The following is a 288,358-nucleotide window of genomic DNA, read 5'->3' on the forward strand; positions in this document are numbered from 1 at the left end:
TTTCTGCCCATAATGAGCAAAATAATTGAACCAAATTAGCACTATCTGTAATTCAGTGCTAGCTCAGAGGTCTTGTTTTTTTTTTTTTTTTAATGAAATTAAAAAGCATTCTCTCTTCAGGATAAATGTTAATAAATAACAGTCTGTAGGATCTACATTCTTCACTGTGTGTTGGTTCAACATATATTTTCCCTGGGGCTGCACCCAGCCGCCGGGCTGTAAACACGGCCAGTCGACTTCTTCAGTAGAAGTATGTCTTATGCAGGGAGTTGCTCTGACCCACATGGGGGCTCTTTTACCTGGGTCACGAAACTCGGGACCATTTAGTGCCTCTTAGATGCTGTTTGAGGATCACAGAGTATTCGCATTGTGTACAACCTGGGCTTGTGTTTGTCATAACGCTGTAATGGTTAATTTGTTTGTCTCTTTGAGAGGTCCCAGAGGGAAGGCCTGGGCTACCTAGGCCTCATTGTACTCTGCAGCCTCAGCACCCAGCACTGGAGGCACTTGACCAGAAGCCATACTATTTATTAGCATTTTTACGAATGCAAAATAGAAGTTTTGCTCTGTCTTCATTTTACAAAGAAATAGGATGAGGCCCAGAGTAGATTTGATCAAATTCACAAGGCAAATATACTTGAATTCCATTCTCAGTTCTCAGGTTCATCTTCCATTTACTATACTAGCTTTATCTATAAAGCTGACTATCTTAACATTCACTCAATAATAATAACTTCAGAGCAGCATTTCTCAAACTTTCACGTATAGATGGATCACCAAGGGAACTTATTAAAATGCAGATTCTGATTTGGTAGGTCCAGGGTAGAGCCAAGACTCTGCCTCTCTCACAAGCTCCAGGTGATGCTGAGATGTCTGGTCTGTGGATCACACTTTGAATAGTGAGGCCAGAGAATAGACTAAGTAATCCAGCTGGCCCTGGGGTCCAACTACCAGGGTTCAAATGCTGACTCTCCTACTTTCTCTGTGTTGCTCTATGCTAAGCACAACACTGCGACTATCTGCCTGCCTCCGCACTGTGAAGGCACAGGGACCATCTGAACAAAGCACACTACAGGGCAAGCAGGCAACCAAAAAAGAAAACCAGAAAATACATGTTCTTTCTAAAGCAGTGGCTGCCATTTATCTTGATTTCACTGTTTTATCTTGGGAACGAAAGTCCTTTGCTGCCTGATCTGAATTTTCAGAGAAATCTTTGGATCATGAATTTCACTTTTGGGCAAAGAAAGAGATGAAGATAAATAGATGATACATACATATATACACTGATACATAGATATTTTGGTGACATCTCAAAATTTCTCAAAGTTGATAGCTACTTAAAACATTTTTGAACAACTTCCAGGCCACCCATAGGCTCCATCCTGCCCCTGCTGCTGCTGCTGCTAAGTCGCTTCAGTTGTGTCTGACTCTACGCAACCCCATAGACGGCAGCCCACCAAGCTCCCCCATCCCTTGGATTCTCCAGGCAAGAACACTCGAGTGGGTTGCCATTTCCTTCTCCAATGCAGGAAAGTGAAAAGTCAAAGTGAAGTCACTCAGTAGTGTCCGACTCTTAGCGACCCCATGGACTGCAGCTTACAGGCTCCTCTGTCCATGGGATTTTCCAGGCAAAAGTACTGGAGTGGCGTGCCATTGCCTTCTCCACACCCTTCCCCTAGTTTGACACTATTAACAAACATGCTCTCATTTAATCTTCAAAACAACCCTGTGAGATAAATAAGTATTGTTATAATTGCCTGTACCATAAAGGATACTGGCTTAGAACCACTCGGTAAATCACACCCTGCAATGTACACAGAGACAGAGGCCAGGACTTCAGACAAGAATGACTGATTCCAAAGCCCACTCACTACACAGCTGTGGTGACTCTCACCAAATCCTGCCCAAAACTTCCCAGTCTCTCAGATGTCCCCTGGTCCATGGCTGATGAGTCATGATCCAGGAAAAGGGCAAAGAGGCCAATAAATTTTAAAAGAAGTTCCTCTCTAGGCCAATTCTACTGGCCCAAAAGATCAAACCTGTGATGTGGACTGTGGTGTCGCATTCACACCATGAGCTCTTTGCTCACACCATTTGGCGGTAATGGGATGAAGTAACTGAAGACGGCACCTTGAATCCTGGCACTGCAAGCCACGTAATCTCTTTATTTACTTGGTTGAACAGGGTCTTAGTTGTGGCACGTGGGATCTTTGATCTTCACTGTGTCATGTGAACTCTTAGTTGGTGCATGTGGGATCTAGTTCCCTGACCAGGGATCTAACCTGTTGTTTTTGTTCAGTGGCTCAGTCATGTCCAACCCTTTGAGACCCCATGGACTCTAGCATGCCAGGCTTCCCTGTCCTTCACCATCTCCCAGAGTATGCTCAAACTCATATTCATTCAGTCAGTGATGCCATCTAACCATTTCATCCTCTGTCATCCCCTTCTCCTCCTGCCTTCAATCTTTGCCAGCATCAGGGTCTTTTCCAATGAGACCACTCATCACATCAGGTGGCCAAAGTAATGGAGCCTCAGCTTCAGCATCAGTCTTTCCATTGAATATTCAGGGTTGATTTCCTAAATGGACTGGTTGGATCTCCTTGCAGTCCAAGGGACTCTAAAGAGTCTTCTCCAACACCACAGTTCAAACCCATCAATTCTTTGGAGCTCAGCATTGTTTATAGTCCAACTCTCACATCCATACATGACTTCTGGAAAAACCATAGCTTTGACTAGATGGACCTTTGTGGGCAAAGTAATGTCTCTGCTTTTTAATATGCTGTCTAGGTTGGTCATAACTTTTCTTCCAAGGAGCAAACATCTTTTAATTTCATGGCTGCAGTCACTGTCCACAGTGATTTTGGAGCCCGAGGAAATAAACTTTGTCACTGTTTCCATTGTTTCCCCATCTATTTGACATGAAGTGATGGGACCAGATGCCATGATCTTCGTTTTCTGAATGTTGGGTTTTAAACCGGCTTTTTCGCTCTCCTCTTTCATCTTCATCAAAACGGTCTTTAATTCCTCTTCACTTTTGCCATAAGGGTGATGTTATCTGCATATATGAGGTTATTGATATTTCTCCCAACAATCTTGATTCCAGCTTGTGCTTCATCTAGCCCTGCATCTCACATGATGTATTCTGCATATAAGTTAAATAAGCAGGGTGATGGAGAAGGAAATGGCAACCCACTCCAATATTCTGGGCTGGAGAATTACCTGGACAGAGGAGCCTGGTGGGCTACAGTCCATAGAGTTGAAAAGAGTCAGACATGACTAAAGCAATTCAGCACGCATGCAAGCAGGGTGACAATATACAGCCTGACGTACTCCTTTCCCAATTTGGAACCAGTCCACTGTTTCATGTCTAGTTCTAACTGTTTCTTCTTGACCTGCAAAGAATTTCTCAGGAGGCAGGTAAGGTGGTCTGGTATTTCCAACTCTTAAAGAATTTTCCACAGTTTCTTGTGATCTACAGAGTCAAAGGCTTTAGCATAGTCAATGAAGCAAAAGTAGATGTTTTCCTGAAATTCTCTAGCTTTTTCTACGATCCAGTGGTTATTGGCAATTTGATCATTCCTGGGCCTCCTGCATTAGGAATGTGGTGTCTTAGCTACTGGATCACTGGGGAAATTCCACCCACTTAATGTCTATATGTCAATTTGCCATAACGCCCACCTCACTGTGCCAGTGCGAGAGGTAAAGAAAGCCATGTTCTGTATTCATTTAGCCTCTAAACCAGGCCTCTAAGTGATGGTCAGTGAATCACCACCATATGTGCGTCCAGTCCCTACAAGCCCTAGGGCATCTGCCCTAGGATCTGAACATGGAATCCGAATGTTCAGGAGCTCTGAATCACAATGTGCCTTTCTTGGTAGCTAACGGAGAGGAAATCTCAGGCCACTGGAGCAGTGGGTACTTTCCACCACCTTCTCTCCCTCCACCACCAGCACCACCATTCTACCACCAAAGGTGATGTACCTAGACTTTGGAGACAAGAGCCACCTGGTTTGGGACCTGGTCTGCCCCAGCTGTGATACCTGTTATTATCATAGGACCTATTGGAAGCTCAATATCTCCAAGTGAGAATGAGATAAATAAGCCTCATATCCTAAATTTTCTTGTTTTTTTCAAAATGAGATAATGCATGTAAAGTGCCTGATTTATGATAAACACTCTGCAAATTTTAATTTCCTTCACTCCCCCCTTTTATTCCTATATCACCTCTGGTCAACCTCACCTCAGGTCACTGGGTGAAGAGTGAGCAGATGATGCCAAACCTACAAACACTCCTTCTCCAAGCCTTGAAAAAAAGAAGGCCAAATTATACTGCATTTAGCCCTGGACTGGGAATTGAACACTCGGACATTTATAAACAATCGACGGAAGTACAAACTATCATTAACCCCATTTTAAAGATGGGGAAATTGAGGTTTCCAGAGGTTAAATCACTTGCCCAAAATCACTTTGCTCTCAAGAAGGACTCAGAGTCTCACTCCTCAATAGATTCACATCACAGCAAGTGATCCTACTACCTAGGGTCTCATATTCTTCATCCATCCAATAAAGATATTAGAAATATCCAGCCATGTAAGAAATTCATATTTTGTCCTTGAGGGTTTTCCCCATCAAATTCTTCACTGAGACTTGACCAGGCTGCAGCATGACTGAAAAGAGCCTAAGGCAGTGGCTTGTTCTCAAGCCCTCTCTTCTCAGGGCATCCTGTTAAGGATAGGTCACGTATGGTCATCTGCCCCAGTCTCCTTTCAAGCTGGCCTGTGTGGACAGTTGGGTAGGTTCTCTCTTGTATCTAAACTATTTTCAAGTGACTCAGATTTCCAGGATGGAAAGGATCCTTTTGTAAAGATCAAGTTCAGCTTTGATCATTAAACTGTTTCCTACTTCCCTGTCAATTTTCACCAAAGCGGGGAAACTGAGCCAGTACCTACCCATCAGCTCAGGGGGTGGGTGCTGTGGATCAAGGCAGGGGAGACAGCTGCCTCCTCTAAGCTACATGAGGACACCCCACTAGGACCAAAACCCAGGGCGAAAAGAGGTGCCTTAAATAGAAATCAAACACCACTCCCCTCTCTCCCCACTCTATTCCCTTGCAGATAAACACATAAGGTTTATGATTGGATAAAGGTTTGGTTTCATTCCAAGCACAGAAATGGTTTTAGAAGACTTCAACTTCCTGTCTCCTAACTTTCCTGACCACAAATATTTTTATTGTAAGCCATGAAAGTAAAGGATTATTTAATAAATTAACACTTCAAATATCTTTGGTTCAACCTTTAGTCAGCTCTAAGCTCAATTATTTGCCTCCTATTCCTTTAGCTCAAGCAGTTTGTCTTATTTTTTAATTCCTTCACCTAAAAAGTCTTAGTCCCTATCTTTGCTGTATTTTATGGCTTTATAATACCTTATTGAATTGCTATATTGTAATATTTCTGCCATTCTCCCCTCCTCCAAATAATCCTTTATGAGGAAGCATAGACGCAGTCTGGAATGCAGTGAGGTAAGCACAGCAGTCTTTATAGCATTTTACAAATTTCTCTTGGTCTCAGAAATCACAAAATAATCACGTTTAAAAAAAAAAAAGCAAACCCTAGCCCTTTGCCTGCAGGACAATACATGGTTTTTTATTAAAAGAGGAATTTAAATTCCTTCTGTGCACAGACTGTTTTAACTATAAAGACTTAGAAAATTAATTTTTGCCTATAATCTCTTATAGATAATACTATAAAAATAGTTCCTTTTTAAGAAGCATATTTCATGCAAATATCAAAAAGCCTTTTATCTGTGTTCAAGATTTCTTGTTCTATTTCTGTCCCTTGTTTCCTTCTCTCAGCAGAAGATCAGACTTTGAGAGCCCTGGATCCCAGAACCTGCTGCCAGGAGGCAGGCCACACGTTGGGCTGCTTGCCCTTGCTGTTGTACAGGCAGAGAAACTGAGGATCTCAGATGAACTTCCTACTCTGTGCTGGGCTCTGTGCCGAGTGCTGAGGCAGAGATGTGGTGGATTCAAAGAGCAGGAAAGACAGGGGTTCCAGCCAGAAAGATCGTGAAAGCATCATCCTGGAGTACCAGACTGCACCAGCAGTGCAAAATGTAAAGGAAGAAGGTAACATCTTTCAAACCAGGGGTCCCCAACCTCTGGGATCTAATGCCTGATGATCTGAGGTAGACCTGATGTGATAATAATAGAAACAAAGTACGCAATAAACATAATGCACTTGAATCATCCCCAAACTGTTTCCCCACCACCACATCCCAGTCCATGGAAAAATTGTCTTTCATGAACTGAAACTGACCCCTGTTGCCAAAAAGATTAGGGACCACTGTTTTAAACAGTTAATTGCCCAAACTTCCCTTCCTCACCAACTACCTTTGGGATTTTTGCACATCCTAGTACCACCCATATTTTTTCAACACTTTTCTTTAAATGACTCACTTTTTAATTTTAGATCCCCTGGAGGAAGGCATGGCAACCCCTTCCAGTATTGTCGCCTGGAGAATCCCAACGGACAGTGGAGCCCGGCGGGCTATAGTCCATGGAGTCTCAAGGAGTTGGACACAACTGAGCAGCTAAGCACAGCAAAGGAAGCAATAATACTGGTTGAAGTCACCGTTTAATGAGGTGCTATATATATTTTCAAATATTTATAAATTAAGTACATAACTATTAAAATGTTGTAAATGTTTTACCTGGGTACCCCTAAAAATTCACTCAGACATGCACACATACCACCAGTCATTGTTTGTTGTCCAGTCGCTGGACTCTTTGCCACCTCATGAACTGCAGCACGCCAGGCTCCTCTGATCTCCACTCTCAGAGTTTGCTCAGATTCATATCCAGTGAATTGGTGATGCCATCCAACCATCTCATCCTCTGCCGCTCCCTTCTCCTTTTGCCTTCAATCTTTCCCAGCATCAGGGTCTTTTCCAATGAGTTGGCTCTTTGCATAAGGTGACCAAAGTACTGGAGCTTCAGCATCAATCCCTCTAATGAATATTCAGGGCTGATTTCCTTTAGGATTGGTTGGTTTGATCTCTTTGCAATACAAAGGACTCTCAAGAGTCTTCTTCAGCACCATAGTTCAAAAGCATCAATTCTTCAGTGCTCTGTCTTCTTTATGGTCCAACTCTCACATCCATACATGACTACTGCAAAAACCATAGTTTTGACTATATGAACCTTTGTAGACAAAGTGATGTCTCTGTTTTTTAACACACTGTCTAGGTTTATCATAGCTTTTTTTCCAAGAAGTAAGCTTCTTTTAATTTCATGGCTACAATCACCGTCCACCAGTCATTGCCACAGCACATGTTGGGAAACCCTGCTATTATGGATTAAATGTGTTCCCGTCCCCCAAATTCACATGTTGAAATCCGAATCCCCCATCTGATGGAGTAGGAGGTGAAGCCTTTGGGAGATAATTGGTCCTTGAGGGTGGAGCCCTTGTGAGTGAGATTAGTGGCCTTATAAAGAGAAACATGAGAGCTTGCTCTGGCTCTCTGCTCTTTACCAGGTGAGGATCAGCAGGTTGTTTATGAAGCATGTAGCAGACTCTCACCAGACACTGGATCCACAAACCCCTTGATCTTGAACTTCTCAGCCTCCAGAACTGTAAGAAGTAGATTTTTTTTCTGTTTAAACTTACCAGTCTATAGCATTTTTGTTGTAACAGCCTGTACTGATAAAGACATCTGCCTTAAGGTAAAGAAACCAGGAAGGAGAAGGGATGAGAAATAGATAGCTAGGACTTCGCATTTGTAGAAAAAGAATTTCCAGTGTTAGTCTGGAGGTGATGAGAACTTCCTATCAGTGTACACGCATGTGCACACACACACACACACACACACCCCCTAAATGATGCCTCCTTCCCTGTCTGATGGCCTTTTGTCCCCAGAACAGACCCCAGGAAACCTAATGCCCAGATCCTATAAACCTATACGTTTGACGGATTGCTGGGCTTGGGTAAATCTCCCTAACTGCATCTTGATCCACTGGATCATCCATCCAAGCACAGATCCTATCATTGTAGTCTACAATATATGCTTCCACTAGGAGGGAAATCCGTGCTCATTGGCACATGCAGCTGCCATCAACATAGCAAAGGTATTGACCATGAGGCATATGATGCCTATCCATGCCCCAGATATTGCACATTTTGATTTGCTAATTTTTAATTTGCTCATTTCTGAAGGCAGGTATGGGATCATGAACAGAGGCACAGTATGGAGTCAGCCCAGACACTGACCAAATGTGTGATCTTGAGTAAGTTACACAAATCCTATGACTCTCAACTTCCATATCTGTAAAATGGAGATAATGATACATACTTCTAACAATTTCTTTCTGGGGGGAAACAAAATGTCTAGTGGACATAATAACACAATGCCTAGCACATAATTTGAAATTACATGGTAAATACATTTTTAATATGAATATTCCAGCCATTGTAAATGATAAACATCATAGTAATGAAGACTATACAAGCATATAAAAAATTCTCAAGAATTTTAAAATAGTTCCAAATATCCTAATATTCAAATTGTAATGTATTCCAGTATGTGTGTGTATAGACTAACTCTAATTTCACATAAGGAAAGTTATGCATCTTTATGTACAAAGACAGATTAAAACCATGGGAAAATGAAAACTTTTCATATACTAGACCTGAGAGGCAGTTTGAAATTCAGATCACTAACTCTGAAACTAGGCTTTAATCTCAGCTAGGCCACTGCCTAAATATATTACCTTAACTAAATTACACAGTGTCTCTGAGCTTCAGTTTCCTTTTCAGAAAAACAGGGATATTAATTGTAGTATCAGCTTCATAGGTTGGTTTAACTGTACCTATAAATTCTGTTATTTAGTAAATTTACAGTAAATAGCACTAATATTAGGTGATAGGATTATGGTGATACTTATCCCTTTTAAGAAAGGACCTCTGGGGACTTCACCTGTGGTCCAGTGGCTAAGACTCCACGCTCCCAACACACAGTCAATCCCTGGCCCAAGAATTAGATCCCACAGCCACCGCTACAAGTTCACATGTCGCAACTGAAGATCCTGCCTGCCGCAACTGAGACCCAGCACAGTCAAATAAGTAAATAAATAAATATTTTTAAAATAAAGAGAAGAAAGGATCTCTGTTCGATAATAGAAACTTCCAATAACCAAATTACAACTACATTCACTGCGTTTCTGTTGTACAACCCCAAAATTGTACTGTGAGAAAGAGAGAGAAAAACAAAGACACTGCCCACCACTGGGCTCTCCGGTCAAGGCTAACCCACACCTGGGCCACTTGTAACCAGCCAGAGGGAAAAAACTGTTCCTCCCAGCTGGCCCAGTCAAAGAAGATCTAATGACCCAAGCGCTTCTTTCTCACACAGAACAAATGCATCTGGAATATCCCTGAGCTGTGTGTCTGCCACTGACGCGTCCAGTTTTACTCCACAGCTACACTGAAAATTTTTAAATCCTCTTCGATTTGGGCTGCCTCTATTTGTATTTAGACTAAGATAGAGAGTGCATGCCAGGGGACAACATGACCATTAAAAAATATTCTACTTGACTACATATATTTTTATCCATTTGGGAAAGCTATCAAAGCAGGCATTTTCACTTAAAAGCTTACAAATGAAGCTGATATTTTCTGGTTGGGGGAAAGCTAGGCAAATCACTGTAGCAAAAGAAAAATCCTTGTGTGTATCAATTTCACATTGCTATTGTCATGTACAGGATGTATATTCAAATGTGTTTGCATGTTTCTAAACTGATCATACATCAAAATTAGAGCCATATTGTTCCTTTTACAGCAAAACTGTTTATATAGGAAATATTGTACCAAACATTCCCTCCCTCCACCCTGGGTCGTGACTGATTGCAGAGTGAGATAAAAGCACTTATGTCCACAAACAGGAGAAAAGCCTAGATGCATGAAAGAAATCAAAAGAAGGTGTGATTTTAACACAAACACTGTTATCAACCAAAAAAAAAAAAGATTACTAGAGTTTATGCAAATTCAGAGAAAGCAAAAAGCATATACTTTACACACTGACAGTTTGAAAATTAGGGGTTGGGTTGGATAAGAGTAGAATTCAGTTTGGTACAGTTCAAAACAGCCCCTGGATGCTGTTTTATTTTCATGTGACCATCTGAATTAGAGTCATTTATAAGAGACAGATATGGCCCACTAAGGGGAATCCATTTCCTAATTCACTATAGGAAGCAACAATTTAAAGCTGGCCACTGGTTTTTTAGTGTATTTTCTGGAAAGCCTGAGTTGGTTTCAAATTAGTGCAGTTGAATTTTCTCCTCCTCCACACAGCCATTTTTTTCCCTTTTCTTCTTGCTTCAAAAACTGGTTCCAAGTACAAAGTAAAGTGGGAAGTTGGCAATTATCCTATAAATCCAGGTTATGTTGTTAGGTCAACAAAATTATAGATGTGATGGAGCTTAAAGGAATTTTAGAGATTATCCTATTCCACAGCTTTCAAACTTTAAATATTTTGCTAATGAAATCATACATACAACTCTAGTATATAAATTAGGTTTTAACAGTATTTCACTAGTATAAATTTATTTTAAAAACAAGCAAGTAATAGTCCCAATTTTAACATTTATCTTTTGTAAAGTCAAGTTAGAATGATATGACTGATCTGATAAAGCCAAAATATGGAAATTTTGGATTATGAATGACTATTAACAGTCCTAAACCTGCCTTAGCATTTAGTTTGTTGCTGTTGAGAACATCATTTCTCACAGAAATAAGTAGTATAAGGTAGTAAAAGTTTTCTATTTTTTAAAAAATGGAATCAGGAAACTTAATTTTACAGTTTCAAATGTCAGAAGACAATCTGTCCCAAGGTCTTCATAAAAAGAAGGCCCAGATATATATACATATATATGGATATACATATATATGGATATACATATATATATAAGGATTGATAGACTTTAACCTATAGATATCAGGGGAATATAATTTTTATTATTGCAATTCTTAAAATTGAATAGAAGTATACTTTAAAACTCAAATGGCTGCAAAACCCCTGAATATGATTTGAAAACAACTGAGCTGGTCCAACCTCCTTATTTTAAAAATAGGGGAACCAAGACCCAGCATTGAAATGATTTGCCCCAGGACATATTGTGAAGAAAGTGGCAAAGCTTCCTGAGTTGCCCCTTTTTTCCTTGCACCTCCTGTCTCTCCTCCTCTGTCAATTATCCCTTGAGCACTTAAAAAAAAATGTTTTATTATCTCTCATCTTAAAAACAAATGAACCAAACAACAAAGAAACAAAAAGGCTCAGTCACCCAATACCCCAACATCTTCATCATGTTAATACCTTTCCACTCCCACATTTTAAGTTTCTGGAAAAGTGTCAACAAATGCCATCTCCTTTTTAGTCAACACCAGCCTGACCACCCCTTCTGCTCTTCCACCATTTCCCAGAGTTTGTCTTTTGTCTGCTAAATTTTGTTGGTCTTTCAGCTACCGTAGATTGCAAGCTTTATTACAACAGAAATTATTGTGTTTTGGTCATTAACGCATCCTGATTCCCTAGCACAATGCCTCACTCATAGGAAGTGCTTAATACAAATGTGCTGAATAAATTAATGTCATATTAGAGTCCCTACCATTTATGCATAAAACAGATTATCAAAAATTTCTAAGGGCAGAGTTCTATTTTCAAATGAAACTTTATAAAGAACTAAAAGAGAAAAGAGACTGTTGGTCAAAAGCAACTGCAATTATGTCTCAATAAAATATTTTAAATTTTTTAATTTTAAAATTTAAAAGAAAGCAATTGCCCAGTAAGCACTGCTCCAAAATAATCATCCAGTAATCATACAATTTGTGTTGTTGTAAGGGACCAAGTTTTAGTTTGATTTTGTCCCTAAGTTTTGCCTTCTTAGCAACATTATTCTGTTTCCCAAATTCTCGTGGTTGTTGTTGTTCAGTTGCCAAGTCACATATGACCCCACGGACTGAAGCCTGCCAGGCTTCCCGTCCTTCGCTATCTCGCAGAGTTTGCATGTCCATTGAGTCAGTGTGATGCTCTCTAACCATCTCATCCTCTGCCACCCTCTTCTCCTTTTGCCTTCAATCCATACTTCTAAGTAATTTCAGATAGATTTTTTTTACCTTGTATATTATATTATTTGGTGACTTCCCAGGTGATGTTAGTGGTAGAGAACCTGCCTGCCAATGCAGGAGACATAAGAGACCCAGGTTTGATCCCTGGGTGGGGAAGATCCCCTGGAGGAGGGCATAGCAACCCACTCCAGTATTCTTGCCTAGAGAATCCTCATGGGCAGAGAAGCCTGGCAGACTACAGTCACAGGGTCACAAAGAGTTGGACTCAACTGAAGTGACTTAGCACGCACATATACATTATATTATCTTTTTATAACATAGGTTGCCACTTTTCTGTCCTCCAATAATAATTAATTGCTCATTACCCAGCCCCAAATAGCACATGGTTTGACTATGTGCCAGTAAGAAATGTGTATAAAAATCTCATGGCTTATGATGATAAAGGTTTATTTCTCACTCATATTACGTATCAGCAGCAGGACAGCTGCAGCTCTGCTCCACAGGTCTTCTTTATTCTAACATCCAGGCTTAGGGATCAGCCCCTATTTGGGACATTTCATTCTCATTGCAGAAGGGAAAGAAGCAATGGTTCTTCAAGCTTCTGCTCAGACATCATGCATATTACACTGCTGCTCACATTCCATTGGCCAAAGCAATTCACATGGCAAAGCCAGGAGCCAATAAAGTTGGAATATATTCCTGCCACAGAGAAGGAGATCCTAGAGAGGAAGAAATTCTATAGAGATGGGAGCAGTAAAAAGCGTAGTAAATACTTTGGAAAAGAAAAAGTAATGATGTTGACCTCTTCAGTTTTACAGTCAAAATATTGGAAATGAGGAAAAGACTGGAGCCCCATGTTCCTAGTCTGGGGAGGAGAAGCCATTCCTCCAGTCCAGAAGTATAGACACAGGAGCAAGTGATGAAGACAAAGATTACGGATTCCACTTTGAACATGTTGAGTTATGGATGGCTGTGAAATCTCTGTTAGAAATGTCTGGCACCTGGTTTCACTAACTTGGACTTGAGAGACAACAACTGAGCCAAGACATAGGTCCAGAGTCGCTTCCATGTGACTGTGTATGGCGTCACATGGAGTGGGTGAGCTCCCCCAGGGAATATAAGGAAGAGAGGAAGACTTAGAAAACTACATTCTTAGAATTCCAAATTTAGTTACCCGTGGTGGAATGAAAGCCTACCGGAGACTGAAAAGAAGAAACAGACACACGAAAGGGCCGTGTCATGGAAAGCAAGGGAAGAGATTTCAGAAACGTGTCCTCAATAGAAATATACTAATAACCAAGGCTAATATGTGATATTCACTAGGTATTAACCGTTGTTCTAGTCCTTCACACATATCCTCTCAATTTACACTCACAACAGCCCTTGTCAAGGCTGAAGAGCCCCTGGGAAGTGAAGATATAGAGTAATGTGGTAATCCAGAGGAGAAAACAATTACTTCTGGCTGAGCTGACCAAGAAAGTCTTCAACATTTTGGTAATAAAGATAAACACAAGTTCACCTCCACCTGCTCACCTTTCCTTGTCAAAGCTATAGTTTAGAATCATAATCATCTGAGAACTCCACCTAAAGGGCAGACATGTGTGAATTTTTTCAGTCTTTTGAAGTGGTCACTTCCCCATAATGACCATCCTGCCTTTGGATCCTATAGCGGAGATTGCTGGCTGGTCAACAGTGTTTCCACTTCTCATCATAAACACAACTATGTTTCTCAGCCTCCTTTGCTTCAGATAAACCATGTGGCTGAGTTCTAGCAACGATATGTGGAAAGTAATGATATTCTAGACCTGGCCCATTCTCCTCTATATTTAGTTTGCCTCACATGATCTGTGCCGAGAAGCCACATATTGAGGATGGCAAAAACTCCATTCATCTGGACCCATGAGTGGCAACACAGAGCATCCCCCCATCATCGCTAATGAGCAACATCTCTACAGGACCATCCCATGAATGAGAACGTTTCACGATGTTAAACTTCGAGTATTTTAGAATTTGTTACGGCAGCTGTTACAACCCTAACCAACACAGATCATCTCTTCTCTCTGAATAGAGCCACCTCACATTTCTATTTCCTGAATACCTTTACATCTTCCTGGGTACTTTTTGTACACCTCTGATCTTTTGAATACCATAAATTGTACAATCTCCAGAAAACAATTAAGAAGAAGATAAAATCCAAGTGTCTTTGGAGGAAGAGATCATCTTTCCCCATAGACATTTACTCTAAATTCCTTTGGGCCCCTTTTCCTTTATAGACCCAGAAGAGCGTGGAGCAGACACGGCCTAGGCCACCTTATAGCATTTGCTTCTGCGATGCACTGACAAAGGTGTCAATGAGAGCATGCGCTGATGTAACAGAATGGTTACCAGATTCAGAGACAGATAACCTTATTTCATCTGCATGACCTCTGGCACATTACCTAATCTCTCAGATTCCTCATTTGAAAAACAATGATAAAGATACCTACTCTTCAGCCAATGTCATTTCTTTCTTTATTTGTTCAAATGACATCACTGAAACACTGAACAGGTTGTGATGCCACATGAAATGAACACCTGTATCTGGAATGTAAGCCATAAAGCACTCACCAACGGCTGATGATGCTGTCTCTGTGTCTCTCTAACTAGCTGCATTTCTGTTAAAGTCTGTCTGCGTTTGAAACCAGTGAGAGTTATAAATATGTAGTATCATTATGACCAAAGGATTCAGTCAATCTAGGAGACTGCTAAAAGGGACTTTATAAAATGGCTCCCTCATGTCCCACTGGCTCCTTTGTGATTTCTTGGGCTAGAAACACTGGTTTCTTTCCGCTCCCCATCCTTATGTGCCAGTATCACCAACACTATGGCTCTTCTGCAGACTCTGCTATGCCCCCCAGGACACCAAATAGGCAAGAAACAGGACTGCAGCTGGGGTGAGCAGGGGGCAGAGCCCATAAGTCTGCTGCACTGAGTCAAATCACCTTCAGGGTCAGTGTTTCGCCCGCCAAAGCAGCTCCAAGTGTCCTGCAGGGGCAGATCTCATCTCTGTAATTGGCACTAGATTCCAAGGCTGTGTAGAAAGCTGGAAGCAAAGAGCTTTCCCTCTGATGACCACCTGCCAGGGCCTCCCTGGTCACTGACAGAGAAGGCTGCATCCTACCTCAGATATGGCATCAGTGATCATCAGGACAGGACAGGAGGCCGAGGATGGTAGGCTGTTCTCTGGTTCAATTTTCTTTCTGCTTACAGAAAACATTTCAGTTTCTGAAAGAATCCTGCAACTAAATAGCTACATAAAGGTTTGTAAACCACTGAAGTAAGTGTCAGGAGGCAAATGATTTACTCCCCAATCCTCAATTTCCTCAACTGTAAAATATGGGAAATAATATGTGTTTCTTTCTGCCACATGGGATTGTGGTGAGCATAAATGAAATCATTTCCACAGATGCAGGAGGTATTACCATTATTTTCTTTATCACTACCTTCCTAAAGACCAGTACCAAGACCTGAGCCTCAAAATCAGTCATCAGCAGAGTATATTCTAGGTCAATCTTACTGGATATAAGACTAGATTATTTCAGATTTAAAATATACAGGAACTATCTGAAATTAAAACTTTGGATGGTAGTAAAGTCTAAAAAATCTTGGATACTGCAAATTCAGAAATATATCACCCCTTGGAGGGAACTAAATTTAAATATACCTTTGCCAATTATGAAATGAGAACTTAACCTGTAAACAAGGCTTCAAGGGATGTATAGACCCTCCTCTCAAGTAAGTCATCAAAGCATTTTGCTCAGAATTTTAAAAATTATTTCAAAGCAACCTCTTCCTATAAATAAGTAATACTGCAATTCTGAAATATTCTTACCTCTTTGTTATGGCAAGTCCCATTAGGGCCTACTCATGAAGATTTTGTTAACTGAGTTTCCTTAACTAAAAATGTACTGGTGAAAATATTCTCTATCTTACCATTTATACCAGAATGAAAAGTACCTTTTGTTGAGTCCTCACTGATGCTGGGCCACTGTTTTAAGAGTTTTCACATATATCATCTCATTTAGCCTTTATGCCTACATGACAGCTCCATGATGTATTATAGAGGAGACTATTATTATTTTCTTTACCAACAGGAAAGCCAAGCCTGGAGAGTCTAATTAACTCATCCAGTGTCCTAAAGTTAGAAAGTGCTACAGCAGGGATACAAACCAAAGATTAGTTGATTTGAAAGTCCTCTCTCCTAAACATTTTTCTATTTTGTCTATTAACTAAGATTAACTTTAATCCAGCTAGGACAATTTAGTAGAGACTATGCTGCAGTGAAATTCACTAGAAGGGTCAGTGTTCACACCATCAGCTGGCACATTCCTAGAAGACAGTGGCCACCCTTGACCAAATCTTTAAGTCCATTCAGCCTGGCTGGGTGTCATCATCTGTGGATGCCAGGGGAGGTTTGATGCTCATGATGACGTCCAAGTTCCTGTTATCATTAGGGAACTGTTTTATTTAAGAAATGACCTATGCAAGGTCACTTCTGGGCACATGGGAAGTGAGCATGGAAGTTTAACTCAGGGGCTATTAGGCTCATCAACCATCTTCCCCTTGATTATCTTCTGACATTGCTCCATGCAGCAGCCCTGGTGCTTAAAGGGAGGATAAAGGGCAAAAAGCATTAGTCTTTCTGATACCTCCCAAGAAAGCAAAGAGAACCAGCTGGAAAGGGCAGTGCAGTTGTTTTGTAGTAATGCAGGCTTTTGAGGAAGCTGGCCCCCATGTCAAGAATGTGCAACGCTATCTGCTGCCAATTTTATCCCCAAAGAGAGACCCTCTGGAACGTAAACGTCAACCAAGAACTGGATTTTTCTTACACTGTCAACAAGTACTTTGTTATTAAAGAAAAAAATCTGGCATGGGGACAGCAGATGGGCACATCTGACTGGGGGCAAGGAGGAGGGAGCAGTGCTCCAGGTAGTGGAGAAATTGTTCAAGGACAATTTATGTGTGAAAATATCACCCCTATAAGTCTGCCAGAGCCAACAGAGCTGAAGACGAATCACATACAGAAACTCGTCGTCTCTCCCCAGCAAAGCTGACCACAGGCTTAATTTAGGTCCACGCCCTGCTTGTGCTGGGTTTCAGATTTTTCTGTTTTTTTTTTTTTTTTTTAAGTGAGGCATGGACAACAAAGAAGTAAATTGATATCAGTTCCCCTGCCTTGTCCCGTTAATAGTATCTTTCGCCTCCTGGTATTTTTAGAGCTCTGGTTCAAAATATGTAAGTCTATGCCATAATCCAGACCAGTGAGCGTATCATTACCATGGTGATACAATATTGGCCTAGGAGCAGGGGAGCCAACTTTTTATTCTCAGTGCCACCATCAACTTTCCTGTTCTTGTCAGCATGACTAAAAAGGATGGAAGAGATGATCCATTATTTAGCCAGTAGAGAATTGCCTAAGCAGCTCATTCAACCCATCAAGACATAAGTCACATTAGGGCAGGAAATTTTTTTCCTGTTCATCTTGTACCCCTAGTGCCTGAACCATGACTAGTCCACAGTAAGAGGTCAATCATTATTCATGGCACTAATACATGAATAATCAATTCATTTATCTATCTCAAAGACTAATGCAAAATATGCATGGCTTTTCCTTCCATGGAGTCGCAAATGATAATCTCACAACTTTTTCTCTGAAACCTGGGGTAAACATATTTCCATATTACTTTAACTGCTGGTCCATAATTTTGGAATAGGAACTCATCTCTGGGAACATCCTGCACCAACAAATACTTCCACTTAATTTTCAACCCCCCCTACCAACTCTTTATGGCAGTGGCTCACTTTCCTAACTTCATGTGTTCACCAGCTTGGATAATATAGGTTACAGGCAATTACACAAAGAGCTGTGCTCAGAAATATTGCTCTCTAGATTATCCAATTCCAGTTTTATTTCATCATACTTTTTGAAAAAGAATGATCTGTCAGCTTTTCATAGGAGATTGTAGAAAAGAGTCTAATGATATGACCTTGGTTAGGTCACTTCTCTTTTCTGGGCCTCCATTTCCTCATCTTGGAGAGAAGACCATTGGACCAGACCAGAAGCATCAATATGGCAATACTCAGAGTGAATGGAAACCACAGACAATTGTGTGACCTGCATAGAGGTTTTTGGTTTTCTGTGTGTGTGTGTGCGGTGGAGGGTAGGGTCGAAGGTAGGAGGGGAGGTAGGGGAGGTTAGTTACTGAGTTGCCAAAAGATAAAGAAATTTTCACATGAACATGAAGAAATCCAAATTTCTGTCTTGTTTTTAGAAGTCGGATCTGGAAACACTGGGTCCAAAGTCACACAGCAACAGTTGGGGAGGCCTGGGCCCCTTCCAGATAGTTTGATCTCGCTGGTTCTCCCCATGCCCCCAGACCCACTTCACTCCTTAGTGCTGAACCCTGAACTAGGTGAACTCTGAAATGCCTTCTGTATTAAGCTTCCTATTATTCTAGAATTATATAAAATACTGTCAGTTGGTATTAGATCTCTATCAGGCATTTAATGAGGATTGACATTAGATAAAATGTTGTGTTGTCACTAACAATGATTTATTTTTTAAAACCAGCAGGACACTTGGTGCTCTAAGTCTCGGCTTCCTCATCAGTAATGAGGGGAAAGGGCTACTAATCAAGCGGCCATGAGACCCAGAGGTTCCATGCAAGCCACCAGCCTTATTTGAATGTAAAGCTAAAGGATTAGAATGCTACCTGGGTGAGCTTAGCCTGGTGCTCTGTGATGACCTAGAGAAGTGGGAGGACAAGGGAGCTCAAGGGGGAGGGGATATATGTCTGTTTATGGATAATTCACATTGTTGGATGGCAGAAACCAATACATTATTGTAAAGCAATTATCCTCCAATTAAAAATAAATTTTTTAAAATATCAACACATGTTTGGTTACAAAGACATTAAAAAAAGAAGAAAAAAAAAAGAATAAAGAAAGAATGTTACCTGTGTGTGGCTGCTTCTCAATTACCTAGATATTAACTCTGAATGTCTGTAAACTCTAACACTTTTCTCATTGACATTCTTCTAGTCAATGAAGTAGATAGTGTAAGTAAGACAGTACATTTTTCCCGTGGGACTCAATAAAGCTATTTTTATTTTGAATGGAAAATAAATACAGCCCATAAATTTTGTTTATTTTTTTCTGAGTAATCCTTTCCATTTCTCAAATTCTGTGATTCTGTATTTTGTTATGTCTTTCCCCATCCAGAACAAAATACTCTAAAATGAGCTATTCTACAAATATCATATTTGTAGAAAATAATAAAATTGAAATTGCCTAAAAACACTGTAAATGCTTTTCAATATGGTTACATTCTGACATCACAGGAACTCTGTGAAATAGTTATTACAATCATGCTTTACTGTGAGAGACCAGTAAGAGCTGGAACTCAGTGTGGTCTAATTAGAAATACCAAGCTTTTCCCACCATACCTCTTGGCCTCCTCAAAAAGTGTTTCCCGAACTATGGACAGTTACATGATTTTAGGTGGAAGTCAGCACTAAAGAGTTGAATATTCCTTCATTATTGACTGTTAGTAAATAAGTTCATCAAGGAACTTATTTTGGGTTTAGAACTCTCTCAGGTTTATCAATAATTATTTTCCATTATTAAGTTTTATATTTTAAAACTTTTTAACAACATTTTTGTTCCCATTGTGCTTATTTCTGGAGAAGGGAATGACAACCCACACCAGTATTCTTGCCTGGGAAATCCCACGGTCAGAGGAGCCTGGTGGGTTATAGTCCATGGGGTCACAAAGAGTCAGACTCGTCTGAGCAAACGTTGATGTTGACTTTGTACTTATTTTTATGATCACCCCGATAGCTCAGTTGGTAAAGAATTCGCCTGCAATGCAGGAGACCCCAGTTTGATTCCTGGGTCAGGAAGATCCACTGGAGAAGGGATAGGCTACCCACTTCTGTATTCTTGGGCTTCCCTTGTGGCTCAGCTGGTAAAGAATGTGCCTGCAATGCGGAAGACCTGGGTTCAACCCCTGGGTTGGGAAGATTCCCTGGAGAGGGAAAGGCTACCCACTCCAGTATTCTGGCCTGGAGAATTCCATGGACTGTATAGTCCATTGGATGGCAAAGAGTCAGACATGACTCAGTGACTTTCACTTTTCACTTTTCTGTTCACTGCAAGTTTACACTAATTTTTCTTCTACTCATATAAAGTTCTAAAAGTGAGTCAATATAAATAAATAAGTTACAATCAGGTGAGAAACAGTGCAGGTGGAAAGTTGAGACAAAAATCAAAAACAAAGCATGCAAATGTCTAAAGTTGAAGGAACACTAGTCTGCAGGAGGAAGTCCATGGTCACGACCCTTGAGAGGGGCTGGCTCTGTCTCTTGTGTGCGCTCAGTTGCTCAGTTGTTTCCCACTCTTTGTGACCCCATGGACTGTAAGCCTGCCAGGCTCCCCTGTCCATGGAATTTTCCAGGCAATAATACTGGAGTGGGTTGCCATGCCCTTCTCCAGGGGATCTTTCTGACCCAGGGATTGAACCAGTGTCTCTGGGGTCTCCTGCATTGGCAGGCAGATTCTTTACCACTGAGCCATTTACATGGCAATTAAAATCCTTCTCCAGGGAGTGGCAATCTTGTTGGCTGAATACGTAGAGGGGCCAGAAATCCTCTCTTTTCCTCTCAGTGTTTTTCCCCACTTCCTCTTTAGTATACCTCCATCCTACTCCCCAACTTCAGCCCCCACAGCATCTATTATTTTTCTATTAGAAAGCCCATGCATCTTAAATTCCTGCTTAATGGGTCACCAAGATATCTGGCTTCTTCCTTGAGCCCCAAAATCACTCAACTCAAAGATAAATTTTCTCCTTTGCTCAGTAAAGCAAATGGAAAGTATCTTCATACAAATAATAAGGAAATAAAAATTCCTTTTCTAAAAAAGAACATCAACTACAGTACAAAGTAGAAAAGGCGTTTAGAAACACAACATCAGCTTCGTTTTATTTAAATGCTCCATTGTTTGTAATAAATTCTAAATAGCCTGAAAATCTAATTTTTTCCACTACCAATTTAATCCTTGGGTACTTGGCAAACACTGATTTTTTTTTTTTCCTTTTCTGTCTCTGTTAGCCAATGCAGAAGCTGGGCATTTGGATATGTGAGTCCTGAATTATGAACCCTTAACAAGAAAAATATCAGCTCTGTGTTGGGAATAGCACCAAGAGGTATCAAGACCTAGACGGTTGCAAATTACTGACAGCAGACTATCTCTCCACGCTGCCATGGCACAGAGACTCAGAACATGCAGAGAACAGAGACAGAAAGTCTGTATGGGGAGTTGGTCTGTAATGAAATCTTTCTTAATTTAGAAGATACAATTGCATCTAACTTTTGTACTAACCACATATTACTCATTGCATAATTACTGCAGGATTAGAAATACATGCCAAATATGCCCTGACTTCCTCCATCCAGACTATGGCAGGCATTACTAATCAATCATGTAACTCTCCTGTTAGAATGGGGCTGGAGAAGGAAGGCCAAAAACAGCAAGAATTTCTCCTGTCCCTCATGCTTCTTTCTTATGGAGGGAGCATCTTTCCTGTAACACTTTGGCTTCACGCTATTTCCTCACTTTTTCTTCCCCAGGGAAGGAAAGAGACATAACCTAATAGGTGAGCTTTGAAAGAAATAGTGGCCAGGCATTGCCAAGCACACTCACTGAGACAGAATATATTCCTGACTTTTCTAGACCAGTTAATGAATGTATCAGTGAAAGCCTTGGCCTTAGGGGAGATTTGCAGTGACCCAGTGCAGCCTAAGATGGGTATTGTTTCATTGATGCCAGAGGTAAGGATGGGGAAACCCACTTGCAGAGCAGATATAACTTGCATTCTCCAATTTCAACTGAAAAAACTTTTTAAATTTTATATTGAAATATAGTTGATTTACAATGCTGTGTTAGTTTCAGCTATGCAGCAATGTGATTTAGTTACACATATACATATATCTGGGATTCCCTAATGGCTCAAAGGTAAAGAATCCACCAGCAATGCAGGAGACGTAGTAGGTTCCATCCCTAGCTCAGGAAGATCCCCTGGAGAAGGAAATGACAATGCACTCCAGTATTCTTGCCTGGAGAATCCCATGGACAGAGGAGCCTGGTAGGCTACAGTCCATGGGGTCGCAAAAGAGTCAGACATGACTCAGTGACTAAACAATAATAACAAGCTGACCTCTAGACAAGACTACACAGGAGAGGCAATTGTCATCACCAAGCTCTAGAGACTTTGCAATCCAGAGAACCAATTTTGTCATTGCTCCAGACGTAATCTGTTTCAAGCAACTCACAAGTTGCTCTTATGCTCCTGTTGGAAGTGTCCATTGGTGTTATCTTTTCTGGGCCAGTTTAACAGCATATAGCCATATTGTAAAAGCATTTACTTTGTTATGGTATTCCACTTCTGCATTATCTATCTCACAGAAAATGCACAAATATATGTTCAGTTCATTGCAACACCTAAAGGAAAACTGTAAACTGCATAAATGTTCAGAAATAGAGAAATGGTTACAGAGTCATGGGACATTATGGAGCAGTCATCTTGTTCTTTTGTGTGGGGTATGTCTACGACAGTGCAGTGAGTGGCATGGGGATAGGTGAGTAGGAAGGTCCTCTTAGTCGATATTTCTTCTATTTGCAATTAAAGTGAATTTAAATGTACTGTGCAATTAATCATTCAGAAGAAAAATTGAACCCTGATGCAATAGTTTTAAATTCACAGTCTTTTTTCTCCTGGCCACAGGATGTTGCTGCCTGTTATCCAGACTTCTCACCATGAACAGAGTGCCTGGAAGCTGAGTGAGAAATCAGAAGGCTGGTGCATAAGTGTGGAACTGGGGCCAAGGTAGCAGTCATCTGGAGGAAAGAGTTCTCCCCAACCCAGGCAGGCCTGAGTAACCCTTTCCCTCATAACAGAATCCAGCTTTCCAAGGACCGATGTTCCTATAACTGCCAAAATCAATGTCTCCTCCTTTGTAATGCTGGATAAACATCAGAGTCTTCTTTGGATTCTTATCTCAGAAACTTCAGGCAGATCACGAACACATTCTTCCTTCCATCAGATCCTAAGACAGGGAATTGAGTCTCCATTCTGGCCAGGCAATTGCCCTTGAGAAGAAAGAACACTCTATCGTTCTCTCAAAGAGTCACGTCAGCATTCTAAAAGCTGCGGGTTAAAAAAAAAAAAACCTATCTGATTTTGTCTCTCTCAAATTTATTTAACCCTTTTTTCTTCCTGAAGAAAACCTCTATTTTGTGGATCAGTTTAGTCAATAAGTAGGAAACCTCGCCAGAGTAATACCATATTAATATTCTCCTTTGATTGGATACGAGCATCTCCTGTAACGTCTTTGGCCACTCAGGATTTTCCTTAGTGGATGTCATTTCCAGATAGTTGGTCTCCTTGATCATCCGTGAATTCTAGGTATTGACCACCCACCCTCATAACTGCAATCTCCTCTATGACATAGGATTAGGTTTGTAGTTTACAATAATGCCTTGGATAAAGGCTTTCTCATATCTGTGATTTTATTTTGTTCTCACAATAGTTCTATCAGGTATGAGTGACTCTGTGTCAACTGTCCCATTGATAAATGAAGGAACTGAGAGTATGTCTCAGTGCTGGTGGAAACAAGCCTTCAACTGGTACCTCCTATATTTCAATCTTGAGCTTGAAATCAACTAAACCCTTCCACAAAATAGGTTCCCAATACACTGGACTTCTTAAAACACTTGAAACCTTGTACACTAAAGTGTGGTAGATGCTGTCTAACTTTAAAACACTAGATTTCTCTCTATTAAAATAAATAGACTGGGGGACTTCCCTGGCAGTCCAGCGGTTAAGACTTCACCTTCCATTGCAGGGAGTTCAATCCCTGGTGGAGGAGTTAAGATCCCACATGTCTTGCAGCCAAAAAAATGAAATAGAAGCAATAATGTAAGAAGTTAAATAAAGACTTTAAAAAATGGTCCACATCAAAAAAAATCTAAAAATATAATATAATAAATAGGCTGGCACCACTCTAGTCTGGCTGTTGGTTTACCATTGCTGTTATTTAGTGGAGTTCCTGTCCCTCAAGGGAAGAGCAATACAATTATAAAACTTATTCAAAAATTCACAGACAGTACACACTGTCTATGGAGTTCCAGGAATATTGAGCTAATTCTCAGTTGCTAGCACCAGGGCATTCTTTATAGAAGAGGGACCTTTGAGTTGGGTTTCAATGAAGGATGAGGAACGGAAAGACAAGTAGAGGCATTCCAGGAACATAAATGTCATGGACGAAAGCATGACAATCATGAAAGTGTTTTGTCCTTTCAAGATCCTGGTTCCCACTATTTAGGGAGAATATTAGGGTCACCGAAAGCAATAGTAAGCAGCTTCCCTGTGTCTAAAGGAACCCTGAGCTTCAACAGAGACCCAAGTATTAGAGCACCAGGCACATTTTCTTTGCAAGGTTTGCAAAGAAATTGCATGGCTTGTTCTTGGGACTGAGTCACTTATCACTGATTCTTTGATTTGCACAACAGATGTCTTTTCATTCGGATACTAAGTGCTATGCAAACACAATTTGAAGAAAAGCCTCAGACACCTCTCTCCAACAGTGCTACCACCTGTAGAGCCCTATTGTTGAAGTTCTAGAGATGCTAGAGCATTGAGGACATCTGTGTCTCTATTTCCTAACTACAAAAGGGTGGGGAAGATCAAAGGAGACTCTTGAGGAAGTAGATGAGCAGATCAATGTTTATCGAGAGAGGTGTTGGGAAGTGAGGGACTGGGTGGCAAGCCAAGCAAAATCCCCAAGTTATCAAAATGAATTCAACTGTTTTATTCCCAAGCTGCTTCTCAGATCAGATACCCTTTGCATGGCACCACCCCCAACCCCACCCCAAAAAAAAGTCTACCGGTAAAGCACTTCCTATCTGGCAGAAAAGTTAACTGCCCCATCAGAAGTTACATAGTATAGTTATCTACCCATTCTGGGTTCTCTCAGGGCTCAATCTCCTATAATAGATGGTTTGGCTTTAACTAGGTTAATTTATGTTCTTTGTTGGGTCAACTAGCTAATGTTCCTTTCCTGGAAGATGGTGCCTTAACACCCAAGGCCGAACTTTATTCGTTTATTTCTGAATCCTACAAATTATTCACATCCCCTTAGAAGCTTCCTCCTCAGTGAATCCGGGCAAGTTATAATCTCTCCATGCTTCAGCTGCTAAAAAGGACTACTGGAGTGCTTATATCATAAGAGTTGCAAGGATTAAAAGAAATAATTCAAAGCATTTATTAGAAGGCCTAGCACATAATGAGTGCTCAATAAATGTTAGCTATTAATTTCACTTTGAACCTTCTCTGGTTGCAGTCCCTGTTTTGCACATCTGCAAAAAGTTTTCCAGTGGCTAAGGCAAGGAGGTTCTAGTACTTTTTTCTTTCTATAAATATCCCATAAGTAATACATTGTAGAAAATTTTGAAACGGCCAAAAAGTACAAAGAAACATAATTGCCTTAATTCTACTATCCATATAAACTTGCATGTTTTAAGGTAAAAGAATTTCCTTTTAAAAAGAAGAATATTTTTAATGTCTTTCCAGGTCAATAAACATGTTTCTATTACACTCTGAATATGTGCATATTTGTCTTTATTAGTGTTGCGCCATAATTTATTTAGCTGATCCTCTGTTTCAATTACTTATATTGCTTCCAAACTTTTTTATTTTGAACAATACTGTAGTGTAAATTTTATATTCCTTTTGTGAACCTGCCCCAAATTTTCCTTAGCATAAATTCATAGAAGTGAAATTTCTGGGTTTGAGGGAATGCAGTATCTTAAGGATTTATTATATACTGCCAAATTTTCTTTCAGAAGAATTGTACAAACTGGCAGTCTCCCCAGAGGGGCAAATTTCATGTTCTCATTTCCAATCCAATACTGGCTACTACATAAAGTATTTGCCAATTCGATGGATATTACCTAATTTCATTTTTTTAATTTAAAAATTTTTATCAAAAGTAATGATGAAAACTTAATACATTCACCAAACAGTTGAAGTCATTTCTTCTGTGATGTCCCTGACAGTGTCAACAAAGAGATGGTAAAATGTGTGGTTAAAAGTAGGCTCTCGACTGATTACCTGAGTTTGAATCCATATTGAATCTCTTTCTAGCTATGTGACCTTAGGCAAGTTACTTGTCTCTCTTTGTGTGCTTCAGTGTCTTCATCTAAAACATGGCTAATACTAGCACTTACCATATAAAGTTAAGTACATGCAGGCATTTAGGACAATGCTGCTGCTGCTGCTAAGTCACTAAGTCACTAAGTCAGTCGTGTCTGACTCTGTGCGACCCCATAGACAGCAGCCCACCAGGCTCCCCAGTCCCTGGGATTCTCCAGGTAAGAACACTGGGGTGGGTTGCTATTTCCTTCTCCAATGCATGAAACTAAAAAGTGAACATGAAGTCACTCAGTCGTGTCCGACTCTTAGCGACCCCATGGACTGCAGCCCACCAGGCTCCTCTGGCCATGGGATTTTCCAGGCAAGAGTACTGGAGTGGGGTGCCATCGCCTTCTCCATTTAGGACAATGAGCTACTGTTAATGTTTGCCCACTTTTCACTTAGTGTTTTGGACTTCTTTAGGTGGAGATGGTGAAGAAGACAAAGTGGAGGATATACAGACGTGACAAGGTAAACAGAATGCATAAAGATCCATGAAGCGTCATGCTAGCTCCTACATTTGAACCTTTCCAATACTCTCATGTGTTTTAAAGAGTGAAGAACAAGAATGGTTTCATACATTGTTTCCTACTTCATGAAAACACATTTGATCCACATGAACTAAAGCCTTGATAAGTCGTCAACATGCAGATTTCTTGGTTTATACATATCTCTGTACCCCAGATCAAGCAACTCCCAGGCTGTGCTGTCTTTCACCTATGACCCATGTTGAACAGACCTGGTGAACATAGTATGGCTATATTTGTCCCAGAATTCTGGGGCTCCCAGCCTCTGGATCTCAAGGTGCAAATTATGTAAGAATATATAAGAATACCTCTCCCCTCCCTGTCATATGCACAAAGAGGAATCTTCAGAACCCAATTTTGTGCTCTATTGTTGCCCTCAGATTTGAGTGACACTATCTAAAAATGCACACAGTCCAAGAGATTTGATAGAGGGTCAAAAGGAACCTCAGAGCTCATCTAGTTGAGCCTTCCCATTCACAGGGAAGGTTCTGGATCACTGTAGTCACAATAGATCCAAGAATGGAAAAGCAAAGAGCTCAGGGAGCTTCCTAATTTTTGGAGTTTAGGAGTCTTCCATGTAATTTGTTTTAAAATGTTTGAAGCCAACCCTAGCATTGATAGGATTAGCTAAAGATGGAGCCACAATTAACTCGAGTCCATGCTGCTCACACACCCTGTCCTAGAATGACCCACCTGGCTCCTTTGTCCATGAGATTCTCTAGCAAGAGTACTGGAGTGGGTTGCCATTCCCTTCTCCAGGGGATCTTCCTGACCCAGGGACTGAACCCAGGTCTCCTGCATTGCAGGCAGATTCTTTACAATCTGAGCTACCAGGGAGGCTCAAGGCACTAAGGTGGAATTTCATAGTATGCACTTGAGAACCCATGTGTTTAGGGACAATCATATCTCTCCCCAACCCTACCCCCACCAATGTCCCAAACTTTTCTTCTCAGAACTCTGCCTTACATAAGGCACCCAACATCACTTCCCATCTGTGGGTCTCAGCTTCCTCATATATAACACAAAGGTACTCTCCTAAAAGATGCTTTCCAGAACAAACATGTCATGACTCCATTTAAGGGCCTTTATATTGATTCAAAGAATGTACTTTCGTGAAACAAAATACTTTACCACAACAGAAATCACCACCTCTATAAATCCTATTATTGAAAAACAGCCCAAGGGGTCCACACAAATGTTCAACCAGGCACAGGATACATCTCAGGGCTTCTCACTTCCACACCTTGACAAACCAGGTACATTCAAACTGGGTACCACTTCCAAAAATAAATACATAGATACTAACTTAGGCAAGGGGGATGTAAAACCTCAGCTTATGTGAGTTTATAAATGTAACTTTTCAATACTTCCAAGTAAAATTTTCAAAACTGTTTTCCATACCATCTTTCTGTGATGTCTTCCAAGGGGCTACATTCTCTACCTTCTCCTGATGGTACCACAGTCCATAGTGGCTGGACTCGCACACATTAGGATTCTTTGTTTGGGGGAAAGAGGGGAAAACTCATATGACCTGTTTGCCCACCCTCAGAGATTCTGATCTCAGTAACCTGGAGGTGGGACCTGAGCACCGTATCTTAAAAATTCCCCAGATGAACCCATCGTGTAGCCAAAGTTGATGGCCACCGGTTTAGATGAACTGGCTTCAAAGTAGGGCCATAATTCATCAGATTCTGAAAAAGAAATTTTGAATGTCTTTATATATATTTTTGTCTCATTATTTTAAAATTCTTCATAATTTATATTTTGAGTATATTTGTGCATATTTGTATATTACAGATTAGTGCAGTAGTAAATATATAATTTATTGACAAATGCACACATATTGGTGTGCATTCTAAAACAAAGGTTTTCTAATAGAAGTGCGTCCTCCAAAAGTCTGACTCTAAATAACTCACTGGGTAAGTAGCCATTTCTACTAAGTAGGCATTTCTTTAATTATAGTCTTTGTGGGCTGTTGTTTTATATTGTTATTTGCCTTTCACTTGTGCATTTTGTCTTATCTCCCACAGTAGTTTATAAATGCCTTTAAGGCAAAGATTCTGATTCCCGATTTTTCTCTCCTCTATATTTCTTGGCATGGTATATAACTTCGACTTTAGGCAAACCTTAGTTTCCTCACTTAAAAAACACTGAAAATATTAATAATAGTACTTTCATAGCATTATTATTAGGATTACATTTGAGATAATTCATACATAGTTCCTAACATATATTATGGACTCAATAAATGGGAGCTATTTTATTACTTGTTTGTTGAACTGAATTCTTATATTCCATATATATGGAATGCCAGGTACCATGCTAGAAAATGAGGGAAAAATGTATAAGACATGGCTCCCCTTTGGGCAACTCACAGTCTAACGACAGCAAACAAACAAACAAACAAAAAAACCCCAGACATTTAAACATTCAATCATAAGGATACAAAAATAGATGCTCATATCATAATATGTACAAATTGTTATGAGAATATAGCTAAGGGAGCAATTAATCTTTCCCAGTGCCCTGAAGCATGAATAGGAGTTTTCCTGTGGATGAGGAAGAGGTATAAGCTTGGAAGAAGAGCATAAGCAAATGCATAGGGCACTTGTTCTCAAAGTACAGTCTGGGGATCCATGAAAATCCCTGAGACCATTTCAGGTGGTTAAAATAACAATCATAATAATACTCAGACATTGTTTGCTTTTTTTGACTTGCATACTCTCACAAAAGTATAGTGGCATTTTCCAGAAGCTACATGATTTGTAATATCCAACAGACTGAATGTAGAAGCAGCTATGAGAATCCAGCTGTCTTCTGTTAAAGAGATTAGTAAAAATGTAAAACAATGCCTCTCTTTCCACTAAGTTATAGTTATTTTTTAAATACACATATGTCAACACGTAATGTGTTTATTATTGTTATTTTAAATGAGTTACTATTTAAAATATCTAAATTATAATTTTAATGTGGTAAATACACACACGCATATATTTATATAAAACCACCATAAACAAAAGCTCTCTGAGGTCCTCCACAATTTTTAAAGTGAAAGGGTCCTGAGATCACTAGCATAAAGGCATGAAATTGCATGTTGTGGCCAAGGAATAAATGAATACATGCAGTTAGCTGCCTCCAGTTCCTTTTGGAGTAGAGTATAAATTATAAATATGCACATCACACATTCATACACAATGAATATGATTACCATATCCTCTCAGCCCATGAGTAACAGATAAACTATGCTAAAATGCTGAAAGAGTTAACCCAAATCTCTTGGTGATTTTTGGAAAGGAGGAGGGAGCAGATTTAGTTAATCCAGTGAAAGTCATCGCATATAAATTTGCAAACTAAAATACTCCCTGGGCTGAGGTCATGTATTTAATTTTAGCAAGTAGGGTGAATATGTTTGGGTAGGTATTTATACTAACCAGTGGACTGAGCTGGAGATAGGTTTGACAGTGGAAACAGTGATACAATCTTTATTATTTTCAATGCAAAAAAAATGAACTATTAATGTGATGTTCTGGTTGAGAATTTAAACTCTCAAAAAATCTGGAAATTCAAAGTCATGGTACCCATAGCAACCATAACTCTGCCCCCTTGCATGCCCAGTGTGGAGTATTTTGTATTGCAGTACATGCTGTGAAATCTATGCCTAAATGTGCTATATAGCAGAGTTACAGTTGCTGTGGGAACTGTAACTTTGAATTGCCTGCCTTTTGTGTCATTAAACTTTCAGCTGAAGTATTGCATTAAAGGAATTTTTTTTTTCCTCCACTGCGTTTCCTCATTTAAAAAAAAATTGATTGGGTGTTTTTTTTAAAAGGATGCAAATAATGTTAGACTCAAAAGGAAGGATAATGCATTCTTGTTTCCCTTTCCCAGATATATGCACTAATACAACATTAGTGAATTACCACATTTACATATTTCAACCTGCAATAACAAGTCATAAAATAATCCTCAACTTATATGGCACCTTTCATCCTGAAGAGTCCCATCACACACATAGACACACAGTAACTGAACCACACTGAACAAGAAAACAATAAATATTTAACCACGCCTAACAAAATTATACAGTGCTTTAGGATAACTTCTTTTTTTAGGATAAGCGGTCCAGAAGAAAGGCATTGTGATCCAGTGGTTGGAACACAAACCAAGGAGTGGGAAATCTCATGTTCCTTCTCTACTTTTGTGAAGACATTGACTCTCCCTGACCTTGAGTCAGCCATATGAATCCCTCACAACTCTGGGTATGCCATTTTCTCTGTTTACTAAGGAAGCATTTCTAGGACCAAGGACACAAAAAGAATTCAAAAGGTCATTTGGTTATGTCTACTACTGCCAGTCAAGGCACGTACCTACCTATTCTAGAACAAGAAATTTCTGCTACAAAAGACAAGAGAGTAAATATTTTAGGATTTGAGGGCCATACGATCTCTGTTGTAACTACTCAACCCTGCCATTTTAGCATGATAGATGCCATAGACAATACATAAATGAGTAAGCATGGCTGAGTTCCAACAAAACTTATTTACGGACACTGAGATTTGAACTTCATATAATTTTTATTTGCCACAAAATATTATTCTAGTGGTTTTTCCCAACTGTTTGAGAGTATAAAACACATTCTTAGCTCATGGGTTGTACAAAATCAGGTAGTAGGCTACAGTTTGCCAACCCCCACTTTAGAAGTTTGAGTTGTGAGTCAGGCTGAAGACCAGCTTTAGACAGACATGGACTTCTAATATGCAACTAGCTTCCCAAACCAAAAGAGATATGTCTCTGTTAGTTTTTATATATCTAGATGTAGATACAGATATATACATATGGTATATATCCAATAAAATTAGACATATGTATATATGTGTATGTGTGTGTGCTGCTAAGCTAAGTCACTTCAGTCGTGTCTGACTCTGTGCAACCCCATAGATGGCAGCCCACCAGGCTCCCCCGTCCCTGGGAGTCTCCAGGAAAGAACACTGGAGTGGGTTGCCATTTCCCTCTCCAATGCACGAAAGTGAAAAGTCAAAGTGAAGTTGCTCAGTCGTGTCCGACCCTCAGCGACCCCATGGACTGCAGCCTACCAGGCTTCTCCATCCATGGGATTTTCCAGGCAAGAGTACTGGAGTGGGGTGCCATTGCCTTCTCCGGTGTGTGTGTGTGTTGGTATGTAAATTCATTGTATATTTTGCTGATACACAGGAAGTGTAGCACAAATGTACAAATAATAATAAAATATACCACGCTCTTCACTGTAAATTCCACAGAGCCAATCTCTTCCCAGAGGATGCTTTTGTTAACTCTTTGCTGAACTCTTGTATCCATAGCTAACCTACAATTGGATTAACAAATGAGTGTAGTTCCAATTTGAATGTCTGAAACTTTCACTTAAATTGAGGAGTAAAATAAAAGTGAAGATAAAAGACATAGCCAAGAATTTCAGTCTTTCATCAACGACATGAGCAACTTCTTTGATGAATTATATAGCTTTCAAAAATTTCCTTCCTTTTTTGTGCTATTCACAATATTATTGGTTACAGATCTGATACATGTTTAAGTTTAATCCATGTATTAGTCAGGGCTTCAAAGAAACAGAACCAATAGGAGATATATATATATATATATATATATATATATATATATATATATATATATATATATCACAATTTGCGGAGGCTGAAAAACCCCAAGATCTGTAGTCAGCAAGATGGAGACCCAGGAGAACTGACCTCTAGTTCCAGCATGAGTCCAAAGGCCCAAGAACCAGGACAGCCAATGGTCTAAGTTTCAGTCCAAAAATCCGCAGGCTTAAGACTCAGTAAGAACCAGTGTTTCAGTCCAAGTCCAAAGGCTAGAAAAGACCCATGTGACAGCTCGATTAGTCAGGCAGGAGTTTCCTCTTACTCAGACTTTTGTCCTAGTCAGGGCTTCAACTGATTGGATGAGGCTCACCCACGAGAGGTTGGGTGCAGTCTGCTTTACTCAGTCTATTGATTCAAATGTGAATGTCATCCAAAAACATCCTCACAGACACATCTAAGATAATGTTTGACCAACTATCGACTTGACCGAGTATCCCATGACCGAGTCAAGTTGACAGATAAAATTAATCATCACAATCGGCAATATTTACATTTTGTCCATCCCCTTCTTAAGCCTAAACAATCAACAATAACACACTAAATCAAGCCCTGATTTGTAATGTTCTCTGAGTTCCATGGGCTAAATATCTCATCACAGCCAATTTCAAGCTACCAACATAATGCCAACAGTCATGGACTGAGAAGACATGTGGTAGCACACCATTATGTAGTATTGTAATCATCAAAATAAAAAAGATATAAATAACCTGAAGAGGATAGACAATATTAAAATGTAGTAAGAGAGAAAGTGATGAATTTTCAGTATGTATTGTTTTTGTTTTTAATATAATGTATTGTGAATTTATATATTTTTTATTGAATTATAGTTTATATAAAATATATATAATTTAATATTTACCAAATAGTTGTGTTTCATAGGAAGTTTGCAAAATTCCATAAAATGTAACAATTAGCTCTGGCAAGTCCATAAGAGGTGTTTCCAGCATACACTGAGAACAGCACTGTGTAAACTGATTGAGGCTCATGTGGTCCCTAACCTTCTTTGTGAAAAGTCTGCCCAATTCCATTTTGGCCACAGCTTATTGAAGATGAGAAGAAAAACAATCTCATTATTCTTCTTGTTATTCCTTTTTCTCTGAAGTTCTCAGATCTCTTTATACTCTTAGTGAATAACTACACTTACATATTTCAACCTGAAATAACAAGTCATAAAATTATCAGTCTGTGGCCACGGCAAAATGTAGGTGGAGGCAGCCCAGGGACTTGCTAATACTTCCATTTGTTTGCTTGATGGCTGAGCACAGGGGGCTGCCACTACACAGGTGACCAGTCTGGATAATTCTGCCACAATTATCTGAGAAATTCTGACAAAGGTGGAATTAGGATTTGAGTCCTGTGGATAATTATAGCCATGGACGGGGTGACACAGAAAATCAGTGAAGAATGGCCCCTTGACTTTCAGTCTAGTGATTTACCTACCATGTCCACTCTGCTTCTAAGTAATGAGTTACTTAATGCTTGTCAAGTATTTTTAAGTTGTAAATCACTAACTACAAGGCATCATTAACGTCTATTTGAAACTGCACAGAGAAATTTTTAGTTGGTGGTATATGAGTCCCCCAGTGGAGGCAATACTCCATATCTGTACATTTTCTTGTCTTCTTTTTTAAAAATCAGGTATGACAAGATGTTTTAATAACCTCATATGGCTGGGACCTCTGTTTTTGGTATGATCTAAGATGGCTGTTCCCAACAATCGCTTGAATACCATGCTAGAGGTCAATTTGATCAAATTCTTTATTAGTATGTGGATCATAAATGAGTCTGAATAACAAGAAGCCTGTAAGTCACCATCACCCTCTTCCTTAGGATGCTGTCCACCTGAGATGGAACGGTGCGGCATTTCAGGTAGAGGAACAAGGTCACAATGTAGTCAAAAGTCATACATCCCCCACTGCAAGACATGCAATTTTAAAAAGAAGAAAAAAGAAATAACTTCAGTTACTTCTAAACTAAATAGCCCAGAAATGTCAAGGGCACTTGAAGGCAATGAATTGTTAACATTAAGGGGTGTTTGGGTTTATGTGTGACTAGGGTGAGGGAATGGGACTTGGATTTAATTTATAAATTAGAAAAAAATAAATTGACTCAACATTGCTATTGTAACTGGAAATGGCTTGGGCAAATTTAATCCAACCTCCCTGAAAATTCTTGATTAGTCTCCCAATGGGGAAGAAAATCAAGATAAGATAGGAAGTCTCCTCCATCTGTACTAAGGGCAGAGGAACTGGGGCCTCCCTTGCCCACAAAGCGCATCACATGACTGCGGAGAGGGGTATGGGGGAGGGGGAGGGGACCCTTTTCTCTGAGTTCCCCACTTCTCTCTTGGCTGTGGCCTCCAGTCCTGGAGAAATCTATTCCAAGCTACCGGCCTTTACTGTCTAGACCTGAGTTAGAGACCCACCCCCCACCACAGCCCAGGAGGCAGGAGACAAGGTGGAGGCCCAAATTTAAGATGTAGGTCAACCTTTGACCGCTAGAGGTCTCCTGGAAAGCAATGACCCATATAACCCGGTTTATCCTTCTTCAAACCAGTAGACTTGTTGAACGAAGACTCGGACGAGCCCGCACTGCTGGAGGCCGCCTTATTAATAACGGCACCCACCCCCACCGCTCACGATGGCGCCAGGCGTGGAAGGGGGAGGGGACTAAGTCGTGGCTGACACGCAGTCTGTCCTAGCTTTTCAACCCACGAATCAGTCTGCAAACTCGGGGGCCACCCGCCTCGAACCCCACTTCTTGACCAAGCAAGACAGGAGAGAGCCTCTAACTGGAGGCCCCCATGTGGGCAGCGCGGTGTCCCACGGACTTCTAACCAGCTGTGGACTAGCCAAGGGACCAATGTGCAGAATCTCTTAGCATCAGGTCCATCACAGGCCAGGATTCCCCCTCCCCCACCTTCGCCCCACTCGTTCCTCCCGCCCCCTTTCACCTTCTCCTTTTGCCTTGCGATCGCCAAAGTGGCCCGAGTTTAACCGGTGGAAAGAGATTAGGGGACCATTCACCGTCCCTGTTCTGACCCATGCGGTATTTTCTGGGAAAATATAGCGGCTTCTAGGTAGAAAAGGAAAGGCAAAAAAAAAAAAAAAAAGGTGGTGGGGGGAGCCGAGGGGGAGCAAGGAAGGAAACAGCCAGGTTGAATTCCCAGTCTTTATCAAGCAATTCGCTCACCAATGAAAGAAAGCTGCAGTGGCAGATTCGAGCCACATGCGGTAGTGTGTAGCAATTAGTAGATAAAATGCTGACTAAAGTGCTAAAACATGAAGTATTATTATAGCCAAGGTCAAAAATGTTTCAGTTGTTTTTTACAATTTGGGGGAGGGGGAGTCCCAGAGTTGCGCAGAGAGTGTTGAATTTTTGAAATGGTCGCCTTCTTTTTTCAAATTGTACTTTTTTTTTTCTTTTATTGATCCTGTTTATTATAGTCCAAGCTGCCTAATTATGTCACTGCTGGTTCTTGCAACTAACTTAATCCTCCTGATCCTTTATGAAATGATTCGCAGACACTGAAAAATGTGTCTACTGCTTCCCCACTCCCTTGAGTGGTGGGCATGATTTTTAATTTTTTAACCTTTTAAATAAACCAAATAATTTAAAACAGAGTTGGGGTTTGGACTACCAAAGCAGCAGGGATATAGATATGTAGGTACAGGTTCCTGTGTTTTGGCATAAGAAAGAACCCAGAAATAGTGGGTATAAATAGTGTGGTATAAACATATACTGCTTTTTTCCTACTCTTCTTTTATACACAGTGAGTCCCAGCTGTGTACAAGCTTTTTTATAGATAAATAAAGCAGTTGCTTTCATGATTATAACTGTCCTGAATGGATTGTCTTCTTACAACATTCAATCTGTTTATGAGTATTTACTTTACATTAGCCCAAGGACCCTGCACTGCAGGAGTTTGCCTCTATTCCCCTGGGTGCCGGTGTCTCAAGTCTTACATCTGCTCTGTGATTGATGGAGCCTTGAATCCACGTTATTACTCTCTCACAAGAAGAAATCAAACAGGCTATTAACTACATTACTTCAAAGAGCTGTTTCAATACAATCTCCTTATCTTAATTGAAACTTTCTTTGTATGGATATTTGCTACACAGATAATCTACAGGTGCCTATCAAGCATAATATTAAAGGAAGAAAATAAAGGATTTTTTGTTTTGTTTTTGTAAACACACCATTGTGATCTGTAATTTTATAAGTCATTCACAGGATTGGAGCTGAAGTTTGATTTATTAGATTTTATTATGTTCATGGGGGTGGTGGTGCTGCTGCTATATTAAGAGGGGGAAGAAGTCCCTGTGATTCAGTTTTGAAATTTAGCTTCCATCTGATTACAAGATTGTAGATATTCAAAAATATTCAGACCTAGATCGCTGCAATTGTTAACATCTCAAAAACCTTGTCGAGAGTCAGGCAGCATGCAGCCTAGTTCAGCACCTACCTTGAAGAGACATAGAAACAGGGTTTCTAATTAAGTGAAGTTCCTTACAGCCCCTTAAAGACTTAATAGCACCAAAACCAGCAGAAGTTGCTTAGATGCTATGAGGAGCTATGTATTTTTAAAGAGAGAGATTTAATATACAATCGAGGGATACCCTCAGGCATTCTGTTGAGGTTTCCTGCATAAATGCTGCTGCGTTGGTCATACAGGAAACTGACTCACAGTCGATCTCAAATATGATCTTGTCAAAATACTGCAACTCAAGTTTTTTAACATAGGATTTCTTGAGCTGGATGTGTATATTTACACTAACAGGACAGAGACTAACTGAAGCCTTAAGTGTCTTTCATATATTTTTTTAAAAAATTATGTAAAATGCCCTTCAGTCAAATCCATTCATATGTAAAAAAAGAACAAAATGGGTTATTCTAATCAAATGTCTGCAGTAAGCATCATAAACTTAAAAAGAGAGAGAAAGCGCCAGAGAGCTGTAATTTCTGTTTGTAACCCATGTTTATAAAATAGAAAGATCAGATGAAATTTCAAGGAAGATAATTAAAGAGTGATGTGCAAGTCATAATTTGGCTAATGCAAAAGATGGGAGGCTGTGAATTTTTACACTGTCCTTCATGGTGCAGAGTTGTGATATTACTTTAAATTATTAAAATAGTTTCGACATCTTTCAGAATACCAGCTCTTTGGCATGGGCTTTTATTACTTATTGTAATTGGAGGATCTGCCATTTTCTTGCGTTTATCTCTGTGTGTATAGAAACGAGATAGATCTTGCCTTTTATTACTTCCCCATGTTCTGAATCAAAAATGTGGTTTAGATAATGTTAAGTGCCCTAATTCTTACTGCAGAGGACGCAGACGTTATGAAAAAGCATAAAAATACACACAGAGGGTCTTTCCACCTCAAGTCACTGAATATTAGGCATTTGTGCTCTGCCGGGTGTATTAATTTCAGCCATGTGAATATAATTTTCATTAAAGTAATCCTGTTTCAACTAGATGCTGTGACTAGAGGTGAAACGTTGCGAAAGCGTTAAAAATAGCTTACTAGTAATTTCAACATCCTGTAATTTTATCACAGATCAAGTTTCAACTGTCATACTATACAGACCTTATTCCCCATATAGTACATGTTTACTTTTTTAGCATGCCAGACCCACTTTGGAAAGATTGGTGCCAATATAATAAAATCGCGAGGGGGGGTGATACTGAAAGGAGTGGGAGGAGAGCGGGGAAGCGGGTGGGGGAGCGTGGGGGAAGCGAGTACACCATTTTACATCAACACTGCGAAAATGCAATCTAGCCTGGCGGAGGACCGGCAGCTGGGTCGGAGCGAGCGAGGGCTTTGCAGTCTCTGCCTGTTCCTTGTTCTGTCGCTCTTAAGTTTCTCTGTGTTTGCATAATAGCCGTGCATGCAAACCTCGCAATGCTCCAGGGCTCCAGAACAATAAATATACACATTTAAAGCCTTTATTGTCTTACGGTTCATGCCCCCGGTTTCAACAGCTTAATTTCTGGTTGTATTTAACTAGTTTGCAAATGGATTTTTTCAGTTTCAAACTATTATTGAGGAAGCTCCCCTCCCTTTTTGGCGGGGGAGGGGTTGGGGGTGGGGTAGGAGTCAGTATATTATTCCTGTAGCGCTGGGTTATATAAACACATTATCATTTGAGAGCGCCCTTGGCGTCCATCAGCATTGTAAACACGTACTAATGTATATACTTCAAAATTAAAGAATGCACACGCAGAACCAGGAGCCTGAATTCATATTCCGAGCAGACTCGCTGCTCGCATTTATTGATTTATCATGCATCGTTTATTGTTCCAGTCCCTAAATGCAGTCGCTGTCCGTTCAATATTGTTTGCAAAATCCTGAGATGTGTGTGCGCTGCTCACTTGTCTTTCTGTTCTGTTTTTTTTTTCTGAGTATTTTTTTTGCGAAGCGAACAAATGCATTAATATTTATATGTTTATATAATCGATAACCCACTTTTCCCTTCCACGTAAATAGGCATCAAAAGATAATTTAACAGATTAGTTCTCGAAAACATGGCAGTGAGGAAGCGTAATTTAACTATCAAACAAATCTACATGTCTAATAACAGCAAATCTGCTAAGGAGCATTAGAAAGAGGAGCAGCGCCCCGGAATCTCTGCAGGAAATGTTCTTTATATTAGACATATACAAGCAGGTCCTGTCAGATGCACAGCGGAGCTCGCTAGCTCTCGTCTCCTCCAAAAATTTCATCAAACGACACTGCTAGACAAGAGAGATTGGGAAGAGGGAGATCGCATCTTCACACAGTTTTAGGGTAGAATTTATTTTTACAAAGCTCCCTATACGTTTTTTGCCTTGATCCATCCGCTTCCCGCCGAGATCGGACGGAGCCTTTCTGTCGATTATGAATTTGATCAACCTACATTTGGAAGGAAACCTACATAGTTCTGACAGGAGCTGAAAATTGAGACGTCAGAGAAATATTAGGACATAATTTCAATCATTTTAGTGCCGAAGGGAAGGCAAGAACTTAGTTTTATATTGAGACAGTACGCCGGATGAAGGCAGAGAATGCGTCTCCCTTCCAGGACCTGATGCAATCCATTCAAGCCAACAAGTTTGGAGAGAATGTTGAGTTCAATCAATTCAGAACGTCGAGATGGAGCCCAACTCACTCCAGGTATTTCGCTCTCCTCCGCTCTTCCGATCCCGACACCCCCCGGCACCCCCCAGCCCCCCGGCTCACCCACACCTCTGCACCCACCCACGCCCCCCACAAACTTTTCACCAAACTTTTACCCTCTACATCCCCCAAATCATTTTTATTGTTTAAAAAAAAATCCCTGATCATACATACATAATGTAATTTTACCGCCTCAGATGGAGAGGTAGGGGGTGGGGGTGGAGGGGCCGGAGGTTTTTTTTTTTTTTGAAGGGAGGCAGAAAATTTGTGGGCTCTATTATTTTTCCACCCAGCTTTATATCTGTTGGCTCTTCTGTATTAAGAGTGGATGTCTGTGTGTAAATGTGTCTGGGAATAGACGTTTGTGCTCTGATGGTTACATTATTTATTTGGTGCTTTTTTTTCCCCTGCAGTGGGTCGGCTCACCGTGTGGCTTGCACGGACCTTACATTTTCTACAAGGCTTTTCAATTCCACCTTGAAGGCAAACCAAGAATTTTGTCCCTTGGCGACTTTTTCTTTGTAAGATGTACGCCAAAGGATCCGATTTGCATAGCGGAGCTCCAGCTGTTGTGGGAAGAGAGGACCAGCCGGCAACTTTTATCCAGCTCTAAACTTTATTTCCTCCCAGAAGACACTCCCCAGGGCAGAAATAGCGACCATGGCGAGGTGGTAAACTTATATCTCCCTCTTTTCTTTCTTCATTATTTTTTCCCGTAGTAATGCTTATTACAGGGCAAGCTTGAAAATACTGTATTCACTTCTGCAGGCGAGCAAGATCGACTTCTTTTTTAAAGGGGTAGCGCCACTAGCTGGGGCTCGAGTATTTTGCCATTGTCAGAGTTTGGCTGTCAGCTTTACAAAGAGGATCCAACTGCTGATTTTAGTCAAGATCAAATAACTTGTTTGAGAAGGGTTTTGTTCAAGGATGTGTGTGTGTGTGTGTGTGTGTGTGTGTGTGTGTGCGTGAGTGCGCGCGCGCGCGTGTGATCTTTCTGTTGCCGCTTGAACATCACATGCTTTTTATATTTTTTGCTTTTTGAAAATTTACCTTCGAGTCTGGCTTGGTCGGGGATGGGTGGATTTCTTTCGGTGGGTTTCGATATTGTTCACTTTTTTTTTTTAAGTAAGTATTTGATATGTTTAAGAGGGCGGAAATTACGAAATGGAGGCAGAGTGAGATCAAAAGCTATTGAGTTGGCAAAGACGTGTTGAATAAAGTGATAAATGACAGGTACTGGAATAATACATTCAAATAACTTGCAGATCTGCCCGGGCGGATTTCAAAGCGGTCGTGTAACCGGCACAAACACGTTAAGCATTAACAACTATCTCTCGTCCCCACCCCCTCTCCCCGGACAGACCATTTGATGTTTTACTTTTCAATTACTCCACGCAAAGTGGACGTCTTCCAGCGCGATCTTTGGGGATGTGGGGGACGCGGACCGGGGAGGGAAAGGCAGAGGGGTGTGTGCTCGCCCACTGGCCCTGCGGGTCCGGCGTCCTCGGTGCCCAGACGGCGCTCCCGGGGAGGGTGGAGAGGGAACGAGCCTCCCCGGCACGTTTCTGGGCGGCCGCGGGGGCGCTCGTCGCCTTCCTGGGAGGACGCCCGAGGTGAGCCCGCTGTCACCGGGCGCCGGGGCGGCCGCCTCTATTCGGCTCTGTCATTTCATGTGTGACCGCAGTTCTGCGGGCTCCCCTCGTCAGCTGACCGACCTCAGCGCCGTGGTACCTACCCGGGGAACTATTTTGGGGAGGCTGTGCCCACTGCGCCGCGGGGAGGGAGGGTGCGCGGCCGCCTGGCAAAGCTTTGTGTTGTCCAAGCGAGAGCACGGTAATCAAACTCAGACTTTTGAGGGCAGCTAGCTCTGTCTGTTCCAGGCTCTCGAGCTTTCGAGGTAGGTGTAAGGATCTTTTTGTTAAATGAATGGTTCCCCGTTTAACTCATCCCGGAGCGGAGCTCGAAGCTGCCTGCCAGTCAGTCCTTCCAGAATTCTTTGGTCTGATGGAGTTGATTGTACTTTTGGCATCTCCAGTTTACTCCTTCTTCGGGGAATCGAATTACCCATCGGTGGTCTCTGCCGGTTTAATTACTGGAGTTCGTCAAAACGTTCGCTCTCCGATCTGCCTCTTCGGAAATAAGCCCCTCCCTCCTCCCCGAACAACACCCCCCCCCTCGCCACTCCGCCCCTCCGCCCCTCCGCCCCTCCGCCCTCCCCCCTCCCCGCCAGCTCTGGGTTTTAAACGTTCACAATTCCCGAAGTCTGCCGGCAATTTTACAAAGGTGTTGTTTGGAAATACTGTGAAAAATCCTGCAACCTACCAACAGGTTGAGCTCTTTCCTCCTGCCAAGGTCTAGCTCGGGCCCCCTCCCCCGACCCAACTTTCCTGCGCAGCTGTCTTCCTCCTCCTCCCCCTCCTGATTTCTTATTATTTGCTTTTCAAATTTATTACTTCAACATGGCCTGTGATCTGGAAAAGGGAAGGATTAAATATCCAGAAAAGAGCTGGTGCCTAATAGACTTCTGACTAAACCCAGAAGGAAATTATTCAGTGTTTTATGGGATATTTTGTAGCCACGCTCTTTTTTTTAAATTGAAAGTGGAATATTTTTTAAAGACCCTGAATTGACCCCACTTGGAGCAGTTTTAATTTCTGTTGTGTAATTAAATAGTGAATTCTGACTTAAGAGTAAAAGAAATATTAGGCAAAGATTGCATCTGGTAAAACAGTTGATAGTGGATAGATATATTTTTAAATACACGATTTTTTACAAAAATATTCTTTATGGGGAAATGTAAGCGAACCATTTTAATGATCTTTGCATTTCGTCATTGCTATATGAGCCATACCTGAGAAAATTAATCTTGCTATTTAAAAGTAAACTCTCGGGGTTTGGGGGAGGGAGATGGCTCTATTTATAATCCTCAGCTGCATATACATCGCCTAATATTATGCATGATTTGTTTTTTAATGCTAACACGGCTGGTAATTAGCTGTATTATACTTGTATATTTCATTAGGACTTTGGCTGATGTCATTGTGAATTATTCAGCCATATTAAAACAATTTTCAATTGAGATAATGGCACGCCTCAAAATTATGCAAATACAGGCTACATTGTGCAAAATAATTATGACAAACGTAAAGCAGGTAGAAAGTTTCCCAATGCAGATCGGTTTTCCACCCCGGTGATGTCATTTCCCCCCTGGCCTAAGTTAGTCATTCATTAGCAGAATAGCAACAGCAGTCTTCTCTGGAGGAGAGCCTACAGAAACCAGCATTTACCTCTGGCACCTAGAGGGGGCAACAGGGCCCTCTCATTAAGACCTTTGCTTTGTTTTCACTTAACTCTATTAAGTTGTTTATATACAGTGAAATGATTTTATTATTGATTTTAAATAGTTTTGAATGATGCATTTGCCATTTGCAGTGCATAACTGGAAGAGGAGGGTTTCATGGTGATGAGCACTGTTACTTGGAGAAAATGTTTAGCACATTTAATCAGCCAGGGCAGTTTATTTAAAGTAGCTAAATGGAGGTTAATAATTTCTTGATTGAGCTGATATCAGCATCCATTTCCAAAGGACAGCCAGGACTCAGGATGGTTTTTTTGTTTAAGAGAACCATTCTGTCTTTTTATGATTTCTTGAAATATGAAGACGTCAGTTCTAAAAACAGGAAAATTATCACTGTGTGAGGTTAGAAATAGCGTCCCTGTGTGGTGTGCTATGATCTTTAGAACACTTTTTTTTTTTTTTTTTGGCGTGGGAGGGAAATTTTCTTATTGATCTTTGCAGTAATTGTAGGAGGCTAGATAAGGCAGGACTTTGTATGTCCATTTTACAGCTGGAGACAGGCTTGCAGACATTATGTGGTTTGTCAGAGGTCACTTGCTAGAATCTAGACCTTAAATTTTAGGTTTGGTGTATTTTTCCCGCTGAAACCTACTCTTGAAACTAGAGCTTGAATACATCATGTTACATTCTAGAAGTGTGTACTCATGTGGGCAGTTCCTTGTACATTTTAGAACTATGACTAGTTAGTCAGCTTTGCTAAAGGTCACCAGATATTTAGGTAGCAGAATCATTCTTATTCTATAAAGTTCAGATAAACCTCGTCAGTGGCATATAATAGTAAGTTACATGTAATACCATTACTAATAATCATTAACAATTTATTACTAGTTTAGATAAGTATCATGTCTGGACTGCTTATATCACTGCTTCCTGCACGTACTTAGGGTCCTGGCAGCTGGTGTGAAGGAGAAGCATTCCGGAGAGTCACATGTTGATTCTACAGTTTACTATTTGTTTGACCTTGAACAGTCCTAAATGCTCTGAGCCTCAGTTTCTTCAGTTGCAAATGGGAGGGAACAATAATAGTAAGGCTGACTGGAGATTGTTATATATACCGAGACATTATTATGGGCAAAATACTTTATAAATTAAATGAATAGAAAGGAGTTATGATTATAGGGGTCTTTATATATTCTTAATTTATAAATAAGAAACATAATAACTTAGGTCTATGTGGAGTCTTCTGGGCCTCATCATGATACTGTTTTGAATTATGAAAGTGAAGAGCAGGGCCATATGCAAGGAGTTAAGTGTCTGGTAATTACCTACAATTGCCATATTCAGCCAGTAGCTTTTCAGGGGAGGAAAATGGCAAAGTAGGCGGGTAATTGGCTCTGTTACTGGGTAACTTCTGATTATATTCCTTTTCAGATTGCCAAGTGCTTAATCTATTGGCAGTATACCCTCTTAAAATAGGTGGATGTACGAGCTTGAATTTCATGGGGTGGATTCTACAAGGCTTGCTGGTCCCCTGCAATATGAGTGTAGGTGAGTAAGCCAGTGTTGTAGAGTCAGGATCAAGCATATCTGGTCATGATAGATTCTAGCATGCAGCCAGGGTTTCTAATGGTGGTTTGGCTATCACCAGCCTTACTATCTAGTTAAAAAAATTTTTTAATGTATATTCCCAAGCTCTTATTGAAATTAATTTATATAGAATCTCTGGAATTGGGATCCAGAATTCTGCATTTTATAAATTGTCTTGCTCTCTCTGTGTGGATCTTGGGCAAGTTTTAAACTCTGTGCCTCAGTTTTCTCATCTGTAAAATGGGAATAGAGTACCTACTTTGTAGGATTATTTTAAGGATTAAATGAGCTCATACATATATAAAGTGCTTACAACTAAGGTGGGAGATAGTAGAGTTGCTAAAATAATTTACTCATTATTACTATCATTAATATTAATATTATTGTTCTCATTAAAGTTTGAGACCACTGCCTTGGACCTTCCTAAAGAAAGCTTTTCTCTATGAGAGGGTGACGTATAGGATAGTTTACTAGAACATATAGGTGATTCAAGTCACCCCAGATCAGGCTGGCTTTCATCCGTATGGTGGATTTAGCTGTGTTGCCATTATAAAAGGCTCCTTAAGGATTTACATTTTATTATTGAAATATGCTGTTAACTGGATCAGCAGGATTTTTTAGAAGATTGCCTGATCGTATCACAGACACATTCTGAAATTCAGGTGCCGGACTGTCCTTGCTTCACCCGTGGGTGGCCTCTCAGCCTCTGGTTTGTATCCATGAGCTGATTTTTTAGAAGTTTCTGAGATCACCTCAGTGTCATCACTAGCCTTGGTCAATTTCTTTAACTTTTTCTAAGCCTCAGTTTCTTCTTCTGTCAAATGGATTTAAAGGCTTTCTACCTTGCCAGGAGAATTAGTAAAACTAAAAGTCCTGAAACAAATGATGGATGCTGTTATAATAGTTATTATTTATTGTTAGTAATGATCTTAAGCTAAGAGAAGGAATGTCTTTATACTTTGCATAGCAGGCCCTTTAGAACCAGGGTGAAAACCAGTGAATTATATGGAGAGAGTTTACTAGACTGTGACAGGCATCAGCAAACTAAGGCCTGAGGGCCAAACCTGGCCCACTGTCTGCTTTTGTAAATAAAGTTTTACTGGAACATAGTCAGACTGTTTACATATTGTTTATAGCTGCTCTCAGGCTATAATGTCAGAGCTGAACAGTTACGACAGTGACCATATGGCCCACACAGTGGAAAATATTTGCTCTTTGGCCCTTTACAGAAAATGCTTGCTGACCCCTGGCCTATAGAGTTGATCTGAAATAAGGAATGTGACTGTGTACCTTTTTGTCTTTCTTACGTGGCTTTGGAGCAAGATCCAGTAATAGAAGGAATACTTTAATATGTCAAAAACATTCATATATACAAAATTTTGTTTCAGCTTTGAGCCTAGGATGTGAAAATTTGAGAATCAGTAAAATGTACACTAAGTTTTAGTTTGTGTGGTTAAGATCCTAATTCCAGCCAGTGTTGGATTCATCTATCCTGAGTTAATAAAAGCTGCTTGTTGACTGCTAACCATGTGCTCAGTGCTTTGCTAAGTACAGAGATAGATGTAAACAATGCATGATGTAGCTCTTTTTCTTAAGAAGCTTATCAATCTTGATAGAGAGATGAGATCAACACGTTTTTAAAAAATGTAAAAGCAATATGTTATATAACACACTAGTGAATTGTGCTCACAATAAATGCAATATGTTTTCAGAAGAAAGCTCACTGTCTACATGTTTTTAGAAAACGAATGCATTGATCTCCTCAAACATTGACTGAAGACCTACTAAGTGCTAGACAGCCAGGTAGAGAGATAATGGAGAATAGCCCAACCCTCAAAAATCCCTTAGTCTGCTTCCATAGACAGATACTGGTCACAGAAAAGCTGTCGGATTCTATGTCCCTTAGTTAAGTGGAGATGAAATGAAGTCACTATTTGTAGTATTTTATTATCTTTCTGGAAATTAGGAAGTACTGCCTTCACCTTTGAGGTTCATTCAACCCATGCATACTTATAGAGCACCTACTTTGTGCCAGAGCCTGTTCTAGGCCCCTGGATACAGCAGTGAACAAGACAAGCACCTCTGCCATCAGGGGGCTTACAGTCCAGTGGTTAGTTTTAACCTCCCATGTAGTTTGCATACTGTGTTCCATGTGCCATCTGGGTTATCTGGATTATCTGTATTCTTTTTCTGTGCTCATCACCCCATCATCTCTGCTCCCACTGCGGTGCTGTTATTAGGGGCGGAAGGTGGTGCCTTACTCACCTCTGGGTCTCTGCGCAGTACTCAGTGCCCTTGTCAAGTATCTATTGAAGGACTGAATGACATAATTAAAACACCGTCTTCCCCACAACCTGCTCTCTTTAAGCTTGGCCCAGTTTCTTTCTTTCTCACAGGTCATTCACCTGTGGCCCAGCTCCAGCAGCCCACCTCACACTTCTTTCTCTTCTAAAATCTATTATCATTTTGCAAAATAAGGTGTGAAGAAGTGCAAAAGGTTTCTTTTTAGGAGAACTCACCAAAGAAATGAATGACTATATGGGACTGAATGGTCAGGCGAGAGCCAGCATCTCCCACCTCTTTGAGCACTTTTCCAGTCTTCAGCTCTCAGTCCATAGAAAGTCAGGACTTTGGGGAAGTTCCCTGGTGGTCCAGTGGTTTGGATTCCTTGTTTTCACTGCCAAGGGCCTAGTTCAATCCATGGTTAGGGAACTAGGGTCCCAAAAGCCATGTGGGGTGGCCAAAAGCAATTTTATTAAAAAATAAGTAAAGATTGTTTTTTGTTTTTTTTTAAGTCAGGCTTTGGGTGGCAAACTGTGAAAAGATAAAACTTGAGGGAAGAAAAGTCACTTCTTACTTGAGTGTTGGTTGGCAGTTCCTGCAAACTAGCATATTTCTCAGACCGATGGTCTTGATGAGGCCATATGTCCAATGACAAATCAAAATTGTAAGCAATTAAAACCTCTCTTGACATTGAGTGTCAGGCGCATACTAAGGAAATGTTATTTTTATGAAGTACATGAGTCCATACATGTAAATAAATACTTTGTTATTAATTATTAATAAAGCATACCATTGTTCATAGTGGCATCTAGTTTTTTTATAGGACTCAGGATCATTTATCAAAGCCTAGTTTTAACCAATATCCAGGATATAATCGCTGGAATCAAATGCATTTGCTTGTCATTTTTTTATAGCCAGGGTGGTTGGATATTTGCCATCTTCCACTTAGAATAATATTGTAGCTAGTGATTACCCATTGGCTTGGCTTTTAAATAAATTTAAAATAAATTGATTGATTGTTGGCTTAAGGATTCATTGGCCTCAGAAATGTGGTCATAGATTCCTGCATTTCTTGAAAAATCTGCTCCTGTGCCCTTGTGTGCAGATGGCTTGGCTTTTTCTAGCAGTACCGTGATCTTTACTGGCTTCCTGGAGGTTAGAACTTGGGCCAGGCTTGGGCCTTCAAAGAGTGCGGCTAATGTCCTGGACTGTGAGCGTCCATTTGGATGACACTTTTCAAACATGCAATTATTGAAAGGGTGCCTTAGAACATGCTAATGGCATCAGTCTCTAGTACATACTTGGGTAAATTAATTCTGCTTTTAAAATCAGATGCACTGTTAGCTGCATTAAAGATGGATATTTGACATTTATCACACAGACCAGGATGTGTGGCTTAATTGCATGAGTTTCCTGTAGAATCTTGGTGGCTGTATAAAATTGACTCACAGTGGTGAGTGTCCTTGCACACATGACCATCATGTTCAGGGTCTCATCTCCGTCCATGTGCAGAGAGGAAAAAGTGGGAGTAGAAACCACATGTTGCTGGTCAGTCTAGTGGCCCCATAAATGTCCCTCCACCCCCCCACCGCCTTTCCTTTCTCATGACTCCAGCACACCCTGACTATGATATACCCCCCTCCTCCCCAGAGTTGAGTTCCAAGCCTGATCAGTGGCACTAAACATTAAACTCTTGTCTTTGAGAATAATAGGCTTTGCTTTCTACACCCTCAAGCATGTTGAGCTACTGTGCAGGCTGGAAAATAAAAATGTTCTAATTGTGTCTTTTAAATAAGCATAGGAGTGAATTAATTAGACCATATTTTGTCTTTAGTTGCTTAGTTACACAATAGTATTCCTGAGCACGAGTAAGATAAATTGGCTCTTTTTGTGCTGCCTGTCCCTTAATCATAATTACTGTATTGCTTAGGAGAGTAAAGCATACATAGATTTTGAATTTTTTATTAATAGTCAAAAATATGCATATGATATATAAAGTATATGCTGTTCAACCTGTTTTATATGCTTTTATGTGGGAAGAAGTTTTATTGTGGTGGTAACATTTGCATTAGTTGCTCAAAGATGTAGTTCTGGGAAATACATAATTGAAATGTTTTTGAATTGCTTTTTCTGGCCTTTTCAATCTTATTCAAAATAATAGTGCCTCCAGTCCTAGAGCAGTCATTCTCATTTGATTTAACATCTTTCTTTGCACTGCACACACGGCGCCCAGTTTTAACCCTGCAGAGCCTAGATGAGGTTTGTGATTCACGGACCTCATACGTCGTGTCTTACGTTTTGGGGCTCACGCTGTCTGGGGGCAGAGGGCAGCAGAACGCCTGCACCCAGCAGCCATTACTCCAGTGCCCTTAGCCCTGGCACACTTCCACTTCCCTAGCAGAAGGCTCCAGGGTTTGAGATCATAAGAGTTTGCTGTAGCTTGGGCTGGACAGCACTATGTGCTTGCCTTCTGAAGTCTTGCAAAATGGCAAGTGGCTTCTGAGACTTGGGCTTCTAGCCCCCTACCCCCCAACCCCTGCACCATAGAGAGCGGCAAGAGTTGGACAGCTTGATGTAGTTATTGAACAATGGGAGAGTCTGGCTTAAGACCCAGCATGCGTGCTGGATAAATGTATGTGAAAATCGACCCCATTGTTCTGTTGGATTTGAAAAGCAAGTAAATTATTTACAGATATTTGCTAATTAAAGCACATATTGTTTTACTAGCACAAAAGAATACAGTATAACTAGAGACAAAGAACTAAGTGCAGATAATTTAATCTTGCTATTTTTGTGTGTTCCTCATAAGGAGTATGTTAAAAAATATGTATTTGTTGTTTAGTCAGTAAGTCGTGTCCAAATCTTTGGTGACCCAATGGTCTGTAGCCCACCAGCGTCATCTGTCCTTAGAATTTTCCAGGCAAGAATATTGGAATGGGTTCACCATTTTCTTCTCCGGTGTATCTTCTCCACCTAGGGATCGAACTCACGTCTCCTGTTTGGCAGGCAGATTCTTTACCAGTGAGCCATGTGGGAAGCTCAAAAATGTGTGTGCATATATATATATATGTTAAAGTGTGTGTGTGTATATATACAGATAGGTGTATATGGTGTTGTGTGTTTGTGTGTGTTTTATTCCCGCAAGGGAAGCCACGCACACTACAGAGATAACTGACCAAGTTACTTGTTGCTAGGCTGCTCCACATTCCTCATGGAACATCAGAAATGGAAATCATTTTGGTTTTCCCTTTAGTCCAAGCTTTACTTGCCATCACCTACTTTGAGCTCAGCTCTGAGTACCATTGGGGAAAAAAGGCAAAGTAGCAAGATGTACCAAATAATTAAAACGTTCTCACTTACTACTTGTCCTCAGACTTTCCTTGGGGCTTACCAGATGGCGCTAGTGGTAATGAACCCACCGCCAACACGGGAGACTTAAGAGATGCGGGTTTGATCCCTTTGTCAGGAAGATCTTCTGGAGGAGGGCATGGTAACCTGTAGGAGCCTGTAGGCTGGTGGGCTACAGTCCGTAGGGTCACAAAGAGTCAGACATGACTGAAGCGACTTAGCACCGCATGGCAGACTTTCCTTAATGAAGGCCTGGGTTTAGCTGTTTTTCTTCTGTGACAGCCCAACTTTGGCAGCATTCCGATTGGAAACGTACTCTGGAGTGAGGGCCCCTGACCTGTGGTGAGGGAGTCTGATGCGGAGTTGGTTGTGATAATGCCCTGTGACCTTTTCCCGGCTGTGACATTGGCCTGTCCATGGGTGCAGCTGGTCCCTGCGCCTCTGCCATCTGTACAGACACGTGTGGTGGTAGGCAGGACTGGCCGGACAGCTCTTGGCTTTGTTATTAAGATGACCATGAAGACTTGCCATGGCTGTGTAAGAGAAAGGCTCCTGTCTAATGAGCCTTGGATGTTTTAATAGCCTCACAGGCTGTTCGAGCCAAGCCCCCTTTATGTAATGGATGAAGAGACTGTGGCTCAGAACAGTCTTGGGGATGTGCTCAGAGCTAGTGAGTGACGAGTAGAACCAGAACCCAGGCCCTCAGGTACAGTGGTCTACTGCTTCGGGAAAGGAGTGCTCTCTTGAGGTGATGGTCTGAGGGAAACAGGCAAGTGTTTCCCACGGGTATGCTCAGGTGGGCCATCCCAGCAGGATGGTCCTGCACCAGCAGGCTTATACTAGTAGGCCTTAGCAGTGGCTCTGTGGGACATCACTTTTATGAAATCACTGAAGAAGGGTGTGGCCTTTATTCTAATGATGAGATACTTAACCAAAGAGTGAGTGATTACATGGAAACCAGGGTTGATATTCAGGTCCCCTCTGGACCTCACCTTTATTGCCCTCATTTCAATTGTTTTCCTGGAGCCAGGTGGGCCCTCTGATAGGGATATTTATATTGTCTCAAGAAAAGCTTTGCCAAGATGGCATTCTTGGTGATAAACGGAATTGGCATTTCTGCCACCATCTGATATTCATGGATGATTTCTTTAATTCAGAAATGATTATTGCAAGCCTACTATGTGCGGGTTCCCTGTACTGGGATATAACAGTGAACACAGTGACTGATGCCCAGATAAAGGTTTCTGTTTTCATGTTACTCACTCTCCCATAGGAAGAAGGAAGAGGCAGCCTGATTGATTTATCCAGAACAGAGAAACCCCATCTCCATGCTTGTCACCTTGGAACCACATTCACACCTCCTTCCAGATGCGCAAGCCAAAGAAAGTGTCCTAACTTGCTCTTTTCTAAAACCATTTGCAAAAGTTTTACCCACAGTGTTTTCAGTGAAGTTACAACGTTTTTGACTATTGAGTATAACGTGTCAGGCATTATATATATATTAACAGATAAATACTCATTTAATTATCAAAGAAATTCTCCAAGGTTGGTAGTATTGTGATATTTCCATACTTGATGGATGAGGCAGATGAGTCTGAAAGAGGTCTTAAGTAACTTAGCCAAAGTCACATATAGGTAAGACTCAGGCAGAATTGAAAACACCTGGTTCTGAATTCCACCAGGTGATTTTTGTGTTTCCCCTATTTAGAATAGATTGAAAATTAAAATCGGGATTTTCAATATATACTGACTTATAGTTTGTTTGAGTGTTTATGAAAAGTTTCTTTTGGTCTTTTATTAATTTATTCAGCATATGGTTCTTAAAAGCTTCTATCCTGCCATCTCAGAACTAAGCAATCAGATTGGCTGTTAACTGAGACACGCGTTAATTTGATGGTAATACCACGCACCTGTGCACTAAGGCGTTTCACCTGCTCCCACAAGCGCATGCGAGGCGCCAGGCACCTCTGCAGTTTCACAGGCAAGGAGACCCAGCCTCAGGCCCTCCAGAGTGGCGTCTGTGTGCAGGTCGTGCTGGTTCCTGGAGAGACAGGTAGGAAATCAGGCAGCTCCTGCTGACCTGGGGCTTCTTGTTGGGTGGGGAGTACAGGCAAGGCTAATCAAACAATCCAAAATAAACAGGTGATTTTGTGGCCCGGTTAGCCTGGTAAAGGCAAAATACAGGGACCTATGACACGGGTGCCTGGTCGTACTTGGAAGATCTGTGGAGGCCTTTTGAACTCAGGGCTAGAGAGAGTCTGGTGACGATTGGTATGAGGTTTCTTGGTAGGATGTAGAGGTGGGAGCATTCTCCTTTTGGCATGATTTCTGAGCTGAACCTAATCTTGGTGAATCCAATCAACGGGTTAGACATTGCCCACGGAAACCCATTGAAGAGGGCTATTGTTTTAAATCCCATTAACCCCCTCGTAGCACCTTCAGAGAAGGCAATGGCAACCCACTCCAGTACTCTTGCCTGGAAAATCCCATGGACGGAGGAACCTGGCAGGCTCAGTCCATGGGGTCACTAAGAGTCGGGCACAACTGAGTAACTTCACTTTCACTTTTCACTTTCGTACATTGGAGAAGGAAATGGCAACCCACTCCAGTGTTCTTGCCTGGAGAATCCCAGGGACGGCGGAGCCTGGTGGGCTGCCCTCTATGGGGTCGCACAGAGTCGGACACGACTGAAGCAACTTAGCAGCAGCAGCATCTTCAGAGCTGATTTACATCATCAGAATGGCTGTAGACAAGTAGAAAATGGGGCCTAGAAGGCCTACTAAGGCTTATGGACCAAATCTGACCTACTGCCTGTTTTGTCAATAAAGTTTTATTGGCACACAGCCACAGCAGTCTGGCAGCTTTCACACCATCCTGGAGGAGCTGGATAGTTGGAACATATGCACAGAGCCTAACATATTTACTGTCTGGCCCTTTACAGGAAACATTTGCCTGACCCCTGGTCTAAAATGATTTTTTTGGTTTCTTTTTTTTTTTTTTTAATTTTATTGGGAGTATGATTGATTTATAGTGTTGTGTTAGTTTCAGGTGTTAAATGGCTTCTTTTTTATTATGGAACTATAATTGCTTTACAATGCAGTTGGTTTCTGCCCTACAACAGAGTGAATCAGCTGTGTGTGTGTGTGTGTGTGTGTGTGTGTGTGTGTGTGTGTGTGTGTGTGTGTGTGTGTGTGTGTGTGTGTGTGTGTGTGTGTGTGTGTGTGTGTGTGCGCGCGCGCGCGCGCGCGCGCGCGCGCCACCCGCCTAGGTCATCCCAGAGCACCGTTCCCTGTGCTACTACAGGTTCCCACGAGCCATCTCTTACACGTGGTAGTCATATATGTCAACACTATTCTCTGTCTCCTGCTCCCATGTCGCATGTCCATTCTGTTTGCGTCTCTATTCCTGCCCTGCAGATAGGTACATGTGTACCATTTTTCTAGATTCCATTTGTATGAGTTAATGTACAATATTTGTTTTTCTGTTTCTTCACTCGTTATGACAGACTCTAGGTATTTGTACTAAAATGGTCTTAATAAAGGTAGTAGTAAAACCGCTGCTGACAACTTCACTTGGACCTTTGGTGTAACCATAATACTGTGAGGTAGTCATCCCATTTTGCAAGAGGGCAACCTGAGAGGCTAGGCTGTCCAGGTTTGTAAATGCATTCATCAGGTAAATGATGAATGAGACTAAATGGGAGCTCGAGCTGTCTTGATTCCAGAACACAGAGGGCAAAACCCTCGTGCTGTCCTGCTAACAAGCCGAAGAAACGGGGCTGTATCAGAAAGGGGGTATAAAATCTGCTGGGGTTTTCCCCCGTGAAGTAATAAAATAGCACAACCTCTGTATCCATCTTTCAAGGTCTTGTTCAAAATCCACCTTACCTGAAGAGGGGAGAGGGGAACCCAGAGCAGAGGCACAGGTGTGGGCCCGTTCAGGAAGCCAAAGTGGGTGGAGCCAAGGCTGGAAGACCATGTGATGCTTGGAAGAACCAGGGGGCAGTGACTTGTCTGTACGTTGCTCCTCAGGCCCTGCCCATCATTGCAGGGCAGCAGTGTCATTTGATGTTGCCAGATCTTTCCATTTTTCAAGAGAAGTGCCCAAAAGCCATATTTTTGTGTAGTTACAGTTGGCAATTCCATCCAATGTTTAAAAAACACTAGGGGCCAAATAAAATGTGTCTTTGATCTAGATGTGGGCCATGGACTGCCACTTTGCATTCTTCAGAGCAAAGCTTTGGAGTATTACAGTTTTTAAAACTTTCTCATATTCGGCCCATTTTGTGCAGTGAAGCAGAAGGAACCTTTTGGTCTTAAAGGGGCAGCAAAGGAAGGCGCTCAGGCAGCTTGGTGGACAAAACCCTCCTCATTCTCTCCAGCCAGAGAGTCTGGAGGGATGGAAGGAATTGCTGGATGCACAAACTAGGGCCCAGAGTCAGAAAAGGAGCAGGGATGGAAATGTGGAGAGAAAGGAGTGAGTGAGGCCGGAGGTGGCCTACAGCTATGCTGAGGGCAGCCTGGAGAAGGGGAGCTTGTGTTCATCAGGCCCTTGAAAAATACCTAGGGCTTTCATGGGTGGAGATTTTGATGAGAGTGCGAGAGGAGGCAGGAGAAGCCACAGAAAAATAGAAAGGCAGGACGTTCCAGTATTGGAAGTGGTCTGCCCTTGGCAGAGCAGCAGGGGTCTGGTGGACAGTGAGGTAGACTAGGGCCGGACCTGGGGTTGTCTAGCAGGTCAGGTTGGACTTGAACCTGGAGGCAGGGCTGGTTAGTAATTTCACATGTCTTGCTTCTTGCTAGTTAGGATATCAGCTCCTCGTCTTGAAGCTTGGTGGAACCACGCATGCATGCGTATTCTGCCTCTTAGCTGCGTGTCATCTTGGTCCATTACTGAATTTTCCTGGGGTCCCTGTTTCCTCATCTGTGAAATAGGCTAGTCTTAGTGGGCTGTGATTATCAAATGAGATTTATATGTACATAAAGCCCCAAACCGTGGTCTGGCTAATAGCAGACCCAGGCCTTTAGCAGATGTGAGTTATCAACCCTGCCCTTCCTGGTTTGGGACCAAATCCTAACTTTGTTGTCTCCATGAAGTCTGTCACGTTGCTAAGACTGTTAATATCACCTTAATAAGTAATTTATTGGTTGAGTCATTGGATTTCTAACTATTGTTTTAAAAAACACACACACACACACTAAGAAAATTATCAGTTTAAACAGAGTTAAACTTCTGGTTCTGCATTCTCCAAAAGATTTTTCTTGTGTTTAGGTTCAGAGTTTTCTTTGATGCGTGTTTGAGCTTTCCTGTCCCTATGAATGGGGCACCCTCAAGCCTGTTGAGCTCTATTCCATTTGGGTCTTAAAGAACCTCGAGGAGGCATTTCTTCCATCAGCCACAACAAAATAAAATGACACGGGAGTCAAAAGACAAAACCTGCATTCCAGATGTCCCATCTCAGTGTGCCAAAGGAAGTTCAGACCTGGTGCTTCCCAGGTCTCTCCCCTTTCATGATGCAACCTCCAGGAAATCTGATGTTGATGTGCTGAATGTCACAGCACTGAATTTATTTTAAATATCCTCATTTCCCACCATTAAAAAAAGTCTCTCCTAGTTCCTATTCTTCAAAACACCCCTAATTCCCCTAATTTGGAAACTAGTTTCACCCTCTGTCATCTCCTCTTCTTCTTTTGGTGGTGGTGGTACAGAATGCATTCCAAACCAATTTAAGATGTGTAATGCCAGGTTCTTTTTAAAAGCAGAAAGCATCAGCAAATGGATATAAAGGGATAGGGTCCCAGCCAGAATAGTTGGGGGAGCTTAGAAGAAGGATCTTCAAAACAGAGACTGCCTGCTGGGCCATTAAATCCTTTAGCTTTGGGGTAATCCCACAGTGCATATCGGATGACTAGAATTCAGATGAAAACACTGCTATAGTACTCAAGCTCCCCACCAAATTATTCCAAAATCTAGTGTACATGGGTTGTAAATACAGAAAATAATTGAATTCTGTATGTCTTAAGTGAAATAATCTGTTCCATTCTGTTTCTTGCGGACCTTCTTCATAATAGTCTAATTGTGTTCTGTGCTCCTGGGGGCTGAATGTGAATTCAGCAACAATGCATCGGGTTGTAAAATATGCAGCCCCAACAATCTGGGCAGGCAAGGAGGAGGTTCTAGTAAAAAGGCGGAAGATGGTTTTTTCTAATGCAAATTATATGAATCACACACACGGTAGTGTCTTTTAAAATGATCAATGGGCTGTGGCTTTTTTCTTTATAGTTATAGGTCCTATTTCTCCACATTTTGGATGTTACTAGATCAGTAATTCAATAGACAGCCAAGCAGGTGTTCAAATCACTCCTGACCCCCAGAATTCCTCAAATGACCCCTCAAAGCAGTGGAGTGAAAACATTTTCAGCATGTCAGAATATTGAATACCTCAGTTGTCTTAATATTTTTTCACCTTAATTTTTAAGGCTGTTTTCTGCCTTTTTCTCTTTGGCTAAAGCAAAGAGAAGCCTTGCCTTGATCTTGGCCACAAGGACTAGAGGATTATGTGTTTGCAGGACCTGTAGATTGTATGTGTATGCAGGACAGTGTCTAAATGGTCAGCTGTGCCAAGGCCCTTGAAAAGGTGAGAGGAGGGCAAGAGAGAGGACGCTTGGGATTCTTCTGCAATAGCTGAGGATGTAATATTGTTCTTAAAGGCACGCCATTTCTATTTTTAAATACAGGCTTTTGATTGCAAACTTAGTTCAATTCAACCAATATTTATTAGTACAGGGTACTTTGGGGGTGATAAAGAGATGAGTAATATTGGCTGTTCTTCCTCTCGTTGCTTAGAAGAGATAAAGTTAGCTTTACTTGACAGGTTTATATTTTACTTTGGCCCTTCCATCCTGACAGGTACATGTATATAGTTCTATATGCTCAGTCCGTCAGTTGTGTCCGACTCTTTGACCCCATGGACTATATAGACTGTATAGACCCCATGGACTATATAGCCCACCCGCAAGGCTCATTTGTCTATGGAATTCTCTAGGCAAGAATACTGGATTGGGTAGCCATTTGCTTCTGCAGGGGATCGGCCCACCCCAGGGTTCAAACCCGGTCTCCTGGATTGCAGGTGGATTCTTTACTGTCTGAGCCACCAGGGAAGCCCCCTACATTGTTCTATGGCATTCTGGGAAATTTCTGTGGCTACCCCCCAAAAGAGAATATCTCTTGTGAAGGCAGTTTTTCCAGGATTTAGGCAGTTGCATAAAGCATTTTCCCATTGGCTTGTCAGTTTCTTAGCAGAAATTAATTTCCAGACGTAGTTGAAACTGTTATTTAGCAACTTGTTTCACAGACTTTCATTGTCACACAAAAATGTGTAAAAGTATCTTGTGTTTAAAGACTAGTATACTAGCTCTCTATTGTGTAACAACTTACTCCAAATTTCACATCTTAAAATATTATCTTCATAGTTTCTGTAAGTCAGGAGTCTGGGTAAAGGTTAGCTAGGTGTGTCTGAATCAGGGTCTCTCAAAGCTTCATTCAGGGTGCCCGGCTGGGCCTTGCTCATCTCAAAGCTCCGTTGGGCTAGAATCTACTTTTGAGTTCACTCAGTTGTCTGCCCCTATGCTGTTGGACTGAGACCCTTCTCCCTTGTTAGCCATGGACCTTGACCTCCCTGGTTCCTTGTCATGCCTCACAGGCTTCTCCACAGGCCAGCTCCAACATGGGAACTGGCTTCCCTCACAGTATGTGAGCAAACCACGAGCCACAGACCTTTTGTAACCTAATCTCAGAATTAAAATCCTATCACTTTTCCATAGGTCTGTTTGTTAGATGTGAGACGTTGTGTCCAGCCCACATTCAAGGGGAGGAGATCTCACAAGGGCATGAATACAGACAGCTAGGGATCACTGGGCACCTTCATAGAGGATGCCCACTACAGTCAGTGGAAACAGTCACTTTAGCATAAAGTTAGTCTGGTGAGGATTGGAAGATAATCCTCTTACCCTGTCTTGCTCTTTTTTTTTTTTCTCCTTTTTTTGTTATTGTGTATTTTCCTTGAGTGGCTCCTTCCAAATACCTACCCACTTTTCTGGGCATTTAATTATGGATGACGTATGCATTAATAGTAGATAGCTGATCACTTTAATCCGTCAAAGGTTTGTTAGTCTTTGACCATGTCAATAAGTTATATTGAGTCTTTCTTAAACTTCATGTCTTGACCAGTGAATTAGGGGAGTTTTGCTGGAAAGGGCATTGTGTCTGGTGTGATGATGAGTCCATAGGGAGAAGGGGAATGAGGACCTATAACTAGTATAATTAAACAGGCTCCTAAGTGTGTAAAAACACAGGTATGTTCCATGGGCCATAGTTAAGGAGCGGCATTAAATCAGGTTGGCATAGAGCCATGTAAAGAAGACCTAAACATCCAAATGAAAGGGATTGTTGTCCCAGTTTGTGTTCCTGACAAATGTATCTATAGGAGATATGCATCTCTTAGCCACCCTTCAACTTCATGCATACGTCAGGGAGCAGCTGGCCCTCCATCTTTTAAATTCTGTGGACATTAGCTGTTTTCATAGGAGAACTCATCTGTTTCAGGGAAGATGAAATGTGGTTTTTGATAAAATATTTAAAACATACCTATGTAGGCATTAAAGATTTGAGAAAAGGGTGGCATTAAGCACATTGGAAAAGGAAATGGCACCCCACTCCAGTACTCTTGCCTGGAAAATCCCATGGACCGAGGAGCCTGGTAGGCTACAGTCCATAGGGTCCATAGGGTCGCAAAGAGTCAGACATGACTGAGCAACTTCACTAAGTCAGTATTTTAATAATGGAAATTGATTTATGGAGTAGCTTCCGTGCTAAACCTGCCGGAAATGTAGAGGAAAGGAGTCTGCATTTAAATTTAGAAGCACGCATCAGCTCGAGGATGTGTGTATGTTGTGTGTTTTTTCCTTTTAATTTTTTTTTCCACCTTGACTTTGACAGTACACCCTGTCCCTCCCCGGTGCCTTTGCGTCCTCTGCTCCTTCTGTGTGCAGTGGCCACCGCTCCTCTCCCACCTCTCTCCCCTTTTATCCTCACTTGCTCCTTCTCTTCCTCAGGGTCTCAGCAGAGACCTTTCCTGACCATTGCTTTGACATCATACCCAGGCCTACCCTTGTCTCCCATTATGGCCTCTTCTAGTTCTTTGGCCTCATATTTTATTATCTGACACCCTACATCCCTCTCCCCCAACACAGAGGCAAACAGTACCTCTCCGCCACAACTGTAGGCTCCAGGAAGGTGGGGATTTTTACGTAATTCCTGGTGATAATCCCAAAGCCTGACATACAGTTGTTCAGATGCTAAGTCACGTCTGCCTCTTTTGCGACCCCATGGGCTGTAGCCCATCAGTCTCCTCTGTCTGTGGGCTTCCTCAGGCAAGAATGCTGGCGTGGGTTACCGTTTCCTTCTCCAGGGGCTCTTCCTGACCCAAAGATTAAACCTGCTTCTCCCGCATTGGCAGGCAGATTCTCTACCACTGAGCCACTAGGGAAGTCCGACATATAGTTAGCACTCGATAAATATTTGTTGAATGAATGAGATCACTTATGACAGTTTCTCATTCCATAAGTCACTTTTAGCTGAGGACTATGGTTTACTGTCTGTGTCCCTTGTCCCCGCTAGACTGTTGCTCTTCCCTGGCCCCCTGCTGTGCCTAGAGCAGAGGCTCAAGGATACGCCCTGGACATCGAACGTGAAAGAATGAATGGATTCTCTGGCAAAGGAGACTAGAGAGAGCAAGAGGAACCTTCACTTCCTAGGCAAGAAACAGGAGCCCTGGGCAGCACCAGTGTCATCTTCATCCTTATCTGTCCATGGCTGGTCCTCAGCCCAGTACCTGGCACACAGCAGAATACGGCTTAATTGGATCAGATTGAGTTGAGTTGGGGAGAAACTCAAACAAGATTCCTCCAGACATTAGCACTGGACGAAGCTCAGTTTGTGAATGCTCAGCTTGTGATGGCTCCTCTGGATTCCCTTCTGCAACTGTTTTGTCAGAACACCCAGTGGCATTCATTTATTCCCTCATTCAGCTCCTCCTGGTAGCATATAGACTGTCAGAAGGTACGGAAGACAAGTTACAGCCCTGCCTTCAGGAAGTGTACCTTGAGGAAAACTTGGGCTTTATTCTCTGGTTTATATACCATCCCTGAGGTGGCGGAGAGTTGGAATAAGGCGGCTGTCGTTGCTCGTGGTCTGTCCGCTGTGTTGGCCTCCACACCACAGTCTTTGAACAGGCGTAGAAAGGTCACCAACTGTGGTTGCAAATTGGCTCTTATGCTAATCCTGTCTTATTCAAAAACACTCAATATTTTTCCAAACTGAGTTTAGAGCTTTTGACTAAAGCCTGAATCATTTACTGTGTCAGAGCATATCGCCAGTATGGGAAAAACTAGAACTTTAAAATGCAAAGCCCCTTTTAAGTAATCCAATATAGGATAATTACATTATTAAATAAAGCCCTGGGTCTCAAATTATTCCACTGCCATTGTACATGTGAAGATAATAATGTGAACTGTGCTAAGCGAACAGAGCAAAAAAAAAAAAGTTTAACAGGAGGGAGCATGTCTAAATCATATGTTTATGTTTAAATAAAAGCTACACAAAATAGGAAGATTTACTTGGTTTCTACATTAAAGTGTCCTAAATAGGCGTAAGGCTTTCGATGATTGTCTGTGAAGACTGCTGTTCTCATTAATGGCAGCTGCATATCAAGATGCTGTTGCCAGATCACCAATAACTTTGACTAATTTGGACGGCTCCCATTGTGATTTTCATATACCAACAGGGACAAGGAATTTTCTTCTTCCTTTTAGGGTCTCAAAGGAATATGGGCCCCACTGAACTTCGTACCTGGGCAGGGTGCCATGTGCCTATAACAGTAGGTGAAAAAAAGATCAGGAGATGAGAAAGTAATGAGTTGAAGTCACTCAGCATGTTAGAACATCTGGGTTGGGTGGTGGTTGAATCTGAGTTCTGTTGTTATTGTTTGTGTTTTAGAGAATGTTCTTTATAGGTACCTTGGTTGAGCTTTAACACTGGAATTGTGCCCCTTTATCTTCTTTTGCTTCTGTTTTAATGGCCAGAGCTAAGATTATGAGCGCCAAGTCAGTTTTTATTATGGCAGCCTGAAAGTAGTTAAGAAAAAATAGACTGTGATGTTGACACCCTATTAATTTGGCTAAAGGAAGGGTAGGCTGGTTCAACCATTGACTGAAGGCATCTTCTGTACATATCAAATGCTTCCCTATTTAGAGAGAATGCTGGGATGTGTTTTCTTGTTTTTGTGTAATTTTTTTTTTTAATCTTAGGGAGGAAAAAAGATGAATGCATGGTAAATCCAAAGGAAAAGAAATGGAACTGGGAATTAACGACAGGATGTTTCTTAGGTTTTCTTTCGAGATGGCCTTCTGGTAGGGGAGCAGACTGCTGCCCAACAGGTTTTAGATTAGTGTGTATTAAAAATGTATTTAGGAACAGAAAATATTTAGGGTTTTTGAATTACTTGTATGATACTCAAATGCCTTTGGCAAAGCCATGAAGGATGGTCACATTACATTGGACAAATCGCCCCTCAGAGCAGTCTTGTTTTTGCTTACTCTCTCTAATTGTGCCAGGATGAATTTCCAAAATCCACTGAGCCACAGAAGTCACCCAGACGTCTGGTGGTGGAGGGGGCAGTGGTTGAAAGAGAAGGGACCGGCTTGGGAAATTGGAACCCAATACACTAGGGAGCCTCCATGGCAAATCCATTTCATCATGTTAAGGGAGTCAGATGAAACCTTAGCATACTTGAGAGGATGTCTTCATCACTCAGACAACAGAAAATTCTTCACATTTTAAAGTAAGGCATATAGTCTTACTTTGGGGACAAAAACAAAATAAAAATTAAAATACTTTCTGTTGCAAAATGACTTTAAATCCCACCCACCCTAGGAAATTGGTGGGAGGTGGGGAAGGTTTACTTACTCCGGGATAGGAGTAGGTTGGAGTGTTACTACTGTCAAGGCTCAAGATACCGGTTTCTGGGACTTCCCCGGTGGTCCAGTGGTTAGGGATCCAGCTTCCACTGCAGGCGGAATGCATTCGATCTCTGGTCAGGGAACTAAGATTGGACATGCTGTGCAGCACAGCCGGGAAAAAGAGACCAGTTTCCCAGAGACCATAGGGTTACCAAGCTGGTTTCTGGTTCTACTTCAGTTTTCTCATCACTAAAATGGGCCTGAGAACCCCTATTTCAGCAAGTCCTTATGGGGATTAGATAAGATAATATCTGTTGAATTCATAGATTAGTGTGGGTAAAATAAAGTACCTCAGAGTTTGTCACTGCTGAATCCTTGAGGGTTGAGGAATATAACTTAGAAGCCCAAACATTCTTGATTGCTTCCTGGCTCATCTTTGCCTTGGAAGCAGCCATCAGGAGCTACAGGGATATCATCCCAGACAAAGAATTAAGAGTTAGGAAGTACACAGTTCGTTGCAGGTGACATGCAAAGACCAGCCCCCCACCTTTTCAGTTACAGTGATGTTATATGTAATAATAGCCATGATTTCCAGGATGCCTGTGTTGAGAGTTGTACTAGAATTACACCATAGGCTAGATACACTATGAGGTGGGTTCTCTGTCCTATTCACCTCCCTCCGCCCTGCCTTTTTAAGATGAGACCTGGGCAACATAATGTTACACCCCAACATTAACATTAAACACAGTAGAGCTACATTTGAACCTGGGTCCGAGAGACTCTTAGTTCTAAGAGTCTAGTTTTAGAGACTCTTAGCTGGGTCCTCAGCTCTCTTAGTTTCTTCTAGCATGGAGCATCTAGACAGGGGTGGGGGCCGTCAACAGAAGCACTTATTGTAAGCTCTGGGCCTAGCACAATCTATGGCTCCTTAGAAAGCACAAGAGACGTAAAAGTTAAACAAACATCTTTGCCATTAAAAAGGTGTTTATTGTAGGAGAGAAAATGATGCAATTCAGCATCAAATACTGATGCCTAACAACGACTTAGCATGTCACAAGTAATAAGCTCAGTAATTCCCACTTCAGGGACCAAGTTAGTGTTGGTATCATTTTGTCAAGTTAAGGACATTAGAAAACAGCTACTACTATCCATTGCTATCCTCATAATATCTTTTTTCCCCCTCGAAAACACCACTAGATGAAAGGAAGAGATATGAAGTCTTAAATAGAAAAGTGTGTAGGGAGCCTCTCTTGATTAGCATTGCTCCCTTCTTTCTGCCCTGAGGGCCCACCTGTGTGGCCCCATTAACAGAGTTCCTGGGCCCGCTTCTATCAAGGTTCCCCATAGAAGAGAAGAGGGATGGAGGAGAGTGAAGGCAGGTGTCTATCCTGTTCTTTCCTGTGAGGTTCCCACAGACTGTCGGTGTCCTGCTGAGAAAGTCAAAGCCGCTGGTAGAAGGTCTGCTCTGATCCTGTAACCATTCCCTCCACCTTTGACAGTTTCACCCAGGAATGGTGACAGGTGAGCGGCTATGAGCCCATTTTCCTGGACTATCGCTGTCTTAGGGTTCTTTTACACCCACCAACATCTTTGTTATTAGTCCCTTTGTGATTATCGTTATTCAAATATTCCATCTTTTTCCTGTTGGGATCCTGACTGATACAAGGATAGTCCTTGAAATCTAGCATATTTAGTTTCTTGAAACATACACTGCTGTGTCTTCATTGTTCTCATTTCACTATTGATCAGTGAAAACTTCGTATTGTTGACCCACATTGCCATTCTCTTTTGCTGGATATTCTTGGATCTCTGGATTGATGCCCATTGATGCCCATGTGCCTGCCGAGTGAAACCTTTAACTCTTTGCATAGATAGCCTATTAGCAGGACACACAGATGTGTTACAGGGAGAGTGAGGGGGCAGAAGGGTAGGGTCTTGAATGGAAGGTATCTGAGGGAGGCTTGGATATAAAGGAGTGAGTGGCCAGTGTACCCAGGCTCAGTGGGGCGCTTCTTTTCCTTGGTTGAGTCTGCTGGTGTGCACCATGGGCATGCATGCCCGCTCCAGTGGTTAGGGCATCACTAACTTTTAAGTTTGTCTCCAGTTTTAGTTTCTGTCTTGATGAAAAACTCCCCTTCTTGGGACTTCCCTGGCAATTCAGTGGGACTTTGCTTCCAGTGTGGGGGTGCCGGTTTGATCCCTTGTGAGGGAGTTAAGATCCCACATGCTTGAGGCCAAAAAACCCCCAAACGTAAAACAGAAGCAATTCTGTAACATTCAATAAAGACTTTAAACTGGTCTATATTAATTTTTTTTTCAAATTACCCACTCTTGTGGAACCAAGTAGACTGTTATTTTGGTTTCACAATTTTTTTTAGCTAACATCACCTATTAATGTGTTTTGTGCTCCTGACATTTATCACATTTCAACTGCTCTACAAAGAACATTTTAAAAACACAGGATGTTTGAGGATGATTGAGGTGAATAAGCCATGTTTTCCTATTCTCGTTTAACCCTCCTCCTCCCTGCCAACCCCCACATAATACACTAATGTGTTTATTGTCCTTTGGGCTCTATTAACATAGCTGAATATGGCTTTCCTCAGCGAAGGTCTGTTATTGGGTACCACATGGTGCTATAGGGAAGGTTCTGCTCACATCTTCGCTCCTGAGGAATGATATGTTAGTAAAAAATATATATTTTTAAAAAGTATATATATATATATACTTTTATATATATATATATATATATATATATATATATATATATATACAGGCTTAGCTGTGCTAACAGAGGCCCAGAATTAAAGTTGTTTAAATACCTGGGAGTTCAAAATCTCTCATGTCACAGCCTGTGGGTAAGTGGTTCAGGCTTAATGTGGTGACTCTGCTCCATGAAATCTTTGAGACTTGACTGCTTCTATCTTTTTTCTCAGAGATTTGCTTCCATTTGTATGATCCAAAGGCATATCCATCCCCTTTGAGGGCCTGATCCAGAAGTTGAACACATTACTGATACTCACATCCGATCGGTCAAAACTTGGTCAGGTGGCTGCATCTGGCTGTAAGGGAAGCAGGGAAATGATGTCTTTATTCTGTGCCCAGCAAATTAGCAATCTCTTATTAAAGAAGAAACGAAGAATAGATACAGGCAAAAAGTTAATCATAGTGGGGAATATTAAATTCTTGTGTCAACTAAGCTCTTTTCTTACATATAAGCCAAGTGGTGCAGTTCCGCTGAACGTGAGTTGACTCTTGAGACATCTAAACTGAGGACTGAACAAAGGACTGGAATCTGGATGAAGGTGTAAACCAACTAGTTGGAACCAATCTATCAAGTGTAGTCATGGGCTTAGAGATTAACATTGGAATCTCCATGGAGAATGATTTCTTCAGGGAGTGATATGCAGAGAAAGAAGACTGGACCCAGAAGGAACCTAAGGATGTGTGCTTTCCTACATTTTCCCTGTAGGGAAGTAGAATGAGGGAGGAGAGAAATTGAATAGTTGTTGGGTAGGTGTTCTTCATGGGTCCATTGAGTATCTGCACATCTAGTGAGCAGCACTACTGACTGCCTTTGTTCCAACTATCTTTTCAAGGAAGTTTAGGTCGTGAACAGCCTTGGAAGATGGAGGTTGTGTCTTCCTCCAAAACAAAGGGCAGACATACTTATTGCCCAGTATTAAAAGATTTGGGTTCCTCCCTATGCTTGGGGTTCCTCTCCTGAAATGCACCCCACTCTTATGTATATGTCTCATCTAGGCCTCTTTGAATCTCCTTTTGGGAGCTGGGTATCAAACATCCAATACAGATGGTGGTATTTTGACTGCAGCTATTGCTGTGAACTGTAAACCATCCTTTGTCTCTGCTTACAGTCTGTGTCTTCTATAAGCATCCATGAAACTGACAGATTAATTTATAAGTTTGAAGTAGAATAAAATCTCAGGTTCTTCCTAGTTATTAACAAGAAGGAGAGTTTCAAGACAAAGCTACAGTTGTTATTATTAAATTGTTATTTTTAAAATTAGTTAATTTTAATTAGAGGGTAATTACTTTACAATATTGTGGTTTTTGTCATACATTGACATGAATCAGCCATGGATATACATGTGTCTCCCCATCCCGAACCCCTCTCCCATCCCTCAGGGTTGTCCCAGTGCACCAGCTTTGATTGCCCTGTTTCATGCATCGAACTTGGACTGGTCATCTATTTCACATATGGTAGTATATATGTTTCAATGCTGTTCTCTCAAATCATCCCACCCTCACCTTCTCCCACAGAGTCCAAAAGTCTGTTCTTTACATCTGTGTCTCTTTTGCTGTTTTGCATACAGGGTCGTTGTTACCATCTTTCTAAATTCCATATATATTTGTTAATATACCGTATTGGTGTTTTTCTTTCTGACTTACTTCACTCTGTATAATAGGCTCCAGTTTCATTCACCTCATTAGAACTGACTAAAATGCATTCTTTTTAATAGTTGAGTAATATTCCATTGTGTATAAAAGTTAAGAATAGCTTTGGTTAATGATAATAGTGGTTTTGAAAGTTTTTAAACTCAAGACCCTTTATGCTCAGATTATTTAGGACCACAGAGGTGCTTTGGTTTATGTGGATTATACCTACTGGTATTGGAAATTAAAACTTAAAATAATTTTAAATGCTCAGTTTGTTTAAAAATAAAAGTAATATGACATTTATATGCAAAAACTGATTGTCAAGCTGACTCACACTTTACCAAAAAAAAAAATCAAAATGGATTATATTTGTAAAACTATAAAACTTTGGGAAGAAGACAAAGGAGAAATTCTTCATGACCAGAACTCAGGCAAAGAATTCATAGGTTTAAAAGTAAAACTACAATCCATAAAATTAAAACATGATCAATTGGACTTGATCAAAGTATAAAACTTTTGTTAAACACACTGATAAAGAATGAAAAGACAAGCTACAGAATAGGAAAAAAAAATTTTTCAAACCCTATGTCTAATAAAAGACGTATCACGAGGGTACAAGAACTCTCAAAACTCAACAATATGAAAATAAACAACCCAATGTTTAAAAACGGGCAAAAGACTTAAATACACACTTCACCAGAAAGGATACACGGATGGCAAATTAGCACCTGAAAAGATGTTCAACATCATCAGCCATTAGGGAAATGAAAATTAAAACCATGATGAGAAACCTCTACATACATACTAAAATGGCAATAATAAGTTAATTAACAGTAATAGTATCAAGTGCTGGTAAGGACAGGGGACATCTAGAACTCTCATACATTGTTTGTGGGAATGCAAAATGGTACCGCCACTCTGGAAAACAGTTGGGCAGCTTCTGCAAAATGAAATATATACTTGCTATATGACTCAACAGTCCCTCTCCTAGGTATTTATTCAAGAGAACTGAAAATGCATGTTCACATGAAAACTTGTGCATGAATATTTATAGCAACTCTATTTGTAATCACCAGAGTTGGAAACAACCCAGTGTTCCTCAATGGAGCACGTCCATACCATGGGGTACTATTCAGCAGAAAAAAGGGAACAAGCTGTTGATACAAGCAGCAGCCTGGTGGCTCTCACAGGCATTATGCGGAGTGAGATATAAGCAGTCTTAGAAGACTTCACACTGTATGATTTAATTTATATGACATTTTGCAGAAGAGAAAACCATACCAGGCAAGATCAGTAGTTGCCATGTGTACAAAGAACTGTACACCAAAAAAGGAAGTTTTACTGTAAGTTAATTTTAAAAATAAAATGAAAATGGCAGTATAAACCCATTATGTAAATGTAACACATTTTTATGAAAATTAACCATATTTTCAAAAACAAAAAAATTAGTATAAACAGTGGCATTGTTTTACATTTTTGTAAATTTCTTTACCATTGAGCTTAACAGAGGCAGCTGTATTCTCGTATCTCCTTCTGTATTCACTCTTTTGCCATACCATCTGTCATATAGTCACTGGAAAACCCCACTAGACACTTGAAAGGGAATAAGAGTGAAAAAAGCAAATAATTTCTTAGTATTATTTTGATCATTGTTTTGACTCTATGGACCACCTGAAATAGTCTTGGGGATTCCCCAGGGCTCCTGGACCATACTTTGAGAACCACTGATATATAATGTACCATTCCAAATTTTATTTTCATAGCATCAAGACTTTTTTTTGCCATACCCATATCTCCTATGTTTATTTAATGCTTTTGTTCAAACTAACCCATTTTTTTAAAACAAAATTTTTTTAAAAAGAAACTTTCTATGTCTCTTATAAATGGGAAGCTAGTACCACTTCCCCATAAGTGGAAAGTTACTACAAGAATAAATATGCAGTGAGTAAGTTATATTGAATTTGAAAAGATTTATCCACGAACCATCTAAACTCATCTCTGTGTGGTACTAATTGGAAAACACTAATTTAGAGAAACAAGGATAATGATGTGACGTACCACTTCATTTATGTTGACAAATTTAATCCCTCACCATTAGCATCAGAGATAGACAGTATTACTAAACTTAAAAAAAAAAAAAAAAGTGTGTTTAAAAAATGGAAGCACAGGAAAGTCAAAGTTGCCCAGTGTTTCACAGGGAGGAAATTACCGGGCAGGGATTTGAACCCAGGCAGTCTGGCTCCAGAGTCCAGGATGAATGCTGTGTTGGCAGAGAGGAAACTTGGATTCTTGTCCAACTTCCACCTGAAGTTGGCAGTAGGACGTGTCACTGAGTCTTACTGTTCTCATCATTGACGTGAAGGAGGTGGGATAAATTAGGGCATGGAAGTTTAGATGATGGGTGCCTGTCCAAGGGGCCAGGCAGGTAGGGAACGGTGGCTGAATGTAAGGTGACAGGGAGTGGTGGGGTCAGTGGCAAACTAGAGGGCTTGCCTTCCCTCTAAAGAAAGCAAGCCTACTCAGTTTCAACTTTCCTGTTTTGAGAGGGGTTTTCTGTTTTTTTTTTTTTTTTTTTCAGATGTCACTTTATTTTATAAGAGGAGTTAGAAGTCTGGAGACTTTATGTAAAATTTCTCAATTTGTACAACACTTGGAGAGGCCAGCCACACACATGAGCTGGCTGATATATGATCAGAGGATCTCCTTTGACTTAGAGGAATCTGTGATTGAGTATGCTGTTACTACACAGTTGGAGAAACAAAATCCAAGTGACAGAAATAGGCAGCTTAAAACAATGATGAAAGGGGATATGAACTTAGAAAGTGTCCCAACTCAGTCTATATAAATATTGATTCGGCTCTGGGTTAAAAGAGCTAAGGCACGTTAATAGAATAATAGTGTATTTCTTTATGTTCCTGTTGTGTTGTTTAAGAGTAAGTCAGCAATACTTATCTAATGCTAATTTTTGGTTTGCAGAGAGTTAATGTAATTATTAGATGAGCTTATTGAAATTCTTTTCTTAGATATAGAGACTTGCCCAAGAGTGGTATTAGGAACTTTAGTCAGCACTGGCTCAGAATAGTAAATATGAACATGTGATTTATGCCATTGTGTATACAAAGTAATGTTTCCTGAGACACTTTCTATATATATGTTGGCTATTTTGCTCTTTTGGGTGTTTAGTTTCTTTCCCCTCCTCCGCTTATCAGATTTCCTTCTAAATCCTGGCATTTGACAATGTTGTAGGGCTAGTTTCTCTGAATCCACAGTGAGACATACTGGTGGTTTCACAATTAATCCAGACTTGGGTTTACGGCTAATATGTGTTTATTTGAATTCCTGCATTTATTTTTATGTATTGTATATATTCGTAGTACTCACAAAGTCTGTTTCAGAGAGAAAGGGGAAGGAGGACTGAATCCGTAGACTGGATCTTGAAAGAAGGGTTTATTCATCAATGACATCATAAGGATTGTATTTTCTCTTGGTTAATAAACGATTTGTTTGGCGGGTGTTGGAAGCCAGCCAGAGCTAGTCATGCCATTTCTTGGAAAAGATCTGAAGCAACTGGTAATTGAAATGATAATCATTTGATCATAGTTAGAGCTATTTGAAAATAACACTCATCTCCAGACTTGTCTCTTCTAGGGAACCATATTTGGTAAAATTGTTGCCAAATTCCATTTTTGCTAATGTTGAGACTTATATACCATGATACTTAATTATTTTCCAGTATATTCTAAACTTGATTCCTGGTTTGCCCTTTCCAGAAGCTGTTCCCATATGCTTTGAAACAATACCCAGCCTGAATTTTTATTCTGGCATTTAATAATCACCATGTAATAGCTATAAAATGCGTGACAACTACAGATCTTTTATTTCAAGAGGATGGTGTAGTGAGTCTGAGTGAAATCATCCATTGAAATGGTACTTTTTAATATGCCCCATTGTTTATAAAGTATTGACTTTTTTTTTTCTTGAGCAGAAGATACAAACAGTTCCCACTTTGTCTCCCATTTAGTGGAAGTTCATATTTAATCATGATAAGGGAAAGGATTCCATTACAAAAGTTTTACTTTTCATTTTTGATTGAGATTTGTTATTTTGCTGCTACCTAACAAACTCTTCTCAGAGGCAGCTTGGAACTAGAGGAGGAAAAGTGAAATTTTAGATCCTACATTAAAACATTTTAAAAAGACTAAATGTTTTCAAATCCAGGGCTCTTTACTGTATGAAGCTTATCTTAATAAACCCTCTTTTGTTTGCTTTGGAGTAGTGTGTACAGTGTGTGTGTGTGTGTGTGTGTGTGTGTGTGTGTAGGTGGGAGAGAAGAAGGAAAGAGTCATGTTTTACAGAAAAATTAGCCAAAATCACTTGTGAATTCCCTTTGTTTAATAGCTCAGAGACATCTTCCTGTTGTTGTTTGTCAAAAATATTTCTAAGATTTTGTAAGCTTAGGGGTTTTCACAGCTCAGCTTTCTTCAGAAACGTGAAGTAAAAGAAATGAAAGAAGTCAGTTCAAGTTGAAATGTCAAATGCTTCAAATAATCTAACTTTAAACCCAGTGAGATGATCTTCTTAAGCCTTTTCAAAGAATCTTTGGGAAAGAGAGGCCCTCCTTTGCTCCATGGATGGATATCTATTAAATATCTTGTTGGATTAATTCTGAGTCAGAAAAGTTGCTTGTTTCCTGGAAACAATTAAAGATGCTTAAAATTCAAATTTATGATCCATAGGAGAAACTTAAGTTTCAACTACTTTTCTTAGATTCAAAGGCTTTCTCCTTATCCACCCTCTTGCTTCTTACCCCATATGTATTAAGAGAAAAAATCAGTTCATTTCTCAACTTACAAAGTTTTTAAGAAACATGAGAATGTGTAAGTTTCTTTCAGTGGGAAGCACATAACATTTATGAAGTATTTCTTTTGGGATTACATCACAGTTTTATTTAATTTTAGGACAAAAGTTAAATTCAATATTTGTGTATAAGCCAAGGGAAAATGTACCATAAACATAGGAATTTGGGGGTGAGTCAGAGTTCCAAGAATCCCAGATTTACTTAGACCATTTATATAAAGACAGGCTAACCATTAGTCATCTATTTCTTGCTTTTTTACTTTTGTAATTAATGGCACCTAAAAATTAGCTTTCACCCAAGTGGTCAAAAAGGGAGACTGAGCTTTGGCAACTAGCATTAAAAATAGCTATTAGAATTACTGCCCAATTTTTGGACATTTTCTAAGCACATAACAAAAAAATCCTATAAATTACTCCTCAGCTAGACCACAAGCAGTGAAAAACCTTTGAAATGGAGTGAGTTATTGAAGGTCCTCTGTCACCAAAAAAAAAACAACAAACAAATTGTCTGCTCGCATTAGATTAAACCACTCAAATGGTATTTCTGATAGGCTTTATTGAAAAATGTATTACTGACTTCAGAACCACCAATACTGTTGTTCTCTCCCAACTACCTCTTGTAGGATGAAGTCATTGCTGTTTCCGAAAAGGTGATTGTGAAGCTTGAAGACCTGGTCAAGTGGGTACATTCTGATTTCTCCAAGTGGAGATGTGGTCTCCAAGCTGGGTCAGTGAAAACAGAGTCCCTGGGAAGGAATGGACAGAAGGAAGCTCTGCTGAAGTATCGGCAGTCAACCTTGAATAGTGGACTCAACTTCAAAGACGTTCTCAAGGAAAAGGCTGACCTTGGTAATTATCGTTTGTACTTCTAAATCTAACGTGGGCATATACAATAACCACTTCTTTTATTGTAGGTTTTTCTGGAAACACTATCATTCATATCTGTGTGTGTGTGTGTGTGTGTGTGTGTGTACCTACATGCTGCTAAGTCGCTTCAGTCGTGTCCGACTCTCTGTGACCACGTAGATGGCAGCCCACCAGGCTCCCCCATCCCTGGGATTCTCCAGGCAAGAACACTGGAGTGGGTTGCCATTTCCTTCTCCAATGCATGCATGCTAAGTCGCTTCAGTCATGTCCAACTCTGTGCGACCCGGCAGACGGCAGCCCACCAGGCTTCTCTGTCCCTGGGATTCTCTAGGCAAGAATACTGGAATGGGTTGCCATTTCCTTCTCCCATGTACATATATGTAATTTCTTTAATCACAAAAGGACCTGGGAATATGAATGGATAGATGACTGGGTGTTTGAGAAATGGATGTTACCTGTTGGGTCACAAGACCTTGTATGTGTGGAGACCTGTGCTAGAAAATGGATGATATAACACGTGGCATTTAGCAGCTTCCAGTAGCTTCCCTCAGAGAAGGCAATGGCACCCCACTCCAGCACTCTTGCCTGGAAAATCCCATGGACAGAGGAGCCTGGTGGGCCGCAGTCCATGGGGTCGCTAAGAGTGGGACATGACTGAGCGACTTCACTTTCACTTTTCACTTTCATGCATTGGAGAAGGAAATGGCAACCCACTCCAGTGTTCTTGCCTGGAGAATCCCAGGGACGGGGGAGCCTGGTGGGCTGCCGTCTATGGGGTCGCACAGAGTTGGACACGACTGAAACGACTTAGCAGCAGCAGCAGCAGCAACAGCAACAGTAGCTTCCCTCATAGCTCATTGGTAAAGAATCCGCCTGCAATGCAGGAGACTGCGGTTCAATTCCTGGGTCAGGAAGATCTGCTGAAGAGGGATAGGCAACCCACTCCAGTATTCTTGGGTTTCCCTTGTGGCTCAGCTGGTAAAGAATGCGCCCGCAATGCGGGAGACCTGGGTTCGACCCCTGGGTTGGGAAGATCCCCTGGAGAAAGGAAAGGCAACCTATTCCAGTATTGTGGCCTAGAGAATTCCATGGAATCTACAGTCCATGGGGTCCTGAAGAGTCGGACACCGCTGAGCGACTTTCACTTTCACTTTCAGTTGCTATCAAGGTGTTAAGTCTTAATTGAGGCACCTAAAATTGATGAGTAGAGAGTTAAAATATTTGTTCTGAGTAGACAACATGACATTTATTAGGACTGTCAGGAAAGCAAAATGAGGAAGACAGATGAATTACTTAATGTGGATCAAGGGAGCAACCTCAGAGCAAGTGAGCCGAGGGCTGGCAACTCCTAGCCTAGGTCCCCCAAGAGGTTTTAGTGTTCAATGGTGGCCATCAACTATATGGTGTTTTCTTTGCTTCCTTCCCCTATTCCACTACAGCTTTAAAGGAGAAATTGGGATTTAGAGTCATTATTCTGTTTAGTGTTTGAATCCTGACTCTCTTGCTTACTTAGCTGTGTGGACTTAGGCAAATTAACCTCCAAGTCTGGAAAATGTGGAAACTTTTCAGGGTCATTGGGAGATGTAACACCTAGTGATAGGTGTATATTGGTGTATGGAAGGGGCTCTATAATTAATTCTGTTGCTTTTTCTTAACACTGTCTTCTCCAATGAATTTTTTATCTTTTCCTTTTTTTTTTTTTCTCTTTTGTGTCTCCCTGGTGGCATTCACTGACTTACTTTTCTAACATTGCTCAAGACCAATGTTGTTGACCTCTGATTTAGACCAGTTATTTCCCCTTTAGGCAAAGAGGAACTTCACTTTTAACATATTAAAGCATCTTTTTCTTTCATTCTAGCACAATGCTGATTTTCATAGCCCTATTTTATGCGTTAATGTGACAGCTTCCTGTTTTTTCTTTTAACTTAGATTTTAACTACTACAACAAACTTAGGCTATTTTAATTGGCATAATGAGACTGAATAACACCTGTAACTGACTTGTCTTTTGTGTGATTCTGGTTTGTGATGAGCTATGCTGTATTTTGGGAATAGCATTAATATTTTCTTGCAGTTTAAGTTTAATAATCTACAGTTTCTTGGCATGTTTTGTTAGATGTCAGACAATAATATTTTGGTCATGGTGGCCTGGTTGTCATGTGCACATGTAGAGAAAATTATTAATCTAGTGGTTTTTATTTTAAAATCAAAGAATTTCTTTTCTTTCTTTCTTTTTTTTTTTTTTACTGATTTTCTTATATAGGCTGTTACATGGCCAATTTTGTGAACACATGTGACTAGCCTTCTGACATGTGGTAATGCTGAATAATACAGCTGTTGTGTTACTTGCCTAATAATATATGATCTAAGCTGTATTGCTATTGTCTTAGGTTTTTCTTAACATTAAAACCTTCCTTTTGTTTGTTTGTTTTTTTTTAAGTTATGAAATATACTGTTACTAATAAAAAACTAAACAGGAAACCCATGGGGGACGAAAGGATGTGTAGATGGTTAAGCTTGATGTCACGCATATAAACAAAAGTATTTATAGCAGAGCTGTTTTTGTATTTAAAATTGATAGTTTATTAATGAATGAAAAGAAACCCAACTTCTTAATTTCATCAAGACATTTAGAGGTTTTGATCTTCCTGAACTCTAAAAATGTCCATAATGTAACTTTTTAATAATTAATTCCAGAAGAAATTAGCTTATAATGCATATTCAAAGTACTTAGTGGTTTTTAAATCTTTTTGTTCGTTAGACTCACTTAGAGAAATTTTTTAAATAATACTGATTGCTGAGGCCAGTTTTCCCAGATTCTTCATTCAGTAAGATTGAGGCAAGGCCAAGGAATGTGACCTGATAAAAGGATCTCTAGATGACTGATTTTTTTTTTTTTTTTTTGGGTGGTGGTGCGGGGCGGGCGGGGCAGGGGGGAGGGGGTTGGTCTCATTTGGGAAACAGCTCTATGATTAGTGCAGAGGAAGGGAAAATAAGCAACAGGAGATTTGACTGGGAAAGCTCTCTGAAGAATAAGGAACACTGTGTATTTTTCTCTCCCTTTTTTTAATGTAAAATACCTCTTTAAGGATAGAATTTGGGGCCTTGAAATTCTACTTAGTTGGTATGAACTGTGGGGAATTTGAGACAAATAGCTTTTGTAATTGGAATGCACACTGTGTTGTAATAATGTGGAAAGAAACAAAAACTTTCCTTAATGTAATGAGTTTTCATTATCTGCTTGATCTAAGGGTTGCAAGTTTACATTGTGAGGATTTATATGGGGGAGATTGGGGGTGTCCTTTGCTGTGTGCATTCCTGTCCCAACAACTTTCTCTTCAACCTCTTACTTTCTCTGTCTGCAACATCAAAATATTTGTTGTCTGCACTTTTATTTCTACACAGTGGTTTTCTTATCTCCCTTTCTCTTGGCCACACTGCAACCACTTCCAATGCCACATTGTTGATGGAAGTTCACACACTTATTAGGTTTTTCCTTCTGTAGAGCCCTTCCAGCTCCTCATTGTTCTCACCAGAGAAAGAAGATGAACTCTGAGATTACTTAAGACCCCCTCCCTCTTTTTTTTTTCTAGTTGAAGCAAGGAAAGAATAGACTGATCTCACCTTTCCGTGGATAACGTAAAACTCCAGTATGTTATTTTTCTGACTGAATTATTTGCCACGTTAAAATATCAGTAATAACAAAATAATTTGGTTGACTCTTAAAGAAGGGATTCTACCATATAAAAGCTAATTGTAGAACACTTTTTGTTCAATGTTTAGTTAGAATAAGTTCCCTTTAATCCCAGTTTGTCACTTCCTGCCTCTCTGAATAGTTTAAAAAAAAAAGAATGTTCTCACAAATGTGTTTCTGCCAACAAATTAATACTCCACAAAGAGAAACTCTGCCCCAAATGGCAGCTTCCAATAACTGCTCTGACTCAAATCATCAAATCACAACTCTTTCATTTCTCTAATCCCCTTGCCCTTCAAGGACAATATTTGCGGATGTCATGTTTGCTTTTTAAAAAAAAAAAAAACTTTAAGATCATAAATGATGACTAAACTGTAGATCTAGATAGTGTGGAAAGTAATAATCTTAAAAAAACACTTCTGAGATGTGCGAGTACATTCGTCCCTTTCCCCCTTCTTTGTCCTTTTCAAAGAAAGAAAGTTCAGTATGAAACCAATTCAAATTGTGACTTTACTCAGTGAAATATTTTACCTTCTTTCAGACAGTTTCATACTGAAGTGTATAGAAAAAGGAGGAAAAAAAATAACTATGTTAAAGTAGAAGGGTTAAGGAATGTATTATTCATAAGCATAATGAACACAGAAACCTGTTTTTCCAGAAGAATCGGGTTGATTAAATCGTTCACTATACAAGCCTCTAGTTATTTATTTTTGTCTTTAGAATTACAGTACTTAGCGTTTGTAATAAAGTGGACCTGATACCCATATTTGGTATGGCAGTTGGAACTAGTCAAATGAAGAATTATTTCATTTTATGAAACTTTAAGCAACTAAGGAATATAAACACTATCAGTTAAACATAGCATACTTGGATTTTTTTTATTCCTTGGGCTAAAGTTTGAAAAAAAAATCAAATTATTTTATATAACACTGCTTCTTACAGAGTTCCTTTAAGTGAAGTATGAAAGCTGCAGTGTAAGCTTTATTGGCCTATAAATATGTCATTATAGTTGGACTACATTTATATGCTTTGGATTGTTGTTTAAGCCAAGAAAATATGTCTCTACAGGTTGACTTTTTATTGAAACCCTTTGAGGCATACAACAGAATGTATTTTAGGCCAAGGTTATTAAGGCAGCATTTTCTTTTTCTTTTCTTTTTTTTTTTTTTTTTTGCAGCAGACTCATTGTCAATTATGTTGCCACAAATTGTCTGTGAATGGGCAGCTATGAATGGTTTCATCTCCAAATGTGTCTCTAGAAAAAGAAAGAAAAGATAGGGGAATCTGAGCTGAAATTGAGAAAAGAGACCAAAAGATGAGGGTGTGGGTATGGCTGAATTTAATGATAGGGGTTCCTTCAGTTCAATTTCTTTTTCTAAAGTCCCATCAAATTGAGAAAGAGTACCTTCCCCTGTCTCTGCTGCTGGGACTTTTACTGGACCTTGGGAAATAGACAGCATGATGGTAGGAAAGGAGCCACGGTTTGGGGGTCAGGAGAATCTTAGCTTTTCCTGCCCTGGAGATGTCACTCAGGCCACAAGTCACTGTGTGTTTACACCTTCAGGTCCCTCATGTGTGAAATGGGTAATAGTGTGTGCTTTGTTTTTTGAGAAGATAGACTGAGAACAAATACCTATGGAAGCACTTGTGAAGCTGAAGTCTGAGATGGTTGTGTCATCATATTATTATTATGAGAAGGAGGTTCTATATCAAAGGGAGATAGGTGGTATAATGTTAAATTTGTCTCTTAAGAACATCCCCAATCTCATGTTCTGGGGACTTGGGACAGGGTTTACGCTCTCACTATCTGCCTCGATAGAAGACTGTTATTAAAATCCTTTAGGGTCTTGCTTTTACTTATATATATTTTATATATACTCACACACTTTGTATATATTATATATACATATATATGGAGAAAGGATACAAATATATATGTTTATGTAAAAACATGTATTTATATTTTATATAACACTTATCCTCTTAAATTCCGTCTAAATAAGCTGTGCCACAGTGGCCGGTGATATGTGGTGTCTTCTCTAGTACTTTTCGTTAGAAATTGACTGTAGTCTTTGCTTGGAATTTCTGGAGGCTTTTTATTTCAAACGGTTGTTTCAACTTAACTGTGAGTTTGATATGTCAAGCTGCTTCCCAGGATGTGGCTATGGGAAGGATTCTTGCCTTGTGTTCCAGAAAACAGTATAAATGTCTCTAATAAGAAGCATGCTAAGGTGCTGACAGTTTGTCATAGTAACTATTTTTTACCAGAGACATCTAATGAAGTTCTTAGGATTAAAGACATGATTCTTACTAAGACAATCCTTTTCTTTTATCCTTACTTCCTTCCTAGATGTAAATTTTGTTTGTATGTTAAACAGTCTTCTGAGGGCATTTGTTGTTTATATTTTAACGTCCATGGCTGAGCTACCAGGCTATTTTTTTTCTTAAGATAGAAACTTGGGAAATTTCTTGGATGATATATTGTTGAATTATGCTGTTGATGGATATCATGAGGAATCCCTACAGAAGGGCCCCTTCACTGAAACAAATTAGCCTTTGCAGTGTCCTTGAGTTCAAAATAGAAATCAATTACACTTGAAGCTTATCAAAAATTTGTAAAGATAATTCCCAAAGGATTTTGTCCCAGGCTCCTCCAACAATATTGTTGTGTGAACCATACATTCTTTAAACAATCTAATTCTAGCACAACAAACACAGGAGAGGCATGCTGTCCACGTGCCTACGTGGCTCTTTCTTCTAAAGGTTGCTTCATTTCATTGTCAAGTGGCAGCCCAAAGAACCTCTGACAGGAGCAAGTTCACACTTCCAAGAGTCTGTCCCCAAGACGTTCAGAGCTTTAGAACGAGGTAGTGACAAGCTATTTTCTAAGGACCTGGGAACATAGATGGGAGTTTATTCCATTCCCTTCAAATTTAAAATTCAGCTTCGTCATATGATCAAAGAGTTGAACACTGTCCTGAAATAATGGTAAAATGAACATATAAAAAGTGTCTTGAATAAATAACAATGATGTATGTTATCTGCACTCAGCCATCTTGGCCATATCTGCTGGAAGAGAAGTCTGTGAAATCTGTGTGTGAGTCAGTCGACAGCTGGTCCTTGATATTGCTGTCTAGATATTCATACTGCCATCCCTCCTGAAGGCTCATTTCAAGTTAAGACCCTTCCATTTGGAATTTTTATTGACTTTCAGATCTTCTAGTGTTACCTAGAGTGCTTTCTAGAACACCGGATTCATCTTTTGATAATGGATTTAAGGTGGATAGTCAACTGAAGAGAAGTTTATAGAATTTAAGACTTTGTTCTAAACTTTAGGGTTTGAGATGTTGGGGCAGAAGTAGAAAGTGAAATTGGAACTTCAGTGCTATTTTTAATATTCAGGTTACCAGCATTCACCTCTTGGATACAATAGTTGAACAAAGTAAGAAACTCATGCTTTTTAGGAGCTCTTCATAATATTGTCAGACTGGCCATTGGTACACTTGATATTTCCTCCCCCTTTCCTTGATATCATCCTTTTAGCCCCTCCCCCCTTTTTTTTTCTTTTCAATTTTTCACCAGGATATGGTTTCAGAATCCTTCCCCATCCTAATCACTCACCAGGACATACTCTGGTTGTTCTTTCATACCGTCTTAACCCATTTACGTTTCGCAAGCTCATCTCTGCTAAGAACCCTAGGCTCCAGTGGAAGAAAGCCGTGGCATATCCATCAGGCTTGGCACCCTCTGGATAGGACTGACGCAGGCAAAACTATTAGAATATCTTCCCTAAAGCTGTATGGCCTTGACTTTTTACTCCTCAGGGCAAAAAGGAGGGAAAAGATGTTATTGAACCCCTATACCTCCTGAAGTTTAGTTATCTTAAAAAAAATCAGTAGTGTTAAATGTGGGCCATTATCTAATGAGCACCATCATCAGCTAATACGGCAGAAGGTTTTGTGGCTCTGTATCACTGCCTTGCCTTTCAAGCTTCTGTAATTCCTATAGTTAAATATTGTAGCATTTAGGGTAGGTTTGTAGTGTATTTGCCTCAATAAAGAGCCACAGTTGAATACCAGCTTGGAGTCCAGCTTTGTTTAAGCTGTTCTGATCAAATAAGATAAAAGACCAGCATGTCTTCCCTAAATTATCGTATGTGTTAGTTTAGTTCATTATCATCCTTCTGGACTCTAGCTGTTCTTGCCTTTTTTATTTATTTATTTTTTTCATTTTCTGTTTTCTGGTGTATGGCCATATCTATGATAAAAAAAGACCATGATGGAGAAGGCAACCAACCCATACTTTGTTTCAGTCTCATTAATAGAAATGTGAATTTCACAGTGAAATATCTGTGGTAGTCACCATCTGAACACAGTGAAATATCTGTGGTAGTCACCATCTGATGGGAAGATTACCAAAGATGAAAGAAATTCAGCTGTGGTCTGAGTCCCTATATATACATACCACCTTTAGTTTCTGATTGCATACCCGGGGTCTTTTGGAAAATCTTTTAGGCAGCCTTGGCTTCTTGCAAACTCATAAATATCTGGTATTATAGACAGACTGGCCTACTTGGAGCAATACTTCTATCTGTATCTGGTGATAAGAGCCTACTGTGAAGAGCAAACTGACTGGTCCACGTGGTCTGTCAAACACCCTTGAACAGTGCAACACTGTGCCTCAAATGTGCTTTAAAAATGAAGTTTGATTCAGCATTCCCCTAGAGCTAGAAGTGCAGTGTGCTTTTCTTTTATTATAACTCTAAAATACTTTTGTTTGCATTCCACCTCTCATCTCCTTAGCCACTACATGATTACTGATTATAGGCCATTATTATAGCTGTTACCACGATAGCATCACCGTGGAATCCAGCAGTATATACATCGAACATGTGAATTGATGTAGCTATTCCAGACGGCTTTGTGAACAGGTATTTGATTTGGACATTTAGGCTTAATTCTCTTTAGTATTGATGCTGATTCTTCCCAATTGCTCATTTATCTTTTCAAGTACTTTAAATGTGAGATTTTATTGCAAAACAGTAATTTTCCTAAAAGTCAAAGACCCACTCCTCTTCTCTCGTCTAACATTGTGTGTTTAAGTCTGCAGTTTGTACAGGTCACTTTTGAGGAAATGTGAGGTTTGAACTTTTACCCCATTTTAATGAATATATTTATTTAGGACAGATTGGAGTAATAGTGGGTTTTCAGAGGCTTTACAAAATGCTTTACGCATAGTAGGGGTCGAGAAAACAGTGCTGTGGATTTGGGGTTTTCCTAGCTGCCTTGCCTTGTGTGTTTTCAGCTAGTGTGCTGAAATTCAGCAGCCTCTCTTGTTTCCCCCTATAATCCCAGAGATGTACCTGGCCTTGAATTCTCTTTCTTTGGACCTTTCCACTTGCTTTTTATCAGACTGGTGCTGAAGTAATTGTGGTTTCAGTCTGAATTTTAAATCATTATAACTAGACTCAAACACATCTTTATTAATCAAAATAGGAACCATTACAATCAACACATGTTTGCCAATGAGAAATAAGTTTGTTTACTCCCATAGCGTAAAAATCCACGCTTCAGGATTCGACAAACTCTTGGAAAGCATTTGCTGTCTCCCGCTGGTAGTGGAAGCATTTTCCCTGCAAAAAGTTGTCAAGATGCTTCAGCTGGGGAGAGGTCAGGTGAACATGGTAGATGAGGCAGAACCTTATAGACCAATATGTTCAACTTTGGAAGTGTTGGTTATGTGATGTGTGTTTGGGTATTGTTGTGGAGAAGAATTGGGCCCTTTCTGTTGGCCAATGCTGGCTGCAGACATTGTAGCTTTTGGTGTGTCTCATCGATTTGCTGAGCATGCCTCTCAGATGTCATGGTTTTGCTGGGATTCAGAAAGCTGTAGTGGATCAGAGTGGCAGCAGATCATGAAACAGAGACCACGACCCCTTTTTCGGTGCAAATTTGGCTTTGGGAAGTGCTTTGGAGCGTCTTCTCAGTCATACCACTGAGTTGGTCATTGCCAGTTGTTGTATAAAATCGCTTTTTGTTGCATGTCGCAATCCAATTGAGAAATGGTTTGTTGTTGTTGCGTGGAATAAGAGAACACTTCAGAACAAAAATTTTTTTGATTTGTGGTCAGCCCACAAGACACCCACTTACCGAGCCTTTTTACCTTTCTGGTTTACTTCAACTGCCAAACAACATAGAATGGTTGGCACTGAGCTCTTTGGCAGTTTCTCGTGTAGTTGTGAGAGGGCAGTCTTCGATGATCCTCTCAGTTGGCCATTGTCAACTTCTGATGGCTGGCCACTGTGCTCCTTATCTTCAAGGCTCCCGTCTCCTTTGCAAAACTTCCTGAACCATCACTGCACTGTACATTCATTAGCAGTTCCTGGGCCAAATGTGTTGTTGATGTTGTGAGTTGTCTCTGCTGCTTTATGGCCCATTTTGGTTAAGAAAACTGCTCGAATTTGCTTTTTGTCAAATATCACTTCTATGGTCTACAATACATAGAAAATACACAGCAAGTAATAATTCATTAGCAAAAAACATGAAGCAAGAGATATGCATTAAAATGAGGTATGACATAACCACATTTAAGAATATATTCCAGGATCAAATGGCAAATTTCAACACTGCAAAACTGCGATTACTTTTTCACCAACCTAATAATTTTTAAAGCATTTCTAGCATCTTTTATACTTCGGACCCTTTAAAAATACTGGCATTCAGCCTGTAGTCCCCCTTTCTTTGTAACTTCATGCCTACTGGATAAGATGCAAATGTTGTAGGCAAGCATCAGGTGAAATATTCAGCCCCAAGCCCCAGATTTTTTTTTTCTTTTTAATTTTTTTTCATGTTTTTGATATGGACAATTTTTAAAGTCTTGACTGACTTTGTTACAACACTGCTCCTGCTTTATGTTCTGATTTTTTGGCCCCAAGGCATGTGGGATCTTAGCTCCCCGACCAGGATCAGAACCCACACTCCCTGCGTTGAAAGTTGAAAGTCTTAACACTGGACCAGTAGGAAAGTTCTTCTTTTGTATTAAATATTGTTATTGTTCATTGTTGTTGTTTTTCTGATTGCCAGGATTATCCGTGTTCATATTAGAAAATGCAAGCAATCCAACAAAGTGCAGAAAAATACGTTGCTGCTTTTTCTCCCACTCAGAAGTAACTGTTGTTAGCATTTCTTATATCAATATTCTAATCTATATGAATGTGTTTTTAGGTGTGAATTAATATGTACAGTCTTTTTCCCTATAAAAATAAAATGTCTGCCCCTCCCCCATTTAAATTTGTACAGGTGTCTTATGACAGTGCCCCCATATTATAAACCACTCTATCTCCACTGTTTCTTTCTGTCTGCATAACGTTTCATTGTAGATGTGTTTCTGTTTGGACAGTTCAGTTGCTTCTGTTTTCCCACAAACTCTGAAATTCTTGTAACTCTGCCCACATCCATGACTATTTCCTCATACATTTGTAGAGGTAGAATTGCCAGCTCAAAGTGCACGCAGAAAGTTAAGAGAGCCTATCTCTTTCTTATCTCCTATCGCTTATGTAAACCTCTTGCCTTAGCCTAACTAGTCTAACTGCCTGGTCTTCTTTCTTTTTAGCCACATGCACCCACTCCCCTGCTCCCCAGCCCTCCAGTAAGTTTCATACTTTACTCATTCTTGGAATGTCCCTTCCAGAATTCTCACCTGAAGGAATTCTCTCTTTTCATTAAAATGCAGTTTAAGCCCCTGAAGCCTTTGTTCAGCGTCCAGCTCAAAGGATTTTCTCTGCTTACGGAGCTCTTATCACACTTGGTGTCTCTACCGCCTGAATGAGCACCTTATGCTATAACTAGCAATATAATGCAGTATATTATGTGTTTGCCTTATCTTCCCAGGAACAGTCCCAACTATCCTGTAGGCTTTCTAACTTCAAAGCTATATTTAGTAGGTTAAGTAAACATGCAACGTTTATGATCAACCTCCTCTGAATCTCTGGCGTTCTCTTCTCTGAGTGATGGGGACACCTGTGTGGATTTGGTGGGTGACTTGAGTTCTTCTCTGGCACTTCCTAGGACCCCCTCTAGTGGAGGGGCTTCTTATTGGTACCTAGAAGGAGAAGCAGTGTAAAGCTAGCCCTCCACATCTGTGGGTTCCTCATCCACGGATTCAACCAACCTCAGGTGGCAAGTACTCAGAAAAGAAAAAAACCCTTCAGAGACTTCCAAAAAGTGAAACTGAATTTGCCTCGTTCCAGCAACTGTTTACTTAGCATTTACATTGTATTAAGTGTAACAGCTAATCTAGGGATGATCTTTGAACCACACCGGTATTAGGGTGCTAACCCTCTGCGCAGCCGAAACTCTCAGTATAACTTACACTTGGCCTCCGCTGCAGTTCCTCCATTCCCTAGTTCCTTATATCCGTGGATCCAACCAGCCTTGGATTCCCGTGTAAGTGGACCCACGCAGTTCCAACCCATATTGTTCCAGTGTCAACTGTATAAAGAAGGATGTGTATAGGTTATATGCAAATATCCTACCATTCTATATAAGAGACTAGCATCCTTGGGTTTTGGTATCTGGGAGGTGGGGAGCGGGGAGGGTGTCTGAAACCAATCCCCCGCAGATACCAAGAAGAGATGACTGTGCTTGTAGTATTTGGTTTCTATTTTTGGCTTCATTTGTAGTCCACCATGGGAGTCACAAAGAGTTGACCATGGCTGAGCACACACGGATTGCATATATTATGTCTATAGACTGACTCAAGGAAATTTACTGAGAGCTTTCGAACATTTTCAAAGCTAGCTTGCTAGCCTAGGGATTTTTGGTAGTGTTGTAGTAGGAGTTTGTGTGTGGACATTTTACGTATTATTACTGGCATTTATTAATCCCTCTCCTCCTCAAGGGAATCTATTTCATGTGTCAGGATTATAGCAGTGACAAAAACATACAGGGAAATAAACAAAGCCAGACTGGACTTGCTCTGCCTTATTTTTTTTTTCCCCCTAATCATCAGCTTGTTTGCAGTCTTTCTTTTTAGGTGACAGGTTATTAAGGAAATGGTTTTAGTAAGATATCTAATACTTCTTATTCTAGGCAATTGTACTGTTTTAATCCTAACCTCCCTTAATTATGATGGTTACTCCCCAGTCATGGTGGAGGATATTTTCCACCTTCCAACCATCCATTCCACTTCTTTGGTTCGCAAAGAAAAGTATTCTGTTAGTTTCTACAAAAATAATGTTCCATTCCTGACCTATTCACTCAATAAGGAATAAAACATTGTTTTCACAGCAATGCTGATAATAAGGCAGATTTCAAAGCATGATGAAACATATACTTTTCTAGGAGAGAAAAACCTATAGTTACCTGGCTAATTACCTATCACGTGATGGCTGTGTGTAAATACAGGCTTTCACATGTGCAGCCTCTGTGTGGCTTGCTTGCTTTCTTTGTTTTTTTTACATTAAGAGCACTCATTTAGTTTCCATTGTTTTGTATTAATGTTTTCAATCAAAGATTTAGAAGAATGAGCAAACACAGGAACTACCATTCTCAGGTGGCTTCTTTCTGACCACTGTACTAAACCTCTGTGGCATGAATCCTTGCTCTGTAAGCTCTATGACCCTAAAAGTTTTAATTCTGCTTTGATTGCTCATCTGTAAATACCTATCTAAGGGAACTGGGGAAGATTAGATTAGATTACATATGGGGGAGTATTTAGTCAATTCAAGAACATTAGTGTTCTTTCCTCTTTCCTTTAGAAAAATAAACCTTAAGAAATGCTATTTTCTTCCCCAAGAAAGTAGAGTGAACAGTTGCAACCTAAATATAGAAACGTGCAGTATCAGGCATTAGCTTCTACTCACATTTTGTTAATCAACAAAGTGATCAATTCCTTGGTCATGTTTTACTTTTGAGAAGTGAGGATATGTAATCATACAGCATTCTTGGAAGGAGAAGGAAATTGAATGTTGGGTGAACATTTGTAATATTTCACACATGCCCTTTGGATAATGGCAAATCTCACACAATAATAAAATATCAGGATTGATAATCTAGTTACAGAATTCTAGTTACAACCTCTTTTCTGCACTTAATACTTCTTAAATGTCTGCAGAAGTTAGTTGACTTTTTAATATTTTCAGTGATTGAGGAAACTCATGACTTTACAGTTCCATTCCATCTTTTATCTGTCTCTGTGCTAGAAATTCTTTCTTTTGATGAATTAAATTAGAAATGCATGGTTTATCATATAAGCGATTATATTAATGATACTCTGTTGTCTTTGGTGGTGTTCTCTGAGAAAAACAGAGAGCAAATCAAACTTTTGTTTTCTTAATAGCATTTCAAATATTTGAAAATAACTGCCCATATCTCCAATTTTCCATTCTCCTGGTCAAACACAAACACCTTTGATCTACATTCCTTATACAGCATGCCTGCTGGTTTCGCTACCTGTCTAGTAGCTCTTATCTAAAGATATCTAAGTTGTCGCACTCTCAGTGTGTAACTATGTCTTCTATTTAAAGAAAAGGAGATACTTCAATCTGGTTTTCCTCTTAATTTTACTTTTTATACAAAAAATTTAAACCTAAATATACTTCTTTACCTCCTTTCTTATTCCATTCCTCCCAGAATTAACACACTGCTCATGATCAGTAGTTACTCCTCTAGTTACCTGTTTGTGTGTGTGTGTAAATTGTCTTGCTTTAAATATAAGATCTTACTCTGTATACATGATTTTGCAAGTTGCTTTGTCAGCTACTGTTAAGTAGCCTAGAATGTGCTGTGCAACATGGTAGGCACCAACCACATATAGTTACTGAGCCCTTAAGATGTGACTACTACAACAGAGGAACTGAGTTTTTTAATTAATTTCAGTTTGAAATTAAAAACTAAAGCGGTGTAAAATTTTCTATGTTAAGCATAACTTTATTGCTTTGGTAGGACTATATCACTTTAACTGAATATTTAGCATGCAAGTTAGATAGGCTGTAAGTGTAAAATACACATCAGGTTTCAAAAATTTAGCGTAAAAAATATATCTCATTAATAATTTTATATTGATCACCTGTTGAAATAATATTTTGATATGTTGGGGTAAATAAAATAGTATTGTAATTTACATTTTTCTTTATTTTTAATGTGGGTACTGAAAACTTTAGGAAACTTTTAGATATAAATGGTGCACGTTATGTTTGTATTGGACAGTGCTGATCTAGAGAGATTTGGATGGCTGTGATATTTTGCCGTATCTTTTATTTTAAAGTATATGTCGGGCATCCATTGCAGTGTGTACGCATCCTCTGCAGGTGGTTGTGCTTTTGTGACTTTACTGAACAATGCTGTTTAGAGTACAGTATCTTTATTTCAAGCCCAGGATGTCAGGAAGCAAGCGCAAAAGCAGCAGTGACGTAGCTGGTACTGCGAGGTTAGCTAGGCTAACTTTGAATTAACAAACATGCTCTCAGAATGGAGCTCATTCGTATGTAGGGAATTTACGTAGTAGCATCACTGTTGTATCCACTGAGTGCTTAAGAAAGCCAGGGCACCATATTTGCTGCAGAATGAAGATGAATTTGAAAGAGACCCAGTCTCTGCCCTTAGGAACTCATGGTGTAGTTGGGGTGGACAGGCACAACGAGGTTACGAGATTGTATTTAGCCGCTGCATAGATAAAAGAGTAAACAGAGAGGACTGGGAGCATGGAAAACTTTCCTGAGTGGGTCTTGCGTGTGAGCAAACATGTAAATGCTTAAAGAGCAGGGATGATGATGCCCATTTCTTTGGTTGTAGTCTCATGTGTGATTGTTGAGTAAGTGAGGAGATTCCCATCCCATGTGATCTCTGTTCTTTTGAGATATTGTTAGACTTGAAGACTATAGTGGTCTTCTTCAGCTTAGATTTTCTTTTTGAAGTGCCTACTTATCCCTCTAGGAACTTGGATTTGGTGCAAAGTTGGCTTTCTAGATAAAATTTCCACGCTTGATGTTAAATGCTGACCTTTCATTATCTCTGGTAGATACCTCATGGTTCATATCAGGCCTATCTGGTTAGCAGAAGAAATACATATTTTATATATCCCTCATTGAAATTCCTAATGTTTTGCCAGAGCTTTAGCACTTCCACCTAGAAAATGTTCTGAGATGTTGAAGGGAAGATAATTAAGCTTAAGGCTCTTCTTTGATTTGTTTGGATTTATAGTTTCATTTGTTTCATAACTATGGAGACTTTTCATGTCTACCAATGCATGCACTGGTGATAAAGAAATACTAGTTGAAACTCAGTGGTAAGTCTTTATCCTCTCATTGGGTGTCCTTGATTCATCAAAGCAATATTTTCATATCATATTCTTAGCTTGTATTACATACAAGCTAAGGGGAAAAGTTAGCAATTTTGGATTACAGATGATAAAACTTTGGTATGAAAATGTCAACCTTCTGCCTGATTACATTATTCTTGGTTGCAAGTGGTGCTAGTGTGGTTAATCAGATCAATTCATAGAAAACAATTTCTCCCAAAAGCAGTGTTAGAGTGGATCTTACAAAATCTGAGAATTTACCCTGGGCAGAGCTTTCTGGCTGAGTAAAACTTTCCCTGTCGAATCAGTTCTAGGACTGAAGATAGGGAGGGCATAGAATCTACACTATGGATAGCAGATTCATGGTTTGCCAGGAGGTTTACCTGATGGTCATCAGCTGCCCTTAGCCACTGCCCCACTGCCACAACACAAAACCCATAGCTTAAGCTCTAAGTCAGATATTTATATATTCTGCTGGGGAAATCATCTGAGTCATGAACACTTATTCAGAAAGGATGGATAAATTTTTGTGGGAATGCTTCCACCTCTAAGTCTTCATGCAGATTTCGGAATATAAACGCACAGTTTCTTCGGAGTGCATTCGTAGCATTCATCTAATTCTGAAAGGAGTCTACGATGACTTAAAAAAAATAAAAAGTTAGGAAATACATTTTCAATGCCTATCACTTATCACTCTGCCCAAAATACCACCCATCGGGGATTACCACCAAGATTTGTTTATTTCATTTTCCTTGAAGGCTGTGTGTATGTGACAGGGAGGAAAGGTAATTGGGTTCGCTTGTTTCTGATAGTGCTTATTAATCTTTGGGTGTTTGGCATAGATGACTTTGAGAATGTGGAGAACACTGTGGACTCTCCACCAAGAAAATACATCCACAAAATTGATACGACATTTGAAGACGCTAATGGACCCTCCTAAAATTGGTCTTTGAACTCTTGGTTAAAGACTGCTGGTTGATTCCCTTTAAAGAGTATTGACTCACTGTGCTATGAAGAAAAATGAAAATGGTTAGGTGTCCATCCACAAGGTTGATGAGATTCTGTTTTCAGAAATGAGGATTTCTGGTTCTCATGCATGTGTGACAAGAAAGAACATGTTTCTCTCATGTTGTGTACTTTTTCTATTTTCGAATTACTAATTTTGACAGCAGGAATGGGCACTGGGTAATTCGTATTTGTTCGTGTCTGGTTAATCAAGATAGGCTCTATACACATGATAACTTTAGAAGTTACTTCCTCTTTAGGAAGCCCTCTGAAAACTCCTTTTGGTGAAGTAGAGCCCCCTGTTGTAATGTAAATATATTCCCTATGGCTTAATTTTTATGTATTAGGTTTTCATAAAATGAGGCCTGCCAACTCTGAAAGCTTTGTAGTCACATCGACCTAGTTGGCATGTTTTTTGACCATGTGGCATGTGGAATTTTAGTTCCTCGACGAAGGATCGAACCCATACCCCCTGTATTGGGAAAGCAGAGTCTTAATCACTGGACCACCAGGGAAGTCCTCAGCGGCCACTTCTAATAGCAGTTTGTTTATTACATGAATCAATCTCATGCTCGCTGTTCTAAATATTTGTAAAATAATAGCATTTTGGGTTTTACTAATGGAGCTCTACGTATTGTTTATGGGTCTAAATTTGGTCTATTTTCAGAGAGCATGAGTGGAAGCCCAAGATAAGAAACCTTTTCTTTTTTATCCTGATCAAGACTCCCATATGCCATCTGCCACTACTTATAGGAAAGGGAATAAAGGTCCCTCCCTCACCCCAAATTTTAATCTAGGATATTGTCTGGCATGTAGTAGGTGCTCAATACATACACTGGATGAATGGATGCATGATGAGGCTTTAAATCTTATACTTGGAGGCAGCATAATGTAATGGTAGAAGTCTGGCAGACCTGAACTTGAACCCTGGATTGCCAATTAAAAAAAATCTGTATAATAATTCCTACCTCACAGAGATGTTATAGGATTTAATAATGCATTGAATTCCAGGTGCTTAAGACAATGTCTGGCACAATAAAGCACTTGATAAATGGTAGCATTATTAAAGTCTTAGGCCTTAACTTAGGATATCCTAGACTTTAGGCCATTTGTAAACCAATGTCAACATTTTTGCCATTTCGATAAATCGCTGTTTTATTATTAATATTTTCTTCTTTGCTTTTTTTTTAACTTAAACAACTCTAATAGGAAATTTTATGTCACTACTGCAAATGGAAAACTTATATCCCTTGCTATAAATAACAGTGAAGATAAATACATAATTCTCAAAATTAAAAAAAAAGTTTATCCGTGTATCAACTTAAAATTGACTTGGGTACTCCTAGAGTATACCACACTTAAGTCATTTCCTTTGAGGCTTTTCTCTTGGGCAACAGCCCAGCCTAGGTTATTGATAGCAGTGAGACCTGCCCGGACTGTGGCAAGCCTCATGTCAACAGCAGGCTGGGAAGGGTTGGAACCAGTTGCGCTGAATTAACCTATAGCCTCAGAAGTATAACTGCCACACAGATGTGAAGTCTGAAAATAACCCACCGTGCACCTGCCCCTTTTGTGTGTCCGTTACAGAGTTAATTAAGCAAAATAGATTAAATACTGTAAGAACAATGGAGTAAAGGCTTGACTCTTACTTTGAGATGCCTAGACTCACGTGATTGGTTTCATACTCAGCTCCTCTTTGGGGGTGAGGACTCAAGAATCTCAACGCTCGGCAGTTTCTGAACACAGATTCCAGTCGTGTGAGGAAAAGGGCAGTTGGGATTACTACCAACTGGCCCAACACAGTGATGGAGTAACCTGGCACCTCTGAGTCCTGGGTGAAACTAGCTTCTTTAGAAATTTGTCAAGCCAAAACTGGATTGGTTTAGATGAAATCCTTCAGGTTGTCTAGATTAGAACAACCTGCCCTAGCCTTAGGTTTAAGCTAAGCAAAAGGACATAAACACTGCTCTGAAAGGAAGTGCACTGCAGTGGCACACAAGAAAACAAAGGTGAAGACAGGCAGCTGTGCTGTGTTGCATAATTGATAAAAGTTAAAGCACCATTGGAAACGGGCTCATCATGCACGAACCTAATCATTTAAATATGCACCGCACATTCTAGGATGCTTGTTAATGACCCGATAGGCATGTTGCAGTCAGAACATTTCATGTGGTTTGAGAAACCTCTCTGGCTGTGTTCGCCAGACAGTCTGATTCCAACAGTGTCCTGAAGACCATCCTCAATTTGACGTGCTCGTCTCTGTTAGGCTGTGAAAGAAAAAGATAATTCAGCCAAGCACTGTGCCGTTGGCTATAAACAGCACAGTTCTGAATACAAATATTACTAAAGGTAAATGAATCACTGAAAGAATAGTAGCATAAAATATCTCACAAATGAACTCCTGGAGTTTGGGCGAGAATAAATTTTACCATCACATGAGCAGCACCTCAGTCCATTGACCAGTAATATTAGTTGTCCATTTAAGACACCAAAAAACATTTATGATCCTAACGTAAATGATAATTAGGAGTTACCAGGCTGTAAATACGTAGCAGGAATTTGGTGATATAGTAAACCTTGTGGGAAGCTAGAGTGGTTTCTAGTGTTAGTAGAACCTTGAGAAATATTTAAAGCCGTGTTCTCAGCACCACAGTTTTTTTCTTCTCCTTAATTAGCGGTGAGGGGAATAGCAGCTGATATTTTATCAAAAAATGTGCAACTCTTTTTCATTAGGGCCAATGGGAGTATCTGACTGTTGAGAGGAGATTAAGCCTTTGTTTTATATAGTACATTAATCTTTTAACAAACAGAATATATTTGGGTTGGTCGGAAAGTTCATTCAGGCTTTTCCATAAGAGGTTACAGAAAAACCTGAACAAGTTTTTTGGGCCAACCCAATACTTAAAGAAAAATATAATGCTCCCTCTTGGCCCCTCCTTCTCTTAAGTTCTCTCATTTCTGGGTCCTTTCCTTTGTGTAAGTAAAAAAAAGACAACAGTGGAAAGGCCCTAGGCCTCTCAGCTACTTGACTGGTTTATCTCTTCTTTCAGATTCTAAAAAGTAAAGCATTCATCATTCTAGCCCTGGACTTTGTTTCCCTGCCTTGTTGTTACCTGGCAGTCTGCGGAGATGTGGAAAGGGGTACTGAGCTACACTTGCCTCCTGGCTTCACTCACAGCCACAGGAACAGCGGCCTGTCACCGGGACAGGATAGCTGGACTGTGCCCAGAACCACAGCCTGGTGACATTATGGCAGCGAATTGGTTGAAGATCCAGCCCAACAGCTGAGGTACAAACCAGTGTCACTGCTCAGCAGGACTGGCTTGGCAGAGCAGCTTATATTTGAGCAAGAAGCAAGGCAATTCATTATCAAGTCCATTAGCCCCCAAGAAAGTTCCAAGGGAAATGACGCATGCCCCATACTGGTGGATGCTGAGCATTGCTTGCTGCATCTTAGTTGCACCCTTGGTTTCTGTACCTGTATCCCAGGTTCATGAGACTCTGATCATCCTTGACTGCAGCTTTTCTTGAGCTCCTTCTGTGCGTGCTTATTGTGTCTGTGTCTAGTATGTGCAAGGCACTGGGAAAGACCTGACCTGTGCAGTCTACACACCTACACTGGTGTCATTAGCAACTGTCAGTTGACCGAGTTTACACACATGGGCCTGGTGTGAAAACCATGGCCAGGCTCTGCCCAGAGTATCTTTATGTTTGCCCATTTCTGTGGTCCTCAGTTCCCTCTAGATTTGCACCTTTCTTGATTTTGAAGTCTGGAATTGAATAATAGTGCAGCTTACGGGATGGTTAGAGTGAATAGTGGAAATCAGCACATTAACAACTATGCAGGACTGATGCAGGCACCAGGCAAAGTGGACATGCACCTCAGGGCTGGGAGAGAAACCAGTACCCTGGACTGCCAGGAATGAACTCTGCAGTGACTGGGGAGTGGGAAGGGGTAGATCTCCTAAGGAAAGATCCAGGGATATAGGAGAGGTGTCAGGGAGCACGGAAGAGAGGGCTTGGGGGCAGTGGCTGTTTACTGGTTTGCAGGAAAGTCTTTGGTATTTTGATCTGGTGAGGCTGCCCTGGTGTGTACCAGCGGAAGGGCAACCACCCCCCCGACCCCACCCCCCATAAGCCCCAGTGTCAGGGTGTTAACACGGGGGCACAAAAACCTCCAGATTCTGTTTGTAGCTTGCTGAAAGCCCACTCTACAATGCTTAACTGAATAGTGCTCTTCAAAATGCACCGACTAAAAATAGTTTCATCTGCAGTGTGAACATAGTTTCATATTTATACTAGCATCTGGCCTAAGGAATTGAATACTCCATTCTTTAAATAGCTTCACTCCAGCTCTTGAATACTCTGAAGAAGAAAATCTCCTTAAAACACCTTGTTTACATAGGCATGTTTAAATGCAAACAAGCTCCATTTTTAAAATGCAGTAGAATATTAATTTGGGAGTTAATGGGGCTTTGGGATAGTCTTTGTGTGTGTGTATGTGGGGAGGGGAGGCGAGAAGAGGAGAGGTTGAATAGAGAATGAGTTTAAAATATGTCCATTTAGTAAAAGATTTCTGAGACATCTACAGTTTAACTTTTTCTATTTTCCTAAATTTGATTCACGAACATGTGAATAGTATGTGTGAATCTTTACATAACATCATATGTGAAGCCAGTTAGAATGAAATTCTTGGGAAGAAAAATTTATGCTGCTGCTAATGCCCAAGAATAATAGAAATATAAGCCTAGATATACTTTAACTTTTTCTACCAGTAAATGCTTTGGGGCCGGAAATCATTTGCCAGCAGGCAATGAATGTACTTTTGTTAGTCTTAGGGGGATACTAATGGTTAGTCCCCATGAAGAAAAATGTGAAAATAACACACTAAAAGGTAAACATTACGAATGGATGGCTAATGATTAGCTGTTATAGTCCAAAGGGGCAGGATATTTTTTTTTATAGTTTTATGACCCTTGCCCAGCCTTTATTGAAAGAACATTGTACATTCAGAGTTAGATATTTCAAACTTACACCTCCATTGAACATCCTACTTTAAAGATCATAGCAAATATTCTCCACACTTATTTATATGCTGTAGTGGGAGGAGGATTTTAAATGTATACTGGTTTTAACATTATATTGAAGAGGAACACAATTATTTTTTTAAAATCTAGTTTATGAACCCACAGAGTGGGATATAATAATAAATGTCCACCCTATCCCCACCCCACCCAGCCTGAAAATTAAGTAAGGGCTGTACCATTGTTTTATCAAATCAGTGAGTTAGCATTTAGTATATTATTGCTACAGTAAAGGCAAGATACATCCTTCTTGAAAGTGAAAAGCTTTTGTGAGCATAATCCAGTTCAGAAAAGTAAAATTGTTAACGGGTTGCATTTTTTTCCCTTATTTAAAACAAAAATGGCTTTTTTGAGTCCCCCGGGGCTCTAGTTTTACAACTTAGATTAACTGCTTTAGTAAATAAAAGAATGTCGTAGAACATTGCCCACTAAAATGTTAACATGTGGGTATGTTTGAGGAGTAGTAACATAAAGGCAACTTTTCAGTCATTGATGTTGAAATTAGATTTGAGGCCATGGGTTGTTCTTCACGGTCTACGAAAGTAAATGCTTTGGCTGAATGAAAACTATGTAGATTCTCTGGGAAACACTGAAATGTCATAATTTAAACACCACTTTCATTTTTCACCAGTGGGACTTTTCTAGATAAAAATCTAATCTAATTCTAAATCATTCTTTTAAAATGTTTTTTCCCATTACAAATGTAATATGTTTTTTATTGCAGAAAGTAAAAATATGCAAAAAGAAAAAATAAAAATGTTTCTTAGTCCCACTACCCAGAGGCTACCTCTGTTAACAGTTTAATTCCAATTTACTGTATTTTCTTGATTCTTAGAGCCACTGGTTGTAAAGACGCATCATTGATTTCACAACAGCTTTTGGGGAACAAGAAACAATTTCATTCCACATTTAGACATAATTTTTAGATACATACTGATTTCAGAAAATTACAAAGTGGTGAAGGGGGCCAGGAAATGCATTTTAGTATTGATTTTTAAAGGCCCAGCTCTGGCCATCCTTCCTCATGAAGCTGTGTTACTCCCTGGGTTCCCAACTCACTGGGACTCCTGCCTAGTCCAGGACTCTTAGTGTAGTAAGGAACCTCAGTTATTCAGTTTAATCCATTTTACATCCGTCACTGAAATCCTTCTGCTGTTCCCCCACTGATATAAAGTAAAACCCACTGGGTTTACTTACTTTATACAGCCCTGGATATTTTTTTCTTACATGCTCTGAATTTTAGGAAGGTTTTGTGTTTATATTGGACTGAATACTCTGTCTCGGCTACATTTACCGATTGGGGCCAGTTCTCTTAAGAAACCCCGTAAGACAGGGGCATAGACTCTTCTCCCACATTAAAGTCCTTTTGATAATTTAAAAGCAGTTCTCATGTTACTTTCAAGAGCTCCTGAAGTCTTCCTGGTTCTTCTGACATCTTCTAATTACCCCTGGTGCTTTCAACCTAGAGTATTCTTATGCTCCTGTTGGTGAGTTTCGATTAATCACTGCACATTTAAAGATACTGTCTGCAGACTATCTAAGTTGTTTAAGCAATGCGGCATGTTTAATAAGAGCATTGAGTTCTTTATCCTGGACCTATATTTCCATGAATTCTCTGCATGTTCTATTGTTTCTCCCAAGAAGTACTTTCTTTTGAGTCTTATGGAAATTATAGTTAGCCAAGAAAGCTGGGTCTTTTTTTAACAAGAAATGTTAAGATGGACGACCACCATCCTGTTCTTGTACAGTTGTTTCTTCTTTTTTAGAATTAAGTGTAAGACTACATTTTTTCTTTATTATATTTAGCATTATTTACTTTCAGCCAGTTTTCAGCCTTTGAAGAGCTTTTTACTCTTGACTCTCATACATTTGGAGCGTATCTCCTTACTGTCCCATCTGCAAGTGTGAGAAATATTCTGTATCTTTACTCAAATAGTGATTAAAACAACACCCCCCAAATAAACACAGACCATTATTACTGTTTGAATATGACCATATTCCTACTTGCATTTCTTTTTAAGGTATATTTTCCTAACTTGACTCCAAGGGTCTTGTAGGAAAAAGCAGGTCTTAAATGGTCAATATTTGTATTGTCTAGAGCTCCTAGTTCAGAGTAAATTTTTGCTGGATTCATTGTATGTTTGTGAATCATGTTTGTATTTCAGCCACCACCACAATTCTTGGTACATGAGCCAAGGAGAAATTAAACAAACAGTGGACCTAGGTGGAGATAGTGCGGACAGTGTCATATATCCTAACTCAAAATAAGTCCTTTTCTTTCATTCATGTGTTTTCTTATAGAATGCTGGTTTATGGAGAAATACTCATCTCTCAGCCGGATGATTATACTGTGTAGACAAACTTCCCAGCTATTTAACTGTTCTCCCCGTTTCTAGTAGACGTTTTGCTCGAATATAGACACAGCCTCCAGAAAGATACCTTTCTGGCCTGTGAATGTTAATGTCTCTGTTAATGTGTGTGCTATTTATAATTGAAAAATGATACTGGCATTTTATCTTGACAAAGTGTTGAAAATACAGCTCAAAGTAATCAAGGGGAGCTACCCAGGCCCATGAAGTAATACATGTAACCTTCTGGTTTGGATATGTTTGTTGTATTCATGTAGATAATAATCTGTTTGTACATTCTTATATTTGTTTATTCTTTAATTGATTTATTCAGTAAACACTTAAGAGCCTATTATGCTCAAGTTCCATTAGACTTTGGCTTTTAGAAAGATTCTTGGCAGTATTATTTTTCTTATTGTATGGAAGTATTGGGGATGAATGATTTCATTAAAATTACCTAGGTAAGAATTTTGTAGGTGTATGAATATACCCAATCTAATGTCTAATAATAAAAATAAATTTAACATGGTGAACCAGTATACACATATACAGAAATACCTATATTACATATATGTATGTGTATATGTATAGATAGATTTGAACAAGTGACTCCACCAAACCTGACTTAACTCTACTGTGAATGATGAATTCTAGCATTTTCTTTTTTATTATATTCTATTTCATTTTATAAAATGCTGGTTGCAACCCACCTAAGAGGTTTTGTAATCCTACTAATGGGCTGCAAACCTCAATTTAAAAAACACTGACCTAGAAGTAATCATTTTGCATGAGGTCTTCTTTCTGGTTAAGCCCACTATTTCCAAACTTAACTAAGTGTTTATGGATCTGAATGTGGCCAACTGTTACTTAGGTTCTCCCAACCCTATAACAGTTCCTACAGAACTTGTATTTCTTTTCCAAAGTCTAAAAGTGAATCTTTCTAAAGTATCCTGTTTCTAAGGCACCATTACTAGTACAGTTCTTTTTGGTAATCTAATGTATTGTCGTAAGTAATTAAGCTGCTCATGTCCAAAATTTAAAAAAAAAAAATCTCAATGCAGTCCATTTATAACACAGTGCTCTTGATTTTTCAAAAAATGAGGACAGTGTTGTCATTCTTCCCATATACAGTGCTTTTGCTGAATCCATCTTTTAAGCATTGTCTGAATTGGTGTGTTACTCCTCGGTGGAGAAAGAGCAATAATTTCCTGCCTTTTCGCCTTGGACCTTAGAGAAACTGCTTTCAGCATCCCAAAGACAAAGAAAAGGTTCTATTTATAGGCTTCATGTGGTTTCTAAAGTTTTAACCGAAGTGAATAGAACAATAATAAATTGCTTTCACATTTCTGCCCATAGAATTGTTTATTTAGCATTTTCTGTAAAACAAGAGACCGTCCATCCACATGAAAAGACTGTATTTTGATTGCCTGGGAGATTTGAAATGATTTCTAATCTTGCCACAACTGTCTTCTGCTATATAAATGAAATGTTTCATTTTCAAAGAGACTGTCAGGATACTCTGAAGACAGTTCCTTCACTACTCTGCACCCATCTTCCCACCCCCAAAATAAAGTGCTTTGCTTTGTATTTCCCAAGAGAACAATGAAATTATTTCTTATGATTTTCAGCAAGTCCTAAAATGCTTATTTTATAGCAGTTTCTTTGTTTCATGAAGTTGCTCAGAGGATTCATTTCTTTGATTCACTAACTCCCAAGTATTGCCAGTTTTATGGGAAGGTCAAACAGGACAGGGGCCCTTTGGAAATAGAGTAAGAATTGAACCTAAAATATTTCATACATGCAAACTATTATCTGTTTTGTGGGTGGAGTTGGGCGGTCAGGTCAGTGAATATCTACAACAGAACTCCCTTCCTTTGTTGAAATAGATGGGCCTTTTCTTGATAGTTGGACAAACCGTACCAAGGGAACTGCCATTTGGTGAAGGTGTTAAGGAGAACAAGTTGAGTTTATCAGTCAGCCTTCCTTGACCCTTGGGCTTAGCATTTTCAAATTATTTACATTCTGTTACACGCTGCTTTTTTGAGTTATAGACCTATCTTGAGTGTGAAAAAGGCTCTGTTTTTTAAGGACACTTGACCCAGCCAGTTTTCATTCAAGAATCGTCATGTTCTTTTGTCTCACAATCAGAGTAAATTAACATTTTCACCATTCAGTTTAGTAGGTGCTTTAATTTTGTTTAGAAATAGTCTCAGGATTCTTTTGGATTCCCCCCCCTACCCCTGCCCTGAAGTTCTTGATTTCCAGGCTAAGTTCTTGAGTCTCTTTTTTTAACTGATACATCCAGTAAGGAGATTTTTTTATATATATAATTATGCCTAAAGAACTGGAAAAAGTCAAACTTTAAGCATATATTATGGCTTGCAATACCAGAAAAGTGACCAACATCCAAGCAGAGAAAAATAGCTAGCCAGTCCACTAATTATGTTAATAGGATCACGTTTCCAAGATGCACTTAATATATTCTGCTTTGATTACCCATATTGAAATACTTGAAACCCTGACTTGTAATGTGAAATTCAAAGTACTTATAAATGCCAATAGCTTTTATTTACTTAGAGTCAACAACTGATGAAAAAGCTCTTACTTAAATAAATTGAACAAGGATGCAAACAGACATTATTCATTCATTTTATCATTTTTCCTCCCTGCTGTGGACATTAGCCTTTGGCATCTGGTCTTTAACCATAATCTATGGCTAGATGTAGGCAGGACATTGTAGTGAATTCAAATTGGATAATGCTGGAGAATTCCAGTTAAAACAAGGTTGACTAAAATCTAAAACACACTGTAATATAGACAAAGGAATTGTTATTATAGATTAAATGTATGTCGAAGATATAGAAGGATTATTGTGTCTGTTTCAGATGTAATTTCATGCCTGAGAATTTACATTGAAGGAAAAATGGTCTGGATCCCATTAGCGAAAGGCCCTGTTTTGCTGTCAGTTTAATTAAATGGAAACTGCTGGCAAGAGGGCTGAGGAGGTTGATAGAAGCAATACTATTTTGTATGTTGGAACAGGAAACTGTTAGGTCTTCCAGTTTGAAAAGGATACAAAAATGAAACCTGTGATTCATTTTTGTTTACAAACTGCCTCCTAGTTTGCAATGACCTTAGTGATAAATTAACTACAATAAGTTATACATAGTGTACAGGACAATGGCTTGATCCCAAGATACGAAATGCTAATCTCTGAGAAGAAAGTAGAACTTATTTTAATGTGCCTTTTCCCCTAAACAATGCCTTCTTCAACAAAAGTAATTGTTTCCTCTGGTTATTTTTCTGTAAGTAGATTGAGAAGGGGGAGGGGTGTTCTGTTTGCTTTTAAAACGTGTGTGTGTGTGTGTGTGTGTGTGTGTGTGTGTGTATGTAGCAAAAGAAAGAAGAAAAGGGGGAGAGAGTAAAAGAGAGACCCTGAAACAGTGATTTATCTGTTAAGTGTGTTTGGCATCCTGCCTTTTGGCTGGAATTTTTGAGAGAAACATATTTGGTTTACTTTAATGGGCAAAAGCTCTGAACCTCATTTGTAGGGGGAAAAAAAAAAGAGCATGTTTTCTTTTCCCTTTTTCAGTTCGGTTTATTACATCTTGACATTCTGTCTTACAATTGAATAGTAATTCTAAATTTAGGGCTGGAGAGGGAAGAAATTTAAGTGGGTCTCTTCCTCCACTTCTCCCTCCCCTTTGTGTTCCCCTCTTTCAGCGGAAAGGACTAGCTGATCCCAAAGTTTCATCTCCTTTTACAGCCACCCTTCGAACTGGCAGCAGAAAATGATTCATTTTGCTGAGACTGTGTGGTTGTCTTTGTACCTTGGACCATGCTGAGGGTTGTTGATATGTTTGCGTCCATTCTAATAGCTCGAGGTCAGTATGCGTTATTAGGACATTTTCAATCTCATTTGAAAAAATAGATAGCCAGTGAAAGTAGTCTGTGCAGTACTTTCATGGTGGATGCCTGACATTATGCCTTTGGCAAAACCCAAGGGTGTACAACAGAGTGAACCCTAATGTAAACTATGGATATGATGAGTCATAATGTATCAATATTGCTTCACCAGTTGATATAAATGTACCACACTAATGCAAGATATTAAATGTTTTGCATGAAGATACCAGCAGGTATTTACCACTTACAGATCTTTCTAAAAAGATCTGTAAGTGGTATGAGTACCAAAATCCATTTTCCCCTTAGTGTGGTACAGCTTTTTCTTTTTAATCACTATTGTCAACTAAATATATTTATTGATTGTCAGTCCCTTACTAGATGTGGTGGGGGAGATTTGTCAGTTACAAAAATGTAAGTTGGGTATATTATTTCAAAAAGGTCTGATCAGATGTTTGGACTATCCAACATTAAAGAATTTATATGAGGTCATTTTCTTCTTCTATGTCCACGTTTTTTCTTCATCTCTCTTAGAGGTGCCTATTTTCCTATAATAAAAGCAAACATTTATCATGTTGGGGAGATACAAGGAAATAGAAAAAAATTTACTTGCCCATAATACCACCATGCTGAAATAACTGGTGTTAATATTTACTGTCTGTCATCCCAGTCTTTTTTCTCTGCATATTATACATAAGTTTTGAAAATGGTTTGTAGTGTATCTTCAGTATTATAATACTTTTTAACTTAATATGCCCTTTATACCAAGCGTATTCACCTGCAATATCATTTTTGGTAATGCCCTCCACTGTATTCCATTGTACAGAAATACCATAATTTATCTGGCTATTCTCCTGTTGTTGGACTTTGGAGATTTTTTTCCACTTTTGACTATTGTAAACGTTTTTCTCAGGAACAGTCTTGAAAATATATTATTGTCTTTAGTCTTGATTATTTCCTCAGAATAAATTCCTAGGAGTGGAACTTGTGAGGTCAAAGATCAGAGCAGAATTCTAAGGCTTTTGCTAAGTAATGGTTAAATAGCAAAAAAAAAAAAAGTAAAGAATAAATACAGACGATAAAGAAAAGTAGAATTAGAATATCATATATATTGAAAATCCCTCAGTTCTTGGCATCGCTGTAGCCCATGTAAAGCAAAAAATAGGTTACTAAGTTTCAAGAGAAACTGGGCAAATTTAGATACAGCCAATTTGGGTAGACTTGTGCTTTGAGTGTAGAACACATTTCTATACCCAGAATTCTCTCTCCAGCTCTCACATTGTGATTAGGAAATTACTCCACTCTAAGAGAGCTCCTGACTGTCTCCACCTGCTGGAACTTCCCACAATGCCCCTTTGAGGTCCTGCATTTGATTTGTACCAAGAATTCCATTGGAAGAGACACACCCCCTGCCTTCTAGAATGTCTTAGGTCTATGCTATGTGTGTGTCTCTGCTCTCACAGGAAAATATAGGAGACCGCATGGGAGCACTAGCCAGTGATAGGCTGGGACTCCTGTGAAAGGGTTAACCCAAGAGACTTGCAGCCAATGAGCATTTATCCTGATGATGTCACAATGGTGAGATCAGAGGCTCCAGGGAGTTTATTTGAAATTACTCAGAACTGGAAACATTCATTCTGCTCTTTGTGTTTTTTTCTGAGTGTCAAAAACAAGGATAAATTGAAGTTTTAATAAAATAGGGCTATGTGTCTTGCTCCAGGTTCCTGAAGATCATTATTTTGAGTACAGTGAAATTAACACACACACACAGATGCTGATGTTAAAAAGGGAGGGGGGAAGCTTTTAATCTTCGTTATTGATTTTCTGTGTGTACAGTTTTATCTAAAGAGTATGGTCTACCAGCCATTGTGGGGCTGAGCTTTAAGGCCAATAAAAAGCTTTGGTCCTTAGAAAATAAAATGAGATATTCAAGCAACTAGTTTATTTTAATTTCTTTTCTTTTCCATTTCATGACAGTATTTCAAATAATTAGGTTGATTTATGATTATAGATAGTTTAAAGATGTAATATGCTTTAACACTACGGTGCTGGTTTATTGTATCTGGCCTTATCCAATTATAAAATTGAGTTTAGTCATGTAATGATTCTCCAACTAAACTATCAATCACAGTGAATGGACTCGTGCAGTGTGTATACCATGAGGCTATTTTGAGCTACTCTCTTCAAGGCATCCTCACATCTGAATATGCTTACTTGGCTTTACTCTTTAACATGTAAGAACACATGAAACTTTGGCTAAATTTAGCCTCTTGAGTCTAATGCACATGCTTGGTGACAGCAAAAGGGGAGGTTTTGACGACGAGCAGGATATGATAGACTAGAGTAATTATTTCCGCGAGAAAACGAGCATCCTACATTATTTGTACAAATAACACAAAGTGATTATTTGGCTGTGCTGTTGTAATGAAACAATAAAGATCATATTTAATTTAAAACAGTATCCCCCAGGGTCTTCTTTTTTATTCAGAGCATTTTTGTCTACTAAAACAAACATGATTTGCTGCTATGGTTAACAGCAGCAATTTTAGAGGCGAGAGAGAGAGAAAAGGAGAGAGAGAGAGATTGGCAGATCTCTTTCTGTCTTTCCATTAACTGTAGCATTCCAGAAATCATGATAAAGGCATGTGGGACAGGAATGTTGAAATAAGTCGCTTATTGAAATAAGTTGCTTATTTCACTATTCTTTCCATATTGTTCACATAACCATTTATTTACAATAATTTGAGTAATCTCAGAGTTCCTCCTAAAGGCTTTTTTTGGCCAGGATAAAAAGTGCAGCTTTAAGATATTTCTCCTAAAATAAATTTGAGACGGTCTCATTTATAGTCAGCAGTGCCTTGATTACTTGCAGACACACTGGAAATTTACATGCGCTTTTCTCCTTTATAAAACACTGATCTGTTCATATCATTAGTTCCCTCATGACTAGTGCTTGGCTGCTTGCCAAGCGGTCTAAATCTGTAGTTGTAAATCGTGAGTTGAAATAGCAGAAAGTGGATTTGTAACTTAAAAAGTGTAAACAGTTTGGAAAATGAAGTAATTTTGGAGTATGATTGATTGCCTTGTGATTGTACTTTAAATTAGCCTGGGGTCTCAGGGGCAGATCTGTGCTCTAACTGCTTATTATACATTTTCAGTTTTCGAAGGAATAATAGCATTGTTGGTAGGCTTTTAAACAATGTATGCATCTCCTGGAGTGACCTTTTAGGAAATGAATAGTTTTATTGTGTGTCCATTACTTTGCCTGAAACAACATTTTTTGAGTTATTAATTTGACTTGTTCTATAAATAAAGAATTCAAAATGCAAAGCAGCTGTGCAACCCAGAGCATAGTATATCATGCTCGGGCTTCAGAACCACTGTTTGAGATTGATAATCCACAGAACAAATGGTTTCTTGGATGATAAATTAATAATGTTTTCTGGAGCCTATGGTTACCAAAGATTAGCTCTTTGATATTACAGAAGCCAAAAATGATTATTAAGGAAGACAGTCGATGAGTTGGCCTTCTGGGGCATTGAAAGTCGAAGTCTGCTTTTGTTGAGGGATCTCAATTCATTTAAAGGCATGTAGAAAAGTAGGGATAGCCCAGTGGTACTTTCTGGGCAAAGGAGAGCAGCTGTGATGGAACGGAAGGATCTGGAGTCAGAAAGCCTAAGCTTAGGTGTCTCTTTCCAAGTATCGGATGCACCAGCTGAGTCATCCTACACAAGGCACCGAGTCTCCAGAACTTTTTTTCCCCCACCAATAGAATGGGTATATGAATTCCAACCACACAAAATTATGGCATTTGAATGAGACTGGACATGAAAGATTTTTCTGTAAAGGTGAAGTACCCAGGATCATTATCACCATCACCATGATTATTGCTACTACTCTTGCTATTGTTACTAATATATTGGCTTTGGTAATTTTTCCCTGCCTGCTTATATTGTGAGTGGCTCATTGATGTAAATTTTGAGCAACAGTCTCCTTCACTTTTTGCTTGCTTAAGGGAGGGGTCTAGGAATAGTTTTTTTGTATAGTGATGCTGGAATTCTAGTTTTTGTGTGTGGAAACGATTTCCCCAAGAAAACCTTTTCTTTTTCTTTTTTTTTTTTTTTGGTCTTTACTTCTTCCTTGTCTAATTCAACATGTCTTGGGGGTCACATTTTATTCCTATGTTTGAAAATGAAGAATCTTGGTTCCTTAAGCATTAATTAGAGCTTTTACTGCATGTCAGGCAGAGCCTGGGTTGAGCATCAGCGCTGAAAGGGGTACAGTTTTTGCCTTTGCAAGTGTCTGAGCCTCAGGCAGCAGTTTCCAATAGAACTTTCTGTGATAGAGGACCTTTCCCATGTCTGTGCCTTCCACTCAGGCCATCTGTGGCTGTTGACCACCTGACTATGGCTAGTGTGACTGAGAAACTGATTTAAAAATTTTTTTTAATTTGATTTAACTTTAAATCATTCACGGAAAAGGCAATGGCACGCCACTCCAGTACTCTTGCCTGGAAAATCCCATGGATGGAGGAGTCTGGTAGGCTGCAGTCCATGGGGTCGCTAAGAGTCAGACAGGACTGAGTGACTTCGTTTTCACTTTTCACTTTCATGCATTGGAGAAGGAAATGGCATCCCACTCCAGTGTTCTTGCCTGGAGAATCCCAGGGACGGGGGAGCCTGGTGGGCTGCTGTCTCTGGGGTCGCACAGAGTCGGACACGACTGAAGTGACTTAGCAATAGCAGTAATTCATTTAACTTTAAATAGGCACATGTGGCTAGCAGCTACTGTATTGGACAGCCCAGCTCCAGAGTAAAGATTTGCCAGTTAACTGCCAGCTTAGGGAGTAAACCTAAATATTTTGTAAGTGAATGAAGACTTAAGTTACCCACATCTCTCTTCTCTTAAATGAGGCACACTGCCAAAGCTCAAAAAAAAAAAAAAAAACCCAGTTATTTGGATGATGCCAGTGGACAAAATGGACGAGTCACTTTTTAGTGTATATGTCGGTGAAACAGGGAGTTGGTATGTACTGATGAGGAAAATGAATAAAATACTCAGGACCCAACCTCTGGTGAGGCCGCTCACGGTGGCAGTGCTGACAGGGGGTGACTGGCGGGAGGAAGCCCCAGCCAAGCCAGCAGGAGGGCGAAGGCGATGTGGGGGCCCCAATGCCCCATCATTTTAAATGCAGGATTTACGAGGACTCCCCTGGCAGTCCTGTGGCTGGGACTCCATGCTTCCACTGTAGGGAGCAAGGCTTCTATCTCTGGTTGGGGAACTAGGATCCCACATGGCCTGTGGTGCAGCCAAAACAATTAAAAACTTTAAAAAATAAGTGTGGGATTTATGAACATTGAACTACAGAGTAAAGAACTCCCTGCCCCACTGAGAAAATGCAGTGCTTCACATTTTCTGTTCGAGTCATCCAGAATTCATTCATATCCATGGAGCAGAAAAGTCCAACAGTATTGGGTGTGAAGTGCAGCTGTCCGAGACTTGAACTCACAGATCGAGGGGAGCAGGCGGTGTGCAGCCAGAGTGCTCCTGGCCTGCTCTTGGGGGTGGGGGGTGCACTGCAGCCCAGCCTCTGCAGACCATGCGGCATTGCTGCAAATGATCAGGTTCCTCAAAGTCCATTCTTGGTTCCTATATTAGTGAGTTTCCTCTGGGAGATGAAGCAGCTTTTGGCATTGCGGAACAGTATTTAAATACTTGTGGTGAGAAGTCTAATATTAGAATGGGAACACAGAGCCTTTAGACATCATGGAATCCAATCTCCTTATTTTATTTTTATTTCTGAAATTCAGTGTTCCTGGTTGAGCAATGAAGATCTGACCAAGGATTTCTTAGAGTTGACGGGAGGGATGACAGAGGGGCTTGTTTCCACTCCTCTCTCCAAATACCATCCAGTGTCGTCTGTCACACCTGACGACTCTCTTCTCCTGTCTCGACACCTGGTCACCAAATAATAGAAGCTCTCCTCTCCACCGTTTTCCCACATAGAGCCCTTTTTCTCGTACAGCAGCCCTCAGCAAACCAGGGGCTAGGTCTTCATCCAGGCCAGGCTTATCCAGGACCAATGGCTGGCACAGTGCCTAGGGCCCCTGATACTTTTGGGGGGCCACAAGAATGTTTACATTCCTTTCAAGTTCAGAGGAAAAATGCAATGACCTTTTTGGTCGAAGAAAATGTTTTAATATATAATATTTAAATATTCACTTTTATACCAATGCAAGTTTTAGTACTTTCCTATGGAGGAAGGGGCCATGGCAAGTCCCTTTGGCACTCTGCCTTGACCTGGTGCCACCTTCCTTGGAAGGCAGGGCCCCCATCGTCTTACAAAGGAGAAACAAAGCCCAGAGAAGGGCAGGGAGTGGTCCCAAATTCCCAGAGCCGGTGCGTGATATGCTGCGCCTCTGTGAAGGCTGTTTTCTTAGGCCATCAGGGAGATTTCTTCTTAAAACAATTTATTCCAGGGCTGGTTTTTCCTAACTGTAATGTAATTGTACTTTAATCAATAAAAAATTTCCTTTGGAACAACTGGGAGGGGTGGGGAGGGGAGAAGAGAAGCCCAGCAAATGTGAATTGTTGTTTATTTGTCTCTCTTAAACAATGTTTCACGTTAAACCAGCTGCAAATGAAATGAATTGCGTTATAACCATCTTGGAAAAATAGCAGCTGATCTCATAAATTCATCGAGCTTCCTTGTTCCAAAGGCCTCTCTTAAAATAATAGTAAGTGTCTCCCGCTCAGTAAATACCTGCCTCCACTTAGTGGGCAGTGAAGGAATTATAATTGCAAAACCAGAATGGCCTCCTCCTGCCTCCTCCTCTGAGATGGCAGGTTCTATGCTGACCCTGAACAGGGATGGGAAGGATCGTGGCTGCCCAAGAAAGGGACTCCAGCCCTCCGTCATACAGGATACCCAGACCCCAGATGTCATCACTCGGTGAATAGGCCGCTCCTCTGGGCATCTCTGCTGCCGAGGGTGAGCGCAAGGCTCCATGCTTTCAGTGGCAGGCCCCTTTGTGTCACGGGCTTATCTGGGGGTAGACTTCTCTCAGAAGTCCTAAGCAGTGGTTATGGCCAGGGGCTATGGAATCAGGCAGACCTGGGTTCCAGAGTGACCTTGACCAAGCTGCCTAATCTCTCTAAGCCTCAATTTCCTCATCCATAAAATGGAAGTGGTAAATGTATCCCTCCCAGGGTTGCTGAAGTGATTAAATACACATTTAAGGCTTAGCACTCGCCTGTCAATAGTGTGTGTTCAATACAAAGCAGCTGGACTCTAGGAGGACAGTGTTAGATCACTGAACTAGACAGCAAGCCGAAAGATTCTTATATTTGCATTTTACTTTAGTATGGCATTAAGCCTTGCAATGACAGCAGTGTTAGTAAACGTCAGGAAACATCCTTGGCATTTTGCAAACTGGACTATATCTTACCTGTCCAGGTGGGTGAGATCTTCTCAGAAAATGATTCCGAGTCAGTGGCACTTGAACGTTGTCGGAGATGAAGCAAGTTTGCCACCAGATTTACCATCTCCTGAAAGCCTAGGCTGAATATTCTTCAATGCAGGTCTCTTAACACCTGTCTGTTACATTCTCTGGGACATAAGGGGATGCGTTAAGCAGAAAAGAAACACCTGACTTGGGTGTTACTAAACTCCATTATCTTCTGTCAGCCGTCCATGTCAGAGGAGATGGCTTCGGTCCCCACCAACCTGAGTTTCTAGAAAATCTCACTAACTGTCTTAAGAGAGGCTTGTTTGAAACAAATGGCATTTCAAAATGATTCCTCTCTTTGCAGGTTTAGAAATCTTATTTAAATCAGTGTAATGAGACACTTTGAACAAAGTATAATCATTCTCTCTTCTGCATGTGTTGGAAGAAGCAGTACCACAGCTAGGGAGCTGGGGTTAGATGGAGCTGGGTCCCTTCACACAGACTGGCATTTTGCGGTGTGCTCAGGCTTGTCTCAGTGTGCGGTGCAGGGGCGAACTGTTGGGGTCTGTATTAAGTAAATTGTACTCTGCAATAACTGAGAGAGCCATCATTTCACCGTGATGTTTGGAAGAGTCGGACACCTTCGATGGAGCAGCATCACTGGACCAGCTCTCTGTCCTGCAGGCCCCCTTGTGATTTGAGACCAGCTGTTTTCCAGAAGGCTTGATTGAATGGAAGTGAAAAGTTCCCTTAAAGTTTGAGGATTTGTGAGGTCAAGTTTGAGGTCAAGGGAGTCTTCACATCACCTTTTACACCAAGGATATATTTATATGTTCATTCTGAAATTTAAAAAATTTTTCTAAAGACTGTGTGAGTGAAGATAAGAGAATCATCTCATTTCTTTTGACTGAAGAAACCTGGTCTCTTCATGGTTCTATGTGAAGGAATAACTCATTGAGGAGCGCTTACAGAAGAGCATCTTAACCCAAGATACCACGTGGTGGCAAGATACACTGGAAGAATCTCTTCCACTGACTGGTGCGTGGGGACATTTGTCCAAGCTCTGAAGTCCTGCTCTCTTAGAGAAAGATGAGATGAGATGCAGCCTCCTGGTTACATGGTGGGCTTGGAAGCCCCTTGTTTGGGTTCTTATTGTGCATGGAAGGATGAGATTTTTATCTCCAGATAAGCTTGAGCAAACTTATAATACAAAATATTACTCCCCAAGGTGGTAAATTATGTCGCTTGTTAATCTAGGCATAGGCTACCTAAGCAGAAAGAACAGGGATGCCTTTAAAGAATCTAATCAATTTGAAGGCTGGGGAAAGACTGATGAATCTCAGGGCTTCTGACCTGGCTTTCAAGTACTGAGGCTTTTTCAGATGCTGTTCACGTGTGCCTTTGACTCAGTCCTTAGCACAGCTGGTGTCAGAGGTCCTCTAGGCTTCAAGGTTTGTTACTGGAGCAAGGAAAGGGTGTTTGGAGTGTCCCATTGGACTTGAAGCAAGGACCTGAAAGCTTAACAGCCAATAAAAAGTGTTGGTGGAAGATGGATGCTAATTTTCGGCAAAACCCGAGCTCTGTTTTCCCCATGCAACCCCCTTCCTTTCCTCCTCCCATTGAAAATTGAAGAATTGCAGTGGCTTTGTCTTGGGCTTCCCTCATAGCTCAGTGCGTAAAGAATCTGCCTGCATTGTAGGAGACTTGGGTCCGATTCCTGGGTTGGGAAGATCCCCTGGAGAAGGAAATAGCAATCCATTCCAGTATTGCCTGAAGAATCCCATGGACAAAGGAGCCTGGCAGGCTGCAGTCCAGGGGGTCACAAGAGTCAGACATGACTGAGTTACTTTCACTGTCTTAAGGTAGGGGAGAGACAGGTGGTTTTAAGTCAAAGAAGGCGACAAACATGGAATTTTTATCTTATGTAATATTTGCTGGTATTTAAGTATGCTTTGGTGGCATCTTGGCTGGTGTTCAGAGACTGTTGAAATCATCTTGGTTTTGAAGAATTGCTAAGCGGAGCTGTTAAATTTGCTTTGTGAATGGCATTTAGCTACATATTGGTTCTGCCTTGGCCTCATGAACGATAACACCTATTATCTGGATGGTCTCTGTCCATGTCCCAGCTGAGGAAAAACTCAAATTGAGTTTGCATTTCAGTTGAGGCAGAATATACTAATAATACCCTTCCTGATTAAAAGCGATCTTGACTATGTGGATGGAGTGTGCTGGGCTTACCCAATGAAGGTGGCAAGCCAAGCCCCAGAAATAAAAATGAAAAAGGAAGCATTTAAGTTGTAGGCAACCTAGCCAATGTATCTGGGTTTTTTTTTTTCTTTGTAAACCTGATCAGAATCCAAATTGTATTTTTTAAACGCCTCCTTTTGTTGAAACTATTTTACCCACCACCACTCTCTCCTTTTGAGTCCGTAATGGCAGGCAGACCTGGGCTCAAATCCATTCGTGCAGCCTCCTGAGCAGAGCCACTGCTGCAAGTCACTTCATGATTTTACGCATCAGTCTCCTCATCTGGAAAATGGGGATAGTAATAATTGCTGTAGGGTTGTCTAGGGGAGGAGAAAGATGTGTTTATGACTACCACATAGAAAGAGCTCAGGATGGGATGGTGTTTTTATCTGCTTTAGAGAGTGTCCATTTATTCTTCAAACATCAGCTCAAGCTTTCTCTTTTGAAAGCTATTCTTTTCATTTCTAAGTGAAAAAAAAATTTAATGTTTATTCATTTATTTATTTGGCTTATGGGATCTAGTTCACTGACCAGGGGAACTCAGTTCCCCTATGTTGGGAGTGCAGAGTCTTGGCTGCTGGAGCAGCAGGGAGGTCCCCAGAAGCCCTTCTTGATGTTCCTTTGGCCACCAGTGTGCCTCCTCTGCCGTGACCCGTCAGAGCACTTACTGGTGCGTTTGCTCACATGCCTGCCGCCCGGTAGACTAGGCTGCACACCCTTGAGGGCAAGGCCACCAGGTCTTTGACCTCTGGCCTCCTCCATTGTCTCCTCCTAATCCACAGGAAGTGGAGTCAGATCAGTCAGTGGATGGATGGCCATTTCAGTGTTGAATGCTATCTTTTCCAGGTTGCAGAGGGTGCAGTTGTGAGCCATGTGTGCGATGAGGGTGGGATGGTTTGTGGGTCTTGGTCTTGGGATCCAGACAGGAGAGGAGAGTATAGTGAGAGAATTAATGAGAGAATAGTGCCGTTGGATTCACTGAGCCTAAATAGTTTACTCGCTGAGGGGTTAAAAGTGGAGAAGTGCGCCAATGAAGGGTGTTTTATACAACAGCAGTCTCTTTCCAAGATTATCTTCCAAATAAGGCAAAATCAGGCTTCCTTGGGGGATTGTTTTGAGCCTGGAGACATGAGACTGGAAAGACTCCTTGGATAGTACAACCTGACATGAGAAATGTGCTTCTCATTTGTTCAGAAAATCACAAGGATTTTCAAGGTTATCAGCCCACTGGACAGTCTCAGAGCTTCTCTCAGATTCCCGTGAATCTGCTGTAACCCCTCTCGGAGGCTGGGGGCCAAGCAGAAGGCAGGTGGAGTGTGATGGGGATGGAGTGACCCTTAATGCTTGATGACCTATCCCTGCTGTTAGGTGGGTGGCCTTGGGCGAGTTATTTACCTCGTTGTGTTTCTGTTCTCTTGTATAAAACAGGTGTATCCATATGGACTTCCAGGGGGGTTCTGGGAGGATTAAGCGAATCTAAGCATGTGAAGGGGTGTTATAAATTCTAAAGTGTTATACAAATGAGTGACTACACTATGCATGATAAACTATTTGTAATTACACAGCATTAAGCAGGCTGTGTGTGCAAGAGGCGAGTGAAGGGGGCTTGAGGGATTGCCATGATCAACATTTGGGTGCATACTCCCATCCTGTCCCCAAAATGTGATCAGAGAAACACTAGTTTGTTGAGAGGAGCCATGAATGACCAGAAAAAGGAGGCGGGGAGGTGGAGGGGAGTGGTGTTGGCAAGGAGGAAAGGAAGCAGGTGAGAGGATTTCATGGTAAAATAAATTCAGCAGAGGGAGTTTAATTCCTCCTGTTGGCTAAAATGCCCCTTAGCTTGTCAAATGCCCTGAGGAGACTGTCTATGGAGTTGTGTTAAATTCAATGCTTTTCACTCTATGGTACCCCTTTTTTCATAAAACTTTTGAGAATGTGCTCCCTTTTCTCCCCACAAGCTAGTGTTCTTTGGAATATGTGAGGGGATGATTTGCAACTTCGCTGATAGCTCAGTTGGTAAAGAATCCGCCTGCAATGCAGGAGACCCTGGTTTGATTTCCTGGGCCAGGAAGATCCGCTGGAGAAGGGATAGTCTACCCACTTTAGTATTCTTGGGCTTCCCTTGTAGTTCAGCTGGCAAAGAATCCGCCTGCAACGTGGGAGGCCTGGGTTTGATCCCTGGGTTGGGACGATCCACCGGAGAAGGGAAAGGCTACCCACTCCAGTATGCTGGTCTGGAGAATTCCATGGACTGTATAGTCCATGGGGTCGCAAAGAGCTGGACACAACTGAGCGACTTTCACTAGTAATAGTGATTATCTATAGAGTGTACATTAGAGTCAATAGTTAAAAATATATATTTACTTATATATTCGGCTGCATTGGGTTTTAGTTGTGGCATGCAAACCCTTAGTTGTGGTATGTGGGATCTATAATAGTTCCCTGGTCAGGGATCAAACCCCGGCCTCCAGCACTGGGAGCACTGAGTCTTCACCGCTGGACCACCAGGGACGTACCTAGCTTCAATACTTTTTAATTTTTCAACTCAGTCTGTCCTCCTGGGAAGCACTATTTTTATGCCCATTTTCCAGATTAGGAACCAAGTCTCTGAGAGGTCATCATTGCTCATTTCCTAGATCGTATCTTTAGTAGTTAGTAAACATCTTGCCCGGCTACTCTGTCTTTCACACCCTCTACCTTGTTAAATTCTACAAATGATTGAACCTACGGGGTTCATAGTTTCTAAACTTTCCGAGCAATTGATCTTTCTGCCCACTGCTATTCCTGTACTCATGAGTAGGCAAGCTGTTGAAGCCAGTCTTATGGAATATGTGATTTTGAAATATGTAGCCTTTAAAGGGCTTAACCTGTGTTACCAAGTGTGTGTGCGTGTGTACTCAGTTACTCACTAGTGTCAGACTCTTTGCGACCCTGTGGCTTATGGCCTGCCAGGCTTCTCTGTCCATGGAATTCTCCAGGCAAGAATACTGGATTGGGTAGCCATTCCGGGATCTTCCCCACCCAGGGATCAAACAGGTGTCTCTTGCATCTCCTGCATGGGCAGGTGGATTCTTTTACCAATGTGCTGCCTGGGAAACCTGTATTATCAACAGAAGTGGGTAATTCCTGTGGTAAACATTACCAGTCCCTCTGACCTTCTGATAGTGAGCTCTCACCTCCTTTTCGGCTTAATAGTTCTGTATTTATACACCTGACTTCAGGACTTTTCAGGTACACTATAGTTGCTTCAAATTGATTTTCTGTTTCATATTTCCGTCCTGCCCCAACACCTGAGTGTCTTCATCTCTTTCAATGGGGGTGTGGCAACCACAGGAGTAGCTGTTACAAAGCCCAGATACAGAGACACAGCTCAGGCGTCCTTGTTCAGCATGGCAGGAGGGGGCCCCCGGGAATCTTTATTTTAACACACCCCTCAGTGATCCTAATGCAGTCACTCACAGGACACATGCCCTTTCTTGGGTTTCATTTAACCTCTGAGAATGGGGACATTCTGTGTGTGCTAAATTGCTTCAGTCTTGACCTAAAGCTAAATTGCTTTGTGACCCTATGGACTGTAGCCCACCAGGCTCCTCTGTCCATGGGGTTCTCCAGGCAAGGATACTGGAGTGGGTAGCCTTTCCTTTCTCTGTGGGAACATCCTACCACTTGCCAAATGAGAACCATGGAGGAATCTCTCTCCAGGTTAAGGGAAAAAAACAGATTTCCTCTGAGGATTCAGTTGGAGAGAGTTAATTGAGAAGATTTATAGAGGTGTGGTTAGGGCAAAAAGAACCAAGAGGGACAGTTGAGGTACCCAGGGGCTATACAGAGGAATCAAGAGGGGTTTTGGTGGAAGCGCGAATCACGAGGGACCTACCGTGGTGCAGGCCTGAAGCCACAGCCAGAACTGTGGTGTTGAAGCGGAGGGCAGCGGGGGAGAAATAGCCCAACTTCTCTCTTTTCCTCCACCTGATCTCCTGCTGTGTCTTCCATCTGCTCAACTAAGCAAAAGCCAGGGTGCAAGGGAGACCTGTGATACAACCTTCAGGGGTCACACAGCGAGACAGAGGGACTGGGAAATGAATCTGGGAGTAGGGTATAAGTAGGGGACGCCAAATGGTGACTAACCAGAAAACATTAATTAATTAATCGAAATGAACATGAATTGGAAGCCTACCATGTGCTTCACTTCTCTGTGATGTTAGGACATGGTTAAATGGGTGGAACTTCTACCCATTTCCTGACCTCCAAAGATCCCATGGACCAGAAAGAGGAGCCCAACATGAACAAATAAGGTCAGTGTAGTGTCAGAGTAACTGCATCTTAGGAACTAAGGTGATGTCAGTGATCCAAGTAACAAGTTTCTGGAAACAATCATCCATTATCCAGAGCAGAGGTTCACAGAGGCAAAGAGTAAGTTTTTCAGACTGGCGGGCCGTAAGGTCTCTTCTGCTACACAAATCCACCGCTATAGCATGACAGCAGCTGTGTGCAGTGTATCAGTGAATAGGCATGACTGTGTTGCAATAAAACTTTGTTCACACAAACTGGCTTCAGACTGGATTTGGCAGCCCATCCTCTACCATAAACCATATCACAGAAACACCCAACAGGTGCCCAGAACAGAGATCGGTAGGACCAGCAACTCATGTATGAAACCACAGAATTATTACTGGAATTAATATATTAGTCACCAGCAATTTGTTTATTGTGTCTTTTATGAGAAAACGGAAGTCTGTTTGGATATTATAACTCAGGGAAAGGAAGACATTTGCAGTGGAAATGATTTTCAGTGGATGACAAGGATTATGGGAAATGTGAATAAACCAGATTCTTCCTCCTGAAGTCTTCCATTGGTATACTCACTACTAACCCTGTACAAAAGGAAGTAAAGCAGAGCATATCCACATCAGTGCCTTGCAATGATGTTCCCCCTCAGTGTGCTGTGGGAGAGCACGTTAGAAGGTACCAGAGTTTTTATGTGACTGCATTGCTGTGAGATTGAATAGCAGCTTCAGTTTCCATTAGGTTTTAGAAGTATTTCATTCTTTCAGATGTTAAACTAATTTTTGTATTGTGCACACTAGGAGGAAAAAAAAGATAAAAAAATATACCCATTCTGAACAACCAGTGTTCTCCTGGTATTGTGACAGGACACAGAACAGACAGTCTGTGGACATGGTGCCGGGAAACTTGTAGCTCGTCAGCAGGAGAATAGACGGAACCCGGAAGAGAGGGCTCTTGCTGGGTTTTGTAGTTGAAGCTTTAATGTTTTTTTAACTTTGATTTGCTTTTTATCATTCACCGAAAACGAAGGGTGGCAAGTGAGGATCTCTATTAAAATAACGACACAGAGTTGCTTGCGATCTCTGGCCTTCATTGGGGTTTTGGTTATTAGAACAATGAAATAACAGTCACAGAAATGGCTTTTCTTCCTGTTTTGTTCTCTTCTCCCAGTTGGGTTTCTGATCCTTTTTTCTTAAGATGGTGGGATCCCAGAGTCCGGGACTGAAAGGCACTGTGGGGATTGTGCCAAGTGCCCAGAATAGGCCAGTCATCCCAGCTGCCTTTTTAGGTCCAAGGTGTCTGACATAGCGGTCTTCAGGTTTCCTTCCTGGTGGACTCTCTAAAGCTCTGCCGTCCAATATCAGCTACAAGCTCCATGTGGCTGCAAAGCCCCGAAATGTGACTTGTCCTAGTTGAGATGCTGCAAATGTAAAATACAGATTTTTAAAACTTAATTTGAAAAAATGATGTAGAATATCTCATTAGTAATTCTTTGCATTGCTCATGTTGAAATACTGGTTTTGATGTATTGAGTTAGATAAACTAATTTTTAAAATGTACCCTAAAAAAATTTGAATTTACACTATGACCTAAGACAAAGTATTCTCATTATATATATATATATATATATATACACATGCATGTGTATATATATATATATATATATATCAAGTTGTTATGTTGTATAGCTTAAGTTGTTATACATCAATTATATCAATAAAGGGGAGAGACAAAATATTCATTGAATTATTACTTTTAATAGTAAAAGACTAGTGCTGAAACAGATAAAAATAGACCATCAAAATTAATTTCACCTGCTTTATTACTTTTTAATGTTTAATTACATATTTGGCTCACAATGTTTCTATTGAATAGTGCTGCTCTAAAAGAGCTTTCAGAAATCATGTCTTTTCTCAATTTTGAGTAGGCATTTAATATTTTTTATCATAAATTTGAATGAATTTTTTGTTAACAGGCAAAGAAAGTGTTAAACATGATATGGGATGGAATAAGATGGTGACTGACTATAATTAGAATAAATATTATATATAATTTGATGAAATCTTAAATAATAAAGTCTATGTTTATTAAAGTACAACAGTTCCAATATGAATCATGTAAGTTTTTATCCTTAGGTTTTTGTCTAGATTATTTTTAAAAATCTGGTAGCCTCGTAGAACATTCCAGCTGTATTTTAAAGGGATCAGCACCATTAACCTTTATTGCTCTGGCTTTTCTGAATTCAGAGCATCTTAATGCAGGCCAAGGTACTCTATTTCTACTGCCAAGCTTCTCCTTTAATGGAAATATGTGTAAAGGGGGGGGGGGTCAAAACCTACAGTTTACTGTGCTTTAATATATCAATAAAGTAGGCTTCTCCAAAACCAGTATTTTGATTGATCTCTTCAGTGGTCGTAAGATGGCATAGCAGATGGAAAAGGAGGTTGGCTGTGTTGAGCGCAGGCTCTCTGTTGGGAAATGAATGGAGTAGGGAGTGAAACATGTCTTGAGCATGTGTCCCGTACCTGTGTAGATGCTCCTAGGAAAGCCTTCCTGGACCCTCTGGGTCCAGGGGTTCACCAGTTTGAAGACCTCTGATTTAAGATGAAAGGAGACAGAGAAGGCAATGGCACCCCACTGCAGTACTCTTGCCTGGAAAATCCCATGGACAGAGGAGCCTGGTGGGCTGCAGTCCATGGGGTCGCCAAGAGTTGGACTCGACTGAGAGACTTCCCTTTCACTTTTCACTTTCATGCACTGGAGAAGGAAATGGCAACCCACTCCAGTGTTCCTGCCTGGAGAATCCAAGGGGCAGGGAGCCTGGTGGGCTGCTGTCTATGGGGTCGCACAGAGTCGGACACGACTGAAGTGACTTAGCAGCAGCAGCAGTGGTAGGAGAAAGGCATTTTACCCTCCCCATTAAGCCACTCCAGAAGGTCTGTGATGATTTACGAGGAAACAGTACAATCCAGGTGTTTCTTGTCACCTGAGGATGTGAACTCCAAGGGGTCAGTGCAGCTGTGTGGAGATGGCTCGGCTCTTTGAGGGTGGTCCACACACCCCTCAGTGGTGAAGTTATCTCTTAAAAAGTCGAAGGATGAGATGACCACCTAAACTCAGGCCCCATCATCTAAAAGGGCAGTGGGTGCAGCACAGTTGGGAGGGTAACTTTCTCTAGGTTCTTTCAGCCTTTTGGGAAGAGCTGCTGGTCCAGAGCTTAGAGTGAACTAATGACATATGACAGCTCTTACTTGTTGACCAGACGTTCAGATATTAACTGCAATACTGTCTATAGACAGTTGACATTTTTCAATGGCCCTTCAGAGATCTAGGAGGGATAACAAGAAATTAGGACCCTGACTGTGCCCTCCAGGAGTTGATAGTTCAGTTACTGGTTGGAGAGACACCTCTTTTCCTTTCAAGAAGCAATGAAGAGTGCATCCAGGAAGAAAATATAACCCTTGCCATGTAGTCCTCCTTTTAAAAAAACCTGCATAAAATGTATGCATATAACATTTACCACTGTAACCATTTTTAAATGTAAAATTCAGTGACGCCAAGTGCATTCCTGGTGTTGTACAACCATTACCACCGTCTAGTTCCAGCTTCTTCATCATCCTAAACAGAAACTCTGTACCCACTAAGCAGTAACTCCCCATCCCCGGCCTCTGGCCCTAGCCCCAGCCCCTGGAAACCTCTATTCTACCCTCTGTCAGAACTGGCCTATTCTAGATACTTCATATGAAATAGAATCATACATTATCTTGCCTTTGTCTGGCTTATTTTACTTAGCATAATGTTTTCAAAATTCATTCATTGTTGCATGTATCAGAACGTCATTCCTTTTTATGGCTAAATAATACTCCATTGCATGCATAACCACACTGTTTATCTGTTGCTGGACACTTGAGTTTCTACTTTTTGGCTCTCGTAATTAATGCTGCTGTTAATGTTGATGTACAGGTATCTGTTTGAGTTCTTGTTTTTAATTCTTTGGAATATATACCTAGGAGTGGAATTACTAGGTCGTAGGATCATTCAATATGTAACTTTTTAAGGAACTTCCAGACTGTTTTTCACTGTCGTTATTTTACATTTTCACCAGCAAAGTATCAGGGTTCCGGTTTTTCAACATCCTCGCCAGCATTTGGAGTTTATTGTTTTTGTTTTTGTTTATGTTTTAAGTAATAATAGTATTGCTAATAGGTATGAAGTAGTATCTATGATTTTGGTTTGCATTTTGTTAGTAATGATATTAGTAATTTTTCATGTGCCATTTGTATAACTTCTCTGGAGAAATATCTATTTTAAATGGAATTGTTTCCCTTTTTGCTGTTTTAAGAGCTATTTGTTTTCTGTATTTTAATTCTTCATTTACTATATGATTTGCAAAAATTTTCTCCTGTCCTGTGGGTTGTCTTTTCACTTTTTTGATAGTGTCCTTTGGTACACAACAGTTTTAAATTTTGAAGAAGTCCAGTTTATTTTTTGTTCTTCTTGCCTACACTTTTGGTGTTATGCTTAAGAGGACATTGTGAAATCCAAGGTTATGAAGATTTCCTCCTGTGTTTTGTAGTCTTAACTCTTAAATTTGAGTCTTTGATAAATTTTGAGTTAGTTGTATGTGGTGTGAGGTAAGGGTCAAATGCATTCTTTTCCTATCAATACTTAGTTTTCACCCACATCATTTGTTGAAAAAAACTGTCTTTTCCCATTGAATAGTCTTGGCACCCTGTCAAAAGATTTATAAGTTTATTTCTGGATTCTTTATTCTGTTGGATCACATTTGAACCTTATGCCGGTACCACACTGCTTTGATTGCTGTAGCTTTTTAGTAAGTTTTGAAATAGGACAGTGTAAGTCCTCCAGTTTTGTTCTTCCTTAAAAGTAACTACTTGAGATCTCTTGAAATTCCATATAAATTTGCCAGATGTTCCTGTGCTTCCCTGGTGGCTCAGATGGTAAAGAATCTGCCTGCAATACAGGAGACCTGGGGTTCAGAAGATCCCCTGGAGAAGGGAATGGCTACCCACTCCAGTATTCCTGCCTGGAGAATTCCATGGACAGAGGAGCCTGGCAGGCTACAGTCAGTGGGGTCGCAAAGAGTCAGATACAACTGAGTGGCTAACACACTTTGCCAGGTGTCCACATCTTAAAAAAAAAAAAAAAGTTGCACATTAAAATGCAGACAAACAAAGAAAATAAGAATCCCAGATAATGTCACAATCTAGGTGTACCCACTGTTAATGATTTTTAGGCATTAGACAAGACAACATGGGATATCTCTTCACAGCGTACAGGATGGCTGTCAAAAAGACAAATAATGACAAATAATAGCAAGTGCTAGAAAAGATGTGGACATATCAGAAACCTCATACACTGTTGAAGAGAATGTGAAATGGTGTAGCCACACTGGAAAACAGTTACAGTCTGGTAGTTCTTTAAAAGGGCAAACGTAGAATTACCATATGACCTGTCAGTTTTATTCCTAGGTATACATACACAAGAAAAATGAAAACATATACCCACACAAAAACTTTACACAGATGTTGATAGCAGCATTATCCTTAATAGCCAAAGAGTGGAAATAATCCAAATGTCTCATCACTTGATGGAATGGATAGATAAAATGTGATATATCCATACAATGGAATATTATTAAGAATAAAAAGAAATGAAATGCTGATTGTTGTTTAGTTGCTCAGTTGTGTCCCACTCTTTTGCAACCCAAGGACTGTAGCCCACCAGATTCCTCTGTCCATGGGACTTCCCAGGCAAAAATATTGGAGTAGGTTGCCATTTCCTTCTCCAGGGGATCTTCCCAACCCAGGAACTGAACTCACATCTCCTGTACTGCAGGCAGATTCTTTACCTGGGAAGCCTTGAAATAGTGATATACTCTACAATATGTATGAACCTTGAAAACATTATGCTAAGTGATAGAAGCTGTTATAAAGGACTACATATTGTGTGAATCCATTTATATTAAATGTCCAGAATAGGCAAATTTATAGAGGTAGAAAGTAGGTTAGTAGTTGCCTAGAATTGATGAGGGGCAATGAGATGTGGAATGAGGGGATACAGGGGTTCTTTTGGGAAAATGAAAATGTTATAAATTTAATTATAGTGATAGATGCAAAATTAAATATACTGAGAGCTTGTACATTTTAAATGAATGAATTATGTGTTATGTGACTTCTATCTCAATAATGCTATTAAACAAAAGGCAAGAGGTTGAACATATTATTTCATACCTTTCTTATTTTCACTGACTCTAACAGAAGCATCTTTGCAAGATCTTAAATGTTATTTGATTTTATTATGTTTAATGACCACAGAGTTTTAATGAAAGTAGCCATACTGTGATGTTATTTTTTCCAGATATATGTTCTATTATAAAGTATATATAAACACACACATACACATGTGTATGTATGTATATATGTATAGAATGGGGCTTCAAAATGGTAGGTATTAGGTAATCAACATGAATCAATTTACAGTTTTTGGTGTTTAGTGCTTCATGAGTTCATTTCGGTTCAGTTGCTCAGTCATGTCTGACTCTTTGCAGCCGAATGGACTGCAGCACGCCAGGCTTCGTTGTCCATCACCAGCTTCCAGAGCTTATTCAAACTCATATTCATCGAGTCAGTGTCGCCATTCAGCCATCTCATCCTCTGTTGTCCCCTTCTCCTCCTGCCTTCTATCTTTCCCAGCATCAGGGTCTTTTCCAATGCGTCAGTTCTTCACATCAGGTGGCCAAAGTATTGGAGTTTCAGCTTCAGCATCAGTCCTTCCAATGAATATTCAGGACTGATTTCCTTTAGGATTAGTACTCCATACACAGACTTTTCCCCCCAGATATAAACCATGTGGGAAATGATGAGATTTAGCCTGATCAGTGTTGACTGCTTATGAAATAATCACATCCATGAAAGTCAGGACAAATAGTGATTAGTCATTTTGTTAAGGCACAAATTCACATCTTACATGCTAAGAGCCTAATGTGTGGAAGTTAAATCATTTAGCTATTGATCTGTCCAGCATCTCACTTTAGTTAGGTTTATTCATAAGTTTGGGGGTTCAGGAGGGTCTCTCAAATGTCAAAGGCCTACAAGGCAGCTGCAGTAATGGTATTATGGTTCTTGGAATGACAGCAGACATAAACTAAAAACTGAAAAATAAAAAGTTGTGTAGCTATTTTTTTAAGATCAATTGTGCTAATGATGGTCTGGTTTCCCTCTCTTATAACAGCTTTGTCATGGTAACCAGAGGAGCTAACTGAATCTTAAAAGTAGCTTCCTGTAAACCAAGAGAGGGTTGACTTAAACTAAGTTCCAATCCAATATAATAGCCTTGCTTGAGTCACTAGTAAATAAATAAATGCATAAATTAATCTCTGAGAAAACTTTTGGCACAATTTTAGAGTAGGAGAAATTTTGTCCAAGCTCTGGGTCCTATGTGGTCTCCTGGGCTCTTTATATTCTCTTCTTCAGACACTGACAGTCACTAAGAATAAATAGCTGACTTGCAGCTAAACAGTTAACCCTGTGAACAGGAGGCAGGTCAAGGCAGGTCAGTTCCCTTAGAATTACACCCCAGATGTGGTCACCACTTTTACCTACAGGTCTGTCTAGGCATGTGATCTCACCAGTAGATACACCTGCTGCATAATCCCTGTCTTGTGTGACCTTTAAATGTCTGAGATGAACCATGTGGGTATCACACGCATAATTCTCAAGAAGAAATCTAATGAGGCTTTTAAATGTGGCTTAGAATTCAGTGACTGCTTGGTGGATGCTTGGTGGTGGAGGCTGGCTTTGCATCCCCGTGGGTTCATTTGTTCCTCGAAATGATGGCATGCTTGGTTTTAGTTTAGCTTTCTGTTGTTTTCTTTTTTGGGTGATGAAGTAATAGTAGGGCAAAAGCTGATATTAACATATTAACACATATTTTTATATTTGTGTGGCCATCCATTTGAAGTGGTTTGCTTTTAGAAACAGCTGGTTAAAATCCTGGGTTTTTGTGTTTGAAATATTCTTTGTTCTGTTTGCAACCCTGAACTGGCATATTTTCCCACATTTTTTAAGTTCTAAAGTGATGTTTTTGTTGCCTATCCTGGGAAGATCTGTCTTTCCATTTATCAAAACAAATGGCAAGCTGGGGACCATTTAAAATAGTTTTTTTTTTTTAGTTAATAAAGCCAATCTTCTTGTTCTGTTATGTTAAAAGGACATTATCTTTTTATTGTCAGTTCTGTTTGGCTAGGTCTGTTTTCTGTCTTAGCGATCTGAGGGCTGCCCCACTTGCTTACTGTGTAGAGAATTACAAAACCATTAAGGGTGGGGCAGCACCAGCTGACTTACAGTACAAACCATTTCTCAAAATAACCACAACAGTGCAATACTGATGTGCAATTTACGTCACAGTCTGTTTTTATGAAATAGTTTGTGGCATTTTCATTTCTATTCCGGATGGAATCTTGTTCTCTCTCCCTTTTAATCAGGCATTTAATTTATTTTTATCATTAATATTTTCCACTCCTTGTCTTGGCATGCCTCCAATTTAACAGCTTTGATGAGGGAAAAGAAAAAAAAAAACAACTGATCTTTCCGCACCCTAACTCTTCAACATCAGTTTAACTGTAACTGTATTTTCCCCTTTGATGTGCAGTAAGTTTGGGTCCTAAATTGACTGCCTTATGAGAGATGTAGGGACACACATTACACATTTATACAGGTTGTAATCAGAAATTGATAAAGTTGACGTACAGCTTTGAATTTTAAACACTTTCAACCAGTCAGGCTATGTAGTCATAGGCACTGCTGCATTTTCCTTTTACAAATGTCTTTCTGTATAATGTCCTGTAATTAGAACAGGAAATCATTGAGTAACTGTAAGATGAATAAGAGCACTTAGACTGAAAGGAAAATTACCTTCCGAGAAATTATATGCCTTTTTTTTTTTTTTTTTTTTTTTTTTGCTGCATGTTACAATGTTGGTAATGATAGTAACAGCTGTAGCTACTCTTATCTGTAGAATTTTCATGCTTAGGTTTTCTGGAATAAAAAAAAATTCATTTTCAGTAATAATCAAAAATGAATGGATGGAAAATAGGAAATGCCTAATTATGACAAATATTCAGTGTCACAACAGAGCAGCAATTAAGTGGAAACTTCAATATAATTGTCAATAGCAGTAAGAATTGGAACAGTGCCAGGTATATAAAGTTGATGCTTTGCCGTTGGTTGTTGCTAGGAGCACAGTGAAAAGTATAAAGCTTTGAGAAAGGAATGCCTAATGTAATAAAGTAACAGAAAGAAACATAAATCTTTGTAAGAGCCTCTCATATTGACATTTATTTTACTTAAATTGTCTGAAAACTAGACATCAAGTTTTATAACATGAGCAAATTCATATTTGCTTGGGGAACAAAAAAAAGAACACCGTATATTATCCTTGAAGGACTAGGGACATTGTGTCTCAAACATAACCTTCATACATATTTGGAATCTTTTAAGTGAAAATCTTTAAATGTTTGTTTCTATTGGCATCCAAATGCATTTGCCCTAATACGATTAAGAGAACTAAAGGGCAAAATACTTGGCAGATTTTTCACTTGAGGTAATTAGGTGCAGGAAAGAACATGCATACTTTTTCCACCAGGCTCTATAAAATCCTGGTGCGAGGGTTTTTTAAGCTTTTTTTTTTTTTTTTTTTAAGCTTACTGTGATGTTAGAAGTAGATTATAGTGGTTTTCAGTAAGCATACTAGTGTGATGTTTCCGAAACAAGCCTTCTCTCCTCCCCCTAAAATGAAAAAGAAAGTTACATTTCTAAATTGTTGTGTAAGAGATAAAAGCAAATTTCTCCTCCGGAATTTATGTTTTCAGCCTTCTGTGCATTTGGCCACCATTATCTGTTTTAAAAAATAGCATTATGGATATTTGAAAGTCAATGCTCCATTAATTCATTGTGTTTGCTATTTCATGCATCTCTCTTTTTACAAAGACGACTTGAGCAACATGCTATTCAGAATGAATGCGGGCTCTTACCCTCTCCCCCCACCTTCTTCCCACCCCCAGCCCAATGCTGAGGATTAAAGCAATGGTATACAGTTACTGTTTGAAAAGCTTGGGTGGAGTCTCACGTTATAATTATAGTTTCTCAGTGGAATTCTGTTTTGGACTTTGAAAATATATAAATAAGTGAAAAATTGACATTGAGAGAGGTTAACAAAACGTGTAATTATGATATAAGCGCAGGATTAGAGTAATTTTGGTTGAGCATTACAAGCAGTGTACTTTTAGGTATTAACTTTTAAAAGGCGAAGTTCTTTTCATTGAAGTTGAAATGAGGTTGAGTAATTTAGGGACTCATTCCCTTTGAATATTTCATTTTAAAATAGGCATACTCATAAGCATACTCTTTTTTTTTTTTTTGGTGGAGGGGTACTTGAGGAATGGGATGGCATTTTAATAGAACATCATAATTATGGTCTGAAATTTCAGTCTTTGGTACCATTAATTTATTGCTGGTCATTTTCTGTTGACAGAAATCAAATAATGTATATATAACCCAACCAACTGCAGCCAACTAGTGTGTGTTAGAGAAAGATTCCTTAGGGTAATACTTTGATTTCTTTCCCTATGTGGGTGTGGCTGAAAGATAATCTTTGTTCCAGGAACACTTTGTTTGTCTTTTGTTAAACAAATGTGCAATTTATCCACTCTTTATTCATTCTTAAATTTATCTGCTAAACCTATTATGAATTGGAAAGGGGGAAATGTCCTACACAGCCTTATTGTCAGCTCTTATTGTCAGTATCATGCGTAACTTTGTATAGGAGTGTTTGTTTATGTGTATATGAAATGCATAGGAGGTAGGAAGTAACTGAGGAATTTAAAGAATTCTTAAAAGGATTGTTTGGCTTTATCTGTTTCTTAGCGTACTAGGGCAAAATAAAATATGACAGCTGTTGAACAATTTACTTTTTTGTAGCTGTGTCAGGAAGAACTTAATTTAATGCAAAGGCTTAGGAGGGAGTTACAGGATCATAGAATTTTGGACTTGGAAAGCACTTCCAAACCCATAGTTTTATATTCACCTTTCATAGTAAAGTGACCACACTTAGCCTTGAAAAAAAAAAGTTTCTCCAGTTCATGAAACCTTTGCCTAAACCACAAAGAAGAGACTCATGGTATCTTCACGCAATGAAACTTTGACCTAGATGAATCGTTGGTTCTTCCAGATCTCACCTTTGCCCTGGATCTTATCTTGACTCTCACCTAGAATGCTTGTTCACCTCTGCACAGGAGTCCTCAGGGTCTCATGGGCTGCTTCTGCTTTTTGTAAACATTAAAGCCAGCTCCTCTGGGAACATCGCATTGTAAGGTTGGAAATTTGCCCCTGTCCAAACAGTTTTGAAATTCTGCTCCAAATAGATGGTTCTGTTCATATACAACAAAATTATAATGATTTTTTTTTTTAAATCAGTAAGCACTGCCACATTAGACCGGGTCCCAGCTGTGCTAACCTCTCAGCCAGGGGTAGGGATTCTAGGCTTGCACAACCTAAGAGTTGGCTTGACTTCCTATCACGTAGATAGAAAGTGAAAAGTTGATAAACATGAAGGTGTGTCAACATTGTTAAATTGTTACAATGGGACTTGAGGTATTGGAAAATAACACTAACTTAACCAGAGTAGAAGAATTCTAACTTAGAACAGGCTGAATTCCACAGTTGTGGATAAAACAGAGGTCTCCTATTTCATTTGATCAAAGACCACCATCCTCACTCCTAATGTTGTAAATTAGTTAAATCCCTTCAACAACAACAACATGTCAAAGGAAAGATAATTTACTTCAGTCACACCCATATAGGAAAAGAAATCAAGATGTTACCCTAAGGATAATGTTATTATTGACATTTTGTCATAATGAAAAGCTCATCAAACTTGAAGTTTAAAAGCTGAGTTATAGTCGCACCTCTATAGAGTCTGAATCTGGACTTTCCCATCTCTAAGGGAATATTAACAAGGTGTCATGGCACTAATAGCATTGTTGTGAGAAACAGCAAAAAAAGATATGTTGTGTGAAAGGCCTTTGTAAATTTTAATGTTTTATTAGCACCAGCCATCGCAGTAATATTTTTGCTCTGCTTTCTAAGCAGAAAAGCAGTTCCTCATATTTTTGTTTAAGAGTGCTTTTTTACATTCACTGTCTTCTGTGATATGTGTAACAATGTTAGTAAAGTGGCAAGGAGAAGGGAATTTGGTCCCATATTGTTTCAGGTACAGTGGGGTTTTGGACAGAAACATAACCTGAAAATAGAAAAGAGTGTGTGTGTGTGTGTGTGTGTGTGTGTGTGTGTGTGTGTGTGTGTGTGTGTGTGTGTGTGTATGGAGAGAAAGATCAAAACCCAACCGAGTAAATCATTGTAAGTCTATGCAAAAAAGCTAAACTCAGGTGGTGTTTTCATATTTTAATGTACATGAACTATCTGGGAACTTGTCAGAGATATAATAAATTTCTGGGCCACTGCCTTAGACATTCTGAATCAGAGGTTCTTAAGGTTCTCTGGCTTCCTGCATTTTCCTGTATGATTCTGATATGGGCAGTCCCAGAACATTCTTAGAGACGCTATCTCCAGAATGAATGGACATCGTTCATAGCATGTGTTTCCATGACTTGGGATCAGAGGAAATTTGCTTTTTTTCCTTCCAATAGAAAGAAAAGAACTCAAGGTTTGGTTAGTGTTTTATAGACTGTGTGAAGAAATAGAGACACATGTTTCAAGGATGAGGGAGTTAAAAAAATAAGTCATTTCTAAGCACAGAACATAGCCAGGAACTGATTTCATCCAGAAGAGATAATTAAGAAGAACCCAGAGATGGCATCCTCATGGAGAATGAAGGAATAGGAAGGAGCTGAAGTGGTCCCAAGAGTCCAGGTGACATCTTCTGCTATAAAACCGACTCTGAAACATCCACTTTTTCCCGCATCATTCAACCTTAGAAGTATGACTGTCTCCATTTCAAGAATGTGTAAAGACACTAGTACAGCCCCCATCCCCCCCACACATACACCACCACTCCCATCACAGTAGTGAAATCATCAGGCATCTTTATGGTTTTACTATGTACCAGAGATGGTGTTAGGGGCTGAGCATGCTGAAATAAATCCTGGGGGTTCATGGTTATACTCCCTGACTGTCATCTTAGATGATCTTGGACAAATCTTGGTCATCTTGGACAAATAGAGTGCAATAATGCAGTTGACACATTAGAGGCTGGTTCTTCAAAGAGTACTCACACACTCTGGAATTCTGAAGATGTTTTCATAAATATTTTCACTAACACTTTTTTTCACGTTATAGAAAGCACAAATTTGAGCTAGTGTCTTGGTCCACTGTAGAAATCTCAAGTGGGCATGCCTTGGGACATGTATCAGCATCTTCAAACTATTTTTCATTGGGGACTTGCCTTCAGTGTAAACATATTTCCATTTAATTAAGTGTGCCAGCTGATGAAGTGGCTACCCACAAACCAGGCAGGAGTCTAAGCAACATAAACTGTTAAAAGATGTCATCTTGAAAGCAGCTAAACATCTCCATTCTGGAAGAAGCCTCCAGCCTGAGGAACTAAGTGAACATAATTAGAAATACATCTGGGTATTGGCCTCCTATCTGAAAAGGTCACATGCGCACCTTCCATTGGTACTGGTTATGTTCCATCATTATGTTCTGTCCTTCCTCATTCGTCTCCCACTGGTTGCCAGATGGCCATGATAATGTTGGTATCCTTAACAACTGTTTTGTGCAATTCCCTGCAGCATGGTAAAGGCTCGAAATATTGAGTGTTTTCCCTTTGGATAAGCAAGTGACATATCTGGGAATTGCTTGCGAACGCCCTGATGGTGTGGTTATAGAGAGTGATGGCAAACCGGGTCATGGAGCCCAAATTCAGCTTGACATTGTGCAGATGGCAGGATACCAAAGGGGAGGGGGAGGTTGCCATTTCTCAAGCTTAAGATGAAAGAAAAATTAATCCATGCAGAATCTGGTTTTTGTAAATATGGTGACATGTAAATAAGCATTAAGATCGTTATAAGAGAGAGCTTCATTAAAGTTGCTGAAATGTTCTCCTGAGTTAAGTTGGTTCTGATGGAGCTCTCACAAGGATGCTTGGGGAGTCCTCTCGGTGTGGGTCTCTGAATTGTGCCAAGTTACCAGATGGATTTGAGGAACATTAGAAGATGGGGGGTATGGGTCGGGGGAGGGTGGAGAAGGTGGATGTATCAATCACACTGAGATAGATCACACTACAAAAAACAACCTCCAAATCAGACTCCACTTGAAACAACAAGTGTTTATGTTGTGCATCCATTTAGGACCAACCAGGTGCTTTATTCCATGTTATCCTCACTCAAGACCAAAACTGGCTGAGTAGCCACTACCTGAACCATTACAGATGTCCGGAACGAAGGGAGGGAGACAGTGTGGTTAGCTGCACTCTGGCTCTTAAAGGTCCCACCCACTTCTGCCATATTTCACTGGCCATAACCAGTCACATGGCCACTTGTCTTCAATGGGTGGTCTTTCCACAGGACCATAAGGGGAGCAAGATATATTCACTGAACAGCACTAACAACCAGCAGAGCAGGTGATGATGTTCTGGAGACCCATGGATATCTCTCTTGGGCCAGATGGCCTTTAGAAGGCTTCAAGCACTAAAGGATTATATAATCCAAAATAAAAGCAACACAAAACTGTAGAAAGAAATACAAAGAAGCTCAACAAAATTCTGAATTTTCCTATTGATAAAATAATGATATTAATTATAAATAAAATATTTTTATGCACATCAGATTCTTTCAAAACAGTTTTCTGGTTCTGCTGCTTGCCAGGGACCTAAACCTTCTTCAGTCTGTCTATGGGGTTATGGGTCCAACTCGTTCTTTCTTTATCGGTTCCTGAGGCTTTTTCATGGAGCTGGATGAGTAATGGGACTGAGAGGATGCTGGCATCAGCCAGACTGTGCTAAAGATGAACCAATATAAGAATCTTGCTGAAGACTATATTTTTAATACAAAACCAGAGGTGAGCCTTGAAATGATGCCATGGGTGCCACAGTTCTTTGTTGGAGGGAAGAAAGTGACGGAAGTGTTTTCTCGATTGTCTAGGGGAGGACGAGGAAGAAACGAATGTGATCGTTCTCAGCTACCCTCAGTACTGCCGCTACCGCTCCATGCTGAAACGCATCCAGGATAAGCCATCTTCCATTCTCACAGACCAGTTTGCATTAGCCCTGGGGGGCATCGCAGTGGTCAGCAAGAACCCTCAGATCCTGTACTGTCGGGACACCTTCGACCACCCGACTCTCATAGAAAATGAGAGCATATGTGATGAATTTGGTGAGTCTTTAAATGATATATTTTTTTTATCCTACATGAAACTTGTGCATGTGTGGCTGGTTGTTTTCAGTTCTTGTTAGGAGCAGTGGTGGGGAACGGGGCTGACTTTCACAAGCCTGGTGTGCCGCCCCCACCCCCGTCTTCCCCCAGTGATTGCCGCAATAAGACGTCACCGCCTCCTTGGCAGCCTCTGTTTCCCAGGGCACAGGATTATTATTTAGAATTTGTTGTTCAAGACAGAGTCTGAAATTGCTTGGTCGACCTTGAAATTGGACTTTATAGGACAGGAAGCTTTTATGCTAGTCGTTTCTTAAAAGGCTTTGGCTCTTCAGATATTGATTGTTTTAAATTTGACTGATCACTCCCTTTTCCATGGTATGCACGCACGCTAAGTCCTTTCAGTTGTGTCCAACTGTTTGTGACCCTATGGACCATAGTCCTCCAGGTTCCTCTGTCCATGGGATTCTCCAGGCAAGAATACGGGAGTGGGTTGCATGCCCTCCTCCAGGAGATCTTTGTGACCCAGGGATCAAACCTGCATCTCTTATGTCTCCTGCATTGGCAGATGAGTTCTTTACTACTAGTGCCACCATAAAGAACTATAAAAATCACTAGTTTAAAAAGAATGCACCATTTTAACCATTTCATTACTGTAAGGTAGATAGATAGATATGTAATAGATCCCTATGCCCCTGAATTTTGAATTGCTATGAGCTGTATATGTAAAAATCACATCCGTTTCAAAGACTTGGCATGAATAAAAGATTGTAAACTAAATTTTAAAAATAAAAAGTTAACGGGTTAAATTTAGCTGCTTGCTGCTAAGTTGCTTCAGTTGTGTCTGACTCTGTGCGACCCCATAGACAGCAGCCCACCACGCTCCCCATCCCTAGGATTCTCCAGGCAAGAACACTGGAGTGGGTTGCCATTTCCTTCTTCAATGCATGAAGGTGAAAAAAGAAAGTGAAGCAGCTCAGTCGTGTCCGACTCTTAGCGACCCCACGGACTGTAGCCTACCAGGCTCCTCCACCCATGGGATTTTCCAGGCAAGAGTACTAGAGTGGGGTGCTCTTGCCTTCTCCAATTTAGCTGATAGAATTAAGCTGTTTAGGTCTTAGTTGCTGCTGCTGCTGCTGTTGCTAAGTCGCTTCAGCCATGTCCGACTCTGTGCGACCCCATAGATGGCAGCCCACCAGGCTTACCCGTATCTGAGATTCTCCAGGCAAGAGTACTAGAGTGGGTTGCCATTTCCTTCTCCAATTTAGCTGATAGAATTAAACTATTTAGGTCTTAGTTAAGAGTCTGAAAACATCAAGAAAACAATTGCCTTGGTTTTCACTATTCCATAATACTGTATTTAGTTCCCTTCTTTAAGATCATATGCTGTCATATCTGTTTAAATTTCTTGGATGTGTTCAGAATATCTAGAGAGTAAGAAGTTACCAAATTTGTAGGTTTTGCTTGACTCTTCATCTATTTTCTTACATGTATAAGTAGTATTTGAAAAGGAAATGGCAACCCACTCTAGTATTCTTACCTGGAGAATCCCATGGACAGAGGAGCCTAGTGGGCTACAGTCCATGGGGTCGCAAAGAGTTGGACATGACAAAGAGTGACTAAACAATAACGATAATATCTTTCTACACTATACCCATTAAACATGGATGTGTGGCCATGTATCTGTATCTGCATCTCTGTTTAGCTGACTGCTCATGAGTTCTCTGGAGACAGAAGGAAAGGAGGAGAAGATAGCACATCCTCGGTTGAGGAGACCTTGCATGATGCTGTGAAAGATTTGAGACAAGATAAAATCACATCTGTTAAATCTTCACTTTCTCAAATCTTCCTTGAAGATATTGGATCATATCAGAGGTTCTCGATAGGCTGGGCAGGGATATCAGAATATTCTGGGGGTGCATCATCATAGTACACATGTCACCTGGAAGTTCCTATACTTACCGAGGCAAGAACACCCCCCACATCCCCCGTCCCTTCCCTGGGAATCACCACCATAGAGCAGGCAGGGTGATAACTGAGCCACGCTGACTCCTTCATTGGCACCTGGGTGCAGAAGGGGTGGAGACCTGTGGCCTAGAGAGCATGAGGGCCCTTTGAGCAGGAGCATTGCTTGATTCTGTTGGGTAATGTTTTTCCAAGGATGCCTCATTTTGCAAATTATGCAGATTCAGATTATTCTTCTCAGTCGTCACAGGCCTTGCCGTGGCTTGGGGAGTCCACCGTGACCTCTCTAGGCTGGTTATTCATGACACCAGCAGCCCTGGAGCAGGGGCAAGTGGGATGTTGTAAGTAGCTGTGGTGGACAGAGGAGGGTGAGGGTGACCAGATGGCTTATTTGGATCCAAGAAGGAGAGGAAGAAAGAGCAGAAGTGGACCTAAGTTTATTAGACATGACTTTTTTGGGGTTACAGACTGTCTTTTTCAGATGTCTTCTACAACTCTGGCTTATCAGTCTGTAAGAGAGTAATAGTGTTTATGCAAGTTATTTTTTCCTTTTTTCAAGAAGATTTCCTTGTCATTCATAATATTGAAATAACCTCTTTTATTCAAGTAGTTGAATGTATCCAATACATTAAAAAAAAAATTCTTTCCAGATCAGCATTTATAAATCTTCCCTTTTCAATACTTTATTGAGTTTTTCCTTTTCTAGCCCCTACTCCCAAACCCTCCATCCTGCTTGCTACTCAAGAGGTCTCTAAATTCTTGACGCAAAATAGAACTGAAAAAATGCTTTCCCTAATTTAAGTGTATTCAGATTTAGAGTTTCACAATGTAATATAATGAAAAAATGTTTTAACCTTTTTGGCTAAATTAAGAGTTATTAGTCATTGAATTTCAAAGCTGTTGCATCTAGAATTGGTAATAGAAGTTCCAATTTAACAGTGATCACAATGGTTGTTAAGAGTTACTAAATTAGTTTTAAATGTTCTCACAAACACAAGCATCTGACTTTTAAATGTTTTCCTGAACTTTCTTCTGGTAATGCTGCTTTTTCTTCTCCAGTCTCTTAAAGTGGAAGCTTTCTTTTGGAATAAAGGTACCTTTGTTAAAGAGCTTCTAGATGACTAGTCTAAAAATTAGAATATTAGTATTTTGTAGTTAAGTTTGTACTTCAAATATTTGGTACTTCTTATAGGATTTCGTTTTAGTTTTAGTAAGAGAAAAACAACAACAACAACAAACCAAAAAACTTATTCTGACCTGATTCAAAAACCTTCACCAACATCCCTCCTTCACTTTCCACTTCTGGTCATACATCTTAATTTCCAGAGAAATTCCTTTTAAACCTCCAACCGGTGCTATTTGAAATCAGCATGGGTTAAAGGGTTTGTTAAAACGTGGGGTTGGGTTTCTCCAACCAACTAACAGTTGGTGGAAGAACATAAATTTAATTAGTGACTGGCATTAAACAAATGTTCCTAATATTAAACACTGCCAGATGACTGAAACACTTCTGTCAGATTACCGCGAGTGCCAGGGGGCCCACAGATGAATTTTCTACACAGTATATATTCTGTACCACACGTTTGGTGACTTCAGTAATTGGTCAAATGTAATTTAGGTAACAGTATGCCTAGGCTGTAAAAATCAAATTTTATTAGCCATATCACCAGGTGGATGAATGGTAGAGCTGATGGCAAAGAGTTTATAGTATTTAGCAGCTACACCTTTGACACATGAAATTCATAAATTGCCATAAAATACCTCCAAGGCCCTTCTCAAAAGGACAGTGTCTGCTTTCCTATGATTAAATAATGTTTATTTTATTAACTAATATATTTTTTGCTCTCTTCTATTAAATGGGGTTACAGAGTGGGGGTGAGAGAGGGGTTTCAAAAGATAAATAAAAGGCAGTCCTCAATCATTTTGAGGATTTAGAGCCTAATTGGGGAAGACAGCATTAGCACAACTGAAAGGTTCACTAATGTTACAGGAAAGTCAGGGACGAAGTATTGGATGAGTGTTGCAGAAAGCAAGTGCAGGAGGCATTTCGCAGTGAGCTGGGGCTGTGGAGGAGGTGGCCTGGCTGGAGAAGATAGTCATTGTGGTGAGGGGTCGGGAAAAACCTTGTGGAAAAGGCAGGGCTGGATCTGGTTTCTAAAAATAGAGGATAGTGGAGGAGGAATAACTTGGGAGATTGGGATGGGCGCATGCACTGATAACTAATAAGAACCTGCTGTGTAGCCCAGGAAACTCTTCCTCAATTCTCTGTAATGACTTATGTAGGAAAAGTCTTTTTAAAAAGAGTGGATATATGTATATGTATAACTGATTAACTGTGCTGTGCACCTGAAACTAACGTGACATTGTAAATCAACTATTCTCCAATGAAAACTTAAAAATACGAATAGGGAGAGAGAGTATTAGATAAGTTTTGGCAATGCCTAGATCATTTAAAATTCACATTCCGACACCATTAGGAATGACCGTCTTCACCCTAGGTCGGTTGTTGGTCTCTCTTAGATTTGTTTGCCCACAGTCATCACTCTCCTGAGTCTGTGCCCTCCAGGTGGTTTTAATAAGTGGCCCGGTGCCCTCTCTGCCAGTAGGACATGAATGTGAGTCAGAGGACCTGGGCTGGGACAACCCAGTCCATGGCTTTGCAAGGGAACTGGGCTTGCTTTCTTGAGCAGAGTTGCCCCCACATTTCTTCTGTGAGCCTTCCAGCTTATTCACATTCCCCAGGTTCATCTCTGAAAATGGACTTTGCTCATGTGACAGCCTTGCCCAACTGGCTAGACACCTCTCCTCCCCTTCTACCGTCTCTATTGTTTTAATGTCATCCACTGAATAACAAATTTAATTGAACAATAAAAGTAAGGCTTTTAAATCTACAATGAGTCCCTGTAAATAAATGCTCTGGAATTTTATGAAGCTGTTTAATGAAAAGTTTGATTAGAAACTATTAAAGAAAAATAGAATAGATGAAATTTTCATCATTTAGTCCCATGTTACAGTAGTGTCATTTTGATTTTTATTTACATTGAGATATTCAGAATAGAGTAAATATATCCTGGTTTTAATTAACTATTCTCCTTACTTGGGAAAGGTTATTTTAGGCTTGAAGGGTTTTGATAGCATACCATCTGCTTTCTTCACTGTATTTTATTCAAGTCCCTTCTTTGCTCACAGTGCAGCACAATGTCTAAGCCTATGACATAAGCATAAATTGAATCATATTAATGGCAGGTGACAGAAAAGCTTCAGCCTAGACATCCTGCCTGCATTCTTCCATCTTGTCAGTTACAATGCTCTTAAAGGCAATATGCTGTTTTCTTAGCAAAAGAGAATTGGCTATTTCAAAAGCTAAAGCAATGGACTCCACATGAAAGCATTATGAAAACTGGTTGAATTGCACATGCAATGAGGAAATGAGCTTATAATAACGATGAGGGGAAAGTGACATTACGAATGGGATTTTTTTTCCCCATAAAAATCTCTACATAAAATTCCTGGCCCCACTTTCCGTGTAGAATCTGCTAGCATCATGCATTCTCTGACAGCCCCCTACCTTGCTTTCAGCTCTTTTCATAATTTGATGATCCTTTGGTAAAACACATACTTTCATTTATAGTGTGTTCTTGTCTCCACTGTAGAGGAAACACGCACATGCAAACATATTGTCTGTTTTTCCTGTTAGAACAAAAAGATGTCCACCAGTTTGTAATGCACAGTGTTTACATTAATATCACATAGATTGACTTCACATGTGCAAAGTGTTGACAGCCAAACCCAAACAGAGGCACCTGCAGCAGATAAATGGATAACTGTAAGGTATTGGCTCCTATTAGAGGTGTGAGGCAGACCCAACGTAAGTGAGATGAAATCAGTTTTTAAAGGTGGGTGAGGCTAAATGGATTAAGACATGGTGGGTTAAAAAATAATAAAAAGATGGTTTATTTTTGGTTTCAGTTTTCAAGTGCAGAGAGACAGAAGTAGTCATGCTTTTAAATTCTTTGGCAGATGGTATGTGCCCGTGTGTGTGGGTGTCTTGACCAAGGAATGGGATGGGGTTAAAGGAAGGATGTGGTAAGTCACCTGAAAAGAACAGAGATGAGATGGACTGTCATCTTGGTGTTTGGTCCATGTATAGAGGAAACCATGAGCTCTGACTTCAGGGGGAAGTTAGCTACACCAATATTAAGGTGTATACTCTGCTGAGGGCCTGGAGGGCAACACAATGTAGTGAAGAGTTTTAGGCTTATAGGTATGTAGCCCAGGTTAATCAAGGCCCAACCGTCTGGCTTGCTGTGCCTCTGGGCAGGTGATGTAAGGCCCCTCACTTGTCCCATCTATAAAATCCTGTAGTAACAGCCCACTTGCTGGGCTCAGAAAAAGTTTGTATTCATTTGTTTTTTTGAAAAGACATTCTCTTGATAAATGAAGATTCCCTACTCTTTCTATTAGAGTCTTAGGCCTTAGACAACTTGTACATAGTCATCTAAACCCACCTTGCATGTGTGGTGTTAGAAAGTGATCTAGTTTCATTCTTTTACAAGTGGTTGACCAGTTTTCCCAGCACCACTTGTTAAAGAGATTGTCTTTACTCCATTGTATATTCTTGTCTCCTTTGTCAAAGATAAGGTGTCCATATGTGTGTGGATTTATCTCTGGGCTTTCTGTTTTGTTCCATTGATCTATAGTTCTGTCTTTGTGCCAGTATCATACTGTTTTGATGACTGTGGCTTTGTAGTAGAGCCTGAAGTCAGGCAAGTTGATTCCTCCAGTTCCATTCTTCTTTTGCAAGATTGCTTTGGCTATTTGAGGTTTTTTGTATTTCCACACAAATCTTGAAATTGTTTGTTCTAGTTCTGTGAAAAATACTGCTGGTAGCTTGATAGGGGTTGCATTGAATCTGTAGATTGCTTTGGGTAGTATACTCATTTTCACTATATTGATTCTTCCGATCCATGAGCATGGTATATTCTCCATCTATTAGTGTCCTCTTTGATTTGCCAGTCTATGTTTGATGCAGGATGCAGGATGCTTGGGGCTGGTGCACAGAGATGATCCGGAGGGATGATGTGGGGTGGGAGGTGGTAGCGGGGTTCATGTTTGGGAGCTCATGTACACCTGTGGTGGATTCATGTCAATGTACGCCAAAACCAATACAGTATTGTAAAGTAAAATAAAGTAAAAATAAAATTTTTTTTAAAAAAAAAGAAAAACTGGCAAACAGATAAGCATTACTAAATTTCAAAAAAAATAAAATAAACCCACCTTGCTCTTTGAATAATAAAGGAACCATTTTCCTAAGCCTCCAGGGCTCTTACTGGAACCTTAATGGAAAAGAAGTTTTCTACTTTTTACAGTATGTTTTAAAGACACTTTTCTGACTCTGCCCTGAATTTTTCCGTTTTCCTGTTGGGTGAAATAATGACATTATAGACAAAAAAAGAAAAAGCAGAGGGAGGAAGGGAAACAGAAGAAGGGATAAAACCTTGACTTTCTATGAAAGAAAACTCAGGACGTAGAAAATTATTTTGAAGCTTAAAGGATGAGCTGGACTCTGCCTCTTCCCCTCTAAACATCACATGTTTTGCTGGAAATGAAAGGAAAGGCAGTTGTTTTGTTAAGGATCATGGGAATTTGTAAGTGAGTAAACATTTTTTTCTTGCCAAAGTAGGTTTCATGGTCTCAGTGGATTTTGACGATCAAATGGCTTTGTTCCTGTACAGACTCAAGCTTCCCCCGCCTGCCTGCCTACAGTGCCCACCCACCTCCCAAATGATAACAAGGCAGATGTTTCTCTTTAACTGAAGCCAAGTGGAAAAGGAGTTGTGCTTCTTATGTATTACTATTTCTGCAGAAGACCTTTACCTTCAAGAGTTCTCACTTGAAGGATTGCTTTGTCTTGGAAATTTTCTAGAGGTTCTGTTTATCGTTAGAGGATGGTCTAACCAAGGCCGCTCTCGGTACCTGCTCTTTATTGCATGTAGTTGCTGAAGTAGGGACAAAGAGAATGATAAGTTCATTGTGCCAGATAATAAACCAAACTCCCAGACAGCTGCTGGTCAAATTGTGTGTAATATGCTCTAGAGTCCATGGAATGATTAGACTGTCATTGGACAGTCAAGCTTTGGCTTCCAGGACAGTAAGACAGGGAGGGCTGGAGAACAGGCTTCCTCAGGCACAGGCATTGGAAGCTGGCTGCAAACCCTTTGTGGGGGGTTAATAAAAAGAATTTTAATGTTGCTGTTGTAAATTAATTTAAAGTCATAATGTATGGAATGGGTAGGATTAGTGGATTTCTTTTCTATTTTTGAAACTTGAAAGGATATTTTAAAGTAACTCTGGACCCCCTTTTTGTAGCTGAGTGGACTCAATGGCTTATTAAAAACTATTTGGGCTCATGGGTTCAATAAACTCTTGTCAGCCCAGAAGAAAGGATTTTTGTCTATATTGGCTAATATTTTATGTAGGATTTCTTAGAGAAAAGCAAGAAAGTTATATTTCATTACATTAGCAAGATCAACATATTGCTGTCTGTTGTTGTTCAGTCACCCAATCCTGTCCAGCTCTTTGCGATCCCATGAACTGCAGCACACCAGGCTTCTCTGTCCTTCACCATCTCCTGGAGCTTGCTCCAACTCAGTCCATTGAGTCAGTGATGCCATCCAACCATCTCATCCTCTGTCATCCCCTTCTACTCCTGCCTTCAGTCTTTCCCAGCATCAGGGTCTTTTCTGATTGCTTTCTAGGATGAAACAAATATTTTTACTAATTAAATTAAAACACACAAACACACTGTATGGGAAAGAGCTGGGTCAATGAAAAATCACAGACAAAAAAGTTCTGGTTTGGGGTAGGGTTGGTAAAATGAGGTTCTGAATAAGTTATATATTCATTTGAGTTCTAAAATCCTCATGATAAATGAATGGATATTCTCTGTAAACTCCTTTAGTCTGTCCCGTTGGGGAAACTGGATTGATTTAAGGTCCTTGGACTGTAGGGCAGGCTGTCCAAGGCTGCTTAGGTCTCAGCATGGTGCCTGGTACACAGTATGCACTTATCTGTGCATTCATTTCATCAATATCTACTCAATACCTACAGTGCAAATCCTGATGTGGTCCTTGTGCAGAAAGTTGTAAACAAGATGGAAACTTCCCCATTCTTCAGGAGCTTACAGCGTGGTATGTGGGAAGGGTATTGGCAAAATGTGAGCTAGCCATGGACCATATATCCTAGGCATAGACCCTACCTCACAGGATTGTTGTGAAGATTAGATTAGTTAATGACCGAAAGCACTTAAATGGAACATGGCAAGTACTGCTTAAGTACTCATGTTACCAGAATCTTCTTGTACCCCTTGCTCTACCCAGTACAACCTTAACCACATATGGGGTCCACAGTGATTCCTCAAAAATCACGCGTAAAATTGTTTCATGCCTTTACAGACTGCTGGTGAAAATGAGGTATCATTTGCTGCTCAGATTCATTCGACATAGGTTCATTCCAGAAATACTTGTTTGTTTGTCCTTCTGCCTGGAATGTGTTTCCACAGATATCATGGCCCTGGCTTCTTCTCATCATTCCAGCCTCATCTCAAATGTCTCCTCCCCAGAGAAGTCTTCTCTGACCATCCACTGTCCACAGATCTTCTCTAACCCATCACCCAATGTATCATTATCTTCTGACCCATTCATCGCTTTCAGAAATGAACTCCTGTATTCATCTCTTTACATGTTTTGTTCTATCTCCCCACTCTCCACTCGTACTGTATATAAGCTCTTTCAGAGCAAGGAACTCGTCTGACTTTTCACAACGATATGCCTGGAACTAGCACAATACTTAGCATATAGTAGGTGTGTAATCAGTATTGATTAAGTGGGGATTTCCTTGGTGTTCCAGTGGTTAAGACTCCACACGCCATTCAGCATGACCAAAACATTAAATATATATATATATATATATATATATATATATATATATATGTATGTATGTATGTATGTATGTATGTATGTATATTGAATGGATACACGCATACTGTGCATCAGTATCATTGTTCTCGGCCAGTTTACAGGTAAGAACACTTAAGCACAGCAATATTACACAGCTAGCAAGTGGTAAGGGCTTCCCTGATGGTACAGTTAGAAGAATCTGCCTGCAAGTGGTAAACCAGGACTTGAACCTAGACAGTATAACTCAATATCCGTGCTCTAAACCATTACACTAGCATGCTACTCACCTTGGTCCCTACTCAGAAAGATCTTTCAGACTTCCTGAGATCATTAGGCAGACAGGAACAGATAACTGAGCACCAGGTCTCTCCTGTAAATAGGATCTGTAGGATTTAAAGGGATTGGTGTGCGTTGGAGGGGTTAAAGGAATGATGATAAAGATTCGAAATCCCATTAGACTGGGATCAAGTCTGAAGGCAGCCAGTGTCTTCTCTTGTCTGTGTGACTTAAGAGCAGTCTCCCTGTTGCGGCCCTTGCTGTCTCATGGTCTCTTTTCAGCATACCAGCCAGACTGATCACTTCTCTGCTCAGATCTCCCAGTGGCTTCCCACCTCATCAGAGAAGCAGATAATGAATACTGAGCCCTTTTAGAGCTGAAACTCTTTAGAAGTTGAAAGGGGGCAGTAGCAAACTAATGCCGTGTTCTCCCACACTCTTTATAAGACATGGGGTTGTGATGCTGACAGGACTTTCATTATACACCTCTCTGTCATTTTCTGCTTAGAATGCATTGGCTTTCCCAACTTGGCATCCTTTTTTTTTTTTTTATGAAAAAATTATAGGTCTAATTTCAAAAAATTGAAATGTATGCAAGCTTTCCTGCTTCTGTCACTTCTTTATTCCTGTAGCACATAAATCATTTCCCTTTTTAAAATTAAATTTTGCTTGCCATGGCTTGGTAATGGGTTTTCAAAGGAGGCAGAGTAGCCAAGCTGTTGGGTCAGGAGCCAGCTGCGCTGCCTGCTCAGGAAATCTTCTCACTCCTGGCTGGTATGGACCTTGATTCCATCATCTGGGCTTTATGCTCCCTTTGGAAGTTACCTAGAAATTCTCGCCCTTGCTCTCCTCCCTGGACCGCCTTTCTGGCTCTCCAGTCAGACATGATTGAGTGACTTCACTTTCGCTTTTCACTTTCATGCATTGGAGAAGGAAATGGCAACTCACTCCAGTGTTCTTGCCTGGAGAATCCCAGGGACGGGGGAGCCTGGTGGGCTTCTGTCTATGGGGTCGCACAGAGTTGGACATGACTGACGCGACTTAGCAGCAGCAGCAGTCACCATCCTGGAGGACGAAAGAACCTGGGACTTGGGCAAAATAAGATTGTGTGCGCTAATGCTTCTTGGGTGCTTATCCATGCATTCATTGAGCACGGACTGTTGAAATCAGAACTCCAGATGTTGTTGGGATTTTGGCCTATCTTCTCAAGGCCCTTAAAAATGAAGTTGGTTGAGGTAAAACCTAGAACAAGTGGTCACTGCCTCTATTATCTGTGATCCTTTTAACAGTCCCATATTTGACCCATGAGTGACCTTTGCTGCAAGGTCACAGTCCTAACATGCTGCCGACGCACCAGTCAGTACTGCCACCCCCACCCAGGCTGTTGACCCCATGGACTCACTTTTCCTCCATTAAGTGAGACAAGCATGGCACTAAGGAGTCTAGAGTTATTTCTGACATTCGAAGGAGGTGCTATCTGCCAAGCTTGGCGAATGGGAAACCTTGCCCTCTCAGGATGCTGTCAGGCATCTGCAAAGGGCTGAGGAGGTCAAAGTCTAGGTGCCACTGGCATTGAAAAATGAATGAAAGAGGGCCTAGAGGTCAGGAGAGGATTCTTAGAGGAAGTGGATCTTCGACTGGACGGTGACAGATTCAGAGAGAAGAGCGGTATTTCAGGTGAGGACATGGAAAATACTCTGGACTTTGAAGCTCAGAGAATGAGGTGTTTTTTTTTTTTTTTTCCTTTGCTGTTTTTAGCTTTCAGTGTAGACAAAATTCAGCCTCTATAAGCAAAACTCTTTTTTTTTTTTTTCCTCCTAGAAGATGTCACTTTCCCCTGAGGGCTCACATAGTTCTGGGTCCTACTCTCACAGGCCCCGTTGTGGTTAGGACCCAGAGGAAGTCTCTTGGAGGAAAAATCAAGTTGTCTCTTTTTAAATTGGAAATGTTCCCTTGGGTCTATAAGAAAGAAGGGGAGGGCTGCACCAACTTTGCGGCAGTGGGTAGAGGAGTAAGGAGTGAGGCGGCTGATTTCCTGGCTGTGTAGAGGGCTGCTTCTGGGCTGAACAAGCACCTTCAGAATCATCATCTGGGGCGCTCTGCTCCTGTCCCTTCTGTGTTACTCGGTACTTTTTGAAAGTTATTCTTCCTTCTGCTTGGAACTAAAGTTAACAGTGTCAGCTGCATTTCTCCTCACTAGATTCTAAGCTCCTAAAGAAGTAAGAATCATGCCTTTCTCCTGTTTGTATCAATATATGTTTGTTGAAGGGCTTCCCTGGTGGCTCAGCAGTAAAGAATCTGCCTGCAATGCGGGTTCAGTCCCTGGGTTGGGAAGATCCCCTGGAGGAGGGCATGGCAACGCACTCCAGTATTCTTGCCTGGAGAATCCCATGGACAGAGGAGCCTGGTGGGCTACAGTTCATGGGGTCCCAAAGAGACATCGCACACGCCTATTTGTTGAGATGATATAAAAACTTGGCTAGATTCCAGAGGGCTTCAAGTGTCCCTCATCTTACCACCTTCCTTAGAGTCAACTATGTCCTTTAATAGTAGCTCATTGCGTTGATTTAATTCTCAAGGGATACTGTCTAGTTCAAAGGAACTGGGTTTCTCTCAACATTTACTCACCTTTCCAAACCAGAGGAACAGCCTTCATAAATTGGTCCATGTCTTTGGTTGGTTGTTGCTCATTTGTTATGATGCTTCACAGTCCCTGGAGTTTGCACGGTCTACAGGTTGCTCTTTCTGAGAAAGCTGAGAAGCACCCTTAAGTTAGAGCAAATGGTAGCCTGTCTCCAGGGTCAGTGCGTCCACCCTTCCTACCTCTACCTGTAGATAACAGAATTCATTGTGGAAATCAAGGAACAGTGATGGGGCTATTAGCACACAGGACATTGACAGGTTCTATTGAAAAGTGGGTTCTGTGGATCGGAAACATAGTACAGATTACAGGTCAGCCCGGAGTCATATCAGAAAGTGTTGGGAAAGAAGAGGCTCAGCCAGTATAATATTCATGATTAGGAAGACTGCTTGGTGGATGGCACTTAGGCCTGAAGTATACTTTATGGATCACTGACTGGCTCTGTGTTATTGAGGATGAGGTCTTCTATCTCCCGTAAGAGTTCTCCACAGAGGATCCCGCATGAGGCAAGTTCACAACAGGCAGATCACACTCTTCCTCACCGTTCCACATGGGAGCATTGGGTCTTTAAAATAAGAGAGCAAACATTTTGACAAAGATACCATGCATACACCATGCCAGAAGGTACCCTCACAGGGCGCTGACTCGAGTTCCGTCCCCAGCACATGCGCTTTCAGAAGGAGGGAGGAGACTAGTGATCCTTGGTTCTTCTGAGGCTTGATTTTATGCTTCGGGAAGCGCCTTCCGTCCCATAGTTCTTGAAAGAAAGGAAAGTGAAGTGTGCCAGGACTTGAACAAACAGGGAGTATTGTGGACACCGCCCTTAAATGGACTTGCTGACACTGGATGCTGAGGTCATCTGCCTGAGCTGAGGAGGTGGTCTCACACTGCCAGCCCTGCTAACTGCTCATCCTCCCCTCAGCCGTGTCGTTCACACCTCACAGTGTCCTTCTCAGGGCAGAACTTTCCTCAGGCTTTTCAAAGACCTCCCAGTCTTTGATGCTTTCCCTCAGAATGACTCTCTAAAACCAAGAGCAACAACTCTAAAACCAGGAGCACGGGGGTCACTGGCCACATCGGGTGGTTGAACTGTTTAGCCAGTGGCTAAACAGCAATGCAGCAGTGGTGGGACCTCAATAGGACGTGGGCCTCAGCTTCTCACGCTATGCCCTTAATGCTCTCCCCCGAAATGTGACCCAGTGCTGAGCGTATGGCATCACAGTTGCAGGATTATATGCAGCAGGCCCTAATTAACCAGAATCTTCAGTTAACCAAATGCTCCCCATCCCTCATCCCCTTTTTATATTTCAAGAAGGAAAAAAAGGGTAAATAGTAAAAAAACAGCTCATATGTTTTTCAAAATATTTTTCTCATTATGAAATTATTTCCATTATGGAAAGCACAAGTATAATAATAATAATAATTGCCACTCTTCTGTGAGCATGAACCATATGTCAGGCCTTATGCTAAGCCCTTTCCATACATTTTCTTAATCTTACTAGCACTCCTATAAGGAGGCTCGTATTAACCAGGGGAGGAAACAGACACTCAGAAAGTTCACAGCAAGGAAGCCACACAGCTAGTAAGTGGTCAGACTGAATTTCAGGTCGGGTCTGTCTGGCTTCAAAGCTGCTATGCTTATCCATGCTTTGATATTGCCTCCCTGAATAGCACCAATAATCTCATCAGTATTTATCTGTTTCCTTCCAGTCTTTCCAAAGCATTTTTTAGAGAGAATATTTTATATATGCAATTGTTATATCTTAAAATTTCAGTTATTGTAAAATAAACCTTTTCTCATATTATTATAAACATTTTTATAGACACCTTTTTAATGTTTGCATAATAGTACATAAAATGAATGTATCAGAGTTTACATACTCCCTTTCTGTAAGAAGTTTATATCATTTCCTCCAGGGTTTTGTTTGTTGCTTTAATGTATAATGTATAATTAACATTATAACGAACATCTTTATATATAAAAACATCAGCATTTTGGTGGTTTCTTTAGGATAAATTCCAGGAATCTCTTATTGCCAAAATTATTTTCCTTCTGAGCAGTAGTGGAGAGATCAGAGAATCAGCGCCTGCTAGAGCTGATTATAAACTAAGCACATGTCTACAGAACCTTCCACAACTATCGCTGAAGATACTGAGAACCAGTGCTTGGAATGAAAACCCAGGGTTTCTGTATAGCTCTACAGCACAACAGGAAAAAAAGTTTCTAATACTGTGCTTAGGCAAGAAACTGAGCTTAAGCAGAGATTTTCCACCTCATTATCAAGTCTCCAGAATAACTTAAAATTTTTGATTTTTAGTCTCAGACCTCCTGAATTTGCATGGGGAATGTCCTATTACCAATTATTTTAATTACACTTCCACATGTAAGATTGAGGGTCAGTGTCACGGGACTACCTAAAGTGGAGAATGGAAGCTGACAACCTAACTATTACTGCCAGCTCTTCCCTCCTTGTTAGCTTCTGTCCAGGCCTGATGGAGGAACCCGGGGCTGAAATTGGTGCCAACACGAGTGGGAGAGTGTGGCAAGAAGCAGCAGTAGAAGGTAGGGTCTGTTTCTTAGGCCGCGGTGCATGTATATATGCTCAGTTGCTCAGCAATGTCTGATCTGAGACTCCATGGACTACATCCTGCCAGACTCCTCTGTCCATGGGATTTCTCAGGCAAGAATACTGGAGTGATTTGCCATTCCCTCCTCCAGCGGATCTTCCCAACACAGGGATCGAATGTGTGTCTTGCACCTCCTGCATTGACAGGTGAATTCTTTACCACTGAGACACCTAGAAAGCTCCCTCCTTAGGCAGGTGGCTCAGTTAAGACCTTGCCTTAAGTAAAAGTACAGAGCCAGGATTTTGGAGGGATACATGCTAGTGTATTAATTCCCAAGAAACGAAGGCAAAACACAGTGTACTAGAGAGGATGTTTGGCTGGAAGTCAAGAGACTCGGGTTCAGATCTAATCCTCGTACTAAATAGGGAGCTTTGGCAACTCAGTTGACTCCTTGGTTCTGTGTGTTATATGTGAAATGGAAGGCTGGACAGGATTTTGAGCTTTTGGGGATTTTGGCCCCTTTTGAAAATCTGATGAAAGCTATGAGTCTTCTTTTGATAAAAATGTGCATGAAAATATCATGATGATGATGGCTCTGAACAATATTATTAGCAAAAATTAACATATAAAGCAAATATAGAAAATTTTGCATATATTTTTCAGGATTCACTGACAACATGAAACCTTGGGTTATGAACCCTAAGGCTGCATGATCTTTAAGATCCCCCTTTGTCCTCACATTCTTGCATTCTATCAGTGCAATAATGATTTGTAATAATACTCTGTAAACTTCATTTTTTTGTTAACTAGGGCGACTCATTTCCTGAGAATTCCAGTTAAGATATATATATAATAGCAGTAGCTCATAACCTTTTATTGTATTGAGAGAGTACTGTGTTGTCAAGCAGTGTTTGGTCCCTAAATATAGTTTGTGTCTCTGAATGATAATCCATGTAATGAGTTGTGTGAAAGGCTTGGTGAAGCCAACTTTACCATTTATTAAACACTTAATCCCAGCATTATCTCCTTAAATTCTTGCAACCATGTTTGGAGGTAGGTGTTGTAATCCCCGTTTTGCAGATGAGAAAAGTGAGGCTCAGAGCTGTTGAAGGAAGTCATCCCGCCGAGCTCTTCCAGGGATGGAGATGGGATTTGAACCCAGCTCCTTGGGCTGTACAGTGGGTGCTCTTGCAGTGCCTGCTGCTCTTGTTAGTAAACTGCTGACTCCTCTGATTTACTTAAATAATAATTACGTAATCCAACTCGTGTGCAAAATTTTTGACATACAGGATAAAACCAGTGTTCCTACAGGGGTCAGCCAACCACATTCTGCACAGGTAGATCCCACCCTGCTTCCCCGCCCTGGACGATGTCCACTTGGTGACTCACATGAGTGTAGACGTGGTCAGTGGCCTCAGCCTTGTCTGGCCTGTCCTGATATCCCGCTCCAGGTGAGTTGTTAGACCAGGAAGACTGCATGAGTTTGTGCAGACTGGGATGAGTTTGTGCCTTCAACAGGAATAGCATCAGGCCTAATGTTCTATGTACGTGCCCCGCTGGGCCCGTTCTCATCGGGTGCTGTTGACTATCTGGTTTACATAGGGAGTCCCATACCCACGGCCACATTTGGCCTGTTGCTGTGCTATAGTGTTTTATTGGAACACTGCCATACCACTCTCACGCACTTCCGTCTTATCTATGGCTGTTTTGGTGCTGCAGTGGCGGAGTTGAGCATGCCCTACAGAGCTGAAAATATTTACGCTTTGACCCTTAAGAGAAGAATCCTCTGACCCTTGATACAGACCAAACAACTTAGGACTGTAGTTCATCAAATCCAAGACAATATGTTTGTAATACAGATTATTTTTACATGTACCGCTTGGAATTAAAACACCATAATTGTGAGACACCATTTACTGGGAGACCATCAATTATTGGAGAAACTGAAATCTGAAAAGAATTGTGCATCTTACAATCAAAATTTGGTACTTTTCAGAGAGATGTTTTAGAGATTTTTTTTTAATGTAAATATGGATTGTCTTAAAGACTATTTTCGTTTGCCTATAAATCAACCAGTCTGTTGACTCCTTGTGAAACCTATAGTAACAGACCATGTCATGAGGCCCAGTGAATTAGGAAAGTGCTGGCTTTTTGGCGTCTGTCTTCCCAAAGACTGCTGCTATTAATGAGTAAAAGAAATATTTTGGCATTGTTCTCCGATGCTATTTTCAACTGTTAGTATAAATATTTAGGGTGTTTCAGTACAGTGGCTTATGTGGCAGTAAAATTGTTAGTTCTTTTCTCTTAGGGCTGGTATATTTGAAGAGCATGCCTGTTCTTAAACCATGTTATGAGGCTATGTACAAAAGGCTTTGTAATAGTTTGGAATGGAAAACTTCTCAGATGCTGCCTATGGTCAGATTCTTACCAGTCTGAAAAATATGCTAATTACATACAAGGCTCTGAGCAAGGAGAGGGAACTCAATATTCCAATTTTAAACTTCCTCAAAACAAAAACAGGACACCACTTAAGGGGGAGGTAGTGATGAATGCACAGATAGCCTCTGCCTCGCTGTGTGTACACACATCCACCGTTTTGCTTATACACACTTGCACACTCACATAAAATATCCAGGGTGCGTCTGTATTTGTGCATATAAGTCATGTTTTGTGTTTTTCTCCAAAAATAGAAATTTAGGAATTCTGAGTCAGGCCACTTCTTATTTGGCTAATTCAGCTGCCGAGTAAGTTATTAATGACCCGCAGATGTTGTTTATAGTGATTGGATATTTTCAGTTGTGAAATAATATTTTATTTTGTGTGTGTGTGCAAGTTATATTTCTTAATATGCTCCATAGCATCTGAATCAAAGTTTGACGGCAGAACAGTTTGCATGTCCAATGTAATTGCTTCTAAGTGAGCTCTTCATTCTTCACATTTTTAGCTCTAATTGCTTTTTTTCCCATATGTCTAAAAATAAATATTTGCAAGTTTTGCGTTCTGCTACTCATTGTAATACATAAAATATTTGTACACTGAGCGAAATTTACTGATAATGTTCGCAATGGGCTATTTAGAGAAAGTAAGGTTTGTGTGGTAAGAGGAGATAAAATACATTTTTATTAGTCTAAATGCCAAAGACAGCCATTTATCATATTTTGAAAGAGTATTTTTAAAGGAGTGGCCAGATATTTGACCCCTGGGACTATTTAAATAGACTAAGTTGGAAAAAGAGATCTAGAGTCAAAAATAGTCTGTTTTGCTATACAATGGATATTTCAAATGATCTTTAGAGGTGGCAATTAATTTTTGATTATCAGGGACAGGGGCCCTACTCTGTAGATTATCCAAGCCCCTGACTTCCTGCGAAGGTCCCCTCTGCCTTCTTTTGAGTTTATTCCAGCTCATTAGCACCTCCACCCGAAGGCTGGCAGAGAAAAGAAGAGGAAGAAAAAATGAAGTCACTTCTGCTGCTCTTAATGGTCTTTGGAAAGAATGGATCATGAATGAAAGAAACCAGTGGGAAAAATAAGCTGTTGGATTTTCTGTTTTCTTTTATCCTTACCTTCCTTCATCAACACAGATAATCAATAGTTGGCTTAAAAACTTTTAAATGAACTCTATATCGGAGGGCTTTGCAGTTATAATAGCAATATCATTATTTTCTTTACACTCCCAAAGATGGGTAAATTCCAAAGAGGTAAATATTATCCAGTCTCCATATTGCCATGTTCCTGAGCTTTTTTATTTTTTTCAAATCTTCCCCTAATCAGTTTTTATGCACAAAATTCCCCTCCCCCGATGTTAAAGGTAACGGTTATTTGTACGGGTTCTGATATGAACATCTGCTCGGCCACCATAACTTAAACTCATGTCTTATGATCCTGACCTGGTGATATTTTGTGTTACTGTCTGTTGGCAGATTTAACCTCCATCATCATGTTTACTTCTGACCGTGTTGTTATACTTACAGTTCACCCAGAACAATCTGTGACAAAGATTTGCTTTTATCAGAACAGCTGCCAGATTTATACCACATCTCAAGGTTCTATAGGACGTGACAATAAAGTCATTCTTCAGTATTTGCATTACTTAGCCATCTTTCGGATGTGTGTTCTTTAGGGTATCCTGGCTACATGCATCTCAAATTTCAGCCCCTCTCTTGGACCACCAGGCAGCCCAGAGCTTTTGAGCTTTGTCTTGGAAGCTCCTTCCATCAATCAGAATACCAAATTTACATTGTTAGGTTCCCTGGAGGTGTTAGAGCTCTGGATTCAGCAATTATTGTGAATAAGAACCTTGCGCTAGGGTGAGTGCCAACATTCCAAGTGCGAGCACAATGGAAAAGAGAAGTGGTTTATGTTAGAATATGGTCACATTCTTCTGATTAAACCCACTCAAAAAAGACAACATTGTAATATTTTCCAATGACTGTTTATCATGAATTACGTCAGCCTTCGTTTAAATTGCTATTATTTCTCCTTAATGCTTCTTGGTGCCTGCATAATTTACGGCACTGGCAGCCTCGGGACCATGAAATAACCTTTCACAACCAATGCACAATAGTCAAGAGCATGGCGTTTTTGTTGTTAATTATTATAAGACTCCTTTAACTTTTACAAAGTGACATAAAATATTGTTGAGGTATTTATGGTTCGAGCTACTTTTACATGGATCTATTTTGCTTCTGGCTAGTTCTTAACTAAAGCAATCATTTGTGGTTATTAGGCCGCCAGAGATATTATGTCAGAACTAGTTTAAGAGTATTATTATGTATCACATGTCATACACTACATGTCAGCACTTGAGGCTGCCTTTCAATAAAAACAAATGTAATTTTAGTTTGTGCTCTTTTAGGGATCGACAATTTGTAAGCTAACCTGAGTTCATTCGAAGGTGTCCCAACTATTGGGGAGGGAGCCTGTCTCAGCCTTCACTGTTCGTCTCTTTCCTGTGGATTTAAGACCTTTCCAAAACAAACCTTGGCCAAGGTTTAATTCAGAGTGAAGATTTGCTTCTAGGGAGCAACAGAATTAGCAAAGACTGGTTAATTGCCCATGGCTGAGCTGGGTTTGGTTCCCCCATTTGGTGGGTTTTCTCTAGATTTCCTAGAAGAAATCTAGGTCTTCTGGACATGAGGAGAGTCCAGCCCAGTGAAGACCCTGCCTCACTGTTCAAAGAGGCTACCCCAACATCCTGGAGAGAAGTCTTGGGTAAAGAGTGATAGAAATAAAAAGAAGGGGAACACGTTTGAGTTTCCACAAAGCTACACTTCCAAGCAAACTTTGAATTAGTATGTCACTCCCCTGGGTTCCAAATACTATGCATATTTTCCAGTCCCTGCTTATTTAAAGCAAGAAAGGAAGGGCGTGCCAGAAAGTTTTACAAAGAATGAAAACACATTAATGACTCATGTGAACAATTACTGATTTTTTTAACATATAATTTCTTAATTACTGTCAGGCAAAATAATTTGCATGATAATATTTTCCCTTCCCCTCCCCACTCTGTCTAAGAGCCATAAAATAGTGATCAAAGGGCCTATTTGATCATTAGTAGGGAAATATAACTCCTTAATTCTCAGTGGCCTGATGGGACTCTGACATTGGATATTCTTTAGAATAATCACCTTCAACACAATAGGCAAAATGAGCTTTCCAGTAAAACAAACAGCTTTGAAAAGAGCTTGGGGGCATTTTCTTTAGCTTGAATTCAAGGAGGAAATTGTGACTTTTATGAAACTTGCATAAATTTACATGTATCCTGTCAGAGTTTTAAAATTAGACAACATGCCTGAATGCCCTGGAAATGAGTCTGCCATCCAGATTTAGAGTGCTTTTAGCTTTTTTAATTAAAGACATTTCACAAGCCAACCCCAGAGAAAGAAGAGAATTAAGCATTACATAAGAATGTAGCAAAGTTTGAGATTTAATGAGTGAATATTACCAATTTATAAAGGAGATAAAAGGTATGAAAGGAGCAGTTATTGGAAGTTCTTTTGCTTTTTTTTTTTTAAATCTAAGAAATGGAAGAAGTGAAAAGGCCAGGCTGCCATTTGCTGTAGCCCTTGTTCTGGAACTGGTTCAGAGCTCGCAGAACTGACTTGGGGCTGTGAGGCTTGTTAATGAGCTCTTGTGGCAGTGAACTGGGACCATGGGTTTGTCACATGAATATATGTGTATGTATAAAACTCAAAAGATAGAAGAGTTGTTGCTGCCATGTGGTTGTGAGAAACCCAAAACAATTAAAACCTTCCTAGAGACCACGTTTAAGAATCGGTGCAAATCCTACAAGTGCTCGTTTTCAATTCTTTAATAACTGCTGATACTGAAATATAGTTATTGAAAATTATTTTTAGCTCCACATGTTATACCGGTTTAAGAACTTAGACTAAATACTGTCAGCCTGTGTTTGCTTTCCTAGCATGTTATTCATTTATTGAGAAATTCAGAATGTAAAACATCTGGGAATAAGTTGGTGTGTGCAAAGTCATCTCTAAAATGTGTATATTTCAGGACTTCTTTTGTGTATTTATTTAGAAATATGGGAAAATTCTGTAAACATGTTCTGGAATATATGTAGCATTTGAATATGAAAGAGAGAGTTGGCATAACTGAAAACCCAAATTTCATTTTCTATAAATATTACTCTGTTGGAGGAGTGGGTTTCTGAAATTAGAGAATTCAGATTATGGTTAGCAATATTTACAGGGAAGTAGTATCTCTCCCTCTTTGCCCTGGACTGAATGTGTGAACCAGAAACGTCCATTCTGGCCCCTTCTGGGGTGTGATATGATGTTTATGTCTAAGTAAAGAAGTTAATTTATTTCAGCATTTTAAATCCTGAGTTGGAGCTGTGCAAACCCCATGGTGTAGGTATAACAGAGTACAACCAGAGGGCCAATAACTCCCTGGTTCTGCTCAACAATTAGTCCGTATATTTTCTAGCCAGCCTCTAAGAAACTGGCAGCATCACCACAATGTCAGTAATTGGGAAATAACACAATACAGAGAGGAATCAGAGGAGGGGGAGTTATCAGTGATTTGTAATTTTCTCCTTTTAAGGAGAGAGAGAAATAAGCCCCAATATTACATAGCTCTTTTCAGTGCTTATAAATTTCACATTTTGTAATCATTGTAGTAGCTTGGCAGCCTCAGGGCAATTCTTCCTGCTCCATGCTCTCTAATCCTCTTCTTTTTCTGAAATAAGATTCTCTGTGATATGAATGGAGTTTATATGGTCTAGTCCAGTGGACTGGACCATGACCTCTATGCTGTGCTGTGCTTAGTTGCTCAGTCGTGTCCGACTCTTTACAACCCCATGCATTGTAGCCTGCCAGGCTTTTCTATCCATGGAATTCTCCAGGCAAGAATACTGGAGTGGGTTGCCATGCCCTCCTCCAGGGGATCTTCCCAACCGAGGGAACGAACCCAGGTCTCCCACATTGAGGCGGGATTCTTTACCACCTGAGCCATCAGGGAAGCCCTGGTAAGATGAGCTCTATAATTCCCCAAACACCACTTTCTTGAGATTCCAAAACCCATTCTGTGGAGGAGGTTCTTTAGAAACCCATGGGTTTCCAGCTAAGGGACATTCTCCTTATTTTAACTCTAGGGAATGGGGTCCTTTGAAAACCTTAGCGCTTTACTTGTATGTCACAACCGCCATGATCCCTCATTTGTTGCTGTCTCTGGATTTGATAGGGTTCAAGGTCCTTCATCAGAGTGTCAGGGAGTTTGTAATTTCCTCTGTTCTGTCTCATCGCAACAAAAATTTGAAGCAACAGACCAGCATTACAGCCCTCAGACAGACCAGCATTACAGCTCCATGTTACAGCTCAGTTTTATTTAGAAAGTAAAGGAAAATACATCCTGGAGGCATGAGGACATGACAAACCAAAAGACCCAAAGAGAAGAGAGGCCCCTGGCCCAATTTTGGCTCGTCTTTTTATATGTTTTTTCTTCTCCCCTGGGCCTGCCCTATGTAAATTGCGCTAGCCAGAAGTGCTATTGGTTTTACCTGAGGTCCTCACTCTAGTCCTCAGACCTTCCTTTGTTCCAGTTTCGCGGGCTTTTCCCTCCCTTTTAGCCACTGCCATTCTAGACTCCTTTTTCCTATTCTTACCTACCTAACATTCCCCTCTCAAGAGATGGGAGGCCCAGTTCTTTGGGAATAGGGCTGTTGAGGTCTTTCTGGCTATATCCTGTTGAACTAGGATGGCAGGGGGCATTGGGCCTCCCCCTCTTGCTAGTCTCAAGCTTCAGAGTCCTTATAGCAGTGTCCATCTAAGGGTGAGTGATACTTTCCCTGGTCGGCCGTAGCTTTATATATCCTTGTCGAACTGGCACTGTACGTTGTAGCTTGTTGACCTGAGCAGAGACAAAATGGATTAGACAATTGATAATACATGGAGCAATCATAAGCAGAATCAATATGGTGATAACAGAGATTAGTAGGGGTATTCAGTTTAGTTCAGTCACTCAGTCGTGTCTGACTCTTTGCGACCCCATGAATCACAGCAAGCCAGGCCTCTCTGTCCATCACCGGCTCCTGGAGTTCACTCACACTCATGTCCATCAAATCGGTGATGCCATCCAGCCATCTCATCCTCTGTCATCCCCTTCTCTTCCTGCCCCCAATCCCTCCCAGCATCAGAGTCTTTTCCAATGAGTCAACTCTTCGCATGAGGTGGCCAGAGTATTGGAGTTTCAGCTTTAGCATCAGTCCTTCCAATGAACACCTAGGACTGATCTCCTTTAGGATGGACTGGTTGGATCTCCTTGCAGTCCAAGGGACTCTCAAGAGTCTTCTCCAACACCACAGTTCAAAGGCATCAATTCTTCAGCACTCAGCTTTCTTCACAGTCCAACTCTCACATCCATACATGACCACTGGGAAAACCATAGCCTTGACTAGAGGGACCTTAGTCGGCAAAGTAATGTCTCTGCTTTTGAATGTGCTATCTAGGTTGGTCATAACTTTCCTTCCAAGGAGTAAGTGTCTTTTAATTTCATGGCTGCACTCACCATCTGCAGTGATTTTGGAGCCTAAAAAAATAAAGTCTGACACTGTTTCTACTGTTTCCCCATCTATTTGCCATGAAGTGATGGGACCGGATGCCATGATCTTCGTTTTCTGAATGCTGCGCTTTAAGCCAACTTTTTCACTCTCCTCTTTCACTTTCATCAAGAGGCTTTTTATTTCCTCTTCACTTATCTGCCATGCAGGTGGTGTCATCTGCATTTATAAGGTTATTGATATTTCTCCCAGCAATCTTTTTTTCCAGCTTGTGGTTCTTCCAGCCCAGCTAACTCCAAATTCCCCCTCGCCAGGAGAAGGATCCCCCAAAGAGGGACTGTAGCCACCCCAAGAATTCTCCAGCTCGTTCTTTGACATCATGTATGGTCTGAATGTTTTTCTTGAGGACTGTGAAACTTTCTTTAACTTAGCTAGAGGTATTTACCCAGAAATAACACGTCTCATTCAAGATGGCTCAAGTCCCTCCTTGGTCAGGGATCAGGAGATCTATCGTCTGTTTTGGAGTACAACCCCTGCCAAGCTGTGTTGGCTCTTTAGAGCTGTCCTGAGAAATCTTATCCCCAGAGACCAGATTTTGCGGGTGTTCATTAGAATGGCACTGATTTGTAGTCCTGAATATGTATCTGAGATCTCCCAGGGGCTCACAGGTGTATTGAGTGTCCTCTTCTGTTTTCTTCCATGGTTTGACTAGTGAGTAGGGAATCCAAGAGTTGTGTCCTGGTACCTTGTCTGCTGTGGGGGTAGAAAGTATTATAGGGTAGGGGCCCTTCCATGTGGGCTGGAGTCAAGCCTTTGGGGACCCATCTTTCCAGACTTTAATTAGGACTTGAGTCCCTGGAATATATAGTGGTGACTCTTTAGAATCTTTTGGGTCCTGGTTGACAACCCACAAGTGTATATCCTGTTGGAATTGCCCAGTGGCCATGGTGTAAGACTGGAGGGTCTGAGCCTCTGAACCTAGGAAGAGGTCATTGACATAAACAGAAGGTCTTCCATATAGCATCTCATAAGGACTGAGACCAACCTCTCCCTTAGGGGCAATAAAGGTGCAGAGAAGAGCTATTGGTAAAGCTTCCTTCCATCCCAGGGAGGTCTCCTGGGTTATCTTTTTTATCACTGATTTTAAGAATTCGTTGGCTCTTTCTACTTTATCTGAAGACTGAGGTCTCCAGGCACAATGGAGATGATAAGTAATGCCCAATGCTTTAGCGACCCCTTAGAAGTAAGTGATGTCCCACTGTCACTTTGTAATGACCTGGGCAGACCAAATCTCGGAATGATTTCATAGAGCAGATTTTTTAACCAACCCCTTAGCCTTCCTGGAGAAGGCAATGGCAACCCACTCCAGTACTCTTGCCTGGAAAATCCCATGGACGGAGGAGTCTGGTAGGCTGCAGTCCATGGGGTCACAAAGAGTTGGACACTTACTGAGTGATTTCACTTTCACTTTTCACTTTCATACATTGGAGGAAATGGCAACCCACTCCAGGGTTCTTACCTGGAGAATCCCAGGGATGGCGGAGCCTGGTGGGCTGCCATCTATGGGGTCACACAGAGTCAGACACGACTGAAGTGACTTAGCAGCAGCAGCCACAGCCTCAGCCTTCCCATTCCGGGTGGGGAAGCCTTCAATCCATTCTCTGAATGTATCTATCATGATTAATAGGTATTTATACCCTTCAGAAACTGGCATCTGGGTGAAGTCCATTTGCCAGTCCTCTGCTGGGTAGGTCCCACGTCATTGGACAGGCTGGGCCAGCTGGGGTCTTTGAGCTCCTTGGGGGTTCTTTAATTGGCAATTGGGACAAGAGGAGACAACTTACTTTATAGTCATTTGGAAGCCTGTTCCTCTGAAGGACCTTTCTAGTAATCTTTGTAGGGCCTTTTCCCTTAAATGAGTGGTGGCATGTAAGGAATTAACCAACTTCCTTTGGAGGTTCCCAGGCAGAAAAAGGAGTCCCTCCTCTTGGAAGCACCTCATATGATCTTGAAAGCTCTCGCTCTTAGCTTTAAAAGTCTCACCTTCAGTATATGAAGGAGTTTCTGGCAAATTAGTCTGTGGAACTAAGGTGGCAACCCCATTAGGTCATTGTTCAATGGTGTTCTTTTAGCTGCCTGATCAGCTGCTTGGTTCCCTTGTGCCACTAACGTACTCCCTTTTTGATGTCCTTTACAGTGGGAGACTGAAACCTCAGGGGGCAGATGGACTGCCTCCGAGAGCCTAAGGATTTGATCACCACATTTGATTGGGGACCCTCAGGTGGTCAAGTGGCCTCTTTCTTTCCAAATAGCAGCATGTGCATGTAGCACCAGGAAGGCATACTTGGAGTCACTGTAAATGGCTACTCTCTTTCCTTTTCCCAGCTCTAAAGCTCGAGTCAGGGCTATGAGCTCAGCTAGTTGGCTGAAGTACCTGGTGGCAAAGGTTTAGCCTCTATGGTCTCAAAATTGGAGACTACTCAAGAGGACTCAGATATGCAGATGACACCACCCTTATGGCAGAAAGTGAAGAGGAGCTAAAAAGCCTCTTGATGAAAGTGAAAGAGGAGAGTGAAAAAGTTGGCTTAAAGCGCAACATTCAGAAAACGAAGATCATGGCATCTGGTCCCATCACTTCATGGCAAATAGATGGGGAAACAGTAGAAACAGTGTCAGACTTTATTTTCTTGGGCTCCAAAATCACTGCAGATGGTGACTGTAGCCATGAAATTAAAAGATGCTTACTCCTTGGAAGGAAACCTAGACCAACCTAGATAGCATATTGAAAAGCAGAGATATTACTTTACCAACAAAGGTCCCTCTAGTCAAGGCTATGGTTTTCCCAGTGGTCATGTATGGATGTGAGAGTTGGACTGTGAAGAAAGCTGAGCACTGAAGAATTGATGCCTTTGAACTGTGGTGTTGGAGAAGACTCTTGAGAGTCCCTTGGACTGCAAGGAGATCCAACCAGTCCATCCTAAAGGAGATCAGTCCTCGGTGTTCTTTGGAAGGACTGATGCTGAAGCTGAAACTCCAATACTTTGGCCACCTCATGAGAAGAGCTGACTCATTGGAAAAGACCCTGATGCTGGGAGGGATTGGGGGCAGGAGGAGAAGGGGATGATAGAGGATGTGATGGCTGGATGGCATCACCGATTTGATGGACATGAGTTTGAGTGAACTCCAGGAGTTGGTGATGGATAGGGAGGCCTGGTGTGCTGTGATTCATGGGGTCGCAAGAGTCGGAAAGAACTGAGCGACTGAACTGAACAAGAAGAGTAGTAAAATCAATGTGTTTTCTTTGGGTAAATATGCCCTGGATCTTATAATGAACTGAAATGATACAAAGGAGCTGGGAATAAAGCTTCTGGCAAGGAAATTAACTCAAAATTTAAACAACCTGCCACCCCACCACCCCACCCCCCACAAAAGAAACCTCAATGTGAACAATCCACAGAGATCTCCTGCCACTGGAGTACAAGGTTAAATTTGATCGCTGAGAAAAGTAGCCAAACCCATTGAACCAGTCATTAAATTACCATCCATTTTCTTAAGCATTTCAATGAGGTCTCTAGATCAATGGTAAACAAGCCAAAGAGACTTGCCTCTGTGTTTAACTCTCTCTCCTGCCTGGACTTTCAACACACTGGGGCAAGTACCGAGTAGGTATAGTAGAACCGCACATTGGTGGATGACTCAGAGAAGACTGTTTTGAGAATTTTTGTCCACCAGTGTTGACCAGCTCATGCTCCTTATAATGGACAGCTCTTACATGGTCATTGAAGTAGTGGGTTCGCAGGCAGTCAAATATCTGAAAGTATCAATACTTATTAAATACTCAGGAGTTTAGATTGTCCATGGTTTCTTCGCTCCCTAAGTGACAGATCTCTTCCCCACGGTAGCTCCTTTAGCCATCATTCAGAATATAAAATTGACTAGCCCTAGAAGTATTGCTGTCTTCAGAGTTCTGTGTAAACATGCATAGAGTCCTCTTCATACCAACTTGACCAAATAACATATTTATACAAACATAGGCAGGTCATTGCCACATTTTGAGGCACATTTTTATACCAGAGGAATGAAAATACTGGAAGAGGACAGAGAAGACTTAGGTATGTTCTCACCGTTTGGCACATTTGTGTTTACGGTAGCTTTTAACCTGATGAGACTTTATATCTCACCCCTACAGGAAGGCAGTCAGAGCGCCTGGCATTTAGAACCTACTGGGGCTGGTGGAGTTTTGAGTGAAATAGTCTACAGAATATAAAGACACTAATCTCAGAGAGAGGAGACCTTTGGTAGGAGATTATGAGAACTTTATGGGTAATTGTTCACACCAGTGCCCCACTTCCCTTCTGAATTGTGACAGTGTTAGTCAGTTGGACGTGTTTGACTCTTTGTGACCCCATGGACAGTAGTCTGCCAGGCTCCTCTGTCCGTGGGATTCTCCAGGCAAGAATACTGGAGTGGGTTGCCATTTTCTTCTCCAGTCTGAATCGTCACAGTAGCATTTAACTGGTACACGTGATTCTCTTTGTCCCTCCAGGAGTCCTCTAAGTGGATGAAGGGAAATAATATGAGCCCATCATCACAAATGCAGAAACTGCATCATTAGAACTTGTGGAGTGTGTTAATGCAAAAATCAGGAATAAACTAGTTCCTGGTTCAGCCATTGCTGCTACTCTTGTGTTCTAGCGATGGGATGTTTCTCGTGGCCCTTAAAAAAGAGGCCGCCACTTCTTTGTGTACTCACCTGTAGGTGAGATAATAGATATTTAAGAAATTTACCCCCAGGTTTAATTCTTGGTCTGTTTTCTTGTTCATTTTGTTGTTTGTTAGGTTAGTCAACCTTACTGAGTTTTCTCATCCTGTATTCAACAATGATAGTTTCCCATAGTTGTCCTAAGGATTGGACAAGATAATGTATGGGAAATGTTTAGAACTGTGCTTCTGATATGATAGTTTTAAAATAAGAGTAATAGTAGTCATGATCAAGATCACAGAGATGGAGTTGGTGGTATACCTGTTTCACCTCTTTTGTGTCTTGGATAAAGATAAGAGACTTCTTAGCATCCTCAGCAACTTCCACACAGATATGATTTAAGTGTCTGCCCCCTTCGTATAAGCAGCTTCATGTTCAAGCCTCAATTTCCTCAGCTTTAAAATGAGCAGGATAGGGAATTCCTTGATGGCCTAGTGATCAGGACACCAGACCTCCACTGCAGGGGGTGTGGGTTCAACCCCTGGTCGGGGAACTAAGATCTTACAAGCTCTGCAGCATGGCCAAAATAAAACGAGGGAGATAACCACCTTCAACACAGAGTGTCTTCGTCCACTCACTATTCTTTTGGTGGAGGTTGCCATTCATCAATTCAACAAATATATTTACAGAGAACTTAATATATATTACTGCATTAGATCTGGAGCCAAACTTAATGAATTGAATTAAACAGACATAAGTCCCTTGCCCTTCTGAAGACTAGAATCTAAGGATGTGAATGGTAAGCAAATATATACAAAATCACACACATGCACCCACACAAGAGAATTATAGGCCATGATAAGAGCTACAAACACCAGAGATTGCTGTCTAGATTAAAAGAAATAATGTATGTGAAAACGCGTCATTGGCTATAAAATGTGGCCCTTCAGAGACTTTATTTTGACTAACACAACACCTGTGGCAGCCAGTGGCTGCCACACATGCTCAGCGCCTAAGGTTTCTTGGTGACACCACCACTCCTTTTTCTTTGAGGCTTATTTCAGAGCAGAGAGTGGAAGGGAACCTTTCTGTTGAGTTTATAATAGCAATTACAAGCTGATAAGGGCAAACCATTCATCAAACGATCATACCTCCGGACTTTATCTCTTTGGGTCAAATGTTTCCTGATTGATATTGACTACCATATCTTAAGCAGCTTTGAACAGATAAGAAGCTAGAAAAGAAATTCCTTTGAAGGAGATTTGACAAAATTATGTTTTCTGATTTTTTTTTCCTTTAAAGAGAGAGATTAACTTCTTATTGTTCTTCTTAAAGAGCACAAAAGCTACAGAATTGCCGAAAATGCAAAAAAAAAAATTATGGGTACATACTGAATGAATTTCCACTGATCCAAACTATCATCTATGTTGATATTCTTTTTTTGTTCTGAAATTGTCTGGAGAGAACTTGAAAAATATTAAAAATGACCCTGTACCGAAGATACCTAGGAACAGATATCCCAAGAAAAGATACCTTCTTGGTTATTACATACAAGTGCCATATTGGAAAAGTGCTGTAAGCAGAGTCTCACAGGTTAGGTATAATTCATTTATTTGTAGAAACAGTGTTTGAAAGGTAGGGAAGGTAGGTTTCTGACCATGAGCCTGATAACCAGCTTCTAATTGAAATGACCATAAACATTGCAATTAATCAATTATGTACTCAATTATAAAGTATATAATTACATTCTGAACAGTAAAAAGCCTCCTAAAGTGTATATAAATCAGTTAAACAGGGCAATACAGTAACCGATCACATAAAATCATATTTGATGAGACATGTCATCTATCACAGTGTTTTCCACACAGTTCTTATCTTACATCTTTGTGATTCATTTGTGCCATGTTTTTTTGCCGCAATAAATCTCACAGTAAAGGAACTTCTTTATCTTGGCCATAGAATTCGGAGACATTATTTTGAGCGGAATGACTAGGGCATCTTGAAAGATTTTGGAGTGGGGAAGATCTGGGCACATTTCTAAGGCTTTTTGGAAAGGTAATCTGTATTGGTCTGTCTGCCTTTACTCGTTATAAATTTCTCTGTAACAAGCTTGGGCATTTTTGCTTACGTTGTGGTCTTGATACTGTCTCCACAGTTGGCATGTGTTGCCTTGAAATTAGCTAGATGACCTGTGTTTGCTTGCGTACTTCCGGCAGTAGATGCTCGATGTTAACAACAGGTATAATTAGAAAAACATGCTAAATACACATCACTCTTGATCAAGTCACTGCATGTTGAGAAGTATAGGCAGAACTAACTTAGGACCACATAGTGGTGCCTATATTTATATAAATTTTTTAAGTTTTATATGTATAATCAAGCAGGTCATTCCAAAGTAGGCTGACTTAGGAACAGTGGGACTGAAGCAAAGGAAAAGCATATCTGCTTTTTTTTTTTTTAACATTTTTTTTCACTATTTTTTTTTTTTTATTTTTTTCTTTTTAGTTTTTTATTTTTTAAATTTTAAAATCTTTAATTCTTTCATGCGTTCCCAAACATGAACCCCCCTCCCACCTCCCTCCCCATAACATCTCTCTGGGTCATCCCCATGCACCAGCCCCAAGCATGCTGCACCCTGCGTCAGACATAGACTGGCGATTCAATTCTTACATGATAGTATACATGTTAGAATGTCATTCTCCTAAATCTGCATTCTCCTAAATCTGCATTTTTAATTTTGGCAAGTTGGAAGAATTTCTGATATTTTGATAAATGTATTCCAGAATGCCTTTCATTCTGTGGATGTTCAAGAGGTATTTGTATCTGGTGAAAATACACCAAAGACCCGGGTCTTGTAAATTCTAACTTGTGCCTCAGAATGGATAATGGAGAAATATGAGTAAGTTCAAGAAGGGTAGCTTTCTAAGAAGGCGGTGATAGCATTCATTTCTCTCCTTTTCCTCTCCTTCGGTTGGGACCAGATTCCAAATGGCTTTTCCATAAGTGAAGGCAGAGTCCAGCGTTTTCTCATGATGTACTCTGCATAGAAGTTAAATAAGCAGGGTGACAATATACAGCCTTGATGTACTCCTTTTCCTATTTGGAACCAGTCTGTTGTTCCATGTCCAGTTCTAACTGTTGCTTCCTGACCTGCATACAGATTTCTCAAGAGGCAGGTTAGGTGGTCTGTTATTCCCATCTCTCTCAGAATTTTCCACAGTTTATTGTGATCCACACAGTCAAAGGCTTTGGCATAATCAATAAAGCAGAAATAGATGTTTTTCTGGAACGCTCTTGCTTTTTCCATGATCCAGCGGATGTTGGCAATTTGATCTCTGGTTCTTCCGCCTTTTCTAAAACCAGCTTGAACATCAGGGAGTTCACGGTTCACGTATTGCTGAAGCCTGGCTTGGAGAATTTTGAGCATTACTTTACTAGCATGTGAGATGAGTGCAATTGTGCGGTAGTTTGAGCATTCTTTGGCATTGCCTTTCTTTGGGATTGGAATGAAAACTGACCTTTTCCAGTCCTGTGGCCACTGCTGAGTTTTCCAAATTTGCTGACATATTGAGTGCAGCACTTTCACAGCATCATCTTTCAGGATTTGAAACAGCTCCACTGGAATTCCATCACCTCCACTAGCTTTGTTCGTAGTGATGCTTTCTAAGGCCCACTTGACTTCACATTCCAAGATGTCTGGCTCTAGATTAGTGATTACACCATCATGATTATGCAGATAATACCACCCTTATGGCAGAAAGTGAAGAGGAGCTAAAAAGCCTCTTGATGAAAGTGAAAGAGGGGAGCGAAAAAGTTGGCTTAAAGCTCAACATTCAGAAAACTAAGATCATGGCATCTGGTCCCATCACTTCATGGCAAATAGATGGGGAAACAGTAGAAACAGTGTCAGACTTTATTTTTTGGGGGCTCCAAAATCACTGCAGATGGTGACTGCAGCCATGAAATTAAAAGACGCTTACTCCTTGGAAGGAAAGTTATGACCAACCTAGATAGCACATTCAAAAGCAGAGACATTACTTTGCCAACTAAGGTCCGTCTAGTCAAGGCTATGATTTTCCCAGTGGTCATGTATGGATGTGAGAGTTGGACTGTGACGAAGGCTGAGTGCCGAAGAATTGATGCTTTTGAAGTGTGGTGATGGAGAAGACTCTTGAGAGTCCCTTGGACCCGCCGGGAGATCCAACCAGTCCATTCTGAAGGAGATCAGCCCTGGGATTTCTTTGGAAGGAATGATGCTAAAGCTGAAACTCCAGTACTTTGGCCACCTCATGCGAAGAGTTGACTCATTGGAAAAGACTCTGATGTGGAGGGATTGGGGGCAGGAGGAGAAGGGGACGACCGAGGATGAGATGGCTGGATGGCATCACCGACTCGATGGACGTGAGTCTGAGTGAACTCCAGGAGATGGTGATGGATAGGGAGGCCTGGCGTGCTGCAATTCATGGGGTCGCAAAGAGTCGGACACGACTGAGCGACTGAACTGAACTGAACTGAAGGCAGAGTCGCGGTGGGTAGTTTACCCAATCCCTGTTGCAAGAAACAGAACCACACAGAACAAGTAGCCAAGGCAGGACTGCCCAGTGGTGTGACTGAGAGGCCTTCCCCTACATCTCAGGGGGAGCTCACATGGTTCTTTTCCTCTTTCCTGAGAAATGTGCTAGCAGATACTTGTGGGGAGAGCAGGTGGTTTGTTCATTTATCCATATGGCCAACCAACACGTGTCGATAACCAGCTTTGTCATTGTGTGTAGCCCTGTGTAAGGATATGGGACTAGAAAAGCAAGGAACGCAATATAGTGCTGGCCTTTGAGGTACACACATGTTCCTGGGTGCTCCCTCGGATTCAGTAGACACTTAAAGTATAGTGCTGTAAGTGCTATGATAGAACCAAGTGAATCCTTCCCAGATTCAATAGAAGAGAGGAAAATATGTATTATTTTTTTAATTTCATTTAGTCCTCGGAATATTTTACTGCAACCAATATAATTAAGGGACTGGCAAGTTTTACAAGTGACTAATATATTAATCCCACTCTTCCCTTCTGCCTTGTGGGATTGTCAGTTGAGTCAGGGCTTAAAAATGGAACTTGATGAGATTTGTTCTAAAGATGTTGACTAATACCAGTTAAACCCCTAAACATGACACGCAGATTGACTATGTCTTTTTCACTCTTTTTAAAGACCCAAAGATGCACCTCGTTAATAACCTGCTCCATGTCTTTAATAAAGAGCAGGCTAATTAAAAATTGTTTGCTAGCTGGAAATGAATAAATGAAGAATCACATATTAAAACAGGCATCATCAGCCTGCATAAGGAGCTGAACATGGCTAGTGGGGAATGAGAGGAGTAATTGTGAGCCTTTTATCACCGAGGATGACACCTAGAAATGTAGACTTGGATACAGGGAGTCGGGTAAGGAGGCTCTTGGCAGGGCGGGCAGCCAGCTTCATCTCCCACTGTGCCCATAATACAAACTGAAAGAGCAGGGAAGGAAACAGGGTCTGTGTCTCCTCGCTTCCTCCGTCTCTCCTGTCCTGCCTGTCTATCAAGCCCCTTCCCGTCACAAGTCCTGCACCAACCTCTTCAGATCCATCTCTGTGGCTTGTGAAGATCTACAGTGTAGAAGGTATTTGGCATGGTGATGCGTTGGTCTCAGGGAGACAGGGAAGAGGATATCGGTCCCTCCCCTTATGCTTTGTCCAGCTGGGCAATATGGGACTGTTTTCAGTTTCTTGACCTTGCTTTCCTATCCCTTGATTCTAAACCTCGGCATATGTCCTTCCTGGAAAAGAAACCGTGTCATTTTCTCACCCTTCAAACTGGCCAGCCTGTTTTGTCTTGCAGATCTCAGCTTAAACACCACTTCCTAAGAACAGTCTTCTCTGATGTTTCCATGATTTCAGCACTCCTGTGGTATTCTCAGAGCTTGTCCTCTTGCTTATTGATAACATCTGCCCACCCACTTTACCCTATCCCTCTATTCTCCATGTTAGAACCTCAGCCTTGTGAGAGTAGGGCCAAGGAATGTCTTGGGAACCCATGTACCTAGAATATAGCCTACATATCCTAGGAAACCAGCATAATGTTGAAAAGATATTTCAGTTCTGACTAGCAGCAAACCAACTCAATTCTGCTTCCCTGGAAAGCAAGAATCTTGTCTCATGATTCTTTGGTGACCCTTGTAAGGCTAATTGGTGCCCAAGAAATGTTTTTGAAAACAGTTCTTAATTCTGTTTTTATATTTACCTTAACTAGGCTTGAGAAGAGCTTTCTTTAATGATGTGAGGGACACGGAGAGGATGAACGAGCTCGGGCTTGTTTCTCTCTTAGCTGGAAGGACTTGCATAAGCAGAGTATCACTAGTTTAGAGTACTGAGCGAGCAATCGCCTGCGAACTGTGTGCCAGTTGCCACTGTGTTCTGCTCTACAGTCTCTCTCCTCTTTGCCCCACATCTCAGGAAACAAAAATCTATTCCTCAGTAGGGTCTTTGAGTAGGCTGCTCTATGAAGCAGATAGCATGGTGTGAAGACACATGAGCGTCGGGGTCTCAGTCTCCCCTCACGGTTACTCACCACCTTTTGTGCTCCTGGGAAATTACTTAACCTTTCTAAGGCTCAGTTTTCTCATTTTTAAATTGATAGTAATGATGCTACACACCTCAAGGGGATATTATAGTCATCTCTTGGTACCCTCAGGGGATTGTTTCCAGGGTTCTCTCTGATAACAAAATCGGAGGATCCTTGAGTTCCTTACATAAATGTATTGTTTCCGTATAACCTTAGCACCTCTCATCCATCTTAGTCATCTCTAGATTACTTTTTCATTTTTAATTTTATTGAAATACAGTTGACTTTGGGCTTCTCTGGTGGCTTAGATGGTAAAGAATCCTCCTGCAATGCAGGAGAACCTGAGTTTGATCCCTGGGTTGAGAAGATCCCCTGGAAAAGGGAATGGCTACCCACTTCGGTACTCTTGCCTAGAAAATTCCATGGACAGAGGAGCCTGGTGGGCTACAGTCCATGGGGGTCACAGTCGAACACAACTGAGCAACTTTTACTCATAGTTGACTTACAATGTTGATGGTTTCTGCTGTACAGCAAAGTGACTCAGTTATACATACATATATATATAGCTTTTGAAAATATTTATATGTATTTTTTATTGAGGCGTAGTTGACTTCAGTGTTTCAGGTGCACAGCAAAGTGATTCAGTTATACATATATCATATCTTATTTTTCAGATTATTTTCCATTATAGGTTATTACAAGATATTGACTCTAGTTCCCTGTGCTCAACAGTCAACCTTTCTTGCTTGTTGTCCATCTATTTTTTTTAATTAGAAATGTCATCTTTAGATTGCTTTTAATGCCTAATATGATGTTAATGATATGTAAATATTTGTAAACACAAGGTAAACGTTTTGTAAACACAAGGTAAATATTAAGTAAACAGTTGCTGGCAGGTGGAAAATTCACGTTTCACTTTTGGGAACCTCCTGAAGTGTTTTTTTTTTTAATATGGATATTTTGATCCGTGGCTGTTGGATCTGAGGATGCAGAAGCACTCGGATCCAGAGGGCCAGCTCTTCGTGAGGACTGTGTGAAGAGCTGCTTGCAGTGTTCTCAGCACAGCACCAGGCATAAGACACTTGTTAGTGGCCTGCAGGATCTGTCAGTGCTCACCTCAGCCCAGAGAGACCCGATAGCCTCCGTCTGCTCCCAGGGTGGTGGTGGTGGGACAGTACCCAGAGAGACCTAGGATCCATCTGTCCAGACTGTTCCAGAGCTAACGTGTTCTCGCCTCCATTTTTGTCCTGCCCCCTCCACTGCTGCCCAGCGCTTGTGTGCAACAGCACGGACCACTCTCAGTTCCAGGTGTGCCATGTCCTCCCTTATCTTGGTGGCTTTCCAAGTCAACTGGAAAGTTTAGAATCGGATGTATTTATTCAACACTTTTCTTTTTTTATCTCTTATAACAGCCTCTCTTTTTTTCTTTTTAAGTTTGTCATCCTCAACGTTTTTCTAAACTGATTTCATAGGGAAGACAATCTTTCCTTGGAATCAACCAACAACCAACAGGAGCATACTTGACCAAAAAATAGTGGGAAGACAATTGTAGGGCATAAAACCCAAAAATAATGATGAGAAGGATGGTGATGATGCTCATATGCTGTTCACTATATGCCAGGCACTCATCTGAGCCCTGAATCATTGCCTCCACTTGGCAGAGGATGAAACTCGTTGCCTGTGTGAACCATATAGTGGAAAGAGTATGTAATTAGCTTAGTTTGCCCTTAGAACTGCATCCTGATAGAAAAGTATTTTTCTCCATTTAATATCCAACAAAAGAAAGAGATCACCTTACCACAAGTTCTCCCCTTGTTTAGCTGAGACATTTGACTCAGTTTATACACATCTGCATCTCTGTAGCTTGATCATGACGTTGGAATGTCAAAAATAATAAAAGAGGGAGGAAAACAGTATGAAGTGAAATCTACGTTTACTGGTAAGAAACATAAAGCATTTGGCATCAGCAGAAAGCTTAGTCTTTGATGTGGAAAACAGAAGAGTTCTTGCTGTTTCCATTTGGGTCAGAGAAAGAGATGATGGCTCTATGATAAGTTCAGTGGGTTCTAAAGCTAGATGTAATAATCAAAGAGTCACAAGTTGTCCTGCCCTGAGGACATGCAAGTATGAAATACCCGTGTCAGGAAAAATGTAATCAGTGAGGAACCACGCAACAGGAAAAGCAGAAAATATGTAATAAGACAGGTCCCAATTATCCTATGAGGGAGACTTTGTTATGAGATGAAGCTATATATATATATGTGTGAGTTGGAGGTTGATGATGGATGATGACAGAGGCGGAGAAGTATGGATGGGTAATTTTTGGTGAATCTCCTTTTTTAAATTTATTTTTTATTAAAGTATAATTGAATTACAATATTGTCTTCACTGTTGCACAGCAAAGTGACTCAGTTGTACATATATCTGTATGTGTGTGTATATATATAAATATTCTTTTCTATTATGGTTTATCACAGGCTATTGAATATAGTCCCCTGTGCTAAACACTGTGACCTTGTTGTTCATCCATTCTATATATACCAATTTTGATGGCTCTTCTTACCTCCAGACTTACAGAAGCCAGCAGCCTGCAGTGTCCCTATTCTGGACAGCAGCCTGAGGAAGAAATGTTTTATTTTAGGTATGGCAGTGTCCTCAGTTTTAAACAATTCCCCCCCCTGCCCCCCGTGTTTTCAAAAATGTTCACACGATTAATGCCTCTTGCATGTATTCAACAAAAGTTGCCTAGCAACCATCAAGAGGCATTTTTGGAGCGCAAAGGGTCTAAAAATGAATGAAGAGCAAAAACAGTTTGTTGCAGCTGAAATGACCAGGTTTCTGATACCAGGTTCAAAGCAGATCCCCCAGGAATCAGGCTAGACATCCCTTAAGAGTAACAAGATATGATTTGGCATACTTAGAGACCCACTGAAATATCCTGTTCATACTGATCACATGCAAAGAGGGAATGTGTAAGATACAGGAGGAACCTCCAAGTATAGCTTGATCCACTTCTCTGCCTTCAGGCCGGCTGCTTCCTGCCTAATCCCATGTGGATGTGTAGATAATGGGGTTTTGGAAAACACTTAAGAAGAAGATTATAGCACCTCCTCTGGGTAACCCATTTTGGAATCTTGCAGCCTTTGGATTGAGACCACTAGGTAAAGAACATGGGTTAATCCAGGAATTAACCTCTTCTCTTCAGGTTACTGATTTATACCAGTGATTGGCTCTCATAGTCATATGTTATTCTAAATAAAAACAACCTGTCGGATCTTCTATATCAGGGGTCACAAATGCAGGTGCCCAGAGGTGTCAGCAGAACCTAGAGGGAGAAGAGTGGTGGGGCTTACGAGAAATCAGGAAGCAGTAGATACCCATGCTCTGCCTAAAGGAGCAGCTCGTTTTCAGCTCCAGTCTTTTGTTGTTTTGTGGGAATAAGAGCCCACAGTTGTCAGAGCTCTCAACTCTTTAAGAAGAGCCAGGCATGTCAATTTCTATGTGAAAAAATCTCATGATTTTCAATTGATGATAAATAAAATTTTTTTAAAAAGTCTACAAACTAAGTAAACTATGATACCAGGCAAATTTGGTTTATGAACCAGTCTTATTTAATGAAACTGTCCTGTTATATAGATGAGGGAACTGAGGGAGGCATGGTGAGTGAGGACATTTATTCAGATTTAATGAATATGAGAACTCCTTAAAGTGAGGAACTGTGCTGTTTTATCCCCAGCTGGACTAGCACAGTTTCAGGCATGTGATGGCAACTCCACAAGTATTTATTGAATCAACAAATATTAGCTCCTAGAAGCTAAACCAGGACTTGGTTTGGCCAGTAAGAAATCAGGACCTTAAATACTTGTTCTTAAATGATTTTATTTTCTAAGTGACTTTCATTAACTTCTGTTTAGATAGAACTTGCTCTTTTGCCGTACTGTGGCTTGTTTAAAGTGGTATTTGATTAATAGGAATGTTCTGGTGAAAGTGTCAGAGGAAAAACCCTGGATTCTATCTGGAGTTCAGCCTTCTCATAGATCTGTCTATACTGGGATTCTTATAAACAGTAGGTTTTCTTGGCCTATCATATTTAATTCCATTCAAATATTTGTCTATTTATTGAGCTCCTACAATGTGCAGAGGCCTCTGTATGGTGATTTCAAGACATAGGGGATTCAGGGGACCTGGGAGGGATCAGGGTTCAATGATAATTTAGAGAATGAAGATGCTTGGCATTTTTATTTATTTTTTAAAACATTTTTTTTTAAATTGGAGTATACTTGCTTTACAATGTTGTATTAGTTTCTGCTATACAGCACAGTGAATCGATTACATGTAAACACGTATTGCCCTCTTCCTTGAATTTCTTTCCCATTTAGGTCCACAGATAATTGAGTAGAGTTCCCTGAGCTATATAGTAGGTTCTCATTTCTTATCTATTTGATACATGTCTATCTCAATCTCCCAATTTCTCTCTTTTAAAAAAAAAAAAAATTTGGTCCTATTTAGCAACACTTCACTGTGTGGCAATTTCCTTTCTTCACTTTTTGTCCTGAGATTTAATCTTGCCCCAAATATAGAGTCAGTTATCACCAAGACATCCTCTCTTTTAACAACCTCTGGTTATTGTCTCTGTGTTGGAAGACTCAGCCAGAGGGGACAACATTCAGCCTCCACTGAGGTATACCAGATGTCGAGTGGTCCTCTGGCCTTCATTGCGCTTACTCCTTCTTGTTGCATTCTGTAAGCTGCTTACCTCTATGCCAAGGGTTCAAGTGTTTCTACTGTGTCAATAACACACCCACTAGAGAACTACTGGCCTCTTGAAACGCTTGAAGTGATGTGTTACTTCATGAGTCTGTGCATGTAATAGTAATAATAATGAAGTCCACCATTTATTACTGTTTTCTAAATACCAGATAATGTGCTAGTCACGTTGTCTCATTTTATCTCATTCATAGTCTTTCTCAGTCATAACTGTTCAATCCTGTTTTTGGATAAATGGGCAAATTCAACCCCAGAGAGAGATGGACTTGCCCAGGGTCATACAGTTGCTTGGTTTGTAAATTTTATGAAGAACTATCTGCTCTGAATGCCTCTGCTTTCTTAACTTCCTTATGAAACTTGGGGATCCAGCAACAGTTTTACCAACTTCACCAGCCTTCTGTGAAAGGTATACCTTTTTTTTACTCTTAAGGGATGCTTTAAACAAAGTGAGTGATTTTGAATGAGACTGGGTTTAATTTCAAAACAGTGTCCTTTGCTGGCAAAGATAATCATATGTAATGTCATCTTGCAACCTCTCTGCGTGTGTGTGATTTCATAAAACTGGTGTAGCAGTTTATTATTATAAAATTAGTATCACATAGAACAAACCCGGGACCCAAGCCAGATGAAATAGACAATGAGTAGTTATATAAGGTTTTGGAAGCACATGTAGTAAAACACAAGCTCACTGTATTTTCTTCTCAATTGTCTGCTGTTCGTTAATGTTTCCTTTTCAACATGATTGCATTTCAGTTTAATAGCACTTGCCATCTCAGGCTTTATGGTGCCAGGCCTGACATAGTTACATCCCCTTTGTGCTAAAAATATTGCATGTATATATTCAACCGCAACCCGACATGTTTAGCTAATGGGTTACTCAAGGAGCTATGCGCTTATATAATTAAGTGATGTATGTAATTTTGTGTTAACACATTTGCAATGTGTGTTTCCCTGGTGATTGCAATACTTTATTCCGTGTAAAGTGTGACATTTTAATTCCCGCTGAACAATTTCCTACCTTGATTTGCCTTGTTTTTGTGGCAGGGGATTATTTTGCAATCAAGATAAAAGCATTATTTATGAAATTTCTAGGCTATCCCATTACTGGGAACTTTTAACTGCAGATCAATCTCCTATTTTATTGATCTTTGTTAAAAATCTTTATTAGAATTTAAATTTGATCTCTACAGATTTGCCGAGACTTTGGCCTGCAGGAACACTTTTTTTTTTTTTTTTTTAAGGCAGCTTTGCAGGGATGGGGTTTTATTAAAAAGTAGTTCTCAACAGACAGTGTGCCATCTTCCCCAGAGAACTTTGTTTCTCTTCCGTGTTGCTCTTTCACCCTGTTTAGGTTCTCCAGTAGAGCCAGCATCATCCTGTGGGCTTGGAGGGTCTTGGCAAAACAAGTCAGATTTATAGATTTTCACAGACAAGGCAAGTCTCTGTTAAGCTTTTAAGTGGTTGACAATAGCTGGGTCTCAAAGTTACACAGTGGGAATTAAAATGTGAATGCATATTTCCCCCCCTTATTAATGGCCACTGTGACCAAGGGAAGGTGCTACAGGCAGGAAGGTGAACAGCCCAGCCACTTTCCCCTCTTCAGAAATATTTCTTTTCTCTCATTGAATCAGCTGTCAGTGCAATTTAAAAAACATTTACTAGACCCTCACTAAGTACCATACACTGCTTTCAAAATAGGATCGTCAACTGTTCTGTAAATGTTTATTGAGCATCTACTATGATGATGCTGCTGTGACTAAGACTGATGTCATCTCTTTAGTCTGGTGAGGCAGAGAGACCCACAGATGATTTCAGTACAGGGTGCCAGGTGCTGGGGTAGAAGCATGCTTGATCTAGAAGTTACAGACAAAGGAAAACTCCCCCAGTGGGAGATGTGGAAAATTAGGAAGTGTTTTAGGGGATGCAATTCCCAATGCAAGTCTAGGGGAACAGGTACAGGTTGGGGCAGGAAGGACAGAGGTGAAGAAGGAAGGGTATTGTTGCCAGAGCTCGGGCACACAGGTGTGGAGCCACGTGAAGAGCCTGGAACCTCTGGGGCCTTTGTTACTGCTGGAACCTAATGAGGATGCTCAGAGGCAAGGTGGGCAGTGGTTCATGTCTCCCGCAGGTCTTGAATTCCCGAAGTCTTTCCTCACATGAGGAGGCCCCTGGGCTTGCTTTCAGCCCAGCCCAGCAAAAGCAAGCAGGTGGCAGACGCTGACGCCAAATGCCGAGTATTGCCCTGCTGGCTTCGTGAGCGTTTTCCTTTTAGTCCCTCCCATTTGGGTCTGAGCAAACAGCTGGGAGTGTGGTGCGCAGAAATCCCGCCAGAGGACCCACGGTCGTATGCTCCAAGTGAGCTTTCTCAGTTGTGTGTTTTGGCATTCGAACACAGCGGGAATGTCCTTGTCAGCTCCCATTTGACTTTATTAATTGCAGTTCCTTGGAAAGTGTGTTTTAGTTATGTGGTCTTGGGATGACAGAGCTCACCCCGCAGAGAGACCCAGGAGGAGGTATTCGGGGCCCGTTGCAAAGCCATCTGCTGCCGAGGCACCACTGCTGGTCCCTTGCAACCAGCAGACATGGGTGTCTGTCGTGCTCTGCCGCTAGCTGTGTGACTGTGGGAAGTTTGCAGTCCCTGGGCCTCCCTTTCCTGACAAGTAGAGTCCGGATTTGGACTCAATGGTGTCTGAGGTTCACCTTCCGCTGGAACTTCATCATTCTTTAAATTACTCAAATGAAGAATCCTGCCACCATCACAGCTCCTAGCGGTGATCTTTGGTTCCAGATCCACTAGAAAACCCGCAGGCCACTTTCTGCACTTCACGTCTTCTCTGGGTCTATATTTTAGAAGGCTGCCTACACTAGCACTGAAATCTCGGTTTTAATTTTTTAAGATGCAAAGGAAATTGCTAAGCTTCTGAATATTCCTGGAAGATATGGTGGTATGGATCAAATAATCCACTTCATTAGTGGTGTCACAGGAGGCTGTAACCTAGCAGCTCCATTTGTTTCCAGGCCCCGCCCCTCCCCCCTCCCCCCTGCCCCCTCCCCCCTCCCGCCCCCACTTCCCAGAGCCCTGAGGCTGAGGTTAATAACGTCAAAAGAATGTTTTAAAATTGCTCTTCTGTTGATTCCAAAGAGTCAGAGCCCTCACGTGGTTAGAGTCCTGGGCTAAGAGTCAAATTCTAAATTTAATTCTAGCCTCTGTGAACGTCCTCGTGCCTCACTCTCTCAACATTAACTTATGTTTCAGTTTTCTCATCTGCAAAATAGGCCTAAGATCCCTTGCTCCACAGAAATATTTGCAGACAGCTTTGTGGTACACAAGGATTGGCATTATATTGGGGCAGAATATCATTTTTCATTCCATAATGGGACTGAAACAAAAGCCCTTTTGAGTATGCACCTTGTGTAAACTTACCATGCTTAAATGCTGATGAATTTCAGAGGTCAGCAAACACCACCCCCTTTCTTCATTATATTTTTTAAAGCTAAACAAGGCTAACTAGGGAATTCATTTTGGAATAAAAAGACATGAAAGAAAGGGTATTTCAGCTTGCACAATAGTACAAAGGAGAACAAGAATCATCATGTTTGCTAAAGAACTCACAGCTGTTTAATTTTGTAGTAAAATTACTTTAAGAACTTTGCAAATTCAAAGACAAAACCAAACAACTGTTGTTGCAACAGTGAATTTCCACGTGTAAGCGGAAAAGCCAAGTTAAGATTAATCTGCCCCTAAAATCACATTAAAAATACAGAACGTTTTTGTTAATGCTGGTTGGAGGAGTGGCTTTTATCTGAAGAGAAGACACATAAAAGAGGGAAATGGTACGTTTACTGGTAATAAGATGAAAAATAGTTTATGTTCTCATGTACTTTGCCCCCAGCTTTTTCTTAAGCTGCTCAGTCTGTTTTAATACCAGGTTTGTTTGCTTTTTGGGGATGGGCCTGTTAGGCAGGAAATTGTTGAAAGGCCTACAGCAGAATTTTTATTTAAACGGTGTTTTCAAAAATTAAAATTAAATACCAAATCGAGTAACTGATGATTAAATTTGGAGTTCAGATTTTTATAAAATTTTATTTTTAGACGATAAGTTCTATACCTGTACTTGTTCTGTAAATTCCAAGTTCCCATATGTTGCCCATTGTCAGAAACAAATAAACTGTTCCTCATTTAAAAAGAAAAAAAGTGGTTTTCTTCCATATTAGGGAATTATTCAGGCTTCTTTCCTTGGTTCCTATAATTCCAAGCCAGTTGGAACATCAGTCTATTTTTGGTTATGAAGAAACTTTTAAAATGTAGGCCTGATTTTTTTTAAGGTTCTAAATCTCATAAAAATCAATTTACCACATATATAACAGTTATGGTTGTAAATATAGTGAAGTCACTGTATTCTAGAAAGACTGATTTCTAATTTCCATATTAGCCCCTCCCCTCATCCTCCTTCCCTCTCCACATAGGAGGGCTGCTAACTGTAAATTCTGACACGCATAAAACAACATAAGGTTGTGATTTGCGACTGTTTCTGTCGAGGCTGAATGTTCTTACCTGAATTTGATTAAACTAGTTAGTTTCTGGGTTTTTATGGTTTTCCCACCACATCACATAGATTGGCCACAAGAGGGCAACCGAGAGTTTCCTTTCAGCTAACAAAGCCAGAAATGGTTTTAATATCAGCTAAGTGTTTTAACTTGCTGAGGATTTATTTCCCCGCCTTCCAGTTGCCACACATGCAGCCTCCGAGTTTCCACTAACAGCGCATAATAATCCAAATAAAGTTCTTCTGAGGGAAAATATAGACAGACTGGTCCAGACAAGAGCTTTTGCCCAAATAAGGAATCCTTGTGTGGAGACCCCACGTGTTAGATAACCATCGACTGACAGTTGGTCATGAGTTAATAATGTTGGATGCTGAAATATGTATACCATGTGCTATAAAAGAGTTTGGAGGGTAAAGACAAATACTGCTACAGTTAGATGTCAGAGACATACCAGAGGTGCGCAGACTGCTTCCCTAGATGTAAGTTGAACCTGCTAAATAATTCCATAAAAATTATTGTTACAAGTATTAGACAGTGGAATGAATAATTGTCATTACACATTTTGTTGATGTTGTGGAGATTTTAGTCTGAATCTCTCTGCATGCCATTGCCTTAAATGCTATGTCAACTCTTGCCTTCTAAGAAAAGAAAATATTTCCTAACTTTATTTCCACTGCTACTGTTGCTGTTTTTATTTTTATAATGAGAACCCTAAAAAGGGGGTGGGGGAATTCTATGAAAGAACCCAGGCAGGTGTGTAACCCTTTGACTGGCATGTTATATTTGGAGAACCCTGTTCCTCCCCTAGGTCGGTTTGTGTGTTGCTGCTGCCACAGGATCAAAAGAGGAGGAGGGGGAGGGGACAGGCTTTAAATTCAGCAACTGTAACAAGTTATTTGGGAGGATGAGACCTAGGCCAGCCCTCTTCTCAGGGTGATGCCCCCTAGTCTTTTGGGTGCTAAGATTGGGAAAAGAATGCATCTTCTCTCCTACCCCCTAGAGTTCAAACCTTTTTGTTCTGTCCACTTTTCTGGGCTTATCGGAGCTCCATTCTTCAATGAATTCTCTTTGTGTCATGTGAAGCTGTGGGACTTCAAGTACCTTGGGAGAGCGATGAAGGCCACGCCCTTGCCTTTGGGCCTGACTGTATCTGGCCTCTCTACTTACTGGCAGATGAAACTCCAAAAAGAAAAACACATCCAGACCATGAACCTACTCAACAGTTTGTGATGGAGAAGCTTTTACTTTCCAGTGAGTCAAAATCACTCATAATCTATTTTCTCTTATTCAGTTTACAGATGACTTACCTTACGCCTAGCTCATGCTGGCAGCAGGAAAGAATAGTAAGGAAAATAAAAAATTAGCTCTTTTTCTCACTTTCTTCCCCTTCCTCCACTCTCTCACTCTCCAAATCTGATGTCAAAGCTTAAAATTTGCTTTGGCTTTTTAGTTAAGGAAGTTAATGAAATAACATTTTCATCAGAGCCATTTAGTTCCTTTGAGTCAATGATTACCAGATTTGAATTTTACAAAGGAGGCATTTCAGGTTTGGCAAAATGTTCAGATACTAACATCTATGCATGACTACCCTCCAAAACAGTGAATAAAAGTCTAGATTGTACTGAAACTTTGAATCATGATTTTTTGCTTATTAGTTTAGCTTCAGATGTTAATCTTACTCTGCCTGCTTTTTAACACACATTTGTAAGGACCTATCTATAAGAGTAACATTGAACTGTTGACTAAACCAACATCGCCCAAGAGAAAGATAATGCAAGTCATATGTGAATTAAAATGTCCCAGTAACCACATTTTAAAGGATAAAAAGAAACAGGTAGAGTTAATTTTAATAACATTTAATATAATGCAGTGTATCTAAAATATTTTAATATATAATCAGTATAACATGTTAGTAATGGCCTATTTTATATTTTTTGTGTATTCTTGGAAACTTAGTGTGTATTTTATACTTACAGCGCATCTCAATTCGGACTAGATGCCTTAGGTGCTCAAGAGCCCTATGTGGATAGTGGTTGCCGTATTGGACAGAGCAACTCTAAACAGTCTTAGAAACTTCTTAGCTTTCACGGAAATAAGTGAACCATTTTCCGTGCGTTCTCCATGTTCACTGTGAGATTCCTATGGGTATCTTTCTGCTTTTCCCTGCAGTGTGACATCCTCTCACTCCCAGGAGCTGAGCTCCCTAGCTGACCCCACTGGGTTATAACAAGCTGACCTTGTTTAATATACCACCAGGCGCTGTGGATCGTATTGCCACTTCTCCACACACACCCCCAGGCCCTTTCTCCCCACGCCACTTGGCTGCAGCACACATATTCTCTGCCACCTGTGGGCTCCGAGAAGCGACAAACAGGAATAGTAACCTTTTTGCTTCTAAGTAAGAGACTGTCCTACTTGTTTTTCGCTTTCTTTTTGGCTGCACCGTGTGGCATGCAGAATCTTAGTTCTGCCATCAGGAACTGAACCTGGGCCCTTGGCAGTTAAAGCACCGAGTCCTCAAGGGAGTTCTCGGAAACTATCCTACCTCCTGTGGCTGCCCAGCTGGCACAGCGGTGAAGGATCTGCCTGACAGTTCAGGAGACACAGGAGGTGTGGGTTCAGTCCCTGGGCTGGGAAGATCCCCTGGAGAAGGAAGTCACAACCCAGTGCAGTAATCTTCCTGGGAAATTTCCATGGACAGGGGAGGTTGGCATACTGCATTCCGTGGGGTCGCAAAGACTCGGACGTGACTTAGTGACTGAGCGCACACATCCTACTTCTTAAATTATTCTTTCTGAATGGTAGAAAAACATGAAGAGAGTGAAAAATCCTCTTTCAGCACAAATTCTTTTCGGGATTTTTAAAAAGAAATTGGGAAACTATTATATGATGATCTTTTACTTGTCCTTATGTGTTTGAAAAAGTGAAAAGCCTATACTATAAGTCCAAGTCTATAATAAGTTAAATATCTCCATGTTAATCCACACACACACACACACACACAATCTCTCTTACTTTTTTCCAAGTTGGGAATGTTTTCTGTAGAGAGGTAGCAAATCAGTTATCCTTAATGTTGAACATGGAATATCTCATTTCCAAACCTGGAGAAATGGCTGAACAAGAAAGTTCTGTTTATATATGAGTTTAAGAATTCTTTTGATATTTACTGCTCCTTGCAAGATTGTTCAATACAAAACTGTAGCTTTCACTTCTGTGCTGTCACATACAATAGTGACCCCATAGAACGTATCAATCATGGAGTAGAATAAGCAGGTTTATTGATTGTAAAAAAAGAAAAAGAGACAAAGATTAATTCTCTAAGCTTAAGAGGTCTTTATAAACTTCATAAATTATAGCCATCAAAATGTCTTTTAAAACCATTTCCAGAGTGAATCTTTAAATAGCCTAAAACAAAGCACTAGTTTCTTAAGTTAATATTCTCTTGATATTACAGATAATTATATTAAGAAAGATTTAAATCTGTGTATATTGAAGTTATCAAAAAATGCAAACGAGTTATTTCAGATTCTTAAGAAAGCAGATACAGTGAGCAGTGAGACAATACATTTGTTCTAAGTGTAGTAGTTGTGATGCAGCTTTTTTCCCTCAACATCCAGCATGATCTTTCCTTTTATTTAAACTGAGGAGCTGGGGGTTTGGAGTTGGCTGATGGATACCTGACATCTGGGGAAATGAATAGCAGGAGAAATGAGTTGCGAGGTAGATGTGAAAGTCACATTTGAGCCACTGTGGTATTTGAGAGTCTAGTTGTTAGTTTTGCTGGGGTTGTGACTTCAAGACAAGACTTTGCAGCTGGGGGAGGAAACGGGATCCTCTGTGTGCAGTCTGAGGAGCAAACTAGGCCCTCAGGTACCCACTCTGCCCCGATGTCTCTTTACAAAATATTTGGAATTCCAGTCTTTCCATAGGCTCCTGATACCATGGTCTATAGACTCCATTATCCCAAAGATGAATAACCATTTGCAGGGCGGCTATGAGCTGCTGCCTCTATCCCCTTACAGCTCCTGAAGGGGCTTTTTCATCTGAGATGGTCCCCCTGGCAGAATCTGTGGGTCATCAGACAGACCAAAGTCTGAGAGGTCTGGCACTGATTTCAGTCACCTTGCCTTTTCAAGAATTCTCTCCATAAAGAGTCAGTACTCTGAAGGCCCAGAATCTCTCCTCACTCTCCACCTCGATTTAGCTCCTAGATTTTGCCCACCAAAGTGATGGTGAAAAGCGACTGTGATCCCTTCCTTCTTTGCCCAGTGCCTGTCATACCTATCATAGACCTCCAGAATGTTTCTACATTCCTTTAGAATTCCCTACATCATTTTGGAATAACAAATAGATAGCATTCGGTCATTTAAATCCTGTCTCCTCCCTCAAGGCACAGAGGGGAAATAAAGATAGAGATCTGCCCATCACTGGTGGTAAAACCTGAGTGAAAAAGAGGTTTGCTCCTGCATTAATGGCAAGAATGCACAGAGTCACATGGTTTCAGACTAATTAGCAATACAGATGAGCTAGCAAGTCAAGTTCCATTTATAGGCTGGGGGAAGGGGAGAAGTAAAATAATCTGTGTTGTTAAGTGTTTCTGAGAAATGAAGACCTCCAGGGCAGAGAGAAGGCGGATCAGGAAATAGCTATGCAAATCACATGCCTATGAAATTACTAAAACTTTGATCAGAGGCATTAACAATTGCTCCAGCATTCACAAGTATGAAACAGGAGTGAGTAAGACAGGGCAGGTTGGGAAGGCATTACAAAAGTGTTTGCTTACATGGTTTGTTGAGCAGTCAATGAAGTCCACAACTGTTTTGGACTTAAGTTGCCTGAGCAGTCCAGGTATGGCCAATGCAATAATACATTCCACTCTCATTAGTGACTCTTAGGGACCTCAGTGACAGAGCCAAAGTGCCTGGACCTCATATAAAGCCTGCTTTTTTTTTTTTCTCCAATCCTCTTTCTCATAACACTTCTGCTTACCCTTCCACAGGTGGTAGGAGAGGACCTGGGTTCTGTGAGAGTGTAGTTCATTGGAAATGCTTAATTGTATTTAGTAGGCACTGTGGTTCAAGCACCATTAAGGTGTGGCTTGGGCTGAAGCAAACTTGGAAACTCCAAGTGGCCGTCAGATCCAGAGTAGCGAGTGTGACCACAAAGAGTCGGGCACGACTGGGTGACTAACATTTACAACACTTGCTGGCCTCAGTTGACAACTCTGCTGCTGCTAAGTTGCTACAATCATGTCCAACTCTTTGCGACCCTATGGACTGTAGTCCACCAGTGTCCTCTCTGCATGGGATTCTCCAGGCAGGAATACTGGATGGGTTGCCATGCCCTCCTCCAGGGGATCTTCCCGACCCAGGGATTGAACCCAGGTCTCCTGCTTTGGCAGCAGGTTCTTTACCACCAGTGCCACCTGGGGAACTCCTCACAACTCTGGACTCACCTTATTAATGCCTTTATTTGAGAGAAAAAAAAATTACTCTTAAAAAGGAAACGATCAGGAAAATTACAGGACATGATATCACTCTTGCAGCTTTTTTCTTTTTAAATTTTGTTTAAATTGTGCCTATTGCTCTGAAATCATCATTTAAGCCAGAAAGTCCTCCAGGATGGAGTTGTGCTTGTTAATGGCCTGATGTGTGTTCGCATCTCAGCACAGTTGCTTCCCAAACATTTCTGTTGAGTGTGGAAAATTATTTATAGACCAACAGAATAAAAGTAAACTTGCATGATCTTAAGTCCATATAAATAATTAATGCTTTGTGAGTTCACGGAGTCAACCAGTTATCAGACACTGAGTCCCGGCAGCTGCAGTTTCCCAGCCCCACTCTGTGAGGTGTGGACTGGGGAGTATATGGAATGTAACTGTGGATTTGAAACAGAATTTCAGGGAATCGTTTATGAATTTAAAAGCAAAAATGTTGGCTTTAAGTTAAAGCCAACATGAGAGCTGAGAGCTTCTGTTTTTCTTTTCTTTTTTTCCCTAGTATTTGAAAACTGAAATTCTGTGAGAGATTATCTGTGAAATGCCTTTCTTTTATTACACCCATAAATTTCAGGAGTGGCTTTGATCAAGCTTTCTGCCATTCTTGGTTTCTAAATCTTTTACTCATATGTTAATAACTTTAAAAACACTCATCCTATTTTTGTTGTAGTGAAAGAGGAAGTTTCTAAATAGTCAAAAGGGAAACGTTGAAAATAGAACACAATAAATGATAACTAAATTAGGGTAGGTCCCCCCACCCCGCGCCAGCTTTCTGGGGCAATGCTCCATGCTGAAACTTGCCAGAGTATTTTAAGATTATTGTCTATAAAGAAAACGTACCAAAGAATTGAGATGCTCAGGGGAAAGGCATTAAAGAAATGCAAAGTATTATCAGTAATGCAGACTATACATAGAACAATGTTTGCCAGTCCTATTTTAATACTTCAGTCTGTGGAGTTTAGTTTTCTGACTTGTGTTTAGTGTTTAAAAAACACACACACAACTTGCAAATCAAATGAGTTTATGCTCTGCTGGCTTCCTCTAGACATTGACCCTGGGGGTCAAACTCTTAGGAAAATGATGCCTGGTTTTCCATTCCCCTAATTCCAGTCTCTACCAACGAGCAAGTCCTATCTCTGAGTGGAAGCTCACAGAGAATTTCTCGAGAGACTATGTAGCTCTGTTGGCAACAAAATCCTCTCTGCAGAACGAGAAGAAAGAGTTGTTAACTGATGAGTCAATCCAGCTTTTATAGCAGTTTATCTTCGTGGTATTTTCAAGAGCATAAATGTTATAAAAAAAGAGACGGTCATGACAGGAAGAACACAGTAGGAAAAAAAACAGAAACGTTTAAGCCAAAAGCAATTTACTTTGCCAGTAACTGGTTACATTTCCTTTGTTTTATTATTATTATTGCAATATGAAAGTTTCCCACACCTGCACTGCCTGTCACATAACTTGTCAGAACCCACAGTGAAGTAAATACATAAATGAGTGCCTGCAACTCTGAGCTTCCAGACTCTTTAAGGGGGGAAAAAAACAAACATGTTTTGCTCTACTGTCAAAAAAAAAAAAAAAAAAGGAGACTATGATTCATTAATAGTTGAAGGAATTTTTTTTTTTTAAAAAAGGGAATAAACAAAACACATGGGTTAAATGTCAGAGTAGCCTGGAGCACTAGCAGTAGTCAATTTCTCCTGGGATTAACACCTATAGAAATAGCGGTGACTTCACAGTGGTGAATACTTGTTAATTTCATGGCACTGAGTAAGAGGAACAGATGGGCAGTCGGAGAGAGAAGATATTTTTTTAAAAAAACCATAGACATCATTCACTGATCAGGCAGAAAAGTCCATCGATGGCACACTGCAAGGGGGTGATGTACTTGGTGCTCTAAGTTTTATTGGAACGCTGTGACTTTGGTGAAAGTCTCATCACCTACTGCTCAGGATTGATGGGGACCCTGTGCTCACCAGCAGGGCTATAGGATGCTGTTTGATGCCTGAGATGGGCTATAGCGCTCTTGTGCTATGTGGTATTTGAGAGTGTTTTCATTTGGGGAGAGCTCCTTGGAGTCTGCCAGCCCAAGTTAAGACTGTAAATACATCGTTATAAGACACAGCAAGTGTGTATGTTAAAGGGAAGTTCCTGAAAGCAGGAGCTCTGGATAAAGTCAGTTGCCTGGGTGGGAAGCTTTCTACTACCAGTAACCAGTGGTATGAAGTAAGACAAAATAATTTCTGTCTCAGTTACCTGGTCTGTAAAATGGGGATAATAATAAATGTGCCTTACTGTGGGCTTGTTTTGAGTTTTAAATGAGTTGTTGTATACAAAGCTCTGATTGGCAAGAAAAAGTGCTCTGTCAGCGTCAGTTATTATTATTAATATTTGTGGGTAATATTAAAAACATTCTTGCAAAGAGCACTGATTGAACTCTATGAATAAGCCAGGCCAGGGTTGGCCTGTGGGTATATACAATACACACGTCAAAGTAGCTGTACATTTATTGCTTCATGCTCTGTGTTTTTAAAAGTAGAACTGACTAGAACCAACTATGCTGCCAGTACATGTATTGCTAGCTTCCAAGAATCATTTTCTTGGTAGAGACTGGCCTCCTCTAAATCAGCTGGAGCTGGTGTGATTCTGGAGTTATAGGATTCGGGTTCTGTCAGTAAGTCTGCGGCCCTGAGCTGTCAAGCAGAGGGCAGGTGTAAGTTGGTCCAGGGCAGCTGAGAGGAGGTGGGCTGTTTCTTTAATAAAAGAGTTAAAGGCCGGAGCAAGCCCATCCCTGACCACCACCACACCATAAAGCATTTGTTTTCATTCACCCGGCTAGCAAATAATTTGTTTTTTTTTGTGTGTGTGACCCTGTAGGAAAAAAAGAGTAATTTGGGGACAAGAATATTTGCTGTCCCCAGAAGCCAGCCCTGCTGTCCCAAAGCTTCACCTTAGGTCTTGTGGATCTAAAAACTCTCTTAATTGTATCCTGGAGGTTCTTAACCTGGCCTGTATGGAGTTCTGCATGCCTCCCCCAGTACTTTTAACATCTGGTGTTCGGTTTATTTGCTCATTGCATGTGGGACAAGATCATGGCCCCCACTGAGATGCCAGACACAGTTACCCTAAGCAGGAACCAAAGGCTCATCTCCCACTGCGGGAGATCTTATCTCCCACGGTAAATTCCTGTTACTGGTGTTTGCTCCCAGAGCTCACAGGTGAGCAGGAAAGGTCAATGCCATTTACAGGTGCCCAATGTGATTGGTATACACGCGGTCAAGTTGACAGGCCTAGCTCTTGACACCAAGGGCGTATATGTGGGCATCTTTATTTCCAGCAGTCACTTGATTGTTCGACAATGTATTAGGCATTACTGCCCCTGGGTGGGTACTGGGGCAGAGAGAGATGAATCGGACATGGTCCTGCCATTGAGGACTCTCCGACTCAGTGTAAGAATAAGCCAGCTAAAGTAGAACTAACACAATGATACCTTCCATACAGGCAGGTCAGAAAAGGAGCTCAGAGGTGAGACTAACAGAGGTATTCAAATTTGATACTTTGGGGATTGGTGGGATATACCTGAAATATCAGGGTACTTGTCTTCTGAGGAACAAAAGGCTTTTTCTCTTGATCAGAGTCTACTTAGAGCTTCAGTTTGTGTGGCCAGACTATTAGCTGCTAGCCTGTTCTAAATTTGTAATTCTCAGAATTTGCTGGGGAAGGGCATGTGCCTCTCTGGGTTCTAAGAGCAGCTCAAAGAATGGAGAAAATAGACCCGATTTGGGGGTGACTTATCGTCAGTTCCCGAAACCTCTGCCTTTATTTAAAACAGCCTGTTCAATGCGAGTTCTCTCTGTCTAAAAGGCCTTTGGGATTTGAAAGCTTTTCTGGAAGTAAATGCCTTTTAGGTTTAAATGCTTTTTGCCAAAATTGTTACGAAGGAAAGATCATAGTAACAAGTCTTAGAACAGAGGCAATGTTGTTTTGTTTCTTTTAATGAAATGCCCCAGACCTACCTCAAGTTGTCAGTTTCTATCAGCTCTCTGCTGGGCTATTATTTTGATAAGGGACTTGAAAGTACATCCTTCCTTCACCGTCATTAAAGTCTTAGCACTTGGGTCAGTTGTGGCAATACTTCTGTGCTACACCGAGAGTCCTCAAATCAAAATAGTCCCCACCCTGGCTCCAGGCAGAGGGCCTCATCAGTTCATAGAAGGTGGCATCGCGCTCTGACCGGGGAGCAGGAGGTCAGGAGCCACAAAACAGGCAGGATGAAGTCACCCACCCCATTCGGGGAGGTGGAGAGAGGCGAGCCCTGCCTGCCAGTCTGGCAGCTCCAGCCAAGTCCTCGGAGCTCATCCCACACACCCCGTGCTAGTCACTGCTGTGTGTTTACATGAGTAATGGAGCTGCCGGGGGAGGGGAGTTGTAAGCAGAGCGCTGAGCTTCGCAGCTCGCATTCGGAGGGAAGCTGACATCCTCACCAAGTCGAGTGGAGACTTCAGGGACGTGGGGCCGGGGAGCAGTCACATGCTGTAGCTTTCATGAGCACAGACATCATCAAGCAGATGTTTGCCGACTGGAATGGGTAATCGCCGCTTTCTCTTTGCTTGATTTTCTGTTTGTGAGTTTGTATCCCTTTGGTAATGCCAGGATCGCTTTCTGAGATGCGCTTTCAGAGAGACATTGTGGGGAGATGAGAGGAGAGCAGATTTGGGAAGCGGGGAGTCTGAGCCCTAAAACCACTTTTGAAACTTTTGCCTGATTTGAAAGGCAGCTCTGCTTTATTGTGCTTTGTCAACAGCGAGACTGTTATCCGTAGTAGAAAATCAAATTAGTGGGATTATTTGTGTTTGTAAGATGAGTATGATGTACAGTGTCCTAAAACCACTGGCTAACTGCATGACATAAGTAAGATTAACAACAATTAAGAGGGTTGGAGTTGTTCAGATTTCGTATGGCCATAATCATACCTTAAAGCAATAATAATTTTTAAAAAAAGTGTGGTACCTTGAAAGGGCTTAAAGAAATTGCTTGGGGTGTAATTGGTTAGTTTGAAATTCTTCAAGGGCTAGCCAGTTAGTTAGTTTGTTTTACTTTTGCTTGACTGGGTAACTGGTGAAGTTAAATGTGAAAACTCATGCCGGAGAGTCATAACAGCACTCAATAAACAGCAGCCTTTTTTTTTTTCCTCTCCTTCTTTTATGGATCTTAAAGGGATTCAACCTCAGCATCCAAGATGAGATATAACTTTGATTTGTGTCTTGTCTGTGGCTTTTAGAAAGTATAATCTCCACGGAATCGGGCTAACTCCAGTATGATCTTTGGATGTTATTTTAAATAACCCTCAAGATCTTCATAAAATATATGTACATTGAAAAGAAAAAGAGCATACTGACTTAAATGTACCTGCCAGATGCCCTGAGATCTGAGACATGCTGGTTGCAAATACTATGTAGTAAATACATTTAGTAATATTTTCCAGATTATTGTGAATGCCTCTATCTACAGCTCTCCCTTACTTATTTGTATCATACTTTGAGAAAGTGCTTACCTTTCCACTTTTGAAGAGAGAGGTTTTCAAATGTTACAGTACTGTGATGCCATAATGGGCTGGCATATCTCTTGTGTTTCTGAAAACAAGATACAAAACAAAACACAAAGAATGAGCCTGGCTCAGGGCTGTCTTTCAAGGCCAGTGTGTGTTTCTTGTGTAACAACAGGGAAGTGCGTTTTCCTTATTATCGTCCTTTAAAGCCGAGGGCTTCATTGTATTTACATTAATTAGATGTGTTCCAGTGTAACAGGTTAGCTTTGAGAAACAGTCCAGAAGTGCAGAGGCTGTGTAGACGCAGCCCATCAGAGAGGGGCGTCTCTGAAAGGAGGCTTGGCTACCGCAGATGTGTACATTTCTCAGAACAATTAGAGGGCGCCGCTGGAGTGAGTGTCTCAGTTTTTAGTAAGGAAACCCACGCAAATGAAAATGCCTCTCAATTGTTCTCCATTTGTTTTCAGCGCCAAATCTTAAAGGCAGACCACGCAAAAAGAAGCCATGCCCACAAAGAAGAGACTCTTTCAGTGGTGGTAAAGATCCCAACAACAATTCCGATGGCAAATCCGTTGCCAAGGTACAGTCATTTGGTTCCCCAGTATATGGTGGTATTCGTTTTCTGCTGCATCTTTTTATTTTCCCCTTTTTCTCTTTATCTGTCTGCGCCTGTGTCTTGGTGGCAGTTTTCAATTCAGAACCTGACTTTGGTATTCACAGCCCTCTGCTGTGCCTGTTTCTGCCACCCCCCTCCCCTGGCGGGGGTTGAGGGGGGAGCTGGGGGAGGGGGCAGTGCAGGCATTTTGATTAGTCAACAGAAAGACTTCCCACCTCCCGGCTTGGAGGGTTGGGTAAAGGACAGATGATTAAGCGCCCACGTCATTGAGGCTGAGATTTCATAGTAGGTGACACAATGACATAGTTTACTCTGCTGGTATCAAAAATAGACTGGATGAACCATCCTCTTTCTGAATGTATTCATCTAAATATGCTTCAGAGATGAAAACTGGATGGAATTAGAAATGGCTAGAATGAATTTTTTTTTCAAGTTATTTTTTTTCCAAATCCCCTCTAATTGACCTTAGGATTAAAGACACGTAGCCCAGTCCTTACATGCATACATATACTTGTATAGAAATTTATATGTTTTTAAAGATCATTCGTAATGCGGAATGGAAGTCCAAATTCTAGACTCTCCTTTCAGGGCCTGGGGCCGTTTTGCCTTAGCATTCTTAGGACTCTTGCAAGGGCACGCCTGAAGAATTTAGCACCGTGAGGGGTGAAGTGTCACTTCATATTTTTAGGCTTATCTTTTTCACTTTCGTGGGCTTGGATTGTATTTCCATGATTCCGTTTACGGGGTGTTTGCGTTTAGGTGTTGTTTCTGTGCCAAAGACAGCAATAGCCCCTTTAGGACCTGAATTGAAGCCCAGAATTCAACTGACACCACATTTCCAGATCCAAGGACTAAACTTACAAAAATGGGAGCACTTTTAGTGAATCTAGAAGATCCTGATGTGGAAAACCATGACTTCAGTTCTGTGCTGGCAGTCGGCTGTTTCTGTGCCATGCCCTCCGCTTCTCTTCCAGTGTAAAGAAGCAAATCACAGACATCCACATTCTGTATCTTATCTTCAAGCATGACTGTTCCATCAGGAAGTTCTGAGGACTTTCAAAATTGCAAAGGGTTAAAAAGATCACCTAGTAGAAATGTATATTTTCTGGCTAAAAACGAATCTATTTTTGCCTAAAGTTATTTTTGTTCTATTCCTTTGACCTTCTGCGAGTGAGTCCATGTGGATACCGAGGGTGACATTTTCTCGTAATTTGGACATCTTGGCCCTACAACTACCTATCCAGGACTTTGGCTTCTGTGATCTTGAAGGATGTCAGCAGGAACAGTTTATTCCCTATGATGTGGCTTACAAGATACTGCAGGATGGAGCTGAGAGAGATCATAGCCCTCAGCAGAGCTTGTACTGACAACCTCTCGTGTTGGAGCCCTGCCCCATACCTCTAAGGTGATGTCCTGTGTTTATCCCAGCATGTTCTGCGCCTGAGCCTAGCAGGATGAAGCTCCTTCTCGAGTCATTGGCAGCCACCACCGCGGTGTGCCTCTGGGAGCTTTACAGAACTCATACAATTGACCTGAAAGAACAGCACCTCTCCTTCCATGGAAGGCAGCTCAGGACTCATACTGGGACCCACAAAACTGAAGAGAACTGGAGGCTGTATTTGCTGCTCACCTGCTTCTTAGGAATTGGAGTCTAGCCTGGGTTTTCTAAGTGACCCTTTCCACCTGCCCTGCACCACCACTGCCATTCAGCATCTTTGCAAGGAGGAGGCTCACCCTTTCATCACAGATATCACTGGTGTGTGGATGAACGTGACGCTGTAGTCAGCTCCCAGGGACCAGTCTGAACGCCTTGCTCTTCTTGGGAGTCTTGGATTACAGTCCTGCCTTGGCTGCTTCCACTGGGTCTGGAAAGACCACTTCACCTAGAAGAGAGAGACTGGTAGCTATGAAGTATGGCGGGCTTCTGTTGTCACTGACGAGTGGATGCAAAGTCCCTGCAGAATAAACAAGCCACATCTGGGGCCAGGACAACCTTGCGAAAGGCAGGTGTGTCTTTGAGTGGTCTCTTCTCAGGAAATACTACAGGAGAGGTTACAAGCCTGTGACCGTCTGATCACTTGCTGAACTGGAAGCAATGTTGCAGGTGACAGTTAGGCTTTTTAACCAAGACCTGTGTGGCTGTTTTTTTCAGAAGTGCCTCAAACAAGACCACTTCTAACTATGGATAAGTACCAGCTTTCTGCAGCTCCATGCAGCAAAGTGCTGTCAGAGTAAGAACCCACTCAGTTTGTTGTCTGCATGGCTGGAAAAGCAGGTCAAGTTAATTTGCCTGTCGCCATCCAGAGTTTGCCCTCTTTCAGTGAGAACATGAAAACTAGCTTTGTAAGACTCTGTTTTCCAAGGGACCGAGAATGTCATGGCTTTACAATGACAGAGTCATGGAGAAGAGGCTACCAGTTCTCTGAAGATGACAAGAACATGTCCTACCCAAATCCAGGTCTGGGGCAAAAAACTTATTCACATGGTGACTTATATAAGAGAAGTCTTCTTAGCCTGGCTCTCAAATGAAAGGCCTCCATTGATAGAAGGCAAATGACTTTTCACATCCTGTAAGCACTTTGCAGTGGCCAGGAGTACACAACAGGTGGCTTACATTCTAAAAGGACCATTGGAAAGGGAAACTGCAGTATGTTCTTTCATGGAAGTCACAAACATACTTTCACTATTTTATAAATGTGACGCTTTCATTATTTTCAGTATTTTTCATCCCATTTGGTCCTAAGAACTTACCCCGGGGAATATCCTTCTTGTTTCTTGAGGAGGAACATGAGGATTTCCGAGAGAGTTAGTAGCCAAATAGAAATTAGACTCTTGTTCCTTTCCTGCTGGTTCAGCACATCCTGCTGCCTCGGTTGAAGGCTGGATTAGTTACAACTCAATCCAGTGAAAGGATGTGGTTAATATCAAATAGGTGGTGGTTCACTGCAAATGTTAAATGTGGATCCTTTAATTAGCACTTCCTCAATCACTCTGGAAACCCCAGAGCTCTTGGTGAACTCGACAAGTGTAAGGCGCTCAGGTCAGGGAAAACAGACTATAGTAATTACCTGTTACCATCAAAAGGCTGGGCTTTCTCGAGGTCTACATGAAGACTAGCTCCCGTGTAATATTTCAGTAGCTTAAAATGCTGAGACAGTTTCTGGTAAGTGTGAAAAATTGTACCAAGGAACTTGACCTGGTCCTACCCAGAAAGAGAATTATCCTCTAGAGGGCTCATGTATGTTGAGAAATGCGTGCAGTCAGTCTGTGAAGGGAAACTACTGTTCGTGTCTTACAAATCCCCCAGACTGAGAAGGAGCTCCCTGAGGCTCAGGATGCAATTCGGAAGGCGGCAGCCAGGCTACACCTGGAGGCTTTCCTGTCGTCAGGGGTCCGATGCCTCTGGGCTGGGCTCGTGTGTGCTCTCCACGCTTCCTTTTCTCTCCGGTTGCTTCTGCATGGCTGAGGCAGCTCCCTAGACAGTAAGGGGCAAAGCTCATACTCCCTTAACTTCTGGCCTATTATCACTGCAAACTTAAGATTCGGCCTGATTTTATATGCAAAGCTGACATCAAGTCCTGTTTTTAAAGGGTTTATAGTGAGGAGATCTGAGTTCTAGACTCCGAGTTCTACCTGACCCTAGCCACACGCCAAAATACACCACCTCACTGAACTTCAGTTTCCTCCTCTGTAAAATGGGACTCGGGGATGCTTGTGTGAAGCCCCCAGCGCTGCTCCCAGCTCACTGTGGCTACTCCATTCACACTGGTTTCTTTCCCTTTGCTCGACACACAACAGAAGGCATGGAGCTCTTTACACTCGGGAAACCACCTAGCTTTATCTTTTGCTTCTCACTTGGTAAATCACATTTCTAAGCTATACGTTTTGTAATGCTTAGTAATAAGATATACGTTTTAATTGGAAGAATGTTTTGACTCATTGGAAAAGACCCTGATGCTGGGACAGATTGAGGGCAGGAGGAGAAGAGGGCGACAGAGGATGAGATGATTGGATGGCATCATCAACTCAATAGACATGAGTTTGAACAAACTCTAGGAGATAGTGAAAGACAGGGAAGACTGGCGTGCTGCAGTCCATGGGGTTGCAAAGAGTCAGATATGACTGAGCAACTGAACAATAACAACATTTTAACTATCAGTTTAATATTTTTATGAGTGTCAGTAAAAAATAGTGTTTAAAACCATAAGTCCTTGAGTGACACAGCCATGCCGTGCCGTGCTGAGTCACTTCAGTCGTGTCTGACTCTTTGCAACCCCATGGACTGTAGCCCACCAGGCTCTTCTGTCCATGGGATTCTCCAGGCAAGAATACTGGAGTGGGCTGAGACTGCTAGGGTTCAAGTCCCTAACTCACTACTTACTAACTTGGATGCTGGACGTGATCCTATGGTCTTGGACGTGTTACTCTTCCTCTCGTACCTCAGTTTCCCCATCTCTGATAGGAGGGTGATAACCTGCCCTGTTAGGGTCATGAGCATGAAAGGAGATGACACCAAAAAAGGGCTTAGAATAGAGCCGGACTACATAGTAAGGGCTTAGAATAGAGCTGGACTACATAGTAAGCACTCAGAAAAAGCCAGGAAGCAATACAGATTAGAACTGGAGTGATTTTTATGATTTCAAAGAGCTGTTAAATTATAGATTTCATTGGAACTTTAGACTCAACAATCTAAAATTTGGCAGTGAAAAATGATGACAACATAAAGTATCCCAGGATGCTCACCTTAATCTAATGTTACAAAGTACTAAAGTTTGAAAATAACTGTAAGTAGAAATCCTACGTGGGTAAATGTTTTCATCCCATTTCCACTGCTCTTTAAAAATGAAAATCTTATCTAGAGGCCTGGTTGAATGAGTTGTGCAGGAAGTTTTATTTATTTATTTTTTTCAGGACCCATCTAGATATTAAACTGGTGTGTTCATGTGAGAGAATAAGCAATAAAGAAAACCCTTGTAGAGGAGATGTTTCCCTTTAATAAATAAGCATAGCCTTTTATGTTCTTAGTGCTTGCAAAGGAGAATCTGAATGGAAAGACAGAGAGGGGTCAGGAATCTGAAATGGAAAACCTTGTCGACTGTGTGGGACATGTTAATTCACCATATTTCCCAGGCACTCATCCTCTCCTCGCTGATGTTAGGTCGGGAGATGTAAAGAATATTGGAACCTACTCGTTCCCCGTGGGCACACTTGCACTCGAAGCTTGACCCTTTGTACTTCCCCCTTTGACAGTTAAAACAGCTCAGCACCTTAGCATATTATTTAACAACCATCAAAGGCCTCTTGTAGAACATGGCAGTGAGGCGGAATTGTGGGGTTAGCTGCTCCATGTGGCCCATTTACCACCATTTATTTTTCAGTTCTGAAGCTTTTCACTTACTCCTCCTGGGTTTTTACTTGACCTCTACTTTTTCCTTTGTGGCCACTTAACATCTACGGGATTTTCAGAGCTGACTGAAAAGCTAGGCACCCTCATTAAAGAGGGGTGTCTGGTTTCCTATTGAGGGTGTGTCTGGGTGTCATGCTTAGATGACGGATGGCAGAGACTCTGCTGGTGCTCCCGACATCAGCCAGCATTGGCCTGTTTTTCCAGGTTGCTGGGAAGAGTTGCAACAAGATCAATTTACTGTGAAGAAATGCACTTGCCTTTCATCTTGATCCAAAGTGCAGAACCTGGGACTCTTACTAAGAACGCAGGGTTCCTTCCATGATGACAGTAACCACTGGTACCCTTTAGGAAAATAAAGTGTATAAAGGGACAGGAGAGTGGTCCCAGCAGATGTAAACACCGTTTCTGGTTTCACATCAACATGCTGGTAAGGAGTCTAAAAGAGGCTGGCATAGTTTGGCAAACCATGGCCCACTGGCCACCTGTTTCTATAAATAAGATGTTATTGGAACACAGCCGCATCCGTTTGTTTACATACTATGCGTGATGGCTTTTGTGTCTAGCGTTGAGTAGTTGTGACCAAGGTTGTAGTACCCCAAAGCCTACCACAGTTTCCGGCCCTTCTCAGAAATTTACTGTCCGTGGTCTGTGATGCTCTAGGAGCTATTTCAGGGCCAGGATAGTTTCCTGGGTCCCCCCCTTCCCACTTTAGTGGACGATGTCTCTAGCTATGTCCCTGTAGGAATCCCAGAGCTGTGCTGGATTTGACATGGCCTTTTATTTTTTTTTTCCCCCTTTTCCAGGTGAAATGTGAGGCTAGGTCAGCCTTGAACAAACCGAAGAATAACCATAATAATTGTAAAAAAGTCTCCAATGAAGAAAAACCAAAGGTTGCCATTGGTGAAGAGTGTAGGGCCGACGAGCAGGCCTTCCTGGTGGCACTTTATAAATACATGAAAGAAAGAAAGACGCCAATAGAACGAATACCCTATTTAGGTTTTAAACAGAGTAAGTATACTTGTTTTCATTTCTGAAATATCAAAGCTACTCAGATTCTTTGAATTGGGGGTTGGAAATTTTTGACTCAGGCTTATGTTGAAATCCTCTACCGGGGATGATACTCTGTTTATACTAAATCTACAAATCATCCAGGCCAGGAATTTCTTCCCCCTGCCTCTTTCTGCTACGTTGTTCCCTTCTGGGGCAGTTGCAGTGAGATATTTATAGGCTTGAATCCACTGATTATGACTGGAAATAGACATGTTGAAAGTTTCTCATTTTCTGTTTTGTCAATCTTGAGTGTCTGTAACGCCTTTCTTCTGAGATAACAACATGACGTAGTTTTATCAGGCACAGATGTTGCCTGTGAAAAGACAGCTTTTGAAAGGAGGACATTTAAAGATGGACAAAACAACCACAAAGAGAAAACATATTTCCTAAGCCCCAAATTTGTCCAGAGATAACAAAGACATGATGACTTCAGAGAAAACAAGAAATACACAAATTTGAACTGAGGGCCTAATTTTGAATTACTTTGACATGTACATGTAAGTGTCATCATATATTTTAGAGAAGAACAGGGAACTCATGGCTGAGCAGAATTCCATATAAAGAGAAGAAACCCAGACCCTGTCCTGATTTCACAACTGAGTATATATTTTACCTCTGTCTGGATTTTGTGGCACACAAAGCGATGAGCCCCTGGTTTGCAATAGTATTTTCTCCAAATGTATCTTCTAGATTAAAACCATGTGTCATTTTGATGAAGAATGTCAAACCTGTATGTTTTACATAACAATTTACATACCTAATAGCAATTGGCACTGATTGCAAGAGAACACTCGCAGCCATTATAAACTTATATAACTACGAATGATTACAATGTTTGTCTGAAAACTGGCTGCTTGAAATAGAAGTAAAATTAATGTACTATGAACAGCTTTGTTGCATTATGCATTGGTTCAGATTAAATCAAGGCTGAGGCAGGCCTCTTGATAGCTTTGAAATAGTGCAAGGTTCAGTGAGGCTTTTTGAAAGTGTTGTATCACAGAGCCTTTTTGTTTTTTTATTCCTCATTTCCTTTACCAAAGAATTACTTGAAGTCCAATTTTCCCCTCTTATGAAAGAATCAAATCCTCAGCAGTCCCATTCCATGGTATTTAGTAGAAATGAACAGGGTTACCAGTAATTCGGCATAGATAATTAATAGCATAAACATATGCACGCCCTGTGAAGAGAAATTTGTTTTTAAAAATACGTATTTGCACCATCACACAGGCAAGTAAGTTAGGGGATGAGGTGGGCACATTTCTCAGTTCCTTTGGGAATGAACAGTCTTCCTTTCCTTTGATTTGTTGTATCACCGCACCCTCAAGGGTGACTGATTTATTTACCTGCTCAGTGCAAGGCACCATGTGATACTGAAATATGCTATGGAGCTTTTAATATACTGCTGCCATCAGAAATTCTGTTAAGGTAATCATATATTAAAGTGGTTGGTATTTATTGATTATGGAGAGTTCTTCTCTGAAGGAGGCATTACATATTACTGTTTAATCAATGGCTTCTTTCTAAGGGTCCTACAAGACAACCCCTGTTTTGAAATCCCATGCTTTTCGCAAGGAGGCTGTAATGTAGCTTCCCTTGGTCTGCTGATGGCAACAGGGCTAAAAATTGTGTTGTCCTTTATCCTAAAAGTAGAACTGTTTCTGTATTTGTGACTGTTTCTTGAGAAATATTTTAAGTGGTACTAATATACCCTGTTGTTGAATACCCATTGGCAAATTGTTTCCCAAGAACTTAGCTCTCTGGGTTACGTTAATATTTCTTTTTATTTCTCTTTCTCATTGAAAAAACAAAACAAAATGTTTTAATTGACATTTCTTGGAAATATGTTAATGCAATGCTTATCTAAATACTTATTGTCCCTCTAACAGTTAACCTTTGGACTATGTTTCAAGCTGCTCAAAAACTGGGAGGATATGAAACAGTAAGTGTTTAAGCAACTTAAATGAAATAATTTTGTAATCTAACTCCCCCTACCCCAACCCTGCTTTGACCAAAATGGAGAAAATGCAAACATGACCATCACTGACTGCCTTTTCAAATGGCTGTACACTTTTGGGGGTTTATTGGGCCGCTTTTGGAAGCAGTCCCAATTAGTTCCAGGTTTGGCAAAATTGTAAACTTGTCGTAAAAACTACAAGTGGAAAACATATGTAACTCTCCCCTGTCAGGGAAATTAGTTAGGTCTGTAATTTTTTCCCATGTTGAGAAAGGGCTATTATTGTACAACAAGCCAAGATTGCATAAAAGAAATTTCCCTTGGCAACATACCTGACATCTGTTCATGTCTAATATGGGAAATGTATTAAAGGCTTTCAAAAGTAATCAGTATTGGCCATTAAGGAATAGAATGCAGCAGAATCTCCTCTCATTCTAGAGCAGAGAAGCTTTATTAGACAAGGGTCAGTGCTGCATAAACAGGAAGTTATCAAACTTACTCCGAACAGGCTCTGACACTCTTTATCAGCTAATTCTAACTGACAGGAACGGGTTATTTTTAGCTTACAGGAAAATTTGATGGCCACGGATTTTTACAGCATGAATTTTGAACCGATAAAATGTTAGAGCAACAGACTCAGATTAGAATCTTGAAGAGAAGAAGAAAGAGCTGCGCTAATGTAGCATACAGAGATGACATCTGTAATAAAATCAAGTGACATAGGAAGATGTCGTCATTGGAAAGATTTTCTCCGCCACATAGTGATCAGATTGAGTTGTGCAGTTTCTTCTGCAACTGAAGACAGTATTATTATTTTTTTCCTAACAGAGGAACCTGGGGTATATCTCTGTATCAGAGTAATGATGGCAGAGACAGAAAGTCAGGAAAATGAAACTCATTTTAACCCAAAATAATAGCTAGTGTTTCTCGCCAGATACAGCATTTTATTCCACAAACTAATATGAGGGTTTGATGTCAGGGGCTTGGGATGGGAAAAAGATGGCAAGCAATATGTAAGTCAGATAATCTATTATTAATTAATCTATTGATTAATCTGATATTAATCTATAATTAATAACCTGGTATTCTAAGAATTCTTTGTGAGTCTATATGCATGTAAAATGTTTGCTATATAGATAATACATGTTTATAAGGAAATCAGACACTTATATGAACTATATTTAAACATATATTTCATAGATATAATTTGCTTAAAATTTCTGTTTTACTGAGTGCCCTACTGAAAAATAAATAATGTAGTTTTTCACTTGGTTGGATCTGTTGATAAGGCGGGGAGATTTACTCCTTCCCACTGTGGCTCATAGTTTTGTAAAATCTTGAGCTAATTATAGCTTTCATGCATGTGAAAAAGATGATAACTTATTCAGTGTTAGTCTCATAAATTTAGCAGTCCACCCCATAGCCTAGACTTTAACCTTTACTGTTCAGAATAGGAATACACATTCTTATGAACTCTGACTGCAGATAGTTACATGATATTGCACAACATTATGAAATGTCTTTTCAAACCCAGGAATTTTTTTGTTACTCACTGATAGGGACAGAGCCAGCAAATTTCACTGAATCAGTTTTTCCTGCTTTTGTATCTTATGTATTTGCACCAGAATTTTTTTTTTTCTTTTTAACAAGCAACCACAGACTGGTGTAGAAAATATAAAAGAAGCTTCTGATGACTTTCAAGGCATTTGCAGTACTCTTTGAACAAACAGTGATTATTCTTCTGTTGAATGAATGACTGAATGAGCACACAATCAGCAGATCACCCGACCACATATACTTACAAGTATAATATGTAGTGTTAGACACTCTGGGGGACATAAAAATATTTAGGCTAGGGGTTCCAGTTGCTTACCACCCAGAAAAGGCACCAGCTGTAAGACAGAGTGGGAGAAGGTCAACAGAAGTGCTGTTTGGGTAAAGTACTTCCTCATTTAGAGATGAGGAAGAAAGACTTGCAGGTCTGATGCCCCTTGAGCAGAATATTGGAGAATGGATGGAATTTAGATGTGAAAGATTATGGTCTTCTAAGGATGAGACAGTCAAATGGGGAAACAAACTATGTAGGTAGAATGAAGTTGGGTATAGCAAGTTTGAGTAACTTAGAGTCATTAGGTGGCTGGGACAGATGACCATGAAGGAGAATTAAGGGGAAGGATGGAGCCTAGGGAAGGAGGTCCTTGGATGCTGGCACTGAGGGCCTGGGATCATGAAGACGGACCGCAAGTTAAGTGTTAAGTTTTGCCGCCTGTATTGCCTGCACTGTATAGTGCTAGACAGAGTGGAGAGAAAGACTGGGCTGGGAAACATGGAAGACCAGATTGGCATCTGCTTTCCTTCTGGTTATGAGCTTCACATCTCTTGAGCCAAGCCTCAAAGGGGACTGGTGACCTGCGGGGCTGTCCTTTTCCTCCTTTCTTCTCTACTTCACCCTTTAGCTCCTTCATCCTTTGTTGGGTCCCTGCATTCTTCACAATAGGCCACATTTTTTCCATCTCATCTCAAGCAGTGAATCTGTGTGACTATCTCACTATTAAATCTATATTTGAGGCCATAAACTGAATAAAACCAACTGGTGGGATTTTTTTTTTTCCCTTCCTTTTTTCTTTCCTTCTTTTCCTCCTTCCTTTCTGAAAACTGCCTCATACTACCTGTTGACCTTGCAGGCCCTTGAGTTTGCCACTCTGATTTTACCTTTAAGCTTTTGAATCTCTGAAGTATAGAAAACATTTTTCTTTAGTATATTTTGACTAGTAAAATTGTGAGATGTTCAGTGAGGATTCAGTTTTGAAGTCGGTCCAGGAGATATATTAATAATATCCCAAGTCTGAGGACTTAAGTTGTCATCACAGCCTTACTAGAGGATACTTATCTGTGAGATCATCTGTTATCAGAAGCAAGTATAGACTTGTCATTTAGAGCTCAAAAGAGATCTTGGAATCTTCTAGATCAGTGGTTCCCAGAGTCTACTCAAGAACTGCAGCTCAAATTTTCAATGGGGAGTTTTAAAGTGTATTTGAGAATCCTTTAAAAAAAAAAAAAAAAAACTGCCCAGATTCTGTTAATTCAAAGCTAATGGTAACAATGATTATTATTAAACTTCAGGACTCCTAGCTTCAAAATGAGGCCCCCATCTAAGTATCAAAGATTAGAAGGTTGTCTTCAGGCTATTACTAAATAAACACGATAAACATGCCAGAATATTAACATTCCTTGGCTCAAAAGCAGCACAAAGTTTCCAACGATTATTTTTCCATTTGGTAAAGTGGCAATCTAAATTGGGACTCGATGAGCTATTTTCATTTTGAATAAAGAAAAGTGTAGCCCCCTCACATTTTTAGTTTTCATGAATTGGCCTTTGTGCAGAAAAAGATCCTTGCCCTGCTCCATATATGGAAACTGAGGCACAAGGAGATGAAATGAGTTGAATGGGGGTCATCCTGGCATTCTTTCAAATTTTGAACTGCTGAGAATTTCATGCACAATTATCTCAACCTCTGTAACATCATCACTAGGAGGAAGAGATTTATAAATTCTTTGTGCTTTGCATCCTCAGCAGTCTCTTATGTATATTTTTATGTATTGGGGGTGATGCTTCGGGGAAAGAAGAGATCTAATAATACCTTCATTGGGAGCATCTTTCAGTCATTTCTTTGAACTTAACATGAACCTTACCTGATATACCGGCTAACTAGTTGAGATTTTCTGATTCTTGAGAAAAATGTGTGACCTTAGAAGATGGGTCAAGAAGTCTGGAACATGTAAATACTCAGTAATAGTAAAAACTTGCAAGTTTAAAATCTGTAGATGTATTTCTTCTGCTGTTAACTTGTGATTGGATAAAGAGATCTCTCTGGAATTCCTTCTGGTTATAAGAAGAGGCCATTTTAATTGGCTTGTTTTTGTTTGTGGTTATAAACTATTCCAAACCTTCTGGTTTGAATTGCGGATTATGGATTATTTCATTTTAGTCCTTCACAGCCCTCAAATTGAATTTTTAAAAAAAAAGAGCAGAAGTTCTATTTTAAGCCTTTATAGCATTCAACTAATAGCTGTGTTCTGTTCTCTTGGCCTCTTCTGTCTTTGCTAGATATATATATATCGTGTCTCTGCATCCCTAGGTTTAGAGATCATAAACGTATTGAATGGATTTGATTTCCTAAAGCACATCATCTTGGCATTTTGATTGGTTGGCAATGAGACCTCTTCTTTAACAATCATATATCTGATTTCTCCTTCCAAATATTTGAGAGTCTGGGTCACCTACAGTGGAGGAGGCAGAACTGAATAAAGTTTTGCTGATGAGCTAAGAAGGTCTTCACTTCAGCGTCTGGTCAAGTAGTTAAGTCTTGCAGAGTAGCTTGGGGTATTACCAGGATGCGGCATGTTGATGGTGGTTTGCTAAAGTGATTTCCATTTGGCTAAACATTTGATGGCAAGCCACAGGCAATATTTGGAGAGAGGTAGAGTTGGGAAATGGGTTGAGTAAATCTTATCCTAGAGGCAGAGGACCACGCAAGAGCAAGTGTGTTGCCTTCTAAGAATGCCAGCTCGCAGTCCCGCCTCTCCCCAGAGGTGAGACAGGACCACTATTTCACAACTGGAAGAAGCCACTTGTCTTCTTGCTGGAAGGATTAGGCCTTGACATCAGATTCTGGCTTTGACATCATTTCAAGACATCCTCTGAATCTAACCCTGGTTCTCTGGACAGACAAAGCCTCTTGCTTAATTCAAAATTCTCAAGGCCAAAGATGATGTCATGTAGCTTTGAAAGGCTCCAGTTCCTGGAGTACTACCAGGAAAAAAAAGTCATCTTCCTTGAATTCAGTCCGCCCTCAAGGTGTCCTGAGAAAAAAGGCTGCTTCTCACAACAGCCCGCGCAACACTGCTCACAGGCAAACTCTCCTTTGACTTCCTAACCGCATCCTGCACACTCTTACAAAGCCATGCCATAGTGGGAACCCTGTTGTCCCAAAAGTTTTCCAATGACTTTCCTCACCAGGCCACAAAATACCAAAATTATTTCATCCTAGTGACTCCAAAGGTGGGAAAATCAAGGCTCCAAGACTGTCTGGGGTTAAAATATTTTTCCAGTTTTTTTTTTTTTTTAAGTAACAGAACATTTTCATCAGACAAAATTATTAGAGGAAGGACAGGTTCCTTTCCTACTCACTGGGTCCGTTTTCTTCTCAAGGACTGGCATTGTTGAGAGTTAGTTTCAGGCCACTTGTAAAACACCACCTGAATTCTAAAGAGAGTTTGAAAACCACTTTCCAGTCTGCCCTCTGTATCTGTGGGTTCCACATCTGAAAATTCAACCAATCTTTGATCAGAAAAGAAAAAAAAATAGTCCCAGAAAGTTCCAAAAAGCAAAACTTGAATTTGTCAAGCACTGGCAACTATTTATACAGCATTTACATGGTATTTCATGTTATAGCTTATCTAGAGATGATTCAGAGTACACAAAAGGATGTACATAGGTTATATGCAAATTTTATGTGAGACTTGAGCATTCATGAATTTTGGTATCCACGGGGAGCGGGGGGCGAGGTCCTTGGAAACAGGGGGGATAACTATTTATAAGGAATGAGAACTTTGTGAATATGACAGGTGTAGAGTGCTTTTCACAGTTTCTTGGGTCTTATCCGCACTAAGGAGGGAAGTAACCATCAAGTGCCTTCAAAGTGAGGTTACGTTTCATATGCACCTAGACTGGCTTTCTTGGCTGTGGTCTGCTTGGTTTTTCATCTCGCTTTATGGTTAAATCATAAGGGATTGTGATTTCTGCGAGATTGTGAACCCTTAAAAGCAGTAGCATTTCTCTCTTTTTATGCTATTTCCCACCCTCAACCCTCCAGCCTCTCCTTTCACCTCTGCCTCTGTACCCAGTACGGTCCCTAGAACAGTAGCAGCAGAAGGCACGGTCAGGAATCCCTACTGTCTGAGTGAGGCCCTTGGTGGGGGGCGGGCACAGGGGAACCACAGTGGAAGAGAAGTCACCGGGTGGATGGAGTTTTCCTTTAGGAAGTAGCGAGCCAGAGATCTTTGTATCCTTAAAAACCTAAAATAATGGGTCAGGTTGAAACATGAACATGACTGGGAAGCCTGAGGCTTCATGAACAGTTGATCAAACTGACTCCGCAGCTAGATCAAACTTTCCAGCTGAATGGGGCTGGGGGCCAGATACCAGGAGGCAGACGCTGCTCCTACCCCTAGATGGGTTTAAAGCTTACACCCATGCAGGGAGGACGGCAGAATAAGAACCCTGAGCAAATGCACGCCTAGGCATGACGAAAGCACGAGTGAGAACGGAAGGCACACGTACCCAGGTGGGGGTGTGGTGCCCAGGGCTATCCCGGAAGGAGGGCTCTGCGACCCCCTGTAGGTTTGGACAAGGCGAGGATTGAGACATTTCATGCTGTAGAGCCTATGGTCAGCATTTGAATTAAAAGCGCATCTGGGCACAAAAAAAAGAGAGAGAGATGTATACCCAGGAGACCTGTGTACTTAAAAGCATTTAGCAGTTGGAAAGAGCACATTTTATGACTTTCCTGTGGAAAGAAAATATCTCAAAATGGCCTGATTCATCTAGGCTGGCCAGTGGAAGCTCAGTAAACAGAGAGCCCAGTTCCTTGAAGGCCCAGCCCTTGTCTTTTCTCCACTGGTTAAAAAAAAAAAAAACAACTGCATTTAAACAGCAGAATCTGCTAGTAGGGGGCTAACACAGACCTCTAGCCAGCTGTACAGGGCTTATTAACACCGAATGGTGACTGATGCTGGCTTCCTGCTGCCACAGTTTCAGTCCTAGCGTGAGGAAGACTTTGTTTTTGTTCCTTTTGATAATTCATTATTTATTCTCAAAGAAGTTTTATCATTTCTGTGATAGGCAAGTGTTTAACAGGGCATACCTTAGTATAGATGATAGATTGTGGGTGGGGAGCATGGCCAGTTTCCACACATATCCCTGTCAGCAGTGGTCTCTTATTCACTATATTTTTCACAATCAGTATTCCTTTGTTTATAAATTTGGTCATGTGTTGATTTTTGGAATCTGCCACTAGGATGCAGGCATCTCAGGTGTTGGGTTTGCACTGCGGTCACCCAGATGCTGGCACAGTACCCAACAAATGGGAGATGTTCAGTAAATGTTTGGTGAGTGAATGCATGGGTGAATAGACAGATTCTGATCAAATTGGGACTTATCCATGATTTAATGGTGAATCTCTGTTCGTAGAGGCACAAGTGGGCAGGGTGGCAGCAACCACAGTTCTAACAGACACTTAAAGAGAGGAACATCTCAGAGAGCTATTAACCCAACCCCCTGCCTTAGATTCTTGGTGACCTCCTAGCTGTGCTATTTTCCCACTACTGAGAGTTTCAGAATTTGTAGCAAAAGCAATGGGTCCCACAGTTATCTCCCTCCTTTGAAGCAAAAGGTCCCTGGAGTTCTGTATTATCACCCTGGTGCACCATTCGCCAGGTCATTCTGATATGGAGGCTGCTTTGACGTGGTGGAAAAAAGTCTGCTCTTGTGACCAAAAGACATTGGTATGACTCCTGGCATTCCCACTCTGCTGCTGTGTGTCCTTAGATAAATCATGCAACCTCTCTGAGACTTGTTTCCTTTGTCTGTGAATGAGATTCCTATAGGCTGCCTCACAGGCTGATAGGATTAAATGATATCGTGGATATGAAAACTCTTTACAAAATAGAAAGTACAGCACACTCATAGATACGAGAATGACAAGAGATTATTTCTTCTAAAGTGACTACAGGAACACACAGTCTTGTTTTCTAGCCCTGCGGGGCTCCCCAGAACTGACACCTCATCTGAGGCAGGGAAATATGGAGAATTGTTTCAAGGGCCTCCGTATTCTAAGAGCTTTGAGGAATAATGTAGATAGGTGGAAGAAGGCTATCGTGTTTCTTCTGTACACAGGTCTAGAATAGACCAACCTGTAACTGTATTATTTAAAAGGTTGGAGGGAGACTGAAATTAAATATAAAATAATTACCAAAATATGTATTTTGAGTATTTTTAAAGGGCCTTGAAAACATTTATTATTATAATCTAAACCAAGCTACAAATACAGGAGGATTTTTAGTTATACCTGCTAGTAGACGTGAGAGGTGGTTCCGTCTAATGAGAACTGTTGAAACAAATTGATTTAAGAATGCTTCATGGGAAAGTGAACAATGCGCAACTCACATCGTCCCGAGGTCCTACTTGGGCCTGTTAAGAAGGGCTTATGGAAATGAAGGGGTTCTTTTTATTTGAAATGGGTACCACTTAACCTATAATATTTAACCACCCTTTTCCTCCTTAGTTCACAATTATGGAGCCCCTGGTTACACACTGAGGTTTTTTTTTTTTTTCACGCCTCTAGCCCTAAGTGAACTCCGCTGTTAGCTCTGCGGTGTTTTTCGAAAGATGCCTCCTGTTCTGCTTGTTTAAATGCCACGCCCAGCTCCCTACACATTCCAATAACAAGAGTTTTCCCGGAGCTCTGTTTGGAAACGTTCACAAGGATCTCAGAACTTGTTCTCTCTCTCCAGTTTCAAGGAAACACTGGATTGCTCATATGTAGTAGATGACGTGGTTTCCCCAAAGTAATCATTTGCCAGATCATACATCTGTTATTTTGTTAAAATCTTAATTTATATATAAAAATAAAATTAAAGAAAAACACGACCATAGTATGCCTTTCAATGTATTATAAGCTGTTTGCTTTTATTCACCCAACTCAGTGAAATACGGACCTTACATTTTAACTTTGGAATATGTTAATTTGCATAGGGTTTCATCAATATCTCATTTTCCTGACCTGAGTGAAGAAAAAGAAACAGCTTGTGACATAAGACAGTTTGACATGTTGGTTTTGTTCTGGTGGTTAGCACAACTGGCATAACAATACAGCCTGAGAGGACTAGAAATTTCATAACCAACTTGATCATTTTAATTAATTTGTACAGTAATTTAAGTAGGTAACACATCACAATAGTTCAAAAATCAGAAGATACAGAAGTACGTTTTATGGAAATTCTGTGTTTACCTGTGTACTCAGCCACCCATTACCATATCCCTCAAGTAACCAGTATTAATTCTGATTCATTTAAATGGATATACTAAGACATATTTTAGCTGAAATCTATATTTTGATGCTTTAATCACATTACATAAAGGAACAGAGTATGCATTTGGGACCTTGTGGGCAAATAACTACATGAATATCCAGGGGGATATCTTTGATAAACATGCTGTAAAGGTAACAAAGTACAGAGCCCAAAGCAGAATTCCACTTTTACTGTAAAGAAGGCGCGAAAGCGAGATCTTCCTGGAAGCCCATGCATCTCCCCACAGACCCATCTGGACTTCTCTGTTTCTGGGTTGCCAGGACAGACTGTTGTTCTCTTCTAACTGTTGCATATGTATTGAATCCTGGCGCTGCAAACCTCTTATGATGCAAGACTGAATTCCTCACTGCCACTTTTCCAGATAACCGCCCGCCGTCAGTGGAAGCATATCTATGATGAGCTAGGTGGTAATCCCGGGAGCACCAGCGCCGCCACTTGTACCCGCAGGCATTATGAAAGGTAAGACACCCTTTCTTGGAAAGTCATTGCTTAATGAAAAGTGTGTTAATTCAAAGTTAACGGGTCAAGGATAAGACCTTTGAGGAAACAGGAAATATCCCTGCCATTTTACTTTGCATACTGCCTTGTGATTTTTAGGGGACCTGGCTTTCTCTGGTTACAGGAGCTAATAGAATTAGATGCTCTCCTAGTTTGGTTTTATCCTATAACCCTGTCTGACAATACTGATACTTCCCCCGCACCACAAGCATGGATTATTCAGTATATTCTGTGTACTCCGTAGGTTCATTCACTATGAGAACTTTCAGCTTCTGGAAAACAGGTCTGCGGTATTACTGTGGAGTTGCCATGTAACTGTATTAGCATAGAAATGTATTAATGTTGAAAGTACTAATATTGAACAGTAAGTATTTCTTTAATAAGAAAATTGGTCCTAGATAAGACCTGTTGTCTTTTTTCCCCATCTTGGTGTTTTTCTTCTGTGCTTTTGACCCAGGAAATCCTTTCTTGCCAAGCTCTGTGTAGTTTGGTTTTCTAATAATTTCAGCTTCTTTCAGAAAGGTGATGATGATAATGCAAATAAATGCCAAATTAGCGCACTGAGGGTTGTATCCATGGGAATTTTCCCCTTTGCATTAGGACTGTGTGCCCCACAAAACTGAAGACCAGTTAGGGTCTTGTGTTATCATTGGTCTGTGTCTTTAGTCCATACTTGTTTAGGTCATACCAACGTCCTTATCACTGGCATATCTCTGCAGAAGTCCAGACAGGCTCAGCTTCTTGGTTTCACATTCAGAGCTTGTGAGATCCAAGTAGAGGTGTCTGTGTGTGTTTTTCGTAATGGCCATGGATGGGATGAAGTCAAGACACAGCTGAGCAAATGGGCCATATAGCTTGCTCCTTTGAAAAGTACAACACAAGTGGTAAATTGATGGTTGCTCTTCATATCATCAGTTACCATCCCAGCTTCAAACCACATGCTTAACACCCATCTTTGGATCACACAAATGCATCTTCAGATAATGTCACGTCACACACCAACTCTTAGTCATATTTCGAGTCCAATTGTATCTTTATCTGCACTGCACTTTACAGAGTCCCTTTTCATATGGCCATTCAGTGAAACTTACAATGTTTTCATAGGTATAATAAATTAAGTTGGGTTTAGAACCCTATGATAAAGCCTCACAAAGTATTCCCAAGAAACTGCTTTATTTGACAGTGTTATAATCCAGAAAGATTTTTTTTAATTGATGATGGAAATAACTATTCTTCATAGCATTGTTGCAGTATACTGCATTTAATGTTTTTTTTAAGTGAGTGTATTTCTCTCACTATTTAATACAAAAGACCATACTCTCACTGTTGGTAGCGGGTACAACAGTGAACTTCTAGTACAAAAAGGCACTGGCATCTGGGGTGAGTGTTCTGTAAGTGGCATTTGAGGTATCAGAGTCCTCTTGTTTGGATTATGAGTCAAAGCTTTAATCAAAACGTTTTCATTAGAAACACTGTCTCTACTTTCAGTTTTTATTATGATAGTGAACCTCCCTTAGCTTCATGTGCAAATGTCCCTAACATGTGGCCCATCACACTTAAAGAACCAGATAGTGATTAAAATTTGAGAAAGGAGTGTTATCTCAGCTGTGAGCTAGCTCACCTCATTGGAGTGAAAAAGTAAGCAAATGTATCACAAAGCATCACATGGTCAAATAACAGATAAGGTTTGGGATAGAAAAAGGCTTGGATTTAGTAGCAGCAGGTACATGTGTATGGTTGTGTGTTTAATTTACTCAAGCAGGTGTGTGTATAAAAATAGCTTCAATCTCAAATGCCAAGATACGTTCTTTTGAAGGTTGTGTACTTTGTTTTATGATTTACCTCTTCCTGGAGGAGCAGAATCCCACATGCCTGCAGTCAGTCAAAATGGAAAATTCTAATAGAAGTACCTCCAACTTCAGCAACTAAAAAGCATTATTAAAGATTTTTAGATATTTTTCTTCTCTCATTCTTGGGAGCAAAATTCATAAACTTTTGGTCTCCCACTGGAATAAAGTTTTTGAAAAGCTATGTCAGTTACTCTTCGAAATTTGGAATTTTCTTTGGTCATTGTATCAGTCAGGACCCAGGGAGGAAAATAAAAATTCACACTTAAGTATTCAACAAAGAGAACTATAGGGAACTGCCTAAACAGCTGTGGTGTGAAGCAGTCCACTCACACAGAGGCATTAACCACAGGTTTCCTAGGACTGAGAGAATAAAGAGCTTATGTTATCACCACCCGGAAGTTGGGACAGTGGTCTCAGCAGACTGGGGTTCAGATCCCTCACAGGTAGAGGCACCCAGTGAGTGCTGGTGCTTCAGGAGCTCAAGGAGGGCACTGTGGAGCTGCATGCAGACGGCTGGTGCCAGACCATCTCAGAGGACACTGTTCAGAGACAGTGGAAAGAAGCAAGAGGCTGGAACCAGCAGCTGCTGCTAAGTTCCTGCTGGCTTGGCAGTGAAAGGAAGGGCAAGCAAAATGGGAGGCAGTCCCTTCTCCCTTGCCCTGGCCTGCTAGGGTCATTTGTAGAACCCCAATAGGAAGGTGGCTGACAAAAAGGACTTGGAATTTGTGTTGTCCCAATCCCAGTATCACCAAGCAGAGTGCAGAAGAGTGGGTTTGGAGCTGTGAGACAGCAGTCAGCTACATCGGGGGGCACACGACACCCCAACATAGAAATCACTGTGCAGAACCCAAAACCCAGGTTAGAGTGGCTGTTGCAGGGTGATTAGCAAGGTCATCATCCCGGTTCCTGGCATTTTCTTTTATTTAATTTTTATTTTATATTGGAGTATAGTTGATTACAAAGTTATTAGTTCCTGGTGTATAGCTAAGTGATTCAGTTAAACATATACGTGTGTCCATTCTTTTTCAGATTCTTTTCCCATATAGGTTACTACAGAATATTGAGTAGAGTTCCTTATGCCATACAGCAGGTCCTTTTGATTATCTATTTTATATATAGTAGTATGTATAATTTAATCCCAAACTCCTAATTTATCCCTTCTCCCACAGTTCCCTTTGGAACCATAAGTTTGTTTTCGAAATCTGTGTCTGTTTCGTAAGTAAGTTCATTCATATAATTTTTAAAAAATTCTATTCATAAGTGATCTGTCTTTTTCTGATTCACTTAGTTTGGTCATCTCTAGGTCCACTCATGTTGCTGCAAATGGTATTATTTCCGTCTTTCTGAGTAACATTCCGTCGTATGTATGTACCGCATTTTCTTTATCCATTGCTCTGTGGACGGACATTTAGGTGGCTTCCATGTCTTGACTGTTAACAGTGCTGCAGTGAACACTGGGGGTGCATGTATCTTTTCAGATTACGGTTTTCTCCAGATACATGCCCAGGAGTGGGATTACTGGGTCATATGAGAATTCTTAGTTTTTAAAGGAACCTCCATACCATTGTCTGTAGTGGCTGCACCAGTTTACATTTATTTCCACCAGCAGGTGGGAGAGTCCCCTTTTCTCCTAACTCTCTCCAGTATTTTTCATTTGTAGACTTTTTTGATGATGGCGTTCTGACTCGTATAAAGTGATACCTCACTGTAGTTTTGATTTGCATTTCTCTAATAATGAGTGGTGTTGAGTATCTTTTCACATGCCTTTTGGCCATCTTTATGTCTTCTTTGGAGAAATGTCTATTTAGATCTTCTGCACTGGTTTTTGATTGGGTTTTTATTTTCATATAGAGCTACATGAGCTATTTGTATATTTTGGACATTAATCCCTTGTCAGTCACTTCATTTGCAAATATTTTCTCCCATTCCATGGGTTCTCTTTTCTGTTTTGTTTATGGTTTCTTTCACTGCACAAAAGCTTTTAAGTTTCATTAGGTCCCATTTGTTTATCTTTATTTTCATTACTCTAGGAGGTGGATCTGAAAAGATATTGCTGTGATTTATGTCAAAGTGTGTTCTGCCTGTGTTTTCCTCAGAGTTTTATCGTAGGCATTTCCTTTCACCACCTAAGGTTTGCACTGTTGTGATCCCTATAAGGGGTGTCATGAATAATTAATCGTTTATAATAGTTTAAATCAATCATCTGCAAATTTTGGTAGGTTTGTGTGTGTGTGTGTGTGTGTGTGTGTGTTTTAAATCAGACTGTGCTTCCCATAATGCCACTCTCACTCATTTGAACTGTGTTCTCAAAGGAATCATCCATACTCCTGTGTTTTGTGGTGGGGAGACATGCCTGGGAATTGCTGCTCTAGATGTCTTCTCTTTGATGTTTCTGCCAGAGAAGGGGAGAGGACACCCATATCTGTCCCGGAACCTGAACCATTTATGCTCAGGTCAAAGAAAAGGCTGAAGCTCTTGGCTGCAACTGTGTTGGGTGATACTGGCAGGTTTCATTCATTCTTGCTAGTTACAGGCTGTGCTCACACAATTAAGGCAGAAATGACTAGGTTGGGGAAAGACCATCGTATTCAAGAAGGCTCAAGGAGTTGTAAAGGGCCAGGATTTTGTGAGCAAACATCTAGTCTGGAGATGCCCTTAAAGTCCGACTGGAGTTCGTGCTCTGCTGCCAGTGTACTTGGCCTCTCGTTTTCACTCTAATACAGAGACTAGCTCCTCCTTCTATTTCCCTACCAGCAACTTTGCTTTCCTAGGAGATGGAGAAGCAGTGAGTGATTACTATGCATTATCCACTGATTTATTCTTCACGCAGTGTGGTTCGTGTCTCCAGTAAATGTTTTCTTTTTTCAACAAGAAAAAAGTAGCTGGGTCTTCAGTAAATGTTACTTGTATATTAATTGGACACTTTTGGTTTATTAATGAGTGTAATAATGAAAGTACAGGTTGCTGAAAAGAGTCAGTGTTTTTATTTAAGGCATAGCTGAAATGGTACAATGCCTGTGAATGCATCATTGTTGCTGAAGACCCGACTTGTCCAAAACTTGCCTCTGATTGGTTTAAATCAAATAGATCCAAGCACTTCATAAAAATGTCTTTGTCAGCCTAGTTTTGCTTCCAAGCCTATTCATCTCTGTCAGTTTTTAATATTAGTAACAGGTTCCTGGCCACAGTCCATTAGTACTGTACTTAATTGCTCATGTTACGGATGATCACTAATATAAAAAGCATTAATGTTCCCCCATCGAAAGACTTGCTGTGTAGATATCTCAACTCAGCAAAGCTTATGAAGTGTGGTCATTCTAGACATTTCTTGTTCAGGATTTATTGATAAAGTTACTGCAGATTACAGTGCAAAGCAAAATACCCACCTCCTCCTGTGCAAGACACTTCTAGGTGGAACGTTTTCTTTCTTGTCCAACTCTTTATTTAAGATGCCCCAAATCAGTTTCTTTTATCTGTAAGGCAACAAGAAAGGAAAATGGTTACCTTAAAAGAGTTCTCTTAGCTTGATTTTCTGGTGTAGTAATTCATTTTAAAGGCTGTTTTCACATGCAGATTTGTTTTCTTTTTCTTTTAATGTTTTTTAAGCACATGCAAGGGGGGTGGGGGGAAGTCTTTACACAGAATACCAGATTACTGGTTTTAATTTTCCTGAATAAATTACATGGTCTGTTTCTATGGAGCACATGAAGCTGTTACTAGGGATTTTAAAAGGAGCATTAAGACAGAAGTACTTTATGATGTGCTTTTCTGAGTACTTAGAAAATCAAAATCATAAACAAATGTATTTGTGGGGGAAATGAACAATTATGCCTCATCTTCTTGCATATGTAATGCCCAATTTCCAATTCTACCCTTTTGCTTTGCCCATAAGCATTCCTTGGGTGAGACTGTCGTGCCGCTGGCTTCCTTTGCAGTTATTGGTTTGGGGTTTGGGGGCATTATGAGCTGCACCCAAGCCCCATGCATTTGGCCAGGGCCCGAGTGACAGTGAGCTGCAGCTTCGGCCTTTTTCTCTCTGAAGGTGGAACCCAGGGTGTGGGAGGTTCACGTTTTGAGTTAAGAAATATGCTTTAAGGTAAAATGCCAAAAATACATCAGGTTCTAAGGAACTCAGCTAGTCATATTGTGGGAAAAAGCCAAGGGAAGGGGAGTTACAGTTCTGTTCATGTCTAGGACAAGATGTGGGGTGTTCTTGCTCATTTTGATGCCCTTGAAGTTAATTAGCACACAGCACTGAAGGCCACAGGTGGGCTGCACAGATCTGAGGCAGCCTCTAGCAATCCTCTAGACAGTGTTACTCAAGTGAGGTTCTCCTGTGAACAGGGCAGCAATGAATAAGCATTGAGACACTTACAGAGCAATTTACCAGCATAATTTTGTGTGTGTCTAATTTTGTTAAAAATGAGGCTATGCATGTTGTATGTCTTTTAAAATTTTCCTTTCTAGTATTAGTCACTCAGTCATGTCTGACTCTGCGACCCCAGGGACTGTGGCTCGCCAGGCTCCTCTATTCATGTGATTCTCCAGGCAGGAATACTGGAGTGGGTTGCCATCCCCTTCTCCAGGGGATCTTCCCGACCCAAGGATCAAACCCGGGTCTCCTGCATTGCAGGCAGATTCTTTACCGTCTGACCTACAGGGATGATCCAATTCCTTTTTATGGTGTTTTACAAACGTGTTGGTCAGAAATAGGAAATCCAGGGTCCCTGCAGCAGCAACGCTCCACATCCGTGGTCACAAACTCCCACGTTGATGGGGGCAGGTAGCATGGTGAGCACAGGCAGCCCAGGCTGGGCAGCAGGAAACGAGCACACACAGCCCGGCCAGGGAGGCCAGTAGGATCAGCCGACACCTGCTGCCTTAGGAGGATGCAGTCTCAGTGCTTCCAGACCTTCCATGTCTTAGAGATGACTTTTATGTGAAATCACCCAACTTACAAATATTGGCTCCAATATTTCTGAAAATACTGTATGTAAGCTAAACACACCTGTAGGCACAGTGTAGCCTGCCGGCTGCCCTGTTCCGCAAAGACTGAATGACTGCTGGCACTGAGCTCATCCAGTCTCTGCTTAGACGCCCTGCAGTGGGAGGGCACGGAAGGCACCCTTCATCTGTACACTCTTCCTCAAACTGAGCAAGACACCTGTGGCTTCCCATCGACCCTACCTTACCTTCTGGGGCTGACTTGTTCCACATGCTCCATTTTCTCAGGGATGGGTCTTCATACGCTTGGCAAAACTCCTCTCACGTCAAGTTTTCCTGTTCCATTCATCCGAGCCTCAGAGCACAGTTTATGGGCTTTCACCAGCTTGGCTTGCTCCCATGTAAATGCCTCTCATTCGTGTCACTCAGAAGATCCAAAGCTGTTCCAGATGTTGCATATAGTATTTCTTGGGATGAGGGCAGTGTCAGTCTATCAACAGTGCCTAAGGTGACTATTGAAATTGGTAAGAAGCCCTCTCCTATTGGCCAGGTTCTTTTACTTGGGTGGGATAGATTTACCATTTGATTGACTGTCTTTTTCCTTTGCTACTGACCTCAAGAGCCAATTGGTGTTTTTTGAACATCTACCAAGATTGGGGTGCAAACAATGAGGAGGTGCCCATGCTACCACATTCATGGAAGAGACTGTTAAGGGAACGTGATGATGCTCCCCAAGAACCCAGGCTCAGCCTCAGAATTCTCAGTATGGCATCTCATTAGAACTGGGAGGTGCTGTGACCTTTGGCTTACTTATGATCGGACTTCTAGTCCATACATACATGAAAAAGAGTTAAATAACTTAAGGCTATAAAAACCTTATGTAAGTAAGTTGTAATAGATACAAATAAAGTTCAGTGAAAGTGAAAGTTGCTCAGTCGTGTGTGACTCTTTGTGACCCCACGGACTTTACAGTCCATGGAATTTTCCAGGCCAGAATACCGGAGTAGGTAGCCTTTCCCTTCTCCAGGGGATCTTCCCAACTCAGGGATCAAAACCCAGGTTTCCGGAATTGCAGGCAGAGTCTTTACCAGCTGAGTCACAAAGTAATAGAAATCAAAGAAAGAAGAGAATTTGCAAGTGAAATGAGCAAAATCTTTCGGGAGAATCTAGAATTTGAACTGGATTTTTTTTTTTGTATTGAAGTATAGTTGATTTACAATGTTGTGTTGGTTTCAGGTGTACAGCAGAGTGATTCAGTTGTAAAAATACACATATTCATTCTTTCTCTCATATAGGTTATCTCGGAACATTGAGTTTCCTGTGCTATACAGTAGATGCTTGTTGACTACCTATTCTCTATATAATAATGTGTGCATATGGTAATCCCACGCTTTTGACTTATCCCTCCCCACCATGTTCCATTTTGGTAACCATAAGTTGTTTGGTGCCTATAAGTCTGTTTCTGTTTTGCAAACAAGTACATTTGCATCATTTAAGAAAATAAGTTCCACATTTAAGCAATATCCTAAGATTTTTGTTGTTCTCTGGCTGACTTAACTCAGTATGATAATCTCTAGGTTTGTGTATGCTAATCTCTAGGTCTATGCATATTATTGCAAAAAATATTATTTCATTCCTTTGTATATATGTACATCTTCTTTATCCATCCTCAGCTGATGGACATTTAGATTGCTTCCATGTCTTAGCTGCTGTAAATAGTGCTGCAATGAACACTGGGGTGCATGTATCTTTTCAAATATGATTTCTTCTGGGTGTATGCCCAGGAGTGGGATTGCTGGATCATATGGTAGCTCTATTTTTAGTCTTTTTAGGAACCTCCATACTGCTCTCCATAGTGGCTGTACCAATTTATAAACTGGATCTTAAAGTGATTAGGTTAGAATCTAAAATAATTCAGTTGTAGAACTCGAAAACAATAAACTATATTTGAGGGCAAGGACCATGTGGTATCAGCTTTCCTTGAGACTTACCAGTGCACCCAGTATAGCATCATGAACATATCAAAAATTAGGGGTTGAATGAATTAAATCCAAACAAAAAGGACAGTTTTCTCTAGGATATGTGTACAAAGAAGTAGGGAATGAGGTGCTGGAAGGGGCTGTCGGTAGAGTTCTAAGGCTGAATTTCCAAACTGGATGCACCAAAGGCAGGTATTACAGTTTATCCTCTCAGCGTCTGTTCATTCTCTTGCCTTGAGGTCCGGTAGGGAGAGCATGCACCATCCTCATCCATGTAGGGTCAGCCAGTCTGCGGACTTGGCATCTTCTTTGTAAACACTGTGTTGGTAATGGGGGCTCTGGCCTAGGGGCACTCTGTTGGTAACACTTCTGTAACATTGCCACTGAGACACTCTCACCTCCCTTTTCCCCACACCCACAGAAGGCCCTTACCGGCAACCAGCAATCCCCCCAAATTGTTATAAGACACAGTGTTGAGATATAAACAGACTAAGGTATTGCTGTTGCTTTTCCAATGATACCCCCTCAGGCTTGTTCTTATAAGGGACCTGAATTGGGTGGATGTAAGCCCTATGCCTGGAGCAGCTTCTCATCAGTAAAGAATTTCTCCCCAAAGGACGGTCAGGTAATTTCATGAGAGCCTCTCTCTGTATCGCTCAACATGCCTAAAATGCTCTGATAACTTTCCAATGGATTTTTCAAGAAACTTTTAAAAAGGAAAACAAAACCGTAGCCAGGGCCTGGAGTAGAAAAACTGGTTTCTGTGTTTTTTTAAAAAATGAATAAACAACAGCCTTTGAAAAATCTCTATTTAAAAATTCTTAAATTTGCCTCTGAATGCAAGTTGTAATTATTAGAAGTTGGAGTTTACATTGTTGAGTGTAAAAACACCCTCAGGCACAAACTAATCAAGTGTGTATGTCATGCTATAAACTACAGCAAGTTCTTTGTTTGACCCAAAAAAGACTTGCCAAACAGCAGTTTTTTCTCTGTCAAGTTCCTTTATTGTCTCATTTTTGTTTTCTTGCTACTCCCCCTACCCAGCCCCCTTTGAACCTCACTGTAGTATTTAAGAAACTTTGCAGATTCCAGGTTTTATTGATAGTTTTCATCAAGCATGAATTTAAATTTGAGAATAGATTAGGTGTCTTAGCCCTTTTTCTTTTTGATAAATAACAAGAGGTTTCTACTTATGATTTTCTGTCCTCGGGGCTTTATCATTAAGATTAAATAACTGTATTCTCAAGCATGCCACTGCACAAACATCTTTTCAATTATGTGAGTAACAGATGCCTTCACAAAGGCACTATTGAAAATTCAGAAAGCATGTTTCCAAAAAAGAAAGGGGAAAAAAAAGTATCAGATGACAGAAGAATGTAATTGTTTACCATTAAAATATATCCTTAACTCTTCCACTGAAAACCTCTTGGAACATTTTGTTTTCGTACAAGTTATTACAAAGTTGGATCAAAATGATACATGTTTGGGGAGACTGTTGAACATTTCAGAAGCTCTGGAACCTGTGGTATCTCACTTACATGGAAATTCAGTGCAATAGTTGTTTATCTGCTTTTACGTATGGACACTGCCTGCTTTCATGGGGAGAGGTGGTGCACATCATGCTGAAAATACTGTAGTTATATTTGTCTATTATTCTTAAAATAATGTTAATCTGCCCTTGAAACAGATCCATGCAACTTGATTCTGAGTCAGTCATTGTTTTTGAATTGAGAAGAATTGTTACGGCTTTTGCTGGGGCATTGTGGAAGCCTGGGTTGCTATTTACCATCCATGCCCTCTGTTGTGAGCACATATTTTAATCCCTGGGATGTAAAGTCAGCCTTTCTTAAATCCATGTCGACTTTCTTCAATGTGGTCTTCACTGGAAAGCTATGGGACTGACCAACGCCAGTCTAGACCCTCTTAGAAGCAGCAAGGAGGCACTGCAGGAGTCAAGCACGAGGAGCAGAGTCTAGCTGGGGAGGCCATGGGGGCCTCAGACAGGGTCAGAGTTCAGTGCTGCAGGCTGGGGTCCGTGGGAGATGGCGATTCCCGAGTTTCTCTTACCGTCCAACGTCAGGTTGTGCCGGGTGCATCCAGGGTTACCACCTTTTGGAGAGTGATGGTGTGGTTATCCTGGCGTACTGTACGAGGAGCAGTGGCCAGCCATAGGGCTGCTCCTGCGGGACTGCCGCGACCCTTGGTGGAATGGCCACGTGTGTATTCTGTAGGTCTGCTGGCTCTGAGAAACGGAGGGTGCTCACCCTGATTCTGCCTTAGGAGCTTGGACTTCCCTTAACCCAGGAGGGATCATTTCGGTATCTTCCCAGTGTTGGTGCTTCTCAGATAATTTCTGAAGATACTCAGCTACCTTTCTGAGGTGAAGACAGGTCAGAGAGGCAGATCGTATTTGAACTCAAACTTTGGCACACAATAGCTGTATGTTTTTCACTAGTCCTTTAATAGTTATTTCACACTTAACTTCAGTTTCTTCCTCAACAAATTGATGAGAGGTATACAAAGGGCCTGGTGTTATTAGGAATTTAATACATGACCCAGCTGCTATTAATACTGTAATGCCTCATCAATATGTAAGACAACCAGAAGTTTCTTTCCCCACCCTCCGACCTCATCCCCTACCCCCACAGCCCATGTAACTTCTGTCATCCTGGACCTTCCTCTGTCTCACTGACCCTCCTTCATGAGAGTCAAGCCACTGGATCCCAACACATCTTTCCTTTCATTGCTTAGTTAGGTTCACAGTCACTCCACGACTATTGGAACGTATCAGAGTCATCAATGGGCCTAAGAAACACCCCTCCTGCCACTTCCAGGGGCAAATGGAGACTATTAGTGTCTTCAAAAGGTTTTCATCTTCGGCTTCCCCCTGAGTAAGAAATGAAGCCCCCTGGTAAACTAATCATGCTCTTAAGGAAGTGATTTCTCTGAAGACGGGGGGCCATGTTTTGTTGTTAACAATAAGGGGCTGCATACCTTTTTGGTATCTTAGGGCAGAATATAAATGATGCTCTTTATACCTACTTCCTTTGCAAAGAACTCTGGACAGTTTACCCTTGGTAGTTCATGGCTTAACCTAAGTCTTTTACACAGAACCTACGTTGTGTTCTCCCACCATTTTCTTTGCTCAGGTGGGTCCTGCCATTGACTTGTTCTCTGTGGCCTGCCTGTCAGCATGGCACCTCCTTCCATGGTTTGCTGTTAAAAGCTTTGAGCTCACATCTTCATCTGTTGGAAGGTGACACCGAAGTCCTCTTTCTCCTCTCTCTCTGTTACTGATACTTTGCTCCTCCCACACTGCACACCAATTTTTTCTGCTCCACTGAAACTCACACTGTAAAATGGTAGAGATCTTCATCCAGAGCCCACATTTGTCTTAGATGGAGCTTGGCTTATTAAAGGACAGGAAAGAGCAGCCCAGTTACCATTATACTCAACCAGTGTTGTGTCCCCTGAGGAAACATTCCCATTTCTCCTCACCTTGACATAGCTCATTTGTGTATTAGACTTTAGTTTGGGTACCTAGCTTCCCCCCACCCCCGCTAATGCTCTTTCTCCATTTTTAGAGTGATGGTCTGACACCTTGAGCTGGAGGTGAACAGTATGTGAGATTAGAACTTACCATATTTCCTGGAACCTTAACAAGTTTGTGTACTTTACCTTTAAAAAAGAAAAACATGCCTTCTCTTGGCTCCATATTTGGTGAAAGATTGCTTCCCACACTTCACAGCAAAGTTGTATATTTTCAGTTTCTGGCTCAGAAGGGAAATGTCCGGCCAAACCTTAGAATTTATCAGCCCTGGAGTCAACTTGAAGGTATAATGACTCCATTTGGGATTATATCAGGTCTGAAGCCCCAGTGGAACCAATGTATCATTTCTTTTTTACTGACATGGAAAAACGTACTAGTTATAGTTTTTTAGTATAGTAGTAGTAGCAGCATTTGTGATCTGATACATACACCAACATTTTTCCCTCTGCCCCTAAAATATTCTGCTCCAAGGGCACTGGTAGATCTCTAGGCCTGGAATTTTTGACTGATTTGATAGCAGAAAAGTGCCTATGAAGTAACTAGGGTGAATCTGAGGTTCAAATGCAACCCTAAAGATTTGCTGCTTCTCCTACTCTTCAGACTGAATCAGTCCCAGACATTATTATAATATCATTTTTCAAAGCTCTATAAATAGATGGATTCTCATTTCTCCTCTTAAGCACTGTTTGCTAAATGTTTTGGCCCCAAAGTTCAGTCATCCCATGCAAGCATTAATCAATACAGGAGACATTAGTGGTCACTCATTCTGATGAGATCTGACATTACTCTTCCTCTGCCTATGAGGAGGGGAGGGGAATGTTGCTTCATAAAGATGAAGGTCTTTGCTTCTTTTGTATGAAATGCAAATGATGAGGACATGTGCCATATACATTTCTTGAATGTGAGGCTGCTGCTTTTTGTTGAGAAAGAGAGGCAAGGCCCTGGAGGATTTCAGAATTTGTAAATATAAAATTATCTGCCTTCGTGTTTAAAAATAATAATAAAAGGGAGAAAGAGTTGGCAGGTTGCCAGATTACTTACATTACAGTAATAGATTTGCTGACCCTTGACTTCTGCTGTAGAGAAATGTATTGAATTTTTCATAATATCAGATGAGGCAGATCTAAAACCCTAGTATACTGAGCACCATTATTTAACCTGAGATTTAACAAAGCCGAAATCTTTTCAAACCAGCAATTTCTTGTATGATGATAATTTAGTGGCTCAGATGCTAATAAATCAAGGTTATAATGCCATTGATTTGTTAATTTTAACTTGGGTTGATTGTAAGTCATCTTTATTTAAGGAAAAAAAAAAAGGAGAAGGAAGAAGAAAATCTTGCTTTTCACAGCGACTGAATTTAATAAGAATCTCCACGATAGCAAAAGGCTCCCCTACTGTTTCTGCTTTGGGGTGGAAAATGTTGTTCTTGTATTATTCCTAGGGAAAAATAAAATCTCATGCTGCTACAAATCTTATGCCTATGGAAAAATGTTATTTTTTAATACACAGTGGCTTACCTATTTCAGATCCATTAATGGCATCATAAATAAGCATTTTGCTAATCTGAAATGTGAAATCTGGGTAATAGTAGAGGCCCATTTATCTGCCTAGCTTTCAATCCTCAGACTACATTAGATTGGGGCGGGGGTGGGGGGGATGGCGGGGAATCTCTCTGGATTTCCTAATGAATATATTGCTTCTCTTCCCTATTACTTCTACCCATCAAAAACCCAAACCACATTCTTAAGAGTTGCAGCCCATTGAAAATATTTCTCCTGTGTAATGAGTTCTTGGGGGCTGAATGCATTTTTGCTTTTATCTGTACAGTTTAGCAGCTGATTAAATCTTTGTTGTATTACAAATATTTGAGGAATAATCTTCCGCAAGGCACAGTCATTTTGCATTATACTAAACTCTTTATACAATGCTTCCTGCGTTGGGCAGTGTTGACCTTAGGTTGGCTACCCTGTTTTTAATGGTATCACATGTACGTTAAACATTTAAATGTTTAGGAACCTATACTAGCCTTCGTCCTTTTGTGCTGTAAAAACTTCTAATAATCAGATGATAAGATCGTATCCTGCAGAGTAATTGTGTTGTACCATGACAGGGTAACTGAAAAAACATTCGGTGAAAATCGCACCAAACAGAAATCACCATATGAACAGTGATTGTTTGTGTGCTGGGTGAGAGACCATGAGCTGTTCTTCAGGGTTTAGCTGGTCATATTTCTACTTGTTTCCTTTTAGCTGCTGCCTTTCTTGTTTTATTTTGGGAGCTTTTATTCCCTGAGCCACTATAATTATCTTTCAGTGATTTAGAAAGGAAAAAAAAAAATCACTCAATTGACCTTTATACACACACACACACCCCCCCCTCTGGAAGCCTTGAACAGGCAGCGTTTGTGTTTGGATTCAGTTTTACCTTAGTCATGCCTCTTTCCAGATACAAGAAACGTTTAATTCCAGATTTCTTGCTTCTGGCTTCAGGCCTTTGACCAGCAAAGTGAAATGTATTTTTTATTGCTGCCGTCCAGCCAGCTGCTGAGTTGAGTGAAGGGCAGAAAAAAAAAAGAAAGGGAAAAGAAATGAAATAGAAATGTTGCCCTGCCTCTTCAACTTGCAGCACTGTATAAGGAAATTAAAATCTCCTTAGCACCCATCTAGAAAGCTGGGTTGGCTCAGGACTCTCAGGACCTGTGGGAGTGTGGTGACTGGTGGTGTAGCGGCCATGTGTGTGATTCTGTTGGTCTCTGCTTCCTCTCCTGTCCTTCCCCACTCTCAGGTAATGCTGAAGGGAGCCCCTCCTGGTGTCACCATCTCAATTACAGAATGGAGCTGCGGGGGAGAGGGTGGTACCAACAAACAATAACCATTGAAATACCCAGGCTTCAATGCTCCTTGGGTTCCCATGGCAACCAAACAAAAGTAAAACAAACCTATCTGTCCTAACAATAAAAATATGTTTTCATTAAAGTCAATTTAACATATTCTTCCTAATTTAAAATATTCAGTGCATTTTGCTCCTGGACAAAAATCCCCAACCTGCTGCTGTTGAAGGGAATGAAGTCGTTGGCAGAACTATGCAGATAAAAGCAATTAGGGGAATGTTGGGGACTTCACAGATGAGACAGAATACATTCAAGTATGAACAGGATTGCTTTTTTCTCTCTTCTGCTTAGTTATGCTTTTTATTATATAAACATTAACTGTAATATTACAGTGGGAAGCAGGTATTTGGCAGCCACATATTATTTTAGTAAGTCTACATAGAGAGAGCAGTTTCCAGTTTTAGCAGCTGTAACATGTTTAAACTCAGTTTGTAATGGGATCTGAAGATAACTATTCCCCATGGGCTGTGTTGATCTTCATGGCTGGCCCACTGCCAGATGCAGGGCTCGAAACTATTATTCACGCCTTCTTGCACATACCTTGTCCGAGCATGCTCAGTAAATGAATTTTTTGTCTACAGTGCTGTAAATTGGGATTTGACTTTCCCATAATTTACTTGGTATTTTATTAAAGACTGAAATATTACGATCACAAATATCCCTACATTTGTACTCACAAACCTGAACGGTTGTGTATGTTTAAGTAGTTGAGATCCAAATTGCATAGTTAGAAACCAATATCAGAATAGCTAACAAATATTCAAACCAAAGAAGGTTTTGCCTGGGAGTCTTGGTTTAAAAATAATTAGGGTTCCCCATATTTGAACAGATTTATGTTGTTTATAAGCCAAGTACATTTTCTTCATTGAGTCAACTTGTCTTATTTAAAACAAATTATGTTTGCTGTATTAAAGTTCATATTTTCAAGGCTGAGTCTTGTATTAATCCCACAGTGAGTCATTAATCATACCAAATGCATTATAAAAACTTTAATCATTGAAGTTGAAACTGAGATTGTAATGCAATCCATCCCTTTTAATTACATCAGCTATTTTTCCCTTTCAGATCAAGCGCTATGTCGCAAAGGGAAAACAGATTAAAACTAGAGCTGTTTGATGTTCTCGTTTTAGAGCAATTTTATGTACTTTGTTTTAAAAGTTATATAATTAAAATGCTAGAATTTTTCAGCCCTCTGATTTTTGTGGCTTGACTGTTCTGTCTGCCTTCTTTCTCTCTGGGGCCCTCTTTAACTTGGTGCCCCAAAACAGAGCTCCTGGTCCTGAGTCCCCTTCCCACCTCAGGGCTCTGGCTAAGACAGCCGCCTCGCCACTATGCTGTGTTTGCCTCGCGTAACCTCTTTATCTTCAGTGTCTGGTCTGTATTTTGACATGAATGAAAAACTTTGGAGACAGACAGAACTAGGTTTAAATCCCACATCTAACAGGGTAACTCAGGCAAATTATTTCATCTCTTTTGGGCCTTAGTTGCCTCATCTGTTGAAAAAGGAATAACAACAGTAATACTAATACTCCATAGGGACCTGTGCACACTGTGGCTATTACATGAAATAACCTGTATAATTTATCTAGGCCATTACCTGGCAGAATGTAAACCTCAGGGGCTCTGACTATTACTGGTTTGTTCACTGGTGTATCTTGGTTTCTAGAACACTGCCTGACACATAGTCAGTGCTCAGTAAAGAGCTGTTGGCAGAATGGTAATGAATGGCAGCTATTGTTATAGTTGCTGTTATTGTGATGTTGCTATTGGAATTTGGCCAGGTTCCATGGACAGTGATAATGATGTGATTTTTGGATGTGTCCACTGGTATCCTCAGTGTACAGATTCGCAAAATGAGAAAGAGGTCTTTTAAAGAAGTATGTAAGTTACCAGGTGCTGGTTTTGACCGGGAAAGATGAAGGCACTTGATAAATTGCTTGTACTGAGAAAAAACATACTCCCCCACAGCATCGATATTGCTACTGGCATTGCCAGCCCTGGCTGATTCTCTCTTCTGATGCCCTTTCAGGTTAATCCTGCCGTATGAAAGGTTTATTAAAGGAGAGGAAGATAAGCCCCTGCCTCCAATCAAACCTCGAAAACAGGAGAACAATTCACAGGAAAACGAGAATAAGACAAAAGTATCAGGAGCCAAACGCATCAAACATGAAATCTCTAAGAGCAAGAAAGAAAAAGAGAATGCCCCAAAGCCCCAGGATACATCAGAGGTGAGTTGTGCTCCTCCACAGAAATCTCTCTGGGAGGTGAGTCCTGCCTTGGGGTCTCCTGGAGCCTTGCACTCAGAGCCTCATCCCTGCCCAAGACAACACCAGGCTGTGAACCCTAACCTCTGAACTTCACAGGTCCCCCAGGAGTGGACCTTCGGGGCAGTGTGAGTGTTGAATGGGATAGGCCAAGAATAGGATCTGGAAGGAAGCAAAAACATGGTGTAGAAAGCTGAGTGCAGAGGCCAACTTCGAGACAGAAGGAGTCAGAGCTCTTCAGCTCAGAAAGCCAAGGGACTCTGATGTGAAAAATGTGCCCTTTCACAGCCAGTCTGTCTGAAGAGTGGGTGTGACTTTAAAACACTCACCCGTGGGATCTGCCGTGTCTCTGCAGAACTGTTTGGGAAACTTCAGAGGCTTGTTTGCCTCTCGTAACTGACCTCTGTGCAACAGCCTTGGGGTGAGACCAATTTAGAAACATCTTAAGTACATATTATTTATAGGGAAATTTTGAAGTGGTTCCTCTGAAACCATGATTATCTCTCTTGTTAACAGGTAGTTTCTGAGCCTTTTAAAATAAGTCCCAGCTACCCACAGCCCCCAGCAGCCCTTTGGTAGAAGCCATTACTGTCAGTGTCCAGCCAGTCATGGGGCTGATCTAGGCTCTATTTCAACATGAATAATAAAAAACTCTGCTGCCCATTAAAACAACAACAACAAAACTTAGCAGCCACATTTGGAGACAGCATGTTCTAAGATTCAAACCCTGAGGGAATTTTAGTGCTGATATTAAACACCCCCTAAAAATCAGGTTTATAATGAGCACATAAGAGACTCCCTAATTAAACATTGGCTTAAAACACACAACACACACCCCAATCTCCTAACTAGAAATTAACTTACCCAACTGACTCCTGTGTAAGAAGATATTAATACCAAGAAGAGAAATTTCTTTCGTAATTATTTTAAACTCTAATTATTAAAAGGGGGGAAAGGAAATGAGGCAGAGGTTTCTAAACATCTGCAAGCTTGTAATATAAATGGCCAAAAGCAAGGAAATTCCAAGTTAAGGCTTACATTCCATTCTTCCTTGATCTTGTTGGCCTGCTGATTTATTACAGGGCTTGGGATCAGTGAGTTCTATTTGATACCATATGCACAGCATTGCCAAAGCACAAGAGGACAAACTGAGGACCCAGAGGCCAGTTGACCTTTGAATGGCTCCACTCTGGGCATGAAGATTTGTGAGTTGAGGGAGGAATCCTTAGCCATGCCCTGAGCCCATCAGCTAGAGCAAGACCATTGTCAAGAGTCAAGCCTGATGCCCTGTGGGCCACAGAAACCCTGAAAGCCTTAAGACGCCCTGTTTCCTATAAGCCCCAACAGGTTCCCTCAGGAACTATGAGTATCTAAGTGACCAAGGTCATTATGATCAGGTTACCTAAACTACTTGGAATCTCACACCCTCTCCAAGGTTGACCGAAAGGTAAGAATTGCCTCTCTCACCTCTTACACAGATTCATATTATTGAGTGAGTATATTTCTTTTCATTGTGTTTTGGAGTTTGAATTTTGTTTTTATTGTCATTTTTTTTTAATTTTTGATGTTTTCAATGTGAAGCAGTGAACTCAGTGGAATAAAAAGCACTTCTGGTCAAACCCACTATCTTCAAGTAATTGGATTTCAAGCTTTCTGGGGGAAGGTACCATTTAACATACCAAGACAAATCATAAAATGCCATCCTACAAAAAGGGTCCTTAACTTTTTTTCTGCCTAGCTTTCAAAGACCTTCTATACCAAAAACTAGAACTTTATGCAACTTAAGGCCTAGATCACATAAATATCAGTGGTACTAAGAATCCCCCACAGCCCTGTAAGAATATCATTTAAATCCAATTTGCCTCTTCCCCTTACCATTATCATTTTTCTGTATTTTCATGTAATATAAGTTCCAGAGACCAATGATGATTGTTAATGTAGAACAAATAATGATATTTGTACTGGAAAAGGCAGCTATTAGTACAAATAGCAAAAAGGAAAAGATGATAAGCATCCTTAGAAAACAGGGATATCTTGAAGTGGATTTAAGGAAGAACCTCTATGAAATGGGTATGATTCCTTAAAACTTTTGTTCCTATGCACCCCTCCACCAGCATCCTCAGTCTTGCCCCAAAATACTAGAGTGGTGGACACTTCTTTCCTTAACAACAAAGAAGAAAAATATTCATGAATAAGATGGAGGGAGGGAAAAAACACCAGGTTGATACAACTGTTTTGTGACTGTTCTCCCCCCAGACATGTCAGGGCAGAATGACAGAAGTTTTGAAAGAACTTGCCAGTCAGCTGGGTCGCAGATGGAAAGTTAAGATGACCTTCTAAGGTCAAAGTTTGCAGAGCTACATAATGCAATGAATGGGTCGAATTGTGCCCACAACTTCTGTCAACGGGGACACATAAAGAGCATCCATCTCATTGACTACAATGTATTTCAATGAACAAAAAAAGCTGTATTTGTGGTGGCATTCACTGCTTGAATTCTGACAACTTCATTTTCAGCTTTAATGGACATGTAGTTTGCTGCAGCCTAGAAGGACTTAGAGTCCTTCTGTCCCTCAGGTAGACGGGCTGATTTTGCATCTGTCTAATTTTTCAGTATTTCAGTCTTACCTGCAGGTCATCTGGCTCTGGGTATAAAATAAAAGCATCAGTAATTTTATGCACCATAAAATTGAACACGTTAGGACGATACTTGCTCTCCTAAAGAAAAACAAGTGATTATAGTAAGTTTGTTGCTTGTTGACATGGGGTTGGATTTTGAAAGATGCTTAAAAAAAGAATCTTTCTCCAAAGTGTCATAAAGCATAACATGTAATTTAAAACCCATTTGGATAATTGACTGATTTGACAAGAAGACAACCTCAGAATTATACTGTATATTAGAATCAAGAAGGAGTGATATGATTGTACACCAGCAGTATGTAACACTGTGCTGTTTTGATAGGTATCTCTTAAGGGACTGAAGTGAATATGCATATTTCTCCTAATGCTTTCTGTAATTTAGATTTCTTTGTTTAGAGCCATGATTGGGAAGTAATAAAGCTTTACAGAAACTCAATGAGCTGACTGACAAGCCTGTTTTCAGAAAACTGCTGTGTGTAATTTTTTTTTTCATAGCATAAAGTGTCAATGCATTTGGCTTCCTTCTGACCATCTTTTGCAATATCTTACCAGGTTTCATCAGAGCAAGAGAAGGAACAAGAGACTGTAAACCAGAAAAGCATCACTGAGCCTCTCCCAATAGCAGACACAAAGAAAAAATTGGAAGGGTACCAGGATTTTGCAGCAAGGCCCTTGGTGTCCCAAGCAGACCCAGAAAAAGACAATGAAACAGATCAAGGTGCCAACAGTGAGAAGGTGGCAGAGGAGGCAGAAGAGAAGGGGCCTGCCCCTCCACTGGCGAGTGCCCCTCTGGCCCCTGAAAGGGATCTGGCCCTGATTCCCGGGACTGGCAAACAGTCCCTTACCTCTCCCAGTGCTCTCGTGGACTCAAAAGAACCCAAGCCCTGCTGTTTTACAGAGAGCCCTGAAAATGAGCTCCAGGAAGCATCCTTCCCCGGCTTCTCCACCACACAGCCCCCACTGGCAAACCAGAGTGAGGGGGAGGATGACAAGCTCCCTGCGATGGCAGATTACATTGCCAACTGCACCGTGAAGGTGGACCAGCTGGGCAGTGACGACATCCACAATGCACTCAAGCAGACCCCGAAGGTCCTTGTGGTCCAGTCGTTTGACATGTTCAAAGACAAAGACTTGACTGGGCCCATGAATGAGAACCATGGACTTAATTACACCCCCCTGCTTTACTCAAGGGGGAACCCAGGCATCATGTCCCCGCTGGCCAAGAAAAAGCTTTTGTCCCAGGTCAGCGGAGCCAGCCTCTCCAGCAGCTACCCCTATGGCTCCCCACCCCCTTTGATCAGCAAGAAGAAAGTGATTGCCAGGGATGACCGGTGCTCGAGTCTGTCCCAGGCCCATCATGGCCAAAGCACTGACCACACGGCAGTCAACCGGCCATCGGTGATCCAGCACGTGCAGAGTTTCCGAAGCAAGCCCTCAGAGGAGAGGAAGGGCATCAGTGACATTTTTAAGCATGACAAACTAAGTCGATCGGAGCCCCACCGCTTCAGCTTCTCCAAGCATCACCTTAGCCCCCTGGCCGATCCCTATGTCCTAAAGCAAGAAATACAGGAGGGCAAGGAGAAACTGTTAGAGAAAAGGGCACTTCCCCACTCCCACATGCCTAGCTTCCTGGCCGATTTCTACTCATCTCCTCACCTCCACAGCCTCTATAGGCACACCGAACACCATCTGCACAATGAACAGACATCCAAGTACCCCTGCAGGGACATGTACAGGGAAACGGAAAACAGTTCTTTTCCTTCCCACAAACACCAAGAGAAGCTCCACGTGAATTATCTGGCGTCTCTACATCTGCAAGACAAAAAGTCAGCTGCAGTGGAAGCCCCCACAGATGATCAGCCAACGGATCTGAGCCTTCCCAAGAACCCCCACAAACCCACTGGCAAGGCCCTGGGCCTGGCCCACTCAGCGCCTGGACCCCAGGAGAGCAAGGGCACCTCCCAGTTCCAGGTCATAAATAGCCAGAGTCGAGACTGTCACCCCAAGGCCTGTCGGGTATCGCCTATGACCATGTCAGCCCCTAAAAAATATCCTGAATCGCTTTCCAGGTCGGGAAAGCCTCACCCTGTGAGACTGGAGAATTTCAGGAAGATGGAAAGCATGGTCCACCCCATCCTCCACCGGAAAATGAGCCCTCAGAACATTGGCGCAGCGCGGCCCATCAAGCGCAGCCTGGAGGATTTAGACCTTGTAATTGCTGGGAAAAAGGCCCGGGCCGTGTCTCCTCTGGACCCTGCCAAGGAGGTCTCTGGGAAGGAGAAGGCCTCGGAGCAGGAGAGCGAAGGCAGCAAGGCCGCGCACAGTGGGCACTCTGGGAGCACCTCAGAAAGCCACAAGCTGCCCCTCTCCTCCCCCATCTTCCCAGGTTTGTATTCTGGGAGCCTGTGTAGCTCGGGCCTCAACTCCAGGCTCCCGGCTGGGTACACTCATTCTCTGCAGTACTTGAAAAACCAGGCTGTGCTCTCTCCACTCATGCAGCCCCTTGCTTTCCATTCGCTTGTGATGCAAAGAGGAATTTTTACATCGCCAACAAATTCTCAGCAGCTATACAGACACCTGGCTGCAGCCACACCCGTAGGAAGTTCATATGGGGACCTTTTGCACAACAGCATTTACCCTTTAGCTGCTATAAATCCTCAAGCCGCCTTCCCATCTTCTCAGCTGTCATCTGTACACCCCAGTACGAAACTGTAAGCCCGGCCCTGCCCAGCATCCCAAATGGCGACGTGGTTAACAACGCTTCACTCCTGCACCTGGGGTGATGGCTTGGAGAATTAGAAGTCAGTATTTCTTCTAATCTAGGGGTGAGATCAGTCCTAGCCTAAGGGGCCTGGAGGGGAAGTGAACATACCTGGTATTTCTGGGATGATCCCGGCCTTGGCTGGTCAATCTTGACCCCTTCCGACGCAGAGGCCCTCGCGCCCTAGATGGTTCACTTTGCACGAGGGTCTTGTGAAGGGATTCACGTGTATCCAGAAGAACTTAGAGGACTCCATCTGAGTTCTGATGGTCAGGAAACAATCTGGGCAAAAAAGGGTAGACATTTCAGAGGACGGGGCAAGGAAGACTGGCAAACATGCCAAGGGATGCCCCCTCTTCATAAAACTCTCCAAGGTTCAATCAATGCAATGTATAGTGAAACTTCAATAGATCTTTCATTTTGACACTATTAAACAATCCAGAGAAGTAAACACTGTTAAACTGACTGTATATATTTGCTTCTTAAAACTACCCATATCACTGTTTGCTCACCTAATTTATATACAGGTAATCCTATTTTTCTCCTGGTTTCTTCTTCTTTTTTTTTTTTTCTTTTTTTAATTAAACAGTATCGCTTTTATTTGCAGGTCTTTTATTTTGTTTTAAAGACTGACTGTCCCAGTTGTTGATGTGTGTTTGTAATTTTTCCACATCTTATTTTGAGCAGCTTTGGGTGGTAATGTCATTGTTTACAAATTGAAGCAACTGATTCTAGTGGAACAAATGAAAAAAGAAACCGTTGAGCACACAACAGTGCAAAGAACGTTCCTTTGCAAATCTGCAACTTAAGGATTTTGTTCCTCATAAATGGCATAGTTGAAAGAGCTTATACACTGCTTACTTACCCTGCCAAATGCTCTGCTTTGAAGTATTGGGTTATGTGAAAACATCGAGCATTGTACTTACCTTATCTAGGCTGTGAAACTGTCCTACATACCAGAGGAATCATAAAAACAAAAACCTCACTGGCAGCAAGCTGCTGAATAACAAGAGTCTAGAGGACATATTTGTGGGCTGCACAGATATTTTAGGAATTTCAGAAATTAGAACAGAAGCCAAAATGATTTACATTGGTGTTGGCAAAGATCCCTTTAAACAGTCTGGGAAAGGGGGCTGGGAAGAGGATGGAGCTTGACTATCCAGAAGAAAGTGAGCAGCGGGAGGCCCAGGTGCCAGATACCTGCCCTGGGCCACAGTCTTTCCAGTAACAGGTTGTCACGTTGCCTCATCAGGTTGGTTTCTTGCTATTCCCAAGAAGAACCTCACAGGCCACATCTTTGGGGGTAACTGGCATACTGGATTACTCATTTCCCAAGCAAACCATCCTCCTTGGGTTTATGGGGTGTGAGATTTGTGTGTATGCACACACCGTTTTGTGCCATGTTTTAAACCACCTGGCAGTATGGTCCACTGAATGATTTTCTTTACTGTTGGAAAGAAACGGTTAAGCTGCTCACGCAGTCAAAAGATGTAAAGAATGTATATTGTCATTCTTGCCACTTTATCCTATAGGCTGACAAGATGTAACATCAAGGTGGACGCATTTTTCTAAGTGTGTTAAAAGTCTTGACACAGAATGGACTTTCCTTCCAGGTCACAAGCCCTGCTAAAACTGCTTTGATGAACTCCCCAGCCAACCCTCCCCTGCCCCAAAGCGACTGGTAGACATTAGAATCATAGTTATCCAAGTCTTTTACCTCTGAGATATTTAATTCTATGAAAGTTGATGATAATTTTCAACTTCTAAATAGGTAACTCGACTGCAAAATAATCAAAACTGGTAAACAATGAAACTGTGGCTCTTAAACCAAGCCATGCATGCCATGCATTTGTATTGAAATGTCTCTATGATACGAAGCCAAATATTCAATGTAACATACTTAATATCCAAAGGTGGAAACGAATGTAGAGATCTAGTGTTGAGTTCCATTTGCTTCAATTAATTATTTACCTTCCTGTGGAATAATATATACATATATATATTTAATAGAACCATAGATAGACTAGTAGAATTTAGATTATAAATGTGTGAATGCAGATTATCCTGCTATTGCACAAGATAGAGTGGGGGAAAATAATCTCAATTGCAGCTGGCAAAATGCTGGCTAGAACATATATAAGAAAGTTGCACTAGACTGAATGGTCACAGAGTCAGAGGACATGGAGGAAGGGGAAACGCCAGTGTTTCTGCAGCTGACATGGACTAGATCCTACATGGTGTCTGTGAGTTTGTTTATCAAAACCGGGGCATGTGTCCCCGGTGGAGCTCACCTATCCGTTCGGAAGAGGGGGCATTTGTTTTCCCCACTGCAATGATTTCAGTCTGGTTTCATCATGTTGGAATTTGATCACACCATTTTCAAACAATGTTAACGTAGTCCAGCTTTTGTTTGTCTCATCTCTTCCGAGAGGAGACTCACTGTTGCTGTCTGAGGAAGCTCATACCCTCGGCAAAACATCAGGACAAGTACAGAGATGAGGGTAGACATTCCCAGCAGAAGCAGTGTGTTATTTGTTTTAAAACTCTGAACAGAGATCTTGGAAATCTTTCAAAAAGACCATTGAATTCTTCATTGGCTGAGAACTACATTTTAAAAAGTCTTAAATAGGGCTTTGTTTGCATTGTTTGAGTTCAAGGGGCCTTATTATTGAATGGCATTGCACAAGCCTTTCTTTGTGCAATCAAACCATTGTTATTGGTAGTTCTGTAAAGGAAACTGTGGAATCTAATTGGCAGTGGAGTCATAAATCTATTTACTAAGTGCGGCTTCCAAGAAATGTTGCAATTCAAAATGCACTAAGACCGTGATTTACTGGAGATTTGGAGATTCTAAATAATATTTTTAAAAAACGTTTCCATGCAACTCTGGTTTAGCTTTTGGCAACTCAACATTAAAGAAAAAAAAAAAAACAGCCCAACTAAGTTTCAGAATTAAGTATTCTCCTAGTAAGTGATTGGAACTTGTAATATTTGCCACAGGACTGACTTATTTATTTACTAGCTAGAGGCTCTTAAGTTCACTTGTTTATCAGGGCATATACAGAAGGGTTTGTTAAAACTCGACATTGACTTTACAACTTTCTGACCTGGTGCATGAATTCTCAAGTACTGTATTTCACTGTGTTGGTGTGTCTGATGGAAATTTCAAGGTGATCCCACAAAAATATTTTATGTAGTGTGCCTTCAAAGAGAACTTTTATTTCTCTTCACTTGTTGTCCCACAAAGTCACATTTGGTGGTGGTCAGCCAAGTCCCATCTGGTCTAGTTTTATTCTTGTCCCAATTTTAAAGAAAAATGGGAACAAGTTTGCCCTGGTGAGACCCACACCATTGCAATGATTATCTTGAGCACTTAAATTCCAGTGTTGGCTGTTGATGTATTTGATATTCTGCTTGTCTCCCCATGGTTGAAATATGTCTGAAGAATAGCAGCATAATCTCTTGGCTGTTTATACTTTTTTAAACTTTCCTGTGTTGTAAATATTGTATACTTTTGGTGATTCCAGCTATGTAACCTCTATGCTCTGTAAGGTGATTATTTGTATATAGCAACATGGCCCAGTGATATTATATAGTTTCCCAATGGAGAGGTTATTGAGTAACCTTTGCATTAGTTTAAACACTACCAGAAAAATGCTGAGCCAACTATAAACACTCAATTTTGTATGTTTTCCAAATTGTACTTATTACTGCTTTTGATACTGTATTACGTGCCAATAGTTTCCCAATCACATAGCAGGCAAGAGATATTTTGTACTTTTTGATCCACTGTAATATTTAATAAAAAATGTTACTATCTGTTTCCTTTTGGGTGTAATCTGTCACTTCCTCCTGAGCGCCCTGTGGCCTCCGCCAGAGTACTTTCCTTCAGGCTGTCTCCAAATAGAATGATAACGATGATGTCTGTTTGTTGAGAACCTACTGGGTGCCCAGCTGGCATACAATATCTTTACCCTTCACACTGTCATGTAAATATGGTTCTGCCCATTTTACTGATGCAAAGACTGAAGCTTAGACTAGTAAATCAACTTGCCCAAGATCATCTAGCTAACAAATTGGCAGAGCTGGGATATGAACTCAGGGCTCTTTAAATCAACAGCTGCTTCTATATACCACGCTCCTCTCCTGGCAAGTAAAAGTAACTACTTACTTGGTCAACAAAGATTGATTCACGTCTCAACCTGCCAGGCATATTTGTTAGGAGCTAGGATGACAATTTTGAGTAGAAGATAAAATATACCACCTCTGGAGCTTATAAGACTAATGGGAGAGTTAATCAAATAGTCACCCACATAAATATAAAACCTCAAGCTGACCTAGTTCCAAGGGAGAGGAGTGTGATTACTAAGCTGATACGAGTATGAGTTGAGATGAGACGGAATTAGGAGATGAGTTCTCTGAGCACAAGGTACCACATGTACAAAGGCCCAGAGGCAGGAACAAGTTAAACTTACAGGAATAAAAAAAGCCTTTGTGACAGAAGCATCATAATAAGGAATGAAGTTGAGGTGAGGTTACAGAGTATAGCAGGGGTCAGCCAGATAGGTCCTAAGAGACAAGGTTGAGCATTTGGTCCTTACACTGAACAGTAAGTTTACGTGGAGAGGTGATACATTCAGATTTGTCGTTTTCGATGCCACTCTCTTGGTACTGTGTGAACGCAGAGCAATCTAATCCAAGATGGTGGTAGAATGGGGGAAGGTCGGACACATTTCAGAGGTACTTGGAAGGAGAGAAGGACAGCCTTGATGATGGATTAAATGGAACAACTGGTAGATATTTGGGGTTGAAAAATCAGGAAAATGGCATTTTCTGATGTCATGATGATGGACAAAAACTTCTCTCACCCCCTTAGTCCTCTGCTGCCATGCTTTCCCCTGGTTTTGCTCAGCTTATTATTAGTTGAAGTGCCACACTGAAAGAGTAGCATGCTGTATGCTCCCTTCTTAATGGGTCCCAGGGGACAGGGTGGACAGACTTTGGTGACGGTCTTAGTTTACAACCTGTACCATCTGGTCAGGTGGACTTTGAACAGATAGGATAGACTAAACTGCTAACAAGCATGATATCACAAGTCTAGGAGAAAAGCCAAGAATACACTTTGATAAAAGACCTAGGACCCTTTCTTTTATCATGGTTGACTCCCTGGAGGACCCTGCCCACCTCTCTTATACCAGCAGGACTTACAGCAACATGTCAGGGCCCTTATCCCTTTGTTAACCCAAACATGCCAAACATAAAAAAGAAGCCTCAGCCCCATGGTCTCCTCACCCTCATTCCGATTCATCTATATTTCACCATACTATATGAATTGTTAGTATATCAAAAGAATGTTCTTCCATCTATGATACATTCAGCAATTAAAGCTCAGATACTTGAATCATATACAACAGGAAACATCATGAAAAGTTATCTATTTTCACCAGGCCTGGCTAATACTGTTGGGAAGGAGGATGCTTTTGCTAAAGATGTCACTCGGTGAAAAAGTAATAAAACTGCCCAATGATTTTTTCTAGGAAAGTGGCCAAAGTTGACAAATGTTTTAGGGCTGATAGTGACCAGGAAATAGGTCATTATTTACATCAACACGTACATCAGTGGCAGGAGGCTGGAGTGGGGTGAGAGGTGACCTCTGGCCAGAAATAATGCAAAAAAAAAAAAAAAGTATAGCTTTCAAGGTTGACCTAGAGAGTAAATGACACTAACTTGGGTCCACAAATAGAGAAATCCTGAATTTTGGAATCTCCAGCTAATTCCTGATACAGCATTCCAAAGCATTTGTTTAACCTGCTTAAACAAACAAACAATTTTAATCATCATAGCCATAACCATAGGCATTCCCAACCATGTAAGGACAAGGTAATCTGCTCCCTGAGGCATCAAAACAAGAATAACTACTACTTTATTATTGTTGAAACTTTCTCTAGAACATAGCTGTCCTATGGTACTTCTTAGGATGGCAGAAATATTCTATAATTCAGAGCTTTCCAATACTATAGCTACTAGCCAACTCTTGAAATGTGCCCAGTGTAATGGAGGAACTGATTGTATAATTCTACTTTATATTCACTTAAATTTAAACAGCCACATGTGGCTACTAGGTACTGTAACAGCACAGCCCTAGAAGGTACAATTGGCCAGTGAGCACGTATTAAAGTGAAAGAAAGTGAAGTTGCTCAGTTGTGTCCAACTCTCAGCGACCCCATGGACCACAGCCTACCAGGCTCCTCCATCCATGGGATCTTCCAGGCAAGAGTACTGGAGTGAGGTGCCATTGCCTTCTCCGTTACAGCCATCAGTTCAGTGGCTCAGTCGTGTCCGACTCTGCAACCCCATGAATCACAGCACACCAGGCCTCCCTGTCCATCACCAACTCCCGGAGTTCACTCAGACTCACGTCCATCAAGTCAGTGATGCCATCCAGCCATCTCATCCTCTGTCGTCCCCTTCTCCTCCTGCCCCCAATCCCTCCCAGCATCAGTCTTTTTCAATGAGTCAACTCTTTGCATGAGGTGGCCCAAGTACTGGAGTTTCAGCTTTAGCATCATTCCTTCCAAAGAAATCCTACGGCTGATCTCCTTCAGAATGGGCTGGTTGGATCTCCTTGCAGTCCAAGGGACTCTCAAGAGTCTTCTCCAACACCACAGTTCAAAAGCATCAATTCTTCGGCACTCAGCCTTCTTCACAGTCCAACTCTCACATCCATACATGACTACTGGAAAAACCATAACCTTGACTAGACGGACCTTAGTCGGTAAAGTAATGTCTCTGCTTTTGAATATACTATCTAGGTTGGTCATAACTTTCCTTCCAAGGAGTAAGCGTCTTTTAATTTCATGGCTGCAATCACCATCTGCAGTGATTTTGGAGCCCAGAAAAATAAAGTCTGACACTGTTTCCACTGTTTCCCCATCTATTTCCCATGAAGTGATGGGACTGGATGCCATGATCTTCGTTTCTGAATGTTGAGCTTTAAGCCAACTTGTTCACTCTCCTCTTTCACTTTCATCAAGAGGCTTTTTAGTTCCTCTTCACTTTCTGCCAGAAGGGTGGTGTCATCTGCATGTCTGAGGTGATTGATATTTCTCCCTGCAATCTTTGATTCCAGCTTGTGTTTCTTCCAGTCCAGTGTTTCTCATGATGTACTCTGCATAGAAGTTAAATAAGCAGGGTGACAATATACAGCCTTGACGTACTCCTTTTCCTATTTGGAACCAGTCTGTTGTTCCATGTCCAGTCCTAACTGCTGCTTCCTGACCTGCATACAGATTTCTCAAGAGGCAGGTTAGGTGGTCTGGTATTCCCATCTCTCTCAGAATTTTCCAGTTTAATGTGATCCACACAGTGAAAGGCTTTGGCATAGTCAATAAAGCAGAAATAGATGTTTTTCTGGAATTCTCTTGCTTTTTCCATGATCCAGCGGATGTTGGCAATTTGATCTATGGTTCCTCTGCCTTTTCTTTCTTTCTTTTTTTTTTTTTTAGTTTTTTATTTTTTTAATTTTAAAATCTTTAATTCTTACATGCGTTCCCAAACATGAGCCCCCCTCCCACCTCCCTCCCCATAACATCTCTCTGGGTCATCCCCATGCACCAGCCCCAAGCATGCTGTATCCTGCGTCAGACATAGACTGGCGATTTAATTCTTACATGATAGTATACATGTTAGAATGCCATTCTCCCAAATCATCCCACCCTCTCCCTCTCCCTCTGAGTCCAAAAGTCCATTATACACATCTGTGTCTTTTTTCCTGTCTTGCATACAGGGTGGTCATTGCCATCTTCCTAAATTCCATATATATGTGTTAGTATACTGTATTGGTGTTTTTCTTTCTGGCTTACTTCACTCTGTATAATCGGCTCCAGTTTCATCCATCTCATCAGAACTGATTCAAACGAATTCTTTTTTACGGCTGAGTAATACTCCATTGTGTATTTTCTAAAACAGCTTGAACATCAGGAAGTTCACAGTTCACGTATTGCGGAAGCCTGGCTTGGAGAATTTTGAGCATTACTTTACTAGCATGTGAGATGAGTGCAATTGTGCGGTAGTTTGAGCATTCTTTGGCATTGCCTTTCTTTGGGATTAGAATGAAAACTGACCTTTTCCAGTCTTGTGGCCACTGCTGAGTTTTCCAAATTTGCTGGCATATTGAGTGCAGCACTTTCACAGCATCATCTTGCAGGATTAGAAATAGCTCAAGTGGAATTCCATCACCACCACTAGCTTTGTTCGTAGTGATGCTTTCTAAGGCCTACTTTACTTCACATTCCAGTATATCTGGCTCTAGATGAGTGATCACACCATCGTGATTATCTGGGTCATGAAGATCTTTTTTGTACAGTTCTTCTGTGTATTCTTGCCACCTCTTCTTAACATCTTCTGCTTCTGTTAGCTCCATACCATTTCTGTCCTTTATCGAGCCCATCTTTGCATGAAATGTTTCCTTGATATCTCTAATTTTCTTGAAGAGATCTCTAGTGTTTCCCATTCCGTTGTTTTCCTCTATTTCTTTGCATTGATCACTGAAGAAGGCTTTCTTATCTCTCCTTGCTATTCTTTGGAACTCTGCATTCAGATGCTTATATCTTTCCTTTTCTCCTTTGCTTTTCACTTCTCTTCTTTTCACAGCTATTTGTAAGGCCTTGCCAGACAACCATTTTGCTTTTTTGCATTTCTTTTCCATGAGGATGGTCTTGATCCCTGTCTCCTGTACAATGGCACGAACCTCAGTCCATAGTTCATCAGGCACTCTATCTATCATATCTAGGCCCTTAAATCTATTTCTCACTTCCACTGTGTAATCATAAGGGAGTTGATTTAGGTCATACCTGAATGGTCTAAAGGTTTTCCCTACTTTCTTCAATTTAAGTCTGAATTTGGTAATAAGGAGTTCATAATCTGAGCCACAGTCAGCTCCTGGTCTTGTTTTTGTTGACTGTATAGAGCTTCTCCATCTTTGGCTGCAAAGAATATAATCAATCTGATTTCGGTGTTGACCATCTGGTGATGTCCATGTGTAGAGTCTTCTCTCGTGTTGTTGGAAGAGGGCGTTTCCTATGACCAGTGCATTGTCCTGGCAAAACTCACATTCCAAGGCCAAATTTGCCTGTTACTCCACGTGTTTCTTGACTTCCTACTTTTGCATTCCAGTCCCCTAGAATGAAAAGGACATCTTTTTTACATGTTAGTTCTAAAAGATCTTGTAGGTCTTCATAGAACCGTTCAACTTCAGCTTCTTCAGCATTACTGGTTGGGGCATAGACTTGGATTACCATGATATTGAATGGTTTGCCTGGGAGATGAACAGAGATTATTCTGTCATTTTTGAGATTGCATCCAAGTACTGCATTTCGGACTCTTTTGTTGACCATGATGACTACTCCATTTCTTCTGAGGGATTCCTGCCCGCAGTAGTAGACATAATGGTCACCTGAGTTAAGTTCACCCATTTAGTCCATTTTAGTTCGCTGATTCCTAGAATGTCGACATTCACTCTTGCCATCTCTTGTTTGACCATTTCCAATTTGCCTTGATTCATGGACCTGACATTCCAGGTTCCTATGCAATATTGCTCTTTACAGCATCGGACCTTGCTTCTATCACCAGTTACATCCACAGGTGGGAATTGTTTTTGCTTTGGCTCCATCCCTTCATTCTTTCTGGAGTTATTTCTCCACTGATCTCCAGTAGCATATTGGGCACCTACTGACCTGGGGAGTTCCTCTTTCAGTATCCTATCATTTTGCCTTATCATACTGTCCATGGGGTTCTTAAGGCAAGAATACTGAAGTGGTTTGCCATTCCCTTCTCCAGTGGACCATACTAACACACCCTAAACCTTGTTTCCATTAGTTCATGATATCAGAATGTGGAGAAGCAAACCTACAGATCTGTCTCCTGACTATCTTCATAAGACATGTAACTGGTCTGTTATCAACTGCACACAGGCCTCCTGAATGCAAGGTGTCTCCAGCCCTGCAGAGCCCTTTAAACTGCTGCTGTAAGCAACATCTACAGTAAGCAAGGGCGCCAGTATAAAGACAAATGCTAATCAAACAATAGCAGAGCAGTATTTCACAGACTTCCATCAAGCATAGCATATGAAGTAAGTGAACAGAACCAGGAGAAATCATGTCCTAGAGCAGGGCTGGTAGGCACTGCAAGCAGGCTATGCAGTAGTGTCAAGTAGGAAGCCCAGAGACGCACTCCATGTCATGTTTCTACCAAGAAATGGGAAGGACGGGGTCTGAGAGGAAAACATTCTATCCCTAATAAAAACAGAACATGGTTCATAGACTTTGAATGCACATTTAAGGCATAAAAGAATTTCAATTCTGTTTTCATAAAGCAAAATTTTCAAGTCATTGTGATTGAGTTTCACATTAACTGGCACTTTATTTGCTTAAAACATAAACATTATCAGTTTCAGAAGAAATCCACTGTGATATATAGATCTCTTCATTTAAATTCCAAGGTTTCTTCTTTTGATCCTTGGTAAAATTTTTTATCCAAGAAACAGGATATAGATATTTAAAAAGATAAACCATTAGAGAATGAAATAGGAAATCAAGAGACGTTGAAGTTTTGACAGCACCCCCTGCCTTTTTTTTTTCAAGTCCCTTAAAGACTGTAGCAGAATAATAGGATCACTGGCTCCAAGTCTCTTAGAGATAACAAGGGATGAAACTGAAACAAACAAACAAACAACCAAACCCACATCCCCAAACAAGGTCAAGTAACCTTAATTCCTTACCCTGCTCCAAGGTTAAAAACATGAATAACTTTTAGAAGCAGTTCAGAATTCATCTTTATCTCCTACCTGCTCCATCAGTGGAAATTTAAAGTCATGATTTTTTTAGATATCCGTATTTTGGTATATGGAATAGAAACTTGTATTAGATGACAACTTTTTTTTTTTAAATTCAGGTAGGGAAAGAAGCAATAACTTTTAATAAAACCTACATATTTTTTATTACTGTTCAACTTACTACGATTTAGCAAAAAGCTTTTTTTCCCTTTCATTGAAAATAACCTTTTCTTCTTTTCTTTTCTTTTTTTTTTTTTTTTAAAAAGAAAAGCATTTTATGTTAAATTTAACTTTTTTGTCTGTTGGTCTCCTCTTTGTCATGCCCCTCTTCCCCCCTGACTTTTCCCAATGAAAGCCATGTTAAATTAATCACTGGATTGACTGCTTCATCTTTTTATTTTTAATGGAGGGTATACCACAGTTTTAAAGCAGTAAGATTTGAGGTGAACAGTATGGAATAGGATCACACATATCAATAATTATCTTAAATGTAAATGGATTAAATGTACTAATCAAAAGACAAACACTGACTGGGTGGATGAAAACATGTACAGGTATGCACTCCCACTTATCACCTCACTCTGCTATACTCCCCCAAATTGTATGCAATTATTTTATACTGTTAAGTCAATCATGTTTCCCATTATGGCTTGCAATTATCTTTTTTTGTTGTTTGGCTATTGATTGTGAAAACTGATAAATATCTTTTACTGTTGTGCTTACACAACTATTACTCAATACCATTGTATCCTGATTGATCACTTGAAAAATAATACAACTCTATATCATCAAAACAAGGATCCAGTAGAAAGACCTGTAATCACGTTTTAAAATCCAGATGCATATCAGAATTATCCTGAAATCTTTTGAAAACTACAAATGCTCAGGTATTGCTTTTTTTCTCCAGAGCTCCAGATGTTTCTAATGAGCCATGACTCTAATGAGTCATGTTTAAAAACAACTGGACTATATTATGACCTTTTATATACCTTGTTTCACTTTTTATATTTCATATTCAGTGTTCCCATATCATTTAGGTCATGTTCTCCAATCTCTCCATCTCTTTTTCTTGGATAGTCTTTCTCAAATCTTTATCAAGTGTAGGAGAAAAGCTTTTGTATATATACATATAAATATGTATAATATTATTTGAAAATTACAAATTTTTACCTAACTGAAAAAAATAACATTTTGATTCCACTTGACTTAGTATGAATAGAATGCTAGATTTCTAATTAAAAAATAGATATACAACAAGCAAGAGAGATTTACTGTATAGCATAGGGAACTATAGTCAATATCCTATAATAAGCTATGATGGAAAATAATTTCAAAAATAATGTATGTGTATTAGTATAAGTACTGCATTTCAGACTCTTGTTAACTATGATGGCTACTCCATTTCTTCTAAGGGATTCCTGCCCACAGTGGTAGATAAAATGGTCAAATGAGTTAAATTCACCCATTCCAGTCCATTTTAGTTCGCCGATTCCTAGCATGTCAACGTTCACTCCTGCCATCTTGTGTTTGACCACTTCCAGTTTGCCTTGATTCATGGACCTAACATTCCAGGTTCCTATCCAATATTGCTCTTTACAGCATCGGACCTTGCTTCGATCACCAGTGATAGCAACAACTGGGTGTTGTTTTTGCTTTGGCTCCATCCCTTCATTCTTTCTGAAGTTATTTTTCCACTGATCTCCAGTATCATATTGGGCACCTATTGACCTGGGGAGTTCATCTTTCCATGCCCTACATTTCTGCCTTTTCATCCTGTTCATTTGGCCTTGGAGCACAGAATGAAGCAGGGCAAAGGATAATACAGTTTTGCCAAGAGAATGCACTGGTCATAGCAAACACCTTCTTCCAACAACACAAGAGAAGACTCTACACATGGACATCACCAGATGGCCAACACCAAAATCAGAATGATTATATTCTTTGCAGCCAAAGATGGAGAAGCTCTATACAGTCAGCAAAAACAAGACCAGGAGCTGACTGTGGCTCAGATCATGAACTCCTTATTGTGAAATTCAGACTTAAATTGAACAAAGTGGGAAAAACCACTAGACCATTCAGGTATGACCTAAATCAAATCCCTTATGATTATACAGTGGAAGTGAGAAATCGATTAAGGGACTAGATCTGATAGACAGAGTGCCTGATGATCTATGGACAGAGGTTTGTGACACTGAACAGGAGACAAAGATCAAGACCATCCCCATGGAAAAGAAACGCAAAAAAGCAAAATGGCTGTCTGAGGAGGCCTTACAAATAGCTGTGAAAGAAAGAGAAGTGAAAAGCAAAGGAAAAAAGGAAAGATATAAGCATCTGAATGCAGAGTTCCAAAGAATAGCAAGGAGAGATAAGAAAGACTTCCTCAGTGATCAATGCAAAGAAATAGAGGAAAACAACAGAATGGGAAAGACTAGAGCTCTCCTCAAGAATATTAGAGATACCAAGGGAACATTTCATGCAAAGATGGGCTCAATAAAGGACATAAATTGTATGGACCTAACAGAAGCAGAAGATATTAAGAAGAGGTGGCAAGAATACACAGAAGAACTGTACAAAAAAGATCTTCATGACCCAGTTAATCATGATGGTGTGATCATTCACCTAGAGCAGACATCCTGGAATGTGAAGTCAAGTGGGCCTTAGGAAGCATCACTACAAACAAGGCTAGTGGAGGTGATGGAATTCCAGTTGCACTATTTCAAATCCTAAAAGATGATGCTGTGAAATGCTGCACTCAATATGCCAGCAAATTTGGAAAACTCAGCAGTGGCCACAGGACTGGAAAAGGTCAGTTTTCATTCTAATCCCAAAGAAAGGCAATGCCAAAGAATGCTCAAACTACCGCACAATTGCACTCATCTCACATGCTAGTAAAGTAATGCTCAAAATTCTCCAATCCAGGCTTCAGCAAGCTTGTGGAAAATTCTGAAAGAGATGGGAATACCAGACCACCTGACCTGCCTCTTGAGAAACCTGTATGCAGGTCAGGAAGCAACAGTTAGAACTGGACATCAAACAATAGACTGGTTCCAAATAGGTAAAGGAGTACGTCAAGGCTGTATATTGTCACCCTGCTTATTTAACTTCTATGCAAAGTATATCATGAGAAATGCTGGGCTGGATGAAGCACAAGCTGGAATCAAGATTGCTGGGAGAAATATTAATAACTTCAGATATGCAGATGACACCACCCTTATGGCAGAAAGTGAAGAATAACTAAAGAGTCTCTTGACAAAAGTGAAAGAGGAGACTGAAAATGTTGGCTTAAAGCTCAACATTCAGAAAACTAAGATCATGGCATCTGTTCCCATCACTTCATGGCAAATAGATGGGGAAACAGTGGAAACTGTGAGAGACTTCATTTTTGAGGCTCCAAAATCACTGCAGATGGTGATTGCCGCTGTGAAATTAAAAGATGCTTACTCCTTGGAAGGAAAGTTATGACCAACCTAGACAGCATATTAAAAAGCAGACAGTACTTTGCTAACAAAGGTCCAGTTAGTCAAGGCTATGGTTTTTCCAGTAGTCATGTATGGATGTGAGTGTTGGACTGTGAAGAAAGCTGAGCACCAAAGAACTGATGCTTTTGAACTGTGGCATTGGAGAAGACTCTTGAGAGTCCCTTGGACTGCAAGGAGATGAGTCCTGGGTGTTTAATGGAAGGTCTGATGTTGAAGCTGAAATTCCAATACTTTGGCCACCTGATGCTAAGAGCTGACTCATTGGAAAAGTCCCTGATGCTGGGAAAGATTGAGGACAGAAGGAGAAGGGGGCGACAGAGGATGAAATGGTTGGATGACATCACCGACTCAATGGACATGAGTTTGGGTAGGCTCCAGGAGTTGGTGATGGACAGGGAGGCCTGGCGTGCTGCAGCTCATGGGGTGGCAAAGAGTTGGACATGACTGAGTGACTGAACTGAACTGATTAGTGTAAGTGAATCACCTTGCTGTGCACCTGAAACATTGTAACTCAACTATACTTTGATAATGTATATACATTCTTTTAAAACAGATACTGAATGCTGATAACAATAAATCAAAAAAAAAAAAAAGGAATGGAGGTACAGATAGAGAAGATACAAGAGATGTTTAACTAAAAGCTAGAAGATTTAAGAAGATGAACAATAAAATACTGGAATGAAAAATACAGTAGAAAGAATCAATAACAGAATACCTGAGGCAGAATAATGAACAAGTGAGTTGAAAGACAGAATTTAAAAAAATGACAACAGACTCAAGAGACCTCCAGGAGAATATTAAATGCACCAACATTTGAATTATAGGGGTTGCAGAAGAAACTGAGAAAGAGCAAGAGTCTTAGAAAATATTTGAAGAGATTATAGTAAAAAATTTCCCTAAGATGGGGGAAAGGAAACAGTCAATCAAATCCAGGAAGTGCAGAGAATGACATTCCGTGCCAAGGAGAAACACTCCAAGACACATATTAATCAAACTAACAAAAATTAAATACAATGGTAAAATATTAAAAGCACCAAGGAAAAGCAATGAGGAACGTATAACATGCAAGGGAATTCCCATAAGTTTATCAACATTTTCAGCAGAAACTCGGCAGGCCAGAAGGGAATGGCAGGATATATTTTAAATGATGAAAGGGGGAAAACCTACAACCAAGATTACTCTACCCAGCAAGCATCTCATTCACATTCAACAGAGAAATCAGAAGCTTCAGAGGCAAAACCTCACAGAGTTTAGCACCACCAAACCAGTTTTACAACAAATGCTAAAGGAACTTCTCTAGCGGGAAAACATGAAAGAATAAGAAGACTTACAAAAAGAAGCCCAAAACAATGAAGAAAATGGCTGTAGGAACATACTTTATTGATAATTAACTTAAATGTAAATGGAGTAAATGCTCCAAACCAAAGATATAGACAGGGTGAATGGATACAAAAACAAGATCCATACGTATGCTGTCTACAAAAGACTCACTTCAGACCAAGGGATACATGCAGACTGAACGTGAGGGGATGGAATATGATATTCCATGCAAATAGAATTCAAAAGAAAGTTGGAGTTAGCAATACTCATATTAGACAAAACACACTCTAAGTACTATTAAAAGGGACAAGGAAAGATACTACATAATGATCAAGACATCAATCCAAGAAGATATAACAATTATATATGCAATCAACAGATGAGCAACTAACACTTTCACACAACCAACATAGGAGCACCTCAATACATAAGGCAAAACCTAACACCCATAAAAAGGAAATCAATAGAAACACAATAATAGTGGGTGACTAACACTCCACTTACACCAGTGGATAAATCATTCAGACAGAAAAATAATAAGAAAATACAAGCCTTTAAATGACACACAGATTTACTTGATATTTATAGTATACTCCATCTGAAAGGAGCAAAATAAACTTTCTACTCACGTGCACACAGAACATTCTCCAAGATAGATCCCACCTTGAGTCACAAATCAAGCCTTGGTAAATTTAAGAAAAATGAAATCATATCAAGTACATTTTTGGACCAAAATGTCATGAGATTAGAAATCAATTACAGGAAAAATAATATAAAAAAACACAAACATATGGAGACTAAATATTATAAGATTAAATAACCAAGGGGTCACTGAAGAAATAAAAGTGCAAATAAAGAAATACCTAGAAACAAACGACAATGAAAACATAATGACCCAAATTCTATGGGGTGCAGTAAGAGAAGTCCTAACAGAGATGTTTAAATCAATTCCTTCTTAACTCATGAGACAAGAAAATCTCAAATGAACAACCTAACCTTACAGCTAAAGTAACTAGAAAAAGAAGAGCAAAAACCCACCGAAATTAGTAGAAAAAAGAAATCATAAAGACCAGAGTAGAAATAAACAAAATAGAAATGAATAACACAATAGTAGTGAACAATGAAATTATTCTCTAGTTCTCTTCATGGATCACACCCCTTCACCCTTGTCATGATGAAAGGGCTTGCATAACTCAATGAAGCTATGAGTCATGCTGTACAGGGCCACCTAACATGACAGGTCCTAGTGGAGAGTTCTGACAAAACGTGGCCCATAGGAGAAGGGAATGCCAAACCACTCCAGTGTTCTTACCACGACCCTATGGACGGTATGAAAAGGCAAAAATATATGACACTGCAAGATGAGCCCCCAAGTCGGAAGGTGTCCAATATGTTACTGTGGAAGAGCAGAAGGGAACTGTTAATATCTCCAGTAAGAATGAAGAGGCAGGGCCAAAGCAGAAAGGACACTCAGTTGTGGATGTGTCTGGTGGTGAAAACTAAGTGTGATGCTGTAAAGAACAATGTTACACAGGCACATGAATGTTAGGTCCATGAAGTAATGTAAATTGGATGTGGTCAAGCAGGAGATGACCAAGAGTGAACATCGACAAGTCAGGAGCCAGTGAACTACAATGGACAAGAATGGACAAATTTAATTCAGATAATCATTATTATTTATTACTGTGGGCAAGAATCCTTTAGAAGAACTGGAGTAGCCCTCATGTCAACAAAAGAGTTGGAAACGCGGTACTTGGGTGCAAACTCAAAAACGATAGAATGAGCTCAGTTCGTTTCCAAGGCAAACCAATTGACCCCGTAGGAATCCAAGTCTATGCCTCACACACCAATGCTGAAGAAACTGAAGTTGACCAGTTCTATGAAGACCTACAAGACCTCTATAACTAACACCAAAAATGGATGTCCTTTACATCAAATGGAATTGGAATGCAAAAGTAGGAAGTCAAGAGAAATGTGGACTAACAGGCAAGTTTTGCCTTGGAGTACAAAATGAAGCAGGGCAAACGCTAACAGAGTGTAGTCATAATAACACACTGGTTGTAGCAAACACCCTCTTTCAACAAGACATAACTCTACACGTGGACATCATCAGATGGGTCATTTCTGAAATTAGACTGATAATGTTCTTTGCACTATGAACAAAGCTAGTGGAGGTGATGGAATTCCACTTGAGCTGTTTCAAATCCTGAAAGATGATGGTGTGAAAGTGCTGCACTCAATATGCCAGCAAATTTGGAAAACTCAGCAGTGGCCACAGGACTGGAAAAGGTCAGTTTTCATTCCAATCCCAAAGAAAGGCAATGCCAAAGAATGCTCAAACTACCGCACAATTGCACTCATCTCACATGCTAGTAAAGTAATGCTCAAAATTCTCCAAGCCAGGCTTTAGCAATACGTGAACCGTGAACTCCCAGATGTTCAAGCTGGTTTTAGAAAAGGCAGAGGAACCAGAGATCAAGTTGCCAACACCTGCTGGATCATGGAAAAACCAAGAGAGTTCCAGAAAAACATCTATTTCTGCTTTATTGACTATGCCAAAGCCTTTGATTGTGTGGATCACAATAAACTGTGGAAAATTCTGAGAGAGATGGGAATGCCAGACCACCTAACCTGCCTCTTGAGAAATCTGTATGCAGGTCAGGAAGCAACAGTTAGAACTGGACATGGAACAACAGACTGGTTCCAAATAGGAAAAGGAGTACGTCAAGGCTGTATATTGTCACCCTGCTTATTTAACTTCTATGCAGAGTACATCATGAGAAACGCTGGACTGGAAGAAGCACAAGCTGGAATCAAGATTGCTGGGGGAAATATCAGATATGCAGATGACACCAGCCTTCTGGCAGAAAGTGAAGAGGAACTAAAAAGCCTCTTGATGAAAGTGAAAGAGGAGAATGAAAAAGTTGGCTTAAAGCTCAACATTCAGAAAATGAAGATCATGGCATCCAGTCCCATCACTTCATGGCAAATGGATGGGGAAACAGTGGAAACAGTGTCAGACTTTATTTTTCTGGGCTCCAAAATCACTGCAGATGGTGATTGCAGCCATGAGATTAAAAGACGCTTACTCCTTGGAAGAAAAGTTATGACCAACCTAGATAGTATATTCAAAAGCAGAGACATTACTTTGCCGACTAAGGTCCTTCTAGTCAAGGCTATGGTTTTCCCTGTGGTCATGTATGGATGTGAGACTTGGGCTGTGAAGAAGGCTGAGCGCCAAAGAATTGATGCTTTTGAACTGTGGTGTTGGAGAAAACTCTTGAGAGTTCCTTGGACTGCAAGGAGATCCAACCAGTCCATTCTGAAGGAGATCAGTCCTGGGTGTTCTTTGGAAGGAATGATGCTAAAGCTGAAGCTCCAGTACTTTGGCCACCTCATGGCCAAGAGTTGACTCATTGGAAAAGACTTTGATGCTAGGAGGGGTTGGGGGCAGGAGGAGAAGGGGATGACTGAGGATGAGATGGCTGGATGGCATCACTGACTCGATGGACGTGAGTTTGAGTGAACTCCGGGAGTTGGTGATGGACAGGGAGGCCTGGCGTGCTGCAATTCATGGGGTCGCAAAGAGTCGGACACAACTGAGCAACAGAACTGAACTGAATGTTTTTTGCAGCCAAAGATGGAGGAGCTCTATACATAAGCAAAAACAAGACCTGGAGCTAACTGTGGCTCAGATCATCAGCTCCATATTGCAAAATTCAGTTTAAATTGAAGAAAATAATTTAAGTGGAAAACCACTAGGCCACTCAGGTACGACCTTAAATCATATCCCTTATGATTATACAATGGAGGTGACAAATAGATTGAAGGGATTAAATCTAGTACATAGAGTGCCTGAAGAACAATGAACAGAGGTTCCCAATACTACGCAGGAGGCAGTGACCAAAACCATCCCAAAGAACAAGAAAGGCAAGAAGGCAAAGTGGTTGTCTGAGGAGGCTTTAGAAACAGCTGAGGAAAGAAAGAAGCAAAAAGCAAGGAAGAAAGGGAAAGATATACCCAACTGAATGCAAAGTTCCAGAGAACAGCAAGGAGACATAAGAAGGTCTTCTTAAGTGAACAATGCAAAGAAATAGAGGAAAACAATAGAATGGGAAAGACTAGAGATCTCCTTAGAAAATTGGAGATATCAAGGGAATATTTCACACAAGGGTAGGCACAGTAAAGGGCAGAAATGGTAAGGACCTAACAGAAGTAGAAGAGATTAAAAAGAGGTGGCAAGAATACACAGAACTATATGAAAAAGGTCTACATGACCTGGATAATCATGATGGTGTGGTCCCCCACCTAGAACCAGACATCCTGGAGTGTGAAGTCAAGTGGGCTTTAGAAAGCATTACTATGAACAAAGCTAGTGGAGGTGATGGAATGCCAGCTGAGCTATTTAAAATCCTGATGCTGTTAAAGCGCTACACTCAATATGTCAGCAAATTTGGAAAATTTAGTAGTTTTCTTTAGTAGACCACCGGTTTGCAAAAGGTGTTTTCATTCCAATCCCAAAGAAGGGCAATGCTAAAGAATGTTCAAACTACCATACAATTGAGCTCATTTCACATGCTAGCAAAGTTATGCTCAAAATCCTTCAAGCTAGGATTCAGTAGTATGTCAACTGAGAAGTTCCACATATACATGTTGGATTTAGAAAAGGCAGAGGAACCAGAGATCAAATTGGCAATATTTGTTGGATCACAGAGAAAGCAAAGGAATTTCAACAAACATCTACTTCTGCTTCATTGACTACACTAAAACTTTTGACTGTGTGGATCACAACAAACTGTGGAAAATTTAAGATATAGGAATTCCAAACCACCTTACCTATATCTCCTGAGAAATCTGTATACGGGTCAAGAAGCAACAGTTAGAACCTGACATGAAAAAACAGACTGGTTCAAATTGGGAAAGGATTACAGCCAGGCTGCATATTGTCACCCTGCTTTTTTAACTTCTATGCAGAGTATATCATGCAAAATGCCAGGCTGGATGAATCACAAGCTGGAAGCAAGGTTACCAGGAGAAATAACAACTTCAGATATGCAGATGACACCACTAGAATGGCAAAATGTGAAGAGGAACTAAAGAGCCTTTTGATGACGGTAAAAGAGAAGAGGGAAAAAGCCAGCCTAAAACTCAACATTCAAAAAACTAAGATGATGGCATCTGGTTCCATCACTTCATGACAAGAGAAGGGGAAAAAGTTGAAACAGTGACAGATTTTATTTTCTTGGGCTCCAAAATCATTGTGGATGGTGACCACAGCCATGAAATTAAAAAGACGTTTGCTCCTTGGAAGGAAAGTTTTGATAAATTAGACAGCATATTAAAAAGCAGAGACATCACCTTGCCAGCAAACGTTCATATAATCAAAGCTATGGTTTTTCCAGTAGGTCATGTACGGATATGAGAGTTGGACCAGAAAGAAGGCTGAGTGCCCAAGAATTAATGCTTTTGAATTGTTGTGCTGGAGAAGGCTCTTGAGAGACTCTTAGATTGCAATGATATCAACCCAGTTAATCCTAAAAGAAATCAACCCTGAATATTCACAGGAAAGATTGATGCTGAAGCTGAAGTTCCAATACTTTAGCCACCTGGTACAAAGAGCTAACTCATTGGTAATGACCCTGATGCTGGGAATGTCAAAAGGAGAAGGGGGCAACTGAGTATGACATGGTTGGATGGCATCACTGACTCAATGGATATGAGTTTGAGCAAACTCTAGAAGACAGTGAAGGACAGTGAACCCTGGCATGCTAAAGTCCATGGAGTGTCAAAGAGCTGGATGTGACTTAGCGACTGAACAACAACAACAATGAAATAAAAGCTGCTTCTTTGAGATGATAAACAAAATTGATAAATCTTTAGCCAGAATCATCAAGAAAAAAGGGAGAGGACTAAAATCAACAAAATTAGAAGTAAAAAAGAAGGTGCGACGGAAACTGCAGAAATACAAAGGAACATAAGAGACTGCTATAAACAACTATATGCAAATATAATGGACAATCTAGAAGAAATGGACAAATTCTTGAAAAAGTACAACCTTTCAAGACTAAACAAGGAAGAAATAAAAACTATGAACAGACCAATCACAAATAATGAAATTGAGACTGATTAAAAATCTTCCTAAACACAAAAGTCAAAGACCAAATGGCTTCTCAGGCATGTTCTATCAAAAATTTATAGAAGAGCTAACACTTATCCTTCTCAAACTCCTCCAAAAATTTCAGAGGGAGGAACATTCCCAAGCTCATCTTACAGGGCCATCATCACTCTGATACCAAAACCAGACAAAGATAGCACACATACACACAAATTACAGGCCAATATCACTGATAAACATAGATGTAAAAATACTCAAAAAAAATACTAGCAATCCAAACCCAACAACATGTTAAAGGGAACATACACCATGATCAAGTGAAGTTTATACCAAGAATGCAAAGATTCTTCAATATATGCACATCAATTAATGTGATACACCATATCAACAAGTAGAAGGATAAAAACCACATGATAATTTCAATATATGGAGAAAAAGCTTTTGACAAAACTCAAAATGCATTTAGGGCTTCTCTGGTAGCTCAGCTGGTAAAGAATCTGTGGGCAATGCAGGAGACCCTGGTTTGATTCCTGGGTCAGGAAGATCCATGGAGAAGGTATAGGCTACCCCCTCCAGTGTGCTTAGGCTTCCTTGGTGGCTCTGATGGTTTAAAAAAAAAAAAAATCCTTCTGCAATGTGGAAGACCTGGGTTTGATCTTTGGGTTGGGAAGATCCCCTGGAGGAGGGAATGGCAACCCACTCCAGTATTTTTGCCTGAAGAAACCCCATGGACAGAGGAGCTTGGTGCGCTACAGTCTATGGGGTTGCAAAGAGCTGGGCATGACTGAGCAACTATAAACATCCAAACAATCATAAACATCTATTTATGATTTTAAAAAAATGTCCAGAATCTGGGCATAAATGGAACCTACTCAACATAATAAAGGCAATATATAATAAACCCCACAGGAAACATCATTCTCAACACTGAAATATGAAAGAATTTCCTTGAAGATCAATAACAAGACACAGATGCTCACTCTTGTCATTATTATTCAACATAGTTTTGAAAGTCTCAGTTATGGCAATCAGAGGAAAAAAAAGGAAATAAAAGCAATCCAAACTGGAAAAGAAGTAAAACTGTCACTGTTTGCAGATGACATGATACTATACATGGAAAATCCTAAAGCCACCACCAGAAAACTACTACAGCTAAACAATGAAATTAGTAAAGTCACAGGATACAAAATGAATACACAGAAATCTCTTGCATTCCTATACACTAATAATGAAAAATTAGTAAAACAAATTAAGGAAATAACCCCATTCACCACTGTAGCAAAAAGAATAAAATACCTAGGAATAAACATACCTGAAGGGACAAAAGACCTGTATCCAGAAAACTGTAGGATACTATTCAAAGCAATCTATGGATTCAATGCAACCTGTATCAAATTACCAAGGCCATTTTTCACAGAATTAAAACAAAAAAAATTTATAATTTGTATGGAAACACAAAAGAGCCCACATAGTAAAAGCAATACTGAGAATGAAAGAGCTAAAGAAATCTGGATCCCCTACTTTTCAGTATACTACAAAGCTAGAGTCATCAAGATAGTGTGGTACTTGTGCAAAAACAAAAATATAGATCAATGGAACAGGATACAAAGCCCAGAAATAAACCCACACACTTACAGTCACCAAATCTTTGACACGGGAGGTGAGAATGTACAATGGAGAAAACACACCCTCTTCAATAAGTGGTGCTGTAAAAACTAGACAGTTAAATGTAAAAGAATGAAATTAGAATGCTCCCTAACACTATGCACAAAAAATAAACTAAAAATGGGTTAACAACCTAAATGTAAGGCCAGATACTATTAAAATATTTTTTAAAAAACCCCAAAAAACTCAGAAAAAAAGTAGGCAGACCACTCTGACATAAATCACACTAAGATCTCTGAACAACCTCATAGAATAATGAAAATAAAATTTAAAAAAATAAACAAATGGGACCCAATTAAACCAAAAAATTTGCACAACAAAGGAAATTGTAAGATGAAAAGACAACCCTCAGAATGGGAGAACATACTTGCAAACAAAGCAACTGAGAAAAGGATTAATCTGCAAAATATAAAAATACCATATGTAGCTCAGTATCAAATAAAAAAAAAAACAAGCCAATCAGAAAATGGGGGGAAGACGTAAATAGACATTTCTCCAGAGAAGACATATAGATAGCCAATAAACACATGAAAAAATGCTATCAACATCACTATTCAGTTCAGTTCAGTCGCTCAGTCGTGTCCGACTCTTTGTGACCCCATGAATCGCAGCATGCCAGGCCTCCCTGTCCATCACCAACTCCCGGAGTTCACTCAGACTCACATCCATCGAGTCAGTGATGCCATCCAGCCATCTCATCCTCTGTCATCCCCTTCTCCTCCTGCCCCCAACCCCTCCCAGCATCAGTCTTTTCCAATGAGTCAACTCTTCGCATGAGGTGGCCAAAGTACTGGAGTTTCAGCTTTAGCATCATTCCTTCCAATGAAATCCCAGGGCTGATCTCCTTCAGAATGGACTGCTTGGATCTCCTTGCAGTCCAAGGGACTCTCAAGAGTCTTCTCCAACACCACAGTTCTATTAGAGAAACACAAATGAAAACTACAGTGAGGTATCACCTCACATCAGTCACAATGGCCATCATCACAAAATCTACAAAAAACAAATGCTGGAGCAGGTGAAAAGGGAACCCTCTTGCACAGTTGGCAGAAATGCAAACTGATACAGTAACTGTGGATAATGCATGGAGGCTCCTTTAAAAACTAAAAGAGGAACTACCATATGACCCAGAAATTCCACTCTTTGGTATATATCTGGAGAGAACCATAATGTGAAAAGATACATGCACCTGAGTATTCATTTTAGCACTTTTTACAAGAGCCAGGACATGGCAGCACCTAAGTGTCTGCCGACAGATGAATAAAGATGTGGCACACACATACAACAGGATACTACTAAGTCACTTAAAAGAACAAAATTGAGTCATTTGTAGTGATGTGGATGGACCTAGAGGCTGTCATACTGAGTGAAGTAAGTCAGAAAAACAAATATTGAATATTAATGCATATATATAGCATCTAGAAAATGATACAGATGGACCTATTTACACAGCAAGAATAGAGACACAGACAGAGACTGGACACAGAGGGGAAAAGGGATGGTGGCACTAATTGGAGAGTAGCATTGACATATACACTACTGCTGCTGCTGCTGCTGCTGCTAAGTCGCTTCAGTCGTGTACAACCCTGTGCGACCCCATAGACGGCAGCCCACCAGTCTCCCCCATCCCTGGGATTCTCTAGGCAAGAACACTGGAGTGGGTTGCCATTTCCTTCTCCAATGCATGAAAGTGAAAAGTGAAAGTGAAGTTGCTCAGTCATGTCCGACTCTTAGCGACCCCATGGACTGCAGCCTACCAGGCTCCTCCGTCCATGGGTCTTTCCAGGCAAGAGCACTGGAGTGGGATGCCATTGCTTCTCCAATATACACACTACCATGTGTAAAACAGCTAGTGTGAAGTTGCCGTGTAGCAAAGGCAGCACAGCTCAGTGTTCTGTCATGACCTAGAGGGGTGAAATGGTGGGGGAGGCAGGGATATATGTATACATATAGACGATTCACTCTGTTACACAGCAGACACTAACACAATATTGGAAAGCAATTATAATCCAACAATAAAATTTTTCTAAATTTATTTTTAATGAAAGGATAATTGCTTTACAATGTTGTATTAGTTTCTGCCAAACAATAATGGGACTCAGGCAACATATATATATGTTGACTCAGGGGACATATATATATCCCCTCCCTCTTGAGACTCTCTCCTGGCCAACAACAACAACAAAAAAAACCTTTTTCCCAAAAAGCATTTTGAAAAGGGAAGTTTACAGCAATATAACCCTGTATCAAGAAACAAAAATCTCAAAGGAAGAGCCTAACCATACATATAAAGCAAATTGAGAAAAGAGAACAAAAATATCCCAGTGTTAGTAGAGGAACAAAATCATAAAGAACAGAACAGAAAGAAATAAAACAGAAACAAACAAAATAGAAAAAAATCAGTAAAATTAAAATCTACTTATTTGGTAAGATAAACAAAGTTGAGATATAACCATAATCAAGATAAAAGGGATAGGACTCAAATCAACAAAATTACAACTGAAAAAGGAGAAGTTATACCTGATATTGCAGAAATACAAAGGATCATTAGAGACCACTACAAGCAACTATATGCCAATAAAATGGACAACCTGGAAGAAATGACCAAATTCTTAGAAAAACAAAATCTTCTAAGACTGAACCAGGAAGAAATAGAAACTATGAACAGATCAATCACAAGTAAAGAAAATTATCATTAAAAATCTTTCAACAAATAAAATTATAGGACCAGATGGCTTCACAGAAAAGTTCTATTAAATATTTAGACAAGAGCTAACACCTATCCTTCTCAAGCTCTTCCAAAAAGTGGCAGAGGCAGGAACACTCCCAAGCTCATCTATGGGGCCACCATCATCCTGATACAAAATCAGACAAAGATATCACAAAAAACACAAAATTATAGGCCAATATCATTGATGAACATTGATGCAAAAATCCTCAACAGAATACTAGCAAACCAAATCCAACAATACATTTAAAGGACCATATACCATGATTAAGTGGGATTTATCCCAGGGATACAACGATTCATCAACATACACAAATCAACCAATGTGGTACACCCTATTAACAAACTGAAAGATAAAAACCATTCGATAATCTCAATAGATGCAGAAAAAGCTTAGGACAAAATTCAGCACCCATTTATGATTAAAAAAAAAAAACTCTTCAAAATATGGGCATAGAAGGAACCTACCTCAACATAATAAAGGCCATACATGAAAAACCCACAGCAAACATTATCCTCAATGGTGAAAAACTGAAAGCATCCCTTCTAAGATCAGGAACAAGACAAGGGTGCTCACTCTCACCACTATTATTCAACATAGTTTTGGAAGTCCTAGTTACGGCAATGTGGAGAAGGAAATGGCAACCCACTCCAGTATTCTTGCCTGGAGAATCCTGTGGACGGAGGAGCCTAGTGGGCGCTGTCTATGAGGTCACACAGAGTCGGACATGACTGAAGCGACTTCGCAGCAGCACCAGTAATGGCAATCAGAGAACAAAAAGAAATAAAAGGAATAATGGCAATCAGAGAAGAAAAAGAAATAAAAGGAATCCAACCAAAAGGTTGGAAAAGAAGCAAAATTCTGTCTGCAGATGACATGATACTATATATACAAAACCCTAAATATACTATCAGAAAATTACTAGAGCTAAACAGTGAATTTAGTAAAGTTGCAGGATACAAAATCAATACACAGAAATCACTTGTATGCCTATACACTAACAATGAAAAATCAGAAAGAGAAATTAAGGAATCAATCCTATTTACCACTGCAACAAAAATAAAATGCCTAGGAATAAACGAAACTAAGGAGACAAAAGAGCTGTATACAGAAAACTATAAGAAACTAATGAAAGAAATCAAGACAACATAACCGATGGAGAGCTATTTCATGTTCTTGGATTGGAAGAATCAATACTGTGAAAACGACTATACTACCAAATTCAATCTACAGATTCAATGCAATCTCTACCAAATTATCATTTTTTTACAGAACTAGAACAAAAATTTTCACAATTTTGATGGAAACACAAAAGACCCCCAAAAGCCAAAGCAGTCTTGAGAAAGAAGAAAGGAGCTGGAGGAATCGACCTTTCTGATTTCAGATTATACTACAGAGCTACAGTCATCAAGATAGTACGATACTGGCACAAAAACAGAAATATTAGATCAGTGGAACAAGACAGCAAGCCCAGAGATAAACCTATGCAAGAAATATGGGTATATTCTTGACAAAGGAGGCAAGAATATACAATGAGGAAAAGAGAGTCCCTTTAGTAAGTGATGCCGGGAAAACTGGACAGCTCTGCATAGAAGAATGAAATTAGAATACTTCCTAACATCACACACAAAGATAAACTCAAAATGGATTAAAAGAACTAAATCTAAGGAAAGATACCACAAAACTCTTAGAGGAAAACATAGGCAGACCACTCCATGACATAAATCACAGCAAGATCCTTTATGACCCACCTCGCAGAGTAATGGAAATAAAAATAAATAAACAAGTGGGACCTAATTAAACTTAAAAGTTTCTGCACAGCAAAGGAGACTATAAACAAGGTGAAAAGACAACCCTCAGAATGGGAGAAAATAGCAAATGAAACAAATGACAGAGGATTAATTTTCAAAACATACAAGCAGCTCATGTAACTCAATACCAGAAAAACAAACCCAACCAAAAAGTGGGCAAAAGACCTAAACTGACATTTCTCCAAAGAAGATGTGTGTGTTCATGCTCAGTTGTGTCCAGCTGTTTGTGACCCCATTGACTATAGCCTGCTAGGCTCCTCTGTCCATGGAATTTTCCAGGCAAGAATACTGGAGTGGGTTGCCATTTCCTTCTCCAGGGGATTTTCCCCAAACTGGGCTCAAACCCACATCTCCCAAGTCTCCTGCATTGTAGGCTGATGCTTCACCATTGCACCACCTAGGAAGAAAGAAGACATGCAGACAGTTAATAAATACATGAAAAAGTGCTCAACATCTCTCATCATAGAGAAACGTAAATCAAAACTACAATGAGATATTACCTCACACCAGTTAGAGTGGCTATCGTCAAAAAATCTACAGACAATAAAGGCTGGAGAGGGTGTGGAGAAAAGGGAACCCTCTTTCACTGTTGGTGAGAATGTAAATTGATACAGTCACTATGGAAGACAGTTTGGAGATTCCTTTAAAAAGTAGGAATAAAACTACATATGACTCAACAATTGCACTCCTAGGCCTATACCCCAAGGAAACCAAAATTGACAAAGACACACATATTCCAGTGTTCATTGCAGCAATATTTACATGGAAGAACATGGAAGCAACATAGATGTCTATTGACAGATGGATAAAGAAGTTGTGGCACATATATACAATGGAATATTCAGTTCAGTTCAGTCGCGCAGTCGTGTCGGACTCTTTGTGACCCCATGAATCGCAGCATGCCAGGCCTCCCTGTCCATCACCATCTCCTGGAGTTCACTCAAACTCACGTCCATCGAGTCAGTGATGCCACCCAGCCATATCATCCTCTGTCGTCCCCTTCTCCTCCTGCCCCCAATCCCTCCCAGCATCAGAGTCTTTTCCAATGAGTCAACTCTTCGCAATGGAGTATTACTCAGCCATAAAAAGGAACACATTTGAGTCAGTGCTAATGAGGTGGATGAACCCAGAGTCTATTGTATAGAGTAAAATAAGTCAGAAAGAGAAAAACAAGTATTGTATATTAACCTATATATATGGAATCTAGAAAGATGGTACAGATAAATCTATTTGCAGGGCAGCAATGGAGACAGAGATATAGATAACAGACTTATGGAAATGGAGGTAGGGGGAAGGAGAGGGTGGGATGAATGGAGAAAGTAGCATGGAAACTTCATGCCTATGCATTATGCACCCATATGTAAAACACACAGCCAGTGGGAATTTTCTGTATGACTCAGGCTACTCAAACTGGAGCTCTGTGACAACCTAGAGGGTTGCGATGGTGTGGGAGGTGGGAGGGAGGCACATGAGGGAGGGGACATATGTATACCTATGGCTGACTCATGTTGACGTAGGGCAGAAACCAACAATACTGTAAAGCAATTATCATTCAACTAAAAATAAATTTTAAAAAGCTTCAAGATAGATTTAAAAATATTAATATGAGGAAATCTCTTGCATTCACATATACTAACAATGAGAGATCAGAAAGAGAAATTAAAGAATGAATCTCACACATATTGCAGTGAACAAATAAAATACCTAGGAATAAACCTATGTAAGGAGGCAAAAGATCTGTATGCAAAAACTATAAGACAGTAATGAAAGAAATCAGAGATAACTCAAAATTATGGACAGATAGACCATGTTCTTGGATTGCAAGAATCAATATTGTGAAAATGACAATACTATCCAAGGCGATCTACAGACTCAGTGCAATCCCTATCAAGTTACCAAGGACATTTTTCACAGAATTAGATTTTTAAAATGGCAATTTATAGGCAACACAAAAGATCTTGTATAGAGAGAGCAATCTTGAGAAAGAAAAATGAAGCTGGAGTAATCAGGATCCCTGACCTCAGACTGTACTACAAAGTTACAGTTACTGAGATAGTATGTTACTGGTACAAAATCAGAAATATAAATCACTGGAACAGGGCAGAAAGCCCAGAGAGAAACCCATGCACCTGTGGTCATCTAACTTATGACAAAGGATGAAAGTAGGGAAAACCACTACACCATTCAGGTATGACCTAAATAAAATCCCGTATGATTATACAGTGGAAGTGACAAATAGATACAAGGGATTAGATCTGATAGAGTGCCTGAAGAACTATGGATGGAGGTTTGTGACATTGTACAGAAGGCTGTGATCAAGTCCATCTCCAAGAAAAAGAAATGCAAAAAGGCAAAATGGTTGTCTGAGGAGGTCTTACAAATAGCTGAGAAAAGAAAGGATGCAAAAGGCAAAGGAGAAAAGGAAACTTACATCCACTTGAATGCAGAGTTCCAAAGAATAGAAAGGAGAGATAAGAAAACCTTCCTCAGTGATCAATGCAAAGAAATAGAGGCGAACAATAGAATGGGAAAAACTAGAGATCTCTTCAAGAAAATTAGAGATACCAAAGGAACATTTCATGCAAAGATGGGCTGGATCAAGGACAGAAATGGCATGGACCTAACAGAAGCAGAAGATATTAAGAAGAGGTGGCAAGAATACACAGAAGAACTGTACAAAAATGATCTTTATGACCCAGCTAACCACAATGGTGTGATCACTCACCTAAGCCAGACATGCTGGAATGCGAAGTCAAGTGGGCCTTAGGAAGCATCACTATGAACAAAGCTAGTGGAGGTGATGGAATTCCACTTGAGCTATTTCAAATCCTGAAACATGATGCTGTGAAAGTGCTGCACTCAATATGCCAGCAAATTTGGAAAACTCAGCAGTGGCCACAGGACTGGAAAAAGTCAGTTTTCATTCCAATCACAAAGAAAGGCTTAAATGTTGGCTTAAAGCTCCACATCCAGAAAAATAAGATCATGGCATCTGGTCCCATCACTTCATGGCAAATAGATGGGAAACAGTGGAAACAGTGTCAGACTTTATTTTGGGGGGCTCCAAAATCACTGCAGATGGTGATTGCAGCCATGAAATTAAAAGTCACTTACTCCTTAGAAGGAAAGTTATGACCAAGCTAGATAGCATATTAAAAAGCAGAGACATTACTTTGCCAACAAAGGTCCATCTAGTCAAGGTTATGGTTTTTCCAGTAGTCATGTATGGATGTGAGAGTTGGACTATAAAGAAAGCTGGGCACTGAAGAATTGATGCTATTGAACTGTGGTGTTGGAGAAGACTCTTGAGAGTCCCATGGACTGCAAGGAGATCCAACTAGTCTATCCTAAAGGAAATTGGTCCTAAATGTTCATTGGAAGGACTGATGCTGAAGCTGAAACTCCAATACTTTGGCCACCTGATGTGAAGAACTGACTCTTTTGAAAAGACCCTGATGCTGGGAAAGATTGAAGGCAGGAGGAGAAGGGGATGACAGCGGATGAGATGGTTGGATGGCATCACTGGCTCAATGGACACAAACTTGAGTCAATTCCAAGAGTTGGTTATGGACAGGGAGGCCTGACGTGCTGCAGTCCATGGGGTCACAAAGAGCTGGACACGACTGAGCAACTGAACTGAACTGATTGGTAAAAAAACAGAAATATGAATCAATGGAACAGAATAGAGAACCCATAAATAAACTGACACATCCATGGTCAATTAATCTTTGACAAGGAAGGCAAAAATATAAAATGGGAAAAAGTCTCTTCACCAAGTGTTGCTGGCAAGTTGGAAAGGTGCATGTAAATAAATGGAGTTAGAATACACTGTCAGACTATGTACAAAAATAAACTCAAAATGGCTTAAAGACTTAAACATAAGACATGATTCCATGAAACTCCTAGGAGAGAGCATAGGAAAAACATTCTCTGACCAATGTTTCCTCAGGTTAGTCCCCAAAGGAAATTGACATAAAAACAAACAAATGAGACCTAATTAGACTGAAAAGCTTTTGAAGGGCAAAGTTAACCATATAAATACAACCCACAGAATGGGAGAAAATATTTGCAAACAATGGGATTAATTTTCAAAGCATACAAATAGCTTATACAACTCAACAACAACAAACAAAACCCAATCAAAAACTGGGAAAAGCTGAATAGACATTTCTCCAAAGAAGAAATAGAGGTGCCAACAGGCACGTGAAAAGATGCTCAACACTGTTAATTAATAGAGAAATGCAAATCAAAACTATAATCTCTTGGTAGAAACCATAACGGAGAAAGAATATTTTAAAAAAGAAGGTTCATATATCTATATAACTGAGACATTCTGTTGTACCGCAGGGATCGGCATGATACTACAAATCAACTATACTTCAATTTTTTTAAAAGTCTACAAACAATAAATGCTGGAGAGGGAAAAGGGAACCCTCCTATATTGTTGGTGGGAATGCAAATTGGTATAACCACCAGAAAGAACAGTATGGAGATTCTTTAAAAACTAAAATTAAAACTACTATATGTTCCAGGAATCCCACTCCTGGGCATTTATCTGGAGAAAACTCTAATTCAGAAAGATACATGCACTACAATGTTCATTACAGCACTATTTACAATAGCCAAGAAATGGAAGCAACCTAAACGCAAGACAAATATCACACAACATCACTAATATGTTAGTAAATCCAACTTGTAAAAAAAATGGCATGGAAGAATTTTATATACAAAACTGAAATACACTGATTTGGAAATCAAATTTATGGTTACCAAAGGGGAAACGTGGGACTATGAAGGAGTTTGGGGTTAACATATACACATTACTATATGTAAAATAGATAACCAACAAGGATCCATTGTACAATGAAGAGAACTCTACTCAATATTCTGTAATAATTCTTAAAGGAAAGAGAATCTAAAAATGAATAAATGTGTATATATATTAACTGAATCACTTTGCTGTGCATCTGATTTTTACACAATACTGTAAATCAACTATATGCCAATAAAATTTAGAAAAAGAGTCTACAAACAAGTATGGCATTTTGCAATCCATTCCCGCCTTTTATGTTAAATCTGATTGTGTATGGCTTGAATGCAACTTCCAGAAAGTCTATGTAATGTTAGTGTGGCCATGTTCAAGCCACACTGTTTTACCCCATGGTAATTTCAGTATTTATCTCTGGAGACTAGCGAAGTATTTAGCATGAGGGAGATGATCAGGTGGGGAAAGGACCCAGTCACCAAGTGTGGAAGAATTCATGACATATTTTCCGTGATCCTTGTTCTCCAAACCAGGGCTTCCCTGGTGGCACAGTGGTAAATAACCCATCTGCCAATGTAAGAGAACCAGGTTCAATCCCCAGGTCAGGAAGATCCCCTGGAGAAGGGCATGGCAACCCACTCCAATATTCTTGCCTGGAGAAGCCCATGGACAGAAGAGCCTGGCAGGCTACCGTTCATGGAGTCACAAAGAGTTGGACAGGACTGAAACGAACCTGACAGGCAGGAAGTTAGCTGAGAGCAACTGAGGGAGCCCCTTCAGCTAACTGTGCAATAGTGGCCTAATCCCACCAAGCAATTTACCAGCCTCACCCCTAATACGCTCCCACCAGTACTCCAAAATAATCAGGGAGCAGGAAAAACACCCCACCAACCTAGCTTACAGGACTTTCCCTACTTCAGCACATGGGCACACTTCATACTATCCTGTACTAAAGTAACCTTTGGTGGCCATTGGACTCATTAACTGCTTATAAATATTCCATGAATACATACATCTAATTATAACAGACTGAGTTATGGGAAGGATATGTGTGGTAGAGTATCTGGTTATATAACCTTCAGCTATCAACCAAGGCTGTCAATCAACGGCCCCCTTGGATTATGCAAATGACCCTGCCTTAAAAACTCTGTACCCCAGCCCTCCAGGGACATTCGCCTCCCTTGGCAAGACCCACCTCCCTCTTGAGGTGTTCTTTCTGTTCTTTCTTTGTGTGTACTCAGTCATGTCCAATTCTTTGTGACTTGTTCTCTTACTGTTAATAAACTTTCTTGCAAGGATAAGACCTTAGGTTCTTGCATCCTTACCAAGAACCAAGGCCCTAGGAGGAAGGGTCTCCAGACTCTATCTGCTAACATTTTGGTTCCAAGACTCAGATTTTCTCTAAGCAACAGACCTGTCTCTCCAGATCTCCACCACTCCTCTCTTTTGTGCAGGCACAAAGGAACTACTGATTTCTCTGCTCCTCCATTCTCTCTCAATCCTCTATCAGGGGAGCAGACTCTTGCTCCCAACCTCCTCCCCATCGAACCATCATTCAACCTGAGCCTACCTCTTCAGACAATGTCAGATTCAGGTAAGCCTCCACCTTCCCATCAGAATAAGAAACGCTCCAGACCCTGACTGGCCACCAGGCATCTGGGACATTTTTAGTTGGGTACAAGCAGGAAATGTCCTCTCCAGTTCCCATGTAGTGCTGGACTGTAAGCCATACTGATTATGATCCTGGGACACCAGGCTCTCTAATTGTCCTACTATTTTCCAGATGGGAAACCAACCATCTGTCCCTAAGGGGATACCCTTGAGATGCACCCTCCAAAACTGGTTACAATTTGACCCTGCCACGCTACAGAAAAGGAGACTCATTTTCTTTTGTAATATGATCAGGACCCAATATTACCTTTCAGACAGGGTATCCAGGCCCGTAAACAGAACCATTAATTATAACACCAGTCTTCAAAAGGCAAATTTTGGAGACTTATTCTGCAAAATGCAGAATAAATGGTCTGAGATTCCATATGCACAACTTTTCTTTATCCTGTGGGATAAACCAGATTTCCTTACAACTAGTAAACTTACTACCCTTGCCACTCTGATACTTAAGGACAATCCCTCAATTTCACCAGCCACATCTCTAGCCAGTGCTGCCCCCCCACCTTACAAGGGACCTCGATTACCTCCATCAGCTAAAGTCTGTCCCTTGGTGGAAGCACAAAGAGGCGAATTTGGCCCACAACTAGTCCATAAACTCTTCTTATTGGTAGAACTAAAATAGATTAAGGAAGAATTGGGCAGCTTTTCAGACAATCCCACTAAATATATTGAGGGATTCCAACGTATTACTATGGCTTATGAAATGACCTGAAAAGATACCACCATAATTCTAAACCAGACCCTCTCTGATACTGACATAGAAAGAGTTAAAAGAGAGGCAAAAAATTTGCTGATGGACTCCACCTTTCTGATAATAAATATCCCATTAATATTAGTCCCCAGCATTAATCCCAAATGGGACTACAATCAGAAAGAACATCAATGGGAAATAAATCATTTTATCCTCTGTATCAAAAGCAGGTTTTAAGGCAGCCCAACATAAAGTCATAAACTACTCCCAAGTAACAGCAATCAGCCAGCAGCCCAGGGAAAATCCAACAGCCTTCCTTAATAGGCTGAGGGAAGCATTCATTAAATATACCAATCTAGATCCAGACTCTTAAGAGGGTCAAGAGATTAGAAAAGATCAGTTTTCAACTCAGCACCTGATATTAGACATAAATTACAAAAACTAATGCAAGACCCTAGTGTCACCTTAGATGAACTGGTGAACACAGCCTCCATGGTCTTCTATAACTGAGACCAAAAGGCTGAGGTCAAGCCTGGGAGAAAGAAAGAAGAAAGGAATCCAGGCATGCCCAAATGATGGCTGCCAGCTGCCCAAGTGAGGGTCCAGCTGTCCCCAAGAGTACCCTGACTTTATGCCCAAAAAAGACAAATGTTGCATTTGTCACAAAATGGCCACTGGGCACAGAAGTGCCCCAATCGGGATAAACCTCCTAAGACTGCTCGCTATCAATGCTATCAGTTGGAACACTGAGTTGGCCCTTTGCGCCTCAATCTAAAGGGACTGAGGACCAGTGACTGCTACCCAGGACTGAGGAGATCCCCTCCAGTTGACCCCAATACAAGAGATCAACATCACTGGACTGGAGCCAAGGGTACAAATGGATGTGGTGGGTAGGTCAACCATTTTCTTACTTGATGCTGGGGCCACTTGTTCTGTCTTGACTTCCTTCTCTGGACCCTGCTCCTCACAGAGCTGTACCATCGTGGGAGGGCTTTTACTAATCCCTCTTCTGTGTCTGGGAGGGATTTGGATTCTTCCACAGTTTTTCACATATGCCTGACTGTCCTAGCCCACCTAGAGAGGGACCTACTACAAAATTGGGATGCCACTCTCTCTCTCCCTAGGAGGGTCACATGGACCGCCCCCCCTCCCCCCATTCAGGGAGAAACTTTCAGAAAACTTTAGGAGCTCTCTTAACTAATGAAGATATCAAAAAGTCCCTCCAGGTCAGATGGCTACAACAAGTTAACCCACTGGCCTGAGACCAGGGGATCCCAGGAAAAGCTAAAAATGCAGTGCCAGTCACAACAGCTCTAAAGGATCCACATAAATTTCCCCCAAAGACCCAATTCCCCTTAGGCCTGAAGCCTGCCTGGGACTTCAACCCATCATTTTCAAAATTCCTGTCCCATGGACTCCTTATCCCCAATACCCTGATACTAGCACTGAAGAAAAAGGATGGTACTTAACTGCCTGGTCTAGGATTTCTGAATGATTAATGAGGCAAAAATTGCCCTTGACAGTCCCCAATCCTTACATACATTTAGGAAAAGTACACCCAGATAGTAGCTGATTCTCAGCCCCAGATTAAAAAGCTGCTTTCTTCTGCATCCCAGTGGCCCCAGAATCACAATACTTGTTCACATTCGAATGGGAATCTCCACCACCAGCTCCTCAACGACTGACCTGTACTGCTTTGTCCCAGGGCTTTAGGGATAGCTCCCACCTCTTTGGACAGGCACTAGCTTGAGATTTAGAAGATTTAAATCCTGGGCTCCAAAATCACTGCAGATGGTGACTGCAGCCATGAAATTAGAAGACGCTCGCTGCTTGTAAGGAAAGGTATGACAAACCTAGACAGCATATTAAAAAGCAGAGACATCACTTTGCTAATAAAGGTCCATTTAGTCAAAGCTATGGTTTTTCCAATAGTCATGTGCAGATGTGAGGGTTGGACCACAGAAAAGGCTGAGCACCAAAGAACTGATCCTTTTGAACTGAAGTGCTGGAGAACACTCTTGAGAGTCCCTTGGATGCAAGGAGATGAAACCAGTCAATTCTAAAGGAAATCAACCCTCAATATTCATTGTAAGGACTGAGGTTGAAGCTCTAATACTTTGGCCACCTGATGCAAAGAGCCAACTCATTGGAAAAGAGACTGAAGGCAAAAGGAGAAGAGGATGGCAGAGGATAAGATGGGTAGATAGCATCACTGACTCAATGGATATGAATTTGAGCAAACTCTGGGAGACAGGGAAGGACAGGGGAGACTGGCATGCTGCAGTCCATGCGGTCACAAAGAGTTGGACAAGACTTAGTGATTGACCAACAACACTTGAGGGGGGATCTTTCATACAGTATATAGATGATCTCTTGATTTGTTCCCATCTCAACTCCAGGCCATTCAACATGCCATTCAGGTCCTTAGTTTCCTGGCTGAGCAGGGTTATAAGGTGTCCAAATCTAAGGCTCAACTAGTAAGTTTTCTATCTCAGAAAGATATTGACCCCTGTCAGGCATAGCCTTTCAGCAGACTCCCACCTCACGTAAACAGCTGCAAGCATTCCTGGGCATTGTAGGATTTGGATACTCAACTACCGTCTCACAGAGCAGCCCCTATATGAATCTCTAAAAGGCAGAGATGATCAAATACCCTTTACCAGGGGCCCATCCCAACAGAAGGCCATAGAAACCTTAAAAAATCTCCTTTGAAGAGCTCCAGCTTTAGCATTTACTCAACCCGTACAATCCAACTTTACACCCACGAAAAAGGGAATGTTGTCTTAGGGGTCCTCACTCAAAGTCTAGGAGAAACTCTACAGCCAGTAGCCCGTCTTTCCAAATAGTTGGATCCCACTGTGAAGGGCAGGCCCCCTGTCCTGGGGCACTGGGAGCACCATCCCTCATAACAGGAGGCCCTTAAGTTTGCCCTGGAAGCACCCATACAGGTTCTCACTGCCCATCAGGTATCAGAATTACTTAATAACCAGGCTTCAGCCTGGCTTTCAGACAACAGGATCCTCAGATATCAAATCTTTTTTTTTCTGAAGACCCACAGATATCCCTGGGTGTTTGTAGGACTCTAAATCTAGCAACCCTGTTGCCTGTACCAGGGGGAAAATGTCCTTCCTATATTGTTCCAAGGTCTTGACAATTTCCTTAAATGCCCGCCTGGACCTCTGGGATCAACCTTTGGCCAGTGCTGATGAGGTCTGGATCATGGATGGAAACAGTTGCATAGCAGAGGGAAAACACAAGGCTGGGTGTGCCATTGTGTCCCCCATCAGGTCACTGACACCTGAGCTCTGCCTCAGAGCTTATCTGCACAACTTGCTGAACTCACTGCACTCACCTGAGTGTTAGAACCGGCTAAAGGGGAAAGGGTCACAATTTACACTGATTCTAAAGATGCTTTCTTGATTTTACATGCCCATGCAGCCATCTGGAAAGAAAGAGGATACCTAACCTCCAAAAACAGCCCCATTAAATATGGCCCTCAGATTAATCAACTACTCCAGGCCTCCAACTGCCTACAGAGGTAGCCATAGTTCATTGAAAAGGCCATCTGACACTGCAGAGGGAAATCAATTTGCAGTCCAAGCTGCTAAGCAGGCCGCCTCCAAACAGCCCCATGACAGGAGCTCTCATCCCTGCCCCACTGACACTTCCTCTCTACCTATACGGAGGAAGAAAGGTGCGGGCAGCCTGAAGGCGTTTCCACCTAGACTCATTCAGATGGTACACCTCTGATGGGACTCTTCTTCTCCCCAGGAGCCTCCAATGGAAACTCATTAATGCCCACCATGAATTTATACGTCTGGGAAGGGATGCCTTCTCTGCCATGGTATCTAGAGTCCCCAAAGGCAAAGAACTTAATCAACTAATCTGGCAGGTATCCAGCTCTAGTCCGACCTGTTCCTATAATAACTCCCAGGGAAATAAATGTCCTGCCCTGGTCCAAGCCATCCAATGACATGGGACTTATCCTGGGGAAGATTGGCAGGTGGATTTCACCCGGATGCCTCCTTCCTAGGGCTACAGGTATTTACCAGTCTTTGTAGACATCTTCATAGAATGGATAGAAGCCTACCTAACTAGGACAGAAAAAGCCCTAGAAATTATCAATAAACTTCTACAAGAAGTCATTGCCTGATTTGGTCTTCCCTGCTTCCTTCCAAGTAATAACGGGTCCTCATTTATTTCCACTATAACCCAGTCCATCACCAAAGCCCCCAACATACGGTTTGCTCTATAATACATTGCTCCTGGAGGCCCCAATCCTCAGGAAAGGTAGAAAGAGTCAATCAGTTCCTCAAAAGCATCCTCTGAAAACTAACACAGTTCTAAATTGGGTAACTCTCTTATCTGTTTCCCTCTTTTGAAGTAGAATAACTCCAAAGGATCCCCTCGGACTAAGTCCATATGAAGCCTTATATAGACATCCTTTCCTAACATCTGACCTACTTATGGACAGGGAAATCCTAGGACTACAATCTTATGTAACCAAACTGTCAATGTTCCAACAGGCGCTTGGGGAAATTGACCTGGAAACCAACCCTCCTAGCCCTCAGCCAGCCATACGATACTAATCTGGGGAAAAGGTCCTTATCTGAACCTGGAAGGATGCGTCTCCGAGTCCCAGTTGGACCCTATTTGAAAGGGACCTCTTTCAGTCCTCCTTTCCTTATCCAAAGTCCATCAAGTTTCCAGGAATCTCCACCTGGATTCACCATTCTGTGGTGAAGCTATGGAAACCACCCTCCGAAGACTCAGACACTCCAACATCCTACTCCTGTGAACCACATGAAGCCCTTAAATTCCTCTTCAAAAGGACCAAAGATAAATAACAATCTAACTCTTTAAATATATGGCCTTGTAACAGTCTTGATATCTTGATTGTCCTTTCTTCTGAGCTTGTGCCTCCTGTGGGTAATCCTATCTCACACCTGTGGCACCCAACCTTGGTCATCCTGTCTTTCTGAGGCCTACACTAGGCATCATTCTTGACCAAATGCTACCCAAACTCACTCTCACTTTACCCCTCCTCTGGTCCATTATAAATCTAACCTCTCTCAACATCCCTTAGACCCAGAGGGTATTTACAGACCGTAGCTACTGCCCGGAACCTATTCCCCTCCAGGCTATGTTCCTTCAGCACTAGCCTTCAGACAATATCATCCTTGCCACTAGAAATTTGATCCAATGTCTCATCTTACCCAGATGCCCAACTTGATCCTAGGACTAGATCGTATAGAGTCTATCTTTCAATGGACCCTCATTGCACAATTACTGGTCTGGAGACAACAAACCCACTTTTTAAAATTCTATGTTGCTTCTAGCATCCATGCAGGCAAATCTGGACCCTCTGTTACCCCGTGGAGGAACAGAGGCTAGGAGTCTCACTGGCCAGTAACACTAATCCCCTAATTACATTCCACTCCTACAGAACCAACTTACCCCCACCTCAAGGCCTCTTTTTCATCTGTGGGACTTCAGCATACATGTGCCTGCCCTCGAGGCAGAAAGGAACTTCCCCGGGTTACATTATACCAAACGTTACCTGGATCAACCATGCTCCCCAATAGAGTAGTTCTGAATTAGAACATGGAGGGCAAGCGATGGGGCCTATCCTCTCCTCATTCATCTTTATCCTAACAGGCATCACCAGAATGGTAATCGAGGGGGGGGGGGCACCTCAATTCATATATCCACTCAATTAACCATGGCCAGGTCCAAATGTCCACCATCTTGGGAAAACTTCACACCTAAATAAACTCATTGACAGGTGTGGTATCCCCAAACTGGTGGGCACTCAAACTTTTAACCAAAGCTGAAGGAGACACATGTTTCTTCTTAGGAGAAGAATGCTGCTTCTACATCAACAGATTGGGAAAAATCACCACAAGTCTATTCAAAACCAAACAAATTTTAAGTGGGGTAATCACAGTGATGTCCTGGTTCTAGTCAAAAAAATCTTTCTGAGATGGCTAATATCCCACCTATACGTATTTTCTTAATTCTATTGTTTGTTCCTTGCTTCCTCAACTTATTATCCTAGTTTGTTTACTCCAGGTTAATAAGATACAAGCCCAACTCCTGAAGTAACAAGGATACCAGCCTTTAGCCTCTCCAACAACCTCCTCATACCATTCCCCCCATTAGACAGACATGACAGCTGCTTCCAGCCCCTCTCACTGACAGTTAGTGAGTGATGGACATCCAAACCCCCTCTTTACTCCTGGACAGCAGGAAGTAGTCAGAATGAATGATGAACAATACCCATCTCCCCACTGAGTTGGGGAGATGCACTTGAGGGGTGGAATGATAGGAGGGGGTTAGTTGGGAAGAGCTAGAGGTGGCCCCTTCAGCTAATCACCCAAAAGCTGCCTAATCCCATCAAGCAATTTATCAGCCAAGCCCCTAATATGCCCTCACTAGTACTCCAAAAATAGGGGGCTAGAAAAACACACTAGCTGACTTGCAGGACTTTCCCTACTTTAGCACACACGTACACTTGACACTATCCTGTACTAAAGTAACCTTTGGTGGCCACTGGACTCATTAACTGCTTATAAATATTCCATGAATACATACATCTAATTATAACAGACTGAAATATGGGAAGAACATGCGTGGTAAAGTGTCTTTTGTTAGATAACATTCAGCTGTCAATCAACGGTCCCCTTGGATTATGTAAACGACCCTGCCTTAAAAACTCTGCACCCCTCTCCAGGGCTATTTGCCTCCCTTGGCACGGCCTGCCTCTCTCTTGAGGTGTTGTTTCTGTTCCCTCTTTGTGTGTGTGCTTAGTCGCTTCGTCGTGTCCAGCTCTTTGCAACCTGTTCTTTCTTTCCTTATTGTTACAGCTCTTTGCAACCTGTTCTTTCTTTCCTTATTGTTAATAAACTTTTTGGCAATGGCTAAGATCTTAGATCCTTTTTGTGTCCTTACCAAGAACCAAGACCCACAGGAGGAATGGTCTCCAGACTCTTCTGCTAACAAAACCTTGTTATGTCATTTTATTCTTTTCTCCTTTACACAACAAGAAACGCTAAGGACATAGACTTTTAACTCCGTATGCACCAGACACTGCTTCAAATGAGTATTTTTTGCTATTAATTCACTGATCCTCATAGTATCCCATAATGTGGCAACTCTATTTCAACTTAAGAGTTGAAGGGAAAAAAGGCACAATTGAGCTTTTGATAATCCACCAAAAGGAGCAGTGCCAGCAATTTAGTAACAGAAGAGTCTTTCCTTACATTTGTTTTTATTGGGTTGTTCTCTCCTTTATTCTGCCACCCTAACCCAGAAATTAGGTCAGCAGAACACCCTAAGGTTGGATTTCCCTGGTGACACAGTGGATAAGAATCTGCCTGCCAATGCAGGGGACATGGGTTTGATCTCTGGTTCAGGAAGATTTCACACGCCATGGAACAACTAAGTCTGTGCAGTTCAACTACTGAGCCCACGTCTTGCAACTACCAAAAAAAACTTGAGTGCCTAGATCCTATGCTCTGCAATAAGAGAAGCCACCAAAATGAGAAGCCCTGCAATGAGGAGTCACCCTTGTTCTCTCCAACTAGAGAGAAACCCCATACAAAGCAGAGAAGACCCAGCACAGCCAAATAAATTTTTTTTAAAAAGGACACCTTAAGGTTGTTTGTAAATCCACGAGGAAGAAAAGAGAAAAGACACCCAGAAATAGTATTAGGAAAGAAAAACAGTTGCAGCAGAGACTTTTAAATTACTAGAGAGTAGCATTAACTTTAAGCCTATAAATTGGAAAACTTAAAGAAGCTATTTCTTACAAAAATAAAACTTAATAAAATTTTCCCAAGAAGAAATATAAAATAAATAACAATTAAAAATCTGATCAGGCATCAAATCTCCACAAAAAAGAACCAAGCTCAGATGGTCCTAAGAACTGTGTCAGAGAACTGAAAAAGAGGAAAAGCTACTGAATTCATTTTATGAATTTATTTTGACCTCCTTTAGTGAAAGTCACACAGTTGTGTCCGACTTTTTGCAGCCCCATGGACTGTATAGTCCATGTCCATGGAATTCTCTAGGCCAGAATACTGGAGCAGGTAGCCTTTCCCTTCTCCAGGGGATCTTCCCAACTCAGGGATCGAACCCAGGTCTCCCACATTGCAGGCAGATTCTTTACCAGTTGAGCCACAAGGGAAGCCCAAGAATACTGAAGTGGGTAGCCTCTCCTTTCTCTAGTGGATCTTCCCTACCCAGGCATCAAACCCGGGTCTGCTGCATTGCAGGCAGATTCTTTACCAACTGAGCTATCAGGGAAGCCCTTGACTTCATTTACCAAAACTCAAAAAGGAGAGTGAAAGAAAAAAATACAGACCAATCTTGCTTATAAACCAGATGCAGAAATCCATGGTGAAATATTAGAAAATTATGTTTATACACACACACACACATATACACATTTGATGGGAGTAGGAAATGACAAACCACTCCAGTTTTCTTGCCTGGAAAATTCCATGGACAGCAGAGCCTGGCACAATCCATGGGGTCACAAATAGTCAGACACAACTTAGCACCCCCATACATGAGCATATAACTATCTATATATATGCATACCTAATATACTAAACTGACATACGCATGTTAAATACATTTAAAATACTATATCATGACCAAGAAGCATTTATCCTAGAAATATAAAGATGGTTAAACATTAGAAATTCTAATTATATAACAATATGTGAAAGCCAATTGGAAAAAATTAAGTTGGATCCACACAAAACACAGGTAAATTTCAAAGAAGAAAACATTGGAGAATTGTAGGGAAAGCCTTTCTAATTGTGATTTAAAGTTTAGGAACTGTGAAAATGTACTTACCTACATAAAAATTAATGTCAATGCAAAAAAATAAGTAAACTCAAAATGTAAATTTTATTTTGGTAACAAATATTGCAACTCATATTACTCATACTGCAATTCATATTAATATATAAAGAGCTCCTAGAAAAATCAGGAAGAAAATGGGCAAATAACAGTAAAGTGTATTAATCATAAGTGTACAGTTTAATGAAATTTGTCAAACACGTACAGTGCATATGACCACGACCAAGAACAAAACAGCTCCATTTTGCCAGAATGTTTTCTCATGACACTTTCTACTCAACTGACTTATTCTGACTAGGTAAGCAACCAGTATCCTTATTTATATCATCAGATTTGTTTGCTTTTAGTATGCTGCTGAAAATCGGGAGCCCAGAGGTATTTACCATTATGTCACTGCTTTCATTTAACATAGCACTGCAGGTCCTTTGCAGCGTAATATGACAAGGAAAGGAAATAAAAGGCATAATATTTGGAAAGGAAGAAATTGAAACATTTCATAAACAATGCAATCATCCAAAAAATCCAAGAGAATTTACAATTATTATAACAAATGACAGAGCTCAACACATTCATCAGATATAAGATGAAAATATCCAAGCCCATACATTTTTATCTACCAGCAACAACTGAAATGATACTTAAATTTTTTTTTTCCATTCACAGCAGCAATAAAACCAAAAGGTACCCAAAAATAAATAAACCCAACAAAATAATTTGGAAAGCAACTTGGCAAAATCCAGTAAAGTTATAGGTGTGCTTACTAGAAACTCAGAAAGAACACTTCTACATATATCCTGAGAACCCTGACACTTGGAATTAGGAGGAGTAGGTAGGGGGATTCTTGTTGCAGCCTCACTTCTCATTACACACTGAGAAACAAACACAGAGACACAATACAACACAAAAGTCCATCAGTAAAGAATGGATATGTAACGAAATGGAATAATAAGCAGTAGTTTAAAATGAATATTTTAAATCTCTCTGTATCAAGGTAAAGAAGCAATCAAATACTTAATGTTGAGCGGAAAAGAAAAGCACATTGCAAAAGGTTCAGATGGTATGATCAGAATTAAAAAACATGGATGGACCTAGCAATTATCATACTAAGTGAAGTAGAGTAGAAAGACAAATATCACTTATATGTGGAATCTAAAATATGATAGAAATGAACTTATTTGTAAAAAACAGAAACAGACTCACAGGTTTCAAAAACAAAGGTCTGGTTACCAAAGGGAAAAGGGGGTGGGGGAGGGATAAATTAGGAGGTTGGGGTTAGCAGATACAAACTATATAAAATGGATAAACAATAAGATTCTACTGTGTAACACAGGGAACTATATTCATTATCTTGTAGTAAATTATAATGTAAGAGAATATGAAAAAGAATATATAGAGACACACAACTGAATCGTCTTTGTTGTACAATAGAAAACTAAATAAACTAACATAGTATTAAAAGGCATAGAGCTCAAAAAATAATTAAAAACATAAAATATTACTGTTTATGAATATATTTAGGGGATAGACAAGGACACAGACAGCATCTATATAAAGTTATTTACAGGAGAGAGAAAAGGAGAATCAGAGGTCAGAGGACGAAACCCTTAACTGCCTGTAAAAAAATTTTTTTTTAATCTAAGGAACAATGCTAATACTTATTGAATGCAAGCGGCAAGAACGTGGTGATATACCATGACATATTTTTGTATATCTGAAATTCTTTCTATTCTATAACCTGATATGTAATGCCACACACGGAGTAAAGACGCAGGTGTGCAGCCTGCAGGCCTCAATGAACTCACCTGCAGATTGGAGATGAACAGCACCTGCCTGCGCCCCTCTCGGCTTTGGCGTCAGGATATGAAGACGTTCCATAAGCAGTGAAATTCCATGCAGCTAACATTATATTGAGGTTTACGACTGTACTACACACTCTGCTCTTGATAACCAGGCATCTACCTACTAGCCCAGGCTTGTCAGCTTTTACCCAAAGAGGCCCCGCAACACTCCAGCCATGGTTATCAAAACGACCACCGACCACTGCATGTCCTTACAAGCCTCACCAGTTCCTATTGACCCCCGCGCTTCTTATCTGCCCCCACCAACTCCCATCTACCCCCGCGCCTCCTACCCATCCTCCCACACCAGCCTTCCCCAGCCTACCTCCAGGACAGGTGGGACTAATTCCAGGTTGCCTAATGCAGAGAAAGACTAGAGCCTTGGATCTAATCAGAAGGGCTCAGATATCCCCCCGAAAGCATATCATTCCGCTTCTTAGCCCTGCCCCTCATTCCTTCCCAACTCACAGCCTCAACAGCCTGGCCTTTTGCCTCAAAGCCAGGTGGGACTGGAAGCAGTCATCACAGTGGTGCCCATGGATTAAAGGAGGACTTCTCTGCTTTTATGAACAGATCTTTTTTTGTTTTTTGTTTTGGCTGCGCCATGTGAGGCTTGCCAGCTTGTGGGATCTTAGTTCCCTGACCAGGGACTGAACCTGGAGCCACCACGGTGAAAGCACCCAGCCCTAACAACTGGACCAGGGACCTCCCTTCTGCTTTTCTTTTGGAGCAAATTTTGCAGATTTCAAAAACACAATGGTAATGATCCCCAGGTTAAGCTTCTGATTTATGTGGGAGGAGGCTGGGGTTGGTGGTACATCTCTGTAAAACGGGAGCAGCAAACCGTTGGCTTGCCCAGAACAAGAAGATCAGCATAGGAAAGGTGTGGATCTCCAACCTTTCTCCTGAGAAACTGATGGTGCAAAGTAATGGAATTAATTCCCATGAGCCAGGAAGATTCACTTACAATTCCTCTGTGAGTGTGTGTGTGTGTGTGTGTGTGTGTGTGTGTGTGTGTACACCACAGGTACTGTACTTAATGCTTCCACACACATAATCCCCTTATAACAATCCTCTGGGGTTATGTCATTACAGTTTCTTTAAAGATGGAGAAACTAAAGCTCAGAGAGGTTAAACAACTTGCCAAAACTCATTTCGATCATTTATGGCAAAACCATAATTCAAGGCCAGAACTTCCTGCTCTAAGAACATGACTTAATTCATCACCTCTTCTATTTTATGGAGGGCCCAATAGAGATGGTGCTTTCCTGTATATTAGAAAAATGTCCCATTGACTGATTTAATCATTGAGAACTGGGGTCCTCCCTGTGTTCTCTCACTTTTAATGTAATGTATGATTACTGAAAGGTGCTCCACTCATGTATGCAGGCCAAGTCATATTCAGGAAGTCAAGCTTCCTTTAATCTGGGAAATTCTGCAAAGGAACCAAAGAGCAATGGCTTTACCAGAGTTGGCATCTTCTTAAATTAGTCAGTAGCTGGGATCTGGGAATAGGTTGGAGGGAAAAAATGGAATTTTCTGCAAGTTTACATTTAATGACCTCAAATGTAATATCTGGTGATTCTTTGTTGTAATACAAGCACAGCACATTTCATTTTTTTCCATTATAACCTTATAGATGAGGAAATGGCAACCTGCTCCAGTATTCTTGCCTAGAGAATCCCATGGACAGAGGAACCTGGCAGGCTACAATCCACAGGGTTGCAAAGAGTCAGGCATGACTGAACAACCAAGCACGCACACACACACACTTGCCCAAAGTCACTCAACTAGTGTCAGAGCTGTGACTGTGAACATGTGATGGCGTCTGGCTCCAGCATCCCAGAGCGCAGCCTCTACCCTGAACTGGAATAGCAGGAATTCACCCCTCAGAATTTGCACCTTTGCTGCCAGGCTCTTGAGAGTGGGAGTGAGGCTTGCACACAGCCATCCTAGGCCTTCTCCAGCAGGAGAAGCATGCACTTTTTGAGCTGCTCTTTTTCAGCTGCTCTGGGTCTATTAACCAAACTTTGGGAAGTGCATCTGTGGGAAAATTCTTTTGTTTTTTTTCTTATCCATCATATAGTCTTTCCCTATTGCTATACACACAGTCTGTGGCATGTTTGTGCTGTGCCTTTCTTCTGTCCCACCTTTCATCAGAACCTGAGGCCCTGTATCCTGCCTCATGTGGGTGGAGTGGAGGAGCCCACAGAAAAATGTCAATGATAAGTCTCCTCTCATCTCAAGGAACATATGATAATCCCCCAAGCAAATATTTTGGAAAAAAATCCTCATTCAGAAAATAACTTCAGTGGAAAGCTAAATCATCATTACTATTTTAAGTTAAAGATGGAGAATTTAAATCTCTTGTAGTTCACAAAGGCAGGGAAAAACCAAGTCCACCTCCTGTTGTGCTAATTTACTCCATCATTAAAAAAAATTATTTCTATATTGAAAATAACACAGACATATTGTGTAACTGAATGCAAAATTCTTCTGAGTTTTAGGATAAAACCAAAGACATAAAAAAATGTCAAATTTGTAGCAGGCTGCTTTAGTCTACAACTCCAACAAATATTCATTGGGAGTCTCCTATGTGCCAGGCACAGTTCAGAGCTCCTAGTTAGAGCACTGAGTAGGGCAGCACCTTTCTGTTTCTTCCAGACCCTGAAGTCTAGTAAGAAAAACAGATATGAGAGCAGCACTTCTAAGTGTGCTGAGTATTTCAAAAGGGAACACAGAGGTATAAGAGCATACATCTAGAGGAATGGTAACTTCAACCAGGATTTAGGGAAGACTTTTTGGAGGAAGTGACCTTAGAGCAGAGATTGGGTAAGCGATGAGTGGGGAAATAAGATACATGAAATTTCACAAACAAGAGACAGAATGGGTGTCCTAGGAACTGAGAAGGCAATAGAGTCAGTGGTTGGGGTGGGGAAGCAGGATTTTGAGGGGGAAGTACCTAAAAAAGAAAGTATGTAAGGCACTGACTTCTTGCACTACAATTGTAGCACAACCTCCCATAAAATAGGAATAGTTCAACATTAGGCAAATAAACTGTTTAACAAGTATTATCCCATATGGAAAATTTACATTCTAAAAGAGAATGCTAGCCCATAAAACTTGAGAGAACCAACTGAAAACACCATGAAGCAGTAAGAGAATTCAGAGATGAGTTGTAATGTTAATATATATTTAAAGTCAATAGCTTTTCCTAACCATTACCTGTTAAAAATTATGGTAAAAGATCTCACTTAAAATATCAACCACAAAGGATCCTAGGGATAAATGCAACACATAGTTTGCTGTATTAAAAACACTTCAATAAGCTATTGACAGACCTAAATATGACTTAAGAAATTCAAAGACAAACTGTGGTATTTGATGGAAAGATATCAGTTCTTCCTAAATTAGTTTATACAGGTAATGAAATATCAGTTTAAAAATTACATTTTTTCAACTTAATATTAAGGTTTGTTTGGAAACAAGAAGATTAATCAAAAAGCTTCTTTGAAATGAAAAATAGAAAAACTAGCCAAGTCTGACACCAAAACTACTTTAAAGCTATAATAGTGAAAAGTTTATTAGGGAAAAATATATTAGTAAATAAGAATAAAGCCAATTCATTCAAAGGATCATATGCCATAATCAAGTAGGAATTATTCCAGAGATGCAAGGATGGTCAACATCAACAAATCAATGTGACACACCACATCAACAAAATTAAAGATGAAAATAATACGGTCATCTCAATAGATGCAGAAAAAGCATTTGATAAAATTCAATAATATTTTATGATAAAAACCTCTCAACAAAGCAAATATACAGGGAAAGTGCCTTAATATTAAAGATGATATATGTCAAGTCCACAGCTAACATACTCAATGGTGAAAAGCTGAAAGCTTGTCTTCTAAGATCAGGAATAAGAAAAAGACATCCACTCTTGCCACTTTTATTCAACATAATATTTTAAGTCTTAGAGTAATTAGATAAGACAAAGAAATAGGAAAAAGGAAAACTTGCTATTTGCAGGCAATCTGATATCAAATATGGAAAACCTTAAAGAATCCATCAAAAAACTGTTAGAACTGAAAAATGAATTCAGCAAAGTTGTAGGAAACAAAATCAATATCCCAAAATTTGTTGCATTTCTCTACACTGATAACAAATATCAGAAACAGGAATAAGAAAATAATCTTTCATAAATACATCAAAAGAATAAAATTCCTAGGAGTAAATTTAAGCCAATAAAAGACCAATATGTTGAAAGCTACAAGCTATTAATGAAAGAAATTGAAGACACAAATAAGTGGAAAAATATTCAGTCCTCACAGATTGGGGGAATTAATATTGCTAAAGCAATCTTTAGATTCAGTGAAATTTCTATCAAAATTTCAATAGTATTTTTCTCAGAAATAGAATAGACAATATTAAAAGTTGTATGGAAGCATAAAAGACTCCAAATAGCCAAAGCAATACTGAGAAAGAAAATCAAAGCTGGAGGTAGCATGCTCCCTGATTTCAAACTATATTACAAAGTTATAGTGATTAAAAAAAATATGGAATTTGCATAAAAATATACACATAGATCAATGGAACAAAACTGAGAGACCAGAAATAAATCCACACATATATGGTCAATTGATTTACTACAAGCAGCCAAGAATATACAATGTGGATATTGGATACAAGAATATACAATCAGAAGAATCAATATAGTGAAAATGAGTATACTCCCCAAAGTGATCTATAGATTCATTGCAATCTCTATCAAGCTACCAATGGTATTTTTCACAGAACTAGAACAAATAATTTCACAATTTGTATGGAAATACAAAAAAAGAAAACCTTGAATAGCCAAAGCAATCTTGAGAAAGAAGAATGGAAATGGAGGAATCAATCTGCGTGACTTCAGACTATACTATGAAGCTACAGTCATCGAGACAGAATGGTACTGGCACAAAGACATAAATATAGATCAATAGAACAAAACAGAAAGCCCAGAGATCTGGGCACCTATGGGCACCCAAATCTGGGCACCTAAATCCATGCACCTATGGACACCTATTCTTGAACAAAGGAGGCAAGAATATACAATGAAGAAAAGACAATCTGTTTAACAAGTGGTGCTGGGGAAACTGGTCAACCACCTGTAAAAGAATGAAACTAGAACACTTTCTAACACCCTATACAACAATAAACTAACATGGATTAAAGATATAAATGTCAGACCAGAAACTATAAAATTCTTAGGGGAAAACATAGGCAAAACTCTCTCTGACATAAATTACAGCAGGATCCTCTATGACCCACCTACCAGAGTAATGAAAACAAAAGTAAAAATAAACAAATGGGACCTAATTAAACTTAAAAGCTTTTGCACAATGAAGGAAACTATAAGCAAGGTGATAAGACAGCCTTCAGAATGGGAGAAAATAATAGCAAATGAAGCAACTGACAAAGAATTAATCTCAAAAATATACAAGCAGCTCATGCAGCCCCAAACCAGAAACATAAATGACTCAATCAAAAAAAGGGCCAAAGAACTAAACAGACATTTCTCCAAAGAAGACATACAGAAGGCTAACAAGCACATGAAAAGACTCCCAACATCACTCATTATCAGAGAAATGCAAATCAAAACCACAATGAGGTATCATCTCACACTGTCAGAATGGCCGCTATCAAAAAGTCTACAAACAATTAATGCTGGAGAGGGTGCGGAGAAAAGGGAACCCTCTTAAACTGTTGGTGGGAATGCAAACTAGTACAGCCACTATGGAGGACAATGTGGAGATTCCTTAAAAAACAGGAAATAAAACTGCCTTATGAGTCAGCAATCCCACTTTGGGCAAACACACCGAGGAAACCAGAATTGAAAGAGACACATGTACCCCAATGTTCATCACAGCACTGTTTATAATAGCTAGGACATGGAAGTAACCTAGATGTTCATCAGCAGATGAATGGATAAGAAAGCTGTGGTACATATACACAATGGAATATTACTCAGCTATTAAAAAGAATGCATTTTTTTTTTTTAAGAACACATTTGAATCAGTTCTAATGAGATGGATGAAACTGGAACCTATTATACAGAGTGAAGTAAGTCAGAAAGAAAAAGATCAATACAGTATATTAACACATATATATGGAATTTAGAAAGATGGGACTGATGACCATATATGTGAGACAGCAAAAGAGACACAGATATAAAGAACAGACTTTTGGACTCTGGGTTCAAAAGGTGAGGATGGGATAATGAGAGAATAGCATTGAAACATGTATATTACCATATGTGAAATAGAACACCAGTTCAAGTTCTATACATGAAACAGGGCACTCAAAGCTGGTGCACTGGGACAACCAGAGGGATGGGATGAGGAGGGAGGTGGGAGGGGGGTTCAGGATGAGGGACACATGTACACCCATGGCTGATTCATGTCAATGTATGGCAAAAACCACTACAATATTGTGAAGTAATTAGCCTCCAATTAAAATAAATAAATTAAAAAAAAAGAATATACAATGTGGAAAAGATGTAAGTATGCTTGGTCTTTCAGTTGTGTTTTATTCTTTGTAACCCTATTGACTGTAGCCCACTAGACTCCTCTGTCCATGGAATTTTCCAGGAATGAATACTGGAGTGGGTTTCCATTTCCTACTCCAGGGGATCTTTCTGACCCAGGGATCAAACCCACATCTTTTGTGTCTCCTGCAGTGGCAGGCAGATTCTTCACTACTGAGCCACCTGAGAAGGCATAGGCCCCTTAATAATGTCAGGGAAGCTGGACAGTCATGTGCAAAAGAATGAAACTGGACCACTATCTCACACTATACACAAAAACTAACTCAAAATGGATTAAAGACTTGAAAATAAGACCTAAAACCATAAAATGCCTATGCAGTAAGCTCCTTGACACAGATCTTGGTGATGATTTTTTAAATCTGACACCAAAAACAAAAGCAATAGTGAAAATAAACAAATATCAAATTAAAACACTTCTACCCCTCAAAGGAAACCATTAACAAAATGAATACACAACCTTCCAAATGTGAGAATATATATGCAAATATATCTGATAAGAGAATAATAGCCAAAACATATAAAGAGTTCATTTCAACTCAACAGCAAAAAACAAACAGAACAAACAAAAATATTCCAATTAAAATATGGGCAAAGCTGTGAATAGATTTTTTTTGAAAGGAGTCAAACAGATGACCAAGAGGTACATGAAAAGATGCTCAACATCATTATTAGGAAAATGAAAATTAAAAACTCATAATGAGATATCACCTCACACCTGTTGGAATGGCTATTATCAAAAAGCAAGAAGTAACAAGTGATGGTGAAGATGTGGACTTTGCTCGCTGTTTATGGGAATGTGAATTGGTACAGACACCATGGAAAACAATATGAACTTTCCTCAAAAATATTAAAAATAAAACTACCATACAGCCCAACAATTCCACTTCTGAATATTTATCTGAAGAACATGAAAACACTAATTGGAAAAGCTCTATGCACCCCTATGTTTACTGAAAACAACGTGGATGAACCTTGAGGGCATCATGATAAGTGAAGTAAGTCAAATAAGGACAATTATGGTACAATCTCTCTTATATGTGGAATCTAAAACACAAACAAGCAAACAAAAATACAAGCTCATAGATACAGAGAACAGATAGGTGGCTGCAAGAGGTAGGGAGTGGAGGGGTGGAAGAAATAGGTGAACTGTATGTGTGTGTGTATATATATATATATATATATATATATATATATATATATATATTTAGCTTAAGTAAATTAAACTTTAAACATTTTAAAATAATCCATAAACCAAACTTAATTCATAAAACAGCTTAATATAAGAAATGGTAACTCTTCAAAAAGTGAGGAAAAGGTGATTTGTGAATAAATGGTGTTGGAGCTGATTAGAGAAAATAAAAAGTTAAATCCCTACCTCATTTATTACACCAGCATCAATACAAGATGGATCAAAGATTAAAATGTAAGAAAGAAACTATAAAATTTCTGGAAGAATAAATGGCTAAAGCCTATATAGCAGGAATTGAGAAAGCTTTTGGAAGAAGGAACAAAAACCCAGAGATCACAAAGGAAAAGACTGAGAAATTTTACCATATTAAAACTTATGATTTTTTAAAATAAAATGTACCATAAGTCAAGAGGAAAGACAAATGACAGTTGGGGAAATATTTAACATATATGACTGGAAAGGGGCTAACTTCTTTCATTCTTAAAAAGCTCATGCAAATAAAATAGAAAAATGATGAACAATGCAGATCAGTGGTCAATTATTAAAAGTGAAATAAAAAGTAGTCAGTAGATATGAAAATATTCTCAACATTACTCATAAGTAAAGACATGCAAATTAAACAGCAATAAGAGATCAGTTTCAGCTCAGATCGTGGGAAACTAAAGTGATGAGGTTCTATTCTGAGAAGGCTATGGAGAGGCAAACAGTGTAAAAGGTGAAACAAGGGCTTATGAACTGGTTCATTTCTGGGGGGGAGGGGAACTTCTTCATTTGGAGACAGGGTCCTGAGCCTTAAAGGGAAGTCGGCATCTTATAACCAGTGGCAACATGCATGAGGATGAAGCCAAAATGTTTCGAAGAGCAGAGTTTAGGAAATAAAGAACCTGAGTCTCCAAAGACATGGGTGGGCCAGTGCACCAGCTCTGATTACCCATATCCAGAGTTTTTGTTGTGTGAGAAAAATAAGCTTCCCATTTGTTTAAACTGCTACTGTGTATGTGTTAGTCGCTCAGTCGTGTCTGACTGTTTGCGACCCCATGGACTACAGCCTGCCAGGCTCCTCTGTCCATGGAATTCTCCAGGCAAGAATGCTGGAGAGGGTAGCCATTTCCTTCTCCAGGGGATCTTCCCGACCTAGAGACTGAATCCAGATCTCATGCACTGCAGGCAGATTCTTTACCATCCAAGCCACCAGGAAGCTGCTACTAATTGGAAGTTTTGTCTTTGTTTAGTTTACTAAGTCGTGTCTGACTCTTTGCAACCCCATGGACATACTAGAGTGGGTTGCCACTTCCTTCTCCAGGGGTTCTTCCTAACCCAGGGATTAAACTGGCATCTCCTGCATTGCAGGTGGATTCTTTAATGCTGAGCCGCTATGGAAGCCCTTTGGATGTTCTGTTATTTGCAGTCAAATTCATTACTAACTGACACACTTGGTCATGAGAGGAAATAGGTCTGATACAGTGGAAAGTGCTTGGAATTGAAAGATTTGACTTTGAATTGCAGTACTGTGGTTTATCTGGATAAACTATTTGCTTAACTTTTCTGGTCTCTGTCTCCATAGGTATAAAATGGGGCTAATAAAGCTACTCAGTTGATGACAAACCTATTTTGCTGACAAAGGTCTGTAATAGTCAAAGCTATGGTTTTTCCAGTAGTCATCTATGTATGTGAGACTTGGACCATAAAGAAGGCTGAGGGCTTAAGAATTGATGCTTTTGAACTGTGGTGTTGGAGAAAACTCTTGAGAGTCCCTTGGACTGCAAGGAAATCAAACCAGTCAATCCTATAAGAAATTAGTCCTGAATATTCATTGGAAGGATTGATGCTGAAGTTGAAGTTCCAATACTTTGACCACCTGATGCAAAGAACTGACTCATTGGAAAAGACCCTGAAGCTGGGAAAGATTGAAGGCAGGAGGAGAAGGGGACAGAAGAGGATGAGAGGGTTGGATGGCATCACTGACTCGATGGACATGAGTTTGAGCAAGCTTGGAGAGTTGGTGATGGATAGGGAAGCCTGGTGTGCTGCAGTCCATGGGGTCGCAAAGAGTCAGACACAACTGAGGAACTCAACTGAACTGAACCTATTGAACCCACAGAGAAGATTCTCTCATTCTTTCCCAGTGGGATAAGGCACTAGGGTGTGATCACTGTGTGTCACATAGCGAATGCGGCAGGGCCGGGGCGGGGGGGCCCTCTGTCCTGTCTTGGGTGTGTTCTTGGATGTTCTCCTAATCTCTCTTCAGTTTCCTCATCTTGAAAATGGAAGTGTGTGGAAAGGAGTAGGAGATGGAATACTTGCTTAGTTAAGCTCTGGATTTCAATCTCCTGCTATTTATTGATGCCTTACAGCCCATAGTATGTAAGAGTGAACATCTGATAGCTTGTTTTTCCCATACATGTCTACTGAGCACCTCCTCTGTACCAGGCATTAGCTTAATCAGTGGAAATACCACTGCGAATAAAATAGACAACGTCTTATATCCTAATGAGGAAGACAGGCAGTAAATAAGACAAGCATAAAGAAACTGGATAACTTCAGAACGGGACAGGAGCTCTGAAGAAGAAAATAGGACTAGGTAATGGAAGAGAGCATGCCTGGGGTGAGGGAACTGCTTGAAAAGAGATGAGTCAGGATAAGCCCCTCTGAGCTGTCACCTTTGTGCTTAGCGGGAAGGAGGAGCCAGTCTCATCCCAGCCTTCTGCCTGGATACCTGGAGTGGTCCTCACAGCCTGTATGCTTCCAAGTTGGCAAGCTCCAAGTCCATGATGGCATCCTCATGGGCCAAGACTCCGGGTTTTCATGGCCCATTGGAACCAGAGTGGGTACAATCAAGCCTAGTCATAGTCAAAGGAGAGAATGAGGAAGTAGATGGCTGTGCAAGCCAATCCAGGAAGGCAGGCAGAAAATATTATACTTTTATCTATTTTTCAATATCATCTTTTTCAGTTTTTTAGAAGGGGTATTCTTTATAAAGAATATGATATGTTTCTGGGACAACAATAATGTGTTGTTGTTGTTCAATCACTCGATCTTGTCCGACTCTTTGCAACCCCGTGGACTGCAGCGCGCTAGGCAACCTTCTAACATGAGACTATGCAGCTTGTAGAAAAAAAGGACCAATGGTTTTAAACCACTGATAATGGTAACTGTTTGTTACCTTAGTAAAACGTACTCAGTACTCCTGATGAGAGAGATTATGGTTTTTATTTTCTTCTTTAGTTATTACAATTTTTGACTTTTCCCCTTTGGCTAAAGCCAAAATACGGGCAGGATTTCTGTGTCAGTCCAGAGTCTCATTACAGGAGCATCTAGATTAGAAAGGCTAATTTTCGTTATCTTCCAGGTTGGCCATGGACCTGACCCTGGCACAATGTGGGGTTTGCTGGCAAGAAAGGAGGAGAAGTCAGTGTGAAGAGAAGAAGGCAGGGCTGACTGCACACAGCTGCACTGGCTCATCAGGGGACAGCCCTAAGGACAGAGGGTATTGGGACAGAAAGTAAACATATTTTTTTAAAAGTGTATTTATGGGAATCCCTTAGTGTTACTGCCAGCCTCGTTTTAAGTTTAGAGCCTTCTGTCACAGAGTACAAGGGCCCTCCTATCTGCTCTCTCCACTTTCTGACCCACAGCCTGTTCCTAGAACAAGCCTCATGGAGCAGCAGTTTGATGGTGTCACTCTTCTGCTCAAAAACCTCCCCCTTGAATAAAAAGATAAGGCGAAAGATCCTCTTAGTGACTGTAGGGCACCCTAAAATGAGGCTGTGGATAACTTAGATGTGTTCCCTCCTCCCTCTCCTCAGGCTCTTCCTCCCCCCAGCAATGTTCGTCACATCACAACCCCTCATGTCCCACCCCCTCAGACCTACCCAGCCCGGACGTGTCCAGTCACCCGCAGGAAGGCTTCCCAGAGGACCACAGCCCCAAGGAGCACCATCAGGATCCCAGAGCACTTATGTTCTCTCCAGCAACCTGGACTACACTGTTCAGATACAACTTGTGATCCAATCTAATAGACAGAGAGCATGTCTTACACATCTTTGTCCAAAAGCCCAGTATTTTGGACAAGAAGTTGCCCCATAAATGCTTGGGTCATGGTCAAACCAAGGTTCCCTGCTCTGGCGGGGAGGGTGGTCAATGCCCATTACCTCTGAACTACCACGCCCAGCTCTGCCTTTAGAAAACCTCCTCAAAGGCAGCATTTCCTCCAGAGCTTTGAAGGGACTTGGGAGACACAGGCAATTATATCAAAGTCATTCTTTATGTCTATTCTTAAAAGTTGGTACAATTGTCTGATCACACAGCACTATTGGGGAAAAATTTTTGTTTAAGTATATATTTTTAAAATGTGGTGTACTCCACCTAGTGCTTTACCTAAAGAATAGTGATATTTTGAAAAAAAAAAAAAAAGAATAGTGATATTTTGAGAATTGTGTTATGTGCTCAGTCACTCAGTCGTGTCTGACTGTGACCCCATAGACTATAGCCCACTAGGCTCCTTTGTCCATGGAATTTTCCACATAAGAATACTGGAGCAGGTTGCCATTTCCTTACACCAGGGGATATTCCCCATTCAGGAATTGAACCTGTCTCTTGCATCTCCTGCATTGGCAGGTGGATTCTTTACCACTGTGCCACCTGGGAAGCCCCACTTTGAAAATTAAGGGGAAGAAAAATCCTCTATGAAGAGATTCTATTGCATAGAATTTCCCATAAACCTTTGGGAACAGCTAGCATAATCTTGAAAACCCAAAAAGATCCATTAGGATGGTTATTGTTTAAAGAAAAACAGAAAAATAAAAACCCAAAACAAGTGTTGGTGAGAAACTGGAACCCTTGCGCTCTATTGGTGGGAATGTAAAATGCTATAGCCACTGGGGAAAACAATATGTTAGTTCCTCAAAAAATTAATCAAATGAACCAGCAATTCCATATCTGAATACATATCAAAAAGAACTGAGAGCAAGAATTCTAATAGATATTTGTTCTAGTGTGCCATGTTCATAGCACATTATTAATACCAGCTATAAAGTGGAAGCAATTCAAATGTCATTGACAGATAATGGGTAAACAAAATGTAGTGTGTACATATGGACAGTGGAATTATTCAGCCTTAAAAAGGAAGGACATTCTGACACATACTACAACGTGGATGAACCTTAAAGACTATACTAAATGACAGAAGATAGTCACAAAAGGACAAATTCCACCTTCTGTGAAGTACCTAGAGTAGTCAAGTTCATAAAAACAGAAAGTAGAATAGTGGTTGCCAGTGGCTTGCTGGAGAGGAAACAGGCAGTTACCATTTGATGGGTATGCAGTTTCAGAGTAGGAAGATGAAAAAGTTCTGGAGAAGGATGAAAAGTTCTGGTGATGGTTCAGAACACCACAAATGTAGTGAATGCCACCGAACTGTACACTGAAAAAATGGTCAAGGTGTTTAATTTTACATTAGGTATATTTTGTCACAATAAAAAAAAAAAACAAGGAAACATGATAGGCTTTTCAAAATTCAAGAAATAGAGAAACAGCTTGTATTTTCACTAGACGTTTTTAGAAATGAAATAGAAATAAGAGACCTTTTCTTCCAGGTTAGAGAGAACACAGCCCTGTGACCTTTCTCCCCAAAGTCCTTCTTCCAGGAATTGATTGGGTTTACCCTGAACATTATCACCTGTTACCTTGGAACCTGAGGATTAAATGAGTCTAAAACTTCGTTTCTCTCCTCTTCTAAATGGAACAAAAGACATATATACGTGTTGATTCTGTAAGCATTTTTCTTGTAGTCAAAGTCTGACCAATCGTGACCGAAACTTGTAATTCCTTGCCTATTCCTAAAATCAATATTGCAAGCCAATCACAAATTTTCCCCACTGAGACATGATGCAGATTCAGAATCCTCCCCAACACATTTCTGTAACTGTAATACTATTTAACTGGGTGTTAGCATGAGGCCAGTGTAATTTCCAATCACTAGGTTTGGAGGACCTCTCTCAGACTTACAGGCACCTGTATCATATGAAAACCCAAGGTAGGGAAAGAAAGAAAAAGAGAGAGGGAGAAAGAAAGAAAGAAAGAAACCCAAGGCAGGGTTTGGTATCAAAAGCCATGGCCTGCTGGAGAAGAAGAGGTGAGTCCTAACTCTGTGTTCAGTAAGTAAATGGTGGTATAAGGCCTTCCAAGAACCCGAAGCCAGGCTTAGCCATGAGCCAGCTTCTTAAGCAAGCCTCCAGAGCCAGGCAAGTGCCAGTGAAAAAATGATTATATAAGTCAAAATCAACATTAACTTGATTTCCCCCTGCAGTGTGTATAAAATTATGTAATGTAGAAATTAAGGAAGAAAAACAGAAACCCAGAGAGCCTGCTGTGTGTTGATGTGGACCTTCTTTGCTAATATTTTTCTTGGTTTAAAAGAACTCAGAAGGCGGAACGTCCATCTTCAGGAGAGCTACTGGATTCTCTTTTTCCTCCCATCTGGTTCTAAAGGCCACATCACTTTTCCCCTTCTCTGCATCCCTCCTGACTCTTTTGAAAAATGTTCTCTGGGTTGTTTTTTTTTTTTTTTGGCCCACCTCTGCCTCTGGCTCTGCCTGCAGTTTCCCTGGCTCTGATACCTACTGCAGAAGTCCCTCAGGGCAAACAGGCCTGTGTGGACCTCAGCTTGGGTGGCTTCTAGTACCTACTCCTGGGTCCCACTCCCTGATCCATGAGCCTAACAGTCTGGAGCCAGGGAGCAGTTCTAAAAAAGAAAATCCAAGGTCTCCTTTCTCCTACTTTGCTAAATGTTTTAAATATGGAATCGTATTCATCATCTTAATAATTCTGTGAAGTATTATTCCCATTTTATAAATGAAAAATCTTACAAAAAGTTAAGTTTCTTAACATGAAGTATCTAACCCAAAGTCACACAACAAGCATGGGGATGAAACTGGGACTCCAGCTCAGCTCTGTCCTCATCTGAAGCCTGTGCCCATAATGAGATGCCTCCTAAGCATTCAACATGATTCTCATCTGGATTCCCTTCCCTCCATGTCCTGGCCTGAAGT

General features: G+C 40.6%; 1 protein-coding gene across 3 annotated transcripts; it reads left to right on the forward strand.

Annotated features, from left to right (window-relative positions):
* Positions 1-39,216: 39,216 nt before the first annotated feature.
* ARID5B (AT-rich interaction domain 5B) lies at positions 39,217-231,573 on the forward strand. Of its 3 annotated transcripts, XM_069571754.1 has the most exons (10): positions 39,217-39,737; positions 40,154-40,408; positions 72,152-72,377; positions 129,889-130,119; positions 186,657-186,769; positions 193,016-193,220; positions 195,149-195,201; positions 204,731-204,828; positions 222,113-222,311; positions 225,540-231,573. In XM_069571754.1, the coding sequence occupies exons 1-10, from the start codon at positions 39,717-39,719 to the stop codon at positions 227,700-227,702; spliced, it is 3,564 nt and encodes a 1,187-aa protein (XP_069427855.1). In that variant the 5' UTR covers positions 39,217-39,716; the 3' UTR covers positions 227,703-231,573. The 3 variants fall into 3 exon arrangements, with proteins under 3 accessions (XP_069427855.1, XP_069427856.1, XP_069427857.1); XM_069571755.1 differs by lacking the exons at positions 39,217-39,737; positions 40,154-40,408 and adding an exon at positions 41,340-41,637; XM_069571756.1 differs by lacking the exons at positions 39,217-39,737; positions 40,154-40,408; positions 72,152-72,377; positions 129,889-130,119 and adding an exon at positions 184,497-185,229.
* Positions 231,574-288,358: the final 56,785 nt, after the last annotated feature.

The sequence above is a fragment of the Ovis canadensis genome, chromosome 25 (genome assembly GCF_042477335.2).
Source record: "Ovis canadensis isolate MfBH-ARS-UI-01 breed Bighorn chromosome 25, ARS-UI_OviCan_v2, whole genome shotgun sequence".
NCBI classification, from domain to species: domain Eukaryota; kingdom Metazoa; phylum Chordata; class Mammalia; order Artiodactyla; family Bovidae; genus Ovis; species Ovis canadensis.

Excerpts from the sequence above, each read along its gene's own strand:
- ARID5B (XM_069571754.1), top strand. The coding sequence starts at position 39,717 with ATGGAGCCCAACTCACTCCAG. Across the intron at positions 40,409-72,151 it reads GAAATAGCGACCATGGCGAG|GATGAAGTCATTGCTGTTTC; the intron begins GTGGTAAACTTA and ends TACCTCTTGTAG. Across the intron at positions 186,770-193,015 it reads ATGGCAAATCCGTTGCCAAG|GTGAAATGTGAGGCTAGGTC; the intron begins GTACAGTCATTT and ends CCCCTTTTCCAG.